At 39.5% G+C, this 288358-nt stretch overlaps 1 protein-coding gene across 4 annotated transcripts; it reads left to right on the plus strand.

The window, feature by feature from the left end:
• Positions 1 to 21525: 21525 nt before the first annotated feature.
• LOC126194770 (PR domain zinc finger protein 10-like) lies at positions 21526 to 229849 on the plus strand. 4 transcript variants are annotated; one of them, XM_049933056.1, is made up of 22 exons: positions 21526 to 21589; positions 21836 to 21973; positions 42648 to 42803; positions 60046 to 60216; positions 68507 to 68639; positions 71585 to 71902; positions 91773 to 92050; positions 94934 to 95035; positions 105787 to 105902; positions 112800 to 112901; positions 136368 to 136518; positions 137228 to 137371; positions 142990 to 143101; positions 157356 to 157474; positions 158381 to 158505; positions 158983 to 159232; positions 182703 to 182882; positions 197663 to 197746; positions 208974 to 209147; positions 211380 to 211614; positions 212561 to 212658; positions 227656 to 229849. In XM_049933056.1, exons 2-22 carry the CDS (start codon positions 21863 to 21865, stop codon positions 227770 to 227772), a joined length of 3276 nt encoding a protein of 1091 aa, XP_049789013.1. In that variant the 5' UTR covers positions 21526 to 21589; positions 21836 to 21862; the 3' UTR covers positions 227773 to 229849. The 4 variants fall into 4 exon arrangements, with proteins under 4 accessions (XP_049789013.1, XP_049789012.1, XP_049789014.1 ...); XM_049933055.1 differs by having other exon boundaries at positions 21568 to 21701; XM_049933057.1 differs by lacking the exon at positions 71585 to 71902 and having other exon boundaries at positions 21568 to 21701.
• The last annotated feature ends 58509 nt before the right edge of the window (positions 229850 to 288358 follow it).

A 288358-nucleotide genomic window follows, 5' to 3' on the forward strand; every position in this document is an offset into this window, starting at 1 on the left:
AGCCACACATCACTATTTCTAAAAGTTTCAGGGCCATTTAATCTGAATTATAAAGAAACAATTACTTGAAATCATATACACCTCATACTGTAAGCTTGTAAGGAAACTACCGTTTAGAAAAACGTAGACGTTTTATTCTATCCACAATTATTTTTTGGTGAGTAAAACTGATCAAAATGAAATAAAAGATGAAATCGAAATGAATTTAAGAAATTACCAGTTCAGTGGAGCTGAAATGTAAAAGAACAAAAAAATGTGCTCCTTGTCATGTTTTAATATTGCCTTTTATTAGATTTCAGCCACGTTACAAATAACAATAATTGTAAGATGTACCAGTAGGCCTTGCAGTATTATTTCACCTAGGGAACAACAAAATTAAGAGCAATTGAAGACCAGTCAAAGCTACGCAAATAAGAAAGACTGACACCTATGTAGTGACTGGTTCTTGATGCACTTTTTCCCGTTCACCATGTCATTACTATTTGTATTCGCAAAGAAACTTTTCACACTTCACGATTATTCATTCATGGTGTGACACACGCGAGTATTTACAAGTAAACAAATGTAATAGAGCGATATATATATATATATATATATATATATATATATAAAGGCGAGATTTTAAAAAGGTAAAATAACATTAAGTATTAATTTATTGGTGCCACATACTAGAGAGCTAGTTTAAAATGACCTCTTTCTGCTGAACTTGTAAAATGTTTTCTTATCTGGTAATCCATTTCACTTTCTTTACGTTATGTAATAATATTTAACATTTGTAATATTAATGTACCACTAGAGAAAAATGCACCAGCGTACCTGTAATACACTATATATCTTCTTCAGACACAGTGTAGCAGTAAGGCAGGGGACGCCACACACTTTACGAACTATTTTCCAGTATAAAACAAACTTCACAACAGTCAACAATCATTAACGCACGTCACAAAAATAAAATGGCCGTAAACGTAGCAGAGTCAGTGCAAGGCTTATAAACGCTTGTGGCACTTCCCGTGGACGTCTATGGAAGCTATGCTGCGCGCGCATCTGCTGTACAGCCTTCCAGGGATATTACAGTTTATTTCAAGCTTGGGAAAATTATTTTAATTCGAGCTAAATTTTTACAGCTTGATGTAAACTGTTTAACAGGTTGATTTTTCAATCTTGAATTTTCAACTGAACCTAAACTCAATCTCCACCTTGAAATAAGCTGTGTAACAGGTTGATTTTTCAATCTTGAATTTTCAACTGAACCTAAATTCAATATCCACCTTGAAATAAGCTTGAGTGCTAGCTGGGTAAGGACACATATAATTTGTAGGATGCATGTCTTACACTTGGGTAGTAGAGAGCTGTTGTCAACATGTATCACAAACGGTTTACACAGCAATTAACTGTACCAATGGTCAGTTATGCTATTTTCAAAGGAAATAGGAAATTTATGCCTAGTAAGAAGAACAGAAGGACAGCATTTCTCTTTGAGTACAATCCACGAACCACTGCTGTTTGCTTTTCGTCAGAAGCCAGAACAGGCATCACTGCGACAGCTATGCTGCTCAGATTATATCATCCAATTTACGATGTATGTTATCCATGTTCAGGGTGTGTTGTTTATTCCAGTGGCACTTTCTCTAACAACCACAAATGACTACAACCCGCATGAGTGGTCATAACATATTGATCTAGAGCTGTGTGTACTACTGTAGCAATTAAGGGGCCTGTGTCCCCAACACACCCCAGTAACATCAGTGACCATGCAGAAGTACTGTGATGTTTCAATGGCGAAGACGAGAATGTCTGTTCCCCTGCAATTTCGTCAGCAAGCCATGGCATCATTACATAACTTAGCACATCTGGGGTCAGCGGCATGGTGAATCTTTTGAAGAGCGCTTTTGTGTACCTGGGTAAGAACAAGGATTGCAGTGCCCGGTATGTGCGACACTGCCTTGCTTTCCAGAGAAATAAAATCACTCGACATGCCAAAGCAGCAAATCGCACGTTTATCCCAGCTTTTCAGTAGAAGCAGTTGCAACAGTCTGGATGACTGACTGATCTGGCCTTGTAATATTAACCAAAATCGCCTTGCTGTGCTGGTACAGCAAATGGCTGAAAGCAAGGGGGAACGACAGCCGTAATATTTCTGGAGGGCATGCAGATTTACTGTATGATTAAATGATGATGGCGTCAGCTTGGGTAAAATATTCCAGAGATAAAATAGTCCCCCATTCGGATCTCCAGGCGGGACTACTCAGGAGGACATCGTTATCAGGAGAAAGAAAGCTGTCGTTCTACGGATCGGAGTTTGGAATGTCAGATCCCTTAATCCGGCAGGTAGGTTAGAAAATTTAAAAAGGGAAATGGATAGATTAAAGTTAAATGTAGTGGGAATTAGCGAAGTTCATTGGCAGGAAGAACAAGACTTCTGGTCAGGTGAATACAGGGTTATAAATACAAAATCAAAAAAGGGGTAATGCAGGAGTAGGTTTAATAATGAATAAAAGAAATAGGAGTGCGGGTAAGCTACTACAAACAGCATAGTGAACACATTGTTGTGGCCAAGATAGACACGAAGCCCACTCCTACCACGGTAGTACAAGTTTATATGCCAACTAGCTTCGGAGATGATGAAGAGATTGATGAAATGTATAATGAGATAACAGAAATTATTCAGATAGTGAAGGGAGACGAAAATTTAAGTCATGGGTGATTAGAATTCGATAATAGGAAAAGGAAGAGAAGGAAACGTATTAGGCGAATATGGAATGGGGGTAAGAAATGAAAGAGGAGCCGCCTGGTAGAATTTTGCACAGAGTATAAATTAATCATAGCTAACACTTGTTTCAAGAATCATGAAAGAAGGTTGTATACATGGAAGAGGCCTGGAGATACTAGAAGGTTTCAGATAGATTATATAATGGAAAGACAGAGCTTTAGGAACCCAGTTTTTAATTGTAAGACATTTTCAGGGGCAGATGTGGACTCTGACCACAATCTATTGGGTATGAACTGTAGATTAAAACTGAAGAAACTGCAAAAAGGTGTGAATTTAAGGAGATGGGACCTGGATAAACTGAAAGAACCAGAGGTTGTACAGAGTTTCAGGGAGAGCATAAGGGAACAATTGACAGGAATGGGGGAAAGAAATACAGTAGAAGAAGAATGGGTAGCTTTGAGGGATGAAATAGTGAAGGCAGCAGAGGATCAAGTAGGCAAAAAGACGAGGGCTAATAGAAATCCTTGGGTAACAGAAGATGTATTGAATTTAACTGATGAAAGGAGAAAATATAAAAATGCAGTAAATGAAGCAGGCAAAAAGGAATACAAACGTATCAAAATGAGATCGACAGGAAGTGAAAAATGGCTAAGCAGGAATGGCTAGAGGACAAATTTAAGGATGTAGAGGCATATCTTACTAAGGGTAAGATAGAAATTACATACAGGAGAGTTAAAGAGTCCTTTGAAGAAAAGAGAACCACTTGTATGAATATCAAGAGCTCAGGTGGAAACAAAGTAGTAAGCAATGAAGGGAAAGCAGAAAGGTGGAATGAGTATATAGAGGGTCTATACAAGGGCAATGTACTTGAGGATAATGTTATGGAAATGGAACAGGATGTAGAAGAAGATGAAATGGGAGATACGATAGTGCATGATGAGTTTGACAGAGCACTGAGAGACCTACGTTGAAACAAGGCCCTGAGAGTAGATAACATTCCATTAGAACTACTGGCAGCCTTGGGAGAGCCAGCCCTGACAAAACTCTATCATTTGGTGAGCAAGATGTATGAGACAGGCAAAATAATTTCAGACTTCAAGAGGAATATAATAATTCCGATCCCAAGGAAAGCAGGTGTTGAGAGATGTGAAAATCACCGAACTATCGGTTTAATAAGTCACAGCTGCCAAATACTAACGTGAATTCTTTACAGATAAATGGAAAAACTGGTAGAAGCCGAGCTCAGGCAAGATCAGTTTGGATTCCATAGAAATGTTGGAACATGTCAGGCAATACTGACCCTACGACTTATCTTAGAAGATAGATTAAGGAAAGGCAAACCTACGTTTCTTGCATTTGTAGACTTACGGAAAGCTTTTGACAGTGTTGGCTGGAATACTCTCTTTCAGTTTCTGAAGGTGGCAGGGGTAAAATACAGGGAGCAAAAGGCTATTTACATTTTGTACAGAAAGCAGATGGCAGTTATAAGAGTCGAGGGGCATGAAAGGGAAGCAGTGGTTGGGAAGGGAGTGAGACAGGGTTGTAGCCTATCCCTGATGTTATTAAATATGTACATTGAGCAAGTAATATAGGAGACAAAAGAAAATTCGGAGTAGGAATTAAAATCCATGGAGAAGAAATAAAAACTTTGAGGTTTGCCGATGACATTGTAATTCTGTCAGTGACAACAAAGGACCTGGAAGAGCTGTTGAATGGAATGGACAGTGTCTTGAAAGGAGGATATAAGATGAACATCAACAAAAGCAAAATGGGGATAATGGAATGTAGTCGAATTAAGTCGTGTGATGCTGAGGGAATTGGATTAGGTAATGAGACACTTGAAGTAGTAAATGAGTTTTGCTATTTGGGGAGCAAAATAACTGATAATGGTCGAAGTAGAGAGGATATAAAAAGTAGACTGCCAATGGCAAGGAAAGCGTTTCTGAAGAAGAGAAATTTGTTAACATCGAGTGTAGATTTAAGTTATGCAATTGTATAACAGTAGCATATTTCAGTCTATTGGGAAAATGCCCTGTTTTAGTGAGCCACTACATATGTGGCTGAGAATCCTATTTATCTGTTGGAAACAAGATCTTAGTACTCTTTTTGGAAATTCCATCAATTCCATGTGAAACTTTTACTTTTTAGTGAATTTATTATTTTCCGAATTTCAGTAGGAGAGGTGGGTTGAATTTTGAATTTTATCAGATTGCATAGGTACTGCCTGTTCCACATAAAGCAGTGAATGAATATCTGGATCCTATTTTCTCTACAACACTTAAAATGATATTTTCTATTTCTGATTTTTTAAACCAAGCTTTTCATTACGTTTGATAGAAATACACCCTTGATGTACGCTTGGTTCCCCTATTTCCATTTTAACAATATATAGATTGTTTTAATTCTATTGTCAGAGGTGCTAATCTCACACATAATGCATATACTTCTGGACTTATTAGTAACTTTTCTCAATACAGTGCAGTAGTTTTTATAACATTTGACTATTTCTGGATCATTACTGCTTCTAGCTTTAAGATACATTTCCCTTTTCTCTTTAGAAGATATTTTTATCCCTTTAATAAGCCATGTCTTTTTAGAGGATTTCTTACAATTACATTTCACTGTTTTATTTTGGAAACTGTTTTCCAATATACTCGCAAAGATATCATGAAATAGGTTAAATTTTAAATTAGCATCATGTTCCCTGTACACATAATACCAGTCTAACCGTTGCAAGCTTTCCCTAAAACTTGTAATTGTTAAATCGTTAACTGAACATACTATTTTGCGGGACTGTTATGCATTACTGTATGGAGCTTTGTCATATACTGTAACTAGCTGTGCATTTTGGTCAGACAGACCATTCTTAATGGACAATTTTATTTGATGAAATTTATCTTGGCCTATGAAAAATATCTATCAATGTGCTGCTCTTCTGTAGAATCCGAGTAGGAAAATCAATAACTTACATCAAATTGAATACTAGAAGGTCAGCTTTCTTTTGGACTCTTTTAGAAAATCTACATTGAAATTCCCATAAGCAATAGTTTGCTTCCCTCTATCTGACAAACAGCAGAACAAAGAATCCAAGATTTTCAAAAACAGCTGAAAATTTCCCAGTGGGGCTCTATACACAGCTACAATTATAGAAGTACCATTGTTTAGTTTAATCTCACACATACATTCATTTGTATGTTGCTCTAAAGAAACATTTTTAGTTTCTAAATTTTAACATACATGGCAACTCCTCCTCTCTCCATAGTGTCTCTAGTTAAATGTGCAAAAGCTTATATCCACCTGCATTTACCTTTTCCATATCTGTGACTATATGATGTTCAAACAGGCATAGTACATCTACTCTGCCCTCATTTTGTAAATCTTCTGTACAAACAAGGGGCTCAAATACTTTGTTTTTTAATCCCTGATATTCTGATGCAATATATTAACATTATTTTTCACTATGTTTTTATGAGACTCTTGTGACACGCTAACATTAGTTTTTGTTGTACTTTTATGAGAATCTTATGATACCCTAAAATCCCTAGTACCTGTCTGTCTGAGCTTCTCATTAAGCTTCATTTCGTTTAATGTTGAACCACTGGACTCCGATCTAAGCGTAAAAAGGAGGTACTCCCATGAGTTCCAGTGCCTCCCCCCCTCCTAGACAATTTACCCTTCCCTTTTCTATTGACATGCAGGCCATGCCTTGTGTACCACCCACCAATAGCATCAACAGAAACCAAAACAATTCCTGACAAAGTAGCTGCCCAACACAGCTGATCTAGTGATATAGCTCCATACTGAACCTCCTGACAGAGCTGTTCGGTGTGAGTAAATAATACTGAACTAATAACGCTATTACTGGCAGTACTTCTACTACAGCTGCTGCCGTTGCCACTTATAATGATAATAGTAATACTACTACTACTACTACTACTACTACTACGCCGGCCGCGGTAGCCATGCGGTTCTAGGCGCTGTAGTCCGGAACCACGGGCCTGCTACTGTCGCAGGTTCGAATCCTGCCTTGGGAATGGATGTGTGTGATGTCCTTAGGTTAGTTAGGTTTAAGTAGTTCTAAGTTCTAGGGGACTGATTACCTAAGATGTTAAGTCCCATAGTGCTCAGAGCCATTTGAACTACTACTACTACTACTACTAATAATAATAATGATAGCTATAATAATGATAGTGGCAGATGTAAAAATAATTTATAGATGTTGTCTGGTTATTGAGTTCTGGGGAAAGCAGATTGCACCATTTAAGAATTTTGGGAAATGAGGAAGAGCTGCTGAGCAGAATACAGAGACAATGGTTATCATTATTGTTGCTTTACTAGATATGTCATTAACTGTCATTTGAAGCTGGAGATGTTATGCAATTCTGTAATACAATGTGGTATGTTATTGCTGAGTCAGATTACTGCTACTGAGAAGGTCTTCAAGAAAGTGGCTGAACGATGGAGTGGGACAGAAAGGATTTCGCTCTGATGGGAATGGATGTTGCTGTCTTGTTGTTCAGTTAAGAGCATTAGGCTCGTTTCACACTGGGACGCAGGTGATGATCACCAGTGGTGGTCACTGACAGAGATACATTCATTTGATTGGGGAATTCACATAGGGACACTACACTTCCTCACTGGGCCACGGTGACGCAGCAGTGACTCACCCTCGCCACGTGTGATGCACAAGGTGACTTTATTCATAGCAGTCAACGCCAGACATGCATTAGTTTGAATTAGAGTGTTCGCACACCTGAACAGCATTCACGGCCACATCAAGTTTACGACGGATGTCGGGACAGATGGTGCATTGCCCTTCCTTGACGTCCTCGTTCGACGGAAAACCAATGGGCATCTCATCCACAGTGTCTACAGGAAACCGACACACACAGATCGCTATCTGCACGCTCTCAGCCACCACCATCCGCCATAAAAACGTGACGTTCTGAATACCCTCGTCCATCGTGCTAAACTCGTCTCAGACGCTGAAAGTCTACCTCTAGAACTGAGCCAACTCCGAAAAATCTTCCAGGAAAACGGGTACAGCCACGGACAGGTGTCACAGGCTATATCTGGTGTGACACGCAAGAAACACACCAGCAGAGCAGAGAACACCACCGAAGAAGAAAGCAAGAAACTTGTGGTTTTGCCTTTCTGTGGTACAGTGTCGGGAAAGATTATCCAGCTCCTGAAGATTTCATCGGTGTTCAGGGCCCCAGCGAAAATTCGACAGCTCATGAGGCCTGTGGAGGACGATCTAGGGCTTAGAACGCCTGGGGTGTAGAAGATAGCATGTCAGTGTGGTTGTTACTAAATTGGCCAAACAGCACGCACAGTGGCGCAACGCTGGACGAAACACGAGAGGTGCTTACGCCTACGCTTTCCAGAAAAATCAGCCGTGGCAGAACATGCCTTAGAAAATGGACACCGAATTCTATTCGACGAAACATATGTCGTTATGAGGATGAAGGGATTTTGGGATAGCGTCATAAAAGAAGCTATTAAAATGAAAATCTCTGAAAACACCATCAACAAGGACAGTGGTTTGCAGCTCAGCACAGCCTGGAGCCCGGCCATCGCGAGGTTAAAACGGTCGCGACGGACGCGGGATGAAAACCATATATGGCGAGGAAAAGAGCACTAGTGACGTCAGATGCAGCAGTGCGGTTATATAACGGCGCGGGCACGGCGACACAGCAGTCATACTTCCCACTTGACAACGACTGAGGAGAGATCGGTCGAAAGCTCGTGGGATTTTAACCACCTGATGGCGCCTGGAAGAACGAGAAAATTTTATTAATTCATATCGTCGCGAAACCACGCATTCTTCTCATCTTGTCTCAGATTGGCATAAAGAGTATAAAAAAATATTTTCTCCAGCCGATCTGGCAGCAGTGGTTGTAAGTGTAGTGAACATTTTGACTACATTCTCCACCTCCTCCTCCTCTTGTTTAGAAGTACTAACAAAAGTTCCTCCTCATTCGAGTCCATTTCACGAACTAATCAGTTGGTAATACTTGTGGTGTCAGACACTGGTGATCCAGGAGTGTTCATCACAATTACCGGTGGCCATCACTGGTGACCGTCACCAGTGTTCCAGTGTGAAACGGGCCTTTGACTTCTTTTTACACCATATGGCAGAGCAAACGTCTCATATAATATACGAAACAGTTAATACACAAATTCTGTACTGAAACTGTAAGTCTATCATAGATGATACGGCCCCCAAATATCTGTAACAAAAAATTGAAGCGTATGAAGTAAAACTGCAAAAGTATACAGTTTACAGTTATGCATTCACATGTACACACGAAGGATAATATTACAATACTATGGTGGTTTTTATTGTTGCAGGGACAATCCTTCAAAGGAAATGGAAGAGCTTAAGGGCCAGTTATACCTGAGAATTATTAAGGCAAAAGACCGAAAAGAGTGGTTCTGCAGCAACTGGTAGGAAGAAGTACATCTACTTCGATCAGCTGCGATTGTTAACAACTGACTGTAAGAGCACTACCTCTAGTATTGAGAATGATGATGATTGTGACAGATACGAATTTGGTGGAGGAGAACATTTAGACCAGGAGGCACGTGAAATAACTGCTGTACAACCGCAAAAAAGGCCACATGAAAAGAAGAGTCTTGAAGAAGAAGATGATATGCTATATAACATTTTGAAGGAAAAGTACGCTGCAAAAGACAGTTCAACACAACAAGCAGATGAAGATAGCTTGTTCGTGCAGTCTTTAGTGCCTGAATTTTAAAAAAAATTCCCAGTCATGCAAGACTGAAAGTGAAACCTGATTTGATGAATGTCATTATCAATGCCCAACAATATTACGTTGCTTCCGCTTCGTCGCGAACAGGACAACCGTGCACATCGTGGAACAGTTCGTGGTTACACTGGAGGACAGTTCAGGTTGTCCGACCAGTTACCATCTGTGTGTTCGCCAACGACCTCTGAGTACAGTGACGAATCCTTAACATAATTTTCAGCAGCACAGGCAGAGCAACAATGAAAGTAATCCATGAAAATTTACAATAATTTGTTATGTGTACTAATACCAGCTGTAATCTGTGAAATATGCTTTCAATAAAGTAACTTAATATTACAGTACCTACCCTAATGTGAGACCAAGTTTTTCCTCTGCTGGGATAGCCTTCTGCAGTATAGTGTCCATTCCTGTGAATTCTTCTTTCATTTCTCTTAGCAGTTCATAAAATGAAGTTTTCGACATTCGAAAATACTGAAAAAACTTCTTCTCATCTTGTCTCAGATCGACATAAAGAGTGGAAACAATCCTTTCTCCAGCGAACAGGTAGCAGTGGATGTACGTGTAATGAACCTTTTGTCTTCATTCTCCTCCGCCTCTTCTTCCTCCTGCTTAGAAATACTAACCTCTCTCGAGTCCATTTTACTAACTAATCAGTTTTCAATACCTGCAGTGTCAGACACTAGTAATCCAGAAGTGTTCACCACAATTACTGGTGACCGACACCAGTGTCCTAGTGTGAAACGGGCCTTAAGGTCGAGAAGAGGTGTGAGGCACAGTGTATGTTGATATGGACACTAGAGGAGACAATGAGTATGGACATATCTGCACTTGTGTGTATGCAGCCAGGATAGCTGTGCATATGACAGTGGAATATGATCAAATAGTCGAACATGACAGACAATAAAAATCAGTTCCAGTTGCCATGAGCTTTCCTGAGAAAGACCTCGCAGAATAACATAGCGGTAATCAATAATTGGAAGTGTAAGTGTTTGTACAAGTTTCTTTTTCATGTCAACAGCGAAGAGATATCTACATTTTCGTAGGGCATGGAGAAATGCTGATACCTTCTCGCACATCACAGTTACGTGCTCAGTCCACTTTAGATTTCATCTGTTATTAGGCATAGGCCCTTTACTAATGGAGCAAAGTTGTTGTTTGTCTCATTTAGGGTTAAAGATCGTAGGTATTCTTGATATTCGAGCAGTAAGCCTAGAATGAGCAACCTGGAGAGGTTGAATTTAACCATATACCGTATATAATGGAATGTAGACGAATTAAATAGGGTGATGCTGCGGAAATTAGATTAGGAAATGAGATTCTTAAAATAGTAAATGAGTTTTGCTATTTGGGGAGCAAAATAACTGATGATGGTCGAAGTAAAGAGGATATAAAATGTATACTGGCAATGGCAAGGAAAGCGTTTCTGAAGAAGAGAAATTTGTTAACATCGAGTATAAATTTAGGTGTCAGGAAGTCGTTTCTGAAAGTATTTGTATGGTGATGTAGCCATGTATGGAAGTGAAAGATGGGCGATAAATAGTTTGGACAAGAAGAGAATAGAAGCTTTCGAAATGTGGTGCTACAGAAGAATGCTGAAGATAAGATGGGTAGATCACACAGCTAACGAGGAGGTATTGAATAGAATTGGGGAGAGGAGAGATATGTCGCACAACTTGACTAGAAGAAGGGATCGGTTGGTAGGGCATGTTCTGAGGCATCAAGCGATCACAAATTTAGTATTGGAGGGCACCGTGGAGAGTAAAAATCGTAGAGAGAGACCGAGAGATGAATACACAAAATAGATTCAGAATGATGTAGGTTTTAGTAGGTACTGGGAGATGAAGAAGCTTGCACAGGATAGAGTAGCATGGAAAGCTGCATCAAACCAGTCTCTGGACCGAAGACCACAACAACAACTTATATATTGAGATTCTCGATAGCTGTCTTCAGCTGTACTGGTTTTGTACTTAGATACAACTGTAGGTCATCAGCGTATATGTGTATTTGAAATGGACAAAACTGATGACATATCACTGACATACAATGAAAACAGTATTGGACCTATTACTGAACCCCAGGGAATGCCTGATCTGACCCAACTGTTCTATTGTTACTGTATGGTGCTGGATGTGATGCATTGCTGGTGAGATGTCAGCTATGAGCAAAACCATTGCACCACACTTGGCAAGAAATTTAGGTTGCTAAGTCAAACAAGTAACATGTCAAAGTCGATAGAGTCAAAGGCTTTGCTGAATCTAATCTAGTCACCTCTCACACATCCATAGTATGCTTCAGGTCATATGTTACCTTTACTAAGGCAGCTGATGTGCTGTGATAAGTACAAAAGCCTGACTGGTATTCGTCTAATAGGTTGTTTGAAGTTAGGTTGTTTGTTAGCTGGTTGTGAACTAAATATTCTACAATCACATTGAGTGATTTAAGATCATAACAAACAGATGATAGAAGTAATTAATTATGAATATAGCTATTACAGAAGGTTAACTCCATAATTTACTAATGGTGTGATAGACTTGTTTCATAATTTCCATACTTAAAGTATGAAGAAATTAATACTCTTCAAATTTCTCATTATATATAATTTCATTGTAATCAGATTTTCTATACTTACATCATGTAACTATCATATAATGTGACTATAAATACTTTAGCATATTCACAATGAAAGTCTATGATAGAACCTGAAGTTGCAAAACTCCCTTTGATGCAAGTGTGGGAACTGCTGCATATAAGATAAAGAGAAGTTTACAATGAATAAGAATTTAATTTGAATTCATTTTTCTCTGTGCCAATGATGTGCTATGAGCCACAATAAAAATTCTTTCCTATCACATCCAAACTAGAAATCACATGTCGATGTTTTTATATGTTGTTGTTTTTGTGGTCTTCAGTCCTGAGACTGGTTTGATGCAGCTATCCGTGGTATCCTATCCTGTGCAAGCTCCTTCATCTCCCAGTACTTACTGCAACCTACATCCTTCTGAATCTGCTTAGTGTATTCATCTCTTGGTCTCCCTCTACGATTTTTAGCCTACACGCTGCCCTCCAATGCTAAATTCGTGATCCCTTGGTGCCTCAAAACATGTCCTACCACCGGTACCTTCTCCTTGTCAAGTTGTGCCACAAACTCCTCTTCTCCCCAATTCTATTCAATACCTCCTCATTAGTTACGTGATCTACCCATCTAACCATCAGCATTCTTCTGTAGCACCACATTTCGAAAGCTTCTATTCTCTTCTTGTCCAAACTATTTATCGTCCATCTTTCACTTCCATACATGGCTACATCACCATACAAATACTTTCAGAAACGAATTCCTGACAGTTAAATCTATACTCGATGTTAACAAATTTCGCTTCTTCAGAAACGCTTTCCTTGCCATTGGCAGTCTACATTTTATAGCTTCTCTACTTCGACCATCATCAGTTATTTTGCTCCCCAAATAGCAAAACTCCTTTACTACATTAAGTGTCTCATTTTCTAATCTAATTTCCTCGGCATCACACGACTTAATTCGACTACATTCCATTATCCCCATTTTACTTTTGTTGATGTTCATCTTATATCCTCCTTTCAAGTCACTGTCCATTCCTTTCAACTGATCTTCCAAGTCCTTTGCTGTCTCTGACAGAATTACAATGTCATCGGCGAACCCCCAAGTTTTTATTTCTTCTCCATGGATTTTAATACCTACTCCGAATTTTTCTTTTGTTTCCTTTACTGCTTGCTCAATAAACAGATTGAATAACATCAGGGATAGGCTACAACGCTGTCTCACTCCCTTCCCAACCACTGCTTCCCTTTCATGCCCCTCGACTCTCATAGCTGCCATCTGCTTTCTGTACAAATTGTAAATAGCCTTTTGCTCCCTGAATTTTACCCCTGCCACCTTTAGAATTTGAAAGAGAGTATTCCAATCAACATTGCCAAAAGCTTTCTCTAAGTCTACAAATCCTAGAAACGTAGGTTTGCCTTTCCTTAATCTTTCTTCTAAGATAGGTCGTTAGGTCAGTATTACCTCACATGTTCCAATATTTCAACGGAATCCAAACTGATCTTCCCCGAGGTTGGCTTCTACCTGTTTTTTCATATGTCTGTAAAGAATTCGTCTTAGTATTATGCTGTTGTGACTTATTAAACTGATAGTTCGGTAATTTTCACATCTGAGCTGCTCGGGGGAACACAATGGTAAGCGCCATCGCCGTGTATTTTGCGGTAGATGGCTAATGACACCACCTATGGGATGCACAATGCAGTAAACTTACTAGTAGTTCCAAATTCACTCAACAGATGTCAGGGCGGAGCTTAATGGTAAGCGCCACTGTCCGTCTGTTGCGGAAACATAATGGTAAGTGACAGAGAGAATGGCGGCAAGTAAAAACATCTCCGAGATTATGGCGACAGTGAACATGGCAGAGGACGAGGAATATACTTTCAATGTTACTAATATCTTCGAGAGGGATCCAGAATACATTCCTAACTATTCAGATGACTCAGAGGTATGTTATTTTGTAAATCTACTGTCTTTAGTACGTTTCACGAACATAATGGTAAGTGCATGTACATACCATTATGTTCCTGAAGTACGTTAATTTTGAGGTTATTTTAGAATGGCTACTTTTTTTGTCTAAGTGGTGTGTGAATGCGCATTTCTCATTTATATTGTTACATGTAATAATAATAATGGTAATGGTAGTAGTAGGTTTTGTTGTGATACAGGTTAATAGTGAATCAGATCATATTGCCCAAAACAACGAACAGTGTATCGCTCCTGCAGAAACCATTCAGGAAGGGGCCCTCGAACAGGCAAAGAGGTCATCTCGGAAAAGGCTGAGAGTCGATTCTCAACGCAAAATTAAACAGAAGAGGCGTAATTCGGGTGAAGAGTATGTTTCTCGTATAGGAGCACTCTCCTTCTTCAGGCCACGGAGCAACTGTAAGTAAAACAACTGTGGGACCTAATTGACAGCGCCCTCGTAAATGTTTCGAAAAAGTAGGAGATTTGAATGTGATGAAACTATTCAAAACATTTTGGGAAATAGGTGATTTTAACATTCAAACTGCATACTTATTTGGTGCAATGAAATCTAATACTGTTGCACGTCGCCGAAAAGCAGCTGGAGAAAATTCCCGGAGAAACTGTACTGTTTCCTACAGCGTAAAAGTGGCACTGATATAAAAGTATGCAAGAAAGCTTTCTTGCCTTTCATGGTCTACATAACAAAAGCGGTCGTGCCGAAAATATACAGAAGAAAATCGCATCCGGATCGACCACGCCACCCCAGGACAAACGGGGCAAGCATACCATACGTCTGCATGCTTACTCTGAAACTAATGTTGTCCATGTCAGGGAACACATCAACAAAATACCGAAATACGAGAGTCATTACAGACGCTCAAACAGTCGTGCCAGATTGTATCTGGGCACAGATGCAACAATCGCCTCCTGTTACGAGCACTACAAGATGTTTTCTGCAAGGAGATGTCCTATGAGCCTGTATCTGCAGACAAGTACAGGCTTATTTTCACTGAAGAGTATAACATGGGAGTAAAGTCACCAAATTGAGAGCACTGATGCCCCCCAACTGAAAGTAAGTCTGGAGCATCAGCTGGAATTACACCAACGTCGGGCAGAAGCAGGGCAAGCTAACATTGCCATCCAGACGAAACGAGCAGAAGCAGACAGTAATTTAAATGTTGTGACTTTTGACTTGCAGCAGACTCTCCCAGTTCCTAAGTTAAGTTGTGGTCCAGCTTTTTACAAAAGGAAGATTTGGTTGTATAATCTCAATGTTCATGATTGTGTCAAGAAGAAAGGGCACTGCTTTTTGTGGAATGAGACTACTGCTGCCCGTAGATCAGAGGAAATTTTGAGCTACCTTTTATGTTACTTTGAGGAACACGACATAAAAGGAGAGACTCTCATTGCGATGTCTGATAACTGCTATGGCCAGAATAAGAACTGGAACATGGTACTGTTTTGGAAATATCTAATTTCAACTGGTAGATTTCGTGTGATTGAACACCACTTCCCCGTGAGCGGGCACACAATGTTGCTGTCCGATAGAGATTTCGCGACAATTGAAAATTACGTTCGCCGACAAGTACAAGATGTGTACAGTCCAGATCAGTGGTGCGAGATCATCAAGAAGTCGGCTAAAAAGAATCCATTGCTTGTATATAATATGAAAAGAGAGCATTTCTATCAAATACGACACTCTAAAGGAGCGTTTGTCTTCAGAAAGAAGACAATGGTCGAGATATCAACCTAAGGAAAGTATGTAGGTGGAAGGTGACCTCCGAATATCCATCCTCTTTATTCATCAGCGAGACATTTTGTCATGACATGTGGCATGAAATAAGCTTCAGGAAACGTGGAAGGCAAGGACCAGTTCCTACGCTTCGACTTAAATACAGTGGGGCAAGGCTTATTGAAAAGAAGAAAGTTGTAGACGTCCTGTCGCTCCTAAATTACATACCTCCTGTCCACCATGAATTTTTCCTGTCATTAAAGCCAACAGTTTCGGATGAAACAGACATTAGTAATGACAGTGATGAATGATTTTGCAGTATCAGTAAAGTGTTGAAGACTTACTGTAAAATTTAATATGTAATGTTCTATCAGTATGTGTTGTTAATGGTGTATGGTAATGTAATAATTTTTGTATATTTCATTTGTTTTAGTCAGTTCTGAGTTTCATTTATGTCTGTGTAGTAGAAGATAGATGTTAGAATCAATACAGAATAAAAGGACTGTTCAAAAAAAATTATTCAGATTTGCAGATCAATTGAAACTTTAGATGCACTGTATCTCGAAACTGTGATTTTGGCGCTTACCATTTTGTTACCCCGAGCAGCTCATCTGTCAACACCTGCTTTCTTTGGGATTGGAATTATTATATTCTTCTTGAAGCCTGAGGGTATTTCGTCTGTCTCACACATCTTGCTCACCAGATGGTAGAGTTTTGTTAGACTGGCTCTCCCAAGGCCGTCAATAGTTCTAATGGAATATTGTCTACTCCCGGGGCCTTGTTTCGACTCAGGTCTTTCAGTGCTCTGTCAAACTCTTCCCGCAGTATTGTATCTCCCATTTCATCTTAATCTACATCCTCTTCCATTTCCATAATATTGTACTCAAGTATATCGCCCGTGTATAGACCCTCTATATCAGGCTGTTCCAACCGAGCTCCAGGGAGCCGGAGCGCTCCGGAGCGCTCACTGCGGCAGCTCGGAGCCGGCGTGGAGGGGGAAAGCGAACTCACTGCCCCCTGGCCGCATGCAGCCGCAACTGACGCAATAATCCGTGTTCAATGACAGCTATGACTAGCCGCGGGAGCCCTGTACCTCTATTGGAGGATAACTTTCTATTCACTGAGAGGGATGGTCGTCTGCAGTGTCTTGTATGTCATAAAGTATTTAATTCTGCGAAGAGGTACAATCTACAACGACATTATACACGTCTTCACTCAGCGCACTACGATCAGGTAGAAGGCGTTGCACGCAGAGAACTGGTAGCCAGGCTTACGAACGACATACCAGGAGACGTAAGTTTAAAAACGGTTTCGTAATACAGAGGGTATCAAAACATGCAACATAATTCGTGTTCTGTAATCCGTTTATAATTTTCAGGTGAACGAGAGCGGAGAAAACACTACTGAATCTGCAATTCGAGAAAGCTACAGAGTCGCTCACATCATTGCGACAAGTGGCAAGCCGTTTTCGGTGGGACCACTCGTAAAATCGTGAATGGTAGCAGTTGTAGAATGTTTGTTTCCAAGGGAGGTTTAGGCAATTGAAGGGGTTTGCTTGTTAAAGCAAACAACGTCTCGTCGAATCGTGGATATGGCAGTGGATTTAGAGAGACGGCTCAGGAAAAAGGCGCAGAGCTTTGTTGCATTATCGCTTGCGCTTGACGAAAGCACCGCACATGCTGAGCTTGCAGTCTTTATTTATTTCCTGAACATTGTATTTCTTGGTGTAGCATGTCACCACGTCTTAGCAGCTAAGAGTATGAGGTTGTCGATCTTGTAAGGCGCAGCTGGCACAGCAAAACGCTTGCCTTGCCGCCTGCTTCAGCCAGCCGTGCCACGTGCCGGCGTGCCGGCCCACTTGACTGGCCACAGCGAGCGACGCGGCTCCTTGGAGCAGGGAGCGCTCCGCGGCTCACAACGGAGCCGACGAGCTGGAACAGCCTGCTCTATATAAGCCTTCCACCTTTCTGCTTTCCCTTCTTTGCTTAGAACTGGGTTTCCTTCTGAGCTCTTGATATTCATACAAGTGGTTCTCTTCTCTCCAAAGGTCTCTTTAATTTTCCTGTAGGCAGTATCTATATTGCCCCTAGTGAGATAAGCCTCTACATGCTTACATTTGTCCTCTAGCTATCCCTGCTTAGCCATTTTGCACTTCCTATCGATCTCATTTTTGAGACGTTTGTATTCCTTTTTGCCTGCTTCACTTGCTGCATTTTTGTATTTTCTCCTTTTATTAATTAAATTCAGTACCTCTTCTGTTACCCAAGGATTTCTATTAGCCCTCGTCTTTTTACCTACTTGATCCTCTCCTACCTTCACTATTTCATCTCTCAAAGCTACCAATTCTTCTTCTACTTTATGTCTTTCCCCTGTTCCTAATGCTCTTTCAGAAACTCTCTACAACCTCTGGTTCTTTCAATTTATCCAGGTCCCATCTCCTTAAATTCCTACCTTTTTGCAATTTTTTCAGTTTTAATGTACAGTTCATAACCAATAAATTTTGGTCAGAGTTCACATCTGCTCCTGGAAATGTCTTACAATTTAAAACCTGGTTCTAAATCCCTGTCTTACCATTATATAATCTATCTGATACCTTATAGTATCTCCAGGATTCTTCCATGTACACAACCTTCTTTTATGATTCTTGAACCAAGTGTCAGCTATGATTAAGTTATGCTCTGTGCAAAATTCTACCAGATGGCTTCCTCTTTCATTTCTTACCACCAATCCATATTCACCTACTATGTTTCCTTCTCTCCCTTTCCTACTCTCGAATTCCAGTCACCCATGACTATTACATTTTCGTCTCCCTTCACTACTTGAAATTTTCTTTTATCTCATCATACATTTCATCAATTCTCCATCTTCTGCAGAGCTAATTGTCATATAAACTTGTACTACTTTAGTAGACGTGGGTTTCGTGTCTATCTTGGCCACAATAATGTGTTCACTATGCTGTTTGTAGTAGCTTACCCGCACTCCTATTTTTTTATTCATTATTAAACCTACTCCTGCATTACCCCTATTTGATTTTGTATTTATAACCCTGTATTCGCCTGACCAAAAGTCTTGTTCCTCCTGCCACCAAACTTCACTAATTCCCACTATATCAAACTTTAACCTATCCATTTCCCTTTTTAAATTTTCTAACCTATCTGCCCGATTAAGGGATCTGACATTCCACACTCCGATCCATAGAATGCCAGTTTTCTTTCTCCTGATAACGACATCCTCCTGAGTAGTCCCCGCGCAAAGATCTGAATGGGGGACTATTTTACCTCCGGAATATTTTACTCAAGAGGACGCCATCATCATTTAACCATACAGTAAAGCTGCATGCCTTCGGGAAAAATTATGGCTGTAGTTTCCCCTTGCTTTCAGCCGTTCACAGTACCAGCACAGCAAGGCGATTTTGGTTAGTGTTACAAGGCCAGATCAGTCAATCATCCAGACTGTTGCCCCTGCAACTACTGAAAAGGCTGCTGCCACTCTTTAGGAACCAGACGTTTGTCTGGCCTCTCAACAGATACCCCTCCGTTGTGGTTGCATCTACGGTACGGCCATCTGTATCGCTGAGGCACGCAAGCCTCCCCACCAATGGCAAGGTCCATGGTTCAAATGGTTCAAATGGCTCTGAGCACTATGGGACTTACCATCTGAGGTCATCAGTCTCCTAGAACTACTTAAACCTAACTAACCTAAGGACATCACACACATCCATGCCCGAGGCAGGATTCGAACCTGCGACCGTAGCGGTCGCGCGGTTCCAGACTGAAGCGCCTAGAACTGCTCGGCCACTGCGGCTGGCCATGGTTCATGGGGCAGATCTTTTTATCTGTGTAAACAAAATTTCAGGAAAAATCAGCCAATGCATTCTACACAAATAGAAGTACAATTCATCTCGGGGTATGATGCATATATATTCTGAATGATAATGGAGATAACGTTATGACATTCCCCACAAGGAAACTATTTCAGTTTTTCAGCAAAATGCTAGAAAAAGTAGTCCGTTAATTGCTTTTCAATAAAGATTACATTCTAATCTGATGACTGTGAAGGTCATGGAGAACATATTCATATTTGAGCATCTTAATATGCTATTGGTGATGTCAGAAGTTAACAAAAATGCTTATGCAAAAGCGATTAGGTACAAGATATATACACTACATAATTAACTATATGACAATAACAAGAAATAATTAAATAATAGAGTAATGAGAGAAACAATGAGGAATGAAAGATGTAAAAGGTGAAGTCTGTGGCATTCAATACATAAATGGACTTCTAGCCTGATAGCTGGTAGAGTGCAGCCATCGATTGACCACAGCAAAAGGAGGGGTAGCCAGACCACCATGAAGCCCAGATATCACCACCTGCGATATTCATTATGGAGGTTCATAGTGGCTATAGTTTCATTACTGTTACGATACCACTGTGGACCTAAAGGATACTGACGAGCTTTCATTCAAGTTACACCGGCAGTGCTCTGACAAATGTTGTACTTGGTCTGGCGGTGTATTATTCTTGGTCACGTGAATAATGATACGTGGACTAATACTTTGGACGAGAAATGGTTCATATCTCAAGAATCCGGCTCTAAAGAAGTGTTATTCATAATATTTACTTAAGTTTGAGGGGTTTGTGTGCCTTGTTGCAGGGGTTAACAGGACTTTGTGGCCACCACATAGTTCTTGTACCTACAATGAAATTCCGTTGGTGAAAGACTTGGTATACTGCTCTGACTTATAAGAGGATATGAGACACTACATCAAGAAAAATAAAGCCTTGCGTATCGAAAATCATTATTAACTGACATTATATCGGTATGCTGCCTGCTTGCCATTCCAGTGCCGTGCTAGGGAGAAGACGCAGCCACGATTGAGGGATAGAGTCATGTGGTAGCCTGGGCACTTGGTACTGTTTGTAAAGATAATGTGTAAGTCTATAATGACGGTGGTTGACAAGAAAAGATATAGGACATGCAGTTCAAGTTCAGACAAAGGTGAAACGTGACATAACGTCTGTTCATCTGAATATTTTTTCCCGATTTAACTGTTTATGTTCCAAAAAGACCTCTAAAAAGAACAACAAAATCGACAGTGGACTATAGTCTGAGCGATGCTGACTGTATCTATTTTTTATGTAGTTTGTTACTTGTCATTTTCCTTTCGTTGCGGAAACGTAGTGTATTTCACAAGTCTAGATTCTCACTTGTATTGGCTGTATGGACTGCCCATCGTAAAACATTCCTGGAGGATATCTATGCATAGCTCTATCCTGAAAATTCTTGATCAATAATTATCTTGCAAGACTGACATTGATTTTTCTGAGAAGTTGGCCGTTATGCGATTAAATAGTCTCTGTAGACCGTGTGAGACGGCGAATAGGGGCCCTCGCTCATTATGTGCAACTGTTTCGGAAATTCAAGGCATTTCTGATCAATGTCGGTAGCTAAGTGATTTTCCACTATGTGCTATCTCTCACATCAGTGTGAAAGTTTAGATGGAGTCGTGTGCATTTAGTGATACGTGATTTTTATTGCGCTCACCATTGCAATGACATTGTAAAAGAACGATTTATAGTTTCAGGAGTGCGAGAAGTTACTAATGTAAAAATGTTTGTCATTTCTGCTAAAGTCATTAGAGTACAAATACTGATACGGCTGTAAAGATTTTTAGGGCCTTGTACAAATTAGCCCGAAGGTACTAACGTAGCACCTGCATTCACTTTCCATTTGCGGTATTTGGTGTATGTTGTGCATGTAATATCTTTGTGAAGTTTGAGGAGCATTCTCGCAGTGTATCGTTTTATGCGAGAAATTTTAAGGATTTGGGAAGGTTGGTCTGAAATGTATTTGATTGATAATGTAGTAAACAACTGAAGTTTTGGTGATTCGCCTCGCTTCAGGAAATATTTTAATGGGACACTATATGTGGCATTGTTACTATGGTATTGTCATTGCTTATTTCCATCGTTGATTCTAGAATGACAATCATGATGTTAAATTTTTAAGGAAATAAGAATTTTCTGTTTATTTAAGAGGAACATCATGAATGGAGCATGAATCAGGTTTTATTTTACAGTACTGCAACGGGGTGGGACGGGTCTCGATGGACAGCGTGGGAGGAGCGCCTGACGATGAAATGCCGGCGACCGACCTTGTGGATGAATGGGTTGTGAACAAGGGACATGTACCCGAATCGAGATTTCTATATCTCACGGTATGATATGAGAATCTTTTAGTATTCACCTACTGGAATCAATCGTTATCTAGACACATCAACTAGGTGGGATCTTTCTGTCTGTCATTATTACAGAAGATAATTGAAATTTCTCAAATTTTTGTCACCCACGAAAAATCCCATGCCATTTACCAGAAACAAAGCTACCTGACCGATCGCTTATTATGTTTTAATTCCTTCCAATGCCCACACTGGATACACAGACTAAGTTTTATGGGAAAATTGGATGACTATGTTGGAACTGTTGATGTTTCACAATACTGTTGGAGTAAGAAAAGTAAACTAAGCATAGGCTAAGTTGTAATATGCACTTGTGTAGTGTATTCATGCTACTGTTAACAACAAATTATTATAATCATTGGTATGCAGTATTTTTAATTAAAATTGTCGTTTCAGTTTCATGTTGTAGTTCCATTTCTCTCTGCTATTGTGTCTTTATCTTTAGCTACAGAGGGCAGTGGTTAATAAACACGCAGTGTTGTGAAAAACTAAATAATTGTATGATAATTTTTGTGAAGAATTTTTTGTGTTGAGCAGTGATTGAACATCCTGTGTGTGTGTGTGTGTGTGTGTGTGTGTGTGTGTTTTGTTTTGTTTTGTTTTGTTTTGTTAAATCTCCTTTTTTTATAATCCATGTTTATCCTGCACAGTTAAATTGAAATTAGATTATTTTAACCTTAGGCCAGTGAAGACGGTGAGCTAATTACATGACTTCTGTCAGAAAATGAATGACAGAACTGGTTGTATAGTCATTTATATCATATTATCATTGAACTGACAAATTACAGTTGTTTTATTTATACATGCCTTACTGTAATTGTGGGGAAGAGTCCAGTTGTCATTTTTAAAACAAATAATATGACATGGGACGCTGAAACGGAGTTAGCTTTTAATAGATCCAGATAGAGAGCCATTAGATTGACAGAAGCATTTGATTGTACCTTTCAGCTGCCACCTTTTAACCTTACCTGACACTTGGACTATGCTACTGAGCAGTGTGTCTCCACTGCCTACATTCCATAAACTAATATAGACATAGGAAAAATATTGTCTGTGTTCCATCCTCTTTCTGTTTGCACACACAAGACATGGGCATTTTCACAGGTATAAACATTTCAATATGGTATCTGATCTCTGTAGAAACGTGGTGCTAAATTTGTTACAAAATTATTGTTGGAGATGGGAGTTTAAGTTGATGAATACTGACTAATAAATAGGCCTGGAACCGGTATACTGTCCCACCACTTACATACATATAGGCTTTCTTGTACCTCACCTTCATTTCCACACACCTGTAAATCATCTGCATACACCACTGCTTTCATATTTTCATCACCTATGTGCAGCACCACTCATTATTTCATCCATCATGATGATGGGAAGTAGAGCAGGTAGTGCATTCCCTTGCTTCAGTCTGTTTTTTTTTTGTTCCAACCACCCTGTGTTCTCTTCTACTTCTACACAACTCATTCTTCTTCTATACATATCCTTCGTTCTTCTCGTAGGCAACCTTCCAACTACCCTCTCCCGAAGAGTTTCCCAGGTCTTGCTTCTTTCACACTACCGTACACCTTCTCAGTGTTCAGGAACAGTATTACTAAATCATTGTCATGTTCGCAGTGCCTCTCTTGGAGTTACCTTACATTAAAAATTAGATCCACTGCTGACTTTCCTGGTCTGAACCCTTATTGTTCCTCTTTGAGGTCTGGTCGTACTATCTTCTGTTCACTCTTTCCCAGGATCTTCTAAAGTACTACGACAGCATGACACATCAAACCAACTGCCCTATAATTTTAATGTAGTTTCTTAAAAATTGACAGTAAGATTCCATTTTTTGAACATAATGGTGTCCCTCTTTCTTTCTGTAATCATCTAGTGATCCAATAGAGACACTGCACTCCTGCAAAGCTAGCTGTTCTCACCATCTCCACACTTATTTCATCCAGCCCAGGTACTTTTCCTCCTTGCTTGATATTTATTGCTTCTCTATTTCTGGCAGCTTATTCCCATCTCAGCATCTTTCACATCCCCAGATTCCTCATTTTTTCTTCTATGTTTCCAGTGTGGTTTAGTAATTCTTCAAAACATTCCTTCTGCTTCTTGATTTCTTGTTCACTCTCAACTTTTTTTCGTATTGTGTTGATCATCCTGACACTTCACATAATGCTGCTTTTCTTCGCCTAAATCATTCCATAGAGGACCTTCTTACTCTTTTCACTGTACTGTCATCTTCCATCATTTTGTCCACTCTCCCATTCATTTCCTCTCCTCTCCTGCTATCACTCTTGCAGTCACCTGTTTCTTCTCAATGTATTCCTTCTTGCTTACTCCTTTATCTCTTGAAACAGAATACTTAGCTTATCTTTGAAAATTCCTCCCTTCCATCATTCGGGTCGACAAAAGCGTCCAACCCCACGCGTTGGCTTTGACCCGTGACGTAAGGGTGTTGTCGTGTGTGACGTCATGACTGCGCGGAGTTTGGTTTGTGAGTGTGGCGTGTTTGTAGATGCCGACGTGTTGTGGTTTGTCGTGCTCTCTGGTGGTATGTTCAGGGTTTTCGTTTGTGTGGTGTAACGGGCTCAGTTTGCTTTTGCTCATTATCCAGAATTGTTAGTGTCGGCTGTGTTTGTAGTGGAATTCGTTTCAGTGAGTTAACGATTTTTTGTGAAGGTTAATTTAGTGTTGTTCGCTGTACATCGTGTGGTAATTTTAGTAAAATTAATCAGTTGTTTTTGTTCAGGAATAGATATGACGGATAAAATTAACAATGCACAGGTCAAGGGAAGCGTTCGATCCCAGTGTGTGGCTGTGTATGTTGATATTGGTATTGGGAGATGTTTTTGAGCTATATATGTCAAGGAAAGTGTCAGATTCCAGATGATATTGTTTAGTGTTATTTGGGGAGTTTCGTGATGTCGGTTTTTTTCGTCGTTTTGTGTGGTTTTGTATGGGGGTGGGTGTCTAAATTCATTTATATTTAGTTTGCCCCCACCCAAAAACACCCCATTTCCCGCGCTTGTCCCGTTAGTGTCATTAGGCTTTTTGTGGAAAGTGTGTGTGTTTGTTTTTCGATGTATTTTCGTCCTCATAAAGTCTACGTACCGACTTTATATGCGCCATATTGGAATCGTGGTTTATGGTCTTTTCGCCATATTTGTGACGTCATGGGTCAAAGCAGATGGGCGGGATAGGATGCTTCCGTATTTCCCATCATTCCACCAGGTTGTTTCTTCAAGGGCTCCGTAATGTAGGGTAAAATTTTGCACTATATAAATCATTTAAAAATAAATATATGAAATTAGTTGAATGTAAATTATTTAAATTTTCTTGGTAGTATAAATTTCTTTAAAACAAGGCAGCTACTAGTTTCAGTAGTGTCTACATTGCCATAAAGTTGCTTTTACAAACATTTCTAAATTGTATTTCTAGACATATTTCATATTAGTTATTAGCTGGATAGAAGCTGTGTAGGATTAAATTTTATAAGTTGTGAAAATTTAAAAAATTAACCAAACACTCTTGGTAACACAATTTCTCTTGGAACATAGCAACCACTAATTCATTCTTCATTCAATATATCTCTAAATCAGTACAAAAAGCATATTGCCAAACTTGGGTTCTTAACAAAGTTAACAATTTGCTTGCGAGGTGTGGTCTTTCGGATGGCACAAAAATTTTCAAAGTCATTCTGCAAGGACAGTTCTAGCGGAATACTTCCACCCCCCCCCCCCCCCCAACTTCCTTATATCGCCAACCCTATAATGTTTTAACTTTTGGTTACCTTATCCATTTCTTTGTTCATTTTTGACATGTGTTATTGACGCTTGCTGTGTTCTCATAGACTGCACCTTGCGGATTATGTACCTGTTTTCTTCAGTATGGTACAAAATGTGTTTGCATGAACATGTCACTTTTAACGATCCTAAGCTTGATGAAATAGTTAATTGATGGGTGGATGAAGATGTAAATGATATTGATCAAGAAATAGATGAAACAGATGATTTTACAATAGCCAGTGATCACAATGCTGCTAGTGAAAGGACGGTGATTCAGAGGAAAAATGTGACAATTGTGATGGGGACGTTGCTGTTCCTACAATAAAGTACATAGTATGTTAGTTAAAATCAGATGTGTTCCAAGTGTTAGTAAAAAAAATGTAAATCCCAGGATTGAATGTCAATTTTGCGGACTTTTCATTTGTACCTATCAAGTGCAATTTTTATGTGCCAGTTTAAAACCTGGAATTTAGTTTTATGTGAGCATTTACTAGAATGTTTCAGAATGTGAAATTCAGTTATCTAACATATCGTTTAAGTGTACTACATAAAAAAATGCACAACAATATGTGATTTTGAGTGATAAAAAGTAAAATGTTGCAAGTGTTACTTAGTGTAATAAAACCAACAAGGAGTATTTAAATAACACTTAAGTAATTGTAAAAAATAATATAACTTAAATTAAAAATTTCAAATATCTATGCTGTAATTCTTGGGTTAAACATAGGGGTCCCAGAGACCTTGTAAAATACATTATAGAAACGTCACATTATGAGTGAAAGGTTAATACATTCTTTAAAGTTAAACTTAATTTCTACTTTCAAAACTATTATGAGTGAGAAGTGTGCTTGCTGTCATAGGATAGTGAGTAAGGAGATTTGTTGCTAATCTCCCAGGAAATATTTTCCCTGTGGAGGGGGGAAACTAGTTGGGAGAACATTCGGAAAATACAAGATGAGGCAGGTAAAAGTGTCCTGGAGAATAGAGTTCGGGGTGGGGAAACAAAGGCAAGGAAATATAGTACTAACCTGACTAGCAGATGTTGAAAGCGACCACTATACATCTCTTGGCAATTTTGGGCTTTGGTCGGCAAGTTGTTGGAAGCGGGTTGAAGTTGGACAGCTGGAATTACTGCAGTCTCATCTGAAATGTTCTCCAGCAGTTCTTGAAAATTATAGTGTTGTTATGATACACGTTAGACTTGAGGGCTCTCCCCACAAAACACTTGCACACTGACAGATCAGGTGACCTGGGTGGTCAGCTAGGGCCGCGACCAGACTGACCTCTGTTAACAACTCTGTCTGGCGTTAATATTGTTTAAATGTGCTCCAAGGTTCAGCCGGCTGTGTGGGCAGTTGCCCATCCTGTTGGGGTGTGGTTATATGTGTACATTCAGTCCAATTGTTTCCACTCAGTCCTGGCCATTTCTATTTGCCCCATCCTTTAGAAGAGGCTTTCTCCTGTAATTGCAGAGTATACAGCAGGAACATTTTGGCTGAGGAGCAAGAGGGGAAAATCTGTGCCCTTCAGACAGTTGCAGGAAGGAATTGATCAGGATTAATCGATACAGGGGAGGAGGGTGGTTGGGAACTGCAATTGGTAACGAGACAGGAAGAAAGAATGAGATCTTTTTATTACTAACACTAAAAATAGATATCTACCACTGCCAGAGTTAAGTGGTAAAGAGCATCAGGTAGGACTAGGAGTAGGAAAAGTGCACCTCACTTCAACTGGGATCAGGAAGCCTAGAAATGTGCAAAGTGTTAAGAAGAAGAAAGTGTTACTACTAGGCAGTAACCATGGGTGAGGTATAGGCCTTCAGTTACAGGAAAGTGTAGGGACCACAGGCATTTTTAAAGCAAATGCAGGGGTAAGCTAAGTGATAAAGGACTTTGGGTCTCTATGTAAGGATCTTTCAAAATATGACCATGTAGTGATAGTTGTTGAGGTGGTAAACAGTTCAGGCAGGAATGGGCCATCTGACATAAATGGTGACCTGGACAAGGTAACTTCCCTGACTGGTAGTGTCAATGTATACTATGTTGAGCTGTTCCAATGTGATGTTCAGCCAGGTTTTAATGGAACTGTGAGGTGGATTATTGGAGTCTTAGAGGTGGCAGTGATTGCAGCTGACTTTCTGAATGTTGCTCTGGTGCTAGTTGTGACTTTTTTTCTATGATGATGTTTCACCAAAGTTGGGATGAAATGTATAGAGAAGCCAATGTAATTGCAAAATTCTGTAAATTCTCAGCATTATTATAATTGAACTTTGAAAAAACATTTCCAGAAGTATCTGGATCAGTATTAGTGTATCACAAACAGAAAAGGATACCAGTGGTATTAGGAAGTCCTCCTGAACCGTAAAGTACGTCAGTTCCATGAAAAAGTCACAATGAGCCAGAGTTTTGAAATTTTTGCCATATGTACAAAAATATTTATAGGAAGGTGATAATTGCTGCAAAAAACTCATTTAATGATGAAAAACGTGCAATGCAGTGAACAATAGCAAAACAGCTTGGGATGTCATTAAAAAAGGAACGAAGGAGAGAGAAACAAGTTGGTTGGTTGATTAGTTAGATTCATATTCCATGGATCATTTTGCACGAAAACTCATAATGACGTGGGAAGAGTCATTTTACATTCACATCAGAAATTAATTTGTAAATAAGGCTAAATGCTGACATTTTAAAGATTTTTTAAATGATCTAATAAGGGAGAGGATAAAATAATAAATGATTCACACTCGTTAGCAAACTATGTGAATGAATGTTTTTCAGATATTGCAGAGAAATTAAAAAGGAAAAAAAAACCTGTAAATAATTATGTGCTAAGTAGAATGATTTTATTACCAACCACAGGGTGTGAAGTCACTAAACCAGACAGAACCTAAAACAAAATCAATAAGCTTAAGTGAAGTACCAATGTGCGTGCTAAAACAAAACATGCAGAGCACACAAGCTCCCTTAACTGTGGGATTATTTGTTTAGCGCAGCAAAGTGAGGTGGAAAAAATTGTTTAGGGACAAAATAAAACTTATATTTTATTTAATACATTTTACATATAGGCTACACACATGATCTCGTTACCAATCAACAACCATGGAACATCATTTCACCGAGGTCTAATGCACTCAGCACAAAATGTCCTATGCACATTATACACATTGGAAAAATACTTTGTTCACATTTCCCCAACATCCCCCCTTTGAACAAATATATTTCAGATACTGACCGTAATGTTTCACCAACTTCTGAAACTTGTCTTTATTGAGAGGCTTCGGTAGAAGATGTGATAAAATTTCTTCTGTGTATAGATATTGATGGTTATATTTCCCTGCTCCAGATGATTTCTGTAGAAGTGATCGTTTATGTCAATATTTTTGGATCTTATACTGATGACATTATTGCTGGCAAGCTTAATAGCTCCCATATTATCACAGTTGGTTTTATTTTTATAAGAGATTCTATTTCACCCATCAGTGTTTTGATTCACAAAGCTTCTTGGATAGTGGAGAATAAGGCCATATACTCAGCTTCCACGGTGTTCAAACAACTGTCCTCAGTCTCTTATGTGACCAGGATAGCAATCCTCTCTCAGTTTAAAGCAACTTCCAGTGATGGCCTGTCTACTTTCCAGCTCACTTCCCCAGCCTATTTGACTGTACCCTTCTAAATTTAAATTTCCATTTTAAAAATATTTCAGCTTCAAATATCTGAATATTCTATTGATTGCCATCCAATGTTTTTCTTTTGGATCATTGCAAAGCTTGCTTGCAGCATTTGTGGCAAATACATTGTCTGGTTTGGAAGTTTGTGATAAGTGCAGTGGACTTCCAATAGCTTCCAAATAGGATACACTTTCCTTATATGTCTTATCTTCATCATTTATTATCAGTTTTGCACTTTCTTCAATTGGGGTAGGAATAGTCTTACAGTCTTCCATACCAAACTTTTCTAAGATTTTTCTTGTGTACTGAGATTGATCAATCCATAGTTCTTCTCTGTTGGTACTTCGTAGAATCTTCATAGCTAAGTACTGACTAACTTCACCTAAGTCATGCATGTTAAATTCTGACAGTAACTTTTTTTTTTAAAGTTAGTTTTATTTTCACTGTTGGTCAAAATAAAAAAAAAAATCTATACCCATATGGACTTGATTGTAATTTATTCCTTGCTTCTTTTATAATATGTACTTGGATCTGGTTTTGACTGTGGCAAGCTCAGTTTTATCAAAGTTTTATGTAAGCATTTATTCCAGCAGTGGCCACTCTGCTTTAATTCATTCATGGCTTCCTTCAAATGCCAAACTTTCCTTTTCTCTGGATGAGGTTTGTTAACTTCATCAGGTGGGGTCACATAAATTTCCCCTTCCAGCTTTCCATTCAGATAGGCTGTTTTCACATCCATTTGATTAATCAATAGGCCTTTCCTTACTGCAAGAGCTAAAAGATATCTTAATTAGGAATATTTCACCACTGATGAGAAAGTCTGATGATAATCTATTCCTTGTTTCTGACAATATCCTTTAACTACCAATCTGGCCTTGAATTTTGGCATTGCACTCTCGGGGTTTTTAATATAGTATACCCATCTTGTTCTTAGTGGCTTTTTATTTTCAGGCATGTCGACCCATCCATATGTATCATTATTCAAAAATGATTGTAATTGTTTTTCCATTGCCTCTCTCCAACTTGGAGCATTGGTTATTGCCAAGGCTTCATCGCCTGTGGTGGGTTAACTGTTGAAGGTTTGGGCAACATACATTTCGTACTCAGGGTATCTTTGTGATTCCATTATATGTGTAGGTCACCTTAAATTGTCTTCCTCTGTTGAATCTTCTTCCTCAATTCCTCGCTCAGGTACCATATCAGTTTGCTCTACATCCTTATCTTCCTCTGTTTCAGTTTCCATCTCTTCTTCAGAATTATCACACCTTATGTGAATTACTGTATTATTTTGACGATGTTTTCCTTTATTTTATGTTTAGAATCCTCCAAAAATACTACATCTCCACTGCTTAATAGCGTCTTATTCACAGGATTACAAAATCTATATCCTTTTGAATCCTCACAATATCCAGCAGCAATATATTTCTGCTATTTTTCATCCCATTTACATCTTAATGGTTTTGAAATCTGAGCCATTGCTCCACATCCAAAGACTTTTAAGTACCTTAGGTCTGGTTTCTTCCCAGTCCATACTTTGTAAGGTGTCTTGTTTCTCACAACTTTGCTAGGTGATCTGTGAATTAAACCCACCACTGTTGACATTGCCCAAAGGCACTTAGGTAGTTCAGCATAGCTTAGCATACTTCTTGCCTCCTCTACAATGGTTCTGTTGGCATGTTCTGTAACTCCATTCTGAGAGACTATAGTGAATGGTAGTCTGATGCCTGCTGACACCCATTTCATTTAACTTTTCCTTAAACTGTCTGTTTACGTATTCTGCTACATTGTCTGATCTAATAATTTTAATTTTCCTCCTCATCTGTCTTTTGACAATTTTGCAGCAAACATTAAATACATCACGCACTTCATCCTTGGTGCTTATAACGTAAACACGACTGTACCTAGAAAAATCTTCTATGAATGTCAGGAAATAGTAGCTACCTCGTAAGGATTTATTCTCCATAGGACCACAGAGATCTGTGTGAATGAGTTGCAAGACTTCCATAAATCTGCTTTGACTTGATTTGTAAGGCAGTCTGGCCTGCTTCTCTTGAAAACACACCTCACATTATAAATTATTATTTCCATAATTTTCCATCCCAGTTGCCATATTATTCAATAAGGCTATACTTTGTCTATTCAAATATCCAAGTTTCCTATGCCACAAGAAACGTTTTGCAGCATAAACGGGGCAATTTCCAGTTCCAGCAATATCTTGAACTGTGTTATATTTGTAAATATGTTTTACATTATATACAGTAGCAACAATATCACCACAAGAGTCGATTATTTTGGTTTCCTGTATATCAAAGATAACCTTGTTACCCTTCTTTACTATTTCGCTTACTGACAGCAAATTAGTTGCAATATTCTTCACATAACATCATGAACAGTTACAGTTTGTTTTTCCCATTCACAAGCAAATTAAGACCAACATTTCCTCTGAGTTCACACTTTAACTTAGACCCATCAACTGTGGAAATTCCGATGTCAGTCCTTGAGTGAACATCTTACAAAACTGATGGGGCTTTAATAATATGCACAGATGCTCCTGAATCAGGAAACTACTCTGCATGATTGTCACTTGCTTCACTAAAAGAATAAAAAGCAGAAAGTACCTTATCTTTATGGGCAGTTTTTCTCTCAGGACTACTATAATTAACATGGTTCTTTTCATTAATACTCAACCTTTCATTACAATGTGATGAGAAACATCCAATCTTCTGCCACTGAAACATTTTATTGGCTTCTTCTCCCTGTGTTTAGAGTATAAAGTCGACACTGTTTCTATCTTTGGATCGTAAGAGACTGGCTCATTTTTCATGTCCTATAGAATTTTTATGTTCATACTATCTGCTGTAATGGGTATTCCTGAACTTTCCGAACCCATATTCATAGGTGAATATTTCTCTAGTAGTCCTGCTAACAATAAAGTGCCAATCCATTCTTCTGCAATTTCGAAACCAATATTCCTGAGACAATTTGACATTGAAGTTATTTTATTCACATATTCATCCACATTTTTGCGTTTGTTCAATCTTGTTGTTATCATCTCACAAAGTAATCATACTTTTCTGGTTAAACCTCCATCTTCAAATGCATTTTTCAGTTTGTCCCATACCTCCTTTGCTGATGTAGCCTTTTATATGTGAAGATAAGTTACTGGATCAATCAAAAAACAAATAAATGACTCATTCACGTCAGGGAAATTTCCAGAGCACTTAAAACAGGCAAGAGTGGTGTCTCTGTTGAAGAAAAGTATGCTGCAGACATATAAAACTACTAGTCCATTTCCCTGCTATCACCATTATCAAAAATCATAGAATCAATGAAAGGCAGATTAGTGAATTACTTGTAGGATGTAACCTGCACAGTGAATCACAGTTTGGTTTCCAAAGTGGTAGAATTACAGAGTCAGACATGATAGAATTAACAAAAGTTACTTGGTGCTCTTGAAAACTATATCTGTTACAGGCATATTTTTAGATCTTTCTAAGGCTTTTGATATTGTTGACCATGAGATTCTATTCAATTAAGATATAAGCATTGGGAATAAGAGATGTAGTTAATGACTGGTTCTGCTTGTACCTAGGAGATAGGGTACAAAGACTGGAGGTAATACATACCTCAAATAAGTCTAAAATCTTTTTTCTGTGATAGTCACTGAGAGATAATGATAACTCTTTGCAGAAAAAGCAAATATAAAACCCTAAAGGAGTCTACAATTGGCCAATATGCAAGTAAATGAGATTGAACATAGAGAAAACAAATGCCATGAATTTAAGTTTGAAGAAGAGGGAAAGTGACAAATTACATGTGGATGGCTGCTTTATAGACTAAGTAACAAACACAACATTTGTAGGAAATTGATATTGATTCTCAGTTGCAATGGTGTGAACACACAAAAGACACTTGAAAACAGCATGTCATCAACATTTTATGCCATTTGAGTCCTGTGATCAGTATGTGCAGCCAGTGTCTTTTAGTTATGTTCTGTTCATATGGAATTTCATTTCTTAGCTATGGAATTCTTTTCTGAGGAACAGATGTACAAAATATGAACACAGTTGTCAAACTTCATAAAAGGACCATAATAATAAACCAAAGCTTATTATAAAGTTCTGTTCAAAACACTAGGGATGTTAACAACACCATGTGAGTACATTTACCAATCAGTTGTGCACATTGAAAATAACATTGGTAATTATTGCATAAACAGTTCTGTCCATGACCATGAAACAGGATGTAGACTGAACTTACATTTTTCAAGAAAGAATAAACATAAAACTCAAAACAACATTTTCTACTGAGGCATGAAACTGTACATTAAATTGTCCAAGCAGATTAAAGAGAGTACTAAAACAAACTTTTTTTAAAAAATGCAGGTTTACTTTCATTACACACAGTAGGGGTTTTGATGAATAATAATAATGATAAAAATCATATCATTTCATATAACACCTTCACACTGTGTTTCTTCCCGCCACCCACTTTTTTTAAATTTATTTCACTCCCAAAGCTGTGCAGTGTGCAATATTAAAATGTTATCCTCTTTCTGAGCGAAACATCTTACTTATTAAGAGGGATGCTGACTCAGTTTTTCAGGATACCAAATGGGAAGTCAGGATAAACTGAATGAGGTAATGATATTTTAAACAGACTGGTCTTATATTTGTGAGGGTGGAGGCTCCGTTCTTCATCTGGCTGCCCTCATTTAGGTTCTCCACAACTTACAAAAATTACATTAGGCAAATGTTGAGATGGTTTCTACTATAAGGCGACAAGTCCCATCTTTGTCATACTAGAGCTGTAAATATGTAAATGCCTGTGTACATGAATTACATTATTTTTGTTGTTATTAAATTTTAATACCATGACATATTCAATATCCTTGTAAAAGTGGACTACGGATAACAACAACAACAACAACAACAACTACTACTACTACTACTACAGTAGTACTACTACTATTACCTTGACATCTGCCAATGTTCTCTTTGAGTCCTGGTCATATATTATGTTGTTTACCACAGATTTTCTGGGCAAATCATGGCTGTGCTTGATTGCTTTAAAACTTTGTTTCTTCTTAAACCAGGTTTTCCTGAGTGCTAATCCATTACTTTTACAAAAGGCAATGATTATCATCCTTAATAATTTCTCCTTCCCCACCCTGCCACTCACAGTACGTCCTCATACCCTTTCCTTTTGAGATGATGATGTTCTGAAAGGCATAAATTTCTCCAGAGCATGATAGTATCGATTGGCTTTTATCTCATTCTATTCAGAATATAATTTGTGGTGAGGGTGTGTGGGTTTCCAGTACTAAGTATGTTCTCAAAGATGATGATCTTTTTTTTCCACAATAGAATATATAGACTGTTATTTATCATCCAGGTGATATGTATGTTTTTGGTTTTAGATTCATTAATAGAAGTAATCTTAGTTATCTTTCAGGTTAATCCCATTGGCTCTTCTTCTGCTGGCATAGCAACATCATCATCAGACATACACATTGATGTTGACTTTACATCCATGGATTTATGCATTTGAAGCTCAAAAATAGTTGCTTTGAATGTTAAACTTAAAAGCACTGTGGACAAGACACCCTCTCTGCTGATCCTCCCTTAGTCCAGTGCACTATTACCATTTTCCTGGAACCAGCGGGTTTTCATTGAGTGTGACATATTGAGCAGATACTCGGTCACAGCATGTCGATTAACATTTTCTAGACTATTAAAGGTCCACATGAAGTCCATACAGAATGTGGGGGCTCCCATTACATTAATATGCTATTATGTACGCCTACCTCAGTACAAATATCTGGTCTATTAGACATGGTTCCATGTCTATACTGTCTCAATACCTCTTCTGAGTACAGACTTAGCCTATTACACAAAACGTCAGACCTAATTTTTTGTATGACATTCAGCAGGGTAATCCGTGGAGTGCCACGTTGTATTGTAGTCCTTCTCATATATAAGCGGAATAACTCTTTCCAAAAATTTTCCTAGCCTCTTAGTAAACCAATAACTTTTTCATTCTTCAGGAATGTGTTGCAGTCCCATCACTTCCATGTGATTTGTGGTTTTTGAGATACTGGATAAACCTTTATACTTCCTAAAATGTAGTCTCCTCACTCTGTGGTTCTGCTGCATGATAAGGCAGTGTTTCATCCTCCTTGGGGTCACTTTGAGGATTTCCTGGAAGTATCCTTGCCAATGGTTCATTGTCTATTTACCAGCAGACAGATTCCTTACCTATCGTTACACATTGTAACCTTTGGTCTTCTTTCTTGGGTTCCTTATTTACATTTTATAAAACTTCCTAATTTCATCCCTGGGACAGTGCTCTGTTATCTCCTCTCTCCTTTTTTCACCCATCTCCTTTTTTTCCTTCTGCATCTTCTTGCTGCTTTAGCTTTTTTTCCTTTGTAGAGAAGGTCTGGCTAGCTGTTGTTTAACACTCGGAGACATCTTTACCTAGACTGCTTCTTCTCCTCTACTGCTTGCCTGCACTACTCAACATACTATTTGTCCTTTCATGGATTTCTAATTTCATCTACTGTTTCATGGATGGTAGTAAAATAACTCTCTTGATAACGTATAATATTATCAATATTGATATAATTCATGATCAAATGTTTGTGAATTCCTAAGGGACTAAACTACTGAGGTCATCAGTCCCCAGACACACACACTACTTAAACTAACTTATGCTAAGAACAACACACACGCCCATGCCCAAGGGAGGACTCGAACTTCCGGTGGGGTAATTCTTGTCTATGCAGTTTTTTTGTCCTTGGTCTCCTTCCTGCCATAGGGTTATGTACATCCACAAACTCTGCTACCCTCTGACAATTATTGCTTCTCTCTTAATAACGAAAGATTTCTTTGCCAGATGACATTTGAAAAGCCTTTTCTTTCTCAATTACTACATCATAATCCCTCAGAATTATCATGAATTTGTACTTGGGTTTTCTTTTCGAGATTGTTTGCAAATGATAATGATCATCTGACTCTTTCATAGGGGCACGTAAATTTACGAAGGCAACGTTATTAAATTCTCCTATGACACTGAGTGTGCAAAGTCTAAGAAGAAAGATTGTATTTGATGTCGTGTCAACATTGAAGTCATTAGAGACGAAGCACAAGCTCTGATTGCATCAAAGATGGGGAAGGAAATTGTCTGTGTCCTTTCAAAGGAACCACCTTGGCATTTGGCTGGAGCGATTTAGGGAAATCACGGAAAACTTAAATGTGGATGGCTGAACATGGGTTCAAACCCCCCCCCCCCCCCGCCCCCTCCGCCCCCCCCCCCCCCCCCCCAATGCAAGTCCCGTGTACTAACCACTGCACCACCTCACTTGATGTGTGCAGAGTCTCTCATTACCTAGTGTAAGTTCAGGACAGACCTGTGGTTACTCTGACACTTAATACAACTCCATATTCTGTCTGTACATCATTTTTCTCAGAGTAGAATAGCAGAACTTTTTTGTTTATGTGTATCTCTTATCCTTCTGTCTATTCTCTTGTGCTGTAACAGTTGTCATTCCATATTTCTAACTCCCCCCCACCCCTCCACAGGAGCTCACCATGATTTGGTGAGTTTGTGCGTGGCTACCACGGACCCTCAGCCTTTGCAGCACCTCTTCCCTTTCCGTGCTAGATGTCCCATCCTCCTGCTGTTCTTTTTCCCCTCCCTTGGGGAAAGTGTTTTGGGAATGCATTGTGGAGTTTCGGTAGCCTGGAATTAGAACAGTCCCTCATGGTTTTTTTCCTTCTTCCTTCTTTCTTCATTCTCCATCTCCTCCCCTTCCTCAGGTTCAGCGTTTGAGGTCTCTCTTTGTTTCTTCTTCCTCCCTGTGTGCTCCTGAAGGCTGTCCCATGCATATGCTGCAAAACAAATGACTGGGTAATGCGTAATTCCCAGCCCTGGATTGGCATGTAGGGTTTACACATACCCCCTGGTACAAGCCAGTCCAAGGGAGGGGTGATTACGTGAGCTGCTACCTTTGCAGTTGCCAGTTAGTCCCTCTGTCTAGTGTTCGGGTGGTGTGACCTAAGGCGGGTGAACCCCCATCTGAGGGGGGGCCCCCAGCCAGAAGGAGCATGCCATCAGACACACTGGCAATTGGGGAGTTTCCACAATGAGCCATCCATCATCTCAATCTAAGTCTACTAAAAGTAAACAGAATGAGGCTAAAGATTCAATGACTCGCCCAGCTGCACCTCGGTTCCTCGCGGTCTCACATACCGAAGGAGGTCAGTTTTTTGCTACAGTTAATCCATTTATTATTCAGAAAGGTGTTGATGCAGTTGCAAGCCCTGTGAAATCTTGCTCTCGCTTATGCAATGGGGCTTTACTTGTGGAGATCACGTGTGATTTTCAAGCCCAACAGCTGCTTACTGCTTAGCTCCTCCATTGCTATCCTGTTTTTGTCGAGGGCCATTACACCCTGAATTCTTTGCATGGTGTTGTTTACACTCAGTTGCTTGATGTTCTGACTGTGGGGGGAGGGGGAGATCTAGCATTATTTATCCGATCAGGGCATCAGTGCGGTCCATTGGGTAATGAAAAAGGTTGATGTATACTTAGTGCCAACACACACTTTTTTCCTCACATTTGATCGAGTAGTGCTTCCTAATCAAAGATTAAGGCAGGCTATGACAGTGTGACCAGATTTTCTATATGAAAAAATGGGACATTTGCGAAAAATTGGGATAAAAAATGAGACAAAACATGACCCTAGACAAAAAGAAAATATTCTGCTTATATGCCTGCATCACTTTAATAAAATAAAAACTAAAGTTTATAAACATAAAAAGGCACATATTTTAACAAGACACTTCAAAACATGCATGTAATGGCACTGAATCATATGATAATTCATTGTTCTTCCAAGAACTGATTATAATTCAAAATATTGAGAAATTGATACAGTGATTTGTGACAGATATGTAGACTGTTTAGCTACTGTATGAGGAACACTGCTCCTAACATTGTACTTACAATCAGAAGAGATAATATCTTTCAAAAACTTTGAAGTGGTTAACAGAAGGTGTAGAACACCTTGCAGGTAAGGTCTTGATAATTAGTCGTAACTGTTACAATTGCTTCAGTAGTTTCAGTGGTAAAATGGTTTTTCTCATGAATCTAAAGAGAATTCATGATTGAAAATACCCGTTTCTATTTTTACATGAAGTACCTGTAGTTTTAAGTGTGTGGAATACATCACACTATCTCTTATCTATTTCCAAATTAGCTTTTTCCCATTCCTCAAGTTTCTTGGATATAGTGTTGTTTGCACATCCTGTCTCATCAAACAATACATCTTCATCTATCTGAAATGTTGCACTGAATCTACTGTTTACTATACTTTGAGGCAGATTAAAAGTACAGCTCAAGAAAGAGAATTTTTCCATGTTATCTGATGAAATGATTTCAGATGTTGAAATGATGTCCACTTTTCTCAATAAGTCACAAAAGTGTCATAAAATAAATTGGTAATCGTCTCAGATTTTGATTGAGTGAAAATACCTTCCTTTTCCAAGTTAATTAAAATTGAAGAAATAGCTGAAATTGGAAATTTACTAACTTTCCTGTTAGTTATTTTTTCTGTAAGCAACTCTAACTCTTCAGATGATTCTGTAGCTGAAATCTTGGTTCTTTTCAACTTTTGGATTGATTGTGGAAACATTTTCAATTGGCTTTGTGTGAAATGAAGCCAAAGACGTTACTGTGGGTTCTCAAAAAACTGTCTCAGCACTGAGATAGAAAATAAGATGTCAAAGGTTAAATCAAACAGTGGAAACTCCCAGCAGGAATATCAACAATGAAGGAAAAGACAGGTGCTACTTCCTGTAAAGAAGACATGTTAAGTTGCAGACAGGCACAATTAAAAGACACTTACATAATGCTCGGCCTAAGATGCTGGAGTTGGCGGTCAGGTGTGCATGAGGTATGCTTGCTTGTGTGTATGAATGGTGTGTGTTTCTCTTTTGCCGATTTGAAGGCTGTAACTGAAAGCTTTATGTAAGTGTCTTTTAATTGTCCCTGTCTTCAGCTTACTGTGGTAAATAGCAATCTGTCTTTTCCTCCATTGTAGATTTCAAAGGTTCATACATATCAGTAACTCTTGTAACTCCTGGCAACAATGACAATGATCTAGTTTTAATAAGACTTAGAACTTGCTTCTATTCAGTATTTTTTATGTCAATGGGAAGAATGTCTGCATTTGTTTGAACTCAATTGTATACCACATGGCCTACACAACTGATGCCTTGAATGTTCATCTTGAGAACACTGTTCATTTTGGAATAAACATTGTTTATCCCAGTCCTCTTTTACTCACCACACTTGTCTATCTTGTCAACTATATTTTGCTTTTTTCCAGAATATAGCTAGCTGATTTAATTCTGCCATTTCTCCACCAATGTTCTGAAGACAGATTACTTTGCACTAATCACTTTTGGTAGGAATGAAATACGTAACTATAATCAACACTAGCATTATGCTTTTGTGATTTGATGCATCAGCTATCACAGAGACATACTTAGTATTGTCAAGTTCTGACTGAACTTCGTGCATTGCGTACAGTGATAAAATGTTCAGTAAAATCGACTTGCGTTTTTCCTATAACATGTGAATTTTTTCTCAAATAGATCTCTGATGAGAATATATGTGTAATCTGTTGAATAGAAAGAATAATTGTGTTTTGCGATATGGAATGCAAACAGTCCTGCTCCTGCATTGATATGTTTATCTTCCTCTGTTTGCCGGCCGAAGTGGCCGTGCGGTTAAAGGCGCTGCAGTCTGGAACCGCAAGACCGCTACGGTCGCAGGTTCGAATCCTGCCTCGGGCATGGATGTTTGTGATGTCCTTAGGTTAGTTAGGTTTAACTAGTTCTAAGTTCTAGGGGACTAATGACCTCAGTAGTTGAGTCCCATAGTGCTCAGAGCCATTTGAACCATTTGAACTTCCTCTGTTTATAGTTTATTCGTACTTTACAAAGGAAGTTGTGCTGCTAGAAGTTCTTGCAGAAACTGCCAACTGGTGCTTCTTTTTCTTTTTGTGCTGCGTTACATTGGCATGTTCTCCTTATTAACGAGCACGAGGTAGTGTCACACAAAGCAAACAACAGACAATGGAATTGCCTGTTTCTCATTGTTGTCTGTAACAGTCCGAAGACATTGTGTTGTTTGCCGCTACTGCACTAATAGTGAATAGCTAATTTGTAACTACAAATACAATTGAACATTGATAGTCCTATAATGTTCTTTAACAAAAACTTGTTACATTCGTCCGTCTTTTCTGCAGTAGCAAATAATTGATATGAATTGCGAAGCTCGTGCATAAGTCTCTGGCACTGAGCATGATGGTGGAAACTCTTCTGTTCACACCTTTCCTCATCCCATGACCAAAATACTTCTTCTTTACTCCATCTTTGCATTCAAGACGAAGCAAGACTCAAGAAAATGTTGAAAAACTATTTCTATGACACTAAATTGATGTGAAAAAAAAAGAACGAAAAGAAGAAAGAAAGTTATTGCTGATTATGAAAAAAACGGGATGTCTGGTGTCCCCTGTAATATTTTGTGGTACAACAGGCAACAGAAAGAAAGGAAAGGACACTCCCATTAAAAATGGGATGTCTGGTCACCCTAGGCTATGAAGTCATCACTGTCCGACCATATGTTCCAATCCTGATGTGTCACTACCAGTGTCAAAATATAACCACTCTCATGTGTGCTGTCAGAACACAGCCACTGTGTTACTTCTGGAAGAGATGCTTGTGATGGTGATTGCCCATCTCCTTCTCCCCACTGCATCAATTGAAATGGCGATCGTGCCACGTCATCCCATGAGTGTCCCATGTATCTCGATGAGCGGGACGTCCAGGACATCTAGGTGAAGGAAAAATAACCCTACCCTGTCACTCACAAGTTGTTGGCTAGTTGAAAGCCCTGAATTTTACCATCTGGCAGTGACAGTACTGTTCTTCTGCTTCACGGAGGACCTGGCCACACAGACCTATGACTTTCAATTCAGTTATAGCTGTGAAATTGCCAAGTATCACAATAGCATCCCTGTCTCATTCTCCTACAGCTGCGCCACAAGCCACCAAATCTTTACCCCCAACAGTGAAATCACCTGCTACAGAACCAGCAGGCCGCAAAGAACAAAAGAAACTCTCCCATCAAGACTTTGTAAATCCCTCCAACCAACAAATGTTGTCAACCTTTGGCGGTTCGCAATTTCCTGACACATTACCTTTTTTTAACCACTTATGTTCCAGTGTATGTTTGCTGTTTTGAGTTATTGACTGTTTAAGTGAAAGATGTGTGGGTTGTCAATCGTGTTTTACTTTTTATCCATTGAAATAATATGGTGAAGGACATTTAATCTTTAATCTTTGGTTAGGGACCTCCACTGCCTCTAAGGCATATTTTTTTTTTTACCTTTCGCTATGGGGAAGTCCTTGTTTTCAGCTCTCTTTCCTTAGTCAACTGGGTTTAATGTATAGACACTTTTAACTTCGTTCCCTTGTTGGTGTTATAAGGTTATGACTTGGGCACTTATGACCTCAGTTGTTTTTGTGTGGGGGGAGGAGGGTCACCCAACACCAGATTTTTAGTCATTTTTTCATATTATTTTGCCTCAGCCGTGTTCAGGTTTGTACAGGCTATCTAATATTCCTTGTGGTATCATTTGCAACAATAGATGTTTCTGAGGTGGATGGATGGGCCTTGCCCTCAGCCTCACCCTTTCTCCCTGAAAGACTGATACTATTAGGGGATTAATTTCCATAAGGAAGTTGGCTTCACTATGCGTGTTAAGTTGTCCTACCATGTCGCATGTGGTGACTATGCCAGTAACTAGAATACCAGAAAACCCCAGCTACCTGAGCAGGCGTACACTATTCTGCCCAACACTGAAAAAGCATTTGATATGGTGGCATCCCTGGGAGAGGAGGTTCTGAATTTACATAAGGTTTTTCAAAACTGACATTGTGAAAATAGATTTGCTTGTAAAATAAGATATTCATCTTGGAATAAATCTTCAAAGTATTTTGCACATGCCTGATGAAATAAAAAGCTGAAGGAATAGAACTCTGTTTCCACTCATTTATCCATTATTTCCATCGTGATTTCAGGCTTTGTTGATATTTTTGTGGAATTTATCTGAAATATATTTGTTTTTAAATTGCAGGTGGAGTATGTTGGAGGGCAGAGTGGTCTCTATGAACCTGGTGCACCATTCTCTCCTCAGCCATCTACTTCCTTACCAGAAATTGACAGCCACATAAATCCGCTTGACCCTAACATGAGCTCAGCAGCACAGTATTCACCACCATATACTGGACAGGTACCGGATAATCATTTATTAGGTTATTTACCAGTATTGAATACCGGATGAGTAATTTTTTGCTTCACTATGTCAAATATAAATACTTCACAGCAGGTACTAAACTATTAAATTTTTCATTTAATAGTGTCTTTGACAGGTAAATGTGACTGATGTGAAAAGTATTTGGAAAAAAGTGCTGCTTAACCATGTGTTGCTGACTTATTACATTATTGTCACTTGTGAGACATTTTGTAGAAGAGGCAAGCCACTTTATGCAAGGAGTTGCATAAATAGCACAACTTAAACATTTTGAAAATCAGTTAAAATTAGTGTGGGACAATGTTATAGTTTTGTAGGTGCCCAACCAAAGAGGTCTTTTGTATCAAAATTATATAATCAACAGAGCAACTATACTCACAGAAACAGTGAAGATATGTTGTAGTTGCTCCAACTTACATTGATACTGCAACATGTAACAGAAATTTGTGCCATTTAATCTGGATAAACTTAAAGAATACACACTCATGAGCCATAACATTATTACCACCTGTTTAATAGTGTATAGGTCTACCATGGGAATTTTAGTACCCCCAACAGAAGATGTTACAATGGAAGTGGATGAGCTGGCGTACTGGTAGCAAGAGAGTGCAGAAACCTGCCGTGGAGGGCACAGGCAATACACAGGATGGAGAAGCTCACTGGTAGAGGTGTTTACCTGTGGGCAGTGGGAGGCTGGATGGGCCAATGCTACTCGGAGTTACACCACCGCAGACGTCACATAGCTGATCATGCAGTGGGCTGTGTCAAGTGCTTAGCCGTCAGTTGTCCACGCCAGCTGTGTGCCAAGTTTTTCCCATACTCGTCTCTGTGTGGGTTTGAACTCTCTGCTTCCCGTATACTGACTTGCACAGCGAATTCTTTTCTCTCTCATGGGGTTTCTGTTCCCCAGCTATTATCGAGCTACCATTGGCCTGTGAAGTATATTCGTCGAATGTGTATTGAAGCAATGTTGTGAAGCTTGTGTAGATACTAAAGGAACAAAAGACAGCAGCGATTCTGCAAGACATGTATTTGTGAAGTGTACGGCACCAGATGTTTACCCGCAGGTCACATATTTTCCATAATTGTGGGCATGAAACTGGTGCTTGATAGTGTCAGAGACGTGTTCCATCAGTCAAATTTTGTGGCCAAAACGTCAAGAGTTCACTGCTATCCTCCTCAACAACTGTAATGTGTTTCTGGGACAGTTATTCTGCTGGAAGATGTCACTGGTGTCAGGGAAGACATCAAGCATGAAGAAGAGATACAGGCAATCCACAAGTATGTTATATACTACACAGCTGTTATGGTGCCCTCATTACTACTACAGGTCCCATGGAAGCCAAAGTGAATCTCCCCCACAGCATAATACTGCACTCATTGCACTGCATCCATGATGTAATGCATGTTTCAAACAGCTGTTTGTCTGGATATGACCATTGACGTGATGTAACAAGACACAATACATTTGACCAAATGACACCTTTCCACTGATCCATGATCCAGTGTCTACATCCCATGCCCAGTGCAATTGTTACAGATCAGTCATGGGTCAATACGGGAACACATAGGGGGTCGACTGATGTGGAGCCCCATTTTCGACAATATTTTCAGTGGTGTGCACTAGCACTGTACTCCGCTGTCATATCTACCACAGACCGTTGCCTGTTGTGCTTTATAGAGTGGACAAGCCTCTGACCACCACATTCTGTGATTTGTCGTCTTATGGTGTCATCATCTTCAACCCCTTTTCGTAAGTGCTCTTAATAATAGCATGCGAGCAGCCAATCAGTTTCTCCGTTTCTTAGTTGCCTGTTCCAGGTGTTGGGCCACAACAAATTGCCCTTTGTGAAAGCTGCTTACATGAGTGGGTTTCCCCATTTGCGGCCCATATTGTTGCTAGAATGGTTCTGCATTTGCCTCTTCCCCACTTGTATACTTCACTTGCTGAGTCACATGTCTGCTATGTCACCAGGTAGCAGACAATCTTGTGGTGATAATGTTGTGACCCATCAGTGTATGAGATTGCAAAAGATCAGGGCACAGCTCACAGTTATTAACTATCAATTTGGAGGTAAGTTTTTTCAGCTAACTTGTTTTTTCTTTTTTTTACCTGGTAGCATTGTTCCACCTAGGCACTTAATTTTACCTGATCCAATATTTTGTGGTAATATGACACTACAACTTTTTCTCCGGAATTACTTGAGAATGATTCTGTCCAATCAGCCTGCAATTGTTGAAAAGTCATGAGAAGTAGTATGAGAATAAATCATGACTGACTGTTTACAACTGCCTATAAACCAAAGGCCGTCTGGGAATGACTTTCAATAAATCATTAACAGTACATGTCATTTGAGCAACATTAATGTAAATATAATTAAGAAGAATGTCTGATGTGTGCTTTTTACAAATGAAATATTTTTGTTTTTCTTTTACATATGATGCTTATCTTGAAAATAATTAATTTGAATTGCTATAATCTCTATGAATTAGCATAAGCAGAGAGAGTTTACAGCCACCACACATCACTCTGTTGGGGATTAAATTCTAAAATACATAATGCAAAAAACTGATCATTTGGTTCATTTTAACATTATTTTCCCAGCAGCAGTCTTTCAGAATGAATATTACATTTAGGAACACACTGTTCAGAATATAGTCATTAATGAACTGTCAACCATAGTTATTATGTTCATGCACCAGCATTCTTCTTCCCGAATGAAATGCACTTGACTTATCTCTGGGGGACAAATGTCAGAAGTATTTTAAACTAGTCATGAAATTAAAACTTGCCAGCACAGCAACTAGTGATTAAGGCAGTCACGCAGGGTAGATTCCATTGTACAATCCAAATGTTCACACTGTGCCTGTGTTAGTACCTATGAGGTATCAATCTTAGATGGGTTGGTTTATGAGGAAAGAATGTGAATGCAGTTAGTGTAACGAGTCAGTCAGCTGTCGTCTATACCTGATGATCACAGGTGACAAAAAGATTGCTTTCTGACTGTTAAATGGCACGCGATCAGTATATAAACATGTTGTGTTGATCCTGCGCTCTGAGACTTCCTGAGGGTAGCATTACTGAAGTGTAGCACTGATACTGTCTCTTGTCGAAGTCTTCAGATTATATCAGGCTAGTGTATGATTAGTAGGGTTGTTGGAGGCAATGCTGGCACCTGTGAGTTCCTGACACACACACACAAACACACACACACCTATTTCTACACTCAAACATCATTACATGGAGTTTGGTATGTAGACAGTAACAAAGGGCTTCTGCACCCAATTGATTCTACTCCTTACTATGTAGGGCAACTGCTTGCCAAACCCTTGGACCTGAAAATAGTATGCCAGAGTTTGGTGAAGAGTTCAAAAGGATCTAAGGGGATATAATGAGGTTATCAGAAGCAACAATTGACAGTTAAAATTCTTTCAAGTTTTACTGTGGAGGAAGAGCAAGGAGGAAATTAGGTATTGACATTTTTGTAAACAAGAAAATTAAAAATCAACATTAAAAATGTCAAAGATGAAAACACACCACTTTTAGGAGTTGCTTTTGCAGACAAGAAAGACATTCCCACTTCCGTAACAAAGGTGAAGCCTGTAAACAACAGACTAATGAGAATCATCGTGATGTGTGCAAGTAAACACACACACACACACTCACTCACTCACTCACTAATCAGTACATGCATGCCGATCAATGTTGTAAATAAAACTAATCATGAAAGGGTATGCAGAACAAGGGAAATACTAGAAGTAGTACTATGTAATATTGCACAAAACAATGTCAAAATCTTACTAGGTGTCTTCAGTGCACAGATAGGCAAAGAAAGGAGGAGGAAACAGTTAGGAAATTCCCAGCACACTAATGAACCAATCAAACTGCTCTCACCGAGCGGGTGGCACAGTGGCTAGCACACTGGACTCGCATTCAGGAGGACAACGGTTCAATCCCGTGTCTGTCCATCCTGATTTAGGTTTCCTGTGATTTCCCTAAATCCCTCCAGGCAAATGCTGGGATGGTTCCTTTGAAAGGGCACGGCCGACTTCCTTCCCCGTCCTTCCCTAATCCATTAAGACTGATGACCTCATTGTCTGGTCTCCTCCCCCCAACAACCCAACCTAACATGCAGGCAGGCCAAAATGCTCAAAAATTAGTTGAACTCTGATGTATATTCAGCTGTAAAATCATGTCAGTACACTTCAAAAAGAAACCATCAAAACTCCCTCATCATTGAATTCCAAACTGATCATGTAGCAATCTCTTATTCAAACCACAGAGATATTATGAATATTCAAGTCAGAAAGAGTGAAAACATAGGCTCAGACCATTACCGGACAAGAATAAAACCAAATTTAAAACCTCAGAGGTTCACGAAAGAAAGACACAAATCTCAAAGTTTGACAGTAGTAGTATACTACCGACTCTCATGGAAAAATTAAAGAAGCAGCAGTCATACAGTTGGTCACATCAAAAAAATAAATTGATTGAAACCGCTCAAACACTAATTCTCCACAGAAAAAGAAAAAGCATACTTGGTGGGACAAAGAATGTGCACATGCAATCTAGTCTTAGCAGGATGCTTACAACAATTGGAACAGTAGTAGTGAAGACCAAAAGGAAATACAAAAAGGACCAACTAGTTGAAACTGAGAAAGACTTTGAAATACTTCAAAGAACCACTTAACTATCAAGAACCAATACAAAGGTTGCCACCATAAGAACCTGAGGACACAGTTGCCACTGAGGAGTTGTTTGAGGTGGAGGAATAGATGGTAATCACTCGGCGCAAGATCAGGATTGTAGGGTGGGTGGTCTAAAACTTCATAACTGCCGAATGAAGACGAAATTCCCACACAGATAAAAAAAAAAAATCAGAAACAATAAAACATCAGAGGAACAAGAAATCATAGAAGAAATCCTCAAATCAGCATGCTCAAACACCATAGAAGAAATGATCAAAATCATGCAAGACTTGGCTAATAGAACAGAAAATCGGAAAAAATACGAGGTGTGTTTTATAAGTAAGGTCCGTTTGAACATAAGAACACAACGAAAGGTTATTTCAAAAAAGTGAATTTATTTTCAGAAAGTACATATTTCACTCTATTTTTTGACATAAGTGCCAAGTTTGTTGAAACACGTATCGTACCTCCGACCAATAAAATACCCTCTTCATAAAAACCTGCCGCCTGCTCCAATAACCAAAGAGTTAACTGCCGTTTTCACGTCATCGTCGTCATTGTAACAGTTGCCACTGAGGTGTTGTTTGTGGTGGAGGAATAGATGGTAATCGCTCGGCGCAAGATCAGGATTGTAGGGTGGGTGGTCTAAAACTTCCCAGCCAAAACTGTCTAATAAATCGCGGGTCTGACCTGCAGTGTGAGGTCTTGCATTGTCATGGAGAAGGACAATTCCCTTTGTCAACATGTCACATCTTTTGTTTTGAATCACCCTTCTCAGGGTTTGGCAGTATGCTTCTGCATTGATAGTGGTTCCTCGTTGCATGAAGTTGACCATCAAAACACCATGCCTATCCCAAAACACCGACGCCATGATTTTGCCGCTGGGACAGAGTCTGTTTGCCCTTTGATTGTGGCACCATACACAATCATTAACCTGGCTCCAGGGAGGTAGGGTGCCCTTCCCTATTCCTCCACTGGGGTAATTCCTGTCTGGCGCATCCACGTCGCGGGGGTGGGCTTCCTACACTTCAGTAGGCTGGAGTGCTAGGATGGCTTAGTTCAGGCAGGGACCCAATCCCGTGGGGTATAACACAGAACCCATGCCCAGGGTTACGGGTGAAGACCTTAATGGCAGCGACGGCGGAGAAGGAAGACTTCGGAACGGCGTAGCTGGCAGATGAGGCAACCCTCCTTTCTGGGGATTAAATGAGAAGGGAACCACTGCCTTGTGGTGGAAGAGAAACTCCAAAGGCTAAGGGAGACAACCCCAACAGAAAATCCTTCCTTGCGTTAGGCCTAGCAAGCCAGTAGGAAAGTCTTCATATATTTCTTTCAAAACACAGACGAGCCTCGGAACGAACCACTCAGGATTTGACCCCACTGCTTCTACAAGTACTGGTGCAAATGATGGGTGACCTGATGATATTCATCAGTACAAGAAGATGAAACCAACTGGACTAAAAAATAACCTAAACATTGGCACCCTTAATATATTAACCCTCAATGGAAAAATGGAAGAAATGACAGATGTACTGACAGAGAGGAAGTTAGATATATTGGGATTAAGCGAAACAAAGTGGAAGGGAAAAGGTGAGAAGAATTTGAGAGGAGGAGGAAAACTGTACTGGAGTGGGAATAACAGGTCTGGAAGAAATGGTGTGGCAGTGATGGTGAATAAGAATGTACAAAGCTGTATTGAAAATGTGAGATATATATCAGACAGGATCATAATCTTAAACCTGAGATTCCATAAAGAAACACTAAAAGTAATCCAGATTTATGCACCTCAAGTGGGATGTAGCGAAGAAGAGAAGATGGACTTTGAAAATGTGTTAGAAAACCATATTGAGAGTGCTAATATAGTGATGGGAGATTTTAATGCACAGGTAGGCAAAGACAGAAAGGGATTTGAGCAAGTATTGGGATGTTTTGGATATGGAGGCAGAAATGAAGAAGGGGAAAGACTCCTGGATTTGTGCCAGAGGAATGGAATGAAAATAGCAAACAGCTGGTTTATGAAGAGAGAAAGTCATGTTATCACCAGATACAGTTGGGATGGAAGAACGAAGAGTGTAATTGTTTATATTCTAGTAGATAGGGAATGAGGAGAGAAAGTAACAAATGTGAAGGTAATTCCAAGTGTGAGTGCAGATGGAGACCATAGATTACTGGTGGGACAATGGAAAATGAATCAGTGTGTGAAAAATAGAAAACAGAAGAAAGTGATGAGGATACGGGATTGGAAATTGAAGGAGAATGAATGTGCTGAGAAGTACAGAGAATTAATAACACACAAATTTCCAAAAGAAGTTTTCTGCGATGTAGAAAAAGAATGGAATTTATTCAAAGACACTTTAGTCGAAGAAGCACAAAAAGTATGTGGCAGAACATCTGGAAAGGAAAAAATAAGACAGACAAGTTGGTGGGATGATACCACAATCCAAGCAGTTACAAGGAAAACTGGAGCATGGAGAAAATGGTGGAAAACTAAAAATGACGAAGACCATAAAAGATATATAGAGGAAAAGAAGAAGTGCAAAGAAATAGTGGAAACAGCAAAGAAAAAGGCATTGGAAGAGTTTACAAAAAAACTTGAAGAAGATGTGAAGAGCAATAAGAAAATGTTCTATAAAATGATGAAAAATAAAAGGAAGGCTTCTGAAGTACCAGCAAAGATGGAAACAGAGGACGGTACCATTATTGAAGATCCAGGGAATATAAAAGATCTCTGGAAAGAACATTTTAAGAAGCTGTTAAATGCTGAGGAGCAGGTACATGAGGAAACAACAAATAATGGAGAAATTGAGAGAAGTTGGGAAGCAGAATTAGGACAAATTACACAGGAAGAAATTGAAAAAGCTGTGAAGAGGATGAATGGGGGGAAAGCCCCAGGACCTGATGAAGTATCAGTGGACATGATAAGAGCAGCAGGTCCAGTGGGAATGCAGTGGCTGTATAGAGTACTATCAAGCGTGTGGAGAAATAGTAAAATACCTGGCGACTGGAGAACAGGAGACATTTTTCCCATCTTCAAGAAAGGCAATAAAAGACTTTGTAAAAACTACAGAGGAATAACCCTCATGAGTCATACAGCCAAGATTTTTGAAAGAATTTTACTAAATCGAATAAGTGAAAAGATAGAAAAGGAGCTGAGTGAAGAACAGCATGGGTTTAGGAAAGGAAGGAGCACAATCGGCCTGATATTTTCTATCCGTCAACTGATGGAAAAAAGTTGGGAGTATAACAAAAGGGTGATAATGGTTTTTATAGACATAGAAAAGGCATATGACTCAGTTGACAGGGAAAGACTCTGGGAAGAACTGAAGAAGATAGATATAGAAGATGGATACATTAATGTTATAAAGACAATGTACAGAGGCCACAATTGTAGAATTAGAACACCATTGGGGAACTCTGAATACTTCAAAATAAGACAAGGACTTAAGCAAGGAAGTATTCTATCTCCTGCGCTTTTTAATGTTGTGATGGAGGGAATGAATAGGGCAGTTAAAGATATAGTAAAAGAAAAAGACAAAAAGATGATTTTTGCAGATGATATGGTAATATGGGGTGATAAAGAGGTAGATGTACAGTTACAGCTTGATGCGTGGAAGGAAATAATGAAAAGGTATGGATTAAAAATAAATAAAGATAAGAGTGAAGTAATGGTATTTGGAAGAGAGAAAGGAATCAATGGAAATATTACCTTGAATGGAGAACCCCTCAAAGTGGTAGAAAGTTTCACTTATTTAGGGAGTGAAATATCTAGGGATGGAAGAATAACTAACGAAATTAATAGGAGGTTACAGAAGGGAGGCAATTTCTACCAAACAATAAAACATCTGATTTGGAATAATGAAGTTTCAGAAAGAGCAAAACTCCTGATGTATAAGAATTTATTACTTCCCTATTGTCACCTATGGTGGAGAAACATGGACAATGAAAGAAAGGGGCTGGAGCAGACTGCAAGAAGGGGAAATGAAATTTCTCAGAGCAGTTAAGGGAAAAAACAAGAATGGACAGAGTAAGGAATGTAGAGATTAGAAAGGACCTCAAACAAGAAAGTATGAGAGGAGAAATTGAAAGAAAGAGATTAAGATGGTATGGGCATGTTAAGAGGATGCATGGGCAGAGACTCCCCAAAATTATGGAAGAACTAAAGATGGCTGGGAAAAGACCTAGAGGGCGCCCAAGAACACGGTGGAAAATGGGAATGAGAATATCTGTTGAAAGGAGAGGTGTGACCTGGCAGCAAGTGGAGGAAGAAAAGTGGTGGGAGGACCGATTCAAATGGAGAGGACTCATCAGCACTCAGACCCGGCAGTAGCTGGCGCGGGATTCGGATATAGATAGATAGAGTCTGTTTGGCCTTCATCTTTACAGGTGAGTATGTGTGTCTCCATTCCATGCTCTGTTGCTTCAATTCAGGTGTGATATGCGAAACCCATGTTTTGTCTCCAGTTATGATCTGACTCAAGAAGCCATCACCTTCATCGTGATAACGAGTCAAGAACTTCATCACCCACTCAAATCTTTGGTTTTTATAATCCTCTGTTAGGAGTTTCAGGACCCAACGGGAGCATTGTTTCCTGAACTTTAGGTGTTTAGAAACAATGTTGTAAAGCACTGATCTCGACATGTCAGGAAATTCATTTGAGAGACCTGCTATTGTGAAGCGCCTGTTCTCACGAATCCTCGCTTCAGCTGAAGCCACCAAATCATATGTAATCAAAGAAGGGCGACCAGAGCGGTCTTCATCATGGACGTTGTCACGGCCATCTTTGAATTCTCATACCCACTTACGCACTTTGCTTTTACTCATAACAGTATCACCATACACTTTGCAAATCTGCCAATGAATTTCTGCAGCAGACAGGTTCCTTGCTGACAAAGACCGTATCACTGAGCGAACCTCACATGCGGCGGGCGAGTTGATAGTCTTAAACATCTTGAAAGCACAGAACAGAGCCATACAGGTTAGCTGCAGAGCTGAAATTGAGCACAGTTGTTCCGGAGACATGCCGGTACATGACGCATGCGCTCGTTGGGGTATGCACGCGAACTACTACTGTCTACAACAAAACGAACCTTACTTAAAAGCACGCCTCGTATGTTAATTCACTCACTACACAAGAAGAGAGACTGAACAGATGTGAATAATAACAGGGAATCTCATTAATATCAGTTGCATACAAAATGCTTCTTGATAGTAGTAGTAGTAGTAGTAGTAGTTGTTGTTGTTTTTGTGCAAGCTTCTTGATTTGGCATGGACATAACCAGAAACAAAAAATGGAAGAACACCAGGCAGGATTTACACCAGGCTGTTCATATCCTTAGCAAATCTTGAACCTTATGTAAATGCTAAGACGTAAGAGAAATTGTAGATAAAATTTAGTCTGCACATTTTTTTTATTTCTGAAAGACCTAGGACTCAGTTGACTGTGAATCACACTTCCATATATTAAAAGAACAAGGTCTACATGTGAAAACACTTGCAGTCATAAAACAGACACAGACATGAAAGTCCGAGGTTAAATTTATGGCGAAAATCTCAGAGCATTTCGAAATAAAAACAGAGATAAGACAAGAAGATGGAATGTCTTCATTCCAACTAAATTCTTGTGAAAGTGAGCTAGAGTGGCACAAACAGAAGTAAGCCCTCAAAAGTGACCAGCCACTTCTACATCTACATCCATATTCTACAAAGTGAAGTACATGGCAGAGGATATTTCCCACTGTACCAGTTATTAGGGCTTTTCCCTGTTCCATTCGCATGTAGAACGTGAGAAGAATGACCATTTAAATGTCTCTGTGTGTGACGCAATTAAGCTGATTTTGCCCTCGCAACCACTAAAGCAGCAATATTTAGGGGTTGTAGTATATTCCTAGAGTCATAATTTAAAGCCAATTCTTGAACTTTTGTAGGTAGGCCTTTTTCCCATTTGAGTTCCTGAAGTATCTCTGTAACACAAGCATCTCTGTAACACTTGCTTGTTGTTCGAACCTAAAGGTAACGAGTCCAGCAGCCCGACTCTGACTTGGTTCAATGTCTTCCTTTAATCCGATCTGGTGCAGATTCCAAACAATTGAGCAGAACCCAAGAATAGGTCACATATAGTCCTATACGTGGTCTCCTCTACAGATTAAACACACATTCCCAAAATTCTCCCAATTAATTGAAGCCTTCCCTACTATGTTCCTCACAAGCCAGTTCCATTTCATATTGCTTTGCAGTGTTACGTCCAGATATTTAAACTATGTGACTATGTCAAGCAGGACACTTCTAATGCTTTAACAAACATAAAGCTTTTTTTTTTTTCCAACACATTTACAGTAACTTACATTTTTCTTCATTTAGAGCCAGCTGCCATTCATTACACCAACTAGAAATTTTGTCTAAGTCATATTGTATCCTCCTACAGTCACTCACCTTTGACACCTTCCCCTACACCACAGTGACACCAGCAAACAACCACAGACTGCTGCCCATCCTATCTGCCATATCGTTTATGTATATAGAAAATAATAGCGGCCCTATCACACTTTGCTGGGGCCCTCCTGACGATACCCTTGTCTCTGAACAACACTTGCTGTTGAGGACAACATACTACGTACAGCTTCGAGCCACTCGCATATCTAAGGAACCTATTCCATATGCTCATACATTTGTTAATTGTCTGCAATGGGGTACTGTGTCAAATGCAGTGCAGAAATCTAGAACTCTGGAATCTGCCTGTTGCCCTTCATTCACAGTTCACAGAATATTATGTGAGAAAAAGACAAGATGATTTTCACATGAATGATGCTGTATAAAACTGTGCTAATTCATGGATGTTAAGCTTTTCAGTCTCTAGGATACTCAGAATATGTTCTAGAATTCTACAGCAAACCAATTTTGAGGATATTGGCCTGTAATTTTGCAGCTCTGTTGTTTACCCCTTCTTATGTACAGAGGTCGCCTGCACTTGGTTCCAGTTACTTGGGACTTTGTGACTGGGGAGAGAGTCATGATAAACACAAGCCTTGTAAGGGGCCAATGTTGTAGAGTACTCTTTATAAAACCAAATTGGGATTCCATCCAGACATGGTAACTTATTTGTTTTCAACTCTTTTACCAGGTGTACTGGTATGAAATGAGCGTTAAGATACAAATGTGTCGATAGGGAACATTTGTTGTGAACGAGCCTTAATTTTTTTTTGTTTGGTTGGTATGACATCTGTCAAAGATATTTAGTATACATCAAGTCATGGAACAAACATCATCATATGTTTTCATCATGTTAACAATGTCGAATGTTGTACCAGAAAGTGATGATTTGCGGAAAGCATTAATTCTTTGTTTTCATTTGAAAAAAAGTGCTGCAGAGTTGCATCGAATGCTTGTCAAGGCATATGATGATCATGCTCTATCAAAAGCAACATGCAAAAGATGGTTTCAACGGTTCAGAAATAATGATCTTGATTTAAGAAATGAAGAACATGGAAGACCACCAAAAAAATTCGAAGATGCAGAATTGCAAGCAATATTGAATGAAGATGATACTTTGAGTCAGAAGCAAAGGGCAGCAATGCTAAATGTTGCACAACAAACAATTTGACCGTTTGAAAGCTATGGGAAAGATCCAAACGTGTGGAAAATGGGTGCCACATGAATTGAATGAAAGACAGATGGAAAACCGAAAAACCATTTGTCAAATTTTGCTTCAAAGACATGAAAGAAAATTAATTTTGCATCAAATTGTTACTGGTGATGAAAAAAGGATTTGTTTTAAGAATCCTAAATGGGAAAAATCATAGGTTAATCCGGGACAACCATCAACATCGACTGCAAAACCAGATCGATTCGGCAAGAAGACAATGCTCTGTGTTTGGTGGGATCAGAAAGGTGTGGTGTGTCATGAGCTTCTAAAACCCGGTGAAACTGTGAATACTAATCGCTACAGACAACAAATGATCAATTTGAACTATGCATTGATCGAGAAAAGACCAGAACGGGCCAGAAGACATGGCAAAGTAATTTTTTTACACGACAGTGCACCTGCACACAAAGCAAAACTTGTTCAGGATACAATCAAAACGCTTGGCTGGGAGATGCTACCCCAACCGCCGTATTCACCAGACTTGGCCCCTTTGCTTTCATCAATGGGACACACATTGGCTGAGGAACACTTCGATTCCTACGAAGAAGTCGAAAATTGGGTATCTGATTGGTTTGCTTCAAAAGACGAACATTTCTATTGGTGTGGTGTTCACAAATTGACAGAAAGGTGGTCAAAATGTATAGAAAGCAATGGTCAGTACTATGAATAAAATGTTTTTACTTTTCAATTCAAAATTAGTGTTTCATTTTCACAAAAAAAAAAAAAAAAACAAGCTCATTTCATACCGGTACACCTGGTAGTTGTTTCTCTGTGCCAGGGATGCTTATTACTATGTCATTCATATCGGACTCTGCGCAGTGGTCAAAGAACAATATGTTTGTGTGATACTCCTACGTGAATGATATCTTAAACACGGAATTTAAAACTTCGACTTTTGTTTTGCTATCTTCAGCTGCCACATCAGACTGGTCAACAAGTTACTTGATGGAAGCCTTAGATCCACTTAGCGATTTTACATGTTGTTGTTGTTGTGGTCTTCAGTCCAGAGACTGGTTTGATGCAGCTCTCCATGCTACTCTATCCTGTGCAAGCTTCTTCATCTCCCAGTACCTACTGCAACCTACATCCTTCTGAATCTGCTTAGTGTATTGATCTCTTGGTCTCCCTCTACGATTTTTACCCTCCACGCTGCTCTCCAATGCTAAATTTGTGATCCCTTGATGCCTCAAAACATGTCCTACCAACCGATCCCTTCTTCTAGTCAAGTTGTGCCACAAACTTCTCTTCTCCCCAATCCTATTCAATACCTCCTCATTAGTTACGTGATCTACCCATCTAATCTTAAGCATTCTCCTGTAGCACCACATTTCGAAAGCTTCTATTCTCTTCTTGTCCAAACTACTTATCGTCCATGTTTCACTTCCATACATGGCTACACTACATACAAATACTTTCAGAAACGACTTCCTGACACTTAAATCTATACTCGATGTTAACAAATTTCTCTTCTTCAGAAACGATTTCCTTGCCATTGCCAGTCTACATTTTATATCCTCTCTACTTCGACCATCATCAGTTATTTTACTCCCTAAATAGCAAAACTCCTTTACTACTTTAAGTGTCTCATTTCCTAATCTAATCCCCTCAGCATCACCCGATTTAATTTGACTACATTCCATTATCCTCGTTTTGCTTTTGTTGATGTTCATCTAATATCCTCCTTTCAAGACAGTGTCCATTCCGTTCAACTGCTCTTCCAAGTCCTTTGCTGTCTCTGACAGAATTACAATGTCATCGGCGAACCTCAAAGTTTTTACTTCTCCATGAATTTTAATACCTACTCCAAATTTTTCTTTTGTTTCCTTTACTGCTTGCTCAATATACAGATTGAATAACATCGGGGAGAGGCTACAACCCTGTCTCACTCCTTTCCCAACCACTGCTTCCCTTTCATGCCCCTCGACTCTTATAACTGCCATCTGGTTTCTGTACAAATTGTAAATAGCCTTTTGCTCCTTGTAGTTTACCCCTGCCACCTTCAGAATTTGAAAGAGAGTATTCCAGTTAACGTTGTCAAAAGCTTTCTCTAAGTCTACAAATGCTAGAAACGTAGGTTTGCCTTTTCTTAATCTAGCTTCTAAGATAAGTCGTAAGGTTAGTATTGCCTCACGTGTTCCAACATTTCTACGGAATCCAAACTGATCTTCCCCGAGGTCCGCTTCTACCAGTTTTTCCATTCGTTTGTAAAGAATTCGCGTTAGTATTTTGCAGCTGTGACTTATTAAACTGATAGTTTGGTAATTTTCACGTCTGTCAACACCTGCTTTCTTTGGGATTGGAATTATTATATTCTTCTTGAAGTCTGTGGGTATTTCGCCTGTCTCCTACATCTTGCTCACCAGATGGTAGTGTTTTGTCATGACTGGCTCTCCCAAGGCCATCAGTAGTTCTAATGGAATGTTGTCTACTCCCGGGGCCTTGTTTCGACTCAGGTCTTTCAGTGCTCTGTCAAACTCTTCACGCAGTATCTTATCTCCCATTTCGTCTTCATCTACATCCTCTTCCATTTCCATAATATTGTCCTCAAGTACAACGCCCTTGTATAAACCCTCTATATACCCCTTCCACCTTTCTGCCTTCCCTTCTTTGCTTGGAACTGGGTTGTCATCTGAGCTCTTGATATTCATACAAGTGGTTCTCTTCTCTCCAAAGGTCTCTTTAATTTTCCTGTAGGAAGTATCTATCTTACCCCTAGTGAGACAAGCCTCTACATCCTTACATTTGTCCTCTAGCCATCCCTGATTAGCCATTTTGCACTTCCTGTCGATCTCATTTTTGAGATGTTTGTATTCCTTTTTGCCTGCTTCATTTACTGCATTTTTATATTTTCTCCTTTCATCAATTAAATTCAATATTTCTTCTGTTACCCAAGGATTTCTATTAGCCCTCATCTTTTTACCTACTTGATCCTCTGCTGCCTTCACTACTTCATCCTTCAGAGCTACCCATTCTTCTTCTACTGTATTTCTTTCCCCCATTCCTGTCAATAGGACCGAAATATTCTGGAGGTTCTCTGCCAGTTCTTTTGCTAAGATATGATGGTGGTAGTTGTTGTACACATCAAGCATAGATCTCTTCACATGTGCACGTATCTCTACAAACCTTTGCCTGTCATCATTTATGCGGTCACTTTTGAACCAAGGGTACAACAGCCTTTGCTTTCTTAACATTTTCTGAATTGTTGCCATTCTAGTCCAAATAATCTATTATTCTACTTTCAGTAATTGATAACTATCAACTTGAAATCATAATTATAAGGAACAGTCAAATGAATACAAGACAGAACAGAAAGAAAGAAAGTAAACTATTTATTATTTCAAAAGTAATTGCTATAACTGTTAATACATTTATCCCACTGAGAGACAAGACAGTCAGTGCCTTAATGGAAAAATGTTTGCAGTTCCTTACAGAACAATGATTGTACCCAGGCACGTATCTCTTTATCCGAAACAAATTGATGGCCACGAATGTATTTTCCAGAGTGCCAAAAGTATGAAAATCCGTTGGGAAATATTGGAACTTCGTAGAGGATGTGTAAGGGCTTCCCACTGATACTTCTGCAACGTAAGCGAAATAACCTTGGCAACAGGTGGGAAGGCCCATCTGTCTCGTTTTCATTTGACTGCCTCTTATTTGAATTACTACACATTATTTTCACATAGTATTATTTTTTGTGGTGCGATACATTCTGAAACATGCCTTTCTGCTGATGGCCATTTTGCACCCTTTTCGTTTCCTGAACCTGTAAAAGTAAAAAATGTGTCGTGGTTCATCAAATGAGGAAACACCAGAAAAGAAGGTAAATAATTGTTTCAATATCAAAAAGGGAAATACTCACTTGAAGTTTGATGCAATTATTGTTACACAAAGTCAGTATCATCACCTGAATAGGTGACGTCTTTGTTCTCACTGTCCTTCTTAACAAAATTTTGCTCCAATTCAAACAAAATTTTTTCCTCTGTAAGAAAATGAGAAGCCTTGTCTTTCATTTCTTTACATACTAAATGAATAGCTGCTACCATTCAACAACATGATTGCGTACTACAAACACATACTACTGGCTGCTTTAGAAAATACATTTTCGCCATGTGTTGGCTGTTTTACGAACTACATGTCCCTTGCAACATGATGAAGAATGCTGAAACCTGTCAATACATGTGATTCGTATTGAAATTTTCGCATCATGTCAATTGATGGGCCTGACAGTCAGTGTTAAAATGGGAAGATAAAGAGGGAATGCATATTTGGTGAATAACCTTTACGTTGAAGATGCCATTGCGCAGTTCAACACTACTGCAGATAAAATTCAACTACAATTGGAAGATCATAATACAGTTTCAAAGGAGACCAGTAAATTAATTATAACATGAATAAAGAAAGAGTACAAATTGATAATAAAATTATAGAAGCAGTTGATAAGTTTTTATATTGAGGGCAGTTGAAGAAGTGGCCGGGTAGACAAGGAGAGAAATAAACAGTATAGACAAAAGATTGCCTGGAGTGTTTTTTGCGACTAAAATAGTGCTTTCAAAACAGTGATTCCAATGGGTCTCAAAAGGAAAGTTGGTTAGGTTAGGTTAGGTTAGGTTTACAGTCGGTCTTGTATTACCAATTTTGACTTACAGCAGTAAGACATTGACTTTTAATATAAAAATCACTCGAAGTCTGATGGTTGTTCAGCAGGCAGTGGAGAGATGCTTGTTGAGGGAAAAGTGTAGAGGAGGCATTTATCCAACAGTGCTTGTTCGATGGATGATGACGGTAAACTGCACTGTGTTATGGATGATCGTCACGGTAACACTGCTAGTTATTACTTTAATCAATAACACATTTTGGGACTGTTAACACTGTATCTGTTGTATGTTACTCAGGTGGGAGAGCCTCCACCAGCATCGGGCTTGGTGAATGGTGAAGTTGAGACAGTTCTGTACCAGTCAGTAGCCTCATCTCTGCCCACAACTATGCCACAGATTGTGCATGTCTCTCAGTCCGAGCCTTCATCACCCAATAATTGTGGTGGACCCCTGTCTGCTCCACAGCAGGTAAGTACTAATTGCCGTCTGCTTATGTTTGAGAGGCATGTAAATTCGTAATCATCAAACTGGATGGGTCCTGTGGTGAGCCATCTTCTTCATTTGCCCATGCCACTGCAGTCAATTCAGGTCAAAGGTCTAGCAGGCTTATTCCTAAACCTAGTTGTTGTCAGATATCTTCATTCATTATTTATTTGTATTTGTTTTCTAGAAGCAACATTGGAAGAACTTCTTTTCTGTGAACTGGAGACATTTTTTTTATTTGATCCAGTAACTGTTGGTGTTTGTAATTTATATGTTAGTATATTTAGGAAGTACATTTTGTACAAGCTGATCTTAGGCGCTTGTGGACATTTTCAGTCAAAATGTATCAGATGTACTGCATGGTAGAAATTGGAAGCAAGCATTTTGTATTCTGTTCCAGTTTCTTTGCGTATGGTAATCTCTGAGAAAATAATACTCTCCAAGTCTGAAAATGTCATATGTGTCTCCTGATCTACAATCCACAGTTGGATTGTTGAAAAGTTCTTATTCACTGTCGAGCAAACTATCTTGGTTTCACTGATTTTAAGAAACATTTTCACGAGTTATTCATGCCGAAGATCTAATTTGGTTTGCATTGCCATTTCTGTCTTGCCCAAGATCAACAAAAACTAAGAAACTTCCTGGCAGATTAAAACTGTCTGCCGGACCGAGACTCGAACTCGGGACCTTTGCCTTTCACGGACAAGTGCTCTATCATCTGAGCTCTCCAAGCACAACTCACAGCCAATGAGGACAGGATGTGAGTCGTGCTTGGGTAGCTCAGACGGTAGAGCACTTGCCCACGAAAGGCAAGGGTCCCGAGTTCGAGTCTTGGTCCGGCACACAGTTTTAATCTTCCAGCTGCAGAGTGAAAATCTCATTCTGGAAACAAAATTTAAAGCATTATTTTGGAGCCTGCCTTTGAGTGCTTTTAAAACTTCATCAATTTTGATGAAGAATATGGATAAAAGACAGTTTCCTCATTGGACCCCATTCTGTGTTACGATCAACCTTGACCTTTGATTCTGGACATATTTACAGTTCTTGGTTTCATAATGTAATCATCTTACACATATGATGATGTTATCAGAAACTTTCTAAGGCCACAAATATTTTCATATATACCTGCTTGGTACACAGTTGTAGACTTTCTTGATGTCCACAAAAAAGTTGATTTATTTTTCTCCCAGTACTTCTTGTAGAGCAGTTGTGTGACAAAAATTAGTTCAGTAGTTGCTCTGTAAGGTCTAAAATCAAGTTGTTGTTTAAGTGTGAATTAAACATAAACAGTTTTATTAGTTCATTTTGAAGGATCTTTAGTCCATGGGATCACAGAGTTAAACCTCTGTAGTTGGTGCTCTTCTTCCTGTCACTCTTTTTAACTAATGGAGCAATATTTCCTTGTTGTCAATCAGTAGGTATTGCATTTTCATTTCAGATTGTGTTTAGAACTCTGTACGGGCACTGGTGCCCAATCTCTCCAAGTGCTCTGATAATTTCCATATGGAATTAATTTGATCCAGCATATCTGTTGTTTTTCTTTTTATATACCACTTCTTCCATTACCTATCAGGTCGAGCAATCCACATTCATGCAACCTGAAACATGTAGGGATCTTTCTTATCACTTGATATGTCATTGCTGGAAGTTCTTCTGATTGTAGAGATAATTTTCAGTTTTTCTGGTCACTGTGATGCTGTATAACAGTGTTTTAGTTTTTCTGGCTGCTGTAAAACAGTTTTTTAATTCTCATCTTATGAGATTTGGGTAGTCAGCTCTTCCTTGCATTTGTGCTTCTCATCTGCTAACAACTGACTCAACTTTGGGGTCCAGGCTCACTGGCCAGAGGCAGTGGTCATGTGAATGCTCTTCTTTTTGTGTTTACTTTAGAAGAATGCCTTTTGGTCAAAAGCTCTCACATTTAGCAGTGTTTTTGTTGTCCCTGTGTGTTACTTGAATAATCTGTATTCAGTAGCAAACTTTCCTTTTCATAATATTGCCATTATTCCATCCTGGATTTTCCATTGTGTGATTTCAGCTGTAGGCAAGTGTGAAATTACTGCTCTTGGGTTGCCTTGTTCTTTGTCTTCTTTCAGGGTCCAGTTCTTAAACAAATTTTAAATAATTCAAGTCAACACAAGATTTAATTTTCATTTGATGTATATTTATTGTCTTTGTGCAGATTGATGAACATTATCAGCTGGTGGATAATAAACTATGTAATTATCACTAAACAGGTCAGTAACCCACAAAGACTTTGAGGACTCTTATCTTAAGTGGATATCATTCACACTCAATCGAAGTTCAGTTTGAAATTTACAGAAGTGACGGACATTCTGACTTTCGAACAACTGTCATTGGTTACTAAACACAGACTGCCTGTGATATTGTCGACTGCACCCGGTTAAAGACTGGCACAAAAAGATACTCACAAAATGTTAAATTTGACAGTAACATAAAAGAAAAAAAATATTTAACACTTATACATATTTGACAGTTCTAATGCTTCGGATGACTTAAAGTGTTGAAGTATGTGTGTATACTCCCGCTTCTTTAACGATACGATTTACTTGAGATTATCAGCCAACTTTCCTTGCTGGTTAGCTTGCTGCTGCAACCTCCTTTTCGCTTCTTCTCCAAAGCATATTTACTAGGAACAGGAATTTCTCAAGACTCTTTCTACTTATAAAAATACGCAGACGTAGGCAGTTTCTTTTGCTTCACTTAGCAATGTATATTTAAATATCTAACTTACACAAATCTCATTCTCCACATAAAAAAACACTGTCAAGTAAATCTCGCGTATCCAAAGGTTAGAAACAAAGTTCAGGCACACATAAGAGAAAGATGGCTTAAAAACCAAGTCCATTCTCATCCTGAATCTGAATACACGTCTTATCCTCTCAAAGTCCAAGACGAGCATTAATTAACAATATTTCAATTGTTCTTCTTTTTTTTTCACCACAATAGTCTAAGCGCCCCCCCCCCCCCCCCCCCCTGTCCCGTCCCGTCCCGTCCCGTCCACCCATGAACAATGGACCTTGCCATTGGTGAGGAGGCTTCCATGCCTCAGCCATACAGATAGCCGTACCGTAGGTGCAACCACAACGGAGGAAGAGGCCAGACAAACGTGGTTCCTGAAGAGGGGCAGCAGCCTTTTCAGTAGTTGCAGGGGCAACAATGTGGATGATTGACTGATCTGGCCTTGTAACACTAACCAAAACAGCCTTGCTGTGCTGGTACGTGAACGGCTGAAAGCAAGGGGAAACTACAGCCGTAATTTTTCTTGAGGGCATGCAGCTTCCCTGTATGGTTAAATGATAATGGTATCCTCTTGGGTAAAATATTCTGGAGGTAAAATAGTCTCCCATTCCAATCTCCGGGCGGGGACTACTCAGGAGGACGTCATTATCAGGAGAAAGAAAATTGGCGTTCTACGGATCGGAGTGTGGAATGTCAGATCACTTAATTGGGGAGATAGGCTAGAAAATTTAAGAAGGGAAATGGATAGGTTACAGTTAGATATAGTGGGAATTAGTGAAGTTTGGTGGCAGGAGGAACAAGACTTCTGGTCGGGTGAATACAGGGTTATAAATACAAAATCAAATTGGGGTAATGCAGGAATAGGTTTAATAATGAGTAAAAAAATAGCAGTGCAGTTAAGTTACTACAACTAGCATAATGAACGCATTATTGTGGCCATGATAGACACGAAGCCCACGCCTGCCACAGTAGTACAAGTTTATATGCCAACTAGCTCCGCAGATGACGAAGAGATTAATGAAATGTATGATGAGATAAAAGAAATTATTCAGATAGTGAAGGGAGACGAAAATTTAATAGTCTTGGGGGACTGGAATTCGATAGTAGGAAAAGGAAGAGAAGGAAACGTAGTAGGTGAATATGGAATGGAGGTAAGAAATAAAGAGGAAGCCACCTGGTAGAATTTTGCACAGAGCCTAACTTAATCATAGCTGACACTTGGTTCAAGAATCATGAAAGAAGGTTGTATACATAGAAGAGACCTGGAGGCAATGGAAGGTTTCAGATAGATTATAGAATGGTAAGACAGAGGTTTAGGAATCCGGTTTTAAATTGTGAGACATTTCCAGGAGCAGATGTGGACTCTGACCACAATCTAATGGTTATGAACTGTAGATTAAAAGTGAAGAAACTGCAAAAAAGCGGGAATTCCAGGAGATGGGACCTGGATAGACTGACAGAACCAGAGGTTGTACAGAGTTTCAGGGAGAGCATTAGGGAACGATTGACAGGAATGGGGGAAAGAAATACCGTAGAAGAAGAATGGGTAGCTTTGGTAGATGAAATAATGAAAGCAGCAGAGGATCAAGTAGGTAAAAAGTTGAGGGCTAGTAGAAATCCTTGGGTAACGGAAGATACATTGAATTTAATGGATGAAAGGAGAACTATAAAAATGCAGTAAATGAAGCAGGCAAAAAGGAATAGAAATGTCTCAAAAATGAGATCAACAAGAAGTTCAAAATTGCTAAGCAGGGATGGCTAGAGGACAAATGTAAGGATGTAGAGGCATGTCTCATTAGGGGTAAGATAGATACTGCCTACGGGAAAATTAAAGAGACCTTTGGAGGAAAGAGAACCACTTGTATGAATATCAAGAGCTCAGATGACAACCCAGTTCCAAGCAAAGAAGGGAAGGCAGAAAGGTGGAAGGGGTATATAGAGGGTTTATACGAGGGCGTTGTACTTGAGGACAATATTATGGAAATGGAAGAGGATGTAGATGATGATGAAATGAGAGAGATGATACTGCATGAAGAGTTTGATAGAGCACTGAAAGACCTAAGTCGAAATACGGGCTCAGGAGTAGACAACGATCTATTAGAACTACTGACAGTCTTGGGAGACCCAGCTATGACAGAACTCGACCATCTGGTGAGCAAGATGTATGAGACAGGCGAAATACCCTCAGACTTCAAGAAGAATATAATAATTCCAATCTCAAAGAAAGCAAGTGTTGACACATGTGAAAATTATCGAACTATCAGTTTAATAAGTCACGGCTGCAAAATACTAATGCGAATTCTTTACAGACAAATGGAAAAACTGGTGGAAGCTGACCTCGTGGAAGATCCATTTGGATTCCGTAGAAATTTTGGAACACGTGAGGCAATACTGATCCTACGACTTATCTTAGAAGATAGATTAAGGAAAGGCAAACCTACGGTTCTAGCATTTGTAGACTTAGTGAAAGCTTTTGACAATGTTGACTGGAATACTCTCTTTCAAATTCTGAGGGTGGCAGGGGTAAAATACAGGGAGCGAAAGGCTATTTACAATTTGTGCAGAAAGCAGATGGCAGTTATAAGTGTTGAGGGGCATGAAAGGGAAGCAGTGATTGGGAAGGGAGTGAGACAGGGTTGTAGCCTATCTCCAATGTTGTTGAATCTGTATATTGAGCAGGCAGAAAAATTCGGAGTTGGAATTAAAATCCATGGAGAAGAAATAAAAACTTTGAGGTTCGCTGATGACATTGTAATTCTGTCAGAGACAGCAAAGGATATGGAAGAGCAGTTGAACGGAATGGACAGTGTCTTGAAAGGAGGATATAAGATGAACATCAACAAAAGCAAACTGAGGGTGATGGAATGTAGTTGAATGAAGTTGGGTGATGCTGAGGGAATTAGATTAGGAAATGAGACACTTAAAGTAATAGACGACTTTTGCTATTTGGGGAGCAAAATAACTGATGATGGTCGAAGTGGAGAGGATATAAAATGGAGACTACAATGGCAAGGAAAGCTTTTCTGAAGAAGAGAAATTTGTTAACATAGATTTAAGTGTCAGGAAGTCTTTTCTGAATGTATTTGTATGTAGTTTAGCAATGTATGCAAGTGAATCATGGACGAAAAATAGTTTGGACAAGAAGAGAATAGAAGCTTTTGAAATGTGGTGCTACAGAAGAATGCTGAAGATTAGATGGGTAGATCACATAACTAATGAGGAGCTATTGAATAGAATTTGGGAGGAGAGGAATTTGTGGCACAACTTGACCAGAAGAAGGGATCGGTTGGTAGGACATGTTTTGAGGCATCAAGGGATCACCAATTTAGTATTGGAGGGCAGTGTGGAGGGTAAAAATCGTAGAGGGAGACCAAGAGATGAATACACTAAGCAGGTTCAGAAGGATATAGGTTGCAGTAGGTACTGGGAGATGAAGAAGCTTGCACAGGATAGAGTAGCATGGAGAGCTGCATCAAACCAGTCTCAGGACTGAAGACCACAACAACAACAACAACAACAACAACAACAAACAGCCAAGTTATAAAACAGCACAGAATACATAAACACTCCTTGTTCTTTCACTACTTCCATGGCTTCTCTGTGCTGTTCGACCACCGTGTCTACAGTCTTCCTTCTACACACTTTGGACATGTACACACAGACAGGCGACGCGCAGTAGATAGGCTCTCTCACACTTATGTTTAAAATATCATGTGTTTGAGATGGTAGAAGGCCGAGTGGTCTAGAATTTATGTTGAAATTCTCGAAACACTACACAGTGAAGTCCCTTTTGCTATTGACGATCTAGCTTTCAAATGGCATGAATATCGGGTTTTATTTTTGTGAATGGAAGATTTTTCAAGAAACTCAAATTTTACATTTGATTACTTCAACAACAAACATTTTTGTAATAAAATTATGAATTTTTGGAAACATAAAAGGTACTGCTACAACACAATAACACAGTTTTTTTTTATAGTAATGAATGTTCTGGCAGAATGTAAATAATTTGATAGTAAAGGAGACCACTCACGGAATAGCAGAGGTGTTGACTTGTCAATTTTGGTATAAATCCTCCCAACAATCTAGAATACAACCCCCTGCCTCCGCCCCCCCCCCCCTCCCCTTCACACACACACACACACACACACACACACTCTCTCACTACCTGTGAGCTTACATTGTTGTGTTGTGTCTATGTGTACAGAAGCTTATCAAATAAGGTGTATATGCCCCGGGACAACTGGGAACTCTGAGAAAAACGTAGCAATTTTTTTAATGAGGGAAAATCTGAAATTTTTTAGAGTTCTGGGAAACTGTCATTGTTCTAGTTTTCAGTTAAATTTTTGTAATTTTGACTGGTAAGAGCTCATACTCTAAAAAGGAATTTTACTTTAGCCCACTACTGCAGAATAATACTGCAGCAATAAAACATAAATGAGAGAATAACATCAAAATAAAACTTTAGTTGCAAAAAAAAATGCACCATTTACAACAATGTAACAAATTGTCCACACAAGCATCTGCCGATAGCGAAATGTGTCAAAGCCTTTAGGACGAAGACTATGCAATACTCCATAACAGCAGACTGCTTTTGATGGGCAGGATGTCACAGCTGTTTACATTTATAACAGGTCGCAGAAAAATATTGTGAATTTGAGGAGTGGTACTTGGGAAGTGAATTTCCATTTACATAAGATGGATTATGTTATGTATGAGAATGTGCGATGAATTTCTTACATCACAGCACATTTGACTCTCATTCAAAATGCTGATCACTTTGAGGACCAGTCACTTAGAAAAATTTTGGGACCAGAAGATGAGCCAGTTATGCCATTATTTAAAATCTAACTGGCACATTTGTGTTTGATATATCTTAAAGGGTAACCGACGCTAAGAAAGACCAAGCTTCAACATTAGTTTTTCATATTTATTTTACTTCTTTCACTGATTATGAATTGCATAATAACAATAGCAAACAGCATAATTATCCTTCAAAAGAATAGAAGTGAGAGTTGAGTTCATTTGGCTTTTCCATGAAAAAGCCTAAGTGCTCGATGAGATTTATTCAGCCAGGTAACCCACCGAATGTTTGGTGTTTGTAATACAAAAATATGCTGTGTGCTTGCTGCCGTTCATCAGAGGTCTTTCCAAAACGCATTTTTTGCTGGATTTCATTTCCTAAAGTGCCCAGGAAGTTCTACACAGGTGCATAAAATCTTTACCATTCAAAGTACTGATAAGCTCTACAGCTCTGAGGGAAAGTATATTGTCACTTAACATGGAAAGACTGTACATTCACCCAGGATATAATGTATTTTCATCTGTAAAAAAGTATATTTTTAACCACGAAACCCAGGGAGAATGCGGGAATTCTCATCATCTCCTTTAACAATTCTGGGATACACAAAAGTGCTCAGACATTCCCTTATTTCATGCTCACTTTTTTCAACTCTGTTCAGTAGTTAAATGTAATAGTAATGTTTAACACATTTCACTTATTCTATTGTAGGTTACTTGTGTAGAACAGCAAAGTCACAATGTCGGCGTTCAGTTATTGGTTTCTCAGTTACATACAAATGGGGAAACACTAACTTTGGATGATCAGCAGTTTGGATCAGTGTTGCAAGTGTTGAAAAATGAAGGTACGTGGTTTTATAAATTATCAATTTTTTAAAGAATAGCATCTTGTTGTTGCAAAGGTATTTGCTTAAAATTCATATTCTTTGCTGATTTTTTAATGTTTTCATTGCTGTTATTTAACCCTCAAGCAGACGCACCATTTTTCATAAGGCGAGCAGGCATGTGGTGCACTTTGTACTCATGTAAAGAATAGCTGTCTTTTTTGTTACCAAGGTAAACATGTATGAGCAAAATCACAGTTTAATTTTAGTTTAATTTGACAACGATAAAATAAACTTACATTATACGGGCTAAAGCACTGTTTAATTGAAACAATAACAAGATAAAATTATATCAGTCTGTTTCTGTGTACAAGTGTTACCCCACAATAATGACCCATTCAAAGCATTAAACAACACAGTTGCATTAGCTCCCAACCAACTGATTATTTGATATTACTAATTATCGCGTAGACAATAATGGAATTGTGTTGCTAGCCTGTAATCTGGATCATGTTCTTGCTTGGATCTTAATTTTTTTTCCTCACGTAGCTCGCTGTTTTATATTAATATTGCTCTCTTGGAGCTATGACACCATAACTTATCACTATGTTAGCTGAAGCAATAATGGAGAAACAGGTATGGGATCACAATTGTAAAACAACAATGGAACCATACAAGACAATGTTATTTGTGGTTCGCACACTTTATGCATAGGGCGTCCACTCGAGGGTTTGAGGTGTAACAGAAGTGTTACATCTGTTTGCCTGTAATTTACATTTTTACTTTCGAATTTTTTGAAACAAACCAAATGGAATTTTAACATCTTACTTACCTGATGTCAGGTTCTTTATGAGTGAAATGTATCATGTTCAGAAAAACAGAAAATCCAGTTGTGATAACGAAGTAGATTCTGCATGACGTAGTAAAGTAGCTCCATTTTTTAAGAGATTATCTTGTGAAATGAAATTAATATTGATGTATGAAACAGTTTTATATTGACGTATGGGAAGACATATAAAATTACGAAGTCAATAAATGTTTTGAAATCAGGATTTGCTTTTTACAAATTTGCCTAAGAATCAGTATTACAAAAATCACTATATTTGAGAAAATGTATTACAATAATTGTCTTAGTACTGAGTTTCTGTTCTTAAATTTCATAAAGTTAAAAAAAAATCATCTTTTTGTATGTTTGAAGTAGCTCGTGTCTTAGCATCTTGGTGTCATTATTATTATTGTTCAAGTTACTGTTTACTTTTTTTCTTTGGGTTTGTCCTGATAACACAGGACAAGTTTCACAATGTGTGCAGTTCACATGTATCATTAATGAAATTAACCAGGAAATACCATGTAGGCCCGATTGTATAAAGCAGTTGATCTTAGATTAGCACAAGAAATAAAACTCGGATCAAGCTGAACTTGGTAATCTGTGTTGTTTAAATATTAATCTCAGATTATTTCACTGTGAACTAGGATCAACTTTGACGACCAAAATTTCACAGATTAAATCAAGTTCTTAGACTGTTACATTAGTTGAAGAAAAATATTGACAAAGAAAGTAAAGAGTGCAATTAATAATTGGTCCCATAAGAATTCTTAAAAATGACTTGTAATTAATATGAAAAGTTAAAAGGCCTTCCACAGATTCTTAATAGCAGTGTAAGAAAGGGAAATTCAAATGATTTGCAGTGAACAGTAAGTAACTGGAATATTACTGCAGCTAACAATGGTTGAACATCTCTTACAAAAATATTCTCTAGGCTTCAATAGCAGTAACCATACACTTAAAAAATTTTTTTGCAAGCCAGTATTCACAGGAAGGTGACAATTTAACTGTTAAATGCCCACTTTGTGCATAGGTTTCTGTGGCGCAATAGCACATGCGTTGATGAATACCCGAAGTCTGGCTCTTTTTCCCTTCATTTATAAGGCCTTTATTCTCTGGGAGTGCTTGTTTATTGAGCAAAAACCCAAGTTGCACCGTGGTTCACGTTCCACATTAACCTCTAGATCCCCATACATCTGAATGAGTACGTTCAAAAGTCTGAGGAAGGCAAGGATATGCCATTTCCAAAAGGACCATGCCATGTTGCTGTCAAACTAACTTGGGGTTGGTGACAGCTGTAACTAAGTAGACAATAAAAATATATACTTCTGCTGCTTTCTGCAGTAATAAGTTTTGGTTGCATTGAATAACTAGGCTTAAAAACCTGCAAACCATTGAAGCTTTAGCCTGCACATAAAGACATTAATACCATGGCCAATGACCTGTAATATGTATGTTTGCGTCATGCTCAGCAAACAACTGAAAGTCTCACGCACTGCCACATTTGGCAACAGTTTTCTTTCAAATTCAAATAGATTGTACCACCATACAGCCAATGCAAGTTGGCCATTAATTATAACAGCTGCTGAACCGTGAACAGCCATGAATACAATTATAAAATCACTAACTTTTGAGTCCATGCCACCTGAATATGCTATCTGCTGTTTTCTAATATTTTGAACCTCTATGATGGGCAGCATTCTGCATTCACAAGCCTTAATCACTGAGAGTTAAATTGCTTTTTGGCATGGAGAAGTTTCTTGAAGAAGTTTGAAAAGTTTGCGGTGATTATTTTTCTTCATCTTGAAAACATGAAATCTTCAACAATAAATACTGTTTATCTGTAATATACCAATAATAGCCAGGTCAGTGTGTGATAATCATGTTGATAGCTGACATTTTGGTATTTCCAAGCATGTCTCATGCTAATTTAGATCAGCACTGAACCACATCCAGTTGATCCAAGTTTAGTGTTATACAAAAAAGGGATTTCATCAACTTTGTTCATTTTCAGAACTCTGCACACAGTTGAACTGTTGTTAGCGACATTTATACAATCGGCCCTTAGTGTTTTCTGTTGCATAAAAATCATTGTATTATTTTGTGGCAACAGAATAAAACAGTTCTGGATGTCTTTCAGGATTATCTGTAAAGACTGAATTTCAGCAGGAAGCAATGAAAACAGAGTTCGAAGACACTCAATCATTGGAGGCATTGGAAAAAAACGAATTTGCAGAATCATTAGAAGGAAATAACTCTACACCGACATTAGCAAACGAAAGTTTTGTTGAAGCACTCAACAATGAAAATTTTGTAGAGTCTGTGGATGTTAAGATGGAGTTTGTGAAAGAGTCCCTTGGAGATACAGAATTTAGTGAACTTCAGGAGCAGGGAGATTTCACTGATGCAGTGCTTTTGGAGGAGATTGTGGCAGAAGCTGAAAAGGAAGGTGGAACATGTAAGTTTGTGTTCACCACATATGTTACTTTAAAGTTGCCTCTTGACCAAATTTTGCGATCAGTTTTGATTATGACTGGGCGAACCATTACTGGACACTATAATTCAGGCAAAGTATAATCCGAACATGGTGTAACAACAGTGGACAAAATTTATGTATGAAGTAGTTGTTGTTGTTATTTTTGTTGTTATTGTTGTCGTTGGCAGTTCCAGAGTAATAACTTGTTTTCACAAAACATTTGGTTACAGTTTACCAGCAAATAAGTAAATGAATAAATTACAGTACTCACAGATAAGGCAGATTTTGCCTGAAAGAGCCTCACTAGGAAGCTAGAGTGGTCTTTTTGTAAAATACATCCATGAGCGGTTGAATTACACACATCTACCCAGTAGCGATCAGTGCGCAGTAGCATGTAACACCACCTCTCATCCTGAGGATGGCAGTGGAGTGATATTGCATAGAAGCTACAAGATGTTGGAAGTATTTGGGAGCCATCCTGAGTGATAACTGCTCAACCGTCATCCACAGCTACAAAAATTGGTCAGAACTGAGTCCAAGATTGCACAGGTCTTGCTCATTGGGTTTGAGGTCGGGTGATCTTGAAAGTAGGGGGTCATAGGAGCAATCTCACATTCTTGAGCGTTCTTCAGACTAATTTTGAGCCATTTTAAGACTAAGAGAGTCTTGTTTGTTGCCTTGTTGAAGGTACAGGTTGCCTATAGGGTATTATAAGTGAACAACAGATGCATATGATTGGCTAGATGGTTTTTGTATTGCTTTCTGTTGAAAGACAATGGTAGGCTCACGGGAGCCCATTTTTTGTACTATGCAATCATCATCCATAGAAGAATACCTTTACTTTCTGCCTTGAACAGGGTTAAATTAGTAACCCTGGTTTTTGTGTGCTGTTACTGTACTGTAACACATCTCAAGCTCTGAGTATCTAGTGATGGTGTTTGCTGTGTGCCATGTGGTGTATGTCTACTTGAGGCAGGAATGTGGGACTGTGGCTTCTCTACTCGTTAGCAAGAGACCGAGTGATATAGTGCAATGTTATGATGCTGGACGTGTGTCAGAGAGACTGGCAGTTCAAATTCCTGTGTAGCCACCAGATTTTGGCTTCTCGTGGTTTCCTTAAATTGCATGAGGCAAATGCTGGGATGGTTCATTTTAAAAAGACGTGGATGGTATCCTGTCAATCCAAGCTTGTCCTCGCATCTCTAAGGATGAGATTGTGACAAACGTTAAGTTGTTGTTGTTGTTGTTGTTGAGTCTTGGATTAGCAAATAAGTAATTTGTTTTACTGAGGCTCATCTACCTCCTTTTACAAACTATGCAAATATTGAATGTGCCAAAATCAGTCATTAGCTTTCACCCTTGATGATGTCAAAATGAGGGACATAAACCATCCATCAAAATCTAATATGCATAAAATATGTGACACAACAAGAATTCCAGTTATTGTCATGACAATACATTTGTTGGCTTCACCAACTCACAGCCAGATTGTCACCTTTCAACTGATCCTAGACCTCGGGCTATGTTATGGGTATTTGTTTCATCACAATTAGATTTAATAAGTTTCATATTCACATTTGTTGGGCTTACCAACTCACAACCAAACTCCTGCCTTTTATCGCAACTTACATCCCAAAAAATAATATAGGAGCAACATAAATATTGTCAGTATTCTGTTCTCTCTTTGTTCTGGGCACTTACGACATTGCGTGCCATATCACCCTTATGTCACAGGTCAAAGCAGATATCTGGTATTGGTAAGTTCAACTGACCCCATATTGTGATTGTTGATGGTGATCCCTGTTGTCAGTACACTGCTGCCCATAACAGTTGATTTTGGAGGTGACAGTTTTCCCTGAATGGAAGTAGTCTTGGTATACCTTGCCATGGTGGCACGTGACAATCCAGTGGCTGTATGACTTAGGTGATGGAATGATTCATGCCTCAATTACAAATGTCAGGTCACATATTGATCATACTTTTCCCCCCATTCTGAACTGGATTGTAACCTAGGCAACCAGTATAAAGCCTGCTGATTAGTAGTGATGGAAACAATTAATTCAGTTGGTTGTTGTGAAACATTCAACTCATTTGGTTGTAACTTCAGGTATAATTTGAATTATTCATTCATTCTTTGCTGTTGAGCAAAATTAATCTATGGGAGCAGCCGAATGAAAACAGTTGATACAATCCATTGTTGTTGTTATTTGACAGTGTCAAATTGGAAGATATGTGATTTGTTATGTTAAAATACACTGACGGAAAAAAGAATTGCAACACCAGAAATAATTAATGTAGAGTAATGGAATTTTGGGAATACATTTTTCTAGGTAACATATTTAAGCGATTAACATTGCAAGATCATAGGTTAATGTAAGTACAAGATAAACCATTGCAAATGTGAAATACTGGTACGTTAATAACTAATGTAACCACCAGAATGTTGAATGCAGGCAAGCAAATGTTCATGCATTGTGCTGTACAGGTGCCAGATGTCAGTTTGTGAGATGGACTTCCATGCTTGTTACACATGATCAGTCAATACAGGGACGATGTTTGTGGATGATGTTGGAGTTGTCTTATGGCTCATAAGTGATCGATTGGAGACAGATCTGGTGATAGAGTGGACCAAGGCAACTTGTCGACACACTGTAGAGCATGTTGGGTTGCAACAGCAGCATGTGGGCTAGCGTTATCCTGTTGGAAAACACACCCTGGTATGGGAAACACCTGCTGGTATGCTGTCCATGAATGGCAACTAAACAGGTCGAATTACCAGACTGACATACTGCCGTCATACGAAATCGCACCCCAGACCATAACTCCAGGTGTAGGCTCAGTCTGTCTAGCACACAGACAGGTTGGTTGCAGGCCCTCAACTGGCCTCCTCATAACCAACACAGGACCATCACTGGCAACGAGGCAGAACCAACTGTCATCAGAAAACACAGCAGACTTCCACGCTGCCCTCCAGTGAGCACTCGCGTGACACTGCTGAAGTTGCAAATGGCAGAGGCTTGGGGTGAGTGAATGCACACTTAGAGGGCTTCTGGCTCCGAGATGACCTGGAAGTAACTAATTTGTAACAGATTGTTGTGTCACTGTGGTGCCAACTGCTACTCAAATTGCTGCTGCAGATGCAGTATGATGTGCCAGAGCCATATGCCAAATGTGATGGTCTTCTCTCTCAGTAGTATGGTGTGGCCGTCCGTAGCTTGGTCGTCTTGTGACTAAATTCTCATGACCACTGTTGCCAGCAATCATGTTCGGTGGCTACCTTCCTGCTTCGTCTTTCTGCAATTGCGCAAAAGGGACATCCGGCTTCTCCTAGCACCATTACACAACATTGTTCAAAATCAGTGAGGTGCTGATAGTGGCTTCTTTTTTGCCTTGAGAGCATTACTGACTACCATCAACTCACTATGTCCAGTCTCAGAGGTAACTAACTTTTACCATAGTTACGCTTTGTATTTAAAGCAAACCTGATTTGCATCCTCAAAGTGAGGCTATTAATGCCAATCTTGGCTGTCTTGTGTGAAATTGGAATAGACATTATCTATCAGATGTATAAACGTGCCTACCAACTTTTGTTTATGCCACACAACTCCTTTTTGGTGTTTCGATCTTTTTTTTTTATCAGTGTATGTGGAAAAAAATTCCAGGTCAGGATTACTAAAACTCCTTTATTTGATAACTAGTTTCAGCTCTTTGACAAGCCATCTTCAGATAAAAAAGGTAGTTGCAAAACAGGCATGAACAATAGTGAAAGTTTATGGTTGAACAATGTATACTTTCTTTCCTTGGAAGCATTTCTTTAGTGTTTTCATTGACTGATCTATCCATTCATTATTCTGAATAAAACCAGTGTATGGTATTTTCATTGGTTGAATTAAAGCAGCGGTATACAGCCAGTGCATGCTCACCCCTGGAGGGTACCCCTGGGTTATGTGAAGACATAACGGGGGGGGGGGGGGGGGGGGGGGGGGTACCCCAAAGTTAAAATACGCATTATATATGTACAATCTGTTATGTGCTTCTTTTCATCATTTAAAACATTAATATATTGCTGTGGTTTAAGTTGATCCAGATGGAGTTAATGTATAACGAATTTAGCAGATCTATTACAGGCAGTACAATTTAGAGCATTAAAGTCCCATTAGGGGTATGTGTAGAGTCAGCTGCTAGCTTTTGTCACTGCAGTAGCACATCAGAGGACACCCTTACTCACGGTCGAGTGGAAGGTTGTACCAAGGTGTTGCAGGCAGTGAAAGGCTTTCCGAGGGGCTGATTGGAGAGCCTACCAGATACGTCTGATGGACGACTTTTGGGTGCTATCTATGACTGACAGTCATTTAGCCAGATGTAGTCACAGAGGGTGGATTTACTGATAGTCGGGAGCTCCAACATTAGGTACTTTGTGGGTCCCCTTACGGATATTGCTGCCAAGGAGGGGAAGAAATGCAGTGCACTCTGTGTTTACATTCCAGAAGAAGTCAATTCAGCTGTGGAAAGGTTGCTTCTGGATGCCATGAAGAGCACAGGGATCAGCCAACTGCAGGTGGTAGCTCACGTCAGTACAAACACTGTGTGTTGATGTAGATTGGAGAGAATCCCTCTTGTTTTGGGTGGCTACCTTTAGTGGTCTTGCTTGCGAGACGAGGGTGAAGCTCACCAACTGTAGCGTCATTAACAGAACAGGCTCTGGTCCTTTGGTACAGAGCCAAGAGCAAGGTGTGAATCAGAGGCTCATATACGAGGGTGGTTTGAAAAGTTCTCGGAACGGAATAGAAAAAAAGAAACTTTTTTTATTTTTCAATGTAGTCTCCTTGTAGATTAATGAACTTGGTCCAGTGATGTTCCAGTGCCTTGACCCCATCTTGAAGAGGAATTTCCTCCAGGCCTGCAAAATAGTTGTCAACTCCAGCTATCAATTCTTCGTTTGAAGTGAATCTTTGTCCACCAAGAAAAATTTTCCGTTTTGGGAAGAGATGGAAGTCTGACGGAGGTGAGTAAAGGAGGGTGTTGCAACAATTCATACCTTAGTTCATGTAATTTTGCCATGGACAGCACATGTGTGAGCACTCATTGTCTTGATGGAAGGTGACTTTCTTCCTCGCTAAACCTGGCCTTTTTTTGCGTATCTTTTGTTGCAATTTGTCCAGGACGTTAGCATAGTATTCTCCAGTAATTGTTTGGCCAGTGGGAAGATAATCTACAAACAGAATCCCTTTCGCATCCCAGAACACTGATGTCATGGCCTTTCCCGCCAAAGGAATTGTCTTCGCTTTCTTTGGCGGTGGTGAGTCACCATGTTTCCACTGCTTTGACTGTTGTTTTGTCTATGGGGTGTAGTAGTGCACCCAAGTTTCATCTGTGGTCACAGACTGGAGAAAAAAATCTTGTTCATTTCTCCTAAAATGGGCCAAACATTTTTCTGATATGCCCATCCCCACGCGTTTTTGATCCAGCATCAAGAGTCGTGTCACCCATCTTGCAGATAACTTTTTACTTTCTAATTCTTCAGTTAAAATGTGATACACCCCTTCAAATGACATCTGGTAAGCATGAGAAATTTCACGCACTTACAATCGTTGATTCTCCATGACCATTTTGTGCACTTTTGCAATGATTTCTGGAGTAGTGACACATCGTGACCAACACTGTGTGGATATTTATCTAAGCTCTCCCGACCAAATTTAAATTTGTTTGTCTGCTTGGCACAGTTGAACATGGAGGAGGAGAGTCCCCCAGTATATTCTGGAAATCAGCATGAATGTCCTTTGATTTCACACCTTTCTTTACGAAGTACTTAATCACTGCTCAATTCTCTCTCTCTCTCTCTCTCTACCCCCCCTCCCCCCCCTTATTCGCCAATCACTATGCGAGAACAACAACAGAGCCACGTCACTGCCACAGCTCTCTTCCAAGAGCACTGATGTGGCACGTGTTTACAGGCAACAGTCCAATGAGTATCATGTGAACAACTCATTGGGCTAGCGCTGACCTCTCGTGGTGATTCCGAGAACTTTTCAAACCACTCTCGTAACTCTGCAATCGTGTAGGCTGCAGATTCTTTGACTTCTGGTATTGGGTGGTGGGTTTCCGGGCTGCACTGTCGAGTCCACTACACACAGGAGGTGGGTACATGGTTAGCAGGGGCTGTATGGAGGGGACTGGGTGGTTTTTTAGGTTAGAGGGCCTCGGGGAAACTACAGAAAGGGTGTAGGGCAAACACAGGAAGGTAGACCTAGCAACTAGACCTAATAGAAAGCACCAAAGCTCAAATTGTTAAAGGTATGGAAACTGGCTAAAGCTGGAAATAAATCCAGCCAAAATTTTTACGAAGGACCTAACAGTGTTCAGAAAGGATGTATTAAATATCATAGGTAGTGGAGTGTTTATTTCTGTCATCAGTAGTTTACCTTGTAATGAAATTGAAGTTGATAGTTCTTGAGAGTTATTATGTGTAGGCTCTGGCTCAGATGACACACTTTCTGAACAGTTCAAAGAGAACTTGAGTTTTTATTTCAAGTAGGTACCCCACTCATACAATTTTAGTTGCTGGTTAAGTCAGTCTGCCCTCAATATGTTGACAGAAACACGTTTAAAGCTGACGGTAGGCATATAATGTTGTCTGAAATTGTACTGAATGCTTTCTCAGAAAATCATTTTGAACAGTTATTCAGGAGACAACTGGAAGTGTCATTGGTTGCGAAGATATACTTGACCTCTTAGCAACAAATAATTCTGAGCAGATAAGAGATGGATAAAGAGAGTAGTGAGCACAAGGTTGTTGTAGTGAGACTGAATACTGCATCATCCAAACCCACCAAAAATGAATGCAAAGTACATCAGTTTAAAAAAGCAGATAAAAATTTGCTTGATACCTTTCTAAGTGAAAGTCTCCACTCCTGATCTGACTATGTAAGCATAGACCAGATGTGATTTGAATTCAGAAAAATAGTATTGATGGCATTTGAGAGATACATACCAAATAAATTAATAAGAGTTGGTAGCGACTCCTGTGGTACACAAAATGGGTCAGAACACTGTTGTATAAGCAACCCAAAAAACGCCAAATTTAAGGAGACTGGTCCGTGAATACCAGGGGAAACATTGAAAAAATTGTTAGTTTTCTAAACAGTGTTACTCAAAGAATAAGATTTGTAAGCCCATATAATGCTTACCATCTTTTAAGACATCTGTTATAAACATTTTTATGTATGAACCACAACCTTAGCTCTCGCCTTTTTTTAAATTGTATTTTTTGTTGTTGCAAGTGAAATAAACCATGCTAATTATTTATTTACATCATAGGTACACATACCTCGAAATAAAAACAAAGTAGAAGGTTTAGTTTATTCCTGTAAGTTCTTTGCACTATTATCTTTAAATCAGACTATTGAAAAGATTGTGCTGACATACAGTGTGGTACAAATAGATTTTAAGTATGATTACAAAAAATTTTGGAAATAAATTAAGAGTTTTTCTTCAAAAAAGCATTTTATTTTCAAAGTTAAGTCACAAGAGTAGTCTGCCTTTTACTTAAGCGTGTTTTAAGACAGTATACAATATTTCAGCTCTCTACATTTAGTATTTTTTAACCAAAGTGTACCAGAACATGAAATAATTTAACTTTCAGGAAATTCAAGTTAACTTTAACACTTGCTTTTTCTATTAAACTTGCATGACACTAATGCCTCCCAGGTCCATATTCATCTTGTTTCCTGTATCATTCTTCCTCCCTTCTTTTTTTCACACTTCTTCTTATTCTTCCTTCTTTGATGGCTTCCAAAACTGATTTTTCTTCTTCGAAGAGTCTCCTTCAGTCAATGGCTATTAGAGCTCTATGCATGTTTTCTCCACCAGGCACTCCCATCAGTTCCATAACATTAAGCCTTGACACTGCACTATCATTGAAACATAGAGCAGCATTCAGCACACCTATTTTTAAAGCATTTAATCCTATCCTACCAGAACAGTTTTTGGTATTCGTTCCCATACACAAATGTTGAAGCTTTCGTGCGGATTTTGAGTCCTGCTGTGTAAATAATTATCTATTAATCTTGTGTCACTAAGATCCCTATACATAGGTTTTATAACTTCCATTATAGCAAATGGCAAATAATGTTTATGGTTGTAGGTCTCACCTTGAGTAACAGCTCTCTGGTAGCCACTGCCAGGTGGGCAGAGTGCATGACATGGGTTGTCATCTGTGGAGGATTTATGAAAGAAGGTAGCCCATACTGCCTTTTTTCATTTTTAAGTGGAATAAGAAACTGATGCACACAATAAGAAACTCACACACACAGTTACTTTGCTGTAAACAAAATATTCATGCCAAAACAACAGCACACAATGACTAAACTCTCTGTATAAACTAAAGATAAGCAACTGTAAAGCTTTTGCAGGTTAGCCAACTTAAGGGACTAAAAAGTCATAAAAACAAAACAAATGAGAGCAAAACTTTTTTTAACTGAGCTGAATGTGTGCCATGGGGACATCGTGGTGTGTGCAGCCACTTTTAAATTTGTCTAATTTTGGTACTTTCTGTGGTCCATTTTCCTGGAAGTAAACTTTATCTTGTTCAGAAAACTACAGAGAATTTTTTAAAACAAAAATTTAAAAAAATCAATTTTTTGATAGTTATTAATGTACAAGTCACCTTAAAAAAATGCAAAATCTGTAATCTTGGTGAAGTGTTACAGAAGCTCGAAATTTAGCACAATCTTCAATGCTATATGCTTTTAATAGTTTCCATAATGAAACTCTGTCTTGAATTTTGGCAGGAAACCCAGAATGATTCTGGTCATATGTAAAGTACCCCAGCAGCAAGACGCAATCAATACCTTCATTGCACAATAACAATTGTGATATCACTGAGGGCAGTACCACTAAAACAGAGTTACTGAATGTGGTTTTCCAGAACTCTTTCACCAAAGAAGGCAAAGTGAATATTCCAGAATTTAAATATAGAATTACTGCCAACATGAGTAACTTAGAATTAGATGTCCTTGGTGTAGTGAAGCAGTTTAAATCATTTGACCTCCAGTCAAGATTGTATACCAGTCAGGTTCCTTTCAGGGTATGCTTATACAATAGATCCATCAAAAGATCCATACCTAAAGACTGGAAAGCTGCAAAGTCATGTCAGTACCCGAGAAAGGAAACAGGAGTAATCTGATGAATTACATACCCATATCACTAATGTTGATTTACATTAGGATTTTGGAGCATATGCTGTGTTTGTTTGAACATTATGAATTACCTCAAAGAAAACAATGTATTGGCAAATAGCATGGATTCAGAGAATATTGTTCTTGTGAAACACAACTAGCTCTTTATTCTCATGAAGTAATGGGTGCTATTGACTGGGGATGTCAGAATTATACTATATTTTTAGATTTCTAGAATGCTTTTGACACTGTTCTTCTCAAGTGACCTCTAATCAAATTATGGCCTCTGCTGTTCTTGATCTGTGTAAATGATTTAGGTGTCAGTTTGAGCAGCACTTTTTGGTGGTTAGCAGATGATGCTGTCATTTACCATCTTGTAAAGTCATAAGATGATCAAAATTAGGTTCACAATGATTTAGATAAGATCTGTATGGCGTTAAGAGTGGCAGTTGACTCTAAATAAAGAAGAGTCTGGGGTCATCCATGAGTATTACAAGAAATCCACTAAATTTTGATTACACAACTCTAAAGGGTGTAAATTCTACTAAATACTTAGGAATTACAATTACAAATAACTTAAATTGGAGTGATCACATAGGCAGTGTTTTGGGGAAAGCAAACAAAAGACTGTGATTTATTGCCAGAACACTTAGAAAGTGCAACAGGTCTACTAAAGAAACTGCTCACACCATGCTTGTCTTCCTACTTCTCGAGTTTTATTATGCAGTATGGAATGGGACTGACTGAGGACATCTAAAAAGTTCAAAGGAGGTCAGTTTGTTTTGTACTAGTATGGAATAGGGGGTAGGACAAGGGCCATGATATGTGAATTGGGGTGGCAATCATTAAAACAAAGGCATTTTTTGTTATGGCAGGAACTTCTTGTGAATTTTCAGTTAAGAACTTTCTCCTCAGATTGCAAAAATGTTCTGTAGGAATAATGATGGAGAAATTATTGTATTGATAAAATAAGAGAAACCAGAGCTTGCACAGAAAGGTATAAGATCTCATTTTTCCCGTGTGCCTTTTGAAGGTGGAACAGTAGAGAAATAGTTTGGAGGTAGCTGATAAACCCTCTGCCAGACGCGTAATTGTAAATTGCAGAGTAATCACAAAGATGTAGATGAGGGGAACGCTGCCAAAATTTAGTGACAGTTTACATTCCATTTTACTGAAAAGGTGTGATGAACTCAATAAATTAAAAATCATTTGAATCCAGTATATAAACACTGCAGCCATGTCTTTGTGTGAAAGGTAAATATTTTGTACAGAAAATTATGCCACCAACTATTTATGTGCAAATCACACCCAACCACACAAACCTGTTTACATTTCACAGCATGTGGAAAATGGCAAGTATAGTATTTCTCTGTTGTGAAGTAGTAATATTCACATCATACATTGGTACTTCAATTCCACAATTAAACCCTGTGGAAGGCTGCGATTGACAACTGGACTTGCCTGATGCTCCCACTGCTTCAAATTCTGAACTGAAACCATCAATTGTTTTGGTGGTGTTAATCATTATTGTTGGCTCCATTCCATTATTGCCTGTTGTCGCGATTTTGTCGTTCCAATATTTGCTTTTTATTTAGTACCAATAAGTAGTTTATAGTTCATTTTTCATGTGTCTTTGTGAATAGTGCAAAACAAAGATAATGGAATGTAGTGGAATTAAACCAGGTGATGTTAAGGGAATTAGATTGGTAAATGAGACACTTAAAGAATTAGATGAGTTTTGCTACTTGGGCAGCAAAATAACTGAACATGGCCGAAGTGGAGAGGATATAAGATGTAATTGGCAATAACAAGAAAAGCATTTCTGAAGAAGATAAATTTGTTAACTTTGAATATAGGCTAAGTGTTAGGAAGTCTTTTCTGAAAGTATTTGCCTGGAGTGTAGCCAAATATAGAAGTGAAACATGGACGATAAACAGTTTAGACAAAAAGAGAATAGAAGCCTTGGAAATGAGGTGCTACAAAAGAATGCTGAAAGTTAGATAGGTCGATCACATAACTAATGAGGAAGTACTGAATAAGATTGGGGATACAAGAAATTTATGCCATAACTTGACCAAAAGAAGCGATCAGTTGATAGGACAAATTCTGAGACATCAAAGGATCACCAGTGTTGAGGTTAAAAATTGTAGAGCGAGAACAAGAGATAAATACAGTAAGCAGATTCAGAAGGATGTAGGTTGCGGTAGTTCTCATAGATGAAGATGCTCGCACAGGATGGAGTAGCATGGAGAGCTGCATCAGACCAGTATTCTGACTGAAGACCACAACAACAACAATCGGAAGAAATTTGTAGGGTTCACAACATCCTCCATTGTGGTCCCATTGGTCGAAGGATGTCAAAAAAGCAGATACAACTGCAACTTCAAAGGCAGGCATTGTTTTGAGAGATTATCTGCTGGAGTCCACATCAGAGAGGATGATGCATTACGAAGAAGACAGCACCGGCATCCGTGCGATATCCAGTTTTGGACCTTCTGTGCAGAAACTGTTATTTTTGGAGTAGTTGAAAGTGCTGTAAATTTTGTGAGTGGTCGATGGCATTGTGACCAGAGTATAGAAAGCATAAATGTAAGTGGTATACAGTGCATACAAGGATGGTACATATTTTGAAACTGTAACAATTAAAGAATTCCAAAGAAGATTAACGAGTGATGACAAGTGTTTTTTGCAACACACACACACACACACACACACACACACACACACACACACACACACACACCCACACACACTTCTGACAACTGGGGGTGCATGCTTAAAAAGCAAGTGATTAAGAATCCAAACAATTTAAAAGCTCGTATCCAATATGGTTTCTATTCACGTTATCTCATTATGTACCAAAATTTGATGCAGCCTGTCGGAGGATGGAGGGGCTGGGGGATGAGAGAGAGAGAGAGAGAGAGAGAGAGAGAGAGCTTCAATAAACTTAAATTTAAAAAGTAATTAAATGTTCATTAATGTTAAAGTGTCAGCTCAGCTACATGTTTAATGCGCAAATGCATTGATTTTTACCAACAGACCCTCATATCCGCATTGGATCAAATAAAAAAAGTAATTTTTCAGGTATTTAAACAAAAATTTACAATTGAGCATCAGTTGTTACACTTTTAAAACAACCGAAAATTAATATTCAATGCCCAAAGAACAAAAATTTCTGTTAAAGAATATTCTTTGTTTTCAGAAACATAATTTATCTCTGCTTGAAATATGATAGGAGTGATCCCCAGTCTGATAAGATGGTCAGCACATGTTTGAATTATGATTGCTGTTACTTTTACATTCTGAACTGTCACTTCGTGGTTCATCATTCAGGATAACCATGTTAAATTTTTACTTGTCTCCTGTTGACTTCTTCACCTCTGCAGCTTCACCTGTGCTGGAAATTATATATATTTTTTAACTCCTACTCTCTACTAAAGAATAGAAAGCATGTTTTCATAAATAGTGATATAGTGTTCCATCCTTTACAACGTTAAATCACTTTATGGATGTAATGTGAACATGCATCGATTTTACATTTACTCTGTATGGTGTTCGCTCCATACAGCTCAGTTTCTGTCTGAAAACTAACCTTCAGCTATCTTCTGTAACATCATTCCTATTGTCATGGTAATCATTGTTCCTTGGGTGCATTCGCAAATCAGGAAACTGCAGCAAGTATCGCAGAGAGTATAACTGGTATGGTTGTCTGGCATTCCAGGCACATTGTGTACATCCAAACCCATGTACATACACACATAAACTATTTTTACGTTGTCTCTATTACTCCAACTAGTCACAAAGAGTAGTTATCAATTCTCCAGTTACACTGGATGAGTATTGAGCACTTAATCGCACTCATAGGATCTTCAAGTGTCATCTTCTATTATCCATTTAGTATTGCTTAATTACTTTTGCAAGCTACTTACATGTGTACTGCATCTCTGGTGCTCCTGTGAAAACAGGTTTTAATACGTGGATAGGTGAAGTGTTTCTGAGGTGGAAACTGCTGCATGTGGAAAGAGGGAGGAAAGACGTATGGCACTACTGGTGGAGAAGGGACTAAAGAAAGGAAAGACTAGGAATGTTAGAACTGAAGAAGGCAAAAAAAGACAGTCCCAAAAGACAGCTATCCATCCTATAGTTCACCCCAAGGATCCCTCCCTGGTATTTCACTGGTGGGGTGATGGAAGGAGATGATCACCAAACAAACAGAACAGATATAGCTGGCTTCACCCCCACAGGCCATGAAAATTGGTTCTAACACCCTACTGTTGACTGTCAGGAGAGTAGCAGCACAAATAGTAACCTCCATCTGTTTGATTGACAAGAATATTCAAACAAAACAAACTTGGCAGCCACTCCTCTGTCTTTACACTATCTTCAACTACAACAGACCAAGGATTTAGCTGTACTATCTTGTCCTTTAAAAATCAATCTCTCCTAAAATAAAGTACAAACCCAACCAAAGCATTGAGTATCCTCTTGACTTACTTGACTTAGTTCCTGTCGTTCCCTCTGGAACATAGGGCCATGACGAAATTCCTCCACCTGGTACGATTTCTAGTGAGTCTCTTCACATCACTCCAGGTTTTCCCAACCTCTGCAGCTTCTCTCTCAATCGTCCTTTCCCAGGTCTGTTTGGGATGACCATGTTTTCTAATTCCTTGAGGGTTCCAGTCCAACGCCACCCTAACAACAGCTCCATCTGGTTTCCTCAATGTATGCCCAATCCAGTTCCATTTTCTTTCCTTGATTTGTATATTGATTGGTTGCTGATTTGTCTTCCTCCAAAGATCATCATTTGTCATTATATCTGGCCATCTCACATTTAAAATACGCCAGAGACAGTGGTTGATAAAAACTTGGAGCTGATTTTTGATGTGGTTAGTCACCTTCCAAGTTGGAGGGCTATGCCAGCAGTAGCGTAGATACTGGCAGGGTCACCCATGCTGGAAAGGCTGAAGGGGAGGAGCCATACCAAGTGTGTCCCACAATTACCTATCGAAAACATGTCTTCTATCCTTTTTTTTTTCCTTTCCATTTCCCCCACTTAACCGATGCTGGTGGTCAAACCACATATAGGGGTGCAGAGGAAATGCCAAGCCCATATACTGAACATCTGGTAAGTCGTCAGTGCCTGGGCGATAAGGTGGCAGCCCCACCAAGGCAATCATAAGCGGTGGGCCAATCACCCGCCCTTCTTAAATAACCTGATTACTGAAACCAAGATGAGAGTATCTTCTAGATAATGTAAATTCCCTTTTTACAAAATCCAGGGCAAACAGAGATATTACTACCCATGAGAAAGTAACTTTACAAACTTATGAAAGTATCTTTACATAATACGCAAACATATTGAATCATTCCTGGCTCATCATAGCACATGCTGTTTACTGTTGCCAATGCCATCAGAAAAGAGGAGCTACTTCTTTAATACAACTAGCAACGTTTTGTTGCCTTGTCTACCATATTATTGTTTACATTTGAAACATTAAATTACACAATTACAAGGGAGATAGATTCCTCTATTTTGTAACTTTGGAGTAAGACTCAAAATTAACTGTATTCTACCTCTCCCCTCCTCTCCTCCCTTCGCCCCATTTCCTGATGAGTAAATCTTGCAAGTGGGTGCAAATATGTATTATGGATTGGGACTGATCATGTTCAAGTCTAGAATAGTGCTCTGTAGTAATGCATGTCTTGACTTAACATTGAAATATCTGCAGTTTTTATAACACTTGGTTCACCTACTTGTGTTGCAGAGAGAGCCAATTTAAGCTTCTGAGCTTCTTCAGATTTTTGGAAAACTGAAGCTGGGGAATTTGATATTCTTCGTTCTGTGAAAAGTATTCCAGTCCCTGTGCTCACACGCTGATGGTCAGAATTTTTAGTATGTTATTTATGGCACTCCCTCTTACCTTTGTGACAACATGAATTTTTCCCCTAATGTACCATCAATGACTGGATTGTAAATAAAGAAAGCACTTCTTCATAAATACTGATATATTGATCTGAATATAATAGAGGGAAACATTCCATATGGGAAAAATATATCTAAAAACAAAGATGATGTAACTTAGCAAATGAAAGCATTGGTATGTTGATAGAGACACTAACAAACACAAAATTCAAGCTTTCGCAACCCACGGTTGCTTCATCAGGAAAGAGGGAAGGAGAGGGAAAGACGAAAGGATGTGGGTTTTAAGGGAGAGGGTAAGGAGTCATTCCAATCCTGGGAGCGGAAAGACTTATCTTAGGGGGAAACAGGGACAGGTATACACTTGCGCGCGCGCCCACACACACACACACACACACACACACACACACACACACACACACATATCCATCCGCACATATACAGACACAAGCAGACATATCAATATATATCATAGATGTCTGCTTGTGTCTGTATATGTGCGGATGGATTTGTGTGTGTGTGTGTGTGTGTGTGTGTGTGTGTGTGTGTACCTGTCCCTGTTTCCCCTAAGGTAAGTCTTTCCGCTCCCAGGATTGGAATGACTCCTTACCCTCTCCCTTAAAACCCACATCCTTTCGTCTTTCCCTCTCCTTCCCTCTTTCCTGATGAAGCAATTGCAGGGAGTTTTCCTGCATTTTGAGGCATTCCTTGCCTCAACAAATTTTAGTAGTTGGCCAACATTGTAGACCTAACTTCTGAAATTGGTTGCAGCACAGCTCTTCTTGGCTTTTTATTCATATTTTCTACATCTTATACATCTTAACTGTCAGAGGAGTTCACCTTCTAAGGATCTCCTATTCTCCTGGTACATCTTAACATTCTTATTTGTTAGCAGTCAATTACATCAATCTCAGCTGGACAGTCTTCAGTCAAAACCAATAATTCATCATTTTCCTAGTCAGATAATTGTGGATGGCTGTCAATAAGAAGAGCTTCTAACTGTTCGTCAGTTATTCATCAAAGACCAAATTGAAATTAGCAGAAATACATTGTGACGTGATGTCCATGTTATTTCATAGTAACGAACAAAATTTATGCAAAAAGAAACTAATTCTCAATTCTAAGAAAGTTCTTCTTATGGGCTGGCTGCAGCTGTATAAGTCCATTTTGTAAAATAAAGAAGCTGGACAACAGTTGGTGAATCAACAATATTTTATTGTATACGTGACCGGTTTTGGAGCACTTAGTTCCACCATATGGTGTAAACTGTAATAATGGAAATACTGTGTTGCAAGACAAAATCAAAGGGATCCTCAAGTTTGTAATGTCAGATAATGAACTTTGTGGCTAAAATTTATAAAATGAATTAAAATAAATTCAAAGAGAGAACGGGATGTTACTTCACAAATAAAATCACTTAATTATGGGAGGTTATCCTCACCCTGAAGTTGTTGTGGAACGGAAGCTCCATGTCAAAAGGATAAAAGGGAAGTCCTAGAAAAATCCAAAGAAAAACAGACATCATGACCAGATACCACAATCTTGAAACATGTAAAATGCAATAAATATGGGAAGATAAATCACATATTGTGTGGGATTACTTACATAATTACTTACATAAATTCCATAAAAATCATTCTGCCATGTTGCACGACCAGGAGCACTAACAGGAAAACTATGTAATAATAAATTCTAGCAGTGAATATCGAGGCCACACATGACCCATAGTGCAGATATGGTATGAAATGGCTATGTGATTGATGAACTTTTTAAACCAGGAAACTGGGAAGTAACAGCACAAAGGAGATGGAACCATTACAACATTAGCAGGGAAGTGAACCAATACGAATATATTAAAAAAGAAAACAAAAGGAAAAATATAATGTTTGCACACCTTAACCTGCCTGGGTAATGTCATAATTAAGTAGAATATTTTTGTGATATAGACCAGTACAGTCATAATGGTATTGAGAGGATGGGAATAAAGTCTTCTTAAGATTTCAGTTTCTTCAAGGATATTGAGTATCTGACCTTTTTCTGCAGTGTCAAAGACGGATAAGTTATTACTAACCTGCTGCAGCTGATGCTGGTTGTCAGATTGATTGTCAAAGTTGAACAGGAATTGTCCAGGTGTAAGTGTTCTTTAACTCTTGTATGAAAATGGTTCTTTAAATCTTGTATGAAAATTCCTACCTATCTGGCCAGTGTATCTGCTCTTACACATCTGGCTTGTATCAGTATGACAGACATCAGGATAGGAGAAGGGATCCTTTTCGAAGACTTCATGGTTCTTTAACCTACTGCAGAAACTGTTTGGTATGAGAAATGCTGAGCTATGTTTGGCTGACATCAGTTTATTTTACACTTCTCTCGGGTATGTATCCATGATGTGGAATCTTTTAAAACTTGTTCATTTCTCCAGTGGAATGATTCCCTTCCATGAGCCCTCAAGCTTTACTATTATTTTTTTATTAAATTTCTCAATCATAGACCCTGGGTACCAATTGTGTGTGGTAGTATACTTGATTAAACTGAACTCTTTCATATTCCTCTGATGTGATAGGAACAGTATTCAATCTGTTCAAGAGAGACTGGAAGACAGACCGCGCCATGAGCACAGCTTTGGGTGCAACAGGAGGTGATGTGAGTGAGGACCTCAGTGCTGAATGATGTAGTGCTCCAACCTCGTGGGGAGTCTGGCCATGACTGCATCCGTGTGGCGAAGGTGCAGGAGAACAGGACCAGTGTCGGGCTATGACCAGAGGGGCAGTGAGCATGCAACAGGTGAAGTTTGTGGCACCCTCATAAGGAAGGCCGGCCACGGCTGTATCTTTGTGGTGAAAGCGAGAAGTGGCCGGGCAGCATTGAGTATGGCTGAAGGGAAGGGGTAATAGGGCCGGGCAGGACGTCAACGCCAAGTGACCCATGGAGCTGCATCATGTGGTCACCAACCTTGTCACTAACTGATGTCCAAGCGATGCCAACCTTAGTAAAAGGGCTGACCATAGCAACGTGCGAAGCAGTGTTGGGTGTTGGGCATAGCTGGCGGTGGGCGGTTGACGGGATGAGGCGCAGGGCCAACTGACATTTGCCTCATCGCTAGCTTGGAACTGGGCAGTACCTCCCTTGAGAGGAAGGCTGGCCATGGCTGCAGGAGTTTCAGGCACAGCTAGAGGGAGTGTGACTGGGTGACTGATGAGACCAGGAGCTGATGCTGGAGCTGTAGGAGTCACTGGAGCCATAGGAGTCTTCACTAGAGCCTGAGGGAGCACTGGAGCCAATTCAGATGCTTTATCAGCTCTGATATACAGGCAAGCAATACCAGCTACCAGTGATGAACAACCTCCAAAAACACAAAGGGAAGAGTGAATATAAACACATGGTAATTTGTGTCCATGCAGTCCACAAAAATGCAAAAAATGTACACAAACGTGTTATTACATCACTCACACGAAACAGTACATGACATGCACACTAAAGCAATATCTCCCGTAACCCAGAAGCAACCGATAATGAAGCCAACTAGCCACAATGCCACCTCGAGAATGCACTAACACACAGGGAAAGCAATCTGGAGGGAGCACAAAGACACACAGTGCCGGAACCGATCAATCATTGCTGAAAAAGTGTACCCTCGTCGCCGCTATTGATATGAGACCACAGTAGAACACACGTTTTTATCCTTGTCACCACTGTTAAAACACATTGTGGGTGAAGCAAGCTTCAGTGAATGATGATTCCTGTTTGCACTCATGAATTGAAAAGTTGGAGGCATAACTACCTTTTTCATTTGCCTCTCCAGACGTATTTCACCGCTCCCTAGAACAAAATAATTTTTTGCCTTCTGCTGCCAGATGTCGTTTGATACATTTAGCACGAAAAATAAATTATAGTGTATTTTCAGGTGATGTTCATAACAGTCAAAGTTAAGCCTAACCTAAAAGTTCACATTTAAAGATTTGACATAATTACGTATAAATCTTTGCACGAGACACACACAGGAACGTGTGTAACTTAAGTTAACCGTAAGTGGTCAGTATGTTCTCATTTGTTTCACTGAGAAAGTGTTTCATAATTATAAAATGAGTCATTTGACATCACAGAGAGACTTTGCAATTACTGTTAATGGAACATTCAAATAAATAAGTATATTAATAACTAAGTAACTATCTATCCCCATCTAAAGAAATCTACATCAGGATCGCCATGCAGTTGCTTGATTTACAATCCACTGTATTCACCATTGTGTCTCCATTGGAGATCTATATTACAGCTTCACTAAAAGAGCATTCCTTCTTTAAGATAATGTGACATATTTTTGTATGATATTTAAATTGTGTGGAAAGTGGTTGATTTAGTACTCACTAGTGCAAAAATGAACATTTCTCACTGTGAAGTGTGATTGATCAATGTTTGCACTCATGTGCTCTGTGAAAACAGACAACAGCTCCTGGATTAATGAAATCCTGACTGCCCAGTGTATAATGATTTCTGGTAGTAATTTCTTTCACTGTTAAAAAGAATTCCAAATCTTTTTGTATGCTTCAGTGGTAAGTACATTGTGCTTTGATTGATTTTTCACTTTTTCTGTTAGTAGAGGGTCACCTGGTGCATCATAGACACATATTCTTGTTATGTTGTTCATTATTTGATTGCAGCTGCTTTTATTTATATTTGACTAGTTGAATTGGCAAATCTTTTACTGTGTGACTGTACTAATTGAACACGGAATAATTTGCTTTATCTCTCTTTAAAGGTTCTGCTCCAGTTGTCACTTTGTGTGAGAATCAGGAGAAGTGTGTCGATGCTGGAGTACAAACTGCGTCTCCTCCATTGCTCCAGCAGCAACTGCAACGAGACAACGAACAGCCGTCGGCTTTGCCTCGGAATGGAAAGTCTGATGTAAAGTTGGGCAGTGATGCTGCTGCTAATGTGCCAGATGATTTGTGGGAATGGGAATGTTTCTGTTGTGCACAGATCTTCAAAAGTTCATCATATTTGCAGAAACATCTCAACAACAGCAATTGTTTTAAGGTTTGTCGGAAATTCTTGTCAAAGATTATCAGCCAAAACAGGGAAATGATAAAAGAATGCTGTAAATGGGAAATGTATGACAGATCTAGAAGAATGACTGACCATAATTTTGGGGAATGTGTTACTGTCTTGATGTTTCTTGTTCTCTGTGCTCTTTTTGTATCATCTGCAAAGGAACTTTCTTCTGGTGACTCCTCTTACTTTAAATAAATCAAATTTTGTAATAAGTCATTGTAAGAGTGATATTTTTATGTATTTTTAAAAATATGTGGTTGAAGGAGATGGACCTTGGCACGTTCTACTGTGAGAAAAGGGAGGAAGAAAGACTATATGAATGTCTGGACATGTCTTTCGTTCTGAATGAGGTGGTGGGGTAATGAAACTGCTGGACTCTTGTTTAGGGAGAGGAAATCCAGATTCAAATTGTTGTCTGTATGTTGCTCATCAGCAAGAAAATGCAATAGGTTGTGAAACAATCAACTGTAAATTATAATCTACCATTGAAAGTAAAGCATGTGCAAAATTTACATGCAAACATAGTTTGCAGCTCATGAGAGGAAAGCTTTTTATCTATAGAAATTACTGCCTGGTGGTAAATCACTGAATGGTGATAAATCATTGCATGGAGGACATGGAGGAGACATTGGATTGCAGATAGAAGCACAGGGGGGGGGGGGAGGACTAATTAGCGGCTCTTCCTGATTCCTGAGAGCTCTCTCCTTCTTCACCTTGGAGTTACCCCCAGAGAAAGAACTGACTGATAAAACCTGTGCATTGGGTAAGTGCTTCCCCAGCCATAAGTGAGTAGTGAGCCATGTACTCATCGTGGTGATACCACTTCAAGTGGTACTTTCTCTTGGACAACTGATAGCAATTCGGTAAGAATTTGTGCAAATCGTTTACCTATTAAGGTTTCTTTGGTGTAGTTGGGACCAATCAGGTAGTCTGCAGGAATCATGCACCATGCATTCACACTCCACTGCCTCGGATGTTCAACCTGTGTCATCAAATGCTGATTCTCAAAGGCCCAAGAATCCATATTTCTTAGTAAGTTTCTTAGGATAGCCACAGGTTGCACTCTGTATGTTTTATGGACCAGTGTGAATTTAACAAGATCATAATCAGAAACTCAGGAATTTACAGTTTAAAGTACACTAGTTGGCTGATTACAGTGCCAATGTTGGAGATTCAGTGAATCACTGACATCAGCAATGCAATCGAGCAATTACTGTACTTTAAACTGTTAATTCCAGCATTTGTGGTGATGCTCTTGCTAAATTTAAGAGTGAAACCGACCAATAAAACATAGTGAATGCAACTTGTGGCTGTCCTGAGAAACTTAATTTCAACAGTTGCTGGTTTCCCTGCAGGCAATATCAGCACTTACCAATTTCTTAGATTCAGCTTTCCGTGAAATTTGGAGGAAAGTGGGAGGTGGGTTGGACAACATGTCCTGAAGTTGCCTCAGAACCGAGTAACAGAATTTCATTCGCCCTCTGCAGTTCTGCTGGTGAAGTGGTATATCATACCAAGTCTATTAACAAAGTTTCAAGAACTAGCTTTAAATAATTACTCTAGGGATATACTACAACCCCTGTGTATCACACATATAGGGATCATGAGGTTACTGTACACACAGAGGCATTCAAACAGTCATTCTTTCTGTGCCCCATATGTGAATCGAGCAGGAAGAAACCTTAATAGTTGGTACAATGTGACGTATCCTCTGCGATGCACTTCACGGTTGGTTGCAGAGTATAGATGTAGGTGTAAATGTAGAGGTGGCATCAGTTAACTATAGTGGCAGTTCTGCTTTTGTTGCTTCCAGAGCTTTGATTTAAAGATGCATGCCAAAAATTGAATGGATTTGTAAAACAGGGAACTGAGGCATAAAGATTATTAAATAATCACAATACTTTATGAGCTTAGTGTCAAGATACACACTTACATTGCATAATTACATCAGCAAAACAAACAAAAAGGGAATCACAAAAGAATGATAAAGATGGAAGCTTTTTGACTCAAAATGTGAAGAATACTGGGCTGACTTACTCCAGACGCAATCCTACTTTCTTTAGAGGTAACATACAGATAATGAGCAACAACTTCCAGAACATGTTGTTTTGTTGGATCCACTGGTTCCAGGGTTGGTCCTTACCCTGTGCATAGTGTTCCAGTCCTTTTCCAAAAGCAATTTCTTGCACATTCACTGAATTATCATTCTTGTTGAACATCATCTTTCAGGATACCTTTGTGGGTACAGCTCAGTTGTTCCTTCGTGTTGCTTCTACACTTTCTGTAGAGAAGTAGTATATCTAGTGTCTCTTGGTTTGTGTAAGACACTTATGTTTTCAAACTAACCAGCACTTGACATACAAGAATGAGACAGACAGTATGAAAGCTAAATTTCACCTATGTCCCTTTTGTACTGGTATCACAGTTATGCAATCCAATGTGATTAATTTCCTCAGTTGGTTATGAAATCACAAACTTCCGCATAAAACAGCAGTCAGTTTCATATTCAAAACAGATAAATCATAAGTTCTAAATATATCATTTTCTTGGAAAGTGCTGTTGAATTCAACTTGTAAAGAACTATGATATTAGCAGCAGAAATTAGTAGTGTTCCTATCGAAAAAGAAGAGTTGATATCAATGTCTTTGCAGTTAATATAGCTATGAAAAGAGACTATATGTTGTTTATTGAAAACTTTTCACAGTTCATCTGGCTCAAAATAGAATGACAATATCTTAAACAGTTCTTGAAATATCACACTGTATATGGTGGCAGCAATAGTACACTGAAAACATAAAACTTCTGTTCATTTTGTTACATACTATACCTAATCATTAGCCAAATCATGATTTATTTGTCCACTTGCAGTTTGATGGTGAACATTATGGAATGCAGCTAAATAATCGATCAGCATTCCGTCCAGGCAGGTGGCCTCCACAGCAGGATGCTATTGTTCCAAAGCATATCAGGGTGAGTTCTCTGCTGTTATTGCATTTCACATATTACACTGAATGTACTGTTGAGAGAAAGTGCTACTTATGTACTCACGTCCATTGACATCACGAATTGTAGCTGTGTACGAGTAAAATAGGTGGGTTCATAAAGCATTCTGCGCAGGGACAGACAAAGCATACTTGGTAGCGGCGCCAGTGTGCTCTGTATCCTTGTCCCACACAGCACCTTGCTGCCTATTCTGTTATCCGGCAGTGTTACTGCAAGTGCCACATTGGCCACAGTTTCTGCTTCTGACACTCTATGCAAAATAATTGTATGTTTAGAACGTTATCATCATTTTTAACACAACACTAGACATGTCTTGTTTATGCCACCACTAATAACTACACTGGCTAAGTGCTCTTGTCATACATACATCAACATTAAAATCAATACTAAATGTTCTAAGTGCACCCCAAGTGCACACTACTGACAGATGCAGCAGACTAACACTATTGGCTTGCGTATCTTGGGGTACACTGCTCCCGTGTGCTGCGAATTCCCACATCATCAACCTTCTTATATGCTCACCACTACAGTATAAGGACGACCACAAAAGAAGTATGCATAAGTTTGGCAAGGTGTCAAGGTGAAGTAAATGACATCTTTTAGGTAAAAAGTGCACTTATTTTTATGGGTAATCCGTTTTTAGCACATGCACTGTCCAAAATTTTTTAGTGGTTATATTCCATCCCTGAAGTGCCATTCTGGAAGGTCAGCAAAATACCTGTACAGCTGTCACAATCCTTTGAATTCCAAACATTTCCAGCCACAAATCTTGAATGATGTATGAAAAGTTGGAATTCAGGGTGGTAGGTTTGGCGAATAGGGTGGACATTTCAACTAATAGGGCTTAAATCCTTCAGATTTCTCGCTGCCAAGGCACTTTTGTTGACACAAGCATTGTTCTAATAAAAGAAGACACTTTTCTTGTGCAATCCAGATCACTTCTTCTGTATTTTGTCGTTCATTTGATACAGAAGGGTTGCCTAGTAATTATCTAGCTACTGTCCTAACCTTTTGTTAGGTGATCTAGCGTGCAGATTTCATCCACCACTTTAAAATTTAAATTGGTATATCATTTGTAACATGTAGTGGATCCATGTCTGAGCCACAGTAACAAATTTGAGCAGAACATCTGTTGAGTTTTCCATGACCTCCCTGTGCCTCTTAGGGTAAATCCAAGCATGTACTACATCTCTAATGACCTTGTCATCAACATGACTTTAAACCTTAACCTTTCCTCCTGCCTTCTGATCATTTGAATAAACATTAAAAAAAAAAAAAAAGACTGTTTCTAAAATCTGAAACTATTCTGCAGAGCAGCTTGACATTTGACAACTTTATTGTGCGGCCTGAATTAACACTATAGAAACAGAATTTCACAGATATTTATGTCATTTTTACTGCAGCCTGAGAACTAGTCACCTTGGCCTAATTTGACTGATCAGTTATTAAGACATATGTGGAAAGGGTACATAATAGGATTTTGAATTGTGGGTATTTTTTTACTACTCATTGACGGAGAAGAAACTACTGTGTTTTTCCCACTCCTAAATCATAATGTTGTACACTCAGAAAAATAGATTTTTGATTTCACTCGCAATTGTTTCTTCTTTCGTCACATTTTGGTTCATAATCAGTCTGACTATCCTAAACTGGTGTAAACAGTTAAGTATACATTGATCAGCCAGAACATTATGACCACTGACCTACTATCGATATGAACCTGTCCAGGCGATAGCAGCATCACCTGGCGAGGAATGACTGCTAGTCAGACACACGTGCAGTACTGGTAGTATCAGTGAGCGTGCTGCCCATGTGTAGAATGTGGAGGGTGTGTTATCTATCTGAGTTTGACCAAGGGCAGATTGTGATGGCCCAGAGGCTCAGCATGAGAATTTCAGAAACTGCACAACTTGTTGGGTGTTTGGGCATTGCTGTGGCCAGTGTCTTCAACACATGGTGAAACCATCTCCAGACATCGTGGGGTTTGGCGGCCACCCCTTGTTACAGATATCGGACATCCGCAATCAATTTCTGATGCAGTTTAATGTACTGGAACAGCTGTAGTTTGAGATACATTATGTTGCATAGGAATAGCTGCTTACTAGTTCTTGAACGGATGACTCATGATGGAGGAGGACAGTTTTTAGTTAATGGAATTGCTTGGAAACTGAAAGAAAAGTGTGTAACTACATGTCCATGTTGTGTTATGCAGTTAGTACATGGTCTGGTACTGTTTTACACCAGTGTGACATGGATTCGATGCATTTATATTTAATTCATGAGTGAGATAATGTCAACCCTCAGGAAAAGAGATGTTCAACAGCACAGCAGTAGTGGAAGATGCTGGTCTAACTACAATAAGTTTTACTGACAGACCAATACGGTAGTCTGAGGTGAAATTTCCTACAGCAGTCTCAGGTTTCATACATGTGTACAAATTACTGTCTTACCCAAAAGAAATATATTCCAAATAAACGTAAGTACAGCATTTATGGTGGTTCCATTGGAATAATGAGGATGCATAGTAATGCGTTTTAAATACTCTGGTGATTAATTTGTGTTGAGAAGTTTGGTACTTGCCTGTGTGAGTAAGTGGCTGCATCTGGTTGTATATCTAGTTCATAGTTTCTGCATTTCATTGTAAAATTAAATTCTTGCAGGTTTAAACAGATTTAATTTATTGCAGAACTAAACCCCATAATAGTAACTAGACATTTCAGTCCAAGCAACTATACGTGGACAGCAATGGAGTACTAACAACAGCAAAGAATAAATATGTGTCAGAGACTGTGACCAGTGTAAATTGTTGTCCCTCAAGCATGTGTTGGAACTTCCTGATAGTGCCATATGCTGCAGCATACAATTCATGATCGCAGGTTGCCCACGCTCTGTTGAAATCGGTAGATAATTTCTTGCTGAAAAATGCCAAGTGCTGCCAGTGTTCATCTGCTTGTTGTTGCAGTACGGCATCAATTTTGGCAGGAGACTCATCAACCATAGAGCGAGAGGTGCCCTCGGAACTAGGTGCGCTGACAGAGTAGCCTCTGCGATAGTGATCTTCACTTTGGTAACTGCCAATTCGACCTTGCTAGTCCATAGCAGTTTTATCGTTAGTTTTGGTGGACTTTGTATTACGTTGTTCAATGGAACAGCTAAGAGTGAATGATGGCACACGAAATAGTGATAAAAAATTGATGGTGCTGGGAAATCGTCACAACTCTCCTACTGTCAAAGGCTGTGGAAAGTTAATTATGGCCTTGACTCTCTCTTGTGGGTGATGGCGTAACCCAGGAATTGGACCTCAGCTGTCCACATACACACTTCAATGGACTGATAAGTAAATCCTGTGAACAGAGGTGAGTAAAAACTTGGTGCAAGTGTGTTAGGTGTTCTGTGTCCGAGCTTCACCCCACCAAGGCATCAGTGTAAGTATAGCAAAAATCAAGACTGCCTGAGACTTTGTTCACGAACTGTTGAAAGGTCAGTGCAAAATTGCATAGTCTGAAAGTCATTCTGGTAAATTCAAATGATCGAATGGGATGCATACAGAAGTTTTAGCTACATCATCTGAAGCGACGGGTACCTGATAGAATGCATGTATGAAGTCCAATATGGAGAGATGCGTTTGCCATGAATGATGGCTGCCTAGTCTTTTGATTTGTGGTACTGGATAATGATCAGGGCTAATCCTGGCATTGAGCAGTCTGTAATTCCCGCAAGGGTGCCATCTGTTATTCTTCTTCTTCTTCTTCTTCTTCTTCAAGATTACGTGGAGTGGGGACACTCAACTACAGCTAGGCGGATGGCAGATTCTGAGTGCGAGCATACTTTCGACTTTGCTGATGTTAAATGATGATGTCAAGCATGGACTGGCATTCCTGGTGTGATCAGAATATAGTGCATCATCAAATGCTACCCCTGCTAGTGGAAGTAGTTGCTGATTGATTTCCAGGAACTGCAGCAATAGTTCTGCAAACGGAAAACCATCTGTGATTGTCCAGACTGCAGTATCATCAATACTGTGTACCAATTACGTTGGTAGTATTGTATTGTATGTTAACCGGGGACCTAGAAACAACGGCGAGGCTCGGTCCCCGCCGCAGCCGCAGTGGTCCACAACCCCACGACGACTACCGCAGTCCACTTTACCCCTCCGCTGCCCCACACCGAACCCAGGGTTATCGTGCGGTTTGGCCCCCTGTGGATCCCCCAGGGAATGTCTCACACCAGACGAGTGTAACCCCTATGTTTGTGTGGTAGAGTAATGGTGGTGTACGCGTACGTGGAGAACTTGTTTGCGCAGCAATCACCGACATAGTGTAACTGAGGCGGAATAAGGGGAACCAGCCCACATTCGCCAAGGCAGATGGAAAACCGCCTAAAAACCATCCACAGACTAGCCGGTTCACCGGACCTTGACGCAAATCCTCCGGGCGGATTCGTGCTGGGCACCAGGCGCTCCTTCGCACCCGGAAAGCCGCCCGTTAGACCGCACTGCTAACCGGGCGGGCATAAGTTGGTAGTAGTGTCAAGGAAGGAACGATGATGGAGGTCAGGTAGGAGTCCATAGAATGAAAAAAATCTGCCTGAGAATAGGGTGTACCACATCTGCCACAATAAATTGCCACTCGAACTTAAGATGGAGGCCTAGATTCAATACCATTGTGGCACGACTGTATGTTTGCATGGTGGAACCATTGGCTGCAAAAAGGCAGCAGTCATCGTTGTTGGGGTGAGGTTGCTGGGCAGATGGATATGCTGACATGTCAGCACCTGTGTCCACTAAGAAATGCAGCTTTGTATAATGTTCTGTGATGAACAGTTGATGGCTGCCATCTGGTGAGCCAGTCACCATCACTGACATCGGATGCATTTCCCATCTCACACGGGGGACTGCATTTCCACGCGTCTGAATTGAATTGCCTGTGGTTCCAACAGATTTTTGCAGTGGTAGCCGAGTGGATGCACTTCCTCTGTGAGTGGTGGTGATGTTACTGGTGACTTGAGTGTTGTGTCTACAGGACAGCGACTTGTGCAGTAAGTTCGGCAATCTGTGCTTGCAATGCAGCAAGAGTATTATCTGCTTGAGGTTGTGGACAAACAGCTGTGACATCGCGGATGGGTCCATTTTGGCACAAGGCGATCTTCAATTTGTGCGAGTGTGTTGAGATCGCCAGCGCATACCGTCAGTATGTTCTGTGCATCAAGTGGAAGATGCGACAACTAGATATTGCATAAGATGTCTTCATTAACAGTGTTACTCACTGGAGTCTGCAGGTGGCACAGTAACTGGAAAGGAGTGTGAGCACCTAGCTCCATGGGGTGGAAACTTCTAGCCGCTTTGTCGCAGACTGCGACGTGTGGGTAATCAAGGCATTCTGGATGGTCATATAATGGTTGGTGCTTGCTGGTAATGCGAAAATGTCCTGCACCTCTGTAGCCATGTCCTCTTGTATTGCAGCAACAGTGTAGCTATACTTTGTGCAATTTCTTCATCACCACTGTAGAGTCTTGTACCATGGGTAGCAAGGGAGAGGATGTTGTTTGGTAGCTGGTATCGTCTTTCTACAACACAACTGCACACTTGGATTAACAGGATTCTTTATTTACATGAACAGGAAGCTACTTACTTTTAACAGAGCCCATGTGCTGTGGTACAAGCTCTTCCGTGATAGCCCATGTAGCCTCACTGCTGGTGAAATACATGTTCCCCTATAAACACTACTCTGGTCACTCTGCGAGTGAATGACAGACGCCAACTAGAATGTGTTGTTTGTGAGTGAGTGATTGAGGCCCTCTGGTCAGCAGCAATGAACTAAATACTTGCGGTCGAGAGGGCATTGGCAGCATATGATTGCGAGTCTGTCTTTGGCCTCTCTCCTGATATGCGTGCTTGATCCAGCACCTTCTGTCGATCTCCATGCTACATCTTTGTCGACTGGTGTGCTGGCTCAGCTTACGCCAGCACTGTCCTCCCCCCCTGAAATGCTGCACTGTTGTCATGTACGGAGGTTGTGATCAACAATGTGGATGGATGCCTGACGCTGGACGTAGAGATGAGTCAGGAGCCATGACTGTGGAGGACGGCGTACTCCCGACGGTGCTCTGCTATCTGGCTTATGAGGCAACAGGAACATCCTTTGGAAAACTGCGGCCAGGTCAAATGTCCAGGCCTGAGGGCGTGTTGTGGAGTGGTGACGACGATGGTGATGGTGGGTCCAGGTCCATTGAGTCGGCAAGCAGGGACGCTCCTCCTGGGGCGCCCTGGTGGCACCAGTGGGCACCTGCGAAGGCTGCGTGGTCCCTTGAGGTCATGAATCTGGTGGAAGAAAAGCAGCAGAATCACGGGGCAAGCTACATGAACAAATTTGGTTCTGGTGGCGGCACTGCAGACTGTCGGGACCAGCAATCAAATACATAAAAGAGCCAATGTGTTTTTGGATCATGCCTCTTTCCCAGCACTAGCAGTTGCCATAAACCCTGAAAAGAACAAGATTGCGCTGTGCAAAGCGATACTTGTGGACTGTTAGCAGTGCCGGATGCTTAGGTGAGTGTAGCAGCACCCAATGGCAGCTGCCATGCAGAAGTTCTGCTGGTGATGGTCCATCTTGAGGGTGAAACAGAGCACTCGTTACGTGACAAATGCCATTTTGTTCACAAAACTTGTTCAGAACCACATGGAGTGAACTGTGGTCCGTTGTCTAACACAAGTTCTTCTGGCAAACCATGTACGCAAAATATGGAGGACAAAGCTTGAATGGTGCTACGTGATGTGGAAGAAGCCATAAGTACTGCAAATGGGAACTTGCTAACAAAGTCTACCACTATGAGCCAACAACTGTTCCAAAATGGTCCTGCAAAGTCAGTGTGCAGTCATTGCCATGGCAATTGAATCTTAGGCCAAACTGCGAGTGTCTGTGGTGGAGTAGATTGGTTTTCTGTGCATGCAACACACTGTGTTTTTTGAATTCTGCTTCTGACAACACTCGAAAGAGAGTACACAAATTGGCATTGTGTTTCTCTGGTGTACGACCTGAGATGACATCATCATCAAGGTAGTTTGAACAAAAGGGCAGTTTAGCAGTCAGCTGTTCCACGTAATGTTGAAAATTGGCAGGTGTGGAAGCACTGCCGAAGGGCAAAGGCAAATACTTGTGAACAGTCCTAAATGTGTATTTACGAACACTTCCTGTGATTCTTCATCCAAAGGTATTTGCAAGTAGGTATCACACAAATCTATCTTAGAAAAGTAACTTCCTGTCCATGAGTTTCTCAGGGCGAGGTAATGGTAAGTGTCAACTACTGTCTGTGGGTTGACTATAGACTTGAAGTCAACACAAATGCGAATGTGACCAGACGGCTTAGGCAACAAAACGAGAGGACTTGCCCATTGACCATCTTGAATGGGAGCAATTACCCTAATATCTTGCAGTTCTTTCAATTCACTGGCTACTTTGTCTGTTAAAGCAATTGGAATGCGATGGGCCCAGAAAAACTTGTGCTGTGCATTGTCTTTCAGTGTAACATGCACTACAAAGTTATTAGCTTTTCCCATTCCTTCCGAAAATAGTTCACGAAATTCTTTAAGCAAGTTAGCGACATTGTCTTTTGGTGCAAAAACCGATACTGAAAGTGCATTTTCTTGGATGCTAAGTCAAAACAAAAAGGTATCTAAACCAAATATGTTCTCACTGTCTCTCGATTTCAGCACAGTAAAATTCACTGTCCTAGTGTGAGATTTGTAAGTGGCAGGCAACTACACTGCCCAAGCCCTGGAATTTCCTGTTTGTTGTAAGCGGTGAGGTGCTTGCTAGATTTAGAAAAGCGTGGTGAACCTAACTGTTCATATATGTCACAATTATGCAAAGTTACTGAGGCACCTGTGTCCAACTGAAAGTTCACACGATGGCCAGCAATTCTTAATGAGACAGATTGTTTGTTAGAATATCATTGCATAGCATGTGGGCGAGGAGGCGGCACAACCTTAATCTTACCTTTGACAGAACCCGTTGTAGGTTTTGGAAACACAGCGTTCACTGCATCTGCATGAGCAAAATTGGTGTTTTTGTGCCATTGCCAAAAAACTGCTTGGACACTGTCTTTTTTTCCTAACATGTAACATGTTGCAGTCCTGTCTTTTATGGCAAGCAAAACATCTATGGCTGGACTTCACTAAGTTCACAGGCCTGTTTATATATCTACATGGCTGTCCATGTGGCTGTGTACACACTCATTGTTGTGGCTGCTTGGGGCAGTCGCGAGCAAGGGGCGACTCAACCCGTCAATTCGGGGCCTAGTCAAATTTATCAGCCGCTATGGTGCCCGAATCGTATTGCTCTAAAATTTGCAATACTTGAGGAAGTGATGGATCAGAGTACTTTAGGATCTGTTCCTGTATTCTACTATCTGGAACATTGAATATTACATCATCATGTATCATGAGAGCACTGTAAAAGTTGCCACAACTGTACCTAAATTTACATTTCCTAGTCTTGCCTGTTAGTTCTTTGTACCACTGGTGGTACGTCTGTTCCGGCTTTTTCTGCTGGTGAATGAACTGATATCTGGCTACAGCTACTTGGACTTGCTGGTCATAATATTGAGTTAATGCAGTGATTACTTGGTCATAGCAGAGTTTGTCGCGTTTGTATTAACCTGAACACCGGGGGTCCCACAATCGAAAGAACGTACTGTAGCTTTAGAGTATCTTGAGCATGATGAACTTGACAATCGAAAGAAAGTATTGTAGCTTTACAGTACCTTGAACACGATGAACTTCACAATGTGCTTGGAACTGTGTCAGGTATTCGAACCAGTCCTCTTCTGTGTTATTAAATTTCCGGAACGTTGCTATGTTGGTTTGCAGCACTTCTTGGGCTTGTTGGTTGGTTTGTTGTGCGACACAACTAGTGCAGCCATTAGTTGTTGTACCGTCGTCAGCAAAGTAGCAATTTATTGGTTCTGCAACTGAAAAGCTTGTGTTAGATCCATCACATTAGCCGTCTGCAGCCGAGGTGTGGGGGCAGGGGGTGGAGGGGGTGGGGAATTCATGGTTTACACAGAATTTATGGTTTATACAAATACGTTGTAGCAAAAAGCAAGCAAAGTCTCCGAAAAGAGAAATTTGATTATTTCTGCATGGTTTCCGTCCTGGAATCCATGCAAGAGTACAACAACAAATTAGGAAATAGAAAAACTATCACCCCTGCATGTTAAAATACAAGAGAAGCAAGGAAAATCTTCGCCCAAGTTGATTAACTTCGATCACTACTGAATTATCCTCATCACCACTGTAGTGTCCTTTACCATAGGAAGCAAGGGAGAGGATGTTGTTTGGTGGCCAGTATCCTCTTTCTACAACACAACTGCACATGTGGATTAACAAGGTTCTTTATTTACAAGAACAGGAAGTTACTTATCAGAGTCCTTGTGTTGTGGTACAAGCTCTTCTGTAATAGCCCACGTTAGCCTCACTGCTGGTGAAGTAAAAGTCCCGCTATAAACACTAATCTGGTCGCTTTCGTAACCTGTTACTAAGTAGGGCCACTCTGCAAGTGAATGACAAACGCCAAGTAGACTGAGTCAGTCAGTGACTGAGTGATTGAGTCAGTGACTGAGTGATCCAGTGCCTACTACCGATCTTCTTGCTACGTCTTTGCTGACTGGTGTGCTGGCAACAGCTTACACCAGCACATTTTGTGTTTTCAGTGGTTACATGAGCAAGCAAGAACTGATTCTCTAGCTGCGCACTCCATAAAACTGGCCTCTGTTGCTAGAACGGTAGCGGCTTAACCATGACGTGGTTGATAACTGTGCTTGTAGGCAAGTCGGCAGTCAGTTGCTGGTCTTGCATAGCGAAGTTATGGTTGTGAAGTATGTCGAAGACATGTGGTGTGGTTGATGTGAATTTTGTGTATTTAGCACATAACGTGCTACGGTATGAGATATTGGCTAAGTTGGATATCAAGACGGGGGCACCAAAATGTGGGTTTAAACAGATTTACTTCGTTGCAATATTAAACACCATAACTGCAGCTAGTTATTTCAACTGTAAATGAACAACAACAGAATACTTATAAAAGCAAAGAATTAATGTACATTGGAAATTATATATTATGATCACTTCAAACTCTTACACAATCCCAATGTTTTCGTAGACTACTGAATCATTCACGATTGTTGACCTCTGTTTGCCTTACTTACGCTTTGAATTGTAAGTTCAACAGTTTGTGGGGTAAATTTTTGGTCCTATTAGGAATTTGGTTTCTGTTAACATGTCAGCGCGCTGTGCCAGCATCCTAACTGAGTTATTTGGTAATCTAAGTGGAAGAGCTGAGCTATAAGGTTCAAGACCTTAACATGTGCAGTATTGTCATAACTGCTAATATCACAGATCTTCAGAGTACATTTACTGTCTTTTGTTTTATGGTACATACAGTGTTATTGTACTTATTCCCATATTAGTTAAGCTGTTATTTTGTATTTTCCTCCCTTCTTAAAGATACACAATTTAGAAGCTTTGTCTTGAGAATTGGCATGCAAGGAGAAGATGTTAAAGGAACTGCACTTGCAGAAAGAGAGGTTCCTAGTCATGACTATTTTAACTCTCTTTTTAAAATTTTTCTTTTTAATGTGTGTGTGAACTTTGGTTGTTGATATGTAAAACCACTTTATATGTTTGACATTTTTGTCACTTTTGTATATTCAATATGTTTCAGAGAGTGAGAGCATGGCATATTGCCAGACAGTATCCTTGTCACAGATGTGGTTTACTGTTCACCAAATCCTCCAGTCTGAATAGACACTTGTTAATGCTACACGTTCCTGCGTACAGGTTAGTTTACTACAGAATGTTGACTTTTTCCAAACTCTTTAAACTTGTAGCAGAATTAGTACTCACTGTAAAGATGACACATTGAGTTGCAGACAGGCACAGTGAAAACACTGTTACACCCTGAGCTTGTGGTGAAAGCATTCTTGAGGAAAGAAAAGCAAACACATACACAATCACATTGAATGTGTGTATGTTTTCTTTTCTGAAGAAGGCTTTGGCCAAAAGCTCACTCTGTAACAGTCTTTTCATTGTGCCTGTCTGCTACTAAGTGTGTTACCTTTACAGTAAGTTGCAAATACTTATTAAATCTGTGATTGCTCATGCTGTAGTTGATGGTCCATCTGTTTTTGTAGGATGTAATTTGAATTTTGTTTGGATGTTAATTATAAGTTTTCTCATGGTAATGGTTGGTTTACAGTAGCTTTTGTTAGATGACATAGTGGTGTAAGTAACGTTCCAGGTTTTGAGAGGTTTTCTGAAAGTGATGTTATTGCTTATTGCACTTATCATGTTGGGGAACAAACTAATAAGGATTCTCACGATGAGCAGCAATCTATCCTTTTCATAATATTGTTGATGTTCCAACCTGGACTTTCCGTTGTTTGTAGCAGAATTAATTAGTTACAGTTTTAATGAGGAAATCGTATCTGAAAATGTACTAAATGTGTAATTTCCAAGTGCAACGAATATTTTTTGTTAAATATTATCACAGTACCTTAAAATTGGAGGCTTCTCCCTACGCAAGATTTTTACTGGATTATTGTTTCTTCAACCGAAATTTACATTTGGAAAATATTTTAACAGTATTATTCCATCAACCAAAAACAAATAATATACCATACTCTTTTTGTGTTTAAAAGTTCCATTCCAATTAGGGAAAAACTATTGGCACAGATGCTGTGCTCTGTCCAGTAGACAGTTACTCTGAAAGCTGTACTGTTTCTATTCAGTGGAAGCATTCCAGTTGCCAACTGTCTTATCATTTAAAGGTAAACAAGCAAATGTTATCATGTCTGAATAATACTACCATGCTAGGCATTATGAGGAACTGCAATTAAAATTATAATACAGATGAACAGAAACTACTTCAGTGTGGTCTCAACAGTCTTCTTATAAAAGTACTTACCACCACCTTATCAGCAGCAAAGGGCTATAGAGTTTACTAGAATTCATATCTTTAATTGGATTAGCTCCAAGTGGTAATAATAATTCTTAAAGTCAGAATACCTGACAGAGATGTAGACCTGTTTCCATTTAAAACACCATTTGATTTTCCTAACATGCTTATTCATTCTCTCCTTCTACTCTTTTTAAACAATACTACTTTCCTTCAAGGCAATACTTACAGACTTCACCAGCAAGCAAATCATGCTGTGGGTGTTTGAGTATCTCCATAGTTCATGAAGTATTTGTTAGGGTTGCCAGTCTCACTTCACCCTCAAAACTCTCTGAGGCAGGGGCTATCACTCTGGTGAATTTTCTTGGGTCCTCTGAATACTTCAGTCTTGATCAATGGCTCCTCCTTTGTACTGAAGAAATGTGGGGAGATTATCAGGTGGACAAACTTGGCCACAATGAAACATTGAAAACTCTTAAGAAAACAAAATTTATAAACTAACTGCAGCAATTGAATCAAATGAATAAAATGTAAATACAAAATAATAATATTATTAAAAAGTTAGTTGCATTTATTTCCAATGAAGGCCTTGTTGCCTGAATGCTCAATTTCTGACAGTCCTTTTGTTGTGGCTATCTGTCTCTCACCAACTTTGCTATAAGGTGAGTAGCAACTATCCTTTTCATAATATTGTTACATTCCATCCTGGATTTTCCATTTTAATCTATAAATTAACCTTTATTTACTTTAAAATGACTGGATTGCATATCCAGTTTGCAAAATACAGTCAAGTTTTCATCACACTAATGAACACAACTCCAGTGCTATAAATTTATTCAAGTTGTAGCATGGCCCCCTCCAATCTACAATTAAAAAATCTGCCATTCAATTCTCTGTTACTAACCTCTTTATGGCACACATCCTATCAGACCCAGCTAATACAAAAGAAATGCTTAAATATTTTACCATTGTGTAGGACAGCTATTCAGTGCCCAAGCCTGCACACATTCACTGCATCCCCAATGCCTGCTATCTCACTTGCATCCAGAGGCAACTGCAGTTTTTGTCGTAGTTCTGGGTGCCTTTGTTTTTTTGTTGGTGTCCTCCCCCTTCCCTCCTCTCCTATGTCAAATATCTGCTTTTCATTTCCACTGTAAAACCACCTGTCTGTCTGTCTTGGGCTTATTAATACAAATTTTCTAGGACTGGTGTACACATTCTCCTGGCATCTCTTGTTTAGCACCTTTTGCATGTAATATTTTCACAGTGCTGGAAACACACATACTTCAGTAAATGTATTACCGTGGCTACCTCGTTGGCTGAGGTGGCCGAGTGGTTCTAGGCGCTACAGTCTGGAACCGCGCGACCGCTACGGTCGCAGGTTCGAATCCTGCCTCAGGCATGGATGTGTGTGATGTCCTTAGGTTAGTTTGGTTTAAGTAGTTCTAAGTTCTAGGGGACTGATGACCTCAGAAGTTAAATCCCATAGTGCTCAGAGCCATTTGAACCATTTTTTGGCTACCTCTTATCGGGTCATAGCTCACAGGAACTTACTATGTTATTACACAAAGTTGGTTGGAGCATCCTTAAGCCCTGTTGCCCAAATTATCTTGTTAGTCCCTTTGACTTTCTCACGACAGTGACTACTTGCAGAGGATACCCATGCCATTCTCTTTCCACTGCCCTTTGACCATTTTCTACAGAATGCCTGGGGTACAAGGCGCTTAGTGTCTAATACAGTAAACTACGAAGTTAAAAATGGTGTATGAGTTTTTGTGTATTGTTGATGTTATAGTATGACGAAAATTATGCATACCATTCCTACAGCATCTCTAACATGAGATTGTTGTCTTCATTTTTATTTGACAGTCTTCATTTTTATTTGACACTTAGGGAGATTTTTTGATGTTTTTGTTAGATGATGCACACAAACCATCATTGGCATAAAAAAAGTAGATTTAAATTAGAGTTCACTTGTATTGTTTCTAAAACTGTATTCTTATTTCCTAACTAAGCAGCAATTTTTACAATAAAAAAGAAGTAACTGACTTGGTAAAGAGTACATAATGTTTCATTCCCCCCCCCCTCTCCCTCCGTGTGTGTGTGTGTGTGTGTGTGTGTGTGTGTGTGTGTGCAGGCAGGCGGGTGCGCGCTCGTCCGTGCATATCACTTTTTCATCTTCATTACTGTGAAACAAATCTCTTCTGCTGCAAGCTCTTTGTTTTTCATATTTTTAGAGGTGATAGTGGAGGCCAAAACAAGAAAAAGAATTGTCCTGTAAACATAGGCTCTAAAGTGCTTACCTTAACAGCTGTGAACAATTGTTCATCTTCACTACTGTGAAGCACATCTACTAAACAAGTGCTTGTAGCTCTTGAGATATGCATTTTAGAGCCCATATATACTAGAGTTTTTGTTTTGAATTAATGTCCCTGTTGTATTGCTGAATATTGACCATTCCTCGTGGGACACACTATATAAAACCGGATAAAATACATGCAAACAGGCAGTTTTGTTATTTTAAGGTGGCAACACAGCCCTTTCTTTGTTTATGTTAACTTCCGTTTTTCAGACACTTTTATGTAGCCTCTGGTGTATTATTGTCCACCATTCAGTTATACACTAATATGCATTTAAATAAACTGTGTACAGATAGACTTATTATCAAGCTTTATTTACTGCATCTGATTAGAGGGTATGGGCCCAGGTGCACAAGCCTTTTTTAGGTAGTTTTTTGGTGGTGTCACAAGCAAAAGCAAATTTGATGTTAACATTGTGATGTTGGTGTGCTGTGATGGAACAGTCTATGCACCAGTGCTTGAAGTTGTCTGGAGAGGAGAGTTGGGCGGTGTGGAAATTCCAAATGGAGGTGATATGCAGAGGAAAGGCTTTTTAGATATTGTCAGTGGCACCGCTATTAATTACCTGAAGGAGAAAACAAGTGACGGAAAAAGTAGAGGAAATTATTGTGACGCAGATGGAGATCGCACCACTTGCTCGTTTACTGTTGTGTACAATGTCAGCTGACTTGTAGGCTGAATTGAAGATTGGGCATGAGAAAGAGCCCGCACTGAGCATTCACCTACTTCAACAAAAGTATTTCTTACTCCATTTTTGTGATGACTTGGTGGTTACAGTTGTTAAAAATGGAAGAAATCAACACTAAATTGAAGGAAGTGTATGAACCACTTTAAGAGAAAATTGTAGTAACCAAGGCATTTATGTCATTGCTAGAGAAATATAAACATTTCTGTTCAGCATGGGAGTCCGTCCTCTTTGAGAACGACACACTTAACAAGTTAACTTCAGGGTTGCTCATTGAGGAAGGGAGAGAGAATCAGTCTGTTCAGCAGGAGGTAGCTTTGGTCAGTGTAGGCAGACAGGAAAAAAATTACTTGTAATTTTTGTGGTAAATAGGACCATTTGGCAAAGGACTGTAAAAATAAGGCTCAAGAGAGAAATGAGAAGCTGCAATTATTATAAGAAAAGAGGTCATTTGAGGTTATATTGCAGATTGTTGAAGTCCAAGAAAAGCAAGAAAGCTCAGGATGTAAATGCCTTTATGTGCATGAGTCAATAAGTTGACCTAGAAGATTATTGGTTCATAGATACAGGTGCTAGTGAGCATATATGTAATAAAAGAGAATAGTAAGAAACTTGACAGTGTGCAAAGCTCAGTTAAAGTTACTGTCAGTGATGGCAAACATGGCGTGATTAGGCAAAATACTGTGGAACTGTATGCATGCAACAGGGCTAAACTTTACAAAACAGTACTCGGTTGAGTGCTTTTTGTGCCTGAAGTGTAATTCAGTGAGTTTTTCATAGAAACTGTATTCAACAAAAGGTGTGTGTTTAGTGTCAAACAAGGAAAGTGGATTTTTGAACAGTAAAGGTGAATTTCGTGCATTATCCAGATATATCAGTAAAGTGTATCTTGCTTTAACGGAACACAATCAGAACTGTCAATGGTTACTTTGACATGTGTAGATAAAATGCAGTATGTGGTTGATGGTAATAACACAAGTGACTTTTCATTGGTCAGTACTGATAGTGTGTATGCGTTGACGAACTTTGGTCTAGTAAATTTGTTTAAATATGTTGAAAATGTGAATTTTTGGCATAAAGAAATGTGATTTCAGCGCATTGCACATGTGAGCTATTGTCACATAAAGGAGAGTACTTCGTTGACGACTTTGTCATTTGATAAGAATGTTTGGCAGGAAAACAACATTGTTAGCCTTTCCCTGTCAGTTCGTTATGATCTATTGCCCTGCTTGAATTGGTTCATGCAGATATCTATGGGCCTGTGGAGATGCATTCACTTGGAAGAGCAAGCTAGTTTTTACCTTTGAAGGATGACTAATCGTTAACACAAAGTATTCTTCATGAAACAAATGATAAAGTTAACGGTTTGGTCAAGAACTTTATTACAAAACCTGAGAGAGAAGCTGGTCAAAAAATTGCTTAGGATTTGTAAGAAGTGATTTTGAGTATTGTGTATGTAAAGACCAAAAATAGCAATAAAAAGTACTTATTTGTTTACATTGAAGATCTGCTGATAGTGTCAACTTCAGAGAGTGAAACTGTCAATTTGAAGTTGTTATGAAATGGTAACTTTAAAATGGTATTATCAAAAGGATATTTCCTACTCGCCATATAGTGGAGATTCTGAGTCGCAAATAGGCACAATAAAAAGACTGTTGGAAATTGTGTTTTCAGCCAACAAGCCTTCTTTGGAATTAGACAACTTCGGAATTAGAGAACACACACACACACACACACACACACACACACACACACAGAGAGAGAGAGAGAGAGAGAGAGAGAGAGAGAACACCTCAACTCACACACACACACATGACCATAGTCTCTCGCAGCTGAAGCCAGACACATCTCCACTATATGGTGAGTAGCAACTATATTGTTTCATTCCGCCCTGGATTTTCTATTGTTTTACTTTAAAATCAAGGGTTTAGGTCTTGTTAGGTACTGTTTGCGAATGAATGCAGTTCAAAATTTGAGAGAGGAAATTATTACTTTTTGTCAAACTACCTACCTTAAAAAAAGGAAAATCCAGGATGTAATGTAATAATATTAGAGAAGGAAAGTGGCTACTCACCATGTAGTGGAGATGCTGAGATGCAATAGTCACAACAAAAATATTCACACAATTAAAGCTTTCAGCCATTAAGGCCTTTGTCAGCAATACACACACACACACACACACACACACACACACACAAATGCAACTTTCACACATGTCTGCAGTCTCAGACAGCTGAAACCACACTGTAGTGCGTGTGTGTTTGTGTGTGTATTGCTGACAAAGGCCTTAATGGCTGAAAGCTGTAATTGTGTGAATCTTTTTATTGTGCCTATCATGACTCGGCATCTCCGCTATATGGTGAGTAGCAACTTTACTTCTCTAATATTATTACATTCCATCCTGGATTTTCCTTTAATTTAATACACATACCTTTGGAGTCAGTAGCCACAAATTTCAACATGTCACTTGCTTATTCCTATTATGGCTTTATATTTATTGCTCTTTTTTTTCCTCGATTGTCCAAAAAATCAGAATCAGTTAAATGCAAATTATTGTTTCCTCTACACCCTGTGTTTCTCATTGTAACCATTTACTAACACTGTAGTATTTAAACAGGATTTACTAAAGTTCTTTTTTAATGCCTATAATGTACATCAGTTGAATTTGAAGTCTGAGAATAATTTTTTGTATCCATAAATCACAGTATGGAAGGGATTGACAATTTCTTTTCCAGACGAGCATGCCGCCGCCGTCGTGTGAAGCGCCTCCAGCGACGTAGAGTAGCATCGCGCAAATCTAGACCAAAAAGACGTTCTCGTAGCATTTTGTGCAACAAGTATGTATGTTCATAAGTGACTTGCCCATATATTATTGTAAACTGTGAAAATATTATTTTACTGCTCCTTTACATTTAACACTAGAAGGACCATACCGGTCAATGTGCCCAGTGAGCATTGTTAAACATTTAATAAATAGTGTACATTTTAATGTAGGGGCCTTATATTTAATTACTTTTAATATACTTTGGTGATTCACAGTTTCTGTAAAAGGCAAACATTGATTACAAAAATGGACAAATTATAGACATTTTTACCTTAGGGGACTGTAGCCCATCATTTTGACTCTTGAGATATTTTTTACATTTCATGTATCTAAAAGCACAACAGTGGATTTTTACATCCACCTAGGTTATTTTATTTCATCGTTGTGATCTCATTCTCTCTCTTCCTTTCCATTTTACTTTATTTAGTGGAAGAGTGGACATACATTAATTGCTGTTCTATGTCAATACGATGTTGTGCTCTGCAGAAGTTCAGCACTGCTCATTGTTATGGCGTGTTGATGTTTTCATTCAGATGGAGAGTTACAGGATTACTTGAGCAGTTCAACTCGGGAAGGTTCTGAAGGAGAAGATATTTTTGAATGTGATGAGTTGGATGATAAAGATGACACAGAATATCATCATCACGAAACAGAACAGGACAAATCATCAGAGTTGGAAGATTAGTATTCATAAGCTGTACAACAGTATGCAAATAACCCAGTGCTTATAGGTTCAATTTGAGTGGTTCTACAAATTCCTACTCACAGCTGGGGAAGCAGATGGAAAGAATTGCGTCCATCGAGAGAAGCTGGAAGTGAAGAGACTGCAGCCGATGTAACAATGTGGACTTCAATTGCACAGGGCTGTGCACCTGGTAAATTAGGGTGTCACAATGTGTTGGTGGAAACTCCATTGCAAACACATGTAATGCTAAGAAATTTATAATCAGAGGGAGCTACTTGAGTGCATGGTCAGTGTTGATAGACAGTAATATTCTACAAAACATAAAAACCTTTACAGGAATAATAGCCCAATAAGTTCTCCAGGATAACTCGTGGGTATTTGATACTGGAAGCTGCCACTTTTTCTTGCACTGTGGGAAGAAATAAGTTCATAGAAGACATGAAATTCTTAAAATTTGATGACGAGAACAGTTGGGCTGTAAGACTCAAGAATGATAGTTTTGTAGCAGCTACCCCAATGTGGAATCCTCTTGCACACAACTGTATCCGGAAGTATGAACTGGTGTGTCTATAACCATAGATGTGCAGCTCTGTCCATGCAAAGCTCACTGCTGCTATATCCAGTACATGAGTAATAAATCAGATAAATTTGGTTTGAAATTCTGGTTTGCAGCAGATGCCAGTAGTAAATACGTGGTGATTGGTTTCCATATATGGGTAAATAAAGTGAAAGGCCCACTAACATAGCTGTTGCAGAGCATGTTGCTACATGTCTTCTGCAACATTACATGTCGAGAGGAAGAAGTGTAACATATTACAATTTCTTCAGTCAAACATCTTGCAGAGCAGTTGAAGTGGGAGAACACAACCAGGTGGGTACACTGAAGAAAACAGAAAGACAAGTTCTTACTTCAACAAAGTCTAATACTGGATCTTTGTATGGTACTGTCTTTTATGAATCTGGTGACACTTCATATTAGGGGAAGACCAAGGAAAATGTTCTGCTACTGAGCTCAATGCAGTGGACTAAAATACACAAAAGACACTCTCTGAAAATGTGTCTACAATTCCACTAAATTTGGAGTTGATATTCTGGGCCAGATGTCTTATCTGGACACTGTCAAGTTTGGCTGATGCAGATGCAGATGACATTTGCGTATATTTTCAGTGTGCTAAACCTTGCTGGAGTCAGTGCCTGGATCCTTTACCGAAAGACAACAGGAGAATCAGTTATACAGTGGGGTTTTTTTCATATTAGCATATGAACTCTCCTCTGCTTATGTACAATCTTGGAAAGGGCCTGCTCATACATTTATCACAACCACTGGTACAGAAGACATGCCAGATAGGAGGATACAAAAGTTCAGACAGAATTAAATATCTGTGTGTGCAGTGCAAGAAATTCATTTGTGACTCATGAGCTGGAAGTGGTCAGTATGTGTGTGCAAATTATTTTGAGAAAAACAATGGCTTTGACTGAAAAATCTCAGATAGAGAAAGAAAAGTTATTTTTGAGTGCAGGCTTTCTCGGCGAATTTCATATATGAAGTCTTCACAGGTTGTCAGCCGAGTAGCATCGTCGTCTCGTAGCAACGTTTCGATGGAATGCGTCTCCATCATCTTCAGGCGAAGTGACTTCGCCTGAAGATGATGGAGACGCATTCCATTGAAACGTGGATATGAGACGACGATGCTACTCGGCAGACTTCATATATAAAAAACAGTTATTTTCTTGTAATTGCCACAGTAACTTGTCAGTTTTTCTGTCTATTTTCTGAAAAATAGAAGTTTATGGCATGTATGGGGCTTTGACTGAGAACAAGTCTTAGAGATAAAAATGTTATTTTCTAATTATATGCTTATTTGCATATGTAAATTTAATTTCAAAGTTTAGTTTCAATAAATATTGTGTTTACAACATATTCTTTACTTTGTTCCTCTTTTTCTTTAATTCAGTATAGTTTCTATAGAAAAATTTAAGCATAACACTTTGGTAGGGTAAGCATAATGCACAAATGACATTTTAAGACATCATAATGAATTAATTTATCAAGTGTAACTGATACATAGAAAGAAAAACACCTCCAGTCAAAATGACCGGTTAGTGGTCCTTTTAGGTAGATCTGTAATGCTGACTGACCTAGTATTAAGACATCTGAAATTGATCTACTTAACCCTCCCATTACCAAGCTTTTTCACACCTGTTTTACCAAGCAGGGTATTTGGACTACCCCAAAAGAGTTTTGTGTTTTATTGTAATATTTGTTCTCAGATTTCGTTATTTCCATTGAATGGGTTTATTTAGTATTGATAAACAGCTTTTCAGGTTATTAGATTTAATCAGATCACAGATACAAAGTACAAAAAAAAATTATATCTTTCACTAAATTCAGTACTCAACGAACAGAAAGTTAATAATCTATGTACATCAACAGTCACCGCAGTAAAATAACACAAGACTTTTTTTCAACATTTCAGTCAAGTACATTTTTGCACTGCATGCCCTTCACAGTAAGAGTTTCTTCTCCGTGTATATTACAAGCAGGTTTCTTGCACATTACACAACAGAATCTTGTTTTCCAATCTTCGTTTCTCTTGCAATCTTGACATCGTTGTGGCATTGGTAACTTGGAACATTGGGTCTGGATCACTGCTGTAGGAATTGTAATACCACAAGCTTTCAGTGCATCTTGTACATCTTTATGAAGACCATTGACATTTTTGGCTCTTTCTTCCATGTTGCCTTTGCTGAGTCCATATGATGAAGAGTTTATGTTGGCTTCGGTTATTCTCCTGCCAATCAGGAAATCTTTGAGTGTACAGAATATATGCATTGAGTGCTGCAATATCTATCATTTCTATGAAGATTCTTAGTGGCCACTGCCTCGTTCCTCTAACACAATTGTATTCTCTTGTCATTTTGTCCCCATTATCTACAGCACCTTTGGTTTTGTTGTAGTGCAGAATGATTTCGGGTTTGTGTTCACTTTCTTCACCATTCACTTGTCTGTCATTATGCTGAGTAGAGAGTAGTATTACTGCCTTTCCCTTCTTTGGAACATAGGAAACTAGGGTTAAGTCATTTGTGAAACCAAACATTGAAGAGTGAACTTCTCTCTTTCTGTGTGGCAAGAATTCCTTCGGAATCTCTTTCTTATTGGAACGCAAGGTACCAACCAATGTCGTGTTTCGTTTTAGTAGTTCAGTAGCCAATGGAAAACTGGTGAAAAAATTATCAGTTGTTACACCATGACCGTTCTTCAGAAATGGTTCCATCAGATCCAAAACAACACTCTGTCCTTAATTCACTTCCCGAGTGTTGTCCACCATTCCTGTGTAAATTTGGATCCATAATAAGTAAGATGTCTTCACATCAGCACAAATCCAAATTTTAATTGCATACTTGCCAGGCTTGCTCTTCATATAAACCCTAAAACGGCACTTTCCTTGGTACGTTGCTAACCGTTCATCAGTAGTCACGTATTCATAAGGATAGAAGTTCTTGCACAAGTTAGATTGAAATTTGTCGAACACTACCCTGATAGCTTGTAGCTTGAACTTGGTTTCTTCAATTCTCTGTGCTCTTGTGTGTCTGTTGTCAAATCGCAAGAATTCCAGTATAGACAAAAATCGGTTTCTTGACATGGCAGCAGAAAAGAATGGTTGCCGAAAGGCAACATTACCTCCCCATAGATCGGAAGCACTTGTGTAATGTCCTATTAGAATTGCTAATACAGCATACACTTTAGTTGCATACACTCGCACACACGCACACATCCATCCGCACATACACAGACACAAGCAGACATTGAAAATGTCTTTCGTCTTTCCCTCTCCTTCCCTCTTTCCTAATGAGGCAACAGTTTGTTGCGAAAGCTTGAATTTCGTGTGTATGTTTGTGTTTGCAGCTTTACTGTATGGTTAAATGATGATGACGTCCTCTTAGGTAAAATATTCTGGAGGTAAAAAAGTCCCCCATTGGGATCTCCGGGCGGGGACTACTCAGGAAGACGTCTGTGGATCGGAGTGTGGAATGTCAGATGCCTTAATCGGGCAGGTAGGTTAGAAAACTTAAAAAGGGAAATGGATTGGTTAAATTTAGATATACTGGGAATTAGTGAAGTTCGGTGGAAGGAGGAATAAGACTTCTGGTCAGGTGAATATAAGGTAATAAATACAAAATCGGATAGGGGTAATGCAGGAGTAGGTGTAATAATGAATAAAAAATAGGAGCGTGGGTAAGCTACTACGAACAGCATAGTGAACCCATTATTGTAACAAAGATAGACAAGAAGCCCACGCCTACCACAGTAGTACAAGTTTATATGCCAACTAGCTCAGTAGATGATAAAGAGATTGAAGAAATGTTTGATGAGATAAAAGAAGTTATTCAGATAGTGAAAGGAGAGGGAAATTTGATAGTCATGGGGGACTCAAATCCAATAGTAGGAAAAGGAAGAGAAGGAAAAGTAGTTGGTGAATATGGAATGGGTGTAAGGAATGAAAGAGGAAGCCGTATGGTAGAATATTGCATAGAACATAACTTAATCATAGCTAACACTTGGTTTAAGGATCACAAAAGAAGGTTGTATATGTGAAAGAGTCCTGGAGTCACTGGAAGGTTTCAGATAGATTATATAATGGTAAGACAGAGATTTAATAACCAGGTTTTAAATTTTAAGACATTTCCAGGGGCAGATGTGGACTCCGTCCGCATCTATTGGTTATGAACTGTGTATTAAAATTGAAGAAATTGCAAAAATGTGGGAATTTAAACTATGCAGAAAACCACACACATGCAAACTATAATTCACATTGTGTATTTGTGAAATACCACTGAAAGTACCAGAGGTTGTAGAGAGTTTCAGAGAGAGCATTAGGGAACGATTGACAAGAATGGAGGAAAGAAAAACGGTAGAAGAATGGATAGCTTTGAGAGATGAAATAGTGAAGGCAGCAGAGGATCAAGTAGGTAAAAAGACGAGGGCTACTAGAAATCCTTGGGTAACAGAAGATATACTGAATTTAATTGATGAAAGGAGAAAATATAAAAATGCATTAAATGAAGCAGGAAAAAAGGAATACAAACATCTCAAAAAGAGATGACAGGAAATGCAAAATGGCTAATGCAAAATGGCTAAGCAGGGATGGCTACAGGGCAAATGTAAGGATGTGAAGTCATATATCGCTAGGGGTTAAAGAGATACTGCCTACAGGAAAATTAGAGTCCTTTGGAGAAAAAAGAACCACTTGTATGAATATCAAGAGCTCAGATGGAAAACCAGTTCTTAGCAAAGAAAGGAAAGCAGAACAGTGTATGGAGTATATAGAGGGTCTATGCAAGAGCATTGTACTTGTGGGCAGTACTATAGAAATGGAAGAAATGTAGATGATGATGAAATGGGAGATATGATACTGCGTGCAGAGGTTTACAGAGCACTGAAAGACCTGAGTCGAAACAAAGCCCTGGGAGTAGACAACATTCCATTAGAACTACTGATAGCCTTTGGAGAGCCAGCCCTTACAGAATTCTACCATCTGGGCAGCGAGATGTATGAGACAGGCGAAATACCCTCAGACTTCAAGAAGAATATAGTAATTCCAATCCCAAAGAAAGCAGGTGTTGACAGATGTGAAAATTACCGAACTATCAGTTTAATACGTCACAGCTGCAAAATACTAACACAAATTCTTTACAAACGAATGGAAAAACTGGTATAAGCGAACCTCGGGAAAGATCTGTTTGGATTCCGTATAAATGTTTGAACACGTGAGGCAATACTGACCCTATGACTTATCTTAGAAGATAGATTAAGGAAAGGCAAACCTACATTTCTAGCATTTGTAGACTTAGAGAAAGCTTTTTGACAATGTTGGCTGGAATACTCTAATTCAAATTCTGAAGGTGGCAGGGGTCAAATACAGGGAGCGAAAGGCTATTTACAATTTATACAGAAAGCAGATGGCAGTTATAAGAGTCGAGGGGCATGAAAGGGAAGCAGTGGTTGAGAAGGGTGTGAGACAGAGTTGTAGCCTATCTCCGATGTTATTCAATCTGTGTATTGAGCAAGCAGTAAAGGAAACATCAGAAAAATTTGGAGCAGGAATTAAAATCCACGGAGAAGAAATAAAAACTGTGAGGTTCGCCGTTGCCATTGTAATTCTGTCAGAGACAGCAAAGAACCTGGAAGAGCAGTTGAATGGAATGGATATTGTCTTGAAATGAGGATATAAGATGAACAAAAGCAAAGCAATGATAATGGAATGTAGTTGAATTGAATCAGGTGATGCTGAGGGAATTAGATTAGGAAATGAGAGTCTTAAAGCAGTAAATGAGTTTTGCTATTTGAGAGCAAAGGTGGTCAAAGTAGAGAGGATATAAAATGTAGACTGGCAAAGGCAAGGAAAGCATTTCTGGAGAAGAGAAGTTTGTTAACATCAAGTATTGATTTAAGTGTCAGGAAGTCATTTCTGAAAGTATTTGTATGGAGTGTACCCATGTATGGAAGTGAAACATGGACGATAAACAGTCTAGACAAGAAGAGAATAGAAGCTTTCGAAATGTGGTGCTACAAAAGAATATTGAAAATTAGATGAGTAGATTTGTAACTAATTAGGAGGTACTGAATAGAATTGGGGAGAAGAGGAATTTGTGGCATGACTTGACTAGAAGAAGGGATCATTTGGTAGGACATGTTCTGAGGCGGCGCAGAGGGTAAAAATTGTATAGGAGACCAAGGCATGAATACGCTAAACAGATTCAAAAGGATGTAGGTTGCAGTAGTTACTGGGAGATGAAGTAGCTTGCACAGGACATATTAGCATGGAGAGCTGCATCAAACCAGTCTCTGGACTAAAGACCACAACAACAACAGCAACAACAACAATAACAATAATCAATGTTTTTGGAAAGCCTGCACCTCTCATTCATTATTTAAATAATGAAACGCTGCTCCAGTTACACATTTTTTTAAAGCTTAGTATGATTTGTTTTGAGAATTTATTCTCATTGTCGATTCCAAATATTTACGTAAGTATTTTTTGTGGCGTTTGCATACGTTCTGTGTCTCCTGCATGGCAGTAATCTTTTTGAGGTTATTGGATACTAGGCCGCCTCAGCCATGCAGGAAACCACACACATGCAAACTGTCGTTCACATTGTGTATTTGTGAAACACCACAAAAAATATTTACTTAAAATATTGCACTTGACAATGAGAATAAATTCTCGAAACACATCTTGCTAACCGTGAAAACATATGTAACTAGTGCTGTACTTAAACCAAAAACATTAGAGGTTTTGAGCAATGCAAAGCTTGCAAAGATGTCAACTAGCACTACAAGTGCTGTGATAAAATGTGCTAAATATGGTTCGACAAAGGTGTCAAGACGATCACAACAATCACGAAGCTGCTTGTGCGCAGTAGAATGAACCTCGTTACTTCCATCAGCAACCATGCCGAATAGAGATTGGTGGCGGCAGGAGACATGGCATGAATTGTTTAGCCCTTTACTGGTTCAGATGTGCTGTGTAGAGGACCCGGTGTCAAGAAACTTAACCGCGTGAAGTTTTTAAATGCTTTTTGACAGCCAACACCATGCCAGCATTATTTTATGTCAGTGATTTCAGTTTTTTCTCCATAAACATTTATTCATAAAGCATAAATTGTGGGAAAATTATAAATATGTTAATGCATAAATTGGGTGCAAGTTAACATCATGAATATAGAAAATTTGATAGGAATGATAAAAAAAATGTTGTAAATGGTGGGAAAACGTTAATTCCATGAACATAAAATAGAGATTAAACTGTATTAGAGGATTGAGTAATAAGGTAGGAGAGCTTCTTGTCTGTTTGGAAAATTTAGAGAACTCTGAAAAGATACCCTATGCATATCTGAACATCATATAACCACTTGGTCAGATAAGTTACATATAAAAGGTTACACTTTAGCAGCTTACTCATGCAGAATTAATATGAGAAAGAAAAATAGTCCATTTTCAATTGTAACTGCATAAAAATCCTCACTGGGAAATCTTGAACTGCTTATTAGAAATCAGGATTCCTTACTGTGGTATCTATCAGACAGCAGCAAGCAGTTCATAGTCTGTTGTGTCTTAAGTGAAGATTTTATAAAGAATTCTCATAAGAAAAATTATCTGGAAACCTTACTTGGATCCTACAGTTGATCTCATTAATTAACTACTTAGCATGAGTGGATAAAGACAGTAGAACCCCAACTAATAATGTTTTCTTTGGTGAAGCTCAAAGCAAGAGAAGTGTGGGCTTTGCCGTAGGTTCGTGAGTAGTGGATTGCGGTGTGAGACTTGTTCGAAGTATTTTCACTCGGGGGTGGGGGGGGGGGGGAATGCAGTGGGGAAGCCAGTGGGCATTCTGGTGAGATCCTCTCCTGGAATTGCAGGTTATGTAGCAAGAGTAAGTTGATAGAGGAGCAGGAGCGTAAGATCTGTGCCCTCCAGGTGCAGTTGAAAAACGCACAGGAGGAGCTAGATAGGATGAGGAGGGAGAAGGGGGTTGGGGAATGGGAGCTGGCTGTTGGCAAGAGATCTGTTAGGAGAAGGAGATTTTCAGATAGTTTTACTATTGGTGTTTGTAATAGATATGACCAACTGTCAGAGTCTAATGGAGAGGAATCTCTAGTAGCTGTAGATGTAGGAAGTATGCAGCAGACCTCAGCAGTTACGGTGGCTAGGACAGTTGCAAAGTCGAAGAGAAAGAAGAAGGTTCTGCTGTTAGGTAGTTCTCATGGTAGAGGCGTAGGCCAGCAGTTGCAGGAAGTGTTTGGGAGTGAGTACCAGGTCACTAGCATTGTGAAGCCTAATGCAGGATTGGCTCAGGTGACTGTTAACATAGGGGGGTTATGTAGGGATTTTACTAAAGAGAATCAGGTAGTGATTGTGGGTGGGGCTGGTAATAGTATTGACAGGGATGGGGAGTATGACATAGATGGTGACCTGGAAAAGATAGCCACTCAGACTGGCAACACGAATGTGCATTTCGTGGAACTGTTTCAGCGTCACGATCGGCCTCATCTTAATACAGCCGTCAGGCCTAATAACATGAGACTTGGGGGTGCGCTGATGACAGAAGGCATGAGTCACATTTCAGTGGTGTCGATGGAGTCTATCAGCAGGACGGGTTTCACTAGACATGGCCTGCACCTCAACAGGTATGGAAAGGGGAGGTTGGCAAAGCTTATAGGTGATAGCATAGGTGGGGGTGGTGGGATCACTCATGGGAAAATTCCGGTAGTTGTGGGTGTTAGAGCTGTACCTTTTTTAGATTGAAGTCAGCTGATAGGTATTCCTGCTTAAGGGAAGTCTTTCTAACAAAGAAACCACTTTCGACAAAGCTTAGGTAACCCATTAATGAGGGAATTGGTATATTTCATCAAAATATACAAGGTATTAGAGATAAAGTTAGTGAACTGCTTATAGATGTTGACTCTGAAATTATTGGTATATCTGAACACTTCTTAAATAAGGAGATAATTCAGAGGCTTCCTTTACCAGGATACAGGTTGGCTGGCATCTTTTCTAGGAGCTCTTTGCGGTGTGGGGGAGTAGCCATGTATGTGAAAAACGGTATCCCATTTGAGTCAATTGATGTTTCAAAGGATTGCACTGAGAAGGTGTTTGAATGTTGTGCAGGTGTGGTTAAATTTAGTGGAGCTAAACTTCTTACTGTTGTTATTTATATATCCCCAGACTCCTATTTCAATACATTTTTGCTAAAGCTAGAGGAGGTTCTTGGTTCACTTTATAGGAAATACAAAAAGTTAGTTATATGTGGTGACTTCAATATTAATTGTATAAGTGATTGTGCAAGGAAAAGGATGCTGGTAGACCTCCTTAATTCATATAATCTTATGCAAACCGTATTCTTTCCAACGAGAGTGCAAGGGAACAGTAGAACAACCATAGACAATATTTTTGTTCATTCCTCATTACTAGAAGGGCATTCTGTTAGCAAAAAGGTGAATGGCCTTTCAGATCATGATGCAAAAATTTTAAGTCTAAAAGATTCTTGTGATGCAACACATGTTAAATATAGTTACCAACTTTTTAGGAAAGCTGATCCAGTTGCTGTAGAGACTTTTGTAAACCTTATCAAGGAACAAGAGTGGAAAGATGTTTATAGTGCTGATACAGTAGACGATAAATATAATGCTTTCCTCAAGACTTTTCTCGTGCTCTTTGAAAGTTGTTTGAAAGTTGCTTTCCGTTAGAATGTTCAAAACAGGGTACTAGCACAAACAGGCAGCCTGGGTGGCTGACTAAAGGGATAAGAATATCTTGTAGAACAAAGTGGCAGTTATATCAAAACGTTAGAAACAGTCACAATCTAAATCCAGCAGCCCATTACAAACAGTATTATAAGGTGCTTAAAAAAGTTATTAGGAAGGCAAAAAGTATGTGGTATGCAGATAGAATAGCTAAGTCTCAGGATAAAATTAAAACCATATGGTCAGTCGTAAAGGAAGTGGCTGGTCTGCAGAGACAGGTCGAGGATATAGAATCAGTGCGTAGTGGGAATGTCCGTGTTACTGATAAGTCACATATATGTACAGTATGTAATAATCACTTTCTGAATATAGCAGGTGAACTAAATAGAAACCTAGTCCCAACAGGAAATCATATAGCGCTCGTAGAAAAAAGTGTTCCGAGACTGTTACCTGAAATGCTCCTCCATGATAATGACAAGAGGGAGATTCAGTTAATAATTAAATCACTAAAGACCAAGAACTCTCATGGATATGATGGGGTATCTAGCAGAATACTGAAGTATTGTTCCATGTATGTTAGCCCAGTACTTAGCCATATCTGTAACTTTTCCTTTAGGAGTGGTAGGTTTCCTGACCGATTAAAGTACTCGGTAGTGAAGCCACTTTATAAAAAGGGAGACAGTGATAATGTTGACAATTATAGACCTATTTCTATGCCATCGGTGTTTACTAAAGTTATCGAGAGGGTTGTATATACGAGGTTACTGGAGCATTTAAATTCACATAATTTGCTGTCAAATGTACAGTTTGGTTTTAGAAATGGCTTAACAACTGAAAATGCTATAGTCTCTTTTCTCTGTGAGGTTTTGGACGGATTAAATAAAAGGTTGTGAACGTTAGGTCTTTCCTTTGATTTAACAAAGGCTTTTGACTGTGTTGACCACAAAATATTACTGCATTAGTTGGACCATTATGGAGTAAGGGGAGTGGCTTACAATTGGTTCACCTCTTACTTTAAGAACAGGAAGCAGAAGGTAATTCTCCGCAATATTGAGAGTGGTAGTGATGTTCAGTCCCAATGGGGCACTGTTAAATGGGGCGTTCCCCAAGGGTTGGTGCTGGGGCCACTGCTGTTTCTTATTTATATAAATGACATGCCTTCTAGTATTACAGGTGACTCAAAAATATTTCTGTTTGCTGATGACACCAGCTTGGTAGTGAAAGATCTTGGGTGTAATATTGAAACATTATCAAATAATGTAGTACATGAAATAAGTTCATGGCTTGTGGAAAATAATTTGATGCTAAATCACAGTAAGACTCAGTTTTTACAGTTTCTAACTACAATTCAACAAGAACTGATATTTTGATCAGACAGAATGGGCATATTATAAGCGAGACGGAACAGTTCAAGTTCCTAGGCGTTCGGATAGATAGTAAGCTGTTGTGGAAAGCCAATGTTCAGGATCTTGTTCAGAAACTAAATGCCGCTTTATTTACCATTAGAACAGTATCTGAAATAAGTGACATTTCAACACGAAAAGTAGTCTACTTCGCATATTTTCATACGCTTATGTCATATGGTATTATTTTTTGGGGTAATTCTTCTGATTCAAAAAGGGTATTTTTGGCTCAAAAACGGGCTGTTCGAGCTATGTGTGGTGTAAGTTAGAAAACCTCTTGATGAGCCCTATTCAATAGTCTGGGAATTTTGACATTGCCCTCACAGTATATATTTTCTTTAATGTCGTTTGTTGTTAGCAATATTAGCTTATTCCCAAGAGTTAGCAGCTTTCACTCAGTTAATACTAGGCAGAAATCAAATCTGCATGTGGAATGCACTTCCTTGACTCTTGTGCAGAAAGGAGTGCAGTATTCTGCTGCATCCATTTTCAATAAGCTACCACAATAACTCAAAAATCTTAGCAGTAACCCAAACACTTTTAAGTCTAAACTGAAGAGTTTCCTCATGGCTCACTCCTTCTGTTCTGTCGAGGAGCTCCTGGAAGAACTAAAAAATTAAGCAAATTCCAGTGTTACATTGTTGATTTTCTTTATTTAAACTTACAACTTGTCGCCTGAATATGTTTCTTATATTTCATTTTATCTGTTTCTACAATCTACAGCTGAATATGTTTATTATATTTCATTTTATCTGTTTCTACAATCGTGTTATAATTTCACGCATTGACTCGTTCCATGACCATGGAGACTTCTCCTTAATGTGGTCCCACGGAACAATAAATAAATAAGTAAATAAATAAATAAATAAATAAATAAATAAATTGTTTACCCAGTAACAAATGTTCTCTCTGATCATGTTGCATGGTTGGTTAGGATAAATAATGTAGTGCCTTACAGTATGGATACTTCTCAATGTAAATCAGTTAGAATAATTAATGTATCCAGATTTTTTAAATATTTTATAAGATGACCTGGGATGGAATTTGTATTGAACTAAATGCTAACATAAAATTTGATCTATTTTGTGATAAATTCATATCATTATTTGGAAATAGCCTTCTGCATAAGCTAATCAGACAATGCATTAAACAGCCATGCAAAAAACCATGGATCACTAGCAGGAGTAAAGTATCTCGTGAAAGGTAAAGGGAAATACCGTATTTACTCGAATCTAAGGCACACTCAAATCTAAGCCGCACCTGAAAAATGAGACTCGAAATCAAGGAAAAAAAAATTCCCGAATCTAAGCCGCACCTGAAATTTGAGACTCGAAATTCAAGGGGAGAGAAAAGTTTTAGGCCGCACCTTCAAATCGAAACAAAGTTGGTCCATTGTAATATGAGACACAATTTAGGTCGAATGAAAGACGATACAGCTACAATAGTTTGGTTCGAGTCGTAAGCTTAGCAGCTAAGCTTTACCAGGTAGCCATTGCTATGCGTCAGGCGCTCCGTCCGTATTTATACGGGTACCCTTCCTTTTTCACATGCTTCGTCTGGTTTGAATCGATTGCTTATTTTGCTTTGATCTGATAAGTGCCGTTTTCTTTGTTATAGGTGTTTACGTCACTCTAAGCTGAAAATGCATTACTGTACTGCGTCATGCATTGTTTGTCGCATTCTGATAGTGCGTGTTTATGGCCTGTCGCCGCCCGCGGCATGGCTTGCTTTTGTGCGCACTACCGCCGCTTACAATTAAAAAAAGAGAGGAATTGTCTCATTAGCGAAACAATGGCAAGTGACTGCTACTTGTTGTTACTTACACTGCTGCTTTCTTTGATAATGATCAACAAGCACCAAATAATAGACTGCGTATGATAGAACATGTTCTGAACGAGAGTTAGGCGAAAATTTTTCTCCGTTTGAAAATCTTTGCGGCCGCTTCTTTAGTACATCAAATTCTGCACAGAAATTAGTCATTTTAGATTTAAAAATATAGTCAGTTGCCGTGCTTCATTTCTGACTGTATCACTATTAGGCATAAGAATAATACGAATATAAACATGACACGATATGTATATTCTCCCGTGTTTGCTGTTGTCTCACTCTAGTTTCGTAGTTTATTAGGCAGACAGGATTTAAATGAGATAGCAGCAAACACGAAAGAATACATGGCAAAATGTTTATATTCGTATTATTCTTATGGTGAAGAGAATACTGCATGTGATTCACATTTCATCAGGTTCCTATTAGCAACAGTCTTGCCAGTCGGATTTTCGTAGTACATTGAAATTCTGCTACTTTCGAAGATGAACAGTACGGAATTTGTATGTACTTCGTTGGATAATGTATGAAAATGCAGTGGTTGAAACTGGGGGCTGAGAAAAAAAAGCTCGTCTTCCACCTATTTTTTTTTTTTTTTTTTTTTTAATTTATTTACTGATGCAGAGGTTTTGGCGCCAGTATTTATCTCTGTGCCTACAAAGCATGCCTGTGTAGCGCTACATATATTCGACGGCAGAAGTTAGTTGTGGCGGCACCTACCAACATTTTTCAGAACTTCCGCTTGCTTTGCACTCGATTCTAAGCTGCAGGCGGTTTTTTGGATTACAAAAACCGGAAAAAAAGTGCGACTTAGATTCGAGTAAATACGGTATATCTACTCAAAAGAACAAGTAGATATCCTGCTGTAGTTGCAAACTACAAAAACTACTCAAAATTACTATGAAAGGTTATTACAAAATCAAGGAATATGCACTTAATGTCAGAAATCAGTAATTCTGATGACAGATTTAAGGCTATATGGAATGTAGTGAAATGAGAGACAGTACAACCAGCCACAGAACTGTATGAGATCACACTATTTAACTGAATGGAAGGATTATAAATGATTAGTCATTTCTTAAATATAGTAGAAAGTCTAGGAGCAAGAGGTGCAAGAAAAAATCACAGCAGTATGTTGAAAAAGTAACTCTCATAAAATTCAATCATATGAGTGTATCATGAACTTCTCCTTCTGAAATTAAGAAGATTATACATTCTCTCCCAAATAAAAGCTGTCTTGTTTTGATGGTGTTTCCGATAAAGTACTTAGAAATTTGTTCCCTTATAATAAGCAGAGTCCCATCTGAAATATGTAATGCGTCACCATCTCCAGGCATTTTTCCAGAGAGACTGAAATTTGCTGTTGTTAAACCTCTCTTTAAGAAAGAGAGAAGGGTGATGTGTTTTAGAATAGTATCTCATCTTAGTGACAGTAATATCAGCAGCAAATCAGTTTCAGAAGAGTAGCTGTACTGAGAATTCTGTTTACATGTTCTCTCACCTAATTTTACAAGCGTCAAATAATAAACAGCGCCAAGTGATATTAAGTGATATTTTCTGTGACCTACCTAAGGCATTTGATTTAGTGAATCACAGTATTCTTGTATGTAAATTGAAGACTCATGGGATTGATGGTAAAGCCAACCAGTGGATAATGTCATATCTAACCTAAGGAGTGCAGAAAGTTCTACTCACTAATTCAACCAGTATAGTCTTGGGACGCAATTCTGATGGGGAGGAATCGCGTATGGTGTTCTCTAGGGCTAATTCTTAGGTCCACTATTGTTCCTCATGTATGTAAATGATCTTCCATCTAAAACACAACAAGCAGAAATAGTTTATTTTGCAGATGACACTAGTATTGTGATAAATCCAAGCATTCATACAGAAACAGAAAAAATGTAAACAGTTTTCTTCAAAGTATCATTGACTAGGTTTCTGTGAGTGGTCTCAGTCTCAATTTTAAAAAGACACAACGTACTTAGTTCTGCACATCTAGGGGTACTGCACCAATGATAAGTGTAACATTTTGTGAGGAAATAATAATCAGGGTGGAAACTTCAGAATTCTTAGACGTCTTTATTGATGCGAATTTAAACTGGAAAAAGAACATTTTGGAACTGCTAAAACAACTTATTTCAGCTTCATTTGCACTTAAGATCATTGCAAATCTTGGAGAGAGATGGCGTAAGTTGACATACTTTGCATATTTTTATTCCGTTAATGTCATATGGAATAATGTTCTGGGGTAGCTCTTTTTTAAGACAGAAACTCTTTGTTGCTCAAAATGTGCAGAGCTTGTTGTAAATAATCCACTAGAGTTCAAAATGAATAATCATGTACATAATTACAGTTCCTAAGGAAAAAAATGACTTTCATTAATTCACGTTAAGTTTGTCTTTAGAGCAAAAGGTGTAAACAATGCTGCAACAAAAATTTTTGGTTGCTTACCCTGGGATGTAAAATGTCTGACAAGACAGCAAATTAAAATTTGAAAAGACACTTAAAAAATTTCTACTTGACAAAGTCTTTTATTTCATAGAAGAATTTCCAGTATTGTAATGTGTAAAAATTGGTGGGTAAGAAATACTAACTCGCATCTCTATAGTTGAAAAAGAAAGACACTCATAAATTTTCAGTATGTAACCAGATATACAAAATTGCAACGGAGTGTAAAATGATTCGTTCCACATCATTACAATTTATTTTGAACAATGATCCATGGAACATAAAACTAACTAATGAGCGCTTTGTCTACCCATGAAATAATGTGTTTTAGGTAAAAAATCTGCTTATACAGGGTGTTTCAAAAAGAATATACGTGTTTCGGATGCATATATTTATTAAACTGTAAGACATACGACTTTGAAACTTGGGACACACATTAACGAATCTCTCAAGTTTAGATTACGGATGTTCAATATGCCCTCCACCAGCGACAGTAGCAGTATCACGTTGATACTCGAATTCCTACTATACTCGGGTAAGCATGGCATTCATCACAAATGAAATTGTCCTCATTCAGGCTTGGATCTTTAACCGCGTTTCCATTGAAGACAAACGGATCATAAACAGATGAGTGAGATATTGCAAAAAACACATTTACTTTGGGTGAATCTCGTACACATTCATTGTACACATATGGGTTCTGTAGGACCCAAATTCGAACTTCCCATTAAGGTGAAAAGTTGGTTATCACAGAACACGATGCGTTGTACAAAAGTGTCATCATTGTCAATAGCATTCTGAAACTCGTTGGAAAATGTCACACGTTTGCGTTTGTCATCATGATGTCGAGCCTGTAACAGCTGTAACTTGTCCTGTTTCATAACTAACCGACATCTCAGTACACGCCATATTGTTGCTGTACGCAGCTGTAACTCCCGACTGACAGGACGAGTTGACTTTGTAGGACTACATTGGAAAGTGGTTTCAATTCATGCGGCATTTTTTGTTGGAAACGTGAGGGTGGCCAGGGCTCTTTACTTCACATACACATCCCATGTCTATGAAATGTCAATACCATCTGCGAATGTTCCATCCATTCGGAGGATCAGTCTGCTACCTCTGCCTGAAACTTCTTTGCACTCTGATCACAGAATTACGCTTTGCAAACTCGAGAACACAAATGATTTCTGCTGTGGAGTAGCCGTTTTGCAACATTTGACAATAACCAAGCAAGCAGAAGACAACCGACAAACCCCGCCGTGGTACAGCAATCGATAATTTTGACAACATAATGCTAAGTATATTCTGTTTGAAACACACCATATATATATATATATATTTTAGTAGTAGTAGTTTCCATTCATGAAGTGTGTTTCTTTATACCATAGAAAATACTAACATACAGCTGCTTTATTTTCTTCATTGTATACAAATATATTGCTGCCACAATTTTCTTTACATGTGAGGATGAGAGAAACACAGGAGGCGCGTAACTTGTAAATAGGATGAATCAAGTGGTAGTATTCCAGATACTTTAGTTTTTCCAATGCCAAAACTCCCCTGTCTACAGTTGTTGGCCTCATGAAAGCTTTTGGTCCCCTATCAGTCTCTTCCCCTCGTAATCCTGGCCTTCAGCATGTTCTGTGTATTTCAGCTGAACCAAAAGACTTGGGAAGTATTCACCAGTTATCATGTTATTTTTTGTAGGTGATCAATAAGAAGAATCCCCTTTGCATACCACAAAATGCTGGCTATATTATTTCTGTCAAATGAAATTATTCTTGCCTTGGCTTTAGTGCAGGACACTTCCTCCATTCAGCAATTTCATTGGCACTACATTTCTGGTGCAAAGAGGTGGGATCACATCTTAACCACAGCAATAGATCATTTGGACTTGTTTTTAAAATGATCTAAATATTGATTTTTCACATTTTCTTTTGGTCTGCATTTAACACTTTGTGATTTGTTGCTGATGATCTTCAGATACCATTACCATTTCTCACTTTTCCTGTTTCATTTGTTGTGAAGGGATGACTGCCAGTAAACCTCTGTAAGAAGTCAAACTTCATGTGTTTTCTTGACAGAAATTTTGAGAGATTTATATGAGAGGGATTGGTGCTTCTTTATAGAACATACACATTTTCTTAGAACGTGCCCACTTAGAAGTTTAACATTAAACTTCTCTGCGACACACATTATTTGTTTTGTACCATGTGCCATCCTGCCGAATATGCATTCTCTTGCCTATTAAGGGAGGGAAGATGCAGGAAGAGCATCCCTTGCACCCTTGAGTGCATGAGCAGGGCGTATGAGGTCAGGGTGAATATTCAGTTGGCAAACGTCCAGTTGTTACAGAAAAAGAAAATAAATAGAAGCTAATGAACAAGAAATTCTGAAGAATAATAATTTTTTACTGTAACCTACCGAAACGATAGAACCACTGAAATAATTGAACTGCAAAAATATATATGAACATTCTCAAATTTTATAGATGTGTATGATAAACATTTTATTGAGAAAATGTGAAAGTCTTCAGAGATAAAAAAATAAAATACCATAAGAGGTGCACAACTTTTCTACCTGTGTAACAAAAAATGTTGTCGCCGATGAATTTGTGTTTTGTTGTACCCTGTAGAAACTTCCAGCAAGAAAGTTCTTAATAAAAATATAAAATTAACTTTGGTAGCATCTGAGACATTACTGTATTGTGTCACATATGAATGGATTTTGTGCAGCAGCGCTTGATTACTTGTATGCTGCCATTAGCATTTTACTTCCGAGGGTCTGCCGTATTACAACAGAGAATATTCTCTACCTTACAGAAACTTTAATTTGCAGCTATTACTGACACCCATCATCCAAATCACAGATATATAGTACACAAAAGTAACTGTAAGCACTTTCAGGTCAATATTTCCATTGAAGTCAAGCAGACTATATTTGTGTGCTTAGTTTTGTGCAACCCAAGTTTTATTGAAGTATACTACAAGGTTATTATACTTGGAATGCAATATGTGCATTGCACATACAATTTTGTTCTTGTTGCTGCAGTGTGTCTTATTCCATTAAAAATTTTTGTCCGTTATCACATTTTCTGAAACAAAATGGAGAGTGAGTGGAGAAGACAAAGAATGGAAGTCTCTGAGCCAGAATAATTAATTTTTTCACAGAGATCACCCTGTATTTTTCTAGCCTTCGGATACTCTCCTCTCTCATCATATCGAAGCACAGTTCTACATGTCAACTTTTGTCTAAATTGTTAAGTTCCATAGATTTCTGTTTTCATTGGTACCCTTTTCATGGAGTATCAAAATATGTGCTCACATCTAGAGAGGCTGCTAATGTTACTGCACTGTTAATACGGAATACATTTGATACGGAAATACAACAAAACGTAGTTGTCAAGTGATGAATTTGCGCAAAATTTATATTATTCGTGGCGTCTCCACCACTGGTCAAATCAGTAAAAAATTTCAGTACATTTGGTACAACAATTTTAGATTGCTTTTGAATATCTTTTTGCCCTTTACACACACCGACTGCATGTAGACTCTGGCTCATGCATTTTGCTCACTACCAAACGCATGTCAATCCACCATTCCACGGAAGACTGAAACCACACTGTGAACACACAGTATGGCATGGAAACACTGAACATTTTAGCTGGTGCTGTCACAATTTGTGTATTGTGAACAAATTAGACATGAAATCAGGTAGACATGGTCTTATCAGTATGGCCAAAAGTAGTGATGATGAAATACTGTAGGTTTGGTATGAGGACTATGGTATGTTTTGTAATGGAGAATATGACTGTGATCATGCCTTCACTAAGATCTAATTTTTAGACTTTGGGCAGTGAGGCTGTGAACCAGGTGGTGTTTGTGAGAATTCACTATTCAGTAGAGAAATGAACTCATTATCAACTGATGATGCATCACAAAGTACAAAATCAAAATAATTTGATACCCTTCTCAGATTTGCAGCCAGATCTACAAGTACACTTGACACATTATTTCAACTTGAAGATGATAGCCAGGCAGACCATCAAAATATTGTGTCACCTTGAGTTGAATATCAAACTACAAACCTGAGAAGAATATCGCAGTAAAATAATCGGTTTGAATTGACAGAAGATGCATTGATCGTATGTGGTTTGTAGCATAGTGAACATAAGCTTTCCTAGATGCCTGACTCAGAGCAAAATGCACAAGAGGTGCTACAAGTATCCCAGAGCAGAGATAAAGAACATGTATTGGCTTGTGCAGATCACAGCTTTTTTATTTGCAATGAGAGAATTTTTTTTTACAATGTTAGGCGACTGATGTGAGGGGAATATGCAGACTTGGTTGATATGCTCTTCCCATTTGAGTCTGGTGTCAATATGTATTCTTAAAATTTGGCGTATTTATTTTCTACATTCTTCGACAGTCCTAACATAGCCTTTGGGTTTTGTGTTGATTACAAACAATTTTATTGGTTGAAAACCAATTTAATACAAGGTTAAGAGTTTCTCTCATAATCTTATGAAAGTGTTGGGACGTTATGATGTGAAGTAAGTAAAGTTGTATCATCAGAAAACATATTATGGGCTGTAACAAGGAAAATAACCAATTTTTGACAATATAATGTAATTGGATAGATAAAAACTCTACTCACCAACCAGGAGCAGGGCAACACACATATTTTAAAAAAGGTTTTATTTATGCAAGCTTTTGGAGCCAGTGGTTCCTTATTTTGGCAGAAGGGTTGGAAGGGAAGGAAGAGGGGTGAAAAGAAAGGAACTCTCAACAGGTTTAGGAAAAGGGATAGAGTTCAGAAAAGTCACCCAGTACTCAGGATCAGGGGAGATTTACCGCACGGGATGAGAAGGAAAGATTGATTGTTGGGGCTGCACTGGCAAGATTTGAAAATCTTAGAGCTTTAAGGCTAGTACAAATACCTGGGTGTAACACTTTGTAGGGATATAAAATGGAATGATCACATAGGTTCAGTCATGGGTAAAGCAGCTGGTGGACTTCGATTTATTGGTCGAATACTGATGAGGTGCAATCAGTCTACAAAAGAGATTGCTTACAAATCACTCATGCGACCCATCCTAGAATGTTGCTCAAGCATGTGGGATCTGTTCAGATAGGACTAACAGGGGATATTGAACGTACACAGAGAAAGACAGCATGAATGGTCACAGGTTTGTTTGATCCATGGGAGAGTATCACAGAGGTACTGAAGGAATTGAAATCATAGACTCGTGAAGACAGACGTAAACTATCCCGAGAAAGTCTATTAACAAAGTTTCAAGAACCAGCTTTAAACGATTACTCTAGGGATCGTGAGGATAATATTAAGATAATTACTGTACGCACAGACGCATTCAGAGGCTCATTCTTCCCATGCACCATACTTCATTTTGTTGATGACATTGTACCATTTGCATGACGAAAATTCTCCAAAGACTGGAAGAACTTTAAAGAGCAAGTTTGTCGTATAGGCATAATAATATTCAGATACTACAAGATAAATACAGGGTCATAAAAATTGTACAAATTAACATTGAAACCATAGAATCCGTAGACTGGAGTGTGTTGAGTAAACTAAATAGAGTTTTCAAAACGAGCATTCCTGTGTATCTGAAAATGAATGTTTCTGCCATCAATACATCAGTAGCTCATAGGTTGATGTGAGTGTTCCATGTAGGAGCTGGCAATATTCACAGTGATGGGCAAGGTGGATGACTGCTGTAAGTGGCTGAAGAATTGGAAAGATCAAATTCAGCAATTATGGTGTCTGAATGTTCCACAGTGAGGACACTGATGCTTTCATTATGATGATGTACTTTGTGTGTCGTCGGTTGGATAGGTGATTGGCGGTAAATTTCTACTCCAAGATAATACAAACACTGATCCTACCATCTGAACAGTACTTTCATGGTCAGTAAACACCATTGTTATTTTTTTAAATCATTGTGACATACTTCTTGGTGAATGTAATGAGTTAGTTTTAGAGTATCTTTGGGATTTCCATGACATAGTGATCCCACAATTCTGAAAAGTGCCATAGTTTATATAAAATGAGATGCTGCGGTGTTAAAGCATGGTGATAGCAGCAGCAGTGATTTCAGTTCTCAATGAAGCTTTGCTAACCAAAAATCTTACTAATTACTCCAGGCAGACACTATTTTTTAAAATGTTCAATAGCAAATATGACCCCCTATAAGCCTATCAGATGCAAGCAACTTTATTTAGACGTAAACTAGTAGTTGCTGTTTGGCTTTAAAGTGCAGCACATTAGTAAGGGTTCAGGAAAGAACTAAGAAGTAATAAAACCAGTCAGATTGTGGAAACTCTTATGTACTTCATTGTGATAGCTTTCATGTGAGGTTGAATGATCATAATGGGAATAATAAAGTACTACAATTCACAAATGAAAGAAAAAGATAATACTGCTGTCTGTAACAGGTAAAACATTTTGCTGTAGTGAAGTAACATTATAAGCAAGTGTGAATATGCAAGGTTTAATTATAGAGATAGCTGAAAAATAAAAATTGGCGTACTGAGAACTTTTTTTCATTTGTATTTGTATTGTGTTTGGATCAGGATGTTATTAAATTTGCAATAGTTTTTCTTTCTTTCTTTATTTCTTTCTTTCTTTCTTTCTTTCTTTCTTTCACTTTTGCTCCCCACCTCCCTGTCCTTCACTCCTTCACCCCACATACTGACATTCTGCTGATGATTGTAGCTGTCCATATATGTATATATAATATAATATATAATTGTTGCTGTTTATGTACATCATGACTGTAACGATTAGTTCTTTTCCTCTCGAGTTACTTGTTATGTATGCTGGATGATTATTTTTTTCTTTCTTTTCTGTATAGTACAACAAAACAGTGTGATTACTGTGGCTTACGGTTTGGCCTTGCATCTCTTTTGGAGCTTCATTCCCTGCTGCATCATCACGTTCCTGGGAGCAAGAATACTGTTTCGGATACCGCCAGTGTGGAGGCTCGCTGTCCCCAATGTGCCCAGGTAATGTGAAGACTCACGTATTGTAATTTAATCCTTTATGTGCTCGACGTTTTTCTTGTTCAGTAGTAAAACATTAATTTTTTATAAATGAATTTATGTCAGGCTGTTGAATATTATTAATTTTTCCTTTTTTTTAAAGTGTGTTAAAATGAGCTCCATACATCGTCAGTTTTTTTTTAAATAAATAAAACCAAAAAGTTATCCAGTAAGTAACTTTTACATGCAGCGTAATTCGTTGGTTAAGACTGCTGATATGTCAGAGTACTTTGTCATCTTTGTAACAAGACAGTGTATAGTTGTTATTATGGTTATTATTTTTTATGGAAGTATATGAGAAACATAAAAAGAGGCGCTTAGCTCCTACGTAGTGATAGAGAGGCTGGTTAATCAGGGAGGGGAGAATGAGTTGGCAATAGATTTTGAATAGAACATAATTTTGTTTTCTCATATGGCATTCAAAAAAAGGTACAGTATAAAGATAATGTGCAGGGTATTCATATGCAGAAATCTGTGAACCGTGAATCATTTTTTACACTTTACTTTCATCTCTTGAAGATTAATAGACTGTTTGTGAAAGGGCAAAAAATTATAATCTGTCATTTGTGTTACTGCCACTACTGTATGGTAATCACAGCTCTTTCTATTTTGTAAAAACAGATGCATAAAAATTATTTTACTAGTGACTAATTAGTATTGTAATCTGATTCAGACGTTTGCCAATCGCGCTCGTCTTGTGGAGCATGTAACGACACATGCAGTTGTGATGGCAGCTGACTCGAGAATTATCAATCCTGCCAAGCCATTCAAATGTGAAACATGCTACAAATGTTTTGCTTCAAATGAGAGACTTGAGGTAAGTGTTATTCATGCTGTTATTGATAAATATTTATTTGTTTTTGTGTATTAGCTCTTGCTTTTTGCATTTTTCACATGCCAATGTAAACTGCCCTTTACATTAATTAGGCAGCCAAGTCTCCCTAACAGGAAAAAAAAGAAAAAGAAAAATGAAACTACAAGTGTGAATAAAGAGTATAACAAGCAGCAGCAAATGGAAGTTAAAATTGGAATTTTTGTGTTAAAATATCTTTCTTTTACTATTAGTATTGTAAAGGCGTACATAACCTATAAGCTAGAACACATATATGTTACTTTCATGGTTGAATCTAGTCTGTGTCCTCAATATCAGTTATATCGTGAGAAAATTATTTACGTAATTTGTAAACACAAAGACTATAATTATTACAAAATTTAGTATCTGATGGGAAAACTCAGTTACAAGATCAACTTGCCCAGTATTTTACATTATATTTAGGACGAAAAAAAAATTTGTGCCTTTGTAGTGAGTAGATAGTCCAAATGATTGAAGTTAATGAAATAGAAATACTCTCATAGAATGACATTATTTATCTGCACCAGTGACAATTTTTGCAAGTTTTGAAGTTTTCTTACACATGTGGATTACTGAATTGTGCTTTTGAATGGCATTATAGAGAATGAAAACACCAACATTGGGTTTTGGTTCTGTTGTCACTGCTGCTTGTTTTGATGATGAAAGCAGTGAACTCGTTGTGTGTATTTATAATTTTGGTAGTTGCACAAATGTAAACAATTTGGTAACTATTTGTAGATGTTACCAGAATGACTGAATGAATCTCTTATGTATGATTAACTGTTTTTGTATGGTCTTGATTTTATGAAATCTTTTTCTGTGGAGACAGACAAGGATTTTCATTTCCATGCCATGCATTGGCAGATTCACATGTAACTTGGGCTTTGGTGGAAGTCACAGATTAGGAGACTGTCAACAACCATTATGGATAATAAACAGTGGAAAATCCAAAATGGAATGTAACAATGTTATGAAAAGGAAAACTGCCACTCACCATATAGTGGAGATGCTGAGTCGCAGTTAGGCACAACAAAAAAACTGACACAAATAAAGCTTTAGGCCAGTAAGACCTTCGTCAAAAATGACCTCTTTGCGATCTGGATCGAGGGTGAGGACACCCTATCCCCATTCCTGCAGAACCTCAACAGCTTCTCCCCCATTTTGCTTCACTTGGTCCTACTCAACCCAATAAGCCACCTTCCTTGATATTGACCTCCACCTCAAAGGTGGCTAAGTCAGTACCTCTGTCCATATCAAATCTACTAACCACCAACAATACCTCCACTTTGATAACTGTGAGCCGTTCCATACCAAGAAGTCCCTTTCATACAGCCTAGCCACGTGTGGTTGTTGCATCTGCAGTGATGAAGTGATGAGCGGTCCCTCTCAAAATATACCGAGGGTCTCACTGAAGCCTTCACAGACTAATTATCCTCCCAACCTTGTACAAAAACAAATCTCCTGTGCCTTATCTTTCCAGTCTCCCACCACCTCCCAAAGTCCCACTGTCTGGCCACAGAGGAGCAGTCCCTTCGTAACTCAGTACCACCCAGGACTGGAGCAACTGAATTACATTCTCCATCAGGGTTTCGACTACCTCTCTTCATGCCCTGAAATGAGAAATGTTCTGTCCACTATCCTTCCCACTCCTCCCTCAGTGGTATTCCTCCAGCCACCAAATGTACACAATATACTCGTCCATCCCTACACAACCCCTGCTCCCAACCACTTACCTTTGGGATCATACTGCTGTAATAGACCTAGATGCAAGACCTGTCCATACATCCTTCCACCACCACCTACTCCAGTCGAGTCACGAACATCACCTATCCTATCAAAGGCAGGGCTACCTGTGAAACCAGTCATGTGATCTGAGCTAAGCTGCAACCACTGTGCTGTATTCTATGTGGGTATGACAACCAACAAGCACTATGTCCGCATGACTGACCACCGACAAACTGTGGCTGAGAAAATATGGGACCACCCTGTTGCTGAGCATGCTGCCAAACATAACATCCTGCATTCCAATGACTGCTTCACAGATTGTGCCATATGGACCCTTCCCTCCAACACCAGCTTTTCTGAATTGCGCAAGTGGGAACTTTCCCTGCAGTATATCCTATATCCTCGTAACCCTCCTGGCCTCAACCTTCGTTAGTCATTGTCCTCATCCACCCACTCCCTTCCCTCTTCCCATTCCAGCACTATGCAGCCCTCATTCCACCATCGTACCCATTCTTGTTACGTCTCACCTTTTTCGCTACCCCCTCATCCCTCCCCACCTCTCCCCTGCCCACCATCTAACCTCCTGACTGCACATAGCTGCCCTACTCTCTCTCCACCTCATCCCTGTGCACTCCCCAGCAGCACTTCACTGTCCGCCACTCCTAGCCTACTATCCCTCCCCCTCCCCACTCCAGCCTCCTCCTTACACTCATCCAGTTGCCACTCCCATCATGCACTGGTGCTGCTGCTTGCAGTGTGGCTTCAGTTGCCCGAGACTGCAGTCATGTATGTGAGTTACGTTTGTGCGCACGCGCCTGCGTGCGCGTGCGTATGTGCGTGCGCGTGAGATCTATTTTTGACGAAGGCCTTAATGGCTGAAAGCTTTATTTGTGACAGTCTCTTTGTTGTGCCAATCTATGATACATTCTGGATAACAATTGCACGTTGGATCATGCAGACCTGATTTCAATAAAAAGAGGTTCATGAGTTTGTGGTTGCCCGAAATAACTGATCTGCATTAGAATAATATTTATGTGTGGAGTAAATGTTCTGTTAGTGCCTGATCAGATAAGTTCAGTTCTATTCAAGTGAAACTGGTCAGCAATGTATCTGTTGTTTCAGTAGTGCATTCTGACAGCATTATTTAGGTGGATGGCGTGTCAGAGACAAGGGTTTAATGAGTTGGTGGAAGTGTGATACCTGCCAAAATACAAACATTAATGTTAGTGAGATACATATTCCAAAAAAATATGAAGGTGTCCCAAGGCATAGACAGAAACCATTTATGGTAGCTGTTACATTCACAGACTTAATTCTCTTTTACCTAGCTTCAAACTAACGAGTCTGACATACTGTATTGATGTTGTATTCAGCAGTTACATGTGTTTCCAAAAGGCTTTGTGTAATGTATGTCAGATTTTCATAGTGTAATAGCGTCCCTCCAATTCCATCTGAAACTGGTGTGTGAGAAGGATATCATCTGAAAGTGGTATGTGAGAAGGATAACGTGTAGGTTTCTATAGTAGACCAGACTTCTCTAATTTTACTGCTACAATCACTGCAGGACGTATGAGAGGTAGCAGTGTTTTTGTTGACTCCCTCATAACATGGTTTCTTAAAAGTCTAAGACCAGCTCCGTCATGATTTTAAATATCTTCATTTTACTGTTTTCCATGGAGAGCTTTTTGAGTATATTTATGGTACTCTTACTTAGACAAAACAGACTGATGACAAGACATGAAAATCATCTTTCAAACCTTGTCTCTCATATCTAATTGTGTTGGAATAATACTTGAGAGTGGGTTGGATCAGTGTTGTTTTGTAACAAGCTTCCTACTCATACGAAACACATTTTGTAAGGATTCTTCCAGTGAGCTGGTGTTCCAATTAAAGCATTTATGTGGTTGTTCCCTCTTTAGTTGCTGTGAGTGGAAGTACTTTTCATCATTGTGACTGATTCTAAAGTCTTATGACAAATGGTCTAGTCAAGTGGTATACAATAGTTCCATCCCTGTATGAGCATTGCATTTTGTTTTGTGTATACTGCTTGGTAACAATTTTTGCACCAAACACTAATTATGTGTCCTTGTTGTTACTGACATATTCCAGCAATATTGATTCCAGTGAAATGACAAGATTTTGGAGACTTCACTGGTCTCATACAGATACGATTTTATATATATAGAATAAAGTGATGAGTGAAAATTTGTACCAAGGTCAGAAATCAAACCCAGGTTTCCTGCTTGCTAGGTAGGTGTTTGTCACTAAGGTACCTTGGCAAAGCGGTTCACACAACTGCATGGGTTACCCAGTCTAACTTATAAAGTAGACTGGCACAGCAGTGAGAATCTAGATCGAGTATGGAAGCATGCCAGGGTAATCTGTGCAGTTTTGTGAACCTCTGTGCCAAGGTGGCATAGTGGCTAATGCACCTGCCTAGTGAGCACGAGACCTGGCTTTGATTTCTGGCCTTGGTACAAATTTTCACTTTCCACTTCAGTCTTTACCCATAAAATAGATACCACTTCTCTGACAGACTGGTACTGTGGACAGGAAACTTGAAATCCATTCCATTGAGACTGTTCAGTATGATGATAGATGTTCCAGATATTACTCCTTAATGAAGACGTGGTGCCCAGTAAAATTAGTGTGGTTCATAACACCATTGTGATTGACTATCATGGAACAGCTCATTTGGTTTGTAGTGTTAACTTTCATATAGCAATATACAGTACTGACTATACAGTGATCAGCCTACTGAGTAGGCAGTAATATGTTATCTGACCAGTCTTTTCGCCGGCCGTTGTGGCCGAGTGGTTCTAGGCACTTTAGTCCAGAGCCACGCTGCTGCTACGGTCGCTGGTTTGAATCCTGCCTTGGGCTTGGATGTGTGTGATGTCCTTAGGTTAGTTAGGTTTAAGTAGTTCTAAGTCTAGGGGACAGATGACCTCAGATTTTAAGTCTCAATAGTTCTTAGAGCCATTTGAACCATTTTGACCAGTCTTTTTTGTCAGTGCAGAATTAATCAGTGCTAAAATTTGAATACTGGAAAATAAATTTGGGGTTTATCACAAATTATTTTGACACGGATCTACTATGTTAGTAAAAAATACAGAAACCACACAAGATGAATGACCATTAATTTTGAATTTCCAGATGGTAGCAAAGATGTTTAAATTTCGTATAAATAGAACACTGCTGTTTTGCTGTGAAGACTGATGCTACATTGGGTAAATAACTAATTTTTCAAAATTTAGGTCAATACAAGCAATGAAATGAAGTGCGAAGAAGCAACCATTTACTTTGTACGGTACATGTTAAGTGGAAGATAGTCATGCAGATAAAAAACATTGCAACTCTGCTTTTAAACTTGTGTTATACTTCAGAGCCAACATGTGTGCCCCCCCCCCCCCCCCCCCACACACACACACACAGAGACACACACTCACACACACACACACAGAGAGAGAGAGCACTGCTTTCCGACTGTTGGGAGAATGTAGTTAATGTAACTCTCCCCCCCCCCCCCCCCCCACCTCTGTGTGTGTGTGTGTGTGTGTGTGTGTGTGTGTGTGTGTGTTTGTATATCTGGGCAGGGGCAGAGGGCATATGCTTCATAAGTTTCTAGACAATGATTGGGGTACTTTGTACTTTCACATTATTACCTTTGTATAACAGTGCCTGAGCTCTGTTGCCATCAGTCCACTTAGATAAAGATCAGCTACTATTTGATGAAGCCACAACTAGGCAAATTCTGATATCTTTGTGTTTCAGGGCAGCTTTGTTCCAGAAAGCATTAAAAAGTGGTATATAGTATTATAGTTGAAGAGCTTCATTTTTAATTATGTTTGTTGTAGAGACATATGATGGTTCATGGTGCAGAAGAACTGAAACCATTGCAGTGTGATGTGTGCTTCAAACGATTCCTTAACAACTCTGCTCTTACATGTCACCTGAAGATACATACAGGTTTGTAAAATTGTGAATGTTTTATTCGTCCTCTCACTTCTTTAATGTAATAATAATTTTTCATGTTTTACAACAAAATTTGAAATTCTTGTCATGGTTTGTGTTAAAACAAACTGCATATTATACTGGCTGTATGGGGGGGTGGGGGTGGGGGGGGGGGGGTGGGGAGACACTAGGCATTGAAAAAGAAATCATCTAATATTGCTGCATTCTAACCTATTTTTGATGATATAATTTCTGAACTAGGGTTTCATAGTTTCACAATTCTCACATTTCTCCTTTTTTAGAATGAATAAAATGGCCTGAAAGTTTTACAATTCTGAAGAAATTGCAGATTACTATGGGTTCTAGAATTAAGCAATAATTGTGCAGAGTCGGGGGTTTATAGTGAAGAAAACAAATATAACAATATCCTGTCAGAAGTCTTTTTGATAATCACATTTGCTGCACACCTTCAACAGGTGGAGCAGGAAACAGGGACTAATGATAGGCTACCCTAAGTACCGCCTCTCATATACCTTAAGGTGGCTCACATGGTTGTTCATTGAGGGAGACATGAAAAGTGTCTGTCCAATGATGTGTGGAAAAAAATCATGGAATTTGTTTGAAAACCAATTGTGCAAACTGCTAAGTGAGTGTGTTCAGGCATACCTCATTTGGAAAATATTACTGAACTTCTTTCCATGCAAGATAGCACACTACCACACTAAGTGCTGTGTATACATGTGTGGCTGGGCAAGAAGAAGCCTCTAGGATGTTGGTTGAGGTGGCAAGGACATCCTGGTTGCTGTGCGAGAGTGAAAAAGAGAAAGTATGTTGAACAAAACTCTGCACAATGCGTGAACTGGAGGCATGCACATGGGAAGTTATTATGGGCGATATACCAGATGAAAATTCGTCTCCAGCTGTTGATGCCTGCATTGAATTTTAAGTTAAGTTACCTATCTTCCCATTTAGATTATAATTAGATTGAAAAACAGAAGCAGACATGTTTAAGCCTGCTCTGCATATCTGATGCAATTCACCACCTGTCAGCCAATGAGCATTCAGTTGCTTTTTAGACATTTTAAGTCACTGCCAGTATGAACTTCAAATATCATTGTAGTGAAATAGTGAGTTGTTCTGTATACAGAGTTGTTGCATTTGACACAGATAATTACTATTTCTCAACAATTTAGGTAAAAATATGTTGCTGTTTACTGTAAAGATAACACACTAAGTTGCCACATGCACAATTAAAAGACCCTTACACATACATTTTTGGCCACAAGCAAGCACACCTCGTGCACACATGGCCTCCAACTCAGATGGGTCGGGCCCGAGTGTGTGTGAGGTGTGCTTGTGTCAGTGAATGAATGGTGTGTGTTTCTCTTTTTCCAGCGAAGGCTGTGGCTGAAAGCTTATGGGGCTGTTGTTAGGAACTGAGCATGTTGCAGTTACTTGTGAATCCTGCCACTGAATGGCCAATAGTTACAGTTTCTTTACTAATACATTTTTTTACTAAAATTGTAATGCCTAGATAAGTTTTGGAAACCCTGTAGTTCACACTGTGTATATCTAAATTCGAGTTTGTGTCCTTGAGAATTATAAGTGGTTAGCCTTAAATCTTGATGTGTTATGTCTGAGAGAGGGATTATAATTTAAAATAATTCTGATAAAATACAGTTATCACTTTTTGTGTCCTAAAAATCTGTGCACTTATTTTTACGAATTTTATGTAATAGTGACATTGATATTGGCTTTATAATGAGACGTGATTTCTCAGCACTATAGGGTATTCTCAAATACAGTGTGTTTCAAATTGATTAATTTTATTTAATGGGCTATATTTTCAGCAGAAATGAAGATAAAGACTCGGGTAAATTTTTACTTACTCATCAAAGCTAAAAGTTAACCTTTGCACCTTTTGTAAATTGCTGGGTCATGTGATTGCCCCGGTAGTCGTCTCTGTAGTGGAACTATTTTGTGTGCCTACTCATTTGTTATACATTGTGCATTGAGTCAGGATGGCAGTAACACAGCAGCAAGCAGTGTTTTGTGTTCACTGTTTCAACAGGTGCAGTTCAGTTAAAACTACGTGTTGTGATTTTCATCGAGAGCACCACACTGCACCTCTTGCAGCTCAAAGCATTAATACAGCCATTAGCAGTTTCAAGACATTAGCAGTTCCAAATTCACAGGCCAGCTTCGTCTTTGCATTCAAGATGTAAAGCGTAGCGCACAGAAGTCTACTCATTGTACTCATCGAGAGTTAGGCATTCCTTGTGCATCTGTCTGGCATGTTTTGCAGCAACGTTTATGTTTCAAACCATACAGGATTCAGTCACTATAGGCTCTTTGTAATGATGATAAACAACAATGTGTAGAATTTTGTGATTTCATTATGGTCATGGAGATGAAAGACAATGACTTTGTTTCAAGTTTAGCATTTAGTGTTGGGACCATGTTCCATTTAAATGGGGAAGTGGGCCACCACAACAAAAGAATTCGGAGAACACGGCAGTCAAATACCATAGTAGAGCTAGAGGAAATGCTCTTCAAAGGTGCATGTATTTTATGCAGTTTCCCAGAAATCGATTTATGTTGTGATCTTTTTTGCGGGAAGGGGCAGTTACTTGAATCATTTGTCAGAATTTGCTGGAGATCTGGCGTTTTCCACGTTTGCGAGAAAGTGTCAAAAACTCCATTTTTCAACAGAATGGATGTCCATTGCACTGGCTCCTTTATGTAAAGATCATTTCTTAATGGTGAGATGCCTCGACAGTGAATTGCCCATAAGAACTGTGTGGATCTCAGATTACACCATGTTCCTCCAAGGAAATCTGATCTGATGGTCTGCAATTGATTGTGGTGAGGGTTTGTGAAAGACTCTTATGTGCCTCCCCTTCCAACAACTTTGTGTGAACTGCAATGCTGTATAGTAGTGATTGCAATAACTTCAGATGTGCTGGAAAAAGTATAGGACAAGTTTGAATATCACATGGATGTTCATCAAGCATGTGGTGGAGAACTCATTGAGCTTTGGGAAAAGTGAACCATAAATCTGATACCAAAAGTAACAGTGAAAAGCGTCCAAAAGTTATATGTGCATGCATGTAAGATCCAAACACTTGTAAAATAACATGGTTCTTTTGAAAAAAAAAAAAAAAGTCATCCAATGCATAAGATAAAATGTTTCCCAAATTCTGTCTTCATTCATGTAGATGTTATAGTCTTGTGAAATTGGATGGATCTTTTGGATGAATCCTATACGACTTGGTGAAAAATTCCTGTCGCTGTAACTAATGTTGCTAAAGCACCCTACCCTATTGGCAGTGGACTGTGAGGTATCTTAGCCAGTGAGTGCATTGGTGCTGCGATTGTGCACAAGAGATTTGGTTTAAGAGGCATGGGATTAAAATCCTTGTCTGGCCATTCTGATTTCATTGCTTTCAGTACCTTCTATCAGGAGAGGTGGCTGGTTGGTTCCCCTCTTCTATCCATACCTGAGTTAATGACCTTGGGTCAACTATAACTTTTCTTTGTAGATAGATTATTCGAATCATGACTGTGTGGGATACAGAAGGCTCCGTGTGTGTATGGGGGGGGGGGGGGGGGGGCGGCTGCAGTTTGCTGTACATCATCAAGTGAGGGCATGTGCACTCATCTTCTTACGGAGGCTCTGTCCAGAAGCACACAAATGCAACAGAGTTATTTCTAAACAGGTGACAATAGCGTGTGTTCAGAGCCCATCCTTGGAATCAATCTGTGGTCTTTCCCAATTTTTATAGGGAGCATCAGTGTTGCTGCCAGGTGTCACTGTGACAAGGATAAAGCCAAAGTTTGTAGCTAATTAGGTCCGCCACCATGCTGTCAGAAATAGTTCTTGTTATTCACTATATCAGAGTGCAGTAAATGTGGGGTTGTGGGCTTTACTTAATTGGAAGCCTGATGCCTATTAACAACATTATCCATTGTGCAAATAATTGTGGCACTTTTTGTCACATATACCCAGAAGGATAAAACTGAAGATATAATATTTGTCTTCTCATATGTTGTGAGAAATTGTATGCTAAGACAATTTAATGCTTTGCTGTTGCAGATTTATCTTGTTGGCCAAAGCATGTATGATGACATGATAGTCAGCATGCCAGTTGTACCCAGTGCAACATATTTGGCCCCATACACATTTATATTGAATCTTGTGTAGGTTTTGTTTTGTTTGCTGACGCCGAGGTCAGACAGTTTCCTCAGTTTGGCAAAAGATACATTTAATGTTATGTCTGTAGAGAACACTTTTGATTCTTGAAGAAATACCACCAAAACATCTGAAGAAACCTGTGATATTAGGTTGCCTTTGTTTATCCATTGGCTGGGTTTGTTTTCTCTGGTATGAATTTTGTTTTTCAGAATAGTCTTTCTGTTTGAAAATTGTTCCCAGCTGTGGAATCTCTGAAGGACTAGTCCAAAGACCACACGCTATGGCATGTTTATGGTGTGGTGCCATGAACAGGAAAAGTATCCATGTTTCTTTACCATTTAAAAACAGTCCAACCAAATATTAAGTTTATGATGGACATGGAAAATGAAACCTTACCCTTCCTGGGTATTTTGGCACAAAGGAAAGGGTATTCAGTGTGGGGGTGTAGCATTTATTGCAAACTAACTTACAACAATTTTTGTTTGCAGGCAACAAATTGGTAGCACTCCACCCACGCGCAAAACATGGTAGTGTATTATACACTCTGTTTCACAGACCAAGCATGATATCCAATCCTGGTAGCCTAGTGGGCAAGCTATTCTGAAAAATAAATTATCACACATTCTAGCAAAAATGTGTCCAGCCAAGGAAAGAAAGTGAAGGAACAAAGGAACTCTCATTATCACGCCATTTTTGCCATAATTCAGCTGCAGACTTGAATGGTGTATGATTAATAGATATGGTACTTCTATGGGGAGGAGATGGCAAATGATGTACTTGAGTTTGATATGCTGCTTAACAAGTGTGATAGATTTCTGCATACACATTCATCTTTAGCATGGTGCTGTAATGAGCAAGCATATTCCTAAATATGCGAAGGTTCAACATCTCACAGTTTCTGTACCCACAACTAGAATTAAGTGACTGGTAAGTGCAGACATATTGAAATAAAGGATAACAGTACGTGGCAGGAACTGGATGTGGCATCAAGATTATTGCTATTACATGTGGAGATATCATCAAATCTCTCAGTAATGTTCTGGAACTGGGTAGATAGCACTCCTAATGCACTAGGCAGTTAGACAGAACAGCTGGCTGCTGTTCCTCCCAGACTATAGCCTATGAAGAACTCACAAGATTGGGGTACCACTTCGCCTCATTTGAAGTAACATTATTGGGAGTACTTACCTGTTTTGTAGCCTAACATCTTCCTTCATTATTGGGACTATTCATTGGCAAATACGACCACCACATCTGTAACTCAATAGAACCATTTGGAACTCATTGAGAGCAAGTTTGAGTAGGAGATTATGGTGCTTTTTAAACACTTGCCAACTTCAACATACTTTGTAAGTGACAAGTACTTTGAACAAGTAGATGAGGTTGATCTGGGGAGCCGCCTGTCTTTCCTGGGGCCAACTATTTTGTGGTCTTTGAAGAGAGAGTGCTATAATGGCCAGTCTTACAAAACCTTCCTTCTTTTGGCGGTATATTGATGGGACATCAGTGGCATGGTTCATGTAGCAGAAACACCACCCAAGTGTTTTCAACATGTAAATTCGCTCCATTTGAGTATACAGAGCTGGAGAAAATTGTGCATACCCTTCTTGAATGTTTGATACACAGGAAATCTGACAGAATGCTGAGACACAGTTTGTGGCATAAGCCGTCTCACACTGATCCAGATGTGCAGGCTAAAAGTTATCACCACACTGCAAGACATGGTAATGTATTGTGCACTCTAGTTCGCAGACCAAAGGTCGTGTCTGATCCTTATACCCTATCAGGTGAACTTCAGCATCTGAGGACAATTTTCTTACACAGATCAACTACTAAACAATACAGATTCATTGCAAATTCTTGTAGAAACAATTTCATTTGAGAGAAAAAGAAATCTTGGCTTTATTTCATACTTCAGTGGTATTACTTCAAGAATTCAAGGGATCCTCAACATACGTAGCATTAAATATTGTATCTCTTATCTTCCGAGGAGCTTGAGTTCTGTCAAAAATGATTTTGGCCTTAGGAAGGAAAGTATTTATGTGAATCCTTGCCAGTGTGGACTGTCATATATTAGCCAGATGTGTAGCAATATTTTGTTGAATGTCATACATGCTAATGAGTATTACACTTAACCTAAGGGTTGCATCATGTTGAGATTGCCACTGGTTGGAAACCTGAGCTTTCCATCAGAGACCATATAAATGTGAACAGTGTATAATCTTATCAATAGGGTCTCAGGACTCCAACTAAGTACAAATTATAACTTGGGAACTTGGCACTAGCTGTTAGGAAAGTTCTCACCTCGCTCTCAAATTATTCTCGGGGCCAAGAGCTGAGTGAAACATGAAGTGGAAAGCTCTGAGATACCTAGCGAGTCATGGAACATATATCGGAAAAGCAGACTTGAGGCCATAGGAGGGTGAGTGTTCACTGCAGTTGACAAAAATATTGTCTCTATTGAGGTCAATTTTGCAATCTGTTGTGATCAGCTAGTTCAGTAGCCCTGACACAATGGAAATATCATAAACCTTGTAGCTGCAAATAGGCCGGACCTTATCGACAATGTCAGTATAGAAACAGATATTGGCGACCATGATGTCATTATAACAACTACGGTTACAAAAGTTAATAAATCAGTTAAGAAGGCTAGGAGGGTTTTTCTGCTAAAAAGAGCAGATAAGGAGTTGTTAGCATCTCACTTAGACAGTGAATTGACATGATTTAGTTCCAGTCAGACGGGCATAGAGGACGGCAAAGTTTAAGAAGATGGAGAATTAGGTGCCCAGTAAGTAGATTAAGGATGGGAAAGACCATCATGGTTTAATAACGAGATTTGGAAAATGCTGAAGAAGGAGAGCCTGTTGCAGTCTCGGTTCAAAAGAGAATGCGCAAATGGTGACCTATGCGTAAAGCATACAACTGCTATAACTGTCATACCTTTGCAAAAGATCTGGCAGAGAACACGAAAAAAATCCGGTCCTGTGTAAAATCAGTGAGTAGGTCTAAGGCTTCCAATCAGCCACTTGTTAACCAGCCTGGAGTGGCAGTTGAAGATAGTGAAACAAAATCTGAAGTTTGAAATTTCACATTCAAGAAATCGTTCACACAGGAGAATCGTACAAACAAACCATCGTTTGACCGACCGTTGAATAGACTCCCATGTGGACAACATAGTAATAAGCATCCCTGGCATGGAGGAACAATTGCAGGAGTTGAAAACAAATAAGTCATCAGGTCCGGATGGAATTGCAGTTTGGTTTTTCAAAGAGTACTCTACAGAATTGGCCCCATACTTAGCTTGCATTTATCATGAATCTCTAGCCCAGCGCAAAATCCCAAACAACTGGAAAAAAGTGCAGGTGACTCTGTGTACAAGAAGGGCAAAAGAACAGTCCCACAAAATTACAGACTGATATCTGTAACATCAGTTTACTGCAGAATCCTTGAAAAACATAGTCCCAGTTCGAATGTAATAAATTAAATTTTCTTAAGACCGAGAAGCTTACGTCTACGTATCAGCATGGTTTTAGAAAGCGTCAGTTGTGTGACACTCAGATTGTCCTTTTCTCACATGAGACACTGCAAACTATGGATGAGCCTAGTATGTTGTCCTTGACGGTGAGTGTGGTCAGAGACAAAGTTATTGTCAGGAGTGCCACAGGTAAGTGTGAAAGGACCGCTGTTATTTTCTGTATACATAAATGATTTGGTGGACAGTGTGGGCAGCAATCTGCAGTTTTTTTCTGATGATACTGTGGTGTACTGTAAGGTGTCAAAGTTGAGTGACTGTAGGAGGATACAAGATGACTCAGACAAAATTTCTTGGTGGTGTGATGACTAGCAGCTAGCTCTAAATGTAGAAAAATGTAAGTCAATGCAGATGAGTAGGAAAAAACACACCCATAATGTTTGGATACAGCATTAGTAGTGTCCTGCCTAACAGAACCACGCCATTTAAATATCTAGGCATAACATTGGAAAGCAATATGAAATTGAAATGGAATGACCACGTGAGGATTGTTGTAGGAAAGGGGAATGGTTGACTTTGGTTTATTGGGAGAATTCTAGAAAAGTGTAGTTCATATGAAGAGGAGACAGTATGTAGGATGCTAGTGCAACCTGTTCTCGAGTACTGCTCAGGTGTTTGACAAAAGAAGACATTGAAGCAATTCAGAGGTGGGCTGCTAGATTGGTTACTGGTAGGTTTGAACAACATGCAAGTGTTATGGAGATACTTCAGGAACTCAAGAGGGAGTCCGTGGAGGGAGGGTGACAGTCTTTTTGAGGAAAACTATTAAGAAAATTTGGAGAACCGGCATTTCAAGCTGACTGCACAACGATTCTGTTGCCTCCGACATTGCACATAAGGACCACGAAGATAAGGTACAAGAAGTTAGGGCTCGTGTGGAGGGATATAGACAGTTGTTTTTCCCTCAATCTATTTGCCAGTGGAACAGAAAGAGAAATGACTGATAGTGGTACAGGATACCATCCATCATGCGGTGTGAGGTGGACTGCAGAATATCGATGTAGATGTAGCCGAGATGTAGAGGAAAGTAAGAATTATAAAGTTGATGCAGTTAGCTTAGTTTAAAAATATAATAATTAGTGAAACACATATTTGAAATTTACAGACAGTTGAACAATTTATCATTAATGTAATTGATGTGATGGATGATCTTATTCTCTGCTCAACGTCTCAAATTCTGGAATCGTGTGAAATAATGTTACCTTCATTTCCTGCACCTTGTTAATTTTGTGTGATATCTAGTATAGTGACTGCCAAAAACCCAACTTTGCGGAAGCATTGAACATTGAATATTAATATGTTACAGTTATCCAAATACCATGAAGCTCTATACTGTAAATTTAATCTTTAATGGACTTTCACAAGCTAACTCAAGGAGATCTTTCTGTGTGTACAGAATTAAGCTCAGATGGAACTGTGGATGCAAATGGAGCATGAATCAGTGAAAATTGTTATTAAACACTGGAAAGTATTTTTTTGAATGATTTGATTAGCTTTGATTTTATACTGCAAGACATTAATTGATACTGCTTTCATTATTTTTATTTTCTGTAGTTGTAATTTTTTCTGAAAGTGTGTGTTTTCTGAAGTGTTGATTATCGCCTTGCCTTGAAAGATTCAATGCAGCAAACTGTTCAAAGATATCACATAAGTATGGTGCTTCAAACAAAACATTCTATTTCCACAAAGTTTTGGAGTACTGGTGTTTCTTTCTTCAAGAGAAGTCTATTTTTTGTCATAATTGGAACTTGCAAGATAATACATAATATATTGTCACAAGAGTAACATCATGAATGACAATAATGCAGCAAAAAAGTGTATTCTGCTTTCATTCCCTCACATAGTATTTTGAAATGTTTGTTTTCACTGGGTAAGTCTTTATACTGTACATAGTCTGTCCCAAAAGTTTCAGGTAGATTTTTTCAAGGAGATTTATTGCTTTTCAATATACAAAACCATAGAAACATTAAAAATATTTTCATTCCACATCTGTGAATCACTGTCACTGCTTTGCTCAGCCTGCACATTCTCCTTGGAAGGTTTCATCATGAACCTCCATAAGGTAGCATACTGAAGCCTCTTTTTCTCCTTCCAATAATATGTGGCAGCGTCCCTTCGAACTTCTCTCCGAAGCAAAAAGAAGTCTGGTGGTACGATGTCAAGGCTGTATGGCGGTTGTGGCAGCGTTTTCATACTGTTCCTAATGAGAGAGTCTTGCACAGTGAGGGCTCAGCACGCTGTCTAGATGCAAAACCCAACTGTTCTTGATGTCTTTTTTGACAATGTTTCACCGTGTCCCTGAACTGAATGAGGGCTTGAGCATAAAATGGAGCTTTGAGGCAAACATTCACTGTGAATCACACCTTTGCAAGTCAGTGAGCCTTGCTTTAACCGTGGATTTGCTCATGCGGCCTGCTTCAGGCAAGGTGAATTTTTCATGTGTTACTGGCTGCTTTGTATTTTTGATTCAGAAATGTACTCAAAAATCCCTTCTCATTGCTCTGTCCCAAAAATTAGGGTCGCTTTTGAGGCATTCCAACAACTCGTGACATTCCAGCACACCAATTTTCTTCTCTTTTCCAACACTTTCGCAGCCACCTTTGCATGTATCTTTCTCATCCCTAATGTCTCTCTCAAAATGGAATAAACTTTAGATTTCAGCATATTACATTTCAGCATATTACAATACTCTGCTAACATTATTTTGCTCATGCTTCTACCCTCATTCAAAGCTTTGTGTATTATCTCCACATTTTTGTGCCTTTGGAATGTCCACTGATATCTGAAGCACTCATTGTCATCAATGTTTTATTGGTCCTCATGAAACATCTGGTGCCTATCATAATTCTTGGCTGTACATGGATTCTCCTTGAAGGCGTGCTGAATCAATCCAACTGTCCCAGAGCTTGATTTTTTGAGGCTAATGTAAAATTTGATTGCATATCACTGCTTTATTAACTACTGCAACTTGAAGCTTGATGCGTCACCAAAACACACATTTTCAGTGAAATGCGATCCTTAGTGCCACTGCCCAGAGGTGACTGAACCAAGTCCCATTCGTTCAAGACACCTCATCATTGTTCCCATCAAAAACAGTATCGCTGTAGCCCTTACGGATCGCTGGACAATTTTATTCTTGAAACTTTTGTGACAAACACTATATTTTTTGCAAGTTCAAAGACTAGATTCAGTTTGGGACTCAGATACTTTGATGTGAGTTGTTCTCAGTGAACGATGCAGTGGGTTCACCCTATATTATTGCAGAACTACTAATTCTTCCAGTTGCCGAAGGTATGGTGAATATCATGATCACCAACAATACTGTCGGTCACAGGATTCTGCACAGAGCAGAGAATCTCAATATATGATTAAATGAAAATGGATTTTGGTTGTAGCATGATTATAAGTATACAAATCTGATTTGTTATTTATGGGTCTTAGATGGTAATACCTTTGTGTAGCACTGTTTTCTTTCTTGTACCACTGTATGAATTAAGACTCAAGATGCTGAACACATTTATGTTTGAAAAGTTTGGAGTGGACATAGTATATTGGTGTTGCCTACTGAAGGTGGTTGTTTGGTGTGCAGCTGGTATGTAGGATTTCAGGATTACTCAAAACAGAGCTCAGGAGCTTGTGCTGATGTCCTCATGCATTCAGCAAAACTTGCTCTTCTTATGCAGCCTATCCAAGAGTTAGTATGCTGCTGGTATCTGGAACCAGGATGACCTTTTTTGAACTGCAGTTTCAAACACGACCAACACTTTACCACTACTGTGTTAGACAATTCTATGAAGAGACCCTGCAGCTTCCTATGGGCTTACTGTACAAATTAACTGAAATTCAATTAATTGCTATAATTATTGTAGCCATCATAAAATGTCCTCTATGTTTTGCTAACTCAGTACAGTGAATGAAACAGTAGACAGTTTTTTCAAGTTAACACACAGTATTTAAGGGCTGAGCTGTTTTCTTGTTCAGCATGTGGTTCCTATTTTGACCAGTGCTTTGAACAATTGCCTTTGTTGCCCTCTATCAGCGACTCCTTTCAAACCTGTTTTCATGTTTTGCTGGTTTATTTCTCTAGGCAGTTACTCGGCTGAAACTCAAAATTCAATTAATAAAAAATTATCCTTAGTGTATGCAGCCATATGCATTGCCATGAAGCGCCAGCACTCCTTGCAAAATAAGTCCTAACTTATCATGTTGCTGTATCTTCTGGAAGTGTACTAATATAGAGCCCTAGCTAGACATCTCAAAAGATTCTCTGCATGACCTTATCAGTGGTGGTGACAATGGGTGATTTCATTCCATTCATTTTCTCTTAAATTCAAGTTTATGACGTTGCCATCAAAACTAGTCCATTGTCAGATTTGGTTTAAGCCCGTTTAAAAAATGAAAATTAATAGCAGTTAATTTAATTGGATGGATAAAAAAATGTACTTGCCAATTGGTGGCAGGAGGAAACACATATAAAGGTTAAAGAAATGTGCGGGATTTCTAAGCCAGTGGCTCATTCTCCTAGCAGAAAGTTTGAAGGGGAAGGGAAGTGGGTGAAAGAAAATGACAGGTGAGGTTTAGGAAATGGGGAGAGTTCAGAAAAGTTGCCCAGAACCCCGGGTCACAGGAAACTTACCAGACGGGATGAGGAGGAAAGAGTCTAAGTCTTTCCTTGTCATTGTGTCTGGTAAATCTTGCCTGACCCAGGATTCTGGGCCACTTTTCCGAACTCTGAATTCACCAGTCTTTTCCTTCATCCCTCTTCAACCCTTCTCCCAGAAGAAGGAGCCACAGTTCCATAACTCGCACATTTCTTCAACCTTTACATGTTTTTTCTCCTGCCACCAATTGGTTAGTGGATTTTTTTTATCTATCCAATTATGTTATATTTTCAAAAACTGAGTTTTTTTATTCATAAATTAATGGTAAGAAGCATATAGATTCTGATTCTATTGTGAATTAATAATACTAATGAAAACAGTACGGTAATGTGCATTCTGTATATTTGTTATACAAATGCGAAGTTTTTGCTTTTCTGGTGAAATATTTATACTAATGTAAACAATAAGCCACTGTTTTGTATATATGGCATGAGGGAGATGACATGGTGTCAGTACTTGCAATATCGTGTGTGCATGTGTGTGTGTGTGTGTGTGTGTGTGTGTGTGTGTGTGTGTGTGTGTGGAGGGTGGGGGGGATAAATAATTTACAGAAAATTTAATATGGAATAATGGAAAAGAAAATGTAAATTATCCAGTAGTAGAGGCTAAAATCTTCTGGTTTAATACTGAGTGAGTCTTCAAGAAAATTTTCAGTTCTAATCAAATAACAGCAACAATTGTACTTTTATTTTTGATTACCATGACAGATTTTGGCCAACAAGGCAATTTTCAAGTGATTGTGAGTTTAGCATTTAAGTTAGCTTTGGTGGCTGAGACTGGTTGTGGTTGGTTGATTGGTTAGTTAGTTTCATGTTTCATGGATCATTTGTACAGTAAATCATGATGTGGAATGAGTCATTTTACATTCTTATCACAAATTACTTCAAATATGTGTACATGCTGATCATTTGTGAATTTTTATTATTTATTTATTTATTTATTATTATTATTATTATTATTATTATTATTAGTAGTAGTAGTAGTAGTAACAAAAGTAAATACAGATGTGAGTTAGTAATTCCTATCCGCCATATTTACACATTACAATAATAGAAATTCTTCTATGGAAGGGAAGGAGGTGTCAAGGAAAAACTTCTTCAGTTTTTTTCAGATTTTACTTTGCTGTGTGTTTGTCAGACATTTTATATCACTGGGTAAGTGATCAAAAATTTTAGTTGTGGCATTGTCCATCACTTTTTGTGCTAAAGACAATCTTAACACAGAGTAATAAATGTAAATTTTTCTTCTGGTATTGTAATTATGTACACCATTGTTTCTCTTGACCTGCAATGGGTTATTTTCAACAAAATTAATGAGGGAATAAATATACTCTGAAGAGTAGTGAAAATGCGTTTAGTCCTTAAAGAGATGTCTACAAGATGATCATGAGTGAGCACCACATATTATTCTTACAGTACGTTTTTGAACATTGAAGACTTTCTTTCTTAAGAGATGAGTTAGCCCAGAACATTATTCCATATGACATTAATGAACGAAAATATGCAAAATGCATCAACTTTCTGATTTATCTCCCCCCAACATTTGCAATGATTCTAAGTGTGCATATTGTTTTAGGAGTCCCAAAATGTGCTTTTCCCAGTTTGAAAAAAAATTTGCAACTGGTGCTGTTATTTGATTCCAAGTAATTACTACAGTTGTGGACCCTGCACTGTCATGCAACACAACCTATACAAAATTTTTCTGTGTTTATTATCTGGTCTATTGTGATTGAATTGTTTGAATATAACAACAGAGAATTAAATACAATTTATGCTGTTTATACAAGAACTTAGGTTATCAACACAACAAATGTGGTGGTGTCCTATTGACTGGGTTGAATCGTTTCTTCGTCTCTGAAGTCAGCTTTCTTTGTTCAAATAGGAAAAAAAGCATTTGAATGTCCAATATGCAAGGAAACATTTGAGCACGTATTGGCATTGAAGGATCATGTACAGATTCATTCAACTGATGGCCTCTTTACCTGCCCGCACTGTAGTAAGGTAAGGACATATAATATGTTTGTAGAGAGATCACTTTAGTATGGCTGATATTTGTATTAGGGGCATTAGGCCATGGTTCAAGCATAATTGTCTGCTAAGTGTTTCATCTTCCAGTGCTGGAGCAATCATCAGAGGCTTTAATGACTCAGAAAGCAATTACAGATTCAAAAAAGCTCTGAATTGTTTATGTGCATCCATGCAACACTTTGTTTGTTACGTCATTAGACCAATGCATAAGATCATGGAGTTACAACGACGTGTACTATGGAGCTTGTTGTGGAGAAGAATGGTTTTTTTTTTTTTTTTTAGCATTAAGGTACACAACATGTCGAATTTCAATTGTTCTTCTTTTCCATTGATATTGGCTACTATGATAATTATTAGGTGACACGAAAACCACAGTGTCATAGAGAGACGACGAATTTGGTGGTTTCCTGGTCCTAGTGCATGATATGCTTTCGCTGATTTATCTGCCTTGCCCAGGTGACAATCACTGTTCTCCACTCCCTTCCCCATAACAAGCTCAGTAGCATACATTGGTGCAATTCCATAGTCTTAGGCAGCAGTTTGATGATGTCGTGAACCAACCATTGTGTGAATAAATATGAACAGTTTGGCTTGCTGAGTTTGGTTGAGTCAGTAACAGCTTTCTCACAGTTGTTAAAGACACTGATTGGAAGATGAAACGTTAGGTGGAGAATTATGCCTAGGACCACAGCCTAATGCCCATAATTCAAATATCAGCAATGTAGCAAATACTAGCCGTGAAAGCATGCATTCTGCGATCACATTAATAATTTTAGTCACTGTTGAGTATGATGATCGTGCCTGTGGTGTCCATATAGTACTATACCAAAACTTTTAAAAAATACCAAGTTAAGTGAAATATGTTAATAACTGTTTCAGGTTTTTGATGGTTATTGCTTGATCAGGAAACACATCCGTGCATTTCACAATGACCGCAAACATGTATGCATTTGCTGTGGCAAGCCATTCCCTACCCAGGATAAATTGCGCATGCATATGCTCAAGTTAGTATAAAGTCCTTCAGATTTCTAGGTAATGTGAAGAAATTAAATTGTAAGGCAGATTGAAATTAGTGTTGTATACGAATTAAATAAATTTTTTCTATAGGAAACTTAATATTTTTAGCTATTTCCAAGTCTACTGTGGTACAGTGATGAATTGAGAAACTGTTGAATTGTAGTAATGGTAGATTGATGTTCCGAAAAATAGTTGGATATATTGATTATATTCTTGTGGATGAACAACTTATGAACTATAATTGTTGCAAATGTGGTTTTCCTTTCTCAACTGTATTTTATCCCCCCCCCCTCCCCCCCCCCCCCCCCACACACACACACACCGCCCACCCACACCTCTCTCTCTCTCTCTCTCTCTCTCTCTCTGTGTGTGTGTGTGTGTGTGTGTGTGTGTGTGTGTGTGTGTGTGTGTGTGTGTGTGTGTACTTTTGTTTGTATTAATTGCCATGACATTTATTCTGACAGGCACTCAGATCATCGAGAGTTTTTGTGTGCCAACTGTGGAAAGCAGTTCAAACGTAAGGACAAGTTGAAAGAACACATGAAACGTATGCATTCAGCAGAACGTGAACGACATTGTGAAAATGAACAGGAGGATAAAACTGCCAGTCTAAACAATATTAAGGAAAAGTCACTGATTATGGAATTAGCAGAAAAAGTTGCTTTTGATGCTTCGGTGCCAGGCCGGAAGAATGATGGGAGGTCACCATCACAGGTGGGCAATAATATTTTCAAATTTTTATTTTGCATGTATGCAGATTCCAAAACAAAAGAACACTTTTTTAAATGTCATTTGACTTAAGTTCATGAAATACTACTTAAAAAATTTCAATCTTTCATTCACTGTGTACATAGTTCCTTCGTTCTTACCGTTATTTCTTACCAAATGAATTACCGTATTTACTCGAATTTAAGCCGCACTCGAATCTAAGCCGCACCTGAAATCTGAGACTCGAAATTCAACGAAATTCAAGGGGGGAGAAAAGTTTTAGGCCGCACCTTCAAATCGAAACAAAGTTGGTCCATTGTAATATGAGACACAATTTAGGTCAAATGAATGACGATACAGCTATAGTAGTTTGGTTCGAGTCGCAAGCCTAGCAGTTAAGCTTTACCAGGTAGCCGTTGCTATGCGTCAGGCGCTCCGTCCATATTTATACGGGTACCCTTCCTTTTTCACGTGCTTCATCTGGTTTGAATTGATTGCTTATTTTTCTTTGATCTGATAAGTGCCGTTTTCTTTGTTAAATGTGTTTACGTCACTCAAAGCTGAAAATGCATTTGTGTCATTAGCGAAACAATGGCAAGAGACTGCTATTTGTTGTTACTTACACTGCTGCTTTCTTTGATAATGATCAACAAGAACCAAATAATAGACTGCATATGATAGAAGATGTCCTGAATGAGAGTTTAGCGAAAATTTTTCTCCGTTTGAAAATCTTTGCAGACACCTCTTACATTCTGCACAGAAATTAGAGTCATCTTAGATTTAAAAATCTAGTCAGTTGTCATGCTTCATTTCTGACTGTATCACTATTCGGCGTAAGAATAATACAAATATAAACATGGCATGATATGTATATTCTTCCACGTTTGCTGTTGTATCACTCTAGTTTCGTAGTTTATTAGGCAGACAGGATTTAAATGAGATAGCAGCAAACACGAAACAATACATGGCAAAATGTTTATATTCGAATTATTCTTATGGAGCAGAGAATACTGCTTGTGATTCACGATTCATAAAAGTTCCTATTAGCAACCATCTCTTCTCACAGGTAGGAAAAAATTCAGAACACACAGTTGGCCATATTGACAAACATCCCAAATAGTCTTGCCAGTCGGATTTTCATAGTGCATTGAAATGCTGCTACATTCGAAGATGAACAATACGGAATTTGTATTTACTTCGTTGGATAATGTATGAAAATGCAGTGGTCGAAACTCAGGGCGGAGAAAAAAAGCTCGTCTTCCATCTTTTTTTTTTTTTTAATTTATTTACTGACGCAGAGGTTTTGGTGCCAGTATTTATCTTTGTGCCTGCGAAGCGCTACATATATTTGACGACAGAAGTTAGTTGTGGCGGCATCTACCAGCATCTTTCAGAACTTCCGCTTTGTGCTCGATTCTAAGCCGCAGGTGGTTTTTTGGATTACAAAAACCGGAAAAAAAGTGCGGCTTAGATTCGAGTAAATACGGTAGTAGTAAAATGATGAGTTTGTAAAAAACATTTTTCACAATACAGCAGGCTCCTTTTGCATATTTGTAGTTAATGGTAATTTATTGGGTAAAGTTCACGTGACTTGGAGTGTCTCAGGAAAGTGTGATGGGGCCACTCTTGTTCTGTATATACATAAATGATCTGCCTAGGGTTTGCTGGCGATTTAGCTCTCTTAGCCCTTGACATGGAAGAAGTTCGTGCTAAGATCACAAGTCTTCAGAAAATTGCTTCAAAAATAGGATTACAAATATTGCAATGAGAAAACTGAAATCATGCCCATGATACCTCTTCGCATGGATAAAATCTTCATAAATGATCAAGCAATTAACATAGTTCTACAATTTTAATATCTTAGAGAAATTAGTTTGCACAACTTGGGTGAAAAAGCAACATCGTTAAATTGAACCAACAAAATGAAAAAAAGCACAATTTCTAACCTGGTCAACATATAATAAGAAATGCCTATCAATAGACATTAAGATCCAACATTACAAAACTGTAACTCTCCTGGAAGAAACTTCCAAATTAAAAATGAAGGAAGAACTGATCAACTCCTCAATATTGAATGAAGAATTATCAAAACATGCATACCAGCTTGATGGAGTCTGGAGAATCTTCCCTAATGAAACTGTCTATTGTAAGATTGACGCAATCACCAGCACAATGAAGAAGAAAAGAATCTCATATTTATTTCATGTCTTATGACTGCCTGACAACAGGATTTTAAAACAATTAGTGATGAAAAGTCTCAGAAAGAAGACAGGAGGATAGTGGGTCAAAGACATTCAGGAAGATCTTGAAGCACTCAGAATTACTGATGCAGAGAACAGAAACAAAATTAACACTCCTTATGAATCATAAATTTTCAGCAGAAATGATGCACAGAAGATCGGTAGAGATTTCAGACGAGTTAAGAAAATTGCGTTCGGAACGAATGGAAAAAGTACTGGGCTGAGTGCAAGAAGCAGGTTGTCCAATCTTCAAAGAGAAAATGAACATGGTATGACTCAAGTGGTCCAATGTGGCCAATCAAGTTAATAATAATAATAATAATAATAATAATAATAATAATAAATGATCTTGTGGACAGGGTGAGCAGCAATCTACAGCTGTTTGCCTGACAACACTGCAGTGTATGGGAAGTTGTTGCTGAGGAACTGTAAGTGGATATAAGATGACTTAGAATTTCTAGTGGTGTGACGAACCCAACATGCTCTAAATGTAGAAAAATGTATGTTAGGGCAGATGAATAGGAAAAGCAATCTTTAATATTCAAATGCAGCATTAGTAGTGTGCTGCTCAACACAGTGACATTGATTAAATACATAGATGTAACATTGCAAAGCAATATGGAATGCAATGAGCATGTAAGGTTAGTAGTAGGGAAGGAGAATGGTTAGCTTTGGATTATTGGGAGAATTTTAAGAAAGTGTAGCTTATCTAAATAGAAGACTGCATGTAGAACACTAATGGGACCCACTCTTGAGTACTGCTGGAGTGTTTGGGATCCTCAGCTTGTTGGATTAAAGGAGGACATTGAAGCAGTTCAGAGAGGCATGCTGCTAGATTTGTTACCGGTAGGTTCAATCAATATGCAAGTACAGGCTGAGTCTAAAAGGACTTTACGGCTTCAGAATGATATATAATTTTATTGAATAGATTACAGAATCAGTAGATGGATCATTTTGTAGCAAAGAACCTCAAGTTTGAGTCCCATAGTACATCAGTACCCCATTCCTCCACCAGGAGCACCAGCTTAGTGCACAGTTAAAATGGCTACTTTCACTGCTGCAGTACATGCTCACTGGGTGTTTTGGTTTCATCAAATGAACTCTGCAACAACTGTTCAGCGTAGATTTCACATAGTATGTGCTAAAGAGCCTTCAAGTGTGCCAACAATTTACCCTTTCACAAGAACGTTGTTGAGACACGTTGTTCACTGTGACATGATAAATCACCAGGTCACCCACATGTTGATTACGTCAGATGTGGAGAGCTTTTAACCGCAGTTCACAAAAATCAACATGACGTGCATCTGGCGAGACTGGCATTCTGCAAGAGACTGTTTGGTGAGTACTGCGTGGACATGTGCACTTGCAATTGTCACAAAGGCACAGCACATTAGTGGTGCAGGTAAAGTTGCAGTGTGGAAATGTTGCATTTGGTAGAAGATTACTAGATATTGCTGAACACTATAATCTTCAGTGATGAGTCACCATTTCATATCAGTGGTGTGGTGAACACACACAACTGCAGGATATGGGGCAGCAAAAATCCACATGCAACTGTCTAACATGTTCATGACAGCCTCAAAGTTAATGTGCTTTGTGCCCTTTATCAAACTGAAAATGTACAGCCCTATCTTCTTCATGGAAAAAACTGTTACTGACATTTTGTATCAGGATATGCTTGGTAACATTTTAATTCCACAGATTGATGAAGATGACTGATATAGGATGATTTATACCAAGCAAGACATTGCACCCCCTAATTTCCTCACAGAAGTTCAGGTTTCCCCGATAAATGCTTACCAGGTTGGTGGATTGGCTGTAAAGGGCCAATAGCATGGTCACCTCGCTTCCAAGACTTTTCACCACCAGATTTCTTTTTCTGGGGTTCCATTAAAGATAGTATATATGTTCCTCCCCTACAAAACAATTTAGCCAACCTGAAAAAATTGAATCTACACTGCCATTGCACAAGTTACGCCCAATTTTCTGCAAAGAGTGTGGGAAAAAATTGATTACCACTGGGATGTTTGCCGCATCCCAAATGGTGGTCACATCTAACCAAAATGACACTTGATGCTTTTATGTGAAACTTGAGGTGGTTTGCTATAAAATGACATATCCTTCCGATCCTGTAAATTATTTTTGTAAGTTTCTATATCATTCCAAAGTTGTAATGTCCTTTTTAACTTACCCTGTATTATGGAGATGGTCCATGAATTGCTGGCCAGTATTTACTTTACAACAACAACTGACACATGGTTTGGTAAATTTGAAGGAAAATTTATATTTCCTTGTACATATCTACTAAAACATTTTAAAGCAACTATACTTTTACAGTATCAGTGTGCAGAAAAAGGTGTCACTAAGAAATTTGTGCAATATTTTTTGGGGTTTTGTAAGAGAGAAGATGAGATTATTTTCACAAAACGCTGTTGAGGAAATTTAGAGAACAGGCATTTGAAGCTGACTGCAGAATAGTTCTATTATTGCCAACATACATTTTGTGTAAGGACCACGAAAATAAGACAGGAGAAATTAAGACTCATACAGAAGGATACAGATGGTCCTTTTTCCCTGCTTAATTTTTTGGTGGAGCAGGAAAGGAAATGACTAGTTGTGGTATGTGATATCCTCCACCATGCACCATATGGTGGCTTGCGGAGTGTGAATGTAGGTATGGATGTAGATGTAGATGGTTGCATTGATACAAACTGGCTGGCTTTTCCTCACAGTACGAATCCACATAGACCCTTCACTGCAATTACCAACTCTGAAAATGGTGAGCTATCATCTGTGAAATGAAAATATTAGGGTTTGAGTTCTTGCCAGGCTTACAGATTTCATCTGTCAGTTAAGTTCACATTGTACGCTCATTAGGAAGTGGAAGTTTAAATCCAGAGATCAACAGAGTACATTTTGTGGCATACCTTTATGTATCAGTTGCTTGATATTACTTTTACGATAAAGTACACTTCAGATGTGCCCTGATACACACCAGGCATTCCAAAGAGTCGGTGTTTTCATGGTGCTGGATTCATTCTTCTTTTATGTACTTATGGAGCAAGAAAAATTGTATTATATTAGTAATTTTTGTGTTGTTTCTTCCATCTAATAGTTATTTTTTGACATTTAATTTTTCTCCTTTTTATGTTTAGAAGACAAGCATACTCAACATTTAATTCACATAAAAGATGTATCATTTACTATTTTCAGTGCAGTGAAAATGTAAAGATGTGTGAATTTTTTAGTATCAGTGTGTATTTTGCACACAAAAACATTAAAGCATCTCATTTTTTTGTCAAATGATGATTGTTGTCTATCTTATAAGAAAATTGGCAGGAAGTAATACACTCTTAAGACAAAAAAATGGTGCATGAAGTACTTATCCAAATGGGACAGAAATCGGTAGATGGTGGTGGTGGTTAGTGTTTAACGTCCCATCGACAACGAGGTCATTAGAGACGGAGCGCAAGCTCGGGTTAGGGAAGGATTGGGAAGGAAATCGGCCGTGCCCTTTCAAAGGAACCATCCAGGCATTTGCCTGAAACGATTTAGGGAAATCACGGAAAACCTAAATCAGGATGGCTGGAGACGGGATTGAACCGTCGTCCTCCCGAATGCGAGTCCAGTGTGCTAACCACTGCGCCACCTCGCTCGGTCGGTAGATGAGATGTACATGTACAGACAAGCAAATGAGTTGTGTTGTGGTCTTCAGTCCAAAGACTGGTTTGATGCAGCTCTCCATGCTACTCTATCCTGTGCTGCAAGTTTCTTCTTCTCCGAGTAACTACTGCAACTTACATCCTTCTGAATCTGCCTAGTGTATTCATCTCTTGGTCTCCCTCTACGATTTTTACCCTCCACGCTTCCCTCCATCTCTAAATCGGTAATCTCTTGATGCTGCAGAACATTTTCTACTAACCGATCCCTTCTTCTAGTTAAATTGTGCCGCAAATTCCTCTTCTCTCCGATTCTATTCAGTACCTCCTCATTAGTTATGTGATCTATCCATCTAATCTTCAGCATTCTTCTGTAGCACCACATTTCGAAAGTTTCTATTCTCTTCTTGTCTAAACTATTTATCGTCCACTTTTCACTTCCATACATGGCTACACTCCATACAAATACTTTCAGAAATGACTTCCTGACACTTAAATCTATACTCAATGGTAACAAATTTCTCTTCTTCAGAAACGCTTTCCTTGCCATTGACAGTCTACATTTTATATCTTCTCTACTTCGACCATCATCAGTTATTTTGCTCCCCAAATAGCAAAACTCCTTTACCACTTTAAGTGTCTCATTTCCTAATGTAATTCCCTCAGCGTCACCCGTCTTAATTCGACTACATTCCATTATCTTCTTTTTGCTTTTGTTGATGTTCATCTTATATCCTCCTTTCAAGACACTGTTCATTCCGTGTTAGTATTTTGCAGCTGTGGCTTATTAAACTGATAGTTCAGTAATTATCACACCTGTCAACACCTGCTTTCTTTGGGATTGGAATTATTATATTCTTCTTGAAGTCTGAGGGTATTTCACCTGTCTCATACATCTTGCTCACCAGATGGTAGTGTTTTGTCATAGCTGGCTCTCCCAAGGCTCTGTGAAATTCTTCATGCAGTATCACATATCCCATTTCATCTTCACTTACATCCTCTTCCATTTCCATAACATTGCCATCAAGTACATCACCCTTGTATAGACCCTCTATGCACTCCTTCCACCTTTCTGGTTTCCCTTCTTTGCTTAGAACTGGTTTTCCATCTTAGCTCTTGATATTCTTACAGGTAGTTCTCTTCTCCAAAGGTCTCTTTAATTATTCTGTAGGCAGTATCTGTTTTATCCCTAGTGATATATGCCTCTACAGCCTTAAGTTTGTCCTCTAGCCATTTCTGCTTAACCATTTTGTACTTCTTGTGGATCTTATTTGTGAGACATTTGTATTCCTTTTCGTCTACTTCATTTTTTTTATTTTCTCCTTTCATCAATTAAATTCAATATTTCTTCCATTACCCAAGGATTTCTATTACCCCTCGGCTTTTTACCTACTTGATCCTCTGCTGCCTTCACTGTTTCATCTCTCACAGCTACCCATTCTTCTTCTACTGTATTTCATTCCCCTGTTCCTGTCAATCATTCCCTAATGCTCTCTCTGAAACTCTCTACTGCCTCTGGTTCTTTCAGTTTATCCAGGTCCCATCTTTTTAAATTCCCACCTCCTTGCAGTTTCTTCAGTTTTCCTCTACAGTTCATAACCAATAGATTGTGGGCAGAGTCCACATCCACCCCTGGAAATGTCTTACAATTTAAAACCTGGTTCCTAAATCTTTGTCGTACAATTATATGATCTATCTGAAACCTTCCAGTGTCTCCAGGCCTCTTCCATGTATACAACCTTCTTCCATGATTCTCAAACCAAGTGTTAGCTATGATCAAGTTATACTCTGTGCAAAATTCTACCAGACGGCTTCCTCTTTCATTCCTTGTCCCCATTCTGTATTCACCTACTACTTTTCCTTCTCTTCCTTTTCCTACTGTTGAATTCCAGTCCCCCATGACTATTAAATTTTTGTCTCCTTTAACTATCTGAATAATTTCTTTTATCTCATCATACATTTCTTTAATCTCCTGATCATTTGCGGTGCTAGTTGGCATATAAACTTGTGCTACTGTGGTAGGTGTGGGCTTCGTGTCTATCTTGGCTACAATAATCCATTCACTATGCTGTTCATAGTAGCTGGCCCTTGTTCCTATTTTTTAATTTATTATTAAACCTACTCCTGCATTACCCTTATTTGATTTTGTATTTATAACCCTGTATTCACCTGACCAGAAGTCTTGTTCCTCCTGCCACCGAACTTCACTAATTCCCACTATATCTAACTTTAACTTATCCATTTCCTTTAAATTTTCTAACCTACCTGCCCAATTAAGGGATCTGACATTCCATGCTCCAATCCGTAGAATGCCAGATTTCTTTCTCCTGATAACGACATCCTCCTGAGTAGTCCCCACCTGGAGATCCGAATGGGGGACTATTTTACCTCCGAAATATTTTACCCAAGAGGACGCCAACATCATTTAGCCCTTTAACCATAAGCAGATGAGTACAATTTTTAAAAAAAGGGTGATTTATTGAAGAGAAAGAGCTTCACAGCCGGCCGCAGTGGCCGAGCAGTTCTAGGCACTTCAGTCCGGAACTGCGCGACTGCTACGGTTGCAGGTTCGAATCCTGCCTTGGGCATGGACATCACACAGTGATGTCCTTAGGTTAGTTAGGTTTAAGTAGTTCTAAGTACTAGAACCTCAGATGTTAAGTCCCATAGTGCACAGAGCCATTTGAACCACTTTAAAAAGTTTCAGAAATTGAGCAAGTCAGTAACACATTGGTCCACCTCTGGCCCTTATGCAAGCAGGTATTTGGCTTGGCATTGATTGCTAGAGTTGTTGGAAGTCCTCCTGAAGGATATCAATCCAAATTCTGCCCATTTGGCAAGCTAGATCATCTAAATTGCAGGGCCCTGCCCATAGTGCTCCACATGTTCTCAGTTGAGGAGAGATCTGGTGACCTTTCTGGCCAAGGTAGGGTCTGGCAAGCAGTCAGATTGGTATTGCACTGCTGTCCGTGGCATACAGTCAGTAGTTATAGTCTGGGATGTTTTTTAAAAAGTGGTGCTTTAGGCTGTCATGTGCAGCGCCCTTACACAGCACAGTGGTATGTCGATGAAAGCCATCCTTGGCCCACTTTTCAACAAGATAATGCCACAATGCCCCCTGCACATACCGTACTGAAAGTTTTTACTCCTTGTCTTTGTGCTTGCCAAACCTTACATTGAGCAGCAAGATTGCCATATCTCTCCCCAGTTGAGAACGTTTGGAGCATTATGGACAGGGCCTTCTAACCATCTTGTGATTTTGACAGTCTAAAGCACCTATTGGACTAGATTTGGCCTGATATCCCTCCGACTTCAAGAAGAATATAACAATTCCATTCCAAAAGAACAGAAGATGCTGACAGGTGTGAATATTATTGAACTATCAGTTTGATAAGTCATGGTTACAATATAATAACATAAATTCTTTACAGCAGAATGGAAATACTGGTAGAAGGCAACCTCAGGGAAGATCAGCGTGGGTTCTGGAGAGATTTAGAAACACACGAGGTGGTACTGATCTGTGACTTATCTTAGAGGATAGGTAAGGAAAAACAAACCTACATTTATACCATGTCATATGTGGGGAAAGCTTTGACCTTATTGACTGGACTATTCTCTTCAAAATTCTGAAGGTAGGAGGCGTAAAATACATGTAGCGAAAGGTTATTTAAAACTTGTGCAGAAACCAGATGGCAGCTGTGAGTCAAAGGGTATGAAAGGGAAGCAGTGGTTGTAGCCTGTTGCTGATGTTATTCAATTTGTACATTGAGTCAAGAATAAAGAAAAATTGGGAGAAGAAATAGAAAAAACTTTTATATTTTCCAATGATGATGTAATTCTGTCAGAGACAGCAAAGTACTTGGAAGAGCAGTTGAAATGAATGGACAGTGTCTTGAAAGGAGCATATAATATGAAATTGAACACAAGCAAAACAAGGATAATGGAATGTAGTCAAATTAAATTGTATGATGCTGAGGGAATTAGGTTTGGAACAAGACGCTTAATGTAGTGGGTGAGTTTTGCTATTTGGGTAGTAAAATAACTGATGATGGCCGAGGTAGAGAGAATATAGAAAGTATTTGAGCAAAGGAAAGAAAAGTGTTTCTGAAGAAGATAAATCTGTTAACATTGAATGTAGATTTAAATGTTAGGAAGTCTTTTTTGAAAGTACTTGTATGAAATGTATTCATGTATGGAAGTGAAACCTGGACGATAAACAGTCCAGACAAGAAGAGAATAGAAGGTTTTGAAATGTGGTGCTACGGAAGAAAGCTGAATATTAGACGGGTAGATCACATAACTAATGAGACAATCCTGAATAAGAAAAGAAATTTGTGGCACATCCTTACTAGAAGAAGGGATCGGTTAATAGGACACCTTCTGAGATGTCAAGGGACCACCAATTTAGTATTGATAGAAATGTGGCAGGGGGTGGGGGTAATAATTGTAGAGGGGGGCCAAGAGATTAATACAGTAAGCAGATCCAGGAGGATGTAGATCGAAGTAGTTATTAGTAGATGAAGAGGCATGCACAGAATAGAGTAGCATGGAGAGCTGCAGCAAACCAGTCTTTGGACTGAAGATAACAACAACAACAACAGCAGCAACAACAACAACAACAACATTCCTCAGAACGACATCCAACTGTCAGACAGTGCCACGTACATAAGGGCCAGAGGTAAAGCATTGACTAGTTCAATTTGTGAAGCTCTTTCTCTTGAACAAATCATCTGAATTTTTCTAAATTGTTAATCATTTATTTGCCTTTACATGTACATCATATCTATAGATTTCCATCCCATTCGGATAATTCCTTTGTGTGTGGGGTGTCTTTCTTTTTGTGTAAATGGTTGTGTGTGGGCGCGCGCGTGTGCACGTGTAGGGGGCGGGTGTGTTCACATGACTTGGAGAATCTCTACATTCTTGCCAAAAATATTTGTTATCAACATTCTACTGTGTTGACAGTGTGAACAACATCATTAATCTCCAGGTAAGAGAATTTGACATTGGTGTTGAGTTCTGTTGACAATCCAAGTGGAAACCAACATAACAAATTGTGATTAGTATTCAAAACTAGAGCACAGATTACTTCCATTGTTGGTTAAATGGTTTCATTTTCACAATTAAATGTTGGGACATAGATGTATTGATAATGATGAATATATTTCAGCATGCAAATTATGACCAGGTTTAATTTTTTTTCCAAAATACTGCTTGATATCTGAATATTGAATACCACATAAATTCAACACATTATATTGCAGAGTTTAAGAAGCAATTATTGTCACATAATACAAAGCAGAAAGATTTTATCAGTTAGGTGCTGCCCCCTATTTGTACAGACTGAGGTGGCGCAGTGGTTAGCACACTGGACTCGCATTGAGGAGGATGGCAGTTCAAACCCCTTGACGGGCCATCCAGATTTAGGTTTTTCATGATTTCCTTAAATTGTTCTAGGCAAATGTCTGGATGGTTCCTTTGAAAGGACACGGCGAGTTTCCTTCACCATCATTGGCACAATCCGAGCTTGTGCTCCATCTCTAATATCTAATAACCTTGATGCCGACGGGATGTTAAACCCAATCTTCCTTCCTTCCTTCTTCTTCCCATATTTGTGATATTTTATTTGAAATAAAATGCTAAACTTTGTTTTATTTGTTAAAATTTTCCATTTTTGTGATACATAGGTAAAAACTACCATGTAACGTAATTCATCACATAATCATTTAAATGTTGTTTCCATGTCCCTACACGTTCACAAATGCAGTAGATAGTCTAATGCAACCAAATATTCCTTTTCTAGATTTGAATATTGCTCGATATTCTAGATGTATTTGTTATCACTCACTCTTACCTTTTTTGAGTAATGGAAGTAACATGAAAACATTCAATTCTTTTCAGTTACTCAAAAGAAAAAGGTGATTTTTAATGATTCACACAACTGCAGCTCGTTTTGGAATGGCAGCATGCAACTTATGAATTGATTTTCACGAGAATTTTGTACTGCTTATCATTCAGTAAACCACATATTTCTCTCATTGTTGACAGAAAGTAAGTCTGTTCTGGAGTCTCTAGTTATAAATGAATTATGGTATAGAGTTTGGATGATTAGGTCCATCAAGAGAGGTGTGTTTCAGAACTCTTTCGACCAAAATTGTTATTTGGGACATTGCTGTATTGGAAGTTGACCATAAGTTACATTGTCACCCGAAAAGTGTAATCAGTCATTGGAGATCAGCGGAATGGTAGAGCAGTGGCACACGTATTCTTGGAGACACCTCTACATTTTAAGGTTAGGCCTGTTAAACAGTAGAAAGTCCAGGATGGAATAACAATAGTACTGGAAAGGATGGATTACTACTTACTACATAGGGGCATTGTTGAGCTGCAGACGGACACTATGGTGTCTTGCTATACATAAATGCAGAAAAATGACTTCTCAGATCTTATTACCCATTTCCAATCATTGTTGACTGATGTATGAACATGGTACCATTTTGCTTTGCTAATGTTTTCTATGGAGAAGCTGAATATTGGAAAGTATATTCTATTGCCATTTTTGTTGCATTGATTTCATAATTGTGTATCAGAATATTTTTCAGTGAAAAATCTGGTACAGAAAGTTAGAATGTTTGCACAAATTCAGATGGAACCATACACCTGAAGATACACTTGTAGAACTGCAACAGCCACAAAATAAGTTACCACCCTGTAACAGCTAAATAAGATCATGCTTACAAGTAGTGCACAGCAAACAGTGTCTATGTAGAGAACAGATCAAGACAAATCCACTAAAAGGGTGTGCAGTTTAGAACCCAAGTTCATGATTTATTCTGCTCGGATAGGGAAGAAGAATAGTTTGCAGTGCCGCCAATGTGCTCTCTGTCATTGTCCCCACATCACATATTCCAAATGTCGTTACCTCAAGCAACTGGAAATGCTGGGTTATTCTCAGTAAGAAACAGTAGTTACTGCAGATTACTCTATTTCAAGAAAATTATTTACTTGGAAAACTGTTGCTATGGTTTGTTAGTGTAACACTTGTTTTTACTATATATTGTCCAGAACAAAAACTACAGAGACTAAATAGCCTTGCTACATGTATGTTAAAATGAAAATTGGCTCTGAATATTCTTCACAAATCCGAAAGTGCACACTACAGGCAGGTGTAGCAGAATGTTACTCTGTTTGTGGCTGGTGTTTTATATAGTACACACCGGCTTGTTATTGCACATTGCTCCACTTTATTTTTCCACCAGGCATCTTCATCTTTGTACATCACTCTGCTAAAGTTCCTTCCTCCTCACTAAAAGTAAAATAGAATAAAAAGCAGAAAACATCAGGATCTGAGTTGAATATGATCAGATCACTCAATACTAGCTTTAATAACAAATGTCAAGACATTTCTGCAGATGCTGTGGACTTAATGGAACCACATGAAACAAATGTGGCACATTGGTAAGACACTGTATTCCTCCTGGAGGATGTTGGTACAAATCTTCATTGAAAACATGGCTCCCAAGTTGCACTGGAACACGAGCAGATTCAGGAACCAAAATGAAGGAAATGAAATCCCTAATGCATGGGAGATCACTGCACTCATGTTTACAGGAAACATGTGAAACTGCTAACACTTCTATGTAAGGCACTGTATCTTACTGATGGAAGGGCTAAAGGAGGGTGACCTTCGTACTAAATAATATATACCCTTATTCTGCCGTCTCGCTAGACCCTCAAGCAGTTACTGTTGAAATTCATGAGATACAGAAGCTTACAGTGACTTCTGTGTTACTACCACCACAAGAGGCTATGAGATTTTCATGGACCTCGTATTACAGTTACCCTGATAACCTCTTCTACTGCAGGGCTTAGTTCTCACAGAAAAGGAGGCCACCAAGATGGACAGTCAGTGGAGCAAACTAGGTAAGGTACAACCAAGTGTCCATTTTTGAATGCTGAGACAGTGTCGAAGATTGGGTTGACCACATCTCAAACATACCCACAATGCCACAGATTTGTCTGAGGGTTGTGTTACTGGATCCAGTCTTGACGGAATCCACTAGAGCAGGCCTGTCCAAGAGGTGGCTAGGTGAGCATGAGCACTTACACACACTCTCTCGACACCTGAGTAGTGTACCTTTGCAGTAAATAGGGGCTGTCACGTCATTATGTACAATTGGGGAAGTGCAATCTGTGAACTATCTTAAGAGGAATGACCATGTGTTAAGGTTCACTGTAGCCTCAGGAGTAAGCCTATATAGTTAATGGTTCAATGCTTCAAGCAGGGAGTAACTCCTTTAGAATATGTGAAAACGGCATTATCACCAGGTCAGGAACTTCAAAGCATAGGTCAGGTGCACCAGTATCAATTTATAACACATTAGTGCAGGATACCTAGCAGCAGTTAGAACTTACACACCAATAATAAATAATAAATTTGACAAGCTGTTGTGTAATAAGTTTCATAATAAAATAAGTCTTTTAGACTTGTATAAAAGTTTTCTTCAACATAAATTTTAATGACTTTACAAGTTTGCAGTATGATTGTGCCAGTGTCTGGACTTAATGCATTTGTGCAACCAACTATTTTCTGCAGTGAAGAGAGAAAATTCTCCTCACAGAAGCTCAATGACAGACATCAACTTAAAAGCTTATCTTTGAATTAGTAGCTGCGCTCAAAACTAGACATTGATGCTTTAGTGAAAAGCAAAATAAGTACTATTAATTGACATCCAGTATTTCTACAGTTAACATGTGAATAAAATAGCCATGAAATACAAACTGACATCAATTTGAATTTCATCCGAAAACGACGATTGTCATAAGGCTGTATCAGTCATAAGAAATATTATTTTTCATACTTGGCTGCCCCATGTTCTTCACCTTGTCAGTTCATTCATTTCATTGTTACTCATGTGTAACAGTTTTATGGAATTAATTTGCCACAAAAAGCATTAGGTAGTCATCATGAAGGGATACATCTCCACACACTGGTATCAGGGTTGCAGAATTGATTAGTTGACAACAGTTTCTCGTGCCAAGCCGGCCTGTTCCAATTCCTCCTCCCCTCCCCTCACCATTACTTGCCATGAGCTAGCTGGTTGTTCAATGCTGAGGCGTTAGTGCGAGCCATCTTGTATGAGCAGACCGATGGAGCAGGCCTGCACTAAAGCATACTGTGTACACACAAACCGAATTAAAGGCAGTTCTTCTACAGTGTTTTATTTCTACTGGCAAAGAGGACAGGTTCATAATTTGATAGTAAGCAACCTTAAATCACTAAATATTTTATCTGCACAACACATGATACAGTGTACTAGATTTGAGATATAAACAACCTTAAATCACTAAGCTGGTTTCTGTGCTCCCTCTGAGAAAATCCCTGCTCTCGTAGACCAACACCTTCAGGCTATTACCTGCAATCTACCCTCTTGGATAAAAGATGCCGACTATTTCCTCCACTGACTCTTCATAGTTCCTGTTCCTTTACCATATGGTAGCCTGCTCTTCACTATTGATGCTACATCCCTTTACACTAATATCCCTAATTTCCTGCTCATCACTGTTGATGCCAACTCCCTTTACACTAACATCCCTAATGCCCATTGCCTTACTGCTATTGAAAACTACCTTTCCCAACTTCCAACTAATTTAAACCTACAACGTCCTTCCCAGTTGCCATGATCAACTATATCCTCACTCACAATAACATCTTCTTTGAAAGCATTACCTAAAAACAAATCTGTGGTACAGCTGAGGGCACCCGCAGGACATCCTATGTCAACCTTTTCTTGGCCCATCTAGAGGAATTCTTCCTAAACATCCGGAATCCCATCCCATCACCTGTTTCAGATTCACTGATGACATCTTCAAGATCTGGATTGAGGTTGAGGGCACCCTATCCACATTCCTCCAGAACCTCAACATCTTCTCCCCCATTCTCTTCACCTGGTCCTACTGAACCTTCCTCGATGTTAACCTCCATGTCAAAGACAGCTATATCAGTACCTCCACTTCGACAGCTGCCACCCATTCCATACCAAGACATCGCTTCCCTACAGCCCAGCCACCTGTGTCCATTGCATATGTAGTGAAAAGCGGTCACTCTCAAATATATTGAGGGTCTCACTGAGGCCTTTGCCGACCATAATTACCCTCCCAACCTTGTACAAAAACAGAACTCCTGTGCCTTATCTCTCCAGTCACCCACCACTTCCAAAGTACCACCATACAGCCACAGAGGAACATTACCCTCATGACTCAGTATCATCCAGGACTGGAGCAACTGCATCACTTTCTCCCCCAGAGCAACTGAATCACTTTCTCCCCCAGAGCAACTGAATCACTTTCTCCCCCAGAGCAACTGAATCACTTTCTCCCCCAGAGCAACTGAATCACTTTCCCCCAGGGTTTCGACTACCTCTTGTCATGCTCTGAGATTAGGAATGTCCTACCCACTATCTTTCCCACCCGTCCCGCAGTGGTATTGCGCTGTTCACCAAATTTTTACTATCCTCATCAATTGCTACACAACCCCTGCTCCCAACTCCATGCCTCATGGCTCGTATCCCTGTAATAGACCTAGATGTTTGGCTAGGTGACTGACAGCATAGGGGAGTTATGTAGGAATTATACTAAGGAGAACAGGGAACAGTCTTGATAGGGATGAGGAATATGATGTAGGTGGTGACCTGGTAAAGATAGCTACTCAAACTGGTGGCACTAATGTGCATTTCGTGCAACTGTTTCAGCACCATGATCAGCCTCATCTTAATGTGGCTGTTAGGCGCATTAACATGGGGGTGGAGAGGACGCTGATGGCGGAGGGTATGGGTCACATTTCAGTGGTGTCAGTTGGGTCCATCAGAAGATCAGGTTTCACTATGCATGGCCTGCACCTCAATAGGTCTGGGAAGGGGAGGGTGGCAAAGCTTATAGGTGTCAGTGTAGTGTGGTGGTGGGATCACTCGTGGAAAAATTTCTGTAGTATTTGGTGTTCAGAGCTGCACCTTTTTTAGATTGAAGTCTGCTGATACATATATCTGCTTAAAGAAAGTCCCTCTAACTAAGGGCTAACTTTCAGAGGATGTCATGTTTCCAAGCAGAGAAGAAGTTAGCATATTTGATCAAAATACAAGAGGTATTGGAGATAAAGTTAGTGAACTGCTTACAGATGTAGACTCTTGAAATTATTGGTATGTCGAAGCACCACTTAAATAATTTGACAATTCAGAGGCTTCCTTTACCAGGATACAGATTAGCTTTTTCGAGGAGTTCCTTGTGGGGTGGGAGAGTGGCTATGTACGTAAAAAACAGTATTCCATTTGAGAACATAGACATATCACGGCACTGCACTGAACAGATATTTGAATGTTGTGCAGGGGCAGTTGAATCTAATGAAACTAAACTTCTAATTTTTGTTGTTTATAGGTCCCCTAACTCTGCCTTCAGAGCATTCCTGCTCAGGGTAGAGAGGGTTCTTGATTTACTTTGTAGAAAGTACCAGAAATTATTTATATGTGGTGACTTCAATATAAATTTTGTATATGATGGAGCAAGAAAAAGGTGGTAGATCTCCTAAATTCATATGATTCGACGCAGACTGTTTTTCCAACTAGGGGTGCAGGGGAACAGTAGCACAGCCATAGACAATATTTTTATTCATTCTTCATTACTAGATGGGCATTCTGTTAGTAAAAGGGTGAATGGCCTTTCAGACCACGATGCACAAATTTTAAAAATAAAAAGCTTTTGTACCCCAACAAATGTCACAATAGAAACTATGTAGGAAAGTTAATCCAACAGCAGTAGAGAGTTTTCTAAACCTTGTCAAGGAACAAGAGTGGCACGATGTTTATAGTGCTGATAACATAGATGATAAATATAATGCTTTCTTTAACACATTGCTCATGCTCTTTGAGAGTTGCTTACCATCAGAACATTCTAAATGGGGTACTAGCAGTAATAGGCAGCCTGGTTGGCTGACTAGTGGGATAAGGGTATCACGTAGAACAAAGTGGGAATTATATCAAAATGTTATAAGTAGTCACAATCAAGGTACAGTAGCCCATTACAAACAGTATTGTAAGGCGCTTAAAAATATTATTAGGAAGACAGAGTGTGTGGTATGCAAATAGAATAGCTAATTCACAAGATAAAATTAAAACCATATGGTCAGTTGTGAAGGAAGTGTCTGGTCAGCAGCACAAGGTCGATGATATATAGTCAGTTCTTAGTAAAAATATTTCTCTTAATGATCAATCAGATATATGTACAGTATTTAACAATCATTTTATGAGCATTGCTGGTGAATTAAATAGAAATTTAGTTATGTTAACAGAATCTTCCATCGGTTCTTGGTAGAACAACATTATAATAAATGAAAAGCAACTGGTGCTTTTCATATATTAGAAATTTAGTTTCTACAGGGAACCATAAAACTTTCTTTGCCAAATGCCTTTCCAAGATTGATGTCTGAAATACTCCTCTGTGATACCGATAATGGGGAGATTGAGTCAATAATTAAATAACTGAAGACTAAGGACTCTCATGGATATGATGGAGGGCCCAGCAGAATATTAAAGTACTGTGCTGCACATGTTAGCCCTGTATTTAGCCATATTTGTAATTTTTCCTTTAGGAATGGTCAGTTTCCTGAACGATTAAAATATTCAGTTTTTTATTATTCTTGTGTCAGAAAGATACAGGTACATATACATACGATTTACTCAGTTATGATTAAATTACTTTTGACCAAAACTTTGCCACTTCCAGTGCATTTTCTGTTGCTTGTTGAAGGCCACCTTCTGTACACGAGACTGGACTCAATCGACACCGAAGCATGTGCCAGACTGTCTGTTCTTCTCCACAGTCACACCGAATATCATTGGATCAGTGTATCCCCATTTTGCCAGGTTAACTTTTGATCTTCTAACCTTGGATCTCAGTCTATTCACGGACTTCCAAGTTGTCCATTCCCTGTCATGGCCTGTAGGTAAAGCTTCAACAACTCTTTTCCAACCAGATGGAAGATAGGTCATAACCCTCCATAGTATTAACCTAGCTTTTTTAGCAGTGGTTCTAAGTTTCTTTGATGCCATAATGAAACTCTTCCATGACTTCAGTTGTTGCAGATGCAGTTCACGCCCATACAGAGGATGAGTAATTTCCTGTTCCACTGCCTTTCTTTCTTGTTCGCAACTATCTCTCTTCGAACAGGTGGTGGTGCTATACCTGTAGGTGGTAAAGCCATTTGACTGGAGTGGGTTTCAAGCAACCTGTTATGATTCTGCAGGTTTCATTGAGAGCTACATCCACCTGTTTGGCATGAGTTGAATTATACCAAACAGGACAGGCATACTCTGCTGCAGAATAGCATAGTGCCATTGCAGATGTTTGGACTGTTTCAGGTTGACTACGCCACTGTGATGAGGACAGTTTCTGTAGGAGATTGTTCCTGGTGGAGACTTTTGATTTGCGTTTCATGCAGTGCTTTTGAAAGTGAGAGATCTATCAAGTGTCACTCCTAGGTAGTTTGAAGTCTCATAGTGTTCCAGTTCAACCCCCGGTCATACTATTTTCAACTTGCGAGGGGCTTCCTTGTTTCTCAAATGAAAAGCACACACTTGGGTCTTTGAAGGATTTTGTTTAAGCTGATTTATGTTGTAGTATCTGGATAGATCTTCAAGGGCATTCGTGAGGTTGTTCTCCACTGATTCAAAATCTGTGCTCTGGGTGGTTAGAGTGAGGTCGTCAGCAAGTAAGAAGCTCCTGGTGTTTGGGGCTGTAGGTTGGTTGTTTGTGTATATATTAAACAGAATTGGAGCCAAAACACGTCCTTGTGGGAGGCCATTCTTCTGTAGTCTCCATCAACTACATTGTCCTTGAAAGTCTACGAAGAACTTTCGATTCTGCAGAAGGGAGGCGATGAGTCTGGTTAGACCTAAATCTTTGGTCAGATTGTAGACCTTGACTAGTAGTAGCTGGTGATTGACTGTGTCATACACCGCTGATAAGTCGACAAATGCCACTCCTGTCACCTTCTGAGCTTCAAAGCCATCTCGTGTAAACTGTGCGAGTTGTAGCAGTTGTTCAGTACAGCTTGTACCTAGACGAAATCTAGATTGCTGAGGTATAAGTAAGGTGTCAATTACAGGTGATAAGTGATTCAAAATCAGTCTTTCCAGCAATTTGTAAAGATGACAAAGTAGTGCAACTGGTCTAAAATTCCTTGGATCATTTCCTTCCATGCCAGGTTTCAGCAAAGCAATCACTCAATTCTTCCGCCATATTGTTGGAATTTGGTTTCTGTTTACACAGTTCTCAGAAAGTTGGAGAATCCATTTCTCTGTATTTAAGCCGAAGTGTTTGATTTGCTCAGTTCATATATCATCCAAGGCAGCTGATTTGCCATTCTTACTTATTTTGATAGCCTTCTGTAGTTCTTCCATGCTGAATGATGACGTAAGGTCATTACTCTGCTCTTGCTCTTCTCTTTGCAATTTTTTTTTTTTTTTTTTATGTTGGCTTCCTGTTCATCAGTAACTGATGTGCTATTTGATTGGCAGTGATATTATGATGTCTAATGGTCTTAATTGGATCATTGTTTAGGTGTCTCAGAAGTCTCCAAGCTTTATGGCAGTCTCTTTTCAGATCCAAGTTTTCTGTAGCTTTTATCCACTTATCCCGTTTTGTCTCCCTTATAGAGGAAATATGCTTGCTCCCTGCTTCCATAGTTGCTTCACTGAAAGGGTTTTCTTCAAATAAGTAGCTGTATTCCGCTAGTAGGGTGGCTTAGTCTGAAGTAAGCCCAGGGATATAAGATGTTTGACAGCCGCGAGGAATAGACATTCTTGAACATCACTTTACAGGTGCCGTGAAGGTGTTACAGCTTTCGGGAATTGGTTCTATATAAGATATTTCAATGTCCAGCAATTCTGCAAATCTTGACCAATCAGCCTTCTTAAAATTAAATCTTCTCCGAAAAGATACCTTCTGTGCTCTTATAGCAGCAAATAATTGACACATTATTGGTCTATGCTGTGAGTTGGATATTAGGTAGCAGACAGATTTTACACATTGTTGGCTGATACTGGTGCTACCAAAAATTAAGTCAGGATGGTAAGCTCGCCTCCACCTGCCGCTGTTAAAAGATCCAGGCAGTTTTGCATCATGGATTAAAGTCAGGTGACTTGCTTCTGCTCACACTTGTACTGCTGTCCTATTCTCATCTTCACGATCATAGCCCGAAACGGTACTATGGCTGTTAAAATTGCCAATCACAATCTGCACATGTTTAGTTAGAACATTGGGTGGTTTGTTAACAGTGAATTCAGGACAAGGTGGTTTATAAAGTGATGTAATGGTGCAATTAACTGTTTCTAGTGTAAGAATTTCAATGTTATTTTCCTGCTTGAATACTGTTGATAAGATCTGGATATCTGGATGAACAAAGATAGCACTTCCATATTTATCATGTGGTCTTTCGATGGCGAGATGCATTCCGTTTATTTTTGGTCTGCGCATGTCACAACTCCTATGTGTCTCCTGTATGCACAGTATATGGCACTGGTGCTGACTGCATAGTTCTTGTAGCAGTTCTTCTTTGGCTGGTGTTATGCGTTCTATGGTAATAGATATAGTCATTAATTATGCCCCTGAAAAGGGCTCAGGTATATATGTTTCTCGTGTGAAATACTCGGTAGCAAAGCCACTTTATAAAAAAAGGAGAAAAGGATAATGTAGACATCAGCGTTTGCTAAAGTTATTGAAAAGGCTGTCTATGTAAGATTAATTAATCATTTTATATCACAGGATTTGCTATCAAATGTACAGTTCAGCTTTAACAACTGAAAATGCTATATTCTCTTTCCTCTGTAAGGTACTGGATGGGTTAAACAAAAGGTTTCGAACGCTATGCATATTTTTTGATTTAACTAAGGTGTTTAAGGTGTTTGTGTTGATCACTAAATATTACTCCAGAAATTGGACCATTACGGAATATGGGGAGTAGCTCACAATTGGTTCACCTCTTACTTTAGCAACAGACAGCAAAAGGTCATTATTCACAATGTTGAGAATGGCTGTGATGTGCGGTCTGAGTGGGGTAGGGTCAAGTGGGGGGGGGGGGGGGGGGAGCAGGGATCAGTGTTGGGGCCACTTCTGTTCCTTGTTTATATAAATGATATGCCCTCTAGTATTACGGGTAAATCTAAAATATTTCTGTTTGCTGATGACACTAGCTTGGCAGTAGGGGATGTTGTGTGCTACGTTGGCCCGGTTTCAAATAGTGCAGTTTGTGACCTAAGTTCATGGCTTGCAGAAAATAAACTAATGCTAAATCAAAGCAAGACTCAGTTTGTACAGTTTCTAACACACAATTCAACAAAACCTGACATTTTAATTTCACAGAATGGGCATATGATTAGTGGAACTGAACTGTTCAAATTTCTAGGTGTTCAGATAGATAGTACATTGTTGTGAAAAGCCCACATTCAGGATCTTGTTCAAAGATTTAATGCTGCCATTTTTACTATTTGAACAGAATCTGAAGTGAGTGATTGTTTGACACAAAAATTAGTCTACTTTGCTTATTTTCATTCGCTTATGTCATATGCTTTTATATTTTGGGGTAACTCTGCCCATTCTAAAAGGATATTTTCGGCTCAGAAACGGGCATTTAGGCAATAAGTGCTGTAAGTTCACGAACCTCTTGTCAACTCCAGTTCACGAGTCTGGGTATTTTGACATTGGTCTCTCAATATATGTATTCCATACTATCATTTCTTCTTAATAATATTAGCTTATTCCCAAGAATAAGCAGCTTTCACTCGGTCAATACCCGGCAGAAATCATACGTGCATTCGGATCAGACTTCCTTAACACTAGTGCAGAAAAGTGTGCAGTATACTGCTGCATCCATTTTTAAAAAGCTACTGCTCGAATTCAAAAATCTTAGCAGTAATCCACGCACTTTCAAATCAAAACTAATGAGTTTCCTCATGGGTCACTCCTTCTATTCTGTTCAGGAGTTTCTTGAAAAATTAAGCTGATTCTTGTTGTATTGTTGACTGTGTTTATTTATGGATTGACTTTTTTCAGATTCATAAACATTTTATTTTTATCTGTTATTACTTTTATGTTGTAATTACATGTACTGACATGTTCCATGATCTTGGAGATTTGCTCCTCAATTTGGTGCTACAGGACTTGACATGTAAATAAAATAAAATAAAATAAAATGGAAGACATGTCCCATGCATCCACCCACCACCACCTACACTAGTCTGCTCACTAACATCATCTATCCCATCAAAGGCAGGGCTACCTGTGAAACCATTCATGTGATCTACAAGCTAAGCTGCAGCCACTGTTTGTCACGTCATAGATCTGTTGCATATGCACAATTTTCCTGGCTGAATTAGTCTACTTTAAAGGAAGTAACATTGGGAAACTTACTTTCTTAGTGGGGCTCATACCTGCAGTGCCCCCGTCCCCCTCCCGATCCTTTGCAGTAGATTTATCCTTACCTGTTTCTCATAGTGTTTCAGTATTCTAATTAGTGCATTTTTTTTTCAGTCCACCTTCAACTGTTTCATTTACAAATGTCACACCTGCTTAGTAGGATTCAAACGTCGTGGCATGCTGGTGAACCATTTGGCTAAGCGCCATCCAGAGATTCCTCCCGACACCGTACCTGAACTCAATCTACCAATATTACGAGCGACACGAGACTACTACTGCCAGTATTGTGAGAAGGTAAGTTGTTGTTTAATATGTTGTAATCTCAAAGCTTGTGCTTTACCCTAATTTTGCTTACACAGTAACTGAAACACAGTTTGGAAATTTGAGGGAAACTTAGCAGCTCCTTGTATATAGAACCCTTTTTAGTAACTAAACTTTTATTCCATCAATGTGTAGAAAAAGTTGTCACTAAGGAGTTTGTGCATTAATTTTCAGAGTTTTGTAAGAACATAAGAATTACAATTGATTTTGGAAATTGAATCTTGTGAGAAATGTACATATTTTGGACTGCCATATGTGTTGAAAAAGTATGCCTTGAATATTGAACACTGGAGAAGGATATCATTAAGCAGCAACAAAAATTATATTCAAATCAATTAAATCAAGGATAAGTAATAAATAAAAATGGTGTGTGTGTGTGTGTGTGTGTGTGTGTGTGTGTGTGTGTGTGTGTGTTGGGGGGGGGGGGGGGTGTTGGTAATATGAACAAGGTGCCCTGTATCTTGTATAAAAGTGCGTTCAGTAGTTAGTTACATAGAGGAATGATTGTTAGAGGTCCTAAAACTCTGTCCGCCAGTCTTTCCTTTGCACGAGTATAATCACAGACCTGTAAGAAATATATTATAGAAACATTTGGAGTCAGTTTCATATACAGAAATGGAATAAAATATTCAAATGTAGTTTTTGAAATTACTTATGCATAAGAAAAGTAGTTTGACTTATCAGAATAAGACAATGAGGGACACAGAAAAGTCAGGCTAAGAACTTTAAAAAATTTTATACAGAATGGAGGAAGATATGGAAGTAGCGAAGTATTAACTAAGACCAAAGAGCAGAGGCATCAATGGAAAACTCAGAATAGAGATGAAGCAGTTGTCTGCAGCAGCAGCAAAGTTTGAAAGTTATAAATGTGTAGAAAGAATTGATAGATACGGTATCTATAAAGTCGGGGAGAAGACAAAAAGTATACCGTCTAATTATAAAGTCGATGAAACTTTTAAAAAATTGGTATGGGTAAATGGAACAATGGAAGATTCGGGATAGAATAATGTCAATAGTGTGAAAAGGATAGATTGCCATACAGCAGAGATGTTGAGTGACAGGCAGGCACAACAAAAAGACACGAAACATCTAAGATTTCGGCCAGAAGACTTTCTTCTAAAATAGACAACATACGCACATACATTCACACAAATGCAGCTCACCCACACGACCACAGTCCCTGGCTGCCGAGACCAGATTTCAAGCAAATGCGCATGATGGGGGAATCAGTTTGGGTCGTGGGGGTAACGGTAGCCTGGGGTGGGGGACAGTAAAGTGCTATTTGTGGGAGCATACAAAAACAAGATGGAGAGAGCATAGGGCAACTAGAGGCAGTTGGGAGGATTGAGTGGGGGTTTAGGTTAATGTGTGAGATGATATGTAGGAATTTGGGATTGCACAGCAGGAGAATTTTACAGATGGAGAGGAGGTATTGCAAGGAGGTTTTGGCCTGATTGACATGGTTTTTGCAGGATTGTGTTGGTGAGGGTTAAGCATTGGCGGGATTTGGACGGATAGAGGTCATTAGGGAAGGAGGGGCTGTAGCTGGAGATTAGTAATTTGATGGTAAGGCCATTTGGGGGGAGGAGGGATTCCATGAGCCAAGCAACAATGCAGGAACAGTATGTGGGACTGGGTTCTGGCCAGGGATAAGAAAACTTTTCTCTATTGGCCCAGGTGGAAGGAGCAAGGATCCAAGGTGGGGGATAAAAACACGTAAAACTATGTAAATAACATAGAAATATTTTTCCGCCACCACCCAGACTGCTTCTATCATCACGCACAGTGGCTCTCTGTCAGTGGTTATTTGTGCATGAGCCACATTTGCGTAAAAATGAGTGTGTGTTTTTCAGAAGAAGGTCTTTTGGTTGAAAGCTTAAGTGTTTAATAGTCTTTTTGCTGTGCTTGTCTGTGACTCAACATTTCTGCTGTATGGTGAGTAAAAATCTATCCTGTTCACAGTATGTGTAACTGGCTTAACATAATGTAAGAAAAGATATGTTCCTTGAAAGACAATCTCTCATAGGTCTTTTAAACACAGGGCTGCAAATTAGTTGTGGAAACCACCAACAGGGGTGCCACCAATTGTAGTTGCTGAAAATGATAGCAAACAAGGCAGAGAAGCTTTCTGCATGCTATAATTTGCAGTTGCCAGCTTGAGTGAGTATGCAAAGAGCTTTCAGTGGCAAGTTTCACAAAGCAGCACCTGTTTACAACAGTGCAATGAAGTGGTACAAGAAATTCACCAGATAGGTAATGTTGCAGCTGCCGACATGGCAGTCGATTTTTTTATTGTGAGATTACATCAAAGGTAGTGTTTACATTTCACCTTTACCACAAAAACATGCAACAATGCATCACAGCAGCTATTCTTACCTACACACCTGATATGATATGCTGGGTTGGGTTTGGGGAGAATTTGACCACCGATTAGATGTGTGCCACTTCACAAAGGATGAACACGTATAACTTTTATAAACATTGTAAAAACAACTTTAGGATTTGCCCGTCACATACTCCCATCATTTATTATGTTCTTGGCTATTTATCTGTATCAGTTATTTGAAATGTTTCACACACTTAATAATTATCCTTTATTATGAGACAGAATTGCTGGATAGCTCTCACCTTCAAGTGGAGAAATGTTTAGTTGTTCTGAAAGACACATGAAAGTGCTGACATTATCCTAGCTTTTGGAACTGTTAGATTATTTCTCAGGTGGGAGAACGGGACAGGCTGAGGAAAGTTAAAAGGGAGGGGCATGTTACGTAGACCCCAGCATGAGAGGGACCAGCCCTCGCCCTCAAGTAGGATCTTGTTGTTCTGAAAGATAGGCTAGTGTCATCACTTTGAGACATGGTTTTTGGAACCACTAAACATTCCTCCTCCTGAAGATAAGTGATTACCTGCAGTTCTGTCTCACAATTAATTAACTTTCTTGGCTGAATTTTCTTCTGATACAGAAGACTAAGTATAACAGAGATTACTGAACATGACTATGGTTTCATAGTCATGCAATGACATTACAGACCTAGTCTCATTCACCTCTGTGTCGTTTCATGGATTGTGATTCACCACATAGAGGAGGCAGTGACTTACAGACAAGACCAGTGAAAAAGAGTGCTAGAATTTTTTTAGTTTTCAGATGAAGTACTTTTTCAGAAGTTCAGAGAACTTGCACACATTCACTCAGCAGCTCTCATGCATGTTTCCACTGACTCCACATGCTAGGGCCCGACTGCATATGACAAGAGCAGCAATCTAGTTGGAGTGAGTAGTGGGGTAAGGAAAAGACATGGGATGGGTGGGGAGGTGAATAGCAGGGGGGAAGGGAAATATTCTATGCTTGTGTTTCCTGCGGTTGTGTGCAGGGATGTAGGGGGGACAGGATGGGGCTTCTAGGTGTGGCATTGGGAGGCTGTACTGGGCGGGGGGGGGGGGGGGGGGTTCAGAAGGAAGTGTGGAAAGAGAGAGAGGATCTTTCTGTTTCTTCCGTTCTTGTGTATCTTATACCAGTACTGATTTTTTTGCAGTAAACAAAGTGCTCATTATTGGAACAAGTTTTTGCATCATTTACTTGCCTTTAGTTTTCTAATGTTGCCTTTTTACCTCTTCTTGCTCTCTGTATGTTCTCCCTGTTTTTTTTTTAAGTCCTCCTCCCTGTTTTGGCATCTTTTACTTCTGTTACTCATCTTGTTGTCAGTGTTCCTTCTTGTGCTTGACTGTTGCTGCTGTTTGCATGTTTCCTCTGCATATTTCCTCAGTTAATTTCTAATTTTTTAAGTACAATCTCTCTTGTACATAAGAGCAATTGAACTAGACACACCTAGCTAGTTGAATTAGACACACCTAGCTAGTTGTGTGTAGCAACTACTTATGCTCCAATTACAGCAATGAAGTGTTATGTCTTGGAGGACTCCACATGATTCTAAAACCATGAGAGAATCATCGTGATTCATAACTGCAGCGGCACCCACACCTCATTGAGATTGCTCAGAGCAGTGTCCAAATCATGCATATCTTGGGATCCCAGATGTGCTCAATAGGTTTTAAGTCACGCGTCCTTTGGGGTGGAGGGGGTTTCCTTCTACGAGAGCATCTTCATGGGAGGAATGTTCCTTAAACAATTAGGCACACACAGTCCAGGAGTAATGGAGCGGTGTACCATGCTGAGGGTAGAGGTGACGTCTGTTGTTGTAGTTGGAGGCACAGATTACATTATTGAAAACTAGGTTTCTTTATTCTTTGTCATTGAGAGATAAGGACAGAGTATTTCATCCCACACATGAGAAGACCTCTCACTCCTGCTCAGAATTCCAGGTGATTCTTGTACATAGTTAAGAGTGCCCATTAGCTTTGTTCCTGTGCCTATGCTAATTTTTGTGCGTTGTGTTGTGACTTTTGTACCTCTAAGAGAGAGTGATGATTTTGTTGGTATGATTTGCTCACTGATTGTTGTTGTCCAGCATTGTTTACACAACTGTGGCCCATTACATGGTAGTCACTGGTGAACTCAGAGATCAAAACATCTTAACGTGCCCAGTTGATTCTTGTGATGGTGGTTTTCACTTAACAAGAATTCTCACCATGGACTCTTGACACAGTAACAAGTGAAAATCCCAGTGGCTGCTGTCTCAGAGATTGATTGTTCTGCGCACTGATACTAAGTGTCTTGCATATGTGTGAAGACATAACAGTTACCTGACAAGAAGAACTGCTCCATACACTGTTGTGTCTGGAGTGCTCCTTGTCCAATTCAGCAGCTACTTCTGTTGCTGTTGTTAATGTGCACATGCTATGTGTCTAATTTATTTGAAGTTTTTATTTTGAATATTAGCTTCAAAGTTTGTGTTTGTTCCATTCTTCCTGCCCTTTTTCTCCAAGGATGGGAACATGTTTTCTTTTTGCAGGCGGTGTAGTTGTCTATTATGTGTGAAGTACTGTCTGAAAGAAGCTTATTTCAAAGTGGTACAAAGATTGGCAACTTGCTTTAAATGTTCAGAAGTGTAAAGTTGTGCAATTCATAAAATGAAAAAATGATGTCTCCTATGATTATAATAGCAATGAGTCACAGTTGGAATCGGTCAACTCATACAACTACCTGGGTGTGACACTTTGTTAGGGTACGAAATGAAATGATCACATAGGCTCAGTTGTGGGTAAATTAGGTTGTTGTTGTTGTTGTTGTTGTTGTTGTTATCTTCAGTCCCGAGACTGGTTTGATGCAGCTCTCCAAGCTACTCTATCCTGTGCAAGCTTCTTCATCTCCCAGTACTTACTGCAACCTACATCCTTCTGAATCTGCTAAGTGTATTCATCTCTTGGTCTCCCTCTACGATTTTTACCCTCCACGCTGCCCTCCAATCCTAACTTTGTGATCCCTTGATGCCTCAGAACATGTCCTACCAACTGGTCCCTTCTTCTTGTCAAGTTGTGCCACAAACTCCTCCCCAAATCTATTCAATAGCTCCTCATTAGTTATCTGATCTACCCATCTAATCTTCAGCATTCTTCTGTAGCACCACATTTCGAAAGCTTCTATTCTCTTCTTGTGCAAACTATTTATCGTCCATGTTTCACTTCCATACATGGCTACAATCCATACAAATACTTTCAGAAACTATTTCCTGACAGTTAAATCTATACTCGATGTTAACAAATTTCTCTTCTTCAGAAACTCTTTCCTTGCCATTGCTAGTCTACATTTTATATCCTCTCTACTTCGACCATCATCAGTTATTTTGCTTCCCAAATAGCAAAACTCCTTTACTACTTTAAGTGCCTCATTTCCTAATCTAATTCCCTCAGCATCACCTGATTTAATTCGACTACATTCCATTATCCTCGTTTTGCTTTTGTTAATGTTCATCTTATACCCCCTTTCAAGACACTGTCCATTCCGTTCGACTGCTCTTCAAAGTCCTTTGCTGTCTCTGACAGAATTACAATGTCATTGGTGAACCTCAACGTTTTTATTTCTTCTCCATGGACTTAAATACCTACTCAGAATTTTTCTTTTGTTTCCTTTACTGTTTGCTCAATATACAGATTGCATAACATGGGGGACAGGCTACAACCCTGTCTCACTCCCTTCCCAACCGCTGCTTCCCTTTCATGCCCCTCGACTCTTGTAATTGCCATCTGGTTACTGTACAAATTGTAAATAGCCTTTCGCTCCCTGTATTTTACCCCTGCCACCTTTAGAATTTGAAAGAGAGTATTCCAGTCAACATTGTCAAAAGCTTTCTCCAAGTCTACAAATGCTAGAAATGTAGGTTTGCCTTTCCTTAATCTATTTTCTAAGATAAGTCGTAGGGTCAGTATTGCCTCACGTGTTCCAAGATTTCTACGGAATCCAAACTGATCTTCGCCGAGGTCAGCTTCTACCAGTTTTTTCATTCGTCTGTAAAGAATTCGCGTTAGTATTTTGCAGCTGTGACTTATTAAACTGGTAGTTCGGTAATTTTCACATCTGTCCACACTTGCTTTCTTTGAGATTGGAACTATTATATTCTTCTTGAAGTCTGAGAGTATTTCACCTGTCTCATACATCTTGCTCACCAGATGGTAGAGTTTAGTCAGGACTGGCTCTCCCAAGGCCGACAGTAGTTCCAATGGAATGTTGTCTACTCCCGGGGCCTTATTTCGACTCAGGTCTTTCAGTGCTCTGTCAAACTCTTCACGCAGTATCGTATCTCCCATTTCATCTTGATCTACATCCTCTTCCATTTCCATAATATTGTCCTAAAGTACATCGCCCTTATATAGACTCTCTATATACTCCTTCCACCTTTCTGCCTTCCCTTCTTTGCTTAGAACTGGGTTCCCATCTGAGCTCTTGATGTTCATACAAGTGGCTCTCTTTTCTCCAAAGGCCTCTTTAATTTTCCTGTAGGCAGTATCTATCTTACCCCTAGTGAGATAAGCCTCTACATCCTTACATTTGTCCTCTAGCCATCCCTGCTTAGCCATTTTGCACTTCCTGTTGGTCTCATTTTTGAGACATTTGTATTCGTTTTTGCCTGCTTCATTTACTGCGTTTTTATATTTTCTCCTTTCATCAATTAAATTCAGTATTTCTTCTGTTACCCAAGGATTTCTACTAGCCCTCATCTTTTTACCTACTTGATCCTCTGCTGCCTTCACTACTTCATCCCTCAGAGCTACCCAGTCTTCTTCTACTGTATTTCTTTCCCCCATTCCTGTCAATTGTTCCCTTATATTCTCCCTGAAACTCTCTACAACTCTAGTTCTTTCAGTTTATCCAGGTCCCATCTCCTCAATTTACCACCTTTTTGCAGTTTCTTCAGTTTTAATCTACAGTTCATAACCAATAGATTGTGGTCAGAGTCCACATCTGCCCCTGGAAATGTCTTACAATTTAAAACCTGGTTCCTAAATCTCTGTCTTACCATTATATAATCTATCTGATTCCTTCTAGTATCTCCAGGATTCTTCCATGTGTACAACCTTCTTTTATGATTCTTGAACCAAGTGTTAGCTATGATTAAGTTACGCTCTGTGCAAAATTCTACCAGATGGATTCCTCTTTCATTTCTCTCCCCCAATCCATATTCACCCACTATGTTTCCTTCTCTCCCTTTTTCTACCCTCGAATTCCAGTCACCCATGACTATTAAATTTTCGTCTCCCTTCACTACCTGAATAATATTTTTATCTCATCATGTTGTTGTTGTTGTGGTCTTCAGTCCTGAGACTGGTTTGATGCAGCTCTCCATGCTACTCTATCCTGTGCAAGCTTCTTCATCTCCCAGTACCTACTGCAACCTACATCCTTCTGAATCTGCTTAGTGTATTGATCTCTTGGTCTCCCTCTACGATTTTTACCCTCCACGCTGCCCTCCAATGCTAAAGTTGTGATCCCTTGATGCCTCAAAACATGTCCTACCAACCGATCCCTTCTTTTAGTCAAGTTGTGCCACAAACTTCTCTTCTCCCCAATCCTATTCAATACCTCCTCATTAGTTATGTGATCTACCCACCTTATCTTCAGCATTCTTCTGTAGCACCACATTTCGAAAGCTTCTATTCTCTTCTTGTCCAAACTAGTTATCGTCCATGTCTCACTTCCATACATGGCTACACTCCATACAAATACTTTCAGAAACGACTTCCTGACACCTAAATCTATACTCGATGTTAACAAATTTCTCTTCTTGAGAAACGCTTTCCTTGCCATTGCCAGTCTACATTTTATATCCTCTCTACTTCGACCATCATCGGTTATTTTACTCCCTAAATAGCAAAACTCCTTTACTACTTTAAGTGTCTCATTTCCTAATCTAATTCCCTCAGCATCACCCGACTTAATTTGACTACATTCCATTATCCTCGTTTTGCTTTTGTTGATGTTCATCTTATATCCTCCTTTCAAGACATTGTCCATTCCGTTCAACTGCTCTTCCAAGTCCTTTGCTGTCTCTGACAGAATTACAATGTCATCGGCGAACCTCAAAGTTTTTACTTCTTCTCCATGAATTTTAGTACCTACTCCGAACTTTTCTTTTGTTTCCTTTACTGCTTGCTCAATATACAGATTGAATAACATCGGGGAGAGGCTACAACCCTGTCTCACTCCTTTCCCAACCACTGCTTCCCTTTCATGCCCCTCGACTCTTATTACTGCCATCTGGTTTCTGTACAAATTGTAAATAGCCTTTCGCTCCCTGTATTTTACCCCTGCCACCTTCAGAATTTGAAAGAGAGTATTCCAGTCAACATTGTCAAAAGCTTTCTCTAAGTCTACAAATGCTAGAAACGTAGGTTTGCCTTTTCTTAATCTTTCTTCCAAGATAAGTCGTAAGGTCAGTATTGCCTCACGTGTTCCAACATTTCTACGGAATCCAAACTGATCTTCCCCGAGGTCGGCTTCTACCAGTTTTTCCATTCGTCTGTAAAGAATTCGCGTTAGTATTTTACAGCTGTGACTTATTAAACTGATAGTTCGGTAATTTTCACATCTGTCAACACCTGCTTTCTTTGGGATTGGAATTATTATATTCTTCTTGAAGTCTGAGGGTATTTCACCTGTCTCATACATCGTGCTCACTAGATGGTAGAGTTTTGTCATGACTGGCTCTCCCGAGGCCATCAGTAGTTCTAGTGGAATGTTGTCTACTCCCGGGGCCTTGTTTCGACTCAGGTCTTTCAGTGCTCTGTCAAACTCTTCACGCAGTATCTTATCTCCCATTTCGTCTTCATCTACATCCTCTTCCATTTCCATAATATTGTCCTCGAGTACATCTCCCTTGTATAAACCCTCTATATACTCCTTCCACCTTTCTGCCTTCCCTTCTTTGCTTAGAACTGGGTTGTCATCTGAGCTCTTGATATTCATACAAGTGGTTCTCTTCTCTCCAAAGGTCTCTTTAATTTTCCTGTAGGCAGTATCTATCTTACCCCTAGTGAGACAAGCCTCTACATCCTTACATTTGTCCTCTAGCCATCCCTGCTTAGCCATTTTGCACTTCCTGTCGATCTCATTTTTGAGACGTTTGTATTCCTTTTTGCCTGCTTCATTTACTGCATTTTTATATTTTCTCCTTTCATCAATTAAATTCAATATTTCTTCTGTTACCCAAGGATTTCTATTAGCCCTCGTCTTTTTACCTACTTGATCGTCTGCTGCCTTCACCACTTCATCCCTCAGAGCTACCCATTCTTCTTCTACTGTATTTCTTTCCCCCATTCCTGTCAATTGTCCCCTTATGCTCTCCCTGAAACTCTCTACAACCTCTGGTTCTTTCAGTTTATCCAGGTCCCATCTCCTTAAATTCCCACCTTTTTGCAGTTTCTTCAGTTTCAATCTGCAGTTCATAACCAATAGATTGTGGTCAGAATCCACATCTGCCCCAGGAAATGTCTTACAATTTAAAACCTGGTTCCTAAATCTCTGTCTTACCATTATATAATCTATCTGAAACCTGTCAGTATCTCCAGGCTTCTTCCATGTATACAGCCTCCTTTCATGATTCTTGAACCAAGTGTTAGCTATGATTAAGTTATGCTCTGTGCAAAATTCTACAAGGCGGCTTCCTCTTTCATTCCTTCCCCCCAATCCATATTCACCTACTATGTTTCCTTCTCTCCCTTTTCCTACTGACGAATTCCAGTCACCCATCTCATCATACATTTCATTAATCTCTTCGTCATCTGCGGAGCTAGTTGGCATATAAACTTGTACTACTGTAGGTAGGCATGGGCTTCGTGTCTATCTTGGCCACAATAATGCATTCACTATGCTGTTGGTAGTAGCTTACCCGCACTCATATTTTTTTATTCATTATTAAACCTACTTCTGCATTACCCCTATTTGATTTTGTATTTATAACCCTGTATTCACCTGACCAAAACTCTTGTTCCTCCTGCCACCGAACTTCACTAATTCCCACTATATCTAACTTCAACCTATCCATTTCCGTTTTTAAATTTTCTAACCCACCTGCCCGATTAAGGGATCTGACATTCCATGCTCCGATCCGTAGAACGCCTGTTTTCTTTCTCCTGATAACGACATCCTCCTGAGTAGTCCCTGCCCGGAGATCCAAATGGGTGACTATTGTACCTCGGGAATATTTTACCCAAGAGGACGCCATCATCATTTAACCATACAGTAAAGCTGCATGCCCTCGGGGAAAATTGTGGCTGTAGTTTCCCCTTGCTTTCAGCTGTTCGCAGTACCAGCACAGCAAGACTGTTTTGGTCAGTGTTGCAAGGCCGGATCAGTCAGTCATCCAGACTGTTGCCCCTGCAACTACTGCAAAGGCTGCTGCCCCTCTTCAGGAGCCACACGTTTGTCTGGCCTCTCAACACATACCCCTCCGTTGTGGTTGCACCTACAGTACGGCCATCTGTATTGCTGAGGCACGCAAGTCTCCCCACCAACGGCAAGGTCCATGGTTCATGGGGGTAGGGTAAATTAGGTGGTAGACTTTAATTTATTGGTAGAATACTGGAGAAGTGCAATTAGTCTACAAAGGAGATTGTTCACAAATTACTCAGTGTGACCCATTCTAGAATATTGCTCAGTTGTGTGGGACCTGTATGAAGTAGGACTAATGGATGCTATGGAACATACACAAAGAAGGGCAGCACGAATGGTCACAAGTTTGTTTGACCCATGGGAGAGTGATTACAAAGATACTGAAGAAACTAAACTGGTAGACTCTTCAAGATAGAGGAAAACTATCCTGAGAAAGTCTACTAACAAAGTTTCGAGAACTTGCTTTAAACGATGACTAGGATTATACTACAACACCCTACATACTGCTCACATAGGGATTGTGAGGACAAGATTAGACTGATCACAACAAGCCCAAAGGCATTCAAACAATCATTCTTCCTGCACTCTGTACATGAATGAAGAAACCCTGAACCCTAATAACTGGCACAATGGGATGTACCCCTCCCATGCGCTTCATGGTGGTTTGCAGAATATGGATATGGATGTAGATGTAGGTATGAGCATTAAGATTGGCTAATTGCTTGTGGAAGTGATGAGACTGGAAAAGAGTGAGAGAAACGAAAAACCGTAATTTGCCAGTGTGCCATATGTTGGCCCTGTCTTCAGAAGAAGAAGAAAAAGAAAAAAATCAGTTATCTCCGACAGATTAAGGGCACCGAATATATTTTGCTCCTGTGAAAAAATACTAACCTCTGCTTTTTAAAGTTAAAGGTGGCCTGGACCTCTAAAATTTCATTATACGAAACTGTTCCTTGAAATGAAATGAGTTTCAGTTTAAACTGCTATCATCATTGAAAGCAGATTTTTGTTGGCTTTCAAATCTCTGACATCTTTGTTGAACCTGAACCCAGGACTCACTAGCAACAAATGTCTGAGCCATGTTCTAAGAGAACTTATCCTCCTATCGTCTCTTCACTGCTCAGGTTTACTTCATCAAATGGAGAGCTGAGCCGGCCGAAGTGGCCGTGCGGTTAAAGGCGCTGCAGTCTGGAACCGCAAGACCGCTACGGTCGCAGGTTCGAATCCTGCCTCGGGCATGGATGTTTGTGATGTCCTTAGGTTAGTTAGGTTTAGCTAGTTCTAAGTTCTAGGGGACTAATGACCTCAGAAGTTGAGTCCCATAGTGCTCAGAGCCATTTGAACCATTTGGAGAGCTGATTGTGTGAATCATATAGTGGCCGCAATCCCTATTCCTTTTTTAAGTTTCAGACACAAATCTTAAGTATAGCTGAATAGGCACAGGCTGGTTTCCTACACTTGCAACACAAAAAAATCTTTTAGCAGAACACATTCCTCAGCATACAAGGCACTAAGTTAGCACCTATTTCACCATGAGAATAAATTAGAATCTGACTTCCAGCACGAATTCCTCAGAATTACGTAAATTCATCATTTGCCCCACAAGATGTGCTTGTTTTTCGTCACTCAGCCTCAGTTTAATGCGATTTTTTAATTGATGTGTGTCGCATCCTGTTCTGCTTTATCTCGTTTGATTAAGGGTCCTAGGTGACATATTTTTGTATATTATCGATTGATGCATCTTTTGCTAAATGCAGGAATCTCTGATTACAGCGGAGTGAAAATAACATTCTTGAAACATCCCCAAGGCTGTGGCTAAGCCAGGTGTCCACAATATCCTTTTTTCCAGGAGTGCTAATTCTGCAAGGTTTGCAGAAGAGCTTCTGTGAAGTTTGGAGACGAGGTACTGGCAGAATTAAAGCTGTGAAGACGTGTCATGAGTCGTGCTTGGGTAGCTCTGTTGGTAGGGCACTTGCCCACGAAAGGCAAAGGTCCTGAGTTTGAGTCTCGATCCAGCACACAGTTTCAGTCTGCCAGGAAGTTTCATATCAGCGCACACTCCACTGCAGAGTGAAAATCTCATTCATGAAATATCAGTGTGATCTTTTTGACAAAATTGCTGTTTTTTTTTGCCATATTCAGTATAATTTTTTTCTGAATTTGTTGTTACATTTTAAGAAATTGGTGTTATCATTTGCCAAACTTTGTGTTATTTTTTTGCCAAGTTAAATTTATTATTCACTATTGTTTTTGCTAAATTGTATGGTTTTATGCCAAATTCAGTGTTATTCTTGATGATTTCAATGCTGTTTTCATGTTCATGTCAATATCTGTTACGTGGAAAGTGAATTGCCAGCTTAAGATTATACATGACCCTCAGTCTTGCGGAGATTAAAAATCAAAATAATGTTTTAACATTCAATAGCTATCACTTATGAATATTAGTAAACTGCTGACCTCGCATTTATAACATTTTTCAAGACAGAATTGCAAATTTTGGGATATCTTATAAAAATCTCCTGTTTCACATTATTTCACCAAAAACCACTTATTAATGTTATAGTTGTCGTGAAATATTCCTGTCTCTACTCGTTGCTCGTGTATAAATCTGCACACTATGCAAGCAGTTAAATAGCTTTCTTTGACTTATTTCACAAATTGTAACACCTTGTAACCGTTTGAAGCTAATTAAGGCCATAGAAGCATGGTCTCTTCCAAATGTATGATTGACCAAATGGTGATTCTGGTAGCTGAGGTCAGAAGTTTTTGTTAATCCTGCCTCTTGATTTCCTGTGGTGGTATTTACAGAGAAACTTTCATCCCCTAACACGTAGTTCTTTATTTCTAACCAAGAAGTCAAACACCAGTTTTCATAGATTTAGCTTTTGAAAAAGTTTTTATGTAACAAAATATCTTCATTCACTCTTTCACCCCCCTGGAGGTTGAATTTCCAAAAACATTGAAACATGTATTTCTTTTTTGTTTTGTTTCTAACCGAGAAGTCAAATACGAATTTTCATATATGTAACTTTAAAAATGCTTTAGTAGTTCTTTAATAATGATAAAAAACAGTTTCACCCACTATTTTACCTCCTTAGGAACTGAATATCCAAATATGCTGCAACGAATCTTTTTTTATATCCAGCTGAGAGAGCAAATGCCAATTTTCATAGTGCAAGATTCAAAATTGCCTTAATAGCAACATATTTTCAAAAAACTGTTAATCCCTATTTCCGGAATTTCCAAAAATCTCTTCTTACCGATGCCTGCAGTATAAGATCAATGACCTCCTCAAACTTCAAGTTTCTTTCCTTGGCAGTTTGGGCTGTGCTGGACTGAGTCAATGAACCAGCCATGACATTTCCTTTTAATATAGAGATTAAAATTATACTCAGCTTTTGATCTTTTGTGGATTTTACATTTGCACAACTTTTTGTGCTTTAGACTGTACGAAACAAAAGATATACTAAGTGCTATTTGTATGCAAGTTATACTGTTCAGCTTCAAAATCATTTCAAAGCTTGAACGCTTTATATGTTACATTTTGTTTGTCATTTGATTGGAATTGATGTAGTTTCATTCACCAAGTACTACACAATGTGTGTTTCTTATGCATGAGTAAATCTAATGTTGCATGTCATATGTCTGTTCTTAAAGCCTTAGCCCAAAGACGTTGCTTCACAAATTACACACCTTTAAATAAATTAATTAGTGCAACAGTGTTACAGGTTTCCAATCATTGCTGTCATGTTTTGCACATTGTTTCTTGACAGACAGGAAATATGTTGATAAAGGGATTCCTGGCCCAAATTGTAATATATATATTTTGCAGAGCAGTATTTTGTTGTTTCAATAATCTCATTAGTTTTGGAAATTTGTAACTAATTATGCAATGCTATACTCCATAAATAATTGTTTATTGTGTGTGGATACATGGTGTGTACATTACAGATGATGTGTTATGCTACAGGTGTACAAGAGCAGCTCAAAGCGTAAAGCACATATATTGAAAATACACCCAGGTGCAGAACTGCCACTAAGTAACCGTCGGAAGGTAAGTGATTCTTACTTATCAGAGGGCAATGACACTCACTACTTTAAGAAAGTTCATGTGTTTGTAAGGCAAGTGTGGGAAATGATAGACATGAGTTTGTTGATACAAGATGTGTGTCACATTATTGTAATAGTGTATCATGTTCCATGCAGATCTTGTTGATTAATTCATTTTTGTTGATAGTGAGTTATCTATTACAGGAAATAAATAGTAAATTGATATGCCGTGAGCAGTGTATCCACTTTCTCACATATATATGGTGGGATTGCTTAAACTTGAGAGAGTGTAATAGTACCATGTTTAATACGTGTCTCGTTGATTTAAGAAGAAAGTTTCTGAAGTTGTACATATACAGAGAAATACTATTTAGCAAAAAATCCAAAATAAAGAGGCTTCAAGTGTGATCTAAAGACGTATTAAAAATTAAGTGCAGAGATGAAGGAAAATTCACTCCAGATTTTGAAATGAGTGTTTTGTGGTGGCTGTAGCCCTTCTTTTAGATGCAGTCCTGGGTCTTCTCCATATCATTGTATTCAGTGGCTGTGTCTAGGCATACAGCACTGCCTGAACAAAATTGGGTTATCATGCTTACTGATGGCGTCAAATGGCATACATTTGCACCATTAAAAAAGGGATATTAAGCACTAGAAATAGTTCATCTTCAAAATGGCTCTGAGCACTATGGGACTTAACTTCTGAGGTCATCAGTCCCCTAGAACTTAGAACTACTTAAACCTAACTAACCTAAGGACATCACACACATCCATGCCCGAGGCAGGATTCGAACCTGCGACCGTAGTGGTTGCACGGTTCCAGACTGTAGCGCCTAGAACCGCTCGACCACTCCATCTAGTTCATCTAATTATAACCTTAAGCAACCATCAATCAAGTATATTTTTGAAAAAAAAAATCATTGATTTTCATAACAAGTAATTTCCATGTGACAGTGCTGATACCACATTTCAACAAAGGTCACAGTCATCATCTCATAGCCTTAAGATGATGACACTTATTGAAACACTGCAGTATCTTGAATACAGCCACTATGTTGGAAACCTGCCAAGCTGAAGAAAATAAGGTGCAAATGCTGAGCAAAAAACATAGAGTTTTTGCAAATCAGTAATCCAGTGGCTAAAATGTGCCAGTTCTGAAAATAGTAGAATGACAACTACTCATGTAAATTTAAAGGACAGACAATGGGGCTAACGTTAGCAGCAGCAAAAATGTTTTATGTGAGGCTCAATAAATAAACAGTGATCACCATGGACTATCATCTAATACATGGAATGCAGAGACGTGCCATACTTATTTTATGTCATTAGATAAAAGTGAATGATGGAGATGGAAGACAAGCCATTGGCTATTGCAAATGGCATAGCATGGGGCAAGGGGGTATCATCGCCCAAGTCGGCACAGATGTGAAAGGGGGGGGGGGAGGGGGAGGGCAGGTGGCAGGGATCGGCTGTGCTGAATAATCCTCTCTGCAGCATCAGGCCGTATTATTATATCAGATAATTGTATTGTCATCAGGCCTGCATACGTACTTAGGCAGAATTTAAAGTCAGTTGGACTAGTGGAAATGGTTAAAATGGAGAGTTGTAAGATTTGACCTAAGCCAATATAGTACTTATATTTGTTGTTGTTGTTGTTGTTGTTGTTGTCTTCATTTCAGAGACTGGTTTGATGCAGCTCTCCATGCTACTCTGTCCTGTGCAAGCTTCTTCATCTCCCAGTATCCACTGCGACCTACATCCTACAGAATCTGCTCTGTGTATTCATCTCTTGATCTTCCTCTATGATTTTTACTCTTCACGCTGCCCTCCAATACTAAATTGGTGATCCCTTGATACCTCGGAACATGTCCTACCAACCGATCCCTTCTTCTAGTCAAGTTGTGCCACGAATTTCTCTTCTCCCCAATTCTATTCAATACCTTCTCATTAGTTATATGATCTACTCCCCAATTGTATTCAACACCTTCTCATTAGTTATGTGATCTACCCATCTAATCTTCAAGATTCTTCTGTAGCACCACGTTTCAAAATCTTCTATTCTCTTCTTGTACAGACTATTTGTCATCCATGTTTCACTTCCAAATATTTTCAGAAACAACTTCCTGACACTTAAATCTATACTCGATGTTAACAAATTTCTCTTCTTCAGAAATGCTTTCCTTGCCATTGCCAGTCTACATTTTAATTCCTCTCTACTTCGACCATCATCAGTTATTTTGCTCCCCAAATAGCAAAGCTCATCTACTGCTTTAAGTGTCTCATTTCCTAGTCTAATTACCTCAGCATCACCCAACTTAAATTGACTGCATTCCATTATCCTCGTTTCGCTTTTGTTGATGTTCATCTTATATCCTCCTTTCAAGACACTGTCCATTCCGTTCAGCTGCTCTTCCATGTCCTTTGCTGTCTCTGACGGAATTACAATGTCATCAGCGAACCTCAAAGTTTTTATTTCTTCTCCATGGATTTTAATTCCTACTTCGAATTTTTCTTTTGTTTCAATTACTACTTGCTCAATATACAGATTGAATAACATTGGGGATAGGCTACAACCCTGTCTCACTCCCTTCCCAATCACTGCTTCCCTTTCATGCCCCTCAACTCTTATAACTGCCATCTCATATCTGTACAAATTGTAAATAGCCTTTCGCTCCCTATATTTTACCCCTGCCACCTTTAGAATTTGAAAGAGAGTATCCCAGTCAACATTGTCAAAAGCTTTTCCTAAGTCTACAAATGTTATAAACATAGGTTTGCCTTTCCTTAATCTATTTTCTAAGATAAGTCGTAGGGTCAGTATTGCCTCACGTGTTCCAAGATTTCTACGGAATCCAAACTGATCTTCCCCGAGGTTGGTTTCTACCAGTTTTTCCATTCGTCTGTAAAGAATTCGCGTTTGTATTTTGCAGCCATGACTTATTAAACTGATAGTTCGGTAATTTTCACATCTGTCAACACCTGCTTTCTTTGGTATTGGAATTATTATATTCTTCTTGAAGTCTGAGGGTATTTCGCCTGTCTCATACACCTTGCTCACCAGATGGTATAGTTTTGTTAGGCATGGCTCTCCCAAGGCTGTCAGTAGTTCTAATGGAATGTTTTCTACTCCCAGGGCTTTGTTTCGACTTAGGTCTTTCAGTGCTCTGTCAAACTCGTCACGCAGTATCATATCTCCTATTTCATGTTCGTCTACATTCAAGTACACCACCCCTCTATATACTCCTTCCACCTTTCTGCTTTCCCTTCTTTGCTTAGAACTGGGCTTCCATCTAAGGTCTTGATATTCATGCAAGTGGTTCTCTTTTCTTCAAATGTCTCTTTAATTCTCCTGTAGGCAGTATCTATCTTACCCCTAGTGAGATAAGCCTCTACATCCTTACATTTGCCCTGTAGCCATCCCTGCTTAGCCATTTTGCACTTCCTATCATCTCATTTTTGAGATGTTTGTATTCCTTTTTGCCTGCTTCATTTACTGCATTTTTATAGTTTCTCCTTTCATCAATTAAATTCAATATATCTTCTGTTACTCAAGGATTTTTACTAGCCCTCAGCTTTTTACCTACTTGATCCTCTGCTTCCTTCACTATTTCATCCCTCAAAGCTACCCATTTCTTCTTCTACTGTATTTCTTTCCCCATTCTTGTCAATTGTTCCCTAATGCTCTCCCTGAAACTCTGTGCAACCTGTGGTTCTATCAGTTTATCAGGTCCCATCTCCTTAAATTCTCACCTTTTTGCAGTTTTTTCATTTTTAATCTACAGTTCATGACCAGGTCAGAGTCCACATCCGCCCCTGGATATGCCTTACAATTTAAAACCTGGTTCTTAAATCTCTGTCTTACCATTATATAATCTATCTGAAACCTTCCATTGTCTCCAGGTCTCTTCTATGTATACAACCTTCTTTCATGATTCTTGAACCACGTGTTAGTTATGATTAAGTTATGCTCTGTGCAAAATTCTACCAGGCAGTTTCCTCTTTCATTTCTTACCCCCATTCCATATTCACCTACTACGTTTCCTTCTCTTCCTTTTCTATTATCGAATTCCAGTCACCCATGACTATTAAATTTTCGTCTCCCTTCACTATCTGAATAATTTCTTTTATCTCATCATACATTTTATCAATCTCTTCGACATCTCCGGAGTTAGTTGGCATATGAAGTTGTACTAGTGTGGTAGGTGTGGGCTTTGTGTCTATCTCGGCCACAATAATGCATTCACTATGCTGTTTGCAGTAGCTTACCCGCACTCCTATTTTTTTATTCATTATTAAACCTACTTCTGCATTACCCGTATTTGATTTTGTTTTTATAACCCTGTATTCACCCAACCAGAAGTCTTGTTCCTCCTGCCACCAAACTTCACTAATCCGCAGTAAATCTAACTTTAACCTATCCGTTTCCCTTTTTAAATTTTTTAATCTACCTGCCCGATTAAGGGATCTGACATTCCATGCTCTGATCTGTAGAATGCCAGTTTTTTTTCTCTTGATAATGACGTCGTCCTGAGTAGTCACCGCCCCGAGATCCGAATGGGGGACTATTTTACCTCCGGAATATTTTACCCAAGAGGACGCCATCACCAGTAAACCATACAGTATAGCTGCATGCCCTCGTAAAAAATTGTGGCTGTAGTTTCCCCTTGCTTCCAGCCGTTTGCTATACCAGCACAGCAAATCCGTTTTGGTTAGTGTTACAAGGCCAGATCAGTCAATCATCCAGACTGTTGCACCTGCGACTACTGTAAAGCCTGCTGCCCCTCCTCAGGAACCACATGTTTGTCTGGCCTCTCAAGAGATACCCCTATGTTGTGGTTGCACCAACGGTACGGCTACTGTATCGCTGAGGCACGCAAGCCTCCCCACCAATGGCAAGGTCCATGGTTATTTATATGAAGTTAAATAAAAGCTTGTCAAGTATTTTACTCAAAATAAGAGAACAAATTTCGTGTTTTCAATTTTGAAACACATGTGACTTGACATGATCTGCTGTTTCCGCACAACAAATGCAATTAGTGTGTCTGGTTTCATTTTTATTTTATATGATTAGTCAGGTATATAGGAGTGTTAATGTAAATTCTTGTCTTGTATATTTTTATGCTTTTCAGTGGATTTGTGGTTTTACCCATGTAGAGTGTTCCTTACATGTTTTAGTTTGTTTATTTCCATCATGATTTGGTGGCATTATAGCTCACAAAACCGCGAAAAGGCTAAGAGAACGTAGAGTATTGTACTGAAATAAAAATAAAGCCAAGGAGGAGAGGACCAGAAAAAATGCAGGGGCAGTTGTAAAGTTTGTGAAAGTTTCTTTGTAGACTCCAGAATCCACACCGAATCCATCAGGTGTCAGATCTTCAGAGGCTAGTGCTGCTCAAAACCAAGAAGAAACTGTAGTAGTGCAAGTACCTAACACTGATGACTTGCTGGGACCTGTAATTTGTTCTATGAATGTGTCTGTTTCATGTGCTTCTGATGTGACTGCTGAAATTGCAACGGTAGAGCAAGCTGTAACCACATCCACTGGCTCAGGCTTCGTGAGAAACAATATTTAAAAAATTGAAATATATATTGTAACATGCAGTATCTAGTAGTACGGGAAGGTCCTGAAGTATTTCAGCACATTAATTCCGACTTTGCTGAAGGGCCAGCAGTATCACACATGGTTCAGTCAATCAGATATAGACTCTATCACCCGAAGGTATTGCAAAAGAGGCAGGTAATGAGAGAGACATTGACAAATTTTTGCAAATGGAAGAAGTTGGAAACAATACTTTAAAAGGTTTAAAAGGGGAAAAAGTAACATCACTGTCAACAGAAACAACTTTTTAAAACTGGTGCATCTACTGGCAAAGTACAATCCTGTTCTTAAAAACATTAACTAAGTCTAGTATCCCCATCAGTAGATGTTACACTGGAGGCAGATAAGCAGGTTCAGGTTGCGCAGTGGGATAGTGCGAAATTCTGCCAGGGAGAATGCGAGTGACACTTAGCATAGGCAGACTCGCTATCCCCAATGCAATTCGCTGATTTTGATGAGTCAGCAGAAAGGTGAAAGAATTACTTGTGCCGGTTCTTGCTGCACTGCCAGGTAAGGCCTGTCGTCTATTCAGTTGATAAGGCTGCTTTGCTGTTGTCCAGCAGAACAGGTGTATAAGAAGTTGTCCAAGTCTTCCATTGATCACGAGAAACTTCCCTTTGATGAGCTTTGTTGGTTGCTTATGCAGTGTTTTGCACATAAAACTCATATAGTGGCAAAGCGGTTGTAGTTTAACCAGCACCACAAGTGCCATGGACAGCAGTGTGCAGCCTGCATTGCCGATTAGGTCTTTTTGTGCAAGTGTTATTTTGAGTGTCCCAAATGTGCTACCTCTTATGGACGCTCACTAATTCAGGATGTGATTGTCAAGTTAGCTCCTGATCACGAGGTTCAGACTAGCCTATTGACCATGTCTGAACTTTCTATAGCTGACATTGGCCAAATTGTGGAATCGCAAGAGCTTTCAGCGATGGCAAGGGATGTTCTTTCTGGTAATGGCAGGTGGCACAATCGGGTGTGCATGGTAACCAGCCCCTGGTGACCTGCAGGATACCAAGGCAGCGTCACTTCCCGTGAGTTGTGGTGTGTTGTCATTGTTGACGATTTCAGTGCACAGGCATTGTGGCACTGCCCATCCTCACCAATGCCGACCTTGGCAGGTTTGTATGACTCTCAGCATTTTAATTCCCACCAATGGCATTTTTCGGGTTGTTGACATTGTTTTACATCCCTTTATTCGGCGAGCCAGCGGTCCTGCCCTGATTATAATTTGTTGCTTTATCGCATGTTCGCAGGAGCTGCCCAGTTTGTGTGGGGTATGCCTGCAGATAGGTCGTTTGGCAACTGTTTGTGTTAGTTAATCTGCTTTGAATTAGTCATCAAACATCTCACTGGTTTCACAGGAATCAGGGGCTGCCTCTGACATCGCGCATATGTTGCCCTGGCATACTTTGCTGACATTGGTATTGGATGGGCGACCACTTTAATTTCAGGTAGACACATGAGTGACAGTCAGTTTAATTAACTTAGATATGTACAGCCTGTTGGTGTGCTTGGACTTTCAACGGCTGCTCCATCACTTTCTGTCTATAGTAAACAAAAATTCCCTTGTGTGTGTGGGGGGGGGGGGGGCGGTTCTCTGGCTTTGTGAGTTGTAAGAATGTTAGTGGCCAATTCACTGTTGATGCAAAATATCTTTGGACATGAGATTTTTTCAGTTTTTTGGATTCAACATTGTTGAAAAAGTGCATTTACTGCCCCAGTCCATTCCTTTTCACAGTTTGGAATACTTACTGCATTCCTATAGCCCACGGTTTGAGAGTACCTTGGGCCGAGCAGAAAATATCGAGTGTTTCTCTTAAGCTGTTGTTGGTACCTAAATTTTGTCATCTCTACCCCATTCCCTTCGCCATGCGCGACAATGTAAAGTTTGAGTTGTAGTGTTGGCAGGATCAGGATGTCATTACCTCCATTTCATCGAGTCAGTGGGCCACCCATTTGATTGGGTGTGCAGTATTTTTCCTACATTGACATACTCGATGTTTACCTGCAGTTGCCATTGGACTCTGTTTCTTGGACTTTTGTATTCCTCAACACCCGCTTTGTGCTATACCAGTTTAATCACTTGCATTTTGGAATCTTGTCTGCACCAGGAATTTACTAATGGTGTTTGGAGGAATTGATTCAGAACATTCCCTGTTGCATCAGTTACCATGATGACATCTGGGTCTCTGGCCCTACTTGGGAGGAGCACTTAGAAATCATCAGTTGATTTTCCAGTGCCTATTGGAGAATGTCCTTCATTGCAAGCTGTAGAAATGCAGCTTTTTCTCCCCAAAGCCACATGTTTCAAATCTCATGCTTATTAAAGGTGGTCTTGTCACCACTGATGACCTCATCGAGGCTGTTGCCCAAGAACCTAAAGGAACTCTAATCTTCTTTGGGTGAGATTTCATATTGTGCTCAGTTCATTCCCCAGGCTATGCACAGCTGCCAGCCTCTTAACCAGCTTCGCCAGAAGGGCATTAACTTTGTCTGATTTGTGGATTGTCAATGGACTTATCAGTCCCTCATGCTGGGTTTGTGATCTGCTCCCTGTCTGGCTTCCTTTGTGCTGGGTCAACTATTAACTCTGGCCTACAATATGTCCCAGAATGGCATTGGCGCCTTCCTGTCCCATCAGAATACGGGTGGCACCAAACAGCCCATCACTTATGCATTAGAGACACTTTCCGCTGTACAGCATAATTATTCATCGGTGGAAAAAGAGGTGCTAGCTATTACTTTCACGGTTAAAAGGTTACATGTCTTCCTGTATGGGGCGAGGGTGAGATTACTCATCTCCAACAACAAGTAATTGGTTTCCTTCCTTAGTAGGGTTAACCAGAACACATTTCTTTGTGTGTGGATTAGGCATGGCATACATTTTTCCTTCTATGTGATTGGTTCGTTGTTGTCCAGGGAGTTCTCATGCTTGCCACACAGGAGCAAAGCTGCTGTGTGGTCGTTCCCCCCAGCATTGTGTCCTCGCATCCTCGAGTTGCTGCAATTGTTGCACTAGGGTATGACTCATATGAAGATGTTGGTTTGTCATCACGTCTTGTGGCCAGCGATCGAACATCTGGTACACTCTTGTGCACAGAACCAGGCTACACTGGCATACGAGTTCCCTACTTGCATGGTCCAGGGACAAGTTGTACATCGATTTCACTAGCCTGTTTTTGGACAGCATGTGGGTGTTGGTGGTCGATGCAGTGTCCAGTTTCCTGTACATAGCCAAGCTGTCCTACACATTGTCGACTGTAATAGTTCCTTTGTTGGTTATTTTTGCCATTGAGGTGTCCCCAGGACCCTGGTATCCGACAAAGGTTAGTAATTTATGTCGTGGGAGTTTGAGGACTTTTGTGTTTACAGAGGCATCCAACATCTGACTACTGCTCAATTTCTCCTGGTTTCTAACTCAAGAGGTAAAACACTTTGTGCATACTTTTAAGAAGTCCATGTTTGCTGCTTCCTGTGACGAAGTGTTGTTGAGTTTTCTGGCTACATACCATGTGACACCAGTCAACAGGTACACTCTGGTGGAATGATTGCATGGACACCAGACCTGGGATATGATGCACCCTGAGTCGCATGGCATGGACCACCATGGGGTTCCACATTTTCCTCCCAGGGCTGCTGTTTGGACCCAGTCCTTCGGCTGGTGTGGCTGCCAGATATCATGGTGGGGCACAGCAGTCATCAGTTGTTTGTCGTGGATGTTGGTTAGCAGCAGCTGACTCCCCATGCAAATCAACTACATCCATTCCCTTCTTCTACTGCTGATTTTGATCCACCTTCCTCACCCTCCACGTCATCCCACCCCTTACCTATGGTAGTGGTGTCGCTTCCACTGCTGCTATGTGCCCTTCTGCCCGAGCCAGCAGTGTTGGGGTTGCCTCCTTCAGTGGTTGGTCTGCTGACGGGTCCTCCAGGGGCCTCTCCAGTTCTGTGCCAGAGGTTGAGGCCCAAGCCTGGTCATCAGCCCTATGTGGCCTTTCCAGGGGCAGGGCTTTAGCATCCCTGCCAGTGGACATCACGATGGAGGCAGATGAACTGGTGTGGGTAGTGCACCAAGATGGTGGGAAAACCTGCCATGGAGGGCACACATGACACACACTATGGGCAGACCCACTGGTAGAGGTGTTTACCTGCAGACAGCAGTAGGGTGGGTGAGCCAGTGATTATTCATCTGTTTGAGTTCAGTAGAGGGATGACAGCAGTGGAAGCAGCCAGAAACATTTGTGCCATGTATGGGGTTAATGCCATTGGACAGAGCAAGGCAAGAAAATGGTTTTCTCATTTTAAGGAAGAGCGTTTTGACATTAGTGACTCTCCATATTCAGGAAGACCTTCAGTGTTTGATGAGCATTGTTTAAACAGATTAATTCACAGTGATCCATATCAGTATACTCAAGAACTGGCAAATGTGATGAACTGTGATCATTTCACTATCATGTGACATTTGCATGCAAGGGAGAAGGTTCAAAAATTGGGTATATGGGTAAGCTAAAATCACAAAAATCAACATGTCGCCATATGTGCATCTCTGCTTGCTCATCATCAGTTGGCTCATGAACAACAACGACCATTCCTATCCTTTATACTGGTGATGAGAAATGGTGTCTTTATGCCATCATAAATAAAAGAAAGAAATGATTCAGTCCAAACAATGCAGCAACTCCCCATACCAAGACCTGCGTGTATCCCCAAAACATAGTGTCATGCATCTAGTGGAACAGGGATGGTATGGTGTAATACGAATTACTTCCTCGAGGTGTAACCATCACCGCTGACACGTATTGTTAACAAACCATCTGATTTCTACAGTTGCGAAGCTGAAAAGTTATCCCACTGTTGGAAAACTGTTGTAAGTAGTGAAGGAGAATGTACTATTGATGACTAAAGCCTCTGTTATATGTATTTGTTATATTTATTAAACAATTTGTTATGTTTATTAAACATAACAAGGAAGAATGCTAGAACTTGTGCATCAACCTAATAAATAAATCCTCATTACCAGATTTGTACATGCCATAGATAGTGGAGTATTTCCTCACAGTTAAAGTACACACACACACACACACACACACACACACACACACACGTAAATGACCAAGTGATGCCAGAGCTTTGTAATCGAGGAAGTAAGTAGTTTCATAATGTTGTCCCAATAGACCAGAAAGCAAGCACACATTAGTTGTAAACAACCATACGTTATCTCCAAAAACAGTTACCACCAATGCAGTTGTGTATTGTAATTGCCAGAGGGTAGCAGTGAGAGCCAGTATGGAGTGCAAAGTGAAGGCCATTTTGATGGGTGTGCACTTAGGTCCAGATTTCAGTCATGGAGTGTTCTGTGTAATGTCTTGTGACCATGTCAGGGTCTGTGGTACTGCTTGCAGAAAGTTTGTTCTGAAGCATACTAAATGACTATCTCAGTTGTTCCTAGGCTGGAACACGAGATTAATGTTCCAGTGAAGCATATTCATATGAAAATAATAAATTTATTATATTAAACAAATAGTAAACCAGTTATTATTTGTATATATTAAATTACAGTGGGGAGTTTTGCAACTCATTAATTTTAAACAAAAAGTGAAAACCGTGATTATTTATGTATATTAAAAATTTTCAGGGTGGAATTCCTGAGATACCTGGCCTACCTGATCCGACTTTCTCTCAGACAGTGGGTAGTGTCACAACCCACCCTCATGGTTGTCAGTGGTGTCATAAACAATACGCTTCGAAGGCAAAATTGCTACAGCATCAGCGGAAGAAGCATATCGAGCTGCTGCCACCAGGACAGCAGGTAGGTCTTCAGGAGCAACCTTGAGTGTGTGTGTGTGTGTGTGTGTGTGTGTGTGTGTGTGTTTTTCACAAAATCAGGTCAGTAATGTAACATAGACTCCGTGAAGTCCAACCTATTTATATGAGTGACAATTAACAGCACACTTTCTTCAGCCTCAGTGGTTGGTGGACACCCTGAGTATGAGAATTATCAAGACTACAGGACAATGACAGACAGGTAAATGCATGGTCTGGCTGTGTGGTTGGGAAAACCTGGGCATCTGGCCATTGCCGTCCAACATGAAGGGTTAACCGCCATGGCTGAATTGAGTGTCCAGAGTAAATATCAAATAAAATTAAATCGAACAAACACTGAACCCAGCTAGCTACAGAGAAGCCAATAACATGGTTACAAAGACAAAAATAAGAAGTTCATAGGTAAAAATGTGTCCTCAATCCTAAAAGCAGTTTTTAAGTTATTTAAAAAATTTGAAACTCCCTTCCCATCCCCCATGGGAGAGGGGTCAACCTTTTTATTTTCAAGTGGAAACCCTCTCCCCGATTTTTATTTCAGATCCAGATTCTTCACCAAAAAGCCTTGGGTCTACCCAAGACTTTTTTTCCATTCATTGTAGATGGCACTGTAATTGACAAAGTTCAATTTTTATGATTATTGCAGTTGACGAACTTCCCTGAGGTGGATAAATGGGAACCTTACAGGCATCACTATGCATTTTTTACACAGATCACAAACCTATCATTCCTACATGCCTGTGACATCCAAAGAGCACCCAAGACGTTGTCCCGGATGCATCAGTCAACCCTTATGCTTCAGTTTTCTTAATATATGTACGAGGTGATGTGTCTTTTGTTTCAAATCCACCTTTTTGTCTTTCTCCAAACTTACAAAAAATATTTAAAATTAATATTTGTCGGACCATGAAGTTGAAATATAGTACAGTTAAATCTGACTCGTCTTTTTTGTAACTAGCTACTTCACCGAATACTAATCCTGAGTTATTAATAAATAATCTTATTAAAACACCACATGTATCATGTAAATTAACATCAAAAGTTAATAGACAACTGAAATCTGGCAAAATTTTGTAACATGTGTGGACCACCAGTGTAATTATAAATGTGGATTAAGATCTGATAATCATTCCCAAAGAGTTATATTAACTAAAACTTCTGGTGAAAGAGATGTGTTAATAGATAACTCAACATCTTGTTTTATCTTTAGTTCGGATAAATCATTATTGCCCTCTACCAAAGTGTCAAAATGAATACCAAACTTCTAACTTACATAAATCTGTATCCTGTTTTGAAATATTTATTCTGAAAGGTTTGTTTTGATTCAATATCCAACCAAACGAAACCCTTAATTAATGGATTTACAGCAAAATCAGATTGTACAGTTATAAAAAACTGTAAGTCCTTTGATATTTGTAGAATAGTAGATTGTAATTCAAGTTTTCTTTATACGAATCCTTAATGAGTTCCTTAAGTTTTTGATGGTAGACTTGTAATTCCACTCTTAGTTCATCACCTTGGGTCCTTAATTGTTCCATTAATTCAGTTTTATTTGCATCTGGCTTAGTATCTAACATATTTAAAATGTATTTGTTTACTAAACTGCTCACTCTAACTTTTCAAAAATTCTTTTGATGATTGAAAGCACTTCTTAATGATTGCAACTATATTGATTTAATTTTTCAGTTTCAACAAGATATATAAGGCAACCCTTTGTATTCAATTTGTGAACATACTTTGATATGTCATTACATTAAATCTGTAAGATGTTCATGGGCTACAGCTCTGAAACTTTGACAGCTAAGCTTTGTCTCTCCTCTGTGACATCACAATCAATGTCGTGGTATGCCTTGCTTCTGTGAGCTGGAGTAACAGTCCAACCATCAGATACCACAAATAACAGTATTTTCAGCCATGGCAATCGTCACTCTTCGTTTAGATAAATTAACATAATATCATTATATTCGGAATGCTGTGCTGCACCACATTGTCACTTTATAATGTAGGACAGTGTGTTGCCTTCTGCAACCATAACATGTGGAGCCATCTGAAAAGGACTGTGGATGGAAATGCCATACTTCAATAATTGACTTAGTGAACTGTTACTCAGGCTGGAAAAAGCTCAAGGAACATCCTTTGCCTAGCATATGCCAACCATTGGCTTGGTTTTTTCACTTACTTACACAACTGATGTAACAAAACCAATTTTGAACTTCTTCAGCTGCCACGTGGTCAGCGAACCAGCTCATCATCATCTGGAAATCCTCCTAGTCCTGCTCAATCAGGATCAGGCAGTAGCCGCAGCCCACAACACTCCACAGCTGACAACTACTCACAGTTAGCATTGACCAAGAAAGACCATTCTGTCCAAGACCACGATGACACTGTTGATGCAGACAATGGACACACCAGTAATGATGATCTTTTGGTTGATAATGTCATCAATATAGTTCCTGGTAAGTAACTTAGAGTTAAAGCATCCTTATTGGTCATACAGTCTTAATTCAGTATATATCTTTAATTTTTCTAATTTTTGAATTGAAAAATTGTTTCATTGGTGCAGGCTAACAGAAGTATCTGGAGGAAATGTTTTACAAAACTGTAATATGTTCAACAAAACATAATATTTATCTCTGTATGAAAACTGTATCATCTATATGAGAGTTTGTTTGATTCTTTCTATGTATGCCACAACATGAATGACTTCATAATCTGGAAAGTGTGACTCGATGTTGGGATAAGCATTTTACATTATATGTGGTTTATTATTAATGGGAAATAATGATGATGATGATACAAAGAAAATTGTTTTGTATGTGGTGGCGGCTTTTGGAACTTAGATGATAGTCGAGTGCTACTCTAATTCTATTGCAACTGAAACACACACCCTTTCCATATGTGAACTATGAGTGCTGCAAGTTATTTCTTCAAAAGTTTGAGATATAATCATTCTCAGTATTTAACTCAATGAATCCTTTGAGGCAATAAATGGGTTGCAGTTCTCAGAATGAGATTTTCACTCTGCAGCGGAGTGTGCACTGATATGAAACTTCCTGGCAGATTAGAACTCAGGACCTTTGCCTTTTGTGGGCAAGTGCTCTACCATCTGAGCTACCCGAGGACGACTCACTATCCATCCTCACAGCTTCAGTTCTGCCAGTACCTCGTCTCCTACCTTCCAGACTTCACGGAAGCTCTTCTGTGAACCTTGCAGCACTTGCCCGCGAAAGGCAAAGGTCCCAAGTTCAAGTCTCGGTCTAGCACACAGTTTTAATCTGCTGGGTTACAGTTCTGTCCATAATTAAACTGTTTTTATTTATTTGTTGGTTGATCATTGTTAATGTTTCATATTGATGCATTTTATTGTCACACTGACCATAAAAATATCATCATGCTTTACAGGTGATTATGAGATAGCAGCTACTGCAGAAGATCTGCAGCAATTACAAGAGTCTGGAATTATAATTGATGCCTCAGCTCTCAGAGATAGGGCATTCAAGGTATGTAACATTTTCAGTTTCATACACAGTTGCTTGTTTATGGTGGATGGGGCCATGGGGAGTTGTAAAGAAACTGAGGCGAGGCAGTTATGAATATTATATTCCAATAAGAGTTAATTATATCTTGTGACAGCAATATTGAAATAAACTTGTGTGTATGGTCCATAAAGTTAGTGATGAAATGTGCAAATGGGGAATGAAGTGACTGTAGTAATTAGTTACCTCATGGTAGTAGCATGTAGTAGGCCAATTGTAACATCCAGGTTGACCAAATATTCTTTCATTATTTGATTTTATTTGCAACTGCGGTAAAACTCTTTTACTGACTGCCTAAATGTCACTTCTCATTGCCTGCTCACCAGTTCATCAACCAGGCTACTCGTACACAGTGTCCTATATGTTGAACTACTTTAGAAAGGCCTGCCAGCTTGTGATCTATTGTTGCTTTCACTGTAATACACTGCAATATTCTCTAAAAAAAGCAAACTTCTACTTATGTTTGGAGTAATACTTGGTGTTGTAAAAATATTTGCCTGTTTTTAATTAATGATGCATATTACACAACATTTCAACGTGTTTATTGAGACCTTATTTTTTGGAAATGTAACGTATTTGGATACCTCTGCCATTTAAGAACCATAAAATAAAAGTCTTTGGATTGACAAAGAGATTATGTAAGTGGTTATAATTTTTTCTTGTGAACTCTTGAAGTCTACCCACCAAAGCTGTCTAAAATATACCCAAATGTTTCATTTGATGTGGCAGAGATTTCTTGGTGAATGGTTCGTGTATAGCTTGTCCATTGCACTTAGTTTGTTGATGTACAATCTTGATATAAAAGAATGTGCCCAGAAAAAGAAAATCACTTGCGGTCAGATGGGGGAATCATGCAAGCCAAGCAAGGCTCTCTACTTTCCGTTCCATAGGTCCTTTAGTGAGGAGATCCTCAATGAGAGTATTCATAGGCTATTTTAGCCATGCATCATCAAACAGAAAGCCATTTGCATGCTTATTTACAGTCATTATTATAAAGAGCAGTCAAATGAAAGCAAGACAGATGGAAAAACATATAGGTAAACATATAGGTTGGCACTTACACAGAAGATTACAGCAACTAGCCATTTTTTACTAGCTATTTATTTATATAAACAGCGCCGTTACCAGTGTCGAACCGACAGGTTCATCTTCAGACAGCTAATTCACCTTTTACATTAGAGTTCACCTTTTACATTAGATTTCACCTTTTGTTTCCCCATCCGTCGAAATTTCCTTCGGGCGGTGGTGCCCTACAACCAAAACAAGATGCGAGACAATGTCTTTTTCACTGTAATTGTTCCTCACAACGATTTTAAGTGATGTAAACAAATTATTATTCATTAAAGGGAAGATGTTTCGATTACTTATGATGAAGAATCCACGCCATTATGTTCCAGTGGAGGTTGCTTACTTTTTTTGTATATATATATCTGCTTGTGTCTGTATGTGTGGATGGATATGTGTGTGTGTGTGCGAGTGTATACCTGTCCTTTTTTCCCCCTAAGGTAAGTCTTTCCGCTCCCGGGATTGGAATGACTCCTTACCCTCCCCCTTAAAACCCACATCCTTTCGTCTTTCCCTCTCCTTCCCTCTTTCCTGATGAGGCAACAGTTCGTTGCGAAAGCTTGAATTTTGTGTGTATATTTGTGTTTGTTTGTGTGTCTATCGACCTGCCAGCGCTTTTGTTTGGTAAGTCTCATCATCTTTCTTTTTATATATATATATATATATATATATATATATATATATATATATATATATATATATATATATATATATATATATATATGCATTATACAGTTTTCCTTCTCATCCCGTACGATAAGTCTCTCCTGACCCACAGTTCTGGTTAACTTTCCCAAAATCTACCCCTTTTCGTTAGACCTCTCCGCTCCTTTTCCTCATTCCTCTTCCTTCCCCTTTAACCCTTGTTCCTGAAGATGGAGCCACTGGCTCCAAAAGGTTGCCAATTACAACTGTCTTTTATGTGTGTGTTGTGCTGCTGCTTGGTGAGTAGATTTTTTTATACATCAAATAATGAGACTGAAGTTGAGACATAATTATTTTGCGCAATTACACAATTTTTTTTATTTTACTGAGAGTAATGATGGAGCTGGACTAATGATACAGATTTACAAATGAACTGTGTCACCACTTGTCTGCATACCAAGAACATTTTGAATGCTTTCTTAATAACCTAGGACTTTCATAGACCAAATTCATGATAAGATATAAAATACACATAAATTAAGTCACACAACCACTCACCTGCAGATTGGATTATGCATAGGCATACTTGAATATTGTAGTTCGTGCAGTCTTTTACATGTATAGATGCACCACTCCTATTGATCTGGAGGTGAGTAGTTGTCTATTGCTTTCTCTTTTACTCTTAAAATACATCAGTGTTAACTTGCTGGACACATTTGAGGAAGGACTCTTTCTCCTTCTGCTCCACCTGTCTTGAGGGTTTTTCAAAAGCATTGGAATTACATTCTGTATAATCATCCCAGAATTATTGCTAGAACTGTTATTGACTGCCGTAGTCTGCCCCCGGTAGCTGAGTGGTCAGCGTGACGGAATGTCAATCCTAATGGCCTGGGTTCGATTCCCAGCTGGGTCAGAGATTTTCTCCGCTCAGGGACTGGGTGTTGTGTTGTCCTAATCATCATCATTTCATCCCCATCGACGCGCAAGTCGCTGAAATGGCGTCAAATCGAAAGACTTGCACCAGGCGTACAGTCTACCCAACGGGAGGCCCTCGTCACACGACATTATTATTATATTGACTGCCATAGCACAAACTTTCAAATGATTCTCATAAAAAAAAAGTTTATAATATTCAGTTTATTGTTGGTCCTTCAGCTGTGAAAAAAGATAACAATTATATAATATTTTAAAACCTTTATAACACACACCACCTACGAGTAGTCCTCTGGACTCCACTCGTACTTGTTTGGAGCTGCGGACAGGTTCACATCACCTGAATACATGATTTGTGCAGGATTATTCATGGTGGGAAAACTAAATAGGAAGATCTGACTTTTTTTGGTAACATTGTTGGTAATTCATGAGGTTCCTAATTATTAAGTAGCTGATGTTTTCTTATGTAGTTATTACAGAATGATGTTATTGCTGTACTGATTTATGGCTTCAGCTCTACGTTTTAATCATGCCACTTGCTTGCACAAGCATATTTTTATCTAAATTTACATTTATACTGTATTTTGTGTCCAGGCGATGAAGTTATTTTTGCAGCTGTTGCTCTGAAAGTGGCTGTTACTGTCAGAAGATGGACAGAATGGCAACAAAAAGCCAGATGTAGTTAGTTTTGATAGTGGCTGGGAAGAAGGGATGAAGGCAGGGACATATACTCTCTATTAATGACAGGGGTGAGGCCGAAATATCTGGAGAAATTACAGAACTTTGTGAGAATGGGTGTGACAAGGTGCCTGTCACTGATATTGAAAGGAATTTGTTAGAGTGACATGGTGATGAGAGAAGCAATTTCATCTAGTTAGAAATAAGAATTAAGCCAATCATTTCTACATTTTGTGATTGGACTTACTCACTGACTTATTCCCAATTTCTCCTCCCTGGCATGCTTAAAAATAAAGCAAAAGGTGCTACCAAAATATACATAAACTTTCATCACTTAAAGTGCTAAATATACAAATAGAAAACAACATGTGTGAAGGTGTATGCATATTTACTCAGAAATAAATGATTACCAACGACAGTGGGTCATTAGGTTCCTATATACACCTCGTCTTACCATACCCCTGGATTTAGGATACTCAATCCGTGTTTGTTTCATTCCATTTGTAGCATGTAAAGCAATCATGGCAAAGAACTCCTTTCTCGACAGTAATACATAAAAAAGAAATTCTGATGGCAAAAGTATTGCATTTGTGGAAGTTTACTCACCAAAAACTGCGCAAAAACTGTGTACAAAAGCCTGAAGCCAGCAGCTGGCCACAGAGTTCATTATGTGGATTCATGACAGTTAAAACTGTCATTTATTTCCCTGCACCAACGTATTTGCTAACTCTTGTAGTTCCACTCATTCTACTGCCAGATGGTGACTTAGACCTTTTTTGTTCATTGCTGATCATTGTGTAACATCCGCTTTCACTAGAGATGGTACTCAGAGAGAGAGAGAGAGAGAGAGAGAGAGAATGTTAGCTGTAGCTTGTTAAAGGACTCATCTGAAAGCGAGCAAAGTTTTCATTCTTTTTGTGTGCCTGTGGAAGATTTATGATGCTGCTACTATTCAGTGTGTTGTCTCCTTTACTCTTAGATTATTTAGAGTCTGTCAAAACTTCCCAGACTAACTTTACATAAATAACATAAGTTCTGTTTCAATAGTATACATATACAGGGCTATTACAAATGATTGAAGCGATTTCATAAATTCACTGTAGCTCCATTCATTGACATATGGTCACGACACACTACAGATACATAGAAAAACTCATAAAGTTTTGTTCGGCTGAAGCCGCACTTCAGGTTTCTGCTGCCAGAGCGCTCGAGAGCACAGTGAGACAAAATGGCGACAGGAGCCGAGAAAGCGTATGTCGTGCTTGAAATGCATCACATCAGTCAGTCATAACAGTGAAAAGACACTTCAGGACGAAGTTCAACAAAGATCCACCAACTGCTAACTCCATTCGGCGATGGTATGTGCAGTTTAAAGATTCTGGATGCCTCTGTAAGGGGAAATCAACGGGTCGGCCTGCAGTGAGCGAAGAAATGGTTGAACGCGTGTGGGCAAGTTTCATGCATAGCCCGTTACAGGACACGTGTATCTGGACATGCTGGAAAATTGGCTCATGCCACAACTGGAGACCGACAGCGCCGACTTCATCTTTCAACAGGATGGTGCTCCACCGCACTTCCATCATGATGTTCGGCATTTCTTAAACAGGAGATTGGAAAACCGACGGATTGGTCGTGGTGGAGATCATGATCAGCAATTCATGTCATGGCCTCCACGCTCTCCCGACTTAACCCCATGCGATTTCTTTCTGTGGGGTTATGTGAAAGATTCAGTGTTTAAACCTCCTCTACCAAGAAACGTGCCAGAACTGCGAGCTCGCATCAACGATGCTTTCGAACTCATTGATGGGGACATGCTGCGCCGAGTGTGGGAGGAACTTGATTATCGGCTTGATGTCAGCCAAATCACTAAAGGGGCACATATTGAACATTTGTGAAGGCCTAAAAAAAAACTTTTTGAGTTTTTGTATGTGTGTGCAAAGCATTGTGAAAATATCTCAAATAATAAAGTTATTGTAGAGCTGTGAAATCGCTTCAATCATTTGTAATAACCCTGTATAATGAGGGCAGGCAACCTCACAAATAGAGAATTAAGTGGTGAGTGGAAGGATGTACCATAGAAGTAATAGAGATTTGTACTTATCTCGCTACCATTCTTCAGAGCTGATTTGTGGAAAAAACACACACTACTAGCTGCAGTTTGAGTTACGGTACTAACTGTGGCTAAAGAAGGTGTGTGTATATACTTTTGATAAAACTTGTCAGCTGTCAAGAAGAAAGAAAGATTGCTAACTCAAGCGCTATCTGCTTTATTTTTGTTGACTTGTGTGTTTAGTGAAATTTTTTCACCTTAAACTAATAGTAAATCAAAATTTGTTTGCACTTCTGATTCAGACCAGTTGCATCTCTTTTCTTTACTGATACGGAAAATTTCCTTGTCTCTAACCCAGTTTCTTTCATGAACTTGATAACCATTGAAAGACCATTACATTTTACCCTTATTGTCTCTCCTAAGTCTGTGGAAACTTTCAGAAAGATTATATAACATCTCAGATAGTGAAGGGAGACGAAAATTTAATAGTCATGGGTGACTGGAACTCGATATTAGGAAAAGGAAGAGAAGGAAACGTAGTAGGTGAATGTGGAATGGGGCTAAGGAATGAAAGAGGAAGCCGCCTTGTAGAATTTTGCACAGGGCATAACTTAATAGTAGCTAACACTTGGTTCAGGAATCATAAAAGAAGGTTGTATACATGGAAGAAGCCTGGAGATACGGGAAGGTCTCAGATAGATTATATAATGGTAAGACAGAGATTCAGGAACCATGTTTTAAATTGTAAGATGTTTCTAGGGGCAGATGTGGACTCTGACCACAATCTATTGGTTATGAACTGTAGATTAAAACTGAAGAAACTGCAAAAAGGTGGGAATTTGAGGAGACGGGACCTGGATAAACTGAAAGAACCAGAGGTTGTAGAGAGCTTCAGGGAGAGCATTAGGGAACGATTGACAAGAATGGGGGAAAGAAATACAGTAGAAGAAGAATGGGTAGCTTTGAGAGATGAAACAGTGAAGGTAGCAGAGGATCAAGTAGGTATAAAGACGAGGGCTAGTAGAAATCCTTGGGTAACAAAAGAGATATTGAATTTAATTGATGAAAGGAGAAAATATAAAAATGCAGTAAATGAAGCAGGCAAAAAGGAATACAAACATCTCAAAAATGAGATGATAGGAAGTGCAAAATGGCTAAGCAGGGATGGCTACAGGGCAAATGTAAGGATGTAGAGGCTTATCTCACTAGGGGTAAGATTGATACTGCCTACAGGAGAATTAAAGAGACATTTGAAGAAAAGAGAACCACTTGCATGAATATCAAGACCTTAGATGGAAGCCCAGTTCTAAGCAAAGAAGGGAAAGCAGAAAGGTGGAAGGAGTATATAGAGGGGTGGTGTACTTGAATGTAGACGAACATGAAATAGGAGATATGATACTGCGTGAAGAGTTTGACAGAGCACTGAAAGACCTAAGTCGAAACAAAGGCCTGGGAGTAGACAACATTCCATTAGAACTACTGACAGCCTTGGGAGAGTCAGGCCTAACAAAACTCTACCATCTAGTGAGCAAGATGTATGAGCCAGGCGAAATACCCTCAGACTTCAAGAAGAATATAATAATTCCAATACCAAAGAAAGCAGGTGTTGACAGATGTGAAAATAACCGAACTATCAGTTTAATAAGCCACAGCTGCAAAATACAAACACGAATTCTTTACAGGCAAATGGAAAAACTGGTAGAAGCCGACCTGAGGGAAGATCAGTTTGGATACCGTAGAAATGTTGGAACACGTGAGGCAGTACTGACCCTACAACTTATCTTAGAAAATAAATTAAGGAAAGGCAAACCTCTAGCATCTGTAGACTTAGAAAAAGCTTTTGACACTGTTGACTGGAATACTCTCTTTCAAATTCTAAAGGTGGCAGGGGTAAAATACCAGGAGCAAAAGGCTATTTACAATTTTTACAGAAAGGAGATAGCAGTTATAAAAGTAGAGGGGCATGAAAGGGAAGCAGTGATTGGGAAGGGAGTGAGACAGGGTTGTAGCCTATCCCTGACGTTATTCAATCTGTATATTGAGCAAGCAGTAAAGTAAACAAAAAAATTCGGAGTAGGAATTAAAATCCATGGAGAAGAAATAAAACTTTGAGGTTCGCTGATGACATTGTAATTCTGTCAGAGACAGCAAAGGACCTGGAAGAGCAGCTGAACGGTATGAACAGTGTCTTAAAAGGAGGATATGAGATGAACATCAACAAAAGCAAAATGTGGATAATGGAACGTAGTCGAATTAAATCGGGTGATGCTGTGGGAATTAGATTAGGAAATTAGACGCTTAAAGAAGTAAATGAGTTTCGCTATTTGGGGAGCAAAATAACTAATGATGGTTGAAGTAGAGAGTATATAAAATGTAGACTGGCAATGGCAAGGAAAGCGTTTCCGAAGAAGAGAAATTTGTTAACATCAAGTATATATTTAAGTGTCAGGATGTCGTTTGTGAAAGTATTTGTATGGAGTGTAGCCATGTATGGAAGTGAAACGTGGACGATAAATAGTTTAGACAAGAAAAGAATAGAAGCTTTCGAAATGTGGTGCTACAGAAGAATGCTGAATATTAGATGGGTAGATCACATAATTAACGAGGAGGTATTGAATAGAATTGGAGAGAAGAGAAATTTGTGGCACAACTTGACTAGGAGAAGGGATAGGTTGGTAGGGCATATTCTAGTATTGGAGGGCAACGTGGAGGGTAAAAATAGTAGAGGGAGACCAAGAGATGAATACACTAAACAGATTCAGGAGGATGTAGGTTGCAGTAGGTACTGGCAGATGAAGCTTGCACAAGATAGAGAAGCATGGAGAGCTGCATCAAACCAGTCTCTGGACTGAAGACCACAACAACAACAACAATAACAATGCATGTGAATGACACTGTGCAAAAACATGGATTCTGTAGTTTACCATCTCTGTTGCTGTTATCCTTATTCATTCTGATTACAATGAATATCAGTGGAGTATTGCAGTAGTAGAACCCACTGAAAATCAGATAAAATTCTCTGTAGCTACAAATGTTGTTTTATTGGTGTACATTATATTTTCTATGATTTAAGTCCATCAAAAGTTGTTCCTGTTACAGTGTGTTTAAAACTCGATTAATATTGTTCCAATGTTGGAACTATTTTTGCTTGTGTTGTTATATGAAAAAGTGCAAGGAACAAACTCATACAAAAAAAGCAGATATGAATAGATTTGTATTTTAATTGCAGCCTGCAGTTATTGTTAAATTGGGGTGCACAAGTGGCCGAGGGAGGGGGGCTGAAATGCTGTGTGCTTCAATAAATGAACAAGCATTTTTTACTAAAGGCAATGTATATATTAAGTAATTTCTTCTGCTTCAGTTACTTTTTACTAATATTTAACTAGCATGATGCATTGTGGCAGCATGCTGCCATCATCAGGTGCATTCGACTTACATGTACATTATGTTGATCTGAAGTGTGATTAGTTTTGTTTGCTGTGGGTTCCACTGAGATGATGTGTTGAAATACAATCATTTTTGTTGGTAATTTAGCTGTCTGGAACACAGATTATGGTGAAGAACACATCACAGCTTAATATTTTCACACAAAGATAGTTAGTATGATGTAAAGAACTGTATGTGAAAGAGTTAAGCTTTGATGTGTTCTCAATGTGCACTATACACACTTCACAAGCTACCGTATGGTGTACGGCAAGAGGATATCATGTACCACTACTAGCCATTTCCTTTCCTGTTTCCCTCATAAATGAAGTAAGGGGAAAATGACTGCCTAGATGCTTCCATACTAGCCTGAACTCATCTTTTATTTGTTGTTCTTATGCAAATTGTACATTGGTGGCATAGAATTGTTCTGCAGTTGGCCTGAAATACCGATTCTCTAAAGTTTCTCAATAGTCATCTTCCCTCCGGAGATTCCCATTTGAGCACACAAAGCCTCTCCGCAATACTTGTGTGGTGATCAAACCTACTGGTATCAAAACTAGGAACATACCTTTGAATTGCTTCAGTGTCTTCCTTTAATCTGATCTGGTGAGCATCCCACACACTAGAGCAGTACTCAAGAATGGGTTGCAGTAATGTGCTGTATGCTGTTCCTTTATAGATGAGCTACACTTTCCTGAAATTCTCCCAATTAACTAAAGTCAATCATTTGCCTTCCCTGCTGCCATTCTTACATGCTCAGTCCATTTCATACTGCTATACAGTCTTGTGCCTAGATATTTAATCAACACGACTTTTTCAAGCAGTTCACTACTAAATGCTGTATTCTGACACCACAGGATTACATTTTTGTACATTTATAGCAAGCTGTCATGTGTCACACAAAGTTCCTTTCTGTCCAAGTTCTTCATCAGCAAAAAATCACGATTTCCTCCTAACCCTGTCTTGTCAGATCATTTATGTATATAGAGAGTAATAGAGGTCCTGCCACACTGCTCTGAGTTACTTCTGATGATACCCTTGTCTCTTGTGAACACTTGCCATCATGGACAGTGTAGTGGGCTCTATTGCTTAAGAATTCTTTGAGCCACTCGTATGTCTGGGAATCCATTCTTATGCTTGTACCTTCATTAACAGTCTGCAGTAGGGCACCTTGTAGAACATTTTCTGCAAATGTAGGAATATGGAATCTTCCTGTTGCCCTTCATCCATGGTTTGCAGTACGCCATGCAAGAAAAGAGCAAGCTGAGTTTTGCATGAGTGATGATTTCTAAATCCATGCTGATTTGTAGAAAGCTTTTCTGTCTCAAGGAAATTAATTTTTTTAACTCAGAATGCGTTCAAGAATTCTGCAGCAAACCGATGTTAAGGATATTGGTCTGTAATTATGCGGCTCCATTCTTTTTATATAGGGTGAAGTGTAACCATGGGGTTAGTGTAACCACGGCTTATGGTGCCTTAAAGAAGCTGTATTTTTACCTCTGACCTATCACACATATTAATTTACTCCTTTCTTTGTTACATTTCACCATAAGTTGTCAAATCTGACATAAATTGGTAATTAATTTTTGGACTTGAATTGACGTCTACATTTTCACTCTGCGAGTGAGTGACATGCTCAGAATTTGGTGGTCTGTCATTTTTGCAGTTTTAAAGATAACTGCACAATTTTTTGGTTACAAACTAACTTTTGCATGAAAATTTCAAATATGAGATTCATTTTACTCTGCTGCTAAAGCTCTTGATATGCCAGGCATGGTTACACTGACCCCAACTTTTTCCCATGTGGGGCAAGTGTAACCAACAGGCTGGGGCAAGTGTAACCGGGGTGGGGGTGGGGTGGGGGGGGGCTACACTTGCCCCAAACAAACTTACCGGAACAGATTTACTTATTTAAGCCGTAACCTTGTTTTTGCTATCACACTAGATCAACTAAACTGGTCTTCCTGTACATATGGATACCAGAATACCTGATGTGCTGGATTTGTAGGCCTACTGAGTTTGTGTGAGACATATTTTATTTTTTATTTAAGTCTACTATATTTTTAAACCACATTTCCTTTTATAAAATATGACACAATCCGACAGTGTAGTCGCACTGGTAAAACAAAGAAGAAAAGGATTGCATCAGGAGCCGAAGTTATCACTTTTCAAGATGCCATCTATGAAGAAAAAGATTTTAAAGGAAACAAGAATAATAAGGAAAAAGCAAAACGAAAAAGCATTATAGACATAAAAAAGGGCTTGGTAATGAAAAGTAAATCTTCCAAACAAAGTGCTGTTACTTTATTCGAAATGGCATCTCCGATTGTTGTGGGAAAAAATCCCCGATTGCTCATGTGGGTAACAAGAAAAAAAGACTGGAAGTTGAATCGACAAGTGAAGAAAGTGAAACTGAAGGAGGCCTATCTTTAATAAGAAAATGGGACCATAACAATACTGGACAATCTCAGGAAAGAAATGATAAACTGTGAAGAAGAAAACGAGGCAAACTTTTTTGAAGCCAAAGATAAAATTACAGTTAGAAACTATGTTCTGGTAGCTTTGTAACAAAATGTAAGAAAGTTCATTTTATTGGCCAAGTTACCAAAATTAGTGATTTAGGAGATCCAGAAGTGATTTTCCTCAGATGCAAAAATAAGACAAAGCATGGCACGACATTCTACTGGCCTGATAGAAGAGATGAGATGGAAGTTCCAACCTCTGATGTCATTTCAGTGCTGCCTGAGCCTACTTTGAGTCGCAGGGGAGACCTGACATTTGGTGTTACATTTGATTCATACAACATTCAGTGACTAAGTAATAGTTAGGGCCTAAGAGTGAATATAATAAGTTGAATTAGGGCAGTTTAGCGTTAAACACAAATTGCCAACAACTTTAGTTCAATTACCATGAAAAATAATAGAAAGTGAACTTATAAAGTGAATTTTTCTTTTCTCTTGATACTAGATACTTTATTATTTTTGTTAAATTGCCTACTAAAGAAAAAATATTACTTTTGTAGAATTTAAACTAATCAATTACTGGCCTAAAACAAAAATAAATCATCTATGAAGCATTCTGTTTCAGTGTTTTATGGTTTAGGCTAACACTTATTTTTTTGGTTTATCTGTGTATTTCATAATATACAAAGAGGCGTGTGCAAAAAAGTTCATATCTTGAGTAAAATTTAAGATATTTTAATAATTTAAAAATCCTCAAATTCAGTAAAAATTGGGTAATCAGGTCACTTACCCCAAGTTTCTTTTACAATGCTCTGTATGGGTACAACAATGCGGGGTTACACTTGCCCCAAACCATGGGGCAAGTGTAACCTCACAACACAAAATTTTGAAAACAATTAATTGATCATATAATTTCTTTTTTCAAAAACAAAATGTAGATTGTTTAAAAGCCAATAAGTCAAACTTTAAGCATGAGAAATTTCAAAATCATATCTTCAATAACAAGTTGGCAATTTGGTGTCAAAGTTGAACTATGCCAAAACGTGGTTACACTTACCCCACTTCACCCTACAGCAGTCCCCTGTGCTTTCCTCCATTAGCTTGGGGCTCTGCACTGGACAAGAGGTTCATGATAAATGCCAACTGAGTAAGGAGCCATTGCCGCAGCATAGTCACTGTAAGACTGAACAGTTATTCCATTTGGACCTGGTGACTTCTTAGTTTTCAACTCTTTCAGTTGCTTCTCTATACCAGTATTCTCCATACAGAAGTCTGTGCTATGTCAAACCATGGTATATTTGCACAATCCTCTTGTGTGAGTAATTTCTTAAATGCAAAATTTAAAACTTCACTTTTCCTTTTGATGCCTTCTATTGCCATACCAGATTGGTCAGTGAGTGACTGTATAAAAGCCTTTAACCCTCTTAGCGAGTTTATGCAGCACCCGAATTTTTTCGGATTCTTGGCAGTATCTTTTGCTAATGTATGATGGTGGAAGCTGTTGTATGCTTTTCATATCAGTCTTTTTACATACACAAGAATTGTTACAAACGTTTGCCTGTTGACATTTGTGCATTCTTTTTTTGAACCAAAAGTTCAACACTGTTAGCTTACTTGATCTGTAGAAAGCTGAGAAGGTTGTAAGGTGATACAGCATAAACTGAATACAAAATGACTTTATTGATCCAGACTGGTGCATTTTGGCACACGTCATCATCAGATAATCTGTCAAAAATAGAGGGTTACATGTAACTATACAAGAAATAAAAAGCAGTTACAAAACCAATATGCATGGTTCTTCTAATTGTGAGATAGTTAGGCGATAGTAACATAACCAACATGAACAGACTGAACAAGAATCCTGAATTGTGTACAAAGCAAATAAATTCTAACACCAGATGGCATTACATGAATGGCTATGGGGTGCTACAGTACTAACAAGCTTGGCAAAGACTTTATTGTGAATAACAATAATTCAGTACAATCTTTCAAATTTATAATTGAAAGAGATGACAATATTCAGAGCAAAATATTTTTTTTTTGAAAAAGTACAGGCTGCTTACAAGATACCATATTATTTCTGGTAATACAGAAGTGGAATATGTTGGTAATACAGAAGTGGAATATGTTTTGTACTTGCAGTCACATTGCTTTATGATGATACAGTATTTATATGTAGTGCATACAAAAATAACCAATAAAGTCATTTTGTATTCAGTTAATGAATTATTACCTTGGGACCTACTCAGCTTTCTACAGACCACATTTATGGGTTACCATGGTCACTTTCCTTCTGTGTGACTTTGCCATAACTTTGTAAAATTTGCTTTCTCAGCATTTTCTGACTTTTATTATTAAACCATGGTGGGTCTTTTCGCTTTTAATCCCTTTACTCAACATATATTTACCCATGAGGTGAATTGCAATCAGTTTATACTTTGGCCATAATTCCTGTACATGCATTGTATTATAACTAAATGATGTCTACTCATTGTCTAAGTGGAGTGCTGCCAACTGCTTGTTTGCTCTTTCTATGGTAAATACTGTTCTAGCCTTCTTGATGGATTTATTAACTTTAGTAATCATCATCTATATGATGAGATCACAATCACTAATCCTTGGCTTTATAATGACACTATTCATAAGGTGTAAAATACTTCCATTACATGTGGGTTGTCTAACTAGCTGTTCAAGGCAGTTTTTGGAAAATGTGTAAAAAGTATGTATGTATGTACCACCTGCAGTGAATCCATAGATTTGGAGTCCATACTCCACAGATTAAACTCGCCTGCAACTAATATTGCACAACATGGGTACTTCTGCACTACTGAGTGTGGTCTTTCTTTGAATGATTCTGCAAATGGTATGGCAGTAAAAACATCCAATAAGTAACTTTAGTTCACCCAGGCCTGCTACTTGCATCCAGATAACTACACAATCCAATGGAATTTCAAGCTTGATAGGCACAGTATATATGTTGACAGCAACTCCTATGGTGTCCAATCTGTCCTTTTGGTGAACGTTCATGCCTTGCTAAATATTTCGGAGCTTTCTGCTTCAGGTTTCATCTAGCGCTTGGTTCCAAGAATAATTTGAGTTGACAATTTTCCTTGGGGGGGGGGGGGGGGCAAAAAGTTCAGGATCTTTGTTATGAATACTTCAATAGTTTACTGTTAAAGTTCTGACAGCCAAAGTGTCTTTACCTTGCTGGCAGTCCGATTTCATGATTTCATTTTATACGTATCAACCGGTGAGCGTTCATCAGAGGACCTCAGACTATGGCCTAGCCTAAACAAAGTGCTGTATACACTACACAAGCACTCTGGTCAGTCAAGTAGTTCGAGTAGTTGCTTCCTGTATGTAGTGCACCCCTGATCTATCAAGGGGAGTCCTACAATTCTCCACCCTATGGCCCACGTCCAGAAATCTGCAACAAGACCGTTACAGAATTGACGGAAACTTTGGTTGAGAACGTGCTTGATGGTGGCATTATGCTACTAAAATGCATCATGCTAGTTAAAAATTAATTTCTACTGCTTGAGTCACTTTTTATTAATTCATAAATTTACTATACAGTCACAGTCATCAAAACGGTCTATGTTACATGTAAAAATATAAGTTAATATGGCTATAAATTTATTTTACTATAAATAAGTTGTTGTTTTATTTTTACCCAACACAAATTTAATTTTGTCGGCACAGGAACTGCGACTAACAGTTCCAGGAGGACATTTCTTGCGTGTTGCTGCTTCACCGTGGCAGCAACAGGCAATTGACTCGGAACTGGTTCCGTTTGCAGCAGCGGAGCCTCCACGTTGAGCAATGCAAGATCACCTGCTGTGGATTTTTTTGGATGCCAGGATGAACCCTGGTTTGGAGTTGCTGCCAGCTGTGGTTGGTGGCATCTATTTTTGGTTTGTGCTGGCACTGCCCCGGCCTTTGTGCCTGGGTTTTTGTCTGGGGGCCTGGGGGTACGGCCGGGAGGCGCCCCCTCCTCACCCACTCTGCATGTGTAGAGATTGGGTGGGCTGTTCTCCTTTGGCAGATGAATCTGTCAGTTGGAGGCAGCTCTTGTTGTCTTCACCGACACTTTAGCTTTATTGTTCACCTTCTGTTTTGGATGCAATTGGTATTGCTGTTTAGAGGAGTGCAAGTCCACTAATATTTTAATACTAGTCTCTAGAAAAGGTATTTGCAGGAATCAGGGCTGTAATTGTCATGCTACAGGGAGCACTACAAGTGCAATGTGAATTTTTTTTACATGTGTAGGTTGAAGCATTGCTTCCACTAGTGGTGATTGTTGTAGCCATTGTTACAGTTGGTAATTGCTTGTGGAGGTTTCAGGCACTCCTGTTGGAATTTTATTAATCTTGTGTGGTCTTTATTTATTTGCTTTGTGAGGGAAAAAAGGATTTGCTCTTCTTACATGCATTTGATTCCTAAAGTTAGTAGCTTTTCCCTTCTAGTTGTAACTGGATAAATGTTACGTGTGAACTGATACATTCATTTTAGGTACCACATTGTTTACAATATCTGTTAAAACTGGTGCTTTTAAAAGATACTCTCATTAATTACTTTGCCATGATAGATGGTGTAGTAAACATCATAAAAAATTGTTAAGTTTTGTCTTGTACTATTTATCCATCTAATTTTGTGTTAAATCGAGATCCTTGCTGTCTCTAGCTTGTAGCAACATTTGTACTAACTTGTATTTGCATCTTACAATTGGTGCACATGAGAAAGCTGTAATTTTTTCAAATATTTTCACCTTCTGTGGATGTTGTTATACTGTTGTTTAAATAGTTTTGCAGTTCAAATTTTGTGTAGTGCTCATTGTTGTTTCGATAGAATCATTTGTAAATAGGCAATCAAATGATGACAGTGTGTCAACAAAAATAACAAACCTGAAAAGATAGTTGTTAAATATGAGGTGTTGTTTAATTACAATATATATATATATATATGTCTATATATGAATGTTTAAAATATTCTGTTGCATTATTTTCATTGTTGAATGTAATAAAGTTATAAAGTTGATGTCATAGAAGTGTTTACTAATTTTCATTCTGCCAACATGAAATAAGATGCTTCTGTTTGAAATTGGATGAGGTATCAGAGAAGTGTTTTATATAGCTGTTACGACTAATGTGCTTCTGACCATTGTAAATTGAGATATTTGTGTTTGAATTTTGATGATATGTCAAAACAGTGTCTGATGAGTGTCATTAGTATCTCGTTTTAGGATTAGATTTTTAAAAAATTGAGATAGAAGACTCTAGCAGTTTTATTATTATTGTTGTTGTTGTTATTATTTCACAATTAAATAACTCTTATATTTGATCATACATATGTTTTGAATACAATTCATACACTTTGTTTATACTTGACTAATTAGTAGTACATGTGTATAAGATCATACTTTTGGAAACTATAGATGAAGATTACTACAAAGAAGGATTGTATCATTTAATAAGTGAGAAATTCGACAATAACATGTCAGAGCATAAATGTTATACATTTATTGCACAGATAATTTACTGTGATTGTGTAAAATAAAACTATTTTGATGGATGTACATCTGTTAGGGTTTAAAGAGAAATATATGTGGTTAATTAGCAGTGGATTGTTTTCATATAAAATTGTGTAGTCTATTCTGGTGACCATTTATAGAACTTCATTTTTCGCCTATCAGGCTGCAGTTTAATCCAAAACTATTTAAAAATCAAATATGCTTCTTTTCTTAGCAGCCCTAGTAATTGCAAAAAATTTTTCATCCATATACTTGTTGTACTTCAGTGTGAAGTTTGTATGAGTGTGTGATTGTGAATACAAAATTTTATGTACTCCATCAGCACTTTTTTCTTGGAGAGCTTTTCCTGACTTTGTTGTTTAATTATTGATCAATAAACAGCATTTGGTTACTAAGACCTTGTTCCTACTTCTCTTAATCCAGTAACAGCATTCCTCTTGCCTCTTTGCTTTGGTACACACGCAGGTGGCACAGTAATTAATGCACTGGACTCTTATTGAGCAGTGGGTTAAATTGTGCAGTTTTCCTGATTGGCAGTCATGATAAGAAATTGTAACATTGTATTCTCTCCTGAAGCAATTGATTATTTAAATTTTACTATGAAAACCGCCTTTTGAGACTGAATATTCAGTAGATGATGCGCAGGTGACTTGGGTGAAAAGTGCACCGAGTGTCACATGGTGAAGGCCTTTTTGCATTGCCAGTGTTGTGCCTCGAGAATTTCAGGGTAAATTCTAGAGACCCTCGTATTTCCACCGTCTCAAACACGCGTTATTTTAGAGATGAGTGTGGTAAAGTAGAACTGTGTCTACTGCACCACAATTATGTGTGTGCAGGACGCCGGCCGAAGTGGCCGTGCGGTTAAAGGCGCTGCAGTCTGGAACCGCGAGGCCGCTACGGTCGCAGGTTCGAATCCTGCCTCGGCCATGGATGTTTGTGATGTCCTTAGGTTAGTTAGGTTTAACTAGTTCTAAGTTCTAGGGGACTAATGACCTCAGCAGTTGAGTCCCATAGTGCTCAGAGCCATTTTTGTGTGCAGGACAGACGTGTATCGGATGGATGATAGTCACGGGCAGGTAGTCACTGAGCCCGCCTAAGAAGTTACACATCCAGGTCAAGGAATAAATGTGTCATGTGACGTCAAACATTATTGTGTGAGCATTTGTATGTTGTTGAAAGAAGAGAAGACAGAATTACTTATTCATTCATTCTCGTACTTTTGTAAGGTCTGGACAGTTGTCTTGTTAAACTTGGAGAGATTTATAGACTGTATTTATGGAAAAATGAATGAGAGAGTTTCTGACGGACTGGAAGGTGTTGAACTTACTAAAAATGTTTTAGTTGTATGAAAATTGTTGTGTAATGAAAATACAGTGAGATTGAGTTCAAAGTATTCTCGAGTGTACGGAGTTATTTTCAAGGTGTAAAAATTCCTCCAAAGTAGCATCTTATCTTCGGAGAAGAAGTTGTGCAGGACATTGCAGCCGGCTATCATGAAAAGAAGATCGGCGAAGCAACTCCAAGGAAATTCGATAGCCAAGGGGGAGTGCGAGTCTTGCACACCAGTACCACACTGCCAGCCTTGATCACTGGAAACCACCAGATTGTGTTCTGTGAGTCACACACTATGTGCTCCAGCTATCATTTGCTGACGATAACACTGTGATATCCACCACATAGGTAACCAATTTCTGTTGGTGATACTCATTTGTGAAGTTAATACACAAGGTAAGCTGTTAATCATGTTTTTTCATCTAATATTTGTTGTTTTCTTTATGCTGCCCACAGTGAAACTCAAGTGGCAAAATATTCATCACCATACATGCACTTACACAAAAATCAGTGCTAAATGTTCATCTTGTTTCAGATCATCACATGATGGCCAGAACTAGCCCTTGCACCAATGTAAGAAAGTAGATCTTTTAATTCCCATATGTTTTTGTTTACAGAAATAGTACTGTAAATGTTGGGGTAATTTATTTTGAATAAAACCCTCTGTTTTGTAGCAGCCTCAATTGCAGTTCTCAAGATGTACACAGCTTTAACTGCATTTGTCTTCAGGTCGTAAAACTACTGACTGCCAAAACAGTGAGGTTTATATAAAACTGTAGTGTCCAAACTGGACTGTGCTGGCTCAACTCGTGGATGTCAGGGCAGGAGTGGAGGCAGGTATGGGGCAGGGGCTAGTAGTGTTAAGAAATTGAAGGATGCATTACAAGGATAGTAATCCATTGGAGTTGAGCATTTGTTCAGCAGTGTGACCAACTATGCTTTTTCTTAAAGTGGCCATTCATGTGTGGGGTAGTCATTCCCACATCAATGCCGAGCAAAAGTTACAGCAGAGCTCTTCCAACATCATTTCATGCCTCCAGTCAGCCACTGTCCAGTTTATATGTTGTTTGGCCAATAGATGATGTGCATCTTTGTGTGCTGCTGTGAGCAATGGCCTTTTGCAAAGTAACTGATTTCAAAGGTCCACTGCATGCAGTTCCCTTCGCAATGTTCATTCGGAATGTGGTTGAGATTTATTCATTGACAGCAGCAGTGCAAGTTGGATTTGAAACTGATTGTCATTGACAAGCATGATACTTGTCTCCAGCCAGTGAGATCTTTTTATAGCCACTACTCGTACGCCATGTTACATGACTGCGAATGGTACACCATTCCTAATGGATTTGTTGGACAATACTTGATGATATACCAACAAATTGGGCAACTTCATTCACAGAGTGATCATGGGCATGTCCAAACAAAATAGCTCCTTTCAGCCATTCTATCACCATCCCCAGGTGAATCTGCTGTGCCGGATTGATTTCATACAACTGATTGGCTTTGTCAACAGTGGACGGTCATATGGCCATCTGGTAACAGTTCTACACCATTGCAGCATTCACAAAGTGACAAGTTGTAACATATCTGACTTAAAGTGTGAATTTGAATCTGGGGTATTTCGGTTTATTCCCCCAAACCATCTTCGACTTCTTTACGAGGTGACTTACTTGGAATTTTCAGCCACTCTTCTTTACTGGGTAGCCGGCTGCTGGAAACCCTTTCGGCTTCTTCTCCGTCGAATATGGTACAGGAATTTTTAGACTCGCCTACTTATGAAATAAGTAGACAGACAAACTTTGCTTTTTGTCAGTTAATGATGTATTTGACTTTCATACACAATAAAACTCTCACTTTAAACATAAATATATAACTCCTGGTAAGTCCCTCGTATAGCTGAACGTCAGAAACAAATAAAATTACAGTTAAAAGAAAGTTGGCTTTGATACCATAACTTTTCTTAACGTAAATCAGAAAATAAGTCTTGCCTATAGCAAGGTTACGTCAAGAGTTTTCAAGAGTTGTTTTTCAGCTTTGTTTTAATAACAATAGTCAATGACCCAATAAGCACAGAGCTTCATATAAACTCCATGGTTCTTCCTTACACACACACACTAAAACATCTATGGATCGCCCAACAGGTACGTGTCAGTGCCGTTCATCTGCTGCGTCTACTTTCTTCCCGCGACTGATTTTAAACCTGCACACACAAACATGTTACACACAGTAGGTAGGATTCTACCATCCCATACTCATATGCAGAATATAGATTGTTCGAGATGGTAGAAGGCTGAGTGGTTCTAGAATTTACACAGAAATTGTTGAATCACTACAAAGTGTGCTCTGTCAAGAGGGTGACTTACATTTTATCCTCTGAGCTTGCTTCTGTCATGAGCAAGCATTACGGTTTTTGAAGAGTCCTCAGTGTATTGGTAAATTATTTTATATAGGTCTAGAGCAGGAGCAAGTGAAGCACCATGGGTTGCAGCACATTGTATTTAATGTGCTCTCACTCTAATTTAATTCCTCTTTTATCATTTACGAATGTAACACACTGTTCTCTGTTGGTAAGATATGCCATCCATGCAATAAAAGGCTTTAAATGCTGTACTATCTTAGGTTTCCTAGAAAAATTACATATTGTAACCAGACAAAGGCCTTGGTAAGATCACAGAAAATGCAAACAGCTTAATTTGTCTTGTTTAGTTCTACTATAATTGTGTTTATGAGATCATCTATTGCTTTTGCAATAGAGAAGCCTTTATGGAAGACCTATTGGTACAATATTCAGTTGCAAGCTACTGTCTCAAAAATAGTTGGGAACACAGAAAGGAACTGTTAGCATTTCACATAGACAGTGAATTGATATCCATTAAGATGGGCGTATAGAAATTATGGGCAAAGTTTAAATGGTCTGGAGAACTATGTGCCTAGTAAGTGGGTTAAAGACAGAAAAGGTATGCCATCATTTAACAAAGAAAGCTAGGAGTAAGATGAAGCTATACGTGTGTTACAGGAGAGTTAGCCAAAGTTACGAGATTTTTACATACTTTTTCCGCAAACGGTTTAGCTATTTAATAGTGGATAATGCAATTACAACTTTTAAGTAACAATAGAAAGGAATTTTGTGAACACTGATAGTGGAAGACTTCCGAAAGTTGATGTGTTTCTGCTACACCCATTTACAGTAGCAATATGTGCAATGACAGACATTCTACAACATAATTAAAGTTGCTAATAACTAAGGAATTGTAGAACTTTTGCAGATGGGTCTGTATATTATAACTATCAGTCATGAGCTATGACATAAAGTACAATCCAATTATTCTTGGCAAAAGTTAGTGTTGATTTCCTCTGTAGAAGACATTTAGGAGAGAACCTATTTCTGTAGTACCAGGCGTTTGCTGGCACAATGGATAACGCAGTTGACCAAAGAGAAAGAGATCACATGTTCGAATCCTGGATGGGTCATACATTTTTAAAGTTTTACACGAAATATGAAAATAGTGTTAGCAAGAACTGATTGTAGCAGTTGTTTTGATTGTTGGGTATACCATATACATCTTCACAGTAGTCGTAGTCTGAGCATTGGCAACAGAGAATACTTTGCGAACAAACAATTCACTTTTTTGGAAAGCATTGCTGGTAATGAAGATATCACTGTACACCCACAGTACAATGAGGTGTAAGACGATGAGGTTATATGGAGAGATATAAAGCATGTACAACATGCAGGTGACACAAACAAGGGCTGTGATGTTTGTGGGTGTAAACTAACATTGGTGTCTGAAGCAGACTTACTTCATTTTCATGTAAGATGATGAAACTGCAGAAGTTTAAACAAAAAGGATCCTAGTTGGACAGTACAAAGATAAACACATTGTTTCTCATAAAGTAAAAAGTGTGTGATAACATTAACTAGAAAATACCTTTTTTTACGTGAAGTGTGGGAACAGTGATTACAAATGTAAGCACATGTAAACAGCAAGGAAATATTTCTGATCAGTGTCGTGAAGTTTTGTGAGGGTGATTTGGTTATCATATGAGAAGACTGTTGAGTTGTCTTAAAAATAAGTTAAAATGTTCTGTTATGTTAGCTTTAAACCCCACGATCTATTGACATCAACTCGTAAAATTCGACGTCTACCGCTCTAACAAGTGAGCTACCAAACAATTTATGTGTAGTTGGGTAAAATTACAGTTTTCACTTGGAGTTTAATTTCATTGAATGACACTATTCTTCTTCGTAACAGTGGGACACCTTATCTCATAGGTAAGTTAATGTTAAGTCTGCAGAGCAACATATTTTTAATTAAGTTAGTGAACTTGTGCGTTGACATGGGGGCAATTTGCTGGTACAGTGCAACCCCATTTTTTGCATCGTCTCATTCTCTGGAACATTCAAAAACAACTTTTCAGGAGTTTTTATAGATTTATTTGTACAGTATTTTACTACACACCATCTGTAACCCATTTTCTGAAACACAAAGTTCAAAACAAGACATCACAGTGAATTAGTATTACGACAATAGGAGCAGTGAGCTAGCCAGTGATGTCACAAGCACCATGACTGAAATGGAGCGTTTTAGTGGGCATTCAACTTATTTGATTTTCAATTCTGTTTTTATAAAAGAATACTGAAATTCAAGAGGAAAAAAGCATGTTAGGAGCATAAAATGACATAATTAATCATTTAAGACAATTTACAGAAAACAAATACCCTAATGTTATTTCATTCTCTTCTGTTCTGCTTCATGAGAGATCTGTGTATCCATTGTTGTAACTGCTATTTAAGAGCAACAAAATACAGAAGAGTTCTTTTAAAAAGGAGTTATGTCATTTCATAGCGAGTGGCGTAGATTTGTACACTCTTACATCCCTCCACCTTCTGCAGATGGAAAAGTTACATGGTACAAGGAGTGGCACTACACGGCAGGACCATAGCTTCGAGAAACTACGAAAAGCCAACCATAAAAAAGTAATCAGGGTGTAAGCTATCACAAAAAGCATTAGGGTGGCAGATCTTTAGTGAAATTGAGGACTCATTACAACCCATAATCTGAGTCGGAACAGTTCATTTTGGCGACCAAGGTGAAGGACATGGATATGAGGTGCTGAAGAAGAGTTTCTGCAATAGTAAAAAGAATTTTCAAGAAATGATGGGAGAACATATGAGCTGGAACATCACTCTCCGAAAGTGGCTCTGCAGCAGCCGACCTACGCAACAGCAGTGCGGGTTCACTTCACAGGGTGACAGCTGGAAACTAACTATGGAATAACTGTCCAGTGGGCGATCACAACATCGGTTTGACCACACTTCACATTGTGGCAGCGTACAGTGTGCCCGAGTTAGGCAAACTGTAAACAGGCACAAGCCAATTCTTTTGTGGTGATCTGTTTGTGAAGTGAAGTGTTATCGATATACATTCTTCTAATTGTGGTATCAAAACAGAATCAAAGGATTTCAGTGTTCTTGAGTGTAGATATACCGAGGTGACAAAAGTCAGGGGGCAGCGGTATGCACATATACAGATGGTGGTAGTATCATGTATACACGGTATTAAAAGGGCAGTGCATTGGTAGAACTGATGTGAAAAGGATTCCAACATGATTATAGCCACACAATGGAAATAAACAGACGGAATGGACTAGGTCTTATGATCCAACTGAACCATTCATTGTCTGGAAATGGTTACTTTCGGCTACTTGGGAACCATTTGTAGCCATTTACGTTCATTAACAACGATGTCATGTCACCAGGCCTTAATTGTTTGTGATTGGTTTGAAGTACATTCTGTAAAATTCGAGCAAATGAACCCCATACGCCACATAACACGCTAACCATAAACACACCACCAGAGAGCACCACCGATTACATCAAAACGACACGTACAAACACACCACTCACACAAACTAAACTCCGTCATTGTGACGTCACACACCACAAAAGCCTTACGTCATGTTTCAAAGCTGACGGGTGGAATCGGACGCTTCGGTTAACCCAAATTTCCAATACAGACGTGGCCATAGCTAGGTTAGTGGGATTTAGTAAGGAAAGAAGTGGAAGAGAAGTTTAAAGAGGTACATGAGGAATTTAAGACACTAAATAATCAAATCTCAGATTAATAGGTAGTAGTAGTAGTGGGGGTTGATGAAAATGTTTTGAGTAGTTTGGAAGAACGGCTACAAGAGCTTGTGGAGCTAAAAGTACAAGAAAAAGTAGATTTGCCAGCACTGCATCTATAGCTGAGTCGGCTAACAGTTGCGGTGAACTGGACGTAGAAAAGTCGCGTGCCTACCTCAACCAATAACGTAATGTGATTTTAAAATCTCTCTATGGCAATGCCTCAGTTTTGTCACAGCTATGTAGACGGCTGCTGTCTTCGTCTGCGGTAATTAATGTTTTGCAGCTGAATGCTGGCAACATCTTTGCGAGCTGTCAGGGATCTTCTTCTGTCTCGACTATAATTCTGTGGCTGACACTAGAAAATTGAAAGGAGTTTCAAAAGTTATGGGAAGTGCCAGAAAATACACAGCAGGAACTTAAAAATAAGACCACTGTACCTGACTTTGGGTTATCAAATGGTCTGATAGAAGAATTTCAGATGGCAAATGGGATGAATTAGACAAAACAATTTCCAAAATTTAAACCAGATGGTGAGGTACATTCCACGTGTTTCATACGAGTATTATCTCGGTCCCTACCCAGGAACTGGGAAGATTCCAAGAACACAAATTTTTCAGTGAGTTATTTAGTAGCTGGCACAGTGGGATGGGGAACCTCTCATTCTGAAGAATTTAAATCCTGGGATGATTTCCAGGAGATATTTAAAAGGAATCGCTGGTCACCAAGTGCTCAAGAAAAATCAACACTGCAGTTACTAACTACTGTACTGGATTGAGGAAGGTTCAAAGCTTTATGTTCACACAAACTATACCGTACACTCAACATGAGCACTATGCATTGCTCAAGAAGTATCGAAACGGTAGTCTATTTCATTCCACGTTTGAATCAATAGGTCTCTGTTTACTGAATCAACAGCTTGAACATTTCGATTTCCCAGACCTTGAAGAGTAGCTGCCATAGGTGGGACGAAACTCTGTCCTTTATGTGCCCAGAAAAAAATCGCAAGGTGTGAAGCCTGATGACGTGAAAAACCAAAAACAATGAACAAGATCTTGTTGTTCACCTCTTCCTGTGTAATGGCGTTGTTACAATAACGTGGTGTTAACATAACCTCAAGACGAAAGTGAGGCTGGGCATCATTGGAATCTTTGTGAAATTGAGGAAACAACCAGTTTTGGGGCATGTCCAGCTATGACATTCCTGACACAGTTTCTTCCCCAGAAAACAAATGATCACAAACTTTGTGAACAGAAACGGCACAAAACACATTCAGTTTCGGTCAGTCTCTTTCATCTTCAACGATGATGCCAGGATTTTGTGACCCTCAAATTCTTACATTATGCCGGTTTACTGTACCCGTAGTATGAGTCATTTGTAAAAGTGTCTTCCGACATGTCCTGGAGGAATGAAATGCAAAATTCGTACCTTCTGTTATGGTCGCCAGAATGCAATTGCTGCAGCAATGGCAACTTGCAAGGGTTCATATGCAGGAGGGACATCCTCTTCGGACGTGCGTGGCTGACCAATGTTATTCCCTTTGCATTTGCAACCGGCTTCCAATAATATTCTAAGCCAGTCATAAATCTGCTTGAGCAGAGATGACTTCTTGTTAAATCGATGGCGGAATGCACATTGTACTTGAGCAATAATGAATTGATTTCGCGCAAATTTCTACACAAAAACTGATTTCTCTTGTGGTGCAGTCGCCATGTTGCTACAAACAAAAAACAACACTGCTGTATCAAAACTTTAAACCATCCTCTATCGGTGGCATGTGCAATGTGTTTCTATCTTATATGGTTCGTCTGTAATAAACAACTGAAATCTGTTCTCTCTTTATAAATCATCCTGTATGTTGTTTACTATGGCTGGCAAATCTTCTGTTTTTTGGGCAAAGGATCAGGGACTTAATGCCTATAAAGTACATCATGTCACTGACTGCGCAGCCACTCCCGTCGGAGGTTCGAGTCCTCCATCGGGCATGTGTGTGTGTGTTGTTCTTAGCTTAAGTTAGTTTAAGTAGTGCGTAAGTGTACGGACCGATCACCTCAGCAGTTTGGTCCCTTAGAAATTTACGCACATTTTATAAATTACAAGATGCGGTAACTCGTAAAAAAGCAGACATACGTCAAGATGTTTAGATTTAAATGTGTTTGAAGCTGTCAGATAATCAAAAAGCTAGCTCCTTTCTTTTACATCCCTAACTCTGCCCAGGACATATTCTCCCTTTTTGTACTATGGTAAGGGCATTTTTTCTTCTGGTTCCCAACTTTTACTATACCATAAATATACCATTAGACCACCATAGTTTGGCAACCGATGCAGATATTTGTTGACTCGGGCGATGACTGATCTGGTATAGGCTTTTTTTTTATTCTTGTTGCTTATATCGTGGCAACGGATGAAGCTTTCACAAAACAACAGGACGACCAGTTGTCTACTTTCTTACAAAATTTGAACCGACTGAAAAATGTAAGTCGTGCGCGTTAAAAACCCTCACAAAAAACAAGTTTTTTCTACATAAAATTCGAATAAAGCTGGTTTTTCTAAAGGAGGGTTTCAATTTTATCGTAAGAGTGCGTTTTTTATTTATTTGAATCACTTTTAACAGTTTCCTCGCATTCAGTTAACATAATAATGATTTTGTGTGCTACATTTAGCTCGAGAGCTATACTGTTATATCTCAACAAGGAATAGAGATTATTGGATTAAAAAAAATCTCTTTGAGTGTATCCGTTTATCTACGTTAGTGCATAGTTTGAACTGATTCATACGAGTTTAGAGTATAGAAGCCGTGCACTTCAAAAACCTCACAGAAAAAACGTCTTTTTTGCATATAAAATCCGAATGGTGCACATACAAATGATGTCATTAAGCTAAGCATTAATTTCAGATCAGTTAACGTATTTTGCAAAAGGAATTAATCGATTCACACAGTTTGGCTGGACTCCAGCTCCGTTTCGTCGTTCAAACTTTGCTTTACATATTGAAACAAAGCTATAGCAAGACAGACGTCCGGATAGCCATACAAACGGCCGCTTGTCCGTGTTAAATCAAAAACTTTTTGGTCAATGTTCCCAGCTCAAATAGGAACCGAATAACTAGATCCCCCCCCCCCCCCCCCAAACAACGATTTTGTGCACGGCCTTTCTGAAGCACTGTACCAACAGAGACAGAAAAATCTAGACTTAAAGTATATGTACAGCCAAGTTACCTGCTAAGATTGAGCAAGGGAAGTATTTTATTTTAGCTCAATGGATTTGACTGACACGTACTGGCAGATGAAATTACATGAGAATTCACGAAAGTATACAGCATTTTTGTTTGACAGGAGGTCATATCAATTGAGGGTATAGTCCTTTGAATTGAAAGTGTCAGTCTGAGTTTTCATATGAGCACTAGATGAAGCTTTAGATAATTATCTATGTAGATAATTATCTATGTAGATGATATAAGATTGGGGCATAAGTACATAGCGTATTTGTTTTATTTGTTGGTATTTCGGTTGCTATGAATTTGTTTATTGTGTGTCATTTTTCATTTGTAGTTCATTGCACAGTGTTTCTTAGACTGTGGTTCACTGTTCCTATCTGAGTACATATCGTCATTTTGTCATATGGAGATAGTGAATGGAACTGTGGACACTACAGAATGGAGTGCCCAGCGGAGAAATCGGATTATTTCCGACATATTCTTCTGTATGAGTTCAATAGCGGGCTGACAGCAGTGGAGGCAGCCAGAAGCATTTGCAGGGGGTATGGGGATAATGCCATTGGGGATGCCATTAGGGATAATGCCATTGCATGGCAAGAAAATGGTTTTCTCATTTTTAGGAGGATCATTTTGTCATTAGCGACTCTTGAAGGTCAGGAACACCTTCGGGGTTTAATGAAGACCGTTTAAACGCATTAATCCACAATGATCCAACTCAAGAACTGGCACCTGTGATCATTTCACAATTGTGCGACATTTAAATGCTGTGGGGAAAGTTCAAAAATCGGGTGCTGTAAGCCAAAATCAGAAAAATCAGCAGGTGGCCATGTGTGCATCTCTGCTTGCTCATCGTCAGTTGGCTGGTGAACAACACCAACCATCCCTATCCCATATTATCACTGGTGATGAGGAATGGTGTCTCTATGCTAAGATAATGAAAAGAAAGAAATGGTTGAGCCCAAACAAAGCAGCAACTCTCATAAAAGACCTCCGTGCATCCCCAAGATATAATGTTAGGCATCTGGTAGAACAGCGGCAGTGTGGTGTACTACGAACTGCTTCCCCGAGGTGTAACCGTCACATTTATTGTCAGCAACAGAGACATCTTGCCGACGCAGTCCAAGAACAACGACCAGGAAGACGAAGCCCACCTACCTTCCACTAGACTGACAAAAAACACTACAGAGGAGTTGGGTTGGACAGTCACTCCGCACCCACCTTATTCACCTGATCTTGTGCCCTCAGATTTTCACCTTTTCCGCTCTCTATCGAACAACCTTCAAGAAACTTCCTTTCTGGATGAAAATGTGCTCTGTACATGGCTCGGCGAGTTCTTTGCATCAAAACCACGTGATTTCTAAAGTCGCAGAATCGAAAAGTTATCCCAGCATTGGCAGACGTGAAGGAGAATATGTTGTTGATGACCAGTGTGTCTGTTATATGCATCTGTGGTGTTTATTAAACTTATGGAAAAACGCTACGAACTTGTGCAGTAAACGAAAGTTCTATTAGTGTCCAAGACATAGGAAGAACATTGTATCTTGTAACTAAAACGTTACTCGTGTTTTGTACCGGGTGATCAAAAATTCAGTATAAATTTGAAAACTGAATAAATCACGCAATAATGTAGGTAGAGAGGTACAAATTGACACACATGCTTGGAATGACATGGGGTTTATTAGAACCAAAAAAATACAAAAGTTCAAAAAATGTCCGACAGATGGCGCTTCATCTGATCAGAATAGCAATAATTAGCATAACAAAGTAAGACAAAGCAAAGGTGATGCTCTTTACAGGAAATGCTCAATATGTCCACCATCATTCCTCAACAATAGCTGTAGTCGAGGAATAATGTTGTGAACAGCACTGTAAAGCATGTCCGGAGTTATGGTGAGGCATTGGCGTCGAATGTTGTCTTTCAGCATCCCTAGAGATGTTGGTCGATCACAATACACTTGCGACTTCAGGTAAACCCAAAGCCAATAATCGCACGGACTGAGGTCTGGGGACCTGGGAGGCCAAGCATGGCGAAAGTGGCGGCTGAGCACACGATCATCGCCAAACGACGCGCGCAAGAGACCTTTCACACATCTAGTAATATGGGGTAGAGCGCCATCCTGCATAAACATCGTACGTTCCAGCAGGTGTTTATCAGCCAGGCTGGGGATGATGCGATTCTGTAACGTATCGGTGTACCTCTCACCCGTGACGGTAGCAGTTACAAAACCAGAATCACGCATTTGCTCGAAGAAAAAAGGCCCGATAACGGTAAATGTGGTAAATCCAACCCATACCGTGACTTTCTCGTCGTGCAATGGAGTTTCCACGACAGTTCTAGGATTTTCGGTAGCCCAAATTCTGCAGTTGTGGGCGTTGACAGACCGTCGGAGCGTGAAATGAGCTTCGTCGGTCCACAACATGTTACTCAACCAATCTTCATCTTCCGCCATCTTTTGAAACGCCCACACCGCAAATGCCCTCCACTTCACTAAATCGCCAGTAACAGTTCACGATGCCGATGGATTTTGTACGGATAGCATCGGAGGGTACACCTAAGTGCCAACCAAACAGCAGTGTATGGAATGGCGGTGCGACGTGCGACTGTACGAGCGCTGACTTCCCCATGCATAGACGAACCCGCTACAGTCTCCATTTCTTCCTGAAATGTCTCAGCAGCATTACGCCTTGTGCTCGGTCGGCCACTACGGGGTCTATCGTCTAAACAAACCGTGGCTTCGAACTTCGAAACCATTCTCGCTCTAGCTGCATTTGTCAACGGACCTTTACCCGTTCAAATCCCCTTCCTATGGGGATAGGATCGTAACGCTGAACTAGCACATTCCCCATTCTGATAATACAGCTTCACTAAAAGCGCCTTTTCAGGTAACGTCAACATGCTGCGACTGCTGGCGCATCTGATTCTCTCTCTCATTACAGCTCCTTTTGTACACGATTGTCATGCGCAGTCACTGACGTTTTGCTGTCCAGCGCCATCTGTCGGACATTTTGTGAACTTTGTTTTTTTGTGGTTCTAATAAAACCCCATGTCATTCCAAGCATGTGTGTAATTTTTACCTCTCTATCTACATGATTCCGTGATTATTCAGTTTTCAACTGTATACTGACTTTTTGATCACCCGGTATATAAAAAAAGGCATTACAATTAAGTTATCAAAGTCACATTCTGGAAGAGAAGAATCCATTTTTTTAAGGATATCCAATAGGAATTCATGGAATAATACTATCAGACCCGAACATCGCGCCACATTTACCTGCCCGAGTCCAGCTGCGGCCGACCGCTTCGCCCTGCTGCCCGCACCGCTGGTAGTCGAGTTCAACTGTACCGACAACGGAGTGCGCGAGCCACGATGCGCCGTCAAGGCCTGCGGGTGGTCGGGTATCCAGCCGAGCCCGGCTGTCAACTAGGCTCGGTGCAACCGGGAAACGGACAGCGCTGGGGAGGTGGGAATGATTGGCCAGACACGTCCGCAATTGCATTCTAAATCCTCTGCATTCCTTTGAGAATCAATTTATGTGATGTAACGGCAGAGGATGGTGAAAATATGAACGATTTTTATATTGCTGATTTGCTGACGGAGGTAAATGAGGTTTTGTGTAGCGAGTTGTACGATGTATCAGCGGCTGTTGAAAGTGCTGTTTGTGAACGTGTTTGTAATGACATGGAAGTAAAAAGTAATGCTGTATTTCATGATAAAGATGTTGTAGCTACTAACCTCGATAATTTTAAAGAAGAACACAGTGCGTTTGATTATAATATAGAAAGTGATATTTGGACAGAGTGGGGAGTTTTATTATAATATAGAAAGTGATATTTGCACAGGATGGTATCTTAAGGAGGAATGTGATTTTACTATAACTGATTAGCGATGCTACTGTAGAAAATTACGATCGTTATTGCCTCATTTGTGGACTCGAGAGAAGTTTAAGGTAGCGAGAGGTCTAGAACGGGGGAAAAAAAAAGGAATTGGGGCGAAAGAAGCATTTAATGAATTATTTTGGAACGAGTATGAAATTGAGAGGTGGAAGAGAATACAACACCCTCATTGGCATTGTAGCGAGAAGGAAGTACTTCTCTGGGCGATATCACTAACCTGGTGTCTTGCTGCTTCAGTTAAGTCCCTCGTAGCACAGTAGTAGCGCTCAGTCGCCAGGTTCCATGTAGCTGGTGACCCTGCTGAAGTGGAGTGTTTAGGGATGCCAGTTATTAATTGTCAACAACATTTGAACTATACTTGTTTTAATACAGAAATTGCTTGTCACAAACGTCACAGAATCAGTTTTTGCAATATGGCGGCTCTTTACACACATTAACACAGTTTTCTGACTTTACATAAAGATAGGCACCGCCCACGACACGTGGCGTTCTTATAACTAATAACTTCACATTATATCTTGCTTAACATCTGAAATATGCACTCGCGACCGTTCTTTTAGAGCTGCCCCGGTTATTCGACCGTTTGTTTTGCGTGGCTCCTCGCGATTCTCTCACCCTGTCTTCCCGAAGGACAAGAGAGACCCCCCCGCCCCTTTCTTCCTCAGCCAATAAGGACACTTCTCTCGTTTCATATATATATATATATATATATATATATATATATATATCACCCTGTCTTCCCGAAGGACAAGAGAGACCCCCCCGCCCCTTTCTTCCTCAGCCAATAAGGACACTTCTCTCGTTTCATATATATATATATATATATATATATATATATATATATATATATATATATAAACCCTCAGTCAATGGGCGTTCAGATCGCTGTTGCTAGGCGGATCTGATGTCACGTTTGCGGACATTGTGACGGAAGTTTGTCTCGGAACACTGTCTCAGATTGTAAGATTCTACTCCCGAATAGTCGGATCCTGTCCCTACTAAGGTTGCACAACATTGCCTCCTATGATTTCATCACTAATGCTCCTTGCTGACGCTTAGTTGTTAAATGTACATGTAGCCTGGCTGCTACTGAGCATTCCCGATAGCATAAATATGCACAATACTTGGCTTAAACACGTGAAGGGAATGCACATATGCATTACAAGAAGGGACGACACATAGAGAATGATTTATTGAGGGAACAGTGTTTAGAGCGAAAAGAAATGATTATTGTTCAGCCTATGATTGAAATTAAAGTAGGTGACGAAAAAGTAGACGCACTGCTCGATTCTGGAAGTAATGTGTCGGCAGTGTCGGAAGATTTTGTACATAGTGTAAAGAATAAGAAATTAGTATTATTACCTGTAAATAGTGTAAAAAATGAAACAGCAATTGGCGGTTTAAGTAAGCCGATAAGGCAAGAAGAGCTCTTGGAATTCAAGTGCGAGGAGACTCATTTTAGTATAGGATGCTTTGTAGTGAATGGACTTGTAAAAGATGTGGTGCTGGGAACAGATTTCTTATGTAAATATAGAACTTCGCTTCACTGCGTGGGAAGGTGCTTGGAATTTGAAATTGAGGGTGAAATGAGGAAAGTAAAATTTAAGAATCTTTTGATGGGGGACAACCAGATAGCGCACACATAATTACACATGGTAGGGATGACGAGAACAATATGTGTGACAAGATAAAGGAAATGGTAGAAGCAGTCGAGGGTGTATCGGAGGTAGAGAAAAAGGAGTTATGTGAATTGTTGTACCGTTATGAGGACATATTTTCTGATCGTCCCGGTAAAGTAACAGAACATTGCTGTGCTAGGAACAGGGAAATCTTGATCCTTTATAAAGAAAAATAACGTGTGACAAAAATGATGGATGTAACACAAAAAATACTTGCTGTGACATGAAAGTAACTGAATTCAAAGCAAATGGCTTAAGAGCCTTAATGCTTTTATAAAGTTTTACATTTCACTTGTATCACATCAAAAGGGCTGATGAAGCTTTTGCACAATAGATAGCACTAGTATGCAATATTAAAGTATTTTACACTTTTCTGTTAATCTAAGATTTTCATTGTGGAACTGACCCTTCCTTGGAATTCGTTGAGGAGGATCTGCCAGCTTCGTATGTGACATAAGTTTGATATCAGGAACCACAGAAGGTAAGGGCAGTTTCGAATTACTTTCGCTGTGAAGTTTGTTTTTGGATTTATTTTTTATATATGCGTAAGACGGAAAACCTTTTCGCACAGATATGTGGACGAGACAAACTTGTTACCAATTTATTTGATAGCATTGGAAACTTCGTCTTTAAGCATAACCAAAAACTTATCGGCAACAAAAAAAATTGCTCTGAGCACTATGGGACTTAACATCTTAGGTCATCAGTCCCCTAGAACTTAGAACTAGTTAAACCTAACTAACCTAAGGACATCACACACATCCATGCCCGAGGCAGGATTCGAACCTGCGACCGTAGTAGCTGCGCGGTTCCGGACTGCGCGCCTAGAACCGCGAGACCACCGCGGCCGGCTCGGCGACAAAGATTTATTTTCTGTTACTTAGTCACTGGAAGTTTCGAATATCTGCATGTTTCAATTTACACTTCATGTGTGTAGAGTCTTGCACCACAAGGAATCAAGGGAGAGGATGTTAAAAAAAAAATGGCTCTGAGCACTATGGGACTTAACTTCTAAGGTCATCAGTCCCCTAGAACTTAGAACTACTTTAACCTAACTAACCTAAGGACATCACACACATCCATGCCCGAAGCAGGATTCGAACCTGCGACCGCAGCGGTCACGCGGTTCCAGACTGTAGCGCCTGGAAACGCACGGCCACCCCGGCCGGCAGAGGATGTTCTTATGGGTTTCTGGTACCCTCTCTCTATAACACAAATGCACACGTGGATTAATACTGTGAGTTAATGAGCATTTCGCTCTCACTTAAATATATGGCCGAAAGGGTCAGCCTTCAGGAATTGTGAAACCAACCCTGTCGTGCAGGACTGTGTGCCCCAAAGAGCGCAGATTCGCCTTGTGATGGGGAAATTCACAGGCGTCTATTGTCCTGAATGAGGCCTAGGCACTTTAGTGTGCGAGTGAGACAGATGGGAACCTACGTCTAAGGGAAACCCCGTAGAAGCCGTTTGTGGCCAGGGAGACGCAGCAGTGTTAAATATGACGATCCTAAGATCGGCTGCAAAGGGAAGCATTTATGAAAACTATATAATTCTGTAGTAATTCAGGGAATGAAGCCACAGTAATTTTAATCCATCATCCTTCATAAATTTTCGTCATGAACCCAATAAAACTTGAATATTGATCATATCTATAATAGTTTTGTAACAAATACCTGAATGCTAAAATCTGACCGCTTTGGTCGATCTTAACGATCGACGTTTCATACAGAAGCGCATCATTAAAATGACAAATGTTGTAAATATCAACTCTGTAACTTTATTTATTTAAAAGATATAGTAAATTTAAATTATCAGTATTTTCGGTTAAGCATCAGATCATCGTTTCCTCCACACAAAACACACTGAACGATGACAGGGTGACACCTTATTGAGTCATTAGGTAATAGAATATTTGTTGCAAAGTTTAGAGCAGAATAGTTACTTTTGTTCTTTATTTATTTATCAGAAAGTACACTGGTGCAAGGCTACTGGCCGTGGCATTCAAAGCTAAGAAGGAAATTGTTCTGGTTTTATGTAAAAGAAGTTGGCATTTATTGTGTAATGGATTGAAACGTCTCTGTGAAGTCGTTTCATAATACGCTTGTCGAATTTGGTACAACTTATTCACTTTACTACCTGATTTTAGCTCAGTTCATGAACTCTTCCAGAAAGACTGAGCACTCAAATAAGGCCTAATGAATATTATATGTGTGTTTTAATGTGGGGTTTCGGTTTTGTTTTGTGGGAAACGCTGAGTTGGTCATCGTCTGCTGGGAGCAGACGATGTTGCTTCTCGTTCGAAGGAGAGCACAGGATGACCAACTTAGGTTTCCAATACCTGAACAGAGAGGTTTACCCATCTTAGTCGAAGGCTGTTTTTGTGTGTGAGGTTGGAGACGGAGGGCTACCCCTCTGGTAGCTTCCGCTGCACGGGGAGCTAGGTAATCTCGAAAGAGGAAGTGGCACTCTTCGGTGAACGCTTGGTGAGTACGGATCGTAGCTCTTAAGGGGGGTTTCAGGTGATAGGAATCAGGTTGAGTTAGGACTTCGTTTGTTTAACTGGTGAAATACTTAAGAACTTCAGCTTAACCGAAGCGTGTGAAGCGAGTTATTATTTTTTTTAATGATTTTTAATCTTATATTTTGTGGAAACTGCTTTTGTCTTTGTGTGTCGATTTTGTGCCACGTGTTTGGTAATCAATGACCCTTCTGGTCTACCACGGCACCGCAATAGGCTTTATTTTAACAGTTTGCTTGTTTAATGAGCTACAATATCTGCAAGAATCTGTTCTTTCGTGCGCTTTCTACAAAGCAGCACAACAGTTTGAATCAGAATGCACCACGTGCTCTAGTTCGGCCGTTTGCAAGCAGCAGACGCAATTAGTATGTTAAATAATTATCACACAGCCTTGTGTATTGGTTCAACCTCTGTCCAGAAAAGTACATGCATAGAATCGTAATGCAAATCTCACCGAGATATTTTTATGGTATTAATGCAAAGGAGATGATAGTATAATTGTCTCCCACCCCCGCTTCTGTGTTTCTTCTTGCTGTAGTTAAATTGTGCTCTGTTTCATTTCACGTAATTCTTACTTAAATATTTCGAGTGAGGCACCAGTTATGTGTAGTTAGGATGTGAAACCAAATATTTAGTTACAATAAATAATCTACGTGAAAGATAAGTCCTGTGGTGTTGATCTTACCACTTACTCCCATTTACAATCCTGAATTAATCAAGTTGATTCATGCACGACATGGAGTGCTATTTATCTAGCTACTTAAAGAAATTTGCATACTTGTAATAAAGTTCTTAAAGTAATTAAACTAATAATTTTCCAGCTCCGTTTTTCTCTAAATGTTTAGGAAGGGCATGGGCTGGTGGCGACCCTGAATATCTAAATTTTTATCATTATTTGTGTGAGAGAAGCAGCTAGAAATGCGAGATAACGTATATGGCTCGATGACAAACGTCGTAAGGATAGTAATACGTTACAGGATATTATTGTTACTTTATTTAGAACGTGAAGGTGGTCAAGCTTTCATTATTTAAATATGCTAAAATGTAAAATAATGCAGAATAAGCTGTAGTCAATCAGATGGGCAGTTTCAGCAAAGAGAACTGCCCTAGTCAGTTGAGCGACGATGTTCGGCACGCGGGGGACGGTGCCGGAGAGGGGCAGAGAGACAGTTCGGCTGGAGACGCCAAAGTGGGCAGCACGGGTGGAGACGCGAAAGCGGACGGTCGGTCTTCAGGTAGCTAGGGAGTGAAACGACTTAGAAAATTTCGCGTTGTGTGGTATCGCGGGACTTAGTATCTGAGCGGCGAGCAGCCGCGCGCCTGGTGTGAACTCTAACTTGTCGCATAGTTAACGAGTGGAGTATTGGACTTCAAATTCGCGATGAGATTGTGAATGATCGAACTGTGTCAAATGGATATGCGCTCGAGTGTAACAGTAATTCTAAATACGACCACTTTCGCTATTAATTTGCTTTCTGAATAAACATTATTCTAATCAAATCGCAACTGTGTATGCTACATCATTTATGGGTCGTTAATTTTGCTCTCGATATTATTATTACTGTTGCTATATGTTATATTAACTTCGAATTGTTCACACAATTTTGCAAACTTGGAATCAGCCAGACAATTTAGGGTGTGTAATGCGACACGTGCGGTTCAACCCCTATACGAGTTTGAGGCAAGACATTTCGACGAAGAGGAACCACATGTGAAGCTGAACATCTTTCGGATGTTAGCTTGCAGTACGGTACTTTATTTACATGAACTGGAACGTTTACTTAACTTGAATAGAGTCCATGTTTGTGGTACAAGAACATCAGTAACAGCCCCGCTATAGCCACTAATCTGGTCTCAGCGAGTAAGCTGACAGACGCCAAACTGGATGACTGAGTGAGTGAGGCCGTCCGGCCAGCGGCGGCGTCCTAAATACGACGGTATTTCGGAAAGTAAAGATACACCGTACGCCAGAGGAACAGAAGAGTTTTGGCGAGCAAGTTGGCAACACTCGTGTTAACCTTGAACCGTTAGCTTTCTCCTCGCGGTCGTTCGGCAGTTGAACGTTGCTTCTGGTTGAGTAGGTCGTGTTTAAAATGGCTGCGCCTATTCAGAGTCCTGCCAAATGCGAAGTGCGCTCCGTCGTACGTTTTCTTCAGGCAAAAGGTCAGGGACGAGCGGATATTCACAAAGAAATTGTTTCTGTTTATGGGAACATTATGAATCAACAAAATGTAACGAAATGGTGTCGTCATTTCTCTGAAGGTAGGACCGATGTTCTTGACAAACAAAGAACAGGTCGGCCATCTGTGATCTCTGATGCCCTTCTTCGGAGAACGGAAGAAACAATTCGTGCGAATAGACGTCTCACATTGAAAGAATTGCTTCAGATCATAGCAGACGTGTCAATGACAACTCTTTATGACATTGTGATTGTCAAGTTAGGGTACAGGAAATTGCGTGCGCGCTGGATTCCAAAACTGTTAACGGAAGAACACAAAAAGAAAAGGATGGGCTTTGCACTCGACTTCCTCACATGCTATGCTGAAGCAGGTGATGAGTTCCTTGATCACATTGTGACAGGTGACGAGACGTGGGTTTATCACCATACACCTGAATTCAAGCAACAATCAATGCAATGGCGCCATTCGAATTCACCAAAAGCCAAGAAATGCAAAACGTCGATTTCAGCGAAGAAAATCATGGCTTCTGTTTCTTGGGACAGACAAGGCATTCTTCTGTTGGAATTTATGCCTCCTGGAACGACAATTAATGCTGCTGCATATTGCCAGACTTTGAAACGTCTTCGAAGGGCAATTCAAAACAAACGCAGGGGAATGCTGACAAGTGGAGTCCGCTTGCTTCATGACCACTCTCGGCCTCACACAGCGCTCGTAACCAAAGCACTACTCAAAAAATTCAAATGGGACATACAGTCCGGACCTTGCGCCCACCGACTTCCATGTCTTCCGTTACCTGAAGTCACATCTTGATGGAAAATCATTCCACGACGATGAAGAGATCAAAGATGAAGTTGAAATGTGGTTCCAACAACAGGCGGCAACCTTCTATGACTGTGGGATACAAAAGCTTGTGCACCAACTTAACAAATGTTTGGATAATGGGGCTGATTATGTCGAAAAATAACAAATAATCCAGTTAATAAGATGGAACTGACGTTTTCTAAAGAAATGTTCTATTTAAGGCCTGTGATCCATTGTATCTTTACTTTTCGAAATGCCCTCGTACATGCTGTCGAGAGGGCCCTGCAGGCCTGTTGCTTGTGGGTACGTCTCTGTCCTCTTTCGTGATAGGCACGCTTGATTCAGTGCCTACCAATGCATCTTCGCGCTTCATCTTTGCCGACTGGTGTTCTGCCGACAGCTTACGCCAGCGCAATTCAGAATCCAAAATTACTGTCTTTTCCAAGCGATTGCGAATCCAGTTGCTATTACTAGACAGAACAGGGAAATAGAGTCTGAAGTTTTTCCAGATTCTTTCAAATGTTCCTTTATTTTATTCTTGATATTTTCGTCTGAAGCAAGATAAATTTCTACTAGGAAATCATGAATGGTATAGAAGCACTCAATCTTATTGGAATTCAGACAGATTCCCCAAACTGCAAGGGTTTTAATTAACGTTTCATATGATCTTGCACATTACACAGGTTTATGGTTGGTCTGCGGAGTAATACATTTCAATTGTTGATTTTTTCACAAAATTTCTGTCAAATAAGCTACAGTCGGAAACCACACTTCGCCTAGCGAAAGGTGTACCTGGTGAGAAAAAGGTAAGCATCATACAAAATGAGAACAGTTCTGCTGTGATATAACCAACTTACATCCCTTTTAGTCAATAAAAACCTTTAAGTACTTAGGTGTACCAGTTCCTTTGGCTCTTCAGCGTATTTTCACAGCATCGTAAGCTTCAAAGATTTCTGAAATGCACCTAACAGTAAGTTGATTTAATAATTACAAGCAACAGTGAATATTTAAGTAATTATATTGTTGCTGTTGTTACAGCCATCAGTTATTTTAATATAAGACAGGAGGTGAAGCACTTTCTCGGTAACTACTGCGGGAAGTAGAAAACTGCTTGCAAACGGGCCACGGAGTTTTCGTTTCGTGTCCGCAACAATGCGATGCCTGTCGTGCGCGCGATTTGACGAGCAGCTACATACAGGGACAGCGTATGAACAGTCCCAGACTATTGTCGTTATTGAAACAAAGAGCCAAATGGATATGGAATGAAGAGACACTGCAGGCTTTTCAGAACATTAAGTAGGTTTTGGTGGACGCATCAAGGACGTAGCCAGGATTTTGTCGAAGGGAGGGACCGATTTGTTAAAGAGGATCCTGAAAAGTTTCACGTTTTTCGTTTATTCTTAAAATTTCCATAAAGAACGATAAACCATTTTATTCGATAATGGTCACGAAGTCTCCACCGAGTTACTTATGAGAGCTGTATTTTGGTAAACCACTAACAAGCAATCATGCTCCAATCTCCCTTCACCCTTCAACGTCATTTCACACTCTCTTGTCTTTCAGTCTGGATTTGAGCTGAGGACGTGTTCAGGAACAGACGAGCGCTAATTTTTTCGGACACCGTGATTATTACCGACAGGGCCTTTGGAGGAAAGAGATCTCTGTTCGACAGAGAAGCTAGAACAATTTTTGGTGGCGAAGATGCAAAGAATCCAGGATTATTCAAAGTTACAGTCTCCCAATTTTCCTCATTTAAGTATGCCACACTCATTTCTTGCAATATAAGAAAGATCATTTTCTACGTGAAAGAATATCCCAGCAGAAAATGCATGTATCTAGATGAGGAAAATTTGGATTATTGTTTATTTATCATATGGAGTTTAGTGCCGAGAGTCGCCAAAGAGATGTTCGACTCGCCTTCGACGCAGCTATTTTCATTTAAACAGAGGGGACTGCATCTTTAAGGGAACTGGAGTCTCTCAAGAAGGAAATGCGTTCGGAAGGAATTGACTGTGGTCTATGGTGAGGGACCAGCAACGACATTTGCCTAGATTGAAAATGTGAAACCGCGGAAAACCATTTTCAAGTTTGCTGATGGGTGGATTCAAACGACCTCGCCTCCCGAATCCAGGGATTGCTAGCTCAGCGGCCCAACACCCCAACACGCAGAGCTACCCCAAGTCGGTAGAGAATTTGGAAAAACTGGTTGGTGTACATAGTTTTAAAATAAAATAAGGTGCATCACAACCAAAGACTGAATTCTGACAGTGCATGTTTTTCCTTTAATTGAACATGTTTATTCATTTGATAGTGCATGAATGTATCCGTATTTTAAGATTTAATTCTGCTTGGAATTGCTGGCTTCATATACAGGGTGTTACAAAAAGGTACGGCCAACCTTTCAGGAAACATTCCTCACACACAAATAAAGAAAAGATGTTATGTGGACATGTGTCCGGAAACGCTTAATTTCCATGTTAGAGCTCATTTTAGTTTCGTCAGTATGTACTGTACTTCCTCGATTCACCGCCAGTTGCTCCAATTGAAGGAAGGTAATGTTGACTTCGGTGCTTGTGTTGACATGCGACTTATTGCTCTACAGTACTAGCATCTAGCACATCAGTACGTAGCATCAACAGGTTAGTGTTCATCACGAACGTGGTTTTGCAGTCAGTGCAACGTTTACAAATGCGGAGTTGGCAGATGCCCGTTTGATGTATGGATTAGCACGGGGCAATAGCCGTGGCGCGGTACGTTTGTATCGAGAAAGATTTCCAGAACGAAGGTGTCCCGACAGGAAGACGTTCGAAGCAATTTATCGGTGTCTTAGGGAGCACGGAACATTCCAGCCTATGACTCGCGACTGGGGAAGACCTAGAACGACGAGGACACCTGCAATGGACGAGGCAATTTTTCGTGCAATTGACGATAACCCTAATGGCAGCGTCAGAGAAGTTGCTGCTGTACAAGGTAACGTTGACCACGTCACTGTATGGAGAGTGCTACGGGAGAACCAGTTGTTTCCGAACATGTACAACGTGTGCAGGCACTATCAGCAGCTGATTGGCCTCCACAGGTACACTACTGCGAATGGTTCATCCAACAATGTGTCAATCCTCATTTCAGTGCAAATGTTCTCTTTACGGATGAGGCTTCATTCCAACGTGATCAAATTGTAAATTTTCACAATCAACTTGTGTGGGCTGAGGAGAATCCGCACGCAATTGTGCAATCACGTCATCAACACAGATTTTCTGTGAACGTTTGGGCAGACATTGTTGGTGATGTCTTGATTGGGCCCCATGTTTTTCCACCTACGCTCAATGGAGCACGTTATCATGATTTCATACGGGATACTCTACCTGTGCTGCAAGAACATGTGCCTTTACAAGTACGACACAACATGTGGTTCATACACGATCGAGCTCCTGCACATTTCAGTCGAAGTGTTCGTACGCTGTTCAACAACAGATTCGGTGACCGATGGATTGGTAGAGGCGGACCAATTCCAGGGCCTCCACGCTCTCCTGACCTCAACCCTCTTGACTTTCATTTATGGGGGCATTTGAAAGCTCTTGTCTACGCAACCCCGGTACCAAATGTAGAGACTTGGTGCTCGTATTGTGGACGGCTGTGATACAATACGCCATTCTCCAGGTCTGCATCAGCGCATCAGGGATTCCATGCGACGGAGGGTGGATGCATGTATCCTCGCTAACAGAGGACATTTTGAACATTTCCTGTAACAAAGTGTTTGAAGTCACGCTGGTACGTTCTGTTGCTGTGTGTTTCCATTCCATGATTAATGTGATTTGAAGAGAAGTAATAAAATGAGCTCCAACATGGAAAGTGAGCGTTTCCGGACACATGTCCACATAACATATTTTCTTTCTTTGTGTGTGAGGAATGTTTCCTGAAAGTTTGGCCGTACCTTTTTGTATGGCTCTGAGCACTATGGGACTCAACAGCTTAGGTCATAAGTCCCCTAGAACTTAGAACTACTTAAACCTAACTAACCTAAGGACAACACACACATCCATGCCCGAGGCAGGATTCGAACCTGCGATCGTAGCGGTCGCGCGGTTCCAGACTGTAGCGCCAGAACCGCTCGGCCACCAGCGGCCGGCACCTTTTTGTAACACCCTGTATACTACTACAAGAGCGTAAACAGATTTTAAACGAAATGGGAGGAAGGCGTGCAGAGCACAATCGGCTCGGACGAATTCAAGTAAAAAATCTTTTACAAACGACCGAACTATAGAATGTGCTGTCATCCCGTACCCCTTCCGCTCTCCACAAAACCCCTCCTCATGTTTTCGTATCGGAACTGGATTTAATAGTTGAGTACCACCCAGCTGACCATATTGAGCGGTATTTTATCAATTGAGTTATTAATGATAGAATATTGAGCAAATTTTTTAAAGAAATGCAGCCATCGCCGTTTGGGCGATATTTTTGTTGATCAACGCGATTTTTGTGCAACAGAAACAAATCCAAGGGTGTTTTTATGCACTGATTTTAATTTAATGTTATTTGTAATGATATTTACAGTTCCGCTGCCTTGTGAAATGCTGAAATATTGCTACGCCAAATTTCTACCAGCCTCCAAATAACGATTTCGGTGCTAACACTAAGCCGCTATAGGTAGGTAATTACGCTGTTATACAAGTGCGTACATATTTTTAACATACCAAAACGCTAGCGGATGAATCTTCAAATGGTTCAAATGGCTCTGAACACTATGGGACTTAGCATCTGAGGTCATCAGTCCCCTAGAACTTAGAACTACTTAAACCTAACTAACCTAAGGACATCACACACATCAATGCCCGAGGCAGGATTCGAACCTGTGAAACATGTAGATCTGAAACAGGCAGATTCCAGGCGATGAGAGGTGATCCCCGATGCATGCAGGTACAGACACATTGACGCAAGCACTCCTTGTAAATGGAAGCAGTGGCCTGACCATCCCAGCATGGTGGTGGAGAGATGCAGATGACTGGTGGATAACAGTGCAGCAGTGAGGCGATGTCTGTGTGCTCAGGTTGGGCAATCAGGCAGTGGTCGTTGGTTCACGGCCCAATGAAAACAGTGTCATAGATGCAGCAACAACTGGCACAGTCTATGCCTCATGGGATGGCTCAGCTCTGACGAAACCATGACGGCCTGATCCTTGTGGTTTAAATTCCTGATTCCACGTGCTGAAAATTGCAGAAGGACAGTGTATTGTGGCCGCAACGAAACATAAGGAACAGGGTTGATGACCAGGTGTGGCATAACCAGTATGTTGGTCAGATATGTGGCAGGGGCCGATGTGACTTCTCCCTGGTTGACTCATGGAAGTGTCGATTGTGAAAGTGATGGCTGCTGATGTTGCTGAGCTATTAGAGCATTAGTCAGCAGATGGTGACCTGATTTTACTGCTGGACTGCTTTCCTGGCTGCTGGATTCTGAGCCAGTACAATTGGATATCTAGTATCAACTTCTGGATACATGTCCGAAGAAATTATCTGTTACTGCAAACTTGGTTTTCAAAATATCGCATAAATTACTTCACTTGCTTGTTGTATTTAGGAATCAAGATAGCAGATTCTAACAGTGAAACTTTAATAGAACATTATTAAAGCATCAGATTGCAAATTTCATATTTGTTTGCTTAAACTGATCTGTTGGCAACAGATAGCTGGAGCATAAATCTCTTAATGAGTGTAACGTATTTTTAAGATATCAGTAGCACACCCACATCTTCTACACCCACTGCCATCAAGCAGCATACAAACCAATTAATTACAGGCCCAGTTATGCGTAACTATGCACTTTACTCTCACCTTTTACACAGTAAGACCAAGGGGCGGGTCACTGCTTTTGTTACTTTGCTGACTCTTACATAAACTTTAACTTATACTACACCATAACATAGCATGTTTACAGAACAACTCATAAAAACTCTTTACCCTACGAAACTATCCTTGCAATATAGCAAAACAGGATACTGATTCTGTCAACCAGACAACATGCTCACTCAAAATCTGCTTCTATAGTTATTCTTTAATGACACAGAAGTACAGTGAAATCAGTAGTCACAGAAAAATCATCCGCTACAGAGAAAGTGAAACAGAGTGCCCCTCCAGCTAAAATCAACTTCGGCAGAAAGCTAGCGATGAGAAATAAAACCATAATACCTCTAGAGCAATAGGCAGCAAACTTTACTTTGAAATAAAAAATATTTTCAGTCCTTTGATCTTAACACATATGGATGTTTGAATCTCAGAGCATATCTTGACATTGTGGTGGCAGTTTAGTCTTTTTCTTCTTTGCTTCTATAGTTGTGAAATTATGAAATTACATTATCCACATGTGTTTGTGATGTTATTGTGAATAGTTGGGGACAGAACACATTTTTTTTACTATGAAAGTTAATTAAACAGGTAATTGTTGTACACTCCTGGAAATGGAAAAAAGAACACATTGATACCGGTGTGTCAGACCCACCATACTTGCTCCGGACACTGCGAGAGGGCTGTACAAGCAATGATCACACGCACGGCACAGCGGACACACCAGGAACCGCGGTGTTGGCCGTCGAATGGCGCTAGCTGCGCAGCATTTGTGCACCGCCGCCGTCAGTGTCAGCCAGTTTGCCGTGGCATACGGAGCTCCATCGCAGTCTTTAACACTGGTAGCATGCCGCGACAGCGTGGACGTGAACCGTATGTGCAGTTGACGGACTTTGAGCGAGGGCATATAGTGGGCATGCGGGAGGCCGGGTGGACGTACCGCCGAATTGCTCAACACGTGGGGCGTGAGGTCTCCACAGTACATCGATGTTGTCGCCAGTGGTCGGCGGAAGGTGCACGTGCCCGTCGACCTGGGACCGGACCGCAGCGACGCACGGATGCACGCCAAGACCGTAGGATCCTACGCAGTGCCGTAGGGGACCGCACCGCCACTTCCCAGCAAATTAGGGACACTGTTGCTCCTGGGGTATCGGCGAGGACCATTCGCAACCCTCTCCATGAAGCTGGGCTACGGTCCCGCACACCGTTAGGCCGTCTTCCGCTCACGCCCCAACATCGTGCAGCCCGCCTCCAGTGGTGTCGCGACAGGCGTGAATGGAGGGACGAATGGAGACGTGTCGTCTTCAGCGATGAGAGTCGCTTCTGCCTTGGTGCCAATGATGGTCGTATGCGTGTTTGGCGCCGTGCAGGTGAGCGCCACAATCAGGACTGCATACGACCGAGGCACACAGGGCCAACACCCGGCATCATGGTGTGGGGAGCGATCTCCTACACTGGCCGTACACCACTGGTGATCGTCGAGGGGACACTGAATAGCGCACGGTACATCCAAACCGTCATCGAACCCATCGTTCTACCATTCCTAGACCGGCAAGGGAACTTGCTGTTCCAACAGGACAATGCACGTCCGCATGTATCCCGTGCCACCCAACGTGCTCTAGAAGGTGTAAGTCAACTACCCTGGCCAGCAAGATCTCCGGATCTGTCCCGCATTGAGCATGTTTGGGACTGGATGAAGCGTCGTCTCACGCGGTCTGCACGTCCAGCACGAACGCTGGTCCAACTGAGGCGCCAGGTGGAAATGGCATGGCAAGCCGTTCCACAGGACTACATCCAGCATCTCTACGATCGTCTCCATGGGAGAATAGCAGCCTGCATTGCTGCGAAAGGTGGATATACACTGTACTAGTGCCGACATTGTGCATGCTCTGTTGCCTGTGTCTATGTGCCTGTGGTTCTGTCAGTGTGATCATGTGATGTATCTGACCCCTTCCTGGGACAATGAATTCACAGTGTTCTTATTTCAATTTCCAGGAGTGTATATTCTTTAGTGTTCTGTTAGTAAAACTTCAGGTGTCATGATTCAGTACGACCAGCTGGAATCTTGATTGTGCTCAGGACTATTTGAATAAACATTTGCCCTTCCCCTCTTCTTCTATACATAGTCGACAGAAATCTGAGATGATTGTGACAGGGCTTTCAGACATACACTTTACAAGTATCATAAGTGTTTTGACTGCGTAAAATTGGAAAAAAGGTATATTTTAACAAGTAATAGTTCGAGAATAACATTTTTGAAATGACTTGTCATCGATCATACTGTCACGCCAGTATTATTTACAGAATAATCACAATAAGAAAGTTTTGGTTTTGTTTCACAAATGATGAAATGTGTAGTTTATCAGAGACAGTGTTGATGGACTGGCTGAAAGTTGCAGTAGATGATGACCAGGTGTGATAGAGCCAATGATTTGGTTTAGACGACATCATCAGCTCACGTAGGACGTATCTAAATGATCAGGTTCTCAACAGGAAATATCATCAGCCAGAAAATTAGGCATGGGGTATGCGACCGATCTTTGTACTTCGAGGTTGCCCCATTCATTACAGCATTTCCAGGTTACATGGAACAGTTAGTACTACGTAGAATATACCTACACAGGTTATATTTAAAGACTTTTTTAACATCAAATAACGACATATATATTAGATTGGTCCATGTTTAGCATGAGGGCAGCTTCTTTAGTTTTCATTTATAAAGTGGCACGTATGTTCCAATGTACGGTGTTTTAAGCCACTGAAGTTTGTGATGGACGACTTTATAGAGCCAAAACCACCTTTGCAATTAATGTCCAGAACATGTACGTGCTTACTGGTTCCAGAAATACTGAAAGAATATCTATTATTAGAAGCTGTGCAGCTGTATTACTAAATACTGCAGATATCACAGACTGTTCACATTGTGAAGAGTCAACTCACCTGCGTTTTTCCTTTTCTTAACGCAAATGCGCTAATACTCTACGGGAATAATACAATCTTATTATCTTCTAGTAATTAGAAGCAGCGACTCTTCTCATCCAGTGCATAAGTTAATGCAGCCAGCTCATTAATCATTACATCACTTAGGCTCTGTGTTGCAGTGTTCTGTCCAAGCAGCACATAAATTAACACTACAGCATTTTTGTTTTATTCTTCTTATGAAAGTATTTACACATTTAATACATTAGTAAATATTTGAACACCCTAGGCAGTACAAGGCCTAGCAAGTAATGCTTTCAATGCATGTAGTCAGCAGGTAGGAACTGTCTTTCTAGATACTATTAACTTAAACTTTCTTCTTAAAATGAATGTTCAGGTATTAGCAGCCTTAGCCGCCTAGTATTCTTCCAGTCCATACAGATATCATTGTCACAAGTAGCACAAAGTTTTCGATGAACAACACTGGTTAATCCAGTCACAGAGACAAATAATAATTATGTTAAACACAAAAATCACATATAATGTAAACAAGTCCATTCATTTATGTACATATTTATTTAAGTCCTTTAATCTTATAGATTTTAGGATAAGTCAGGAGATACTTCCCTCATCTGGAATCTTCACAATCTTATAAGGACCCATATACAGAAGTTGTCATTTACAGTTTCTTTTGTGAAGAAGCGAAGATTTCGGACGAGTTTTCAACAGAATATATTCTCCTACATGGTGTCTCTGCATTTGTCTGAATCGTCTATCATAGTAAACTGTCCTCAGCCGTGGCTGCTCGTTGAGTGGGACTAAAACGTTTTTTTTTCTTTTCTTTCCAGGAGCACTCTTCTCTGCATAAACATGAAAGAGGATTTATCAACTCATTTGTCTCCTTTTCCTTACTTGTGAGTGCAGCATTTAAATGGCGTATAAGGTACAACTGACAAATGTTACTACAATAAAAAGGGTATTATTGCAATAATACCTGTCAGCTGTACATTATACGCCATTTAAAGATGATTCGCACTATTTAGAATACGTCCAGCACATGTAAACAGTTGTCTTTTGTGTACTGTGGTTGTAAGATGCAACAAGCAACTGTGAGCAATATGTATATGGATGTAGCCTGTTGCACAAGGTGCTTTATGTTTTTAAATGCTTTAGCGATTACAAACTTTTATAATGTGTTATTTTTATCCACTTGACATCTTGTGTGTGAGATCAGTGTAAAATGGAAATGTTTTACAATAAAAGATTAAGATCTGAAGATGACAACATAGTCTGTTGAAACCGGTTGTCTTAAATTAAAAAAAAATATTTTATGCGATTTTGGCTGTTGAATGGTTTTTAACAAGTATGTGGTTAATGCTATATGCATGTAAAAATGTTCTTACTGTTTGATAAGTGAAGTTTGAAGCATTATCTGACAGCAAGGCAGCTGGCTTGCCAACTGTTTCTATGTAATTGTTTACTATTGTTTCAGTATTTGAACCTGCTACGGTAGACTTTGTAGTATACCATTAAACGTACTTGGTGAAAATATCATATAGTGCTACTACATAACTCCACTTCTAGCCAATGGCAAAGTTTCTGCGACATCAACTACGATGATTTGCAGTGGTTTTGTTGGTATTATATGGTGTAATTGTGTATGGTATCATTTGTTTCTGGGCTTTGTTTTTTGATATATAGGACGTGTTTTAAGAGCTGATATATGCATCTTCTCTTCCTAGGAAAATAGCAATGTAAGCCTATATTACTGATATACTTAGATGCACCACAGTGACCTCACACATGTATGTACCATATTAAGGAAACCTTACATGCATTTGGAATCAGATGCACCATATGTCAGATCGTGTTTTACGACTATAAAATAGAAAATCATTCGGCAACTTGTAATATTATACCTTATCTGTAGGATTTAGTTTAAATAGTGTCTTAAGCTTGAACTAATGTTGATCAGCATTCTGTAGATCTGCCATGTTTCTGCACATGTCTAGGTAATATTAGTGTTAATTGCCATCCTTCGTGAATAAAAAGTGGTAGTCATTGGGTTAATATTCATAAGGTCTATGTTTACTAGTAGGACCTTTGGTAGCTGTGACAGAGCATCTGCCATGATATTAACTGTTCCTGAAATCTGAATGCACTCACAATTGTATTCTTACAAAAACAGAGAGCAAAGGATCTGATATGATTCCTGCAGATGAAATTATGTGACCCAGAGTTTAATTTTGTCCCTCACAAACTTAAATTTTTTCAGGTTTGCGGTCACGCCAGCTTCAAAAAATTTCTGTATTGTGTTTTGTAGCAAATCTATGTATTCTCCCGTCTATGGGTGGCTATTAATATATCGACATATAATTTAATTCTGTCAAGTAGTCCGGGTCCTAATACAGTATCTAAAGCAGTTATGAACACACCTGAACTCACATTTAAACCAAATGGTAGTGCACAAAAGTGGTAATTCTTCCACCAAAGATAAGGGCAGTATACTTTCTGCATACCTTAGGGAGACTTACCTGCCAAAGAAAAAAAAATGGTTCAAATGGCTCTGAGCACTATGGGACTTAACATCTATGGTCATCAGTTCCCTAGAACTTAGAACTACTTAAACCTAACTAACCTAAGGACATCACACAACACACAGTCATCACGAGGCAGAGCTTACCTGCCAGTGTGAACTTCTTAAATCCATGTTAGTAAGATATGTAAATCCTTGGAACTTCTGTAACAATTCATCCAAATTTTCAGGTCGGTTTGTTACAGTAATAAGGATTGTATTAATGGCTCTTGCGTCCAAAAGTTGCTACAACTAATAGTGGGTTATAGTAGGGCGACATGGAAGATTCAATGATTCTCCATTCAAACATTTGTTTTATATCATCGGTGACTGCTGCCCTCTTGGCTGAAGGGATGGAATTCATGTTGTGACAACAGATCTCGTCAAGATGAACTTCCATTTCATACTGATATGTGTTGATAGTACCCAGCTTTTTTTTCAGATATATGACAACTTTAATAATAAATCTCTGAATTTTTCTTGTTGTAGTGTAACAATAGTCGAATCAACAATCTTACCTTTCACTAGATTTTCAATATTTTCAACCTGAATACAGAGTGACACTGTGCTAATGGTGTAGGGTGTTTGTGTTAAGTAATCTCAACCTTAAAGCCTGACAGTATATACCATTACCTAATTTTGTTTTTATTAAATCTACTACAATCTTTTGGTTATCAGTGTTTAAAAAACATGTATCTGACAAGACGTCATTTATCACATCCTTCTCTCACAGAAAAACAGTGCCAAGGATGCATTCTACTACCAATCCATTTGGAATTAGGAACAGGCACTTTATCACTTCATTTCCTATTTTAACCTCCACCTGAGGCTGCATCTTGACACTACATGATTTATCACCAATAGGTCTGATGATTCTATGGTTTTATATGGGGCATGTGGATACTTTACTGACCTCAATTTTATTGAACAAATTTACGATATAATGCTAACCACAGCACCTATGTCTAATACAACCATAGTCTGTATTTTTACCAATACTGCATGTATTGTGGCTTGTACACTCTCCTCATTCTGAAGATTCCATTTAAAATAGTCTGTAGTTAGTTCCTGCCTAATGTCTGCTTCATCATTGCATTTAATAAGTTTACTGTCCTGTCTTTGTTGCCTCTGTCCCATCCCTTGGTTAACATTCGAGGATGCAATGAGACTGGACTTAGTTCGTTGACCCTTATTAGCAGATAATGGTTTTTCAGCCATTTCATTGATGTTTAATGTAAGGTACTGGGTCTACTAGTCACCTTCAATGGTGTGCTTCTATGTGGATTATTATTATTATTATACTTTCTTTTCTCAGACGTTATATCTGGTCAAAAATGGTAAGTGACGCGGACCTTGATCAAGCGTGACTTCCTTTTAACTGTACGGTATATGTTACATTGCATTTAGGAACTTTTGGGTAATTGAACATGTATCAATAATTACAGATTTCTGTAGTTGTATATATAAGTTTGGATGTAGCTGTATTGCGTTGATGTACTGGTGGATATTGTGTGGTATGACTCCTGTAGTTGATAGTATAATTGGTATAATGTCATTTTTATCCTGATGCCACATGTCCTTGACTTCCTCAGCCAGTTGGATGTATTTTTCGATTTTTTCTCCTGTTTTCTTCTGTATATTTGTTGTATTGGGTACGGATATTTCGATTAGTTTTGTTAATTTCTTCTTTTTATTGGTGAGTATGATGTCAGGTTTGTTATGTGGTATTGTTTTATCTGTTATAATGGTTCTGTTCCAGTATAATTTGTATTCATCGTTCTCCAGTACATTTTGTGGTGCATACTTGTATGTGGGAACGTGTTGTTTTATTAGTTTATGTTGTATGGCAAGTTGTTGATGTATTATTTTTGCTACATTGTCATGTCTTCTGAGGTATTCTGTATTTGCTAGTATTGTACATCCGCTTGTGATGTGATCTACTGTTTCTATTTGTTGTTTGCAAAGTCTGCATTTATCTGTTGTGGTATTGGGATCTTTAATAATATGCTTGCTGTAATATCTGGTGTTTATTGTTTGATCCTGTATCGCAATCATGAATTCTTCCATCTCACTGTATATATTGCCTTTTCTTAGCCATGTGTTGGATGCGTCTTGATCGATGTGTGGCTGTGTTAGATGATACGGGTGCTTGCCATGTAGTGTTTTCTTTTTCCAATTTACTTTCTTCGTATCTGTTGATGTTATGTGATCTAAAGGGTTGTAGAAGTGGTTATGAAATTGCAGTGGTGTAGCCGATGTATTTATATGAGTGATTGCTTTGTGTATTTTGCTAGTTTCTGCTCGTTCTAGAAAGAATTTTCTTAAATTGTCCACCTGTCCATAATGTAGGTTTTTTATGTCGATAAATCCCCTTCCTCCTTACTTTCTGCCTAATGTGAAACCTTCTGTTGCTGAATGTATGTGATGTATTCTATATTTGTGGCATTGAGTGCTTCTAGGTCTGTGTTACTCCATTTCACTACTCCAAATGAGTAGGTCAATATTGGTATGGCATAAGTATTTATAGCTTTTGTCTTGTTTCTTGCTGTCAATTCTGTTTTCAGTATTTTTGTTAGTCTTTGTCTATATTTTTCTTTTAGTTCTTCTTTAATATTTGTATTATCTATTCCCGTTTTTTGTCTGTATCCTAGATATTATAGGCATCTGTTTTTTCCATCGCTTCTATGCAGTCGTTGTGGTTATCCAATATGTAATCTTCTTGTTTAGTGTGTTTTCTCTTGACTATGCTATTTTTCTTACATTTGTCTGTTCCAAAAGCCATATTTATATCATTGCTGAATACTTCTGTTATCTTTAGTAATTGGTTGAGTTGTTTATTTGTTGCTGCCAGTAGTTTTAGATCATCCATGTATAGCAAATGTGTGATTTTGTGTGGGTATGTTCCAGTAATATAGTATCCATAATTTGTATTATTTAGCATGTTGGATAGTGGGTTCAGAGCAAGGCAGAACGAGAAAGGACTTAATGAGTCTCCTTGGTATATTCCACGCTTAATCTGTATTGGCTGTGATGTGATATTATTTGAATTTGTTTGGATATTTAGTGTGGTTTTCCAATTTTTCATTACTATGTTTAGGACCTGTATCAATTTAGGATCTACTTTGTATATGTCCAATATTTGTAGTAACCATGAGTGGGGTGCACTATCAAAAGCTTTTTGGTAATCAATGTATGCATAGTGGAGTGACCTTTGTTTAGTTTTAGCTTGATATGTCACCTCTGCATCTATTATCAGTTGCTCTTTACATCCTCATGCTCCTTTGCAACAGGCTTTTTGTTCTTGATTTATAATTTTGTTCTGTGTTGTATGTGTCATTAATTTCTGTGTAATGACTGAAGTTAATATTTTGTATATTGTTGGTAGGCATGTTATGGGGCGATATTTAGCTGGGTTTGCTGTGTCTGCTTGATCTTTAGGTTTCAGATAAGTTATTCCATGTGTAAGTGTATCGGGGAATGTGTATGGGTCTGCAATGTTAAATAATTTAGTTAAATGTGAATGTGTTGAGGTGTACTTCTTTAGCCAGAAATTTGCTAGTTTATCTTTTCCAGGGGCTTTCCAATGGTGAGTAGAATTAATTGCTTGGGTGCCTTCATGTTGCAAAATTATCAAAAAAAAAAAAAAAGGTTCAAATGGCTCTGAGCACTATGGGACTCAACATCTTAGGTCATAAGTCCCCTAGAACTTAGAACTACTTACACCTAACTAACCTAAGGACATCACTCACACCCATGCCCGAGGCAGGATTCGAACCTGCGACCGTAGCAGTCCTGCGCAAAATTATCACTTCAGGCATTTGTGTTATCATCTTGTATGTGTCTGTTTCTGCTTTTATCCACCGTGCATGCCTGTTATGCTGTACCAGGTTTGACCATATGTTGCTCCAGAAGTATTCCATCTCTGTTATGTTTGGTGGATTGTCTATTTTAATGTGTGTGTTATCTATTGTCTGGTAAAATTTCTTTTGGTTTGTGTTGAATGTTTGGTTTTGTTTCCTTCTATTTTCACTTTTTTTGTATCTTCTAAGTCGTTTGGCCAATGCTTGTAATTTCTGCTTCTTTTCATCTAATTGCTCTATCGCTTGTTGTTGTGAGATTTTACCTAACCTTTTTCGCTTTTTGTCTGACATTTCATTGTTTATAAATTGTGTTAGCTGTCTGATGTCTTTTCTCAGTTTTTCTATTCTGGTGTGTAGCCTGTGTTGCCATGCTGGTTATGTGGGTTTCTTCTGTGTGTTGGTTGGTTCTGATCTCTGCCTAGTGTGTATATTTAGTGTAGTGAGTGCTCCTATATAAACCAATAGTTGTAACTCTTCCATAGTTCTATTTTCATTTATTTTGTTGTGTATGATTGTGTTGATAGTTGTTTCGACTTGTGGGTTATTTGGTGGTCTATGCAAGAATGGTCTAATGTCTGTATTTGTGTCTTTGTATTCTATATATGTCAGCTGAAATTTTTCTTCTATATCTAACATGTGTGTCGCTTCGTGTTCTATTTGTGCTTGTTCTGGTGGCTGTCTTAAGATTTAGTTTTCCTCTGATTGTTTAATTGATGTGTGTTGTTCTTTGTTTGTTTGCTCTGAGATGTTTGAGTCCATTACTGTATTTTCTTCTTCTTCTTCTGATTGCACATTATTTTGTTCCAGTATTTGTTGTACTTGTTGTTTGATGTTTTCTAATTCTGACTGGGGTATCCTGTTATTTTTGATTAGTACACGGATCTGATCAGCTAGTCGTTGTTCTGTTAAAAATTTTAATTCTGGGTATCTGGTAATAAATGTTGTGTATACTTGTGATCTGTATCCAGTTGTGTTGGTTCCTAAGTTTGTTGCTTGGTAATAACAGAACATGAGGTGTCTGTTAACTTCATCTGACCATCTCATCCTCTGTCTTTGTTTTCCTTCTAGAGTGGTTGCAGGAAGCATATCCTGCAAAACACCTCTATTTGGATTTAAATAATTTTCCTTGTGGCTAGCAGTGTCGTTACCATTGTGGACGGGCATAGGGTCCAAGCGTCATCCCCGACCATGACAGCGCTTGTCTGAGGCTTCATAGTTCAGTCCTGAACCAATTAATCACACTAAAAGAGGGGTTAGCCCTATTAGTGGTTTGTTCTTTTCGTCGCCTTTTACGACTGGCATAACATACCGGAGGCCTATTCTTTTCCCGGGCCTCCACGGGTATTATTATTATCATTATTATTATTATAATGCATGGGTGGTTGGTTGTAATTTCCTATACAGAATTTCGACCTATTGTTTGTTGTTGCAGTTATTATGGTTCAGCCAGTGTGATTACCATTACCATAATATCCTGGAAGATTGTCGTTATCGTTTCGTTTTTTTGTGTGATGTAATTTACTCGATTCTCTCTTGTCCAGCCGTGGTTATGCCACTGCCTTCTTTGCACTGCACTGCTGTGTCCCAACTCTTCTCTTCAGGCTTTCAGTTTGGTTATATCTGCACATCTGTGTGCTGTATAACCACTCTTGCATATGACTCATGCATCGTTACTTCATTGTGCTGTATGGTCAACAGAATGACATCATGCTCCATTCCCTGTGAGATCACTCTGCTGCATTGGTGCTTTGGTCATCCAGCTTGGATAGTGTGTGGCAGTTAACTTGCTGGTATGCCTACGCTACATCCAATATTGGCTGTTCTTCCTTGTTGGCATTATAATCTAGATACTGCATACCATCCTGTCTTGGCTTCAGCTCTGCATTCTGGCTAGGAAAAACTTTAAAAATGTTCCTCATCTATCCTCAATGTCATTCAGGGGCACATCATCCTCCATTCCTTTAGAAAATTCGCCTCAAAATTTTAATTCAGTATGTTCCTGGAACAATCTCATCATACGTGTCTTATATCAACAATTATACACTCTATATGTCGGTTATCTTCCTACTCTTATAGAGCTGAACCACAAGGCTCGTATTTAAATCTTTAATAACACTGTTTGACGTACAGTCAATTGAATATATCTTCTACAACCCATATATTGTCTTACAATTTCTCATAAATTCACAATCTCGTCCACTAGTTTAACACATAATTTATTATCTTAAGTTTCTCTCAGAAGACAAATACCAGAAGGAAGTGTCACTTAATAAACGCACTGGTAATTAAACGAAAACATTACATAAATACTTACGATATTATACAGGATGTACCAAAAAGAATCATCCGATTTGGCACGTATATATTTTTGAAACTAATAAACATATACAATGAATTTTGTTTTTTTATGAAAGGGAAACTCAAAAAGTTTTTTGTCATACCTTTTCATAGGTGTTCAACATGCCCTCTTCAGATGTATGGCATATGTCAATACGGTATTCAAATTGTTCCCTCACTGCAGGGAGCATGATTTCTAGTAGCAAACCAATCAGCAGATGTCTGGTGTACAGGTTATTCAGAGAGATGCACATATCTTCGTTTAAAACAAAAGTAGATTATACAAACCGCAGTCAGAACTATTGCAATACTGGAAGTCGTTACAATTATGGTCGTAATATTGTGATGCTGTTTGTAGTGATATTGTCACACCTCTTGAAGCATTTACTCCGCTGTGATTCGTCCTTTTTGTGAAGCTAGTAATTCATGTGGTGAGTGTAGGACAGGGTTCATGGAATTATTCAGGTAAGTGAGGCTAGTTGTACCGGTGACCGTAGCTGGGATGCAGAACATAGTATCTGCTACATCAGAAGTCATACCATTTATAATTTCCACTGTCTTGTAATCCATTCTTGTTATCCCCTCCAGTTTCCCTTTTTCCCTGCTCCCAGTGAAAAACTGAGTAGACCCAGTGTGTACCCACTCTTCAAAAATGAGACTGGGGGGCTAACACTCCCTTCGACATTCAGTTGCTTCTTCTTTTCCTAAAAACAATTGTACCTCACGTGACTGTGCATCAGTCTGAACCATCCTAGTTGGGCAGACTTTATACTTTCCCTTTGACATCCCCATAAGTCTTCCAACATCAGGAAGTAAGCTTCCCTTTGCTCCAAAATTACTAGTACCTCTCTGGTTTGCACCTGTATTCATTTTCGTATAATTTTCCACATCAGTGGATGGGGTGTCCTATAAAACACAGGTATTGTGTGTTCATCCTGCTGTTGGGAACTGAATTAACACATGTAATCCTGCTCCAGCAGTACTCATTTCAGCGGTTGATGTATGGTTAAACAGCTTCCCTTGGCTGGTTCCACCATGTGCTGTAACTTCCTCTGTGCTCTGCATAGTCTGGTTAGTAGTTAGAGTGGTGGCAACAACATAGAACTAAGTTGCCAGTGTATGGTATGACAGACTGCTTCTTGCAATATAGTTACTTCCATCCTTGCGTCATTCAGACTGTCAGTGTTTGTAACAATCTAGCTACAGCCATTCTTCCATCTAGTGCTTTCAGACGAGTTTGTGCTCTTTCCAAATTGCTGTTAATGGTTTGCACTGCGCAGCATCACATCTTTATTTCTTCTTCTTTGAGATGAGAAATGTTTACATCGCCGTGAATGAAATTCCTGAGACATTGTGAAAGTTCTAACAATGTAGTGAGTACACAGTAACGAGCAAGTTGTGTAAACTTTAACCAAAAAATGCAACATAACGGACATTCTATGATTTGTGACTGCGAGAGAGAAGCTAATTGAAATATTGTTGAAAGTCAGCCATGTTGTGAATTTTCGAATTCTAAAAGTTGATCAATTGATAATTCCTGTTGTATAAGAAAAACACAATACATCATGTTTAATTTGAAAAGGTAACTGCGTTTTATTTCAAATGATACAGTGTATATGAATCACAACATGTTGGACATCGGAATAGACTTCCGCATGGATGGACTTTGGTAGCAAATCCTCGACCCTGCACATGGTCAGAACTTTTCTGGGAGAATTTTTATTCATCGCAATAGTGTTTCCCACCTTTGAGGTCTTCGTAGGATGGACAATACTACCAAATTCCAAAAAAGAGTGGTGTCATTGGATAGACAACTTCTGGATGTTCGATGACAAGTTTAGCAGGGAGACATTTGGCAGCAGAAGACTAGTTTCCATTAGTTTCAGAAGGCAAATACCAGAAGGAAGTGCCAATTAATAAATGCACTGATAATTACACAAACATTACATAAATACTTAGGACATTATGCAGGACATACCAAAAAGAATCATCCGATTTGGCACGTATATATTTTTGAAACTAATAAACATATACAATGAATTTTGTTTTTTGATGAAAGGGAAACTCAAAAAGTTTTTTTCATACCTTTTCATAGGTGTTCAACATGCTCCCTTGAGATGTATGGCATGCGTCAATGCGGTATTTAAATTGTTCCCACGCTGCAGCGACCATGTCTTGAGTTACAGCTTCCACAGCTGCCGCTATGCGATGTCTCAGTTCATTCATTGTTGCTGGTAACGGAAGCACATAAACAGAGTCTTTTATAAACCCCCACATGAAATGATCACATACTGTCAGGTCCAGTGACCTTGGAGGCCAGTAGTGGAAGGCTGAATCATTTGGTCCAGGCTTTTCGTACAGTGAAGGGCAAGTAGAAATATTAGACAGGAGCTGTTTACACCTCGTCCAAGTGAAGGGAAACAGCGACCATGCTGACTAAATCATACACTTTATCAGCTGTTTTCCAGGCGCCATATTTAACTGAACTAGCATACCCGCTTCAGACCTTAACATGACAGCGAGAAATGGTTTCCGAAATTCGGTTTTCGTCTTTCAGAAGATGTGTCGCATGTTTTTTATTTATTTATTTATTGTTCCGTGGGACCAAATTAAGGAGAAGTCTCCATGGTCATGGAACGAATCAATACATTAAATTATAACACGATATTAGAAACAGATAAAATGAAATAAAAAAAAAAAAAACATATTCAGGTGACAAGTCGTAAGTTTAAATGAAGAAAATCAACAATGTAACACTGGAATTTGCTTAATTTTTTAGCTCTTCCAGGAGCTCCTCGACAGAATAGAAGGAGTGAGCCATGAGGAAACTCTTCAGTTTGGACTTAAAAGAGTTTGGGCTACTGCTAAGATTTTTGAGTTCTTGTGGTAGCTTATTGAAAATGGATGCGGCAGAATACTGCACTCCTTTCTGCACAAGAGTCAAGGAAGTGCATTCTACATGAAGATTTGATTTCTGCCTAGTATTAACTGAGTGAAAGCTGCTAACTCTTGGGAATAGGCTAATATTGCTTAACAACAAACGACATTAAAGAAAATATATACTGCGAGGGCAATGTCAGAATTCCCAGATTTTTGAATAGGGGTCGACAAGAGGTTTTCGAACTTACACCACATATAGCTCGAGCAGCCCATTTTTGAGCCAAAAATACCCTTTTGAATCAGAAGAATTACCCCAAAAAATAATGCCATACGACATAAGCGTATGAAAATATGCGAAGTAGACTACTTTATGTGTTGAAGTGTCACTTATTTGAATGGTCGAAATGGGTCTCAGCACTATGGGACATAACATCTGAGGTCATCAGTCCCCTAGACTTAAGACTACTTAAACCTAACTAACCTAAGGACATCACACAGATTCATGCCGGAGGCAGGATTCGAAACATCGATCGTAGGAGCAGCGCGGTTCCGGACTGAAGCGCCTAGAACGCTCGGTAACAGCGGCTGGCTGTGTCACATGTAAACTTAGTGACTAGCTGTACGGCGAAGCGCTATTAACGTTGTGAATGTGAGCAGATGATTAATTCACTAGTAACAGTTACAGCACTTATTTTTAAATGCATTATGCAATCTGAGGGACGATCACAAATGTGTACTAAATGTTTTGAATGTCATTTTTCTTCCGCTCATTGCGTTTTATTACAACAACCTTCATTTAATTTCTTGTTCCCTGCTACAAATACGTACCTCCTAAGACGCTGCTAAACTTTAACACGAGATACAAATGGAAATGTATGTTAGAAACCAGTAAGCCATTCACAACTGTTGGCTATATATGACTCCTGCGTCGAATGAAATTATTGTGCACTTGCTGACAATTATCAGCCACGTTTATAATATTAAAATCCTTCAATATTATCAAGCACCCATTTTGCAACCATTATATTTCATGGGATTTATTAATGGAGCCGTTTTGACGACGATTAGATTTTTAGTGGCATATTCACGGGAATCGAGTATTGGCACTGATTGGAATAATCATTGTGGTAGCATCGGGCGACGATGGAGTTCGCCACTGACAGAATGTTTCAGAAGTCTGCTACCATGTCTGCGAGTGTAGAAATAGTCTAAAGCACTGCTGATCAATTTTGAGTAAACTAAAAAAAGAATACATGCGCCTGTCTAATTGAGTACAGTTCAACGTATCACGGTAGAATTAAAGTTCTCCTGTATTGTGTAGTCATAATATTCATGTCGCTTAACATGTGCATGTCAAGGGTGTAGGAAAGAAAAGGACTCGTTATAATTTCATCATTTTCAGTCACTCTCAAAAACGTTTCTGGGATCACTGTATTTTGTCAAAGTGGTTCAAAGGGCTCTGAGCACTAAGGGACTTAACTTCTGTGGTCATCAGTCCCCTAAAGCTTAGAACTACGTAAACCTAACTAACCTAAGGACATCACACACATCCATGCCCGAGGCAGGATTCGAACATGCGACCGTAGCAGTCGCACGGTTCCGGAAATGAGCGCTACGGTATTTTGTCCCTGAAATTAATTTGAAATACTTTTATGGAAGGTCAGGTTGCTGCTTCATTTTTCAAATGCCCACATAAACTTTCTTCTAGTGGCATTAATCTCAAATTTTCAAAATGACAAAAAGCCGGAATGCCCATTCATTTACGATACTCTTCACATTCCAATCATTATGTAAAACAGCTACAGGTTGGTTCTTGAAGCTGGATTTATATTAATTCCAGTTGCAAAGTAAACTTAATCATAAAAATGAAAATGTTAACTAATGTCACTTGTGAAGATATACTTTTTTCGCTATCTCGGCTGTATCTGTGTCTTGTGGACTGCATGCAATCCTCATTGTATCCTTTAAATGACTGGACAACTGGTTACGATATTTATTTTTCAAGTACTTCATTTCAAAACGAAGTTTCACAGAGGTAAGTTGAAGGATTGATTGATTCATTAATTGAGATGATTTATGAGCCCAAACGGCGAGGTCATCTGCCCCGCCATTCCGAAGTTACTCGCAGAAGAAAGAGGGTCCGCTAAAAATGGATGGAAACTGAGGACCGGTTCAACCATCCATGAAACGTCTGCTAATTAAAATTAAGGAATCTGGAAGACTATACTTAGCACGAAGGGACAAAACAAGGGGACATTCCACCAATCTGTGGGGTACTGTCAGTCTGGCTCCACAACCACATTGTGAGGATGATTCATTAGGCAGGAGAAAACAATCGGCGAGACTGGTAAGGCCAATGCGTAGACGGCATAAAACAGTTTACTCCTTCCAAGAGGGAGGAACGCCGAACTTCAATAGACTCCTTCATTGTACAGAGTTTATTACTGTGAGCAGTAGTGCATTAGATGTCATTCCACTTTTGGGCAAAGAGAGATTTGACGGAAGTCCGCATATCTGCAGCTGGAATCACGAAAGAGAATGGGAGGTAGTATCTGCTTTTCTATCCAAACGATCAGCCAGTTCATTCCCCGGGATGCCCACATGACTTGTGACCCAGAGAAAGACAACTGAGCAGACGGCACAGCCAAGGGCAGTGAGAAGGTCATGGATACCAGAGACCAAAGGTGACGAGAGTAGCATTGGTCGATAGCCTGCAGGCCGCTCACTGACTCGGTACAAATTAAAACATTGTGGAGGGAAGTCTGAGAAACAAAATGGAGGACTTTGTGAATGGCTAGAACCTCTGCTGTGAACACACTACATGATCCCGGCAATAAATGGTGTTTTAAGCCAGTAGGGGTCATGAAAGGGTATTGAACCTTATCTATTGTCTTAGAACTATCAGTGTATAAGATTGTGGCACCCTGGAATCTGCAAGGATGGCACGCACAAGACGCTGGAAAACCATAGGGACGACAGAGACCTTAGGACCTGGAACAGGTCAGTCCTAATCCACGGTCTAGGCCCCATTCAAGGGGGGATGGATGGGAGGGAATACATGGGGTGCATTCCAGTGAGTGGAGTTGGAGATGTCGACAGAGGGAAGTGAGATGCATTCCAACTGGCAATCCCACCCGTGTGTGGTTGTCAGGAGGGAGAAATCCCTTGTTTGCAAAGAGGACAGCGTGAGCAGGATGGTCAGGGAACTGGCGCATAGCGATTGTGTAAGAAACCATGAGTTGCCTCCATCGCTTTTTTGGGGGGAATTCCCGTTTCTGCGAGGAAACTGTCAACAGAACTAGTGTGAAAGGCACGAATAGTCAGATGCACCCCACAGTGGTGAACAGGGTCAAGTATTTGCAGAGTGGAAGGAGCCGCTAAGCCATAAACCTGACTACCATAATCTAGTCTGGACACAGATGGAGAAAAGTGGTACAGTCTACACCCCAAGATGTGTGGGTCAGGAGGTATAGAGCATTAAGCTTCAAATGCATGTAATCTTTAGGTGGTGAATGGGGACAACCACATCAGCTTTTTATCAAACGTAAGGCCCAAGAAATGGGACTGTGCTACAACATCGAGAAGCTGGTCGCCTAAATAAAGTTCTGGATCGGGGTGTACAATGCGGCGACGACCAGAATACATAACCCGTGTTTTGGAGGGAGAACACTGGAAGCCATGGGAGATGGCCCTAGCAGATCCTACTAAGTGGGAGCTGCACCAGATGTAACTATCGCTGATGTACACTACTGGCCATTGAAATTGCTACACAAAGAAGGAATGCACATGATAAACGGGTATTCATTGGACAAATGTATTATACTAGAACTGACATGGGATTACATTTTCACACAATTTGGGAGCATAGATCCTGAGAAATCAGTACCCAGAACGACCACCTCTGACCATAATAACGGCCTTGATATGCCTAGGCATTGAGTCAAACAGAACTTGGATGGCGTGTACAGGTACATCTGCCCATGCAGCTTCAACACGATACCACAGTTCGTCAAGAGTAGTGACTGGCGTATTGTGACGAGCCAGTTGCTCGGCCACCATTGACCAGACGTTTCCAATTGGTGAGAGACCTGGAGAATGTGCTGGCCAGGGCAGCAGTCGAATATTTTCTGTATCCAGAAAGGCCCGTACAGGACGTGCAACATGCGGTCGTGCATTATCCTGCTGAAATGTAGGGGTTCGCAGGAATCGAATGAAGGGTAGAGCCACGGGTCGTAACACATCTGAAATGTAACGTCCACTGTTCAAAGTGCCGTCAATGCGAACAAGAGGTGACCGAGACATGTAACCAATGGCGCCCCATACCATCACGCCGGGTGTTACGCCAGTATGGCGATGACGAATACACGCTTCCAATGTGCGTTCACCATGATGTCGCCAAACACGGATGCGGCCATCATGATGCTGTAAACAGAACATGGATTCATCAGAAAAAATACGTTTTACCATTCGTGCACCCAGGTTCGTCGCTGAGTACACCATCGCAGGCACTCATGTCTGTGATGCAGCGTCAACGGTAACCGCAGCCATGGTCTCCGAGCTGATAGTCCATGCTGCTGCAAACGTCGTCGAACTGTTCGTGCAGATGGTTGTTTTCTTGCAAACGTCCCCATCTGTTGACTCAGGGATCGAAACGTGGCTGCACGATCCGTTACAGCCACGCACATAAGATGCCTGTCATCTCGACTGCTAGTGATACGAGGCCGTTGGGATCCAACACGGCGTTCCGTATTACTCTCCTGATCCCACCGAATTCATATTCTGCTAACAGTCATTGGATCTCCACCAACGCGAGGAGCAATGTCGCGATACGATAAACTGCAATCGCGATAGGCTACAATCCGACCTTTATCAAAGTCGGAAACGTCATGGTACGCATTTCTAGTCCTTACACAAGGCATCACAACAACGTTTCACCAGACAACGCTGGTCAACTGCTGTTTGTGTATGAGAAATCGGATGGAAACTTTCCTCATGTCAGCACGTTGTAGGTGTCGCCCCCGGCGTCAACCTTGTGTGAATGTTCTGGAAAGCGAATCATTTGCATATCACAGCATCTTCTTCCTGTCGATTAAATTTCGCGTCTGTAGCTTGTCACCTTCGTGGTGTAGCAATTTTAATGGCCAGTAGTGTACAACGCCATGGTAACCACAGGCCCAACAGAGGTTACAAGCCCCTTGATGGCTATGAGGAAGAGTGTGACACTTAACACAGAACGCTGTGGGATACCGTTCTCCTAAACCTGAGGTGCGCTGAGTGAAGTGCCAACTCGAACCCGGAAGGGCCGGTGAGATGAAAACTCGCGGATAAAAATCGGAAGGGGGCCACGGAAGCCCCAGTTATAGAGGGTAATTAAATGTGATGGCGCCAAGTACACTACTGGCCATTAAAATTGCTACACCACAAAGATGACGTGCTACAGACGCTAAAATTAAGGAAGAAGATGTTGTGTTAGGCAAATGATTAGCTTTTCAGAGCATTCACACAAGGTTGGCGCCGGTGGCGACACTTACAACGTGCTGACATGAGGAAAGTTTCCATCCGATTTCTCATACACAAACAGCAGTTGACCAGCGTTGTCTGGTGAAACGTTGTTGCGATGCCTTGTGTAAGGGCTAGAAATGCGTACCATGACGTTTCCGACTTTGATAAAGGTCGGATTGTAGCCTATCGCGATTGCAGTTTATCGTATCGCGACATTGCTCCTCGCGTTGGTGGAGATCCAATGACTGTTAGCAGAATATGGAATCGGTGGGTTCAGGAGAGTAATACGGAATGCCGTGCTGGATCCCAACGGCCTCGTATCACTAGCAGTCGAGGTGACAGGCATCTTACGTGCGTGGCTGTAACGGATCGTGCAGCCACGTTTCGGTCCCTGAGTCAACAGATGGGGACGTTTGCAAGAAAACAACCATCTGAACGAACAGTTCGACACGTTTGCAGCAGCATGGACTATCAGCTCGGAGACCATGGCTGCGGTTACCGTTGACGCTGCATCACAGACATGAGTGCCTGCGATGGTGTACTCAACGACGAACTTGGGTGCACGAATGGCAGAACGTAATTTTTTCCGATGAATCCAGGTTCTGTTTACAGCATCACGATGGTCGCATCCTTGTTTGGCGACATCGCTGTGAACGCACATTGGAAGCGTGTATTCGTCATCGCCATAGTGGCCTATCACCCGGCTGATGGTATGGGGTGCCACTGGTTACACGTCTCGGTGACCTCTTGTTCGCATTGACGGCACTTTGAACGGTGGAGTTACATTTCAGATGTATTACGACCCGTGGCTCCACCCTTCATTCTATCTCTGCGAAACCCTCCATTTCAGCAGGATAATGCACGACCGCATTTTGCAGGTCCTGTACGGGCCTTTCTGGGTACAGAAAATGGCCAGCACATTGTCCAGATCTCTCACCAATTGAAAACGTCTGGTCAATGGTGGCCGAGCAACTGGCTCGTCATAATACGCCAGTCACTACTCTTGACGAACTGTGGTATCGTGTTGAAGATGCATGGGCAAGCTGTACCTGTACACGCCATCCAAGCTCTGTTTGACTCAATGCCCAGGCGTATTAAGGCCGTTATTGTAGCCAGAGGTGGTTGTTCTGGGTAATGATTTCTCAGGATCTATGTACCCAAATTGTGTGAAAATGTAATCCCATGTCAGTTCTAGTATAATATATTTGTCCAATGAATACCCTTTTATCATCTGCATTTCTTCTTGGTGTAGCAATTTTAATGGCCAGTAGTGTAGGTCAAAGAAGACCGCGACAAGGTGCCAGCTGTTGCTGTTGGTGAAAGCCTGTCGGATTACAGTTTCCAATCTGAGTAAATGGTCAGTTGAAGCCACTCTGATATGGGGGAAAAAAAGTCCCCGAGATTCGAGTGTCCAACATAATCTGAAGCTAATCATCCTCTCGAGTAATTTACAAAGTGCATTCGTCAGGCTAATCAGGTGGTAGCTGTCGACAGATGTCAGGTTCTTCCTGGGCTTAAAGATGGGGATAACTGTACCATTTCGCCACTGTGACAGGAAAGCACCTGTGAACCAAATGCGGCTGAAAACCGTAAGGAGATGTTACCTCTGTTGAACGTCAGAGAGCATTGGAGCATCTGGCTGTGGATGGAATCTGGGCCTAAGTTGAAGGAAATAGTGTTAAAATAAACTGTGCTTAGTCTCTTATATTTTTATAATTTCTGAAAATATGTACTGTATTTGAAGATGATGGCCTCCGTAATCTATATTCACGAATCCATGTTACTTCTGTGTCAAAATTTATACCATAGTAGCCGATAGGTACAAGTTCCGCACGCCCGTGAGTTGTCAGTACTGGAAGACAAACAATAAAAAATTTCTCCTGTCGCATCCTCTAACCCCTCAGTGACCGCACTATTCTCTGACATTGAGATAAGCAGCGAACTTTACTTACTGTAACTCACAGCTGAATTCACCAACGTCAGTTGAAACTAGGCCTTTCTTAAAATATTACTGCCGCTAAGCATTTTTGTTTGTTACTGCGCAGGAAAACTTCATTTTTAAGAAGCTTTTAACATTACTTGACGATCTTGGGTTCGTCTGTAAGTTGCTAGATGGATATTATTATAAAATGTTGATGAGAACTGAGGGACACACGAATACTTGATCTGGGTCGCATGAGGTCCTTGGGCCACAGTTTGTCGACCACTGCTGTAGATTGTTGAGTTTCATTGCCAAACTACCTACAATATTACACTATCTCGTGCTGCCTTCGTATACGGCGACTTGGGCCCATACCAGTAACAAAACTGACACCTCACTGTCCACAGATAGACTACCCTACTATTACCATACTGCTGGGAGAGATCCATAGGTTCATGCAGTTTTAAGAAAAGCAACCTTCAAATTTTTCTGTATGTTCCTACGACCCAGCACGGCCACAAATAAAAGAGAAGCAAAAAAGGGCTAACAAAAGCAGGCATTCACTGCACTGCATCGTGACGAATTGCAAACTGTAGAGATGAAGTTCAAAGAGGAGCTACGTCAGCTGCTGATGCTGTAGGCGTGCGGATGTGGCACCAAATGTTAACATTTTCACAAATGGCGCCCACTTCTGATACCAAATGTAGAGCACCGGAGCCATAACCTCTATGTTTGTCAGGATAACATGGTGTGGTGTGTGAGGGCAAGGGTCTGTTAGATGCCTGCAGGTGACAGTAAGACATTGTTGACGGAGTACACATTTATTGTTCATGGATACACAGTCGTCCTCTTTGAGATGGCCGGTATCAGGAGAGGAGGTGAAGCTCAGAAAGGCCAGTACGCTCTGACACATGCTTGCCTCGTGGTTTTGGCCACCACAGCGACAGGGCTACATATGCAGTGGGCAAGTATATCACAGGAAGTTTATGATCGGGCGCAAGTTACCACATGATTGCGGTGGCCACCAGCAGCACTAGCAAGTTACCATGGCGCCCTGTTAACTTCGCAGACTTAACTCCAGGAAAGTACCCTGCAGATCTGCACAAGGGGGACGCAGTTGTGAAGAGTTATGCCACAGACTCTCAGTGACAGAACAGACAGCAGTGATGGTGTCTGCTCGTAGAAGGAGGTCGGGGGCGGCAGCTAGGACAGCAGTGATGGTCTCTGCTCGTAGAAGGAAGTCGGGGGCGGCAGCTACTGTGTTCCCCAGATGATGGTACTTTGGCAGCTCGCCAATTACCATCACCTAGTCCGCGGATCGTGGTCTCGCGGTAGCGTTCTCGCTTCCCGCGTACGGGGTCCCAGGTTCGATTCCCGGCGGGGAATTTATCTGCCTCGAGATGACGGTGTTGTGTGTCTTTCATCGTCATTTCATCCTCATTCACTCGCAAGTCGCCGTAGTGGCGTTAAAGAACTTGTGGAGCGGCGGCCGAACCGCCCCGCGAGGGATCTCCCGGCCACCAATGCCATAGGCTCATTATTATTCATTACCATTACCCCGGCAGCTGGGCCTCCAGTGGGCCTGATGATCAGAGGCACCCAAGATTCCTCATGTTGTTGTTGTGGTCTTCAGTCCTGAGACTGGTTTGATGCAGCTCTCCATGCTACTCTATCCTGTGCAAGCTTCTTCATCTCCCAGTACCTACTGCAACCTACATCCTTCTGAATCTGCTTAGTGTATTCATCTCTTGGTCTCCCCCTACGATTTTTACCCTCCACGCTGCCCTCCAATGCTAAATTTTTTGATCCCTTGATGCCTCAAAACATGTCCTACCAACCGATCCCTTCTTCTAGTCAACTTGTGCCACAAACTTCTCTTCTCCCCAATCCTATTCAATACCTCCTCATTAGTTACGTGATCTACCCACCTTATCTTCAGCATTCTTCTGTAGCACCACATTTCGAAAGCTTCTATTCTCTTCTTGTCCAAACTGGTTATCGTCCATGTTTCACTTCCATACATGGCTACACTCCATACAAATACTTTCAGAAACGACTTCCTGACACTTAAATCTATACTAGATGTTAACAAATTTCTCTTCTTCAGAAACGCTTTCCTTGCCATTGCCAGTCTACATTTTATATCCTCTCTACTTCGACCATCATCAGTTATTTTACTCCCTAAATAGCAAAACTCCTTTATTACTTTATGTGTCTCATTTCCTAATCTAATCCCCTCAGCATCACCCGATTTAATTTGACTACATGCCATTATCCTCGTTTTGCTTTTGTTGATGTTCATCTTATATCCTCCTTTCAAGACACTGTCCATACCGTTCAACTGCTCTTCCAAGTCCTTTGCTGTCTCTGACAGAATTACAATGTCATCGGCGAACCTCAAAGTGTTTACTTCTTCTCCATGAATTTTAATACCTACTCCGAATTTTTCTTTTGTTTCCTTTACTGCTTGCTCAATATACAGATTGAATAACATCGGGGAGAGGCTACAACCCTGTCTCACTCCTTTCCCAACCACTGCTTCCCTTTCATGCCCCTCGACTCTTATAACTGCCATCTGGTTTCTGTACAAATTGTAAATAGCCTTTCGCTCCTTGTATTTTACCCCTGCCACCTTCAGAATTTGAAAGAGAGTATTCCAGATAACGTTGTCAAAAGCTTTCTCTAAGTCTACAAATGCTAGAAACGTAGGTTTGCCTTTTCTTAATCTTTCTTCTAAGATAAGTCGTAAGGTTAGTATTGCCTCACGTGTTCCAACATTTCTACGGAATCCAAACTGATCTTCCCCGAGGTCCGCTTCTACCACTTTTTCTATTCGCCTGTAAAGAATTCGCGTAAGTGTTTTGCAGCTGTGACTTATTAAACTGATAGTTCGGTAATTTTCACATCTGTCAACACCTGCTTTCTTTGGGATTGGAATTATTATATTCTACTTGAAGTCTGAGGGTATTTCGCCTGTCTCATAAATCTTGCTCACCAGATGGTAGAGTTTTGTCAGGACTGGCTCTCCCAAGGCCATCAGTAGTTCTAATGGAATGTTGTCTACTCCCGGGGCCTTGTTTCGACTCAGGTCTTTCAGTGCTCTGTCAAACTCTTCACGCAGTATCTTATCTCCCATTTCATCTTCATCTACATCCTCTTCCATTTCCATAATATTGTCCTCAAGTACATCGCCCTTGTATAAACCCTCTATATACTCCTTCCACCTTTCTGCCTTCCCTTCTTTGCTTAGAACTTGGTTGCCATCTGAGCTCTTGATATTCATACAAGTGGTTCTCTTCTCTCCAAAGGTCTCTTTAATTTTCCTGCAGGCAGTATCTATCTTACCCCTAGTGAGACAAGCCTCTACATCCTTACATTTGTCCCCTAGCCATCCCTGCTTAGCCATTTTGCACTTCCTGTCGATCTCATTTTTGAGACGTTTGTATTCCTTTTTGCCTGCTTCGTTTACTGCATTTTTATATTTTCTCCTTTCATCAATTAAATTCAATATTTCTTCTGTTACCCAAGGATTTCTATTAGCCCTCGTCTTTTTACCTACTTGATCCTCTGCTGCCTTCACTACTTCATCCCTCAGAGCTACCCATTCTTCTTCTACTGTATTTCATTCCCCTGTTCCTGTCAATCATTCCCTAATGCTCACTCTGAAACTCTCTACTGCCTCTGGTTCTTTCAGTTTATCCAGGTCCCATCTCCTTAAATTCCCACCTTTTTGCAGTTTCTTCAGTTTCAATCTGCAGTTCATAACCAATAGATTGTGATCAGAATCCACATCTGCCCCTGGAAATGTCTTACAATTTAAAACCTGGTTCCTAAATCTCTGTCTTACCATGATATAATCTATCTGAAACCTTCTAGTATCTCCAGGGTTCTTCCATGTATACAACGTTCTTTCATGATTCTTGAACCAAGTGTTAGCTATGATTAAGTTATGCTCTGTGCAGAATTCTACCAGGCGGCTTCGTCTTTCATTTCTTAGCCCCAATCCATACTGACCTACTACGATTCCTTCTCTTCCTTTTCCTACTGGCAAATTCCAGTCACCCATGAATATTAAATTTTCATCTCCCTTCAGTACCTGAATAATTTCTTTATCTCATCATACAGTTCATCAATTTCTTCATCCTCTGTAGAGCTAGTCGGCATATAAACTTGTACTACTGTAGTAGGCATGGGCTTTGTGTATATCTTGGCCACAATAATGCGTTCACTATGCTGTTTGTAGTAGCTAACCCGCACTCCTATTTTTTTATTCATTATTAAACCTACTCCTGCATTACCCCTATTTGATTTTGTATTTATAACCCTGTAATCACCTGACCAAAAGACTTGTTCATCCTGCCACCGAACTTCACTAATTCCCACTATATCTAACTTTAACCTATCCATTTCCCTTTTTAAATTTTCTAACCCACCTGCCCAATTAAGGGATCTGACATTCCACGCTCCGATCCGTAGAATGCCAGTTTTCTTTCTCCTGATAACGACGTCCTCTTGAGTAGTCCCTGCCCGGAGATCCGAATGGGGGACTATTTTACCTCCGGAATATTTTACCCAAGAGGACGCCATCATCATTTAATCATACAGTAAAGCTGCATGCCCTCGGGAAAAATTACGGCTGTAGTTTCCCCTTGCTTTCAGCCGTTCGCAGTACCAGCACAGCAAGGTCATTTTGGTTAATGTTACAAGGCCAGATCAGTCAATCATCCAGACTGTTGCCCCTGCAACTACTGAAAAGGCTGCTGCCCCTCTTCAGGAACCCCATGTTTGTCTGGCCTCTCAACAGATACCCCTCCGTTGTGGTTGCACCTACGGTACGGCCATCTGTATCGCTGAGGCACGCAAGCCTCCCCACCAACGGCAAGGTCCATGGTTCATGGGGGAAGAAGATTCCTCATAAGCGAAGGTAAAGACAAAGCGGCAGCAGTTCATGACAGTCAAGTTCTTCAGGCTAATCTGGCTGCTGTATCATAGATCAAGGTCGTCTAGGCAGATGGTGGATGGAGAGCCGCAGATCCTGCCTTTGGTTGGTTAGCCGCAAATTGAGACCTGGGCTTTGAAAGTCAGAGTATTTATACAAGTTGGTCTATGCCAATGATATTACCATGTGGCAAGCATGACTGAATGCGACCTAGTTTTCTTGACCCGTTAGCACTGCGGTGCACTGCTGTGTCCAGTTCTTATCTTTAGTCATTCGGCTTGGTTACTTCTTTAGCGTCGATGTGCTGTAAAGCTACTCTTGCGGACGACTTATGCATTTTTACTTCGTGATGTGTAATTAACAGAATGATGTTATGTTTCCTTCACTCTGCTACTTCAGCACTTTGGTCATTCACCTTGTACGGCGTGTGTGGCAATGAACTTTGTGGTGTGTCTGCCTGTGCAGCTTGTAATATTGTGTCCTTCCTTCTTGGTACTCCACTCTACACTAAGATCCGAAAATCCTTTCTCTCCCCTTTTTTTGGTCATCATCTGTATTTTATGATGTAAGAAAATATTATTAGATATTTGTTATTAAAATATGATGATTGATTGCAATTTGGTGTTGTAATGCAGATTGTTTAAAAGTCAGATGTGGTTGGCTCACACATCAAAATTATTAAGCATCAGATTGGGAAGGGGAACCAACATATACTTGCGTGGCTCCCTTTGCCGTTTAGAAAGTGCCGCGAACCGTTGTGGAACAGCGAGGCTTTGTGCCAGGGATGTACGATTTGAGAAGTGAAGTTTGCTAAGAAAGGAATATAAGTTCCCCGGCGTCGACTGTTCCGTCCGCACAAGAAAAACCTTGGCAAATAGAAAGTAAATGATTAAGGTTGTCCAACTACCAAAGCAAACACAAATTTAGAGTAACTGACACTATAATTACGAGCTTGGATTTCAAACACATATAACACCTTAACACTTACGTCAATAATAATGACAGAGCATGAGTGGTTTGTTATGTCCACAAAAGTTTAGAAATCACGTAGAAATATCCCTTCATTAACCACTCCGTGTTTTTCACACATACTAGTCTCACATGCAACAAAATAATAGTATTTATCAATAGATTTAAACAAATTACAGATCTTATAACGACGCCTCTGTAATGGTGCGTCCGTATTACACAGAAGATAAAAAGAGAGTGATATCGTCTGGCAGTTGACGATGGGTTGCTAGCTTGTTTTTTTTTAATATTCAAATGTCTTCAGAGTCTGTCTTTAATATCGATGTTTTTTACATGCGCGCTGAAATAGTCTATAGTTTCTTTGGCGCATAAGTAGCGCTGGATTGATTTCTCCTTGTAAATCGTCAAAATACATCAGTACAATGCGTAGTTAAATATTATACATTGGCAAATAAATGTCTCTTGGCCTCTTTCATGAGTCAAATCAGTGTTTGATAGGACGAGATGTGGCGGTGTGAAAATACAGCATCTCAATTTATATTCAATGTCTTTTCTTTCTTTTCAGATGGCGGACACAAGTACCTACAGTGTGAAAGAACGTGTTCTGGCAAGTGCATGGCCTTTTGAACGTGCACGTTCCTGGAAAACCAAAAGAAATATGCAAAGGGATTTTGCAGCACGAATTCATAAAGAATTTCCAACAAAGCGAACGAAACTGCGATCACAATAGAAACTCTTCAGAACCGGTTTCATTTGGAATGGAAAGAGAACAGTTCGACCACAAACAAGTGCAGCAGTGCCAGTTTATGTGACCACAGATCATTGCAAAAAAAATCTGTTGAAATTGGAATTCCAAAAACGAATATGCCGACATGCGTGAAAAAATGTATGCAATTAAAATCTTTTGGGCCAGCATTCGCAAACGACTTGAGTGGTGAGAACATATGGCGTAGACATGAAGCTTGCTCAAGATTACTTGACGTGTTTGTGACACTCCATAGCGAAGCAAAGTTTTCTTCTCAGACGAATATGAAATTTATCAACCTTGTCAGAACAGGGGTATTTTTTTCATGACCAAAGAAAAACCCATATTATGAATAATTACAGAATAACCCCGCACACGCTAGGATCTGGACTGCAGTGCCCAGTAGGCACCTCACAGGGCCGAATTCCTTTGATGGTGCAGTGAATCAACATTCTTACTTGCAAATGCTGCATGAATGGTTTATTCCAGAGCTCCAGAGACTGAACATTCTTAGCCGGCCGCTGTGGCCAAGCGGTTCCAGGCGCTTCAGTCCGGAACCACGCTGCTGCTACGGTCGCAGTTTCGAATCCTGCCTCAGACATGTATGTGTGTGATGTCCTTAGGTTAGTTAGGTTTAAGTAGTTCTAAGTCTAGGGGACTGATGATCTCAGATGTTAAGTCCCATAGTGCTTAGAGCCATTTGAACCATATGAAAATTCTTGTAGACGGTTGGTTTCAACAAGATGGAGCTCTCGCCAACGGATGAACTGTTACCTCAAATGAGGATGGAGAGGATCAGTGCAGCTGCCAATGCCGATTGAGCAACCTCCGAGGAGTCCTGATCCGACATCATGCAACAGTTACCTGTGGGGAAGAATTAGGCAGCTTGTCGGGATACAACGGTACCAGACAACTGACGAATTGACGTAAGCTGTTAGGGAGGCATACAAGAAAATCACACTCCCTGTCGGGAGGACGACGGTTCATTCCCGTGTCCGGCCATCCTGATTTAGGTTTTCCGTGATTTCCCTAAATCGCTTCAGGCAAATGCCGGGATGGTTCCTTTGAAAGGGCATGGCATACTTCCTTCCCCGTGTTTCCTAACCCGAAGAGACCGATGACCTCGCTGTTTGGTCTCTTCCCCCAAACAACCCAACCCCAGCCCACACTCCCTGTGCACCAGAAAATTTCACACAGGACCTGGCGCTGCATCGTTTTGCGCTGCGACGATGATAGTGATCATATTGATGTTCTGGATCACTAAACAAGCTGGCATCTAAAGCATAAACATTTGTCACACATTTTCTGTGACGTGTTCGAAATAAATAAATGCATGTCATGACCAAAAAAGAGGTGTGCGACAGGACTTTCGGACCAGACTTTAGATATTGCATACTAGCGTTCCTTGGCTCCACCTCTGGCACTGTCGCTGGCCAGGGGAAAACTTAAAAAAATTTTCATGACCCACCCGGAATACCATCCTGGGATGCAACGGAAGTATGAATTAAACTCGTTCATTGTATAAGCATTGTATTCATTACGTTGCATCTTATTGAGTAGAACATACCAACCAATAAAAGCATTTTTACAAATATGGTAAGGTTCAAAAGTCAGTGAGTAAACAGCCTTTTCAAAGAGTAAATATTTTTCCTTAATTCATTTAATGTTCTTCAGATCAAAAAATTCCTTGTACTATACACTTTCTAAAGTAGACTATGTCCTTCCAAATCTCCATACCGAATTTCTTCGAAATCGGTTTGGCTGTTTGGTCGTGAAGACGTAACAAACAGTTATTTTTGCATTTATATTAGTAGGGAAGTACTTAATTTGCTTCATTGAAACCATGTCATTCATATTGTCTGCAATTTTTTTGTATATGATTGTATACTTCTACTGTATATAAATGTTTCTACTGTACTATTTCCCAATATCTTCCTCCGAATATTTTATTGATGCTGAAATTAATATTTCTGATTACATGTGTGCATTCTAACCGATCTGCTATTTATTAATAAATTTTTGGATTTCTAGAGAATAATTTATCATTAGAAACCTCGGTAGTTAAGTGAAATGCGAAGTCCATATTTCGTAATCTTTCTCTGATGTCTTCGATTTCCACTCCATTATGCTTCACTTCTCCTATACCGGTATGCTGAAATTTATCTGTTATTCTGATGGTGAAGTCTTGTATTTTTGCTATTAACTTCATTTTAAAAAGTATTTTTTGCTGTTTGTTTAAATATTTCTATCTGTTTTGTGCTACATCTACACTGTGTCAGAACAGCTTAATTATATGCAAAAGAGGTTATCCATTTCCGAACACTCCCCTTTTGATGTTAAATTCCCGTAATTTCTTTCTTCATTCTGTGACCATTTTTCAAGCAGACAATTGAAAAAATTAGAGGCAGTTCACGACTTTTTATAGCTCCCCTCTTAATCTCAAACAAGTCAGAATCTTTCCCCTTAGGCTTCTTTTGCTGCGTCAATAAGTTAGACTAGCGGATGACAGGGCGGCCTGTGTTTAGGAGCGTGCTAACACGTGGAGGTGTGTTGGCTGCAGCTGGCGTTTCTCCAGGGCTCCAGAATTTCCTCACCTGCCACGCTCGAAATCACGCCGTTAACCGTTCCCCAGTGCCCACCTCGACTGTT

This window comes from Schistocerca nitens, chromosome 7, assembly GCF_023898315.1.
Source record: "Schistocerca nitens isolate TAMUIC-IGC-003100 chromosome 7, iqSchNite1.1, whole genome shotgun sequence".
Lineage (NCBI taxonomy): Eukaryota > Metazoa > Arthropoda > Insecta > Orthoptera > Acrididae > Schistocerca > Schistocerca nitens.

Bases quoted from the DNA above. Each gene is read 5' to 3' on its own strand.
- LOC126194770 (XM_049933055.1), top strand. The intron at 95,036-105,786 runs GTGAGTTCTCTG...AATATGTTTCAG, and splicing joins TTGTTCCAAAGCATATCAGG to AGAGTGAGAGCATGGCATAT. The intron at 211,615-212,560 runs GTAAGTAACTTA...CATGCTTTACAG, and splicing joins TGTCATCAATATAGTTCCTG to GTGATTATGAGATAGCAGCT.